This window comes from Thamnophis sirtalis, unplaced genomic scaffold, assembly GCF_051295495.1.
Source record: "Thamnophis sirtalis isolate CommonGarterSnake01/CBP01778 unplaced genomic scaffold, rThaSir2_p1.2 scaffold_14, whole genome shotgun sequence".
NCBI classification, from domain to species: Eukaryota; Metazoa; Chordata; class Lepidosauria; order Squamata; family Natricidae; genus Thamnophis; species Thamnophis sirtalis.
The window spans coordinates 48259177-48535776 of NW_028261394.1; the positions used below are offsets into that span (position 1 = coordinate 48259177).

A 276600-nucleotide genomic window follows, 5' to 3' on the forward strand; every position below is an offset into this window, starting at 1 on the left:
ATTAATTTGATTGATTTATTACATTTATATGCCACCCTTTTCCCCGAAGGGGACTCATTGGGTGGGGCAATTCAAACGGGAGAGAGTCTAGAAGGGTATTGGATGGGTTTTTGTTTTTCAAGAGGGCAGCCAGCCCCTTAAAAGTCTCCGGAACAGATTTAAAAAAAATAAAATTCATGTAATCTTAATTTCTGTCTAATTGGCAACTGAGCGTTGCGGGGTCTTCTGATTTGGGAATTCTTTTCAGCTCTTTCTTCCAGGGGGATTTTAATTACTTCCTGCCTTTATAGGCGATCAGAAAATACACCTCAACATCAAAGTCTATACTTAAAAGTCCCATTGAGATTTGGGTGCCCTTAGCTGTTTTTTTTTTGTTTTTAAATTTGGGGAAAATCTGGATTTTCATCTTAATCCGTTGCCTCTCCCTCCGGTTGATGCCTTCTATTTTGGTTTTGGAATTCCAGAAAGGAAAGCGAGGGAGCCAAATTAGTAAGGAAGGGGCTTCTGGAATTCCTATTTAAAGAGGTCTCGGAATCCACTTGGGTGAGATACCATCTCTTTGGCTCTGTAAAATGCTCCCTCTCAGTGGTGGCTTATCGACGTAATTGTGGCCCCACGTGAGCTTAGCGGGACACAATGACCTGACGTCACAAGAACATGTGTCATGCGAATCCCAGCCGGAGCGTCTCTAAACTGGTTTTTGCCAGTATTCCCCTACAGACGGCTGGAAACCCCACCCCCCCAGCAAAGGGGTCGAAAGTCTCCTTCCGAAGAGGCCCAAACGGTCTCTTCCAGTCCAGAGAGGTCAGCAAGGAAGGCTCAGGAGCCACGAAAGGCCCAGCGGCTCCCGTTGGCCTTCGTGTTTACTGAGCGTCTCACCGCGGCGGCTGCGGAGCCCAGCTCCGTCCGCATGAATCCCCCAGCGGCCTCCGTGCAAAAAAAGCCCAGTTCCAGAGATTGAGCAATTGCCCAGAGATTTCTTTTTCACACCTGTTGCAATGCCGCTTTCCCCAGAGACGCAGGAGGGTGGCCCCCACGTGCTCGGTGCCCCAGGCCACCTGAGGGCAAGCCGGGTCTTCTGAGCCGAAGCAGGTCGAAGATCGAGCGTCAGAAGATTCTGACCGGCTCACGGTTGAGTCAGCCTCCCGTCCTTCCCAGGTGGGTAAAATGAGGACCCAGATTGTGGGGGACGGAAGCCGACTCTGTAAACTGCTTAGAGAGGGCTGGGAACCACTGTGGAGCGCTATATAAATCTAAGGGCTACTGCTTGTGAGGTGGGCTGGGCTAATAGCAATAGCAATAGCAGTAGACTTATATACCGCTTCATAGGCCTTTTCAGCCCTCTCTAAGCGGTTTACAGAGAGTCAGCATATTGCCCCCAACAATCTGGGTCCTCATTTTACCCACCTCGGAAGGATGGAAGGCTGAGTCAACCCTGAGCCGGTGAGATTTGAACCGCTGACCTGCTGATCTAGCAGTAGCCTGCAGTGCTGCTTTTAACCACTGCGCCACCTTGGCTCAGTACAAGGACAAGAGGCTAAGGACAAGAGGAAAGCAGCTAATAGTTACATTCCTGGTGATTAATAAAGTATGAATAAATAAATCACGAGGGGATTTTGCTGCGTTATTTGTCAGATTAGCCCGCAAGGGAGACTCAAGACATGAGCCAAACGCAGGGCCTCCAAAACTCTTTGCGGCGAGATTTGAACTCATGGCAGTGGGCAGAGTTATCCTGCAATACTGCATTCAGGAAGGAAGGAAGGAAGGAAGGGAAATGGCAATAGCCCTTAGACTTATATGCCGCTTCACAGTGGTTCCCAGCCCTCTCTAAGCAGTTTACAGAGTCGGTCTCTGGCCCCCAACAATCTGGGTCCTCATTTTACCCACCTCGGAAGGACGGGAGGCTAATTCAACCAAGGTTATTGTTGGGTCAATCAGAAGAGGAAGGTGTGTTGGATATGTTCACTGCCTTGAGGATAATAAAGGGAGGAAAGGAACGAAGGGAGAGAGGGAGGGAAGAAAGAAAAGAAAAGATCTGGTGATAATCCTTGCAGAAGAACTGTCTTGGACATTGGTAGCCAAAAATCAGGAGTTGGGGAGCAGCTTTTCCTATTTAAAAAAAAAATGCTTAAAAGGCAGAAGCTTTTATTCACCAAATGCATCGTTTGGTAAAGCTGCTGGCAGACGCTTTCTGGTTAAGATCAGCAGAGCCTGGAATAAACTGGCGGGGAATTAGGGGGCTTGGATCCCATCCAGGGTCTTCGAAGGCCAAAGGCTGCTGGATGCACTTCGCATGGGTCCCATCCAGGAATTCTGCAGCCATTCCTGGAAACTTCCCCCAGCTTTCCTGGACAAGCATCCACAGAGCCAGATGTGCCTGGAGGGAGGAGATCCCGGGGAGGAGCCCCCAGGAGAATCCTCAGCACAGCTGCTCCGGAGAAGCCATTCAGGTCATTCCTCAACCTGGAGTTCTTGACGGAGTTCCTGGGACTCCAATGCCCCTAATTCCCAGCCAGTTTGGGTGAGGAGAGAGTCGGTTAGGGCAGAGTGGCCTGGGAAGATGTCCCAATGCAACCTAGCCACCTCCTCTTGGCCTGGCAGCCCAGCTCCTGTCGTCTGACGCCCACCCATGGTCCTGGCGACTGTTGGGGTCCTTTGGCAACGTCTCTTCCTGCTCCCTCCGGCCTCCTGGTGGGTCAGAATGACGCTCTCCAAGCCACGTGGAGGGGTTTTCCCTGTAGTGGGCAGGTAGCAGCTTGTCATGTGCTTGGGAGGGAATGACACACGCAGACACACACAAACACACACAAAAGATAATGACAGGAGAGAGAGAGACAAAGCGAACGTGTGTAGCCGGTTTTCAGAGGTCCCATGACCCGTTGGACACCTGCTCTGCCTTTTCACCCAGTTTCAACATCCCCGCGACCCAGTTAACCCCTTCGGCCTCTGCCACTCACGCCACGCCTCCTCTAGCTGCCAACATCAGGACCAGGCAGAGAGGGAAGGTTGCCGGCAACGTACTCAGCCGAGGAGGCCACCCTGCCAGGCACGAGGGAGGGGCACACGAAGCGCTGCCCCCACCCCCAGCAGCCTTCCGCCAGGCAGTGGCTCTCTTTGAAATCAGGGAAAGTTCAGAGTGGGCAGAAGCGGGCTTGGCAGGCTCTCTCATTCGTGGCATGAGGTGGTCCTGGCACAGCCCCTGGCAGAGGACGCCGCAATTGGGCTCTTTCTAGCAGAGCGATTGGTGAGCCTGCAAATCTGCCTCTTGCAGGGGGGGCTGTTCATCCAGGGATTTGTCCAGGCAGCATCACCCACAGGCCAGAGACCCCTTGGCGGGAGTTTGCAGCTCCTGGACTCTGTTCACCGATGGCTTCAGACATCACGCTCGCAGAATAAGAGAATTGGAAGGGTACCTTGGAGGAAACAGTAACTGAGTTGGAAGGGGGCCTTGGAGGTCATCTAGTCCAACCCCCTGCTCAGGCAGGAGAACCTATATTACGTCGGAGAAATATCTGCCCGATCTCTTCTTCTAAACCTCCAGTGATGGCGCACCCACAACTTCTGGAGGCAACTTCTGTTCCACTGTCAATTTCTTCTGAGTTCTAGTCTGCTTCTCTCCTTGACTGGCTTCCATCCGTTGTTCCTTGTCCTGCCTTCAGGCGCTAAGGGATGGTTTCCTCTCCTCCTTTCTCCTTCTCCCTTGTGGGAAAAAGAAAACACGTTTTCCTCCTCCTCCTCCTCCCCATTGCCTGGGGAAGAGCCCATTTCTACCCAGTGGGGCAGATTCAGCAAAGGAGAGATCGGAATGGGAGCATTCCTGGCGGATGATTGTCCCGTCATCTCCCGGGGGATTCCCTGTTCCGGCCAAGGATTTTGCTCCTTTCGGGTTCTAAGCTCCCTCGCTTTGCCAAACCAGAATGGCCGATTCACCCATCCCTTCCAAGCCATCAACCCCCATGTTGGGTCAGAGTGAAAACCCCCTGTGGGGCGTTGAGGGATTCTCCTGTCCCATCCTTCCTTAGCCAGCTTTGGATGTTAGCCGTGTTCTTGGGGATAACATGTCAGCTTGGCCACCGCTCAGCGGACTGGAGAGCTTCCCACTCCCTTTCCTTTCCTTCCTTACCTTCAGCCCACAAAACCTTCTTGAAACAGGAAGTCCACTTTAGTGCATTTTATTCAAATTCTTCCCTTCTTCCTCGTCAAGCTGAGCCAGCTCACCTCTTCCCAAGCAAAGGAACTGAGGCTCAGTAGCCTTGAGTGGATTTTGCTCCCAAGCCTTTACCGTCGTTGGCCTAACCGTCTCCCTTACGCGTCCCAGGGGGAAGGAAGGGAACCATTTTTGGGAGGGAGCAGTTTGGAGAGATTTCCTCTCGTCCCTTCCTTTCAAGACCTCAGAGGGGAGCCTCCGTTTCTTCTGCTTGGCCCCCAAGAGAGTCTATGTCACCACTAAGCGACTAGTCGAGGGGAAACATCAAAGGAGTCTTCTACAGAGACTTGGAAACGGGCTCCCACCCCCTTGGGAATGAACAGGGATTCGGACCCTCACCTCTCTCCAGGCCTTCCGAAAAACCGTCAAAACCTGGCTTTGCCGGCAGGCCTGAGGGCGATGAGTTCCCTCCCCTCTCGACATGTATGGTTGTGTGACTCTTGCTTATTTTAATTATCTGTATTTTGTTTTTTATGTTCCCCTTTTTTTCCCCTTGAATTGTTCGCCGCCCTGAGTCCTCCCGGAGAAGGGCGGCATACAAATAATAAAATTCTATTCTATTCTATTCTAAATCCAACAAACACTTTTAATTTGCCCTTTGCGTTGTTGCTTTTGGGGATGGGTGGAAACTACCAAAAAGTGTTAAGTCTTAAACATGAGCTACAACACAAATCCCTTTACAGGGAAATCTACAGTTGGGGGAAAAAAAACTCTGGATGTTTCCTGCTTCTCCCTTGTTCCCAATTCCATCCTTTTTCCTGCTTCCTTTCTTCTTCTTTTTTTTTCCTAGCGAGTCTCTGTTGCTAAATACCCTGGTGCTTTCCATTCCACTTCCTTTTTTGCCCTATAGAGTAGATTCTCCCTGGTCCTCAGGGGCTCCGGGAGATCTGCTCACAGCTTTGTAACCATCCAATCTATTCAAATCTCAGGGGAGATTCTCCCCACTCCCCCCTATGTCTGTTTCAAATTGTGATTTAATAGAATAGAATAGAAAATAGAATAGAATAGAGCAAAGCAGAGCAAAACAGAACAGAACAGAACAGAATAGAATAGAATAGAATAGAACAACAGAGTTGGAAGGGACCTTGGAGGTCTTCTAGTCCAACCCCCTGGCTAGGTTGATTCCTAAATGAGGTTTATTTCCAATATTGAATTCGGTACATCGCTTCATTGCAAAATATGGAGGCTTTTGAGTTTCACAGAAGTCTTGGGTTGGGGGGAGGCTGAGACAGAAATCTCGTCAAACCAACAGTCTCCTTGAATCTCCTTCCATTGTGAGCTGCTTTTGTAGCCCATCACACATCTTGTCCACTTCCTCTCCCTCTGAGGAAATTGTCCGCAGAGCACCCCAACAGAAGTCTGGGGCAACTTGAGACAGAAACACCCCTTTGCCCCCAGGATAAGCCAAGATTAAATAGAAACTAAAATAGCAAGTTAATTCGTTTTCTGTAAGGAACTAAAGGGGGGGGGGTTCCAACCTCAACAACTTTAAGACTTGTGTACATTTGAGACGGTAAATATTATTTGAAGGTGTAGATGTTAAAACACTTGTAACCAAATGACATGCTGCATGTGATGATTTTTTCTTTTTTCTTTTTGTGCTTTTTCCTTTTTTTTAATCCTAGGTTATTGTGGTGTCTATTAAATATATAAGAGAGAGATACGGGGTGTGTGTGGGGGGGAAACGTAGTAGGGATGGATCGCCACAGGCAGGGGAATAAGAAACGATACGAAATTATAATCTGTTAAATGAAACAATGAATGTATAAGAATGATAAAGGTTAAAACACCTGTAATCAAATGACATACTGCAGGGGACGATGGGCTTTGTCTTTCTTCATTTTTGTGTTTTTTTTTCCCTCTGCCTTTCTTTTTCTATTGTTATGTGATTATGTTGTCTATGTAACAAAAATAAATAAATTTCTATTAAAAAAAAAAGACTTGTGTACTTCAGCTTCTGGAAATTGGACCCTGAGAAATAAAAACATGTCCTTTTTTGTAAAAAAAAATAAAGTATTGGAAGAGTAGAAAGCCAATAAGTTGTTGTTTTTTTTTTTAGGAAGCCACTAAACCTGGTTAGGTTCCGTGTTAGCCATCCAGTAAAAGTGAGAAACTCGCAAGAGTGATTGCATAGGCCAAGGAGGAAATAGTACACTCAACTATTTCCCCAAAGGGGGGAGGGAAAAAAAAGCTTGGAGTTTCCAGGCAGGTAACATCTCTGGGTATATAACAGGAGGCAGGTATGAAGGTGTCTCAGATCCACCCTGCAACGGACTTCTCCACTCGGAGCGGCAGCTGAGAAACCGAAAAGGGACTCCGAGCATCCTTCTCTGCTTCTTTCCCGACAACTCAGCCGAAATGGTAAGAAGGCAGCCTCTGCCACCACCAGGTGTGCGAAGGAAATGCCTCGGGGCCAGTCAGACACCTGGCCAGGGAGTCTGGGCAATTAGCCAGCAAAGGCAGCGAGGAGCGGATGGCCTCTGGGTCTGCCCACCTGCCGGTGGCGTGGCATGTGCTCGGATGTGCTTCAAGCACTCGGCACATGCTCAGTTCCAGGGGCGGCTAAGGCACCGAAGGCTGCGGGAGCAGAGGGAGGCAGAGTCTTCAGAGAGGAGGCATCTCCTCCTTCTCCTCCTTCATCCGTCGCTCTCGGGAAGCAGCCTTTCGAAAGGCAGAGCATCTCACTTTGCCAGCCGCCTAAAACTCAGGTTGACGCTATTTGGCCACAAAAATGTCTTGGCTTCTTTTCAGTTGCCAAACAATGTTATGGTTGCTTGGCACAAAAGGAAGGAGCAGAGGCTATTCTCTAGAGAGTGCCAAGGGCAGAGGCTTCCTGGAATGCCTTCCCTTCACATGTGGATAAGAAAATGTCTTTTAAATTCATTGGGGTTGTAGGGTTCTCAACCTCCCACTGGAGAGAGAATCTTTGGGGTTTAATTCCTGACCCCAAAGCTCAGGGAATGGGGATCAATCAAGCAACAGTCGGTCCACTCAGAGGTGGCAAACGCTCCTCTCTGTTATACACTTGATAGTCCGAAAGGTGCTTTTTCCTTGAGAACGGAAGAAGCTTCTTGGATGAGAAGCAAAACATTTTCAAGGAAAAAATCCAAGAAATTCTAGTTGTCTTTTGGAGAGGGGAAATAAAAAAACACCTTTGGGACAACCATGATCTGGATGGACTCTCCGTTGACCTGATAAAGAAATAACCTCTCACTAATCCTGAATGAGGCTCTGCTGGGGGAAAGGAAAGAGCCGAGGTGGCTTAGTGGTTAAATGCAGCACTGCAGGCTACTTCAGCTGATTGCAGTTCGGCTGTTCAAATCTCACCGGCTCAAGGTTGACTCAGCCTTCCATCCTTCCGAGGTGGGTAAAATGAGGACCCGGATTGTTGTTGGGGGCGATATGCTGACTCTGTAAACCGCTTAGAGAGGGCTGAAAGCCCTATGAAGCGGCATATAAGTCTAACTGCTATTGATAGATAGATAGATAGATAGATAGATAGATAGATAGATAGATAGAGATAGATAGATAGATAGATAGATAGATAGATAGATAGATAGATGATAGATAGATAGATAGATAGATAGATAGATAGATAGATAGATAGATAGATAGATAGATAGAGAAATAGAAATAGAAATAGAAATAGAAATAGAAATAATAGAAATAGGTAGGTAGGTAGGTAGGTAGGTAGGTAGGTAGGTAGGTAGGTAGGTAGGTAGATTAGATGATCAATGATAGATAGATAGATAGATAGATAGATAGATAGATAGATAGATAGATAGCTAGATAGATAGATAGATAGATAGATAGAGCCAAGGTGGCGCAGTGGTTAAATGCAGCACTGCGGGCTACTTCAGCTGACTGCTATCTGCAGTTCAGCGGTTCAAATCTCACCGGCTCAGGGTTGACTCAGCCTTCCATCCTTCCGAGGTGGGTAAAATGAGGACCCGGATTGTTGTTGGGGGCGATATGCTGACTCTGTAAACCGCTTAGAGAGGGCTGAAAGCCCTATGAAGCGGTATATAAGTCTAACTGCTATTGCTATTGCTATTAAGGAGTAGGGGAAAGTGGAAGATCCCAGAGCCTCCCTTAACCTCCCTTCTGCTCCCTCCAGTGGTCCCTCCTGGTCGTCCTTCTGTGCCTCGCCTGGGCAGATGCCAAGCACAGGGAGTGCTTCACGACGGAGGAATTGGGGAACGACCCGATCCCAGTGCAGTTTCGGAACTGGGTCACCTTGTTGGGACAACAAGACTGCGTGCAGCTGGTCCCGTTCCTGCAGGATGAGCAGGGCAGCCGCCCATGGGCACGGAGGCACCACGGCCACAGCTGCCCCGGCCTGAAGGTCCAGGACATGCAGAGCGGCGAACTGCACAAACGCTCCATCTCTCCCTGGACATACTAGTAAGGGCCTTGGGTCACGGAGGAGGGGGAGGCAGCCGGGGAACTGGGAAGCCATGGGGTGATGTTGGAAAGGCAGGGGTCAAACTGGGATTGCCCTCCATCTGCTCCTCCTTGGCCCAGCCCAGACCTTTCCCCTTTCATGGCTGGGGTGCCATCCAGGTGTCTCTAAAGACCTTCACAGGGGATGGTTGCTAAGAATCCCTGGGTTCACCACCCCATTTCCAGAGGCCAACAACGCCCAGGATGGCTTGGCCCTCTTGGGTGATGGAATCGGTTCCACCACAAAACCGCGGACGACAAAATCGCGGTCGACGAAAGCCCGTATGTGACGTCATCACAGCGCGACGAAAAAGATCGAAAAATGTAAAAATAAAGCGAAAACCTTACCCTAACCCCCCCAAACCTAACCCTAAACCTAACCCTAAACCTAACCCCAAACCTAACCCTAAACCTAACCCTAAACCTAACCCTAAACCTAACCCTTAACCTAACGCTAAACCTAACCCTTAACCTAACGCTAAACCTAACCCTAAACCTAACCCTAAACCTAACCCTAAACCTAACCCTAAACCTAACCCTAAACCTAACCCTTAACCTAACCCTTAACCTAACCCTAAACCTAACCCTTAACCTAACGAAAAACCTAATGCTAACCCTTAACCTAACGCTAAACGTAACGCTAAGGCTCTAAACCTAACCCTAACCCTTAACCTAAACCTAACCCTAACCCTTAACCTAACGCTTACCTTTATGTGAATCGGCTTGCTGTAATTTAATTTTTATTTCAATTTTTCGATCTTTTTCGTCGCGTTGTGATGACGTCACATGCGCGATTTCGTCGACCGCGCTTTTGTGGAACGCGGTTTTGACGGGTCACGGATGGAATCTCCTTGGGGATCTCGTGGCTCAGGACAGAGAAAGATTAACAGATTGACAGAGTTGGGAGGGACCTTGTAGGTCAACTACTCTAAGCCTCCACCTAAGCAGGAGACCCTGCACCATGTCACCAAGAGGAGCGTTGCCTCCTCCTGGGATGTTGGGGGACAAACGAGTCCTCCCTTTCCCAAGCGGTTGGCCTGATCCAGCAGCGCACAGGCCTTCCCACCAGACAGGGGCTCTCTTGCACATCCCCCCCCCCCCACGAAGCTTCTCCAGCCTTCTTCGCCTTCCTTCTCCGGTTCCCACTTCTCAGCAAAGAGTCCCCAGGATTCCTTGGGCAGGGGAGGGGAGACATGGCGGCTTCTAACCCCCCCTTCCTCTTCCTCTGTTCCACAGCATCGATGAAGATGAAGACCGGTACCCCCGCCAGCTGGCCTTCGCCAGGTGCAGCTGCAAAGGTTGCATCAATAGCAAGGATGGCCAGGAGATCATCGCCCTCAACTCAGTGGAGATCTTCCAGCGAACCATGGTCTTTCGCCGGAAGGCCTGCCCGCACAACGGCGGCAGCGTGGAGAAGTTCACCTTCGAGAAGGATTACATCAACGTGCCCGTGGCCTGCACCTGTGCCGTCCCGCAATACAGCAGCTGAGCAGACCCTAGGCTGGTCCTGGGGGCTTCGGTCCGCGTCCCTCACCCCTCCAGCATCATCCGGAATAGTTGTGTTTGTTTTAAAGCATTGGTGCTTAGCAGCCGGTGGCTGAGACATCCTTCCTCTGGAGAGGACGAGTGGCGGCCTGGACCCCCTTCCCCTCCCCTCGAGGGGCCACCCAGCCAGAAGCTCCTTAAAAAGCCTTTGTTAAGATGAAAAGGATTTATTTTATTATTTATTTGTATTTATGTTAACGTATTTTTCAGATGTTCAAATGCTCCAAGTTATTATATTTATTACTCCTGAGGAAAGTTGGGCCGATTTGCAGAAGAAGCCTTCCCTACACCTTTGTGTCCCTTTTTTGGGGGGGGCAGTATTCTTAGCGGTCCCAGGGCCACCCCAGCACCCCAACATTCTGTGCCTGCCTAAGGCTAGCTCTGATCTGCCTCCTGGTGCGTGGTGGGAGGTCCTGCAGGGCTCCTTCACAGGAGAGATGTTGGATGTGTCTCACAGCGTGGATGTGAGGTTCGGCCTTCATTTTACCCCTAAGGTGGACTGGGACATGGCTGGCTTTCCCCCCCCCCCAAGCCCCCAGGGGCTGCTATGGCTGGACTGAAGCAGGCCCCTTCCTTATATTGCCCCAGGTGACTCTGTAGTCCGAGCTTCACAGATGCTCAGACAAGAGACACCCCCCCCCATTTATTTCCTTGTTCCAATGACCTTTGCTCTCCTTTTATTGTAAAGTGATTTAAATTATTGGATTATTTATATGTATTTATTGTAATGTGATACAATATTTATTGTTCCTGGGGGTTGCACTCCCTGCATTAATAAAGATTTTATTTCCGTACTGAAAACAGCTGATTCAGGTGGCTTTATTCCTAACAGGGGAGCAGGGCTGATCATTTGAAGAGCCGAGGTGGCGCAGTGGTTAAGGTGCAGTACTGCAGGCCACTTTAGCTGACTGCTATCTGCAGTTCAGCAGTTCTAATCTCACCGGCTCAGGGTTGACTCAGCCTTCCATCCTTCCGAGGTGGGTGAAATGAGGACCCGGATTGTTGTTGGGGGCAATATGCTGACTCTGTAAACCGCTTAGAGAGGGCTGAAAGCCCTATGAAGCGGTATATAAGTCTAACTACAGAGAGCCAAGGTGGCGCAGTGGTTAAATGCAGCACTGCAGGCTACCTCAGCTGACTGCAGTTCTGCAGTTCGTCTGTTCAAATCTCACCGGCTCAAGGTTGACTCAGCCTTCCATCCTTCCGAGGTGGGTGAAATGAGGACCCGGATTGTTGTTGGGGGAAATATGCTGACTCTGTAAACCGCTTAGAGAGGGCTGAAAGCCCTATGAAGCGGTATATAAGTCTAACTACAGAGAGCCAAGGTGGCGCAGTGGTTAAATGCAGCACTGCAGGCTACCTCAGCTGACTGCAGTTCTGCAGTTCGTCTGTTCTAATCTCACCGGCTCAGGGTTGACTCAGCCTTCCATCCTTCCGAGGTGGGTGAAATGAGGACCCGGATTGTTGTTGGGGGCAATATGCTGACTCTGTAAACCGCTTAGAGAGGGCTGAAAGCCCTATGAAGCGGTATATAAGTCTAACTACAGAGAGCCAAGGTGGCGCAGTGGTTAAATGCAGCACTGCAGGCTACCTCAGCTGACTGCAGTTCTGCAGTTCGTCTGTTCAAATCTCACCGGCTCAAGGTTGACTCAGCCTTCCATCCTTCCGAGGTGGGTGAAATGAGGACCCAGACTGTGGGGGCAAGTTGCTGACTCCGTAAACCTCTTAGAGAGGGCTGAAAGCCCTATGAAGCGGCATATAAGTCTAACTGCTATTGCTATTTCAGAGAGAAGTGGCAGCTCTTGGTCCCCCCTCTTCCTCAAAGACACCAAGGCTGGGGGGTGGGGTTGCGATTTTGGGGGTGTTTTGATCATGACAACTATGATGATTTCTCAGCCACTTTCAACCTGGCTGGATGGGCAAGATATTCTTTTATAGCAAACAGATAAAAGTTAAAGCACCAAGGCAAAATAAAAACCACAACATCCTCAAAACTGGTTTATTGAACTGGTTAAGACAAGCAAGGGGGCAGTTAGACTTCACACCTTAAATTGAGGAATTTAATAAAGCCCTTTACGTCCAGGTAAAACAAGAGCAAACACGGAAGGGATGGTAAGATTAATTCATTCAATTAAAAATGATGCCTCTGGGAATATTTCACTAAAACCCGATACACGATTTGTAGGAAGAGGTTCTTTCTGATTCCCTTTGAAAAGGAGAAAAGGCAGACTTGATCAGAGCTGAAACGAGACGGAGAAAAAGATACCAGGAAGAACTTAAGAGGGGAAGCCAAGGGGAAGCGAAGTGTTTGGGGCAAAAACTTTGGGGAAAGGGGGCAGAAGTCATAGAGTGGCTGGGAAGACCCCGGAGAAGGGGGGGTGCAAAAGTCCTGCACTCTTGTGGGACAACTTGGGGGGGGGGGGCAAGTAAGATGGACAGGGAGGAAGGAAGAGGAGAGAGAGAAGACCTGGGGGAGAGGGATGGGGGAGACACAAGGGGGTGGTGCTTTACCCCCAAATAGGAGCAATTTGATATCTTCTAAGGGGGAGAAACGAAGCCAAGAACTTTGCTGGTGTGGCCAAGTCTGACGTGATCCAGGAAGCTTTGCAATCCCTTTTTATTTCAGCATTTCAAATTTGACACCTTTTCTTTAAATCTTTTCAAGTTTACACCCAGCCGCAGAAAACTCTTGTGTATTAATTTCCATTTATTCATCCTTCGGGCTTAAACTCAGTATCACTTATGACTTGGCAATTATTGGCATGCCTCTTTCAAACATTCATGGGGGGGGGGGTCAGCAGGGGGAGGAAGGGAGGAAGCCTAAGAGAAAGACCACAGAAGCCCCCCCCCACCCAAGGGGCTTGCAGGAGTTCAGGTAGAGCCACATCCTCCTGCTTGGGAAAGGTCTGGCCCGAGTTCCAATCCTGGGGTGTGTCTCCCATGCTTTGGTCAAGCAGAAGTGGAGCCTCCGCCTCCTCCTGCAGTCTATCTGATGGGGGAGACTCCTAAGGAACCACTTCAATAGGGTTGTCTTGGCCAGTTGGCTCTTCCTCCGTTTGCTTCTTCCGGGCTTCTGCAGGGGGCCGGGGCGGTGGGTTGCTGGGGGGGTGCTTAATGGTGCCTCCCACTTGGGGGCGCTCTTGAGGCTTCGCTTCAATGGGCCGCCACTCTTCCCCACGTATGGCAGCCTGAAGGATGAAACCAGAGGGAAAGGAAGGAAAATTAGGAAATGCTGACTTTCAACACCTGGGAAAAACCCCAAAAAAATAAAGTATAGGGAAGAAATTGGGGGGAAATGCAAATGAGATAAATATCTACAGACGGGGAATCCAACCTGGGGCCATTTTAAGGCTTGGGGACTTCAACTCCCAGAATTCCCCAGCTTAAACTTTTGCTTTTCATCATTTATTCATTGGGTTCAAGCTGGTTTGGAAAGGCAACCAACCAAATACTAATTTGACTAATTGTGGTGGCCCACCAGCGGCCAGTGGAGCTGGCAGCAGAACCGGACAGTGAGGAGTTGGGGAGGAGCATGGGACAGTCCTGGAAGCTGGGAAAGGCTCGGATGAGGGCTCTGCATCGAAGGCAGAGACAGGGCCGAGGACATCTGGCAGTGATCAGGTGCCTTCGGAGCTAGACAGCAGTGAGGCAGAGGAACAGCTGGAGCCTGTTCCCAGTGTGCGCATGCGCAGAGCCGCCAGAAGAAAAGAACAGCTCAGAAATCAGGGTAGACTTGGGAGTAAAGTCACAGGTGGAAGGTGAACGGCCCCTCCCATAGGAAATAAAAGAGGAGCGAAAGGGGAGGGGGCTTTTGCGGGAAACAATTCGTTCATTTGGTCATTAGATTCGTTTCAGGAGTCTGAAGATCTGTCTGTGAATCTCAGAGACTCTGTGCTCAGTCTTTCCTTGCACAGCGCCTCCTTTGGAAAATAATAATATGGCAGCTTTCCAAGATAGATAAGGTCTGTGGTCATAAATATTCCTTTGAGAGACTGTTTCCCAAGCCTTTGCTGAATGAGAATGAGAGTCACATTCGTTTAATAAAAGGGGTTTTGTCAGGACAAGCCTAGGTCAGAACAGTAATATCATTTTAGACCCAAATATGTACGTATTCATTTCTTACACCTGGGTGAAACCAAAAAGACATTCGTAACCACATTGTCTTCAAAAAGTCGTTATTTAAATGTCGAGAGAATCACATCTCCAACATTTGGGTTGTAGATTCGGATACATAGAAGCCAACTTTTTAGGATCCAAATGCCATCTATAAAAACATCTTATAAAAGTTTTCTCTCAAGTTTTGGGCTTGTGTAAATTTTACATTTCTTACCCAAATTCTTTCCCATGTATCCAACATTAAAAATTGGTTTCATGCAGAGATGTTATTAACTTCTTTTTTTTATTTCCTTTGTCTTAATATATTTTAGACTGTATTTGTTAAAAACCTATACCGTGTACGGGCTCTGGGAAGTCGGGGGGGGAGGGAGGTGGGGTGTTAGGGGGGAGGGGGGAGGGGGGATATATAGTATGTGTTAGATTTTAAAGTAACACGATTGCACTTGTATACTGTTGCTCATTAATTTCACTGTAAAAATAGGACAAGCTGAATATATTAATAGATAGTAGAAATACACCGAAGGGAGGAGTAGAGGGATAGAAGAAAGAGGGGTAGAGAGGGTGGGAGAGATGAAGGGAGGGAGGGTGAGAAGGAAGGGAGGGAGTGTATCGGGAGAGAGGAGTGGTAAAGGGGGAGGGGAAGTAGGGTAGAGGGGAATGTTGGAGGGAAGAAAGGAAAGTTGGAGGGGGGCGAAAGAAAGGGTGTATGGAGGGTCGAAGAGGTACATTGGGTTTCTATTTTTGGGGGTATTGTTGACAAGAGGAATGGCTGTGTTTATTGTTTAATGTTATAAGGCCCCGGTTATGCACAGTATATATGTGACTGTCCGAAATGAAAATGGAAAATAAAAACACATTTACAACAATTTAAAAAAAAATTGGTTTCATGCAAGTCGAGGATAACTTATTTAAACAAATAAGAGATCAAAGTTTAATGCATATAAAGAGAATATACAATGTATTAGTACAGATGGATTCCAAAACAGAATTAGTTAAAGACTGTATGATAAAGTGGGCTCAAAATATTGAAAAGGTCATTATTTAAATGTCCTAGCCGTTCCAGCCAGCAGATGGCGAAAGAGGAGCGCCAAAGGCTTTTCCTTACCTGCCAAAGGTAAAAGCCCCCAGTTTACCTGGACAACCCACTTCCTCTTAAATGGCTAATTAATGAGCATTAGAAGATCTTTTTTTTACAAAGGGAAAACAGGTCTTCTACAGGTGACTTCACAGTGTTATATATTCTTATATTTTAATCTCTCTCTCTCTGTGTCCAAAATCCTCTATAAAAATGTTCTTCGCTCTTTCAGAAGGAGGAGAGATGAAAACTGATTGTGGGAATCACAATTATATGCCAATCTGACAGCCACTTACCAGTAAGTAGATGCCACTTGCTATAGCCAGGCAAACGGTGCCAAGGATGGTGGCTAGCAAATATCCTGCAGGAATGGCTAAACTGCCAAAATAAACGTTTAAAGGAGAGAAAAGGGTTAGCTAGGAATGCAGCCCCTGTGATTGGGAGAACAACTATTTCATTTGGAAAGGTTTGTGTTTGGCTTGCCAGAAAACCCGAAGTGACCAATGCTATCAAATCAGCTTCTAAAGGCAGCTGCACCAACACCCAGCCAGCACCTGATTCTACAATCTTTTTTGCAGCAGTTATTAAGCGGAGCATTGGGGGTGGGGGGTGGGGGTTGCAGAAAACTGGACATTAACATTTGTTTCTGGGGGGGGGAAATTGTCATAAATCTCAGTCATGTGACCACAAGATGTGGAAAATGGCCATCAATGTGGCTTAGAGCCGAGGTGGCGCAGTGGTTAAATGCAGCACTGCAGGCTACTTCAGCTGACTGCAGTTCGGCGGTTCAAATCTCACTGGCTCAAGGTTGACTCAGCTTCCATCCTTCCGAGGTGGGTGAAATGAGGACCCGGATTGTTGTTGGGGGCGATATGCTGACTCTGTAAACCGCTTAGAGAGGGCTGAAAGCCCTATGAAGCGGTATATAAGTCTAACTGCTATTGCTATATTAAAAAGCAGTCATATGACTGTGGGGGGGAGGAACATCATAACTTTGAAACTGGGTCATAAATAGCTTGGGGGGGCGTCCGTTGTAACTTGAAGTTGTTGCTAAGCAACCGGCCATGAATTGAGGACCACCTGTGAGTATCTCCACCCTCCTTCACCTTCATATCCGCAACCTCAGGGCCTGAGCAGGAGAGCTGCAGCTGAAAACCCTGCCTTGGGTTGGTGGATGTGACCGAGTTATTTGCAGTCTGAAAATGGTTGGGGGGTGCAAATTACCATGCGTGGAGAACGGCCCGGACATAATAATTCCTCGTCAGGGGTCCACAAGTCTTCACAGCCGCTGTGAAATACTTCTGGCCGCTGCGAGAAATCAAAATAAAGAGACAGCCGAAGAAGAAGAAAGCACAGAATTAGACGCTGAGTTCAAGGGAAGAAGCATTCCGTGACACTCCGAAAAACACACCCTTTTCCGTGCATTTATCAGATTCAGAATAATAACAGAATACCAGAGTTGGAAAGGAACCCTGAAGATCTTCTAATCCAACCCTCTGCTCAAGCAGAAGACCCTCTACCATTCCAGACCAGTGGCTGTCCAGTGTCTTCTTTAAAACCTCCAGTGATGGAGACCCACCATTTCTGGAACCAAGTGGTTGCTCCGATTCATGGTTCTCACGGTTAGGAAGTTTCTCCTTATCTCGTCTCCTTGCTTCTTCCCTTCCCTTCGTCTTGTCTTGAGGAATGCAGGAGGGCCAACTAACCTCATCTCACCCTGTAGATTCCCTCAACTCGTCCTTTTAAAACAATCCAGATTGATCTCACTTCCCCCCATTTACATCGTTCACCCTGTGAGTTTAAGCAGCAGGGAGGGGTAGAGAATAATCACATCTTTCCGTCCCTGATATAACATAAATGTCTACTTTTGTATATACTCACGCCCTTGTCACCTCAAGGCTGGATTACTGCAACGCGCTCTACATGGGGCTACCCTTGAAAAGTGTTCGGAGACTGCAGCTAGTCCAGAATGCAGCCGCGCGAGCGATATTGGGTGCACCGAGGTACACCCACGTTACACCTGTCCTCCGCGAGCTGCACTGGCTACCAATTGGTCTCCGGACTCAATTCAAGGTGTTGGTTATCACCTTTAAGCCCTATATGGTTTAGGGCCAGAGTACCTTTGAGATTGCCTACTGCCACATACCTCCCAGCGGCCAGTGAGATCCCACAGATTGGGCCTCCTTCAGATGCTGTCAGCCAGACAATGTTGGCTGGCGGCTCCCTGGAAGAGAGCCTTCTCTGTGGCTGCTCCGACCCTTTGGAACGAGCTACCCCCAGAGATCCGGACCTCACCCACTCTCATGGCCTTTAAAAAAGCTGTTAAAACCTGGCTATTCCAGCAGGCCTGGGGCTGTTGACCTCACTGTTGAGAACGAATCAGAACGAATGCGTGTGTTGTGATTTTAAATCTGTCCTTTCCTTATTTTTTTCTTCCTCTTCTTCTTTTTTTTGTAAGCCGCCCGGAGTCCTTCGGGATTGGGCGGCCTATAAATTTTATTAATAAATGAATAAATAAATAAAATGAGGGCTAGAAGCTTCATGGTTGTTTTAGAGAAAGCTGTGTTTCCCAGCAGGCTGAGTTTCTTCACCAGACCCAGGTCTGCCAATTCTCACAGTCAAGAAAGGCAACACTCACCATCTCTCCAGAGTAGATCCCTTTTTCCTTTTTCCTCGGGGATACTCCAGAAAGCAAACGAAGACGCCCGCAGCTCTTTAGGCGAAAAGGTTAAGGACAGAAACAAGGATTCTTTTTAAGGCTCCGAGACAGAGAAAGAAAAGAGTTCAGGACTACAAGAAACAACTCCAAGCGGGAGGAGGCATTTGGGGCAGAAACCAGTTGACTTTAGGAAAGCTGAGACCCGCAGGTGGTTGGCAACAGCGGGAATCCATTTCCCCCACCTGCCCAGGGTCTCTGCCATCCCCAGCAGGGGAGAAAGACAAGGAGGGAAAATATTATGGAGATAAATCAGGCAGTGAAAGGAAAAAGTCACTTCAAAGCAAATTTAAGAAATAAATAAGGAGTAAATAAGGCTTGCTCCCCCCTCCAATCTAAGGACAGGATTAGGAACATCTCTTAGGGGGGGAAGGAGATGGAAGGGGAGAAAAAGGGGGGCTTTCTGACCAGCCAAGAGGCTTTGCTGGGTTGGGCTGGCTAAGCGGTAGATACCTGGGACCTAAACCTTGGCACGATTCATTTTTGCCGCTCCTTGTTGAGGGCCAAAGAAGCCGTCCTTTTGCCAGCCTCTCCTGGAAGAAGCCTCCTTTGGTCTTCCGTGTGGAACCTGGGGAAAGCCATGATTTGCAGAATGGTCCCCAAAGACTGTCTGGGGCTGATCCTCCAGTTTGTATTTTGTCAGTCTAAAAATCCACCCGGATGGGGTACAATGGGGCGAATCCTGCCCTGTCCGCCATGCCCAGATCCCCCCGTGTGTTCTTTCACAACCCCTGGCTGAAACCACCCGATGTGGGCTCCCTTCCTCGTGATGCAGCTGTGCTCCTTCTGGCCTCGCCTTAATCGCTCTGCTTCCTCTCGGAAACCCCAAAGGGCAACGTCAGCAACGGACAGAAATGCAATTTCCTGGACCCTCTTCGTCCAACAGGACCAGGCCTTCACTCTCACACCCACAACATTTCCAAATTCTTCAACCACAAACCTTCCAAGTTTTGCAACCAGTCTCTGCAAAAAGCAAAGCTACCCAGCTTCCTTAATTTTACTACTTTCAGTCTTGGAACCCCCGTCCTGGTTGAGTCTCCGTGTCGAATATTTATTTATTTGTATCCTGCCTTCATTGTTTTTACAACTAACGGAAGGCAGCAAACATATCCAACACATCCTATTTTCCTCACCACAACAACTTGTGGGGTGGGTTAGGCTGAGAATGATTGACCCAAAGTCACCAAATAACTGAGGCAGAATTTAACATCCAGACTCCTTTTAATATGGATATAACTTTAAAATAGCTATAGGCAATCCAGGTGTTATTTGTCCTAGCAAAGTGTTTCTCAACCTTGGCAACTTGAAGATGTCCGGACTTCAACTCCCAGAATTCCCCAGCAGTGGTTAGGACAGTGTTTCTCAACCTTGTCAACTTGAAGATGTCCGGACTTCAACTCCCAGAGTTCCCCAGCCAGCATTCGCTGGCTGGGGAATTCTGGGAGTTGAAGTCCGGACATCTTCAAGTTGCCAAGGTTGAGAAACACTGTCCTAGCCAGTTGCAAGGGAATAGAATTTAAACAATTACCGTATTTTCACGAAAGGATACATTGCATAAACTGCAATCGGCCACATTTTGAATTGGCCTGCAACCGCCACGATGCCACCGGTCACTAAAACTAAAAGAGAGAGAGAGAGAGAAAGGGGGTTGTTTTTTTTTTTTGGTTTGTGAGATTATTCCACTTTCTACCCACAATGAACTTTTCGGATCCAAAAATTAAGCAAACTGGGAACTGGTGTCAACTCCTGAGCCCGTGGGAATCGGCAGATCTTTGTTGACAACTGAAGAGGAACATTGCGGATGTACATGTTTGACACATATACACACTTTGCTTTTAATCTTCTGGTTGTTCAAACGAAACAGGGGTACAAGTAATGCTTAATTTACGCCCAAAACTTCTGTTGCTAAGTGAGAACAGTTGTTATAGCAATAGCACTTAGACATATATTGCTTCACAGCGCTTTTATAGCCCTCTCTAAGTGGTTATATGAGCTCTGCCTCATTTTACGACCTGTCTTGCCGGTTATTAAATGAACCACCCCAATTGTTAAGTTGGTAACACAATTGTTACGTGAATCTGGCTCCCCCATTGATTTTGCTCTTCAGAAGGTCACAAAAGATGGGTGGGACGGCAGTCCCCCCCCCTCCTCCTCCATATAAAGTCATTAAATTTCAATTTTCAATTTCAAATTTCCTCCAAAGAGCCGAGTCCCATGATGCTAAAGGACAGAGGGTGGGAAGGATGAAAAGGAGCAGAGGGCAGCCGTGTTCCTCTGTGCTGCAACGTTCAGTTGTAAGGCATGGAAGGGAGTGGGCCTTCCTGGGGATTCAAACTCCTGGAAGCATCAGGATCCTGGGCTGGGCTGGGCTGGGCTGGGGGGGGGGTCTTTCCTTCCCCCCCTTCCCGTGGGGTTCGGATTCAGTGCAGGCGCAGAAATGCAGGCAGCTGCTTTGCTTGGCTGCCCCCTTTGAAGGAGGAAGAAGCCAAAAGGGAGAAGTGAAAGCTGCCCCCACCCTCCACCTCCTCCTGCAGATGGGGGGGGGGGGGGAGGCCACGCAGAGGTTGTTCTCATGCAAAGGTCTCGTGCTTGGCGTGAGCTCCTGTCCCCTCGGCTGGGCCAAGAGGGGTGTCCAGTTCATCACTCAGGCTGGACCACAAGCCCCTGCAGAGGGCCGGGTGGCTTTTAAGATTCCAAGGGATGTTCCTTCAAAAGAGAGTCCCTGGGGCTGCCTCCCTCCTTCAAAGGTTTGGGGGAATATTTGGTGGATTCCACCGGTTGCAGCAGTAAACCCCCCTTGCAAGAGCCTTGAGTTGTCTGTCTGTTAAACTGGCCACTGTGAAGCTGGGCTATGATTATGGATAGAGGGCAGAGCAGGCCTCTTCCTTTTGGATAGAAAAAAGAAAAAAGGTTTTATGCCCCTTTTCTTTTTGAAAAGTTTTTTCCCCCCATCAGCCCTCCTACATGATTAATCCTACAGTGTGTCTACAGTCTTCATGTCATCCTATTTAACAGTGACATCATTTTTGATCTATTTTTTTATCTTGCTGTTACATTTACATCTCAGTTGCCTTTTAATTCAACTCCTCCCCTATAATTCTACGTTCCTCTCCAAATTACTCAGTTTTAGGGAATGGATTAAGAGAGGGAGTGATAGGGTTAGGGTTAGATAGAGGGGGAGGGGAAGTAGGTGTAGAGGGGTATGTGAGAAGGAAGAATGAAAGTTGGAGGGGGTTGAAAGAGGGTGTATGGTGGGCCGAGGTGGTATATTGGGTTTGTATTTTAGGGGGCATTTTCTATATAAGTGAGGGCTGTGTTTATTACTCAATGCTATATGCTCCGGTTATCTACAGTAAACATGTGATTGTATAGAATGAAATGGAAATAAAATATTATGTTATCAAATTACTCAGTTTTCTGTTTCTTTTTGCCCATCTTCATCTTCTACCCAGTGATAAAAACGTCCCCCTTATCTTACAATACTCTGATTCTTCCTTCTCTTTAATCAATCTGTTCCTTTCTGCAGAGTCTAATATTTTTTTAATTACCTCTCCCTCTGGGGGATTTTTTTCCCATTTTCCCATTTTGTTTAATGCTCCTCTTTTCCACCACCCCCAAAGGAGCTTGGGCCCCCTCCTTCCGCCCCTTCTGAGGCCCAGGAGAAGAGGAGCCGAAGGGCCAGAAAGGACGTGCTGTTTCCACCCCCAGCAATGGGCCCCGTTTCTCCTTCCAAGCGTCCTTCCCCTTTATTTTCGTGCGTGCACTTCCTCCCTCTCCTTCGCTTGCAACCGAAAGCCACTTTCTCTCCCCAGGGCGGGCCGAGCGTTCCCTTGAGGGTTGGGGGGGGGGGACCTTCTTCCTTCCCGCCTTACAAGGGGGGGGGGGGAAGGTGGGCGAAGGGCTGAGGGTCCGGGCAGGCGACCGCCAGGAATTCTTGCAGGCTACGAGAGCCGATTGCCAAGCACCCCACGCAGCCCCGAAGACACCTGGGGGCCGCATCTGGACCTGCCTCGCACCTGGACACCCCCCCCGTCTCTCTCGCACGGAAGGTGGGGGCAGAAGGGGAGGGGTCGCCTCTTTACGCAAAGCCACCGGGAGCCTCGTTTGGGCCGAACCTGCGCCCATCCAGGTGTGGCTCCTCTCCAAATCCCACCTGGTCAGGGATGATGGGCTCGAAAGTCCAAGGCCTGGAGGAGACGGGGAGGGGGGGGGTCCCTCTTTCCACAGGTCCCTGTTCTAATCCCCCCCCAAAAAAAATATTTACCCAACGGGAAAGAGGAGGGGCGGGGAGAGAAAACTTTTGGAAAGTTTGTAGCCAAACTTAGAGACTTTGTAGCCAAAGAAAGACGGGGCGGGGGAGAGAAAGCGCCAAGAACTGGGTAGCCACAAAGGTGGGGGGGAAAGCCTGCGCCCCCTCCCCTCCCCTCGGCGCTCCTGCCGCCCCCCGCGCTCTGCCCAGGCTGCGCCCCCCGCGAGACTCACTCAGCCCGGCGGCCAGCGCCTGCTCGTTCGCCCACATGGCCCACTCGATGCGCCCCATCGCGCCGCCGCCCCGACTCAGCCGGCAGCCGGGCAAGCAAGCGAGAGGCCGGGCAAACGGAGGGGGGGGGATCGCGGCTACGTCCTTCCTGCTCCTCCTCTGCCCGCCCAGCCAGCAACGCCCGGGGACTTTCCGCGCCCCGCCAGCCGCAGGCAGCTCGGACGGCGCTTCTTCGCTGGGAAGGGGGTCCGGGAAAGCCCGGACGGCCTTTTGCCCACCCCCCACGGGAGAAGCTGGAAGAGGCGGCGGGCGGAGAGCGGAGCGGCGGCTGATCTGCGGGGGAAGCGCCCCTTCCTTGAGTTCTTGCGGGGAAAGCGCGAAGGCACGAAGGGCAGCAGCGGCAACGAGGCTTCGTCCCCTTGAAGCCCCCAGCCCCGAAGTTTGGCTTTTGGTGCAAGGGTGGGGTCGGACAGGGCTGGAATTGGGCTCCATCCAAGTGTGGCTGGACTCCAAATCCCATCTGTCTGTAGCTGATGGTCCGGGATCATGGGATCGGGAGCTCAAGGCCCTTTCCAGCCCTCCTTCCATTCCCATTCCTGTTCTAAATCCCCCCCCCCCCCCCAATGAACCTGGCCTGGGTCCTTTAGGGCAGTGTTTCTCAACCTTGTCAACTTGAAGATGTCCGGACTTCAACTCCCAGAATTCCCCAGCAGTGGTTAGGACAGTGTTTCTCAACCTTGTCAACTTGAAGATGTCCGGACTTCAACTCCCAGAATTCCCCAGCAGTGGTTAGGACAGTGTTTCTCAACCTTGTCAACTTGAAGATGTCCGGACTTCAACTCCCAGAATTCCCCAGCAGTGGTTAGGACAGTGTTTCTCAACCTTGTCAACTTGAAGATGTCCGGACTTCAACTCCCAGAATTCCCCAGCAGTGGTTAGGACAGTGTTTCTCAACCTTGTCAACTTGAAGATGTCCGGACTTCAACTCCCAGAATTCCCCAGCAGTGGTTAGGACAGTGTTTCTCAACCTTGTCAACTTGAAGATGTCCGGACTTCAACTCCCAGAATTCCCCAGCAGTGGTTAGGACAGTGTTTCTCAACCTTGTCAACTTGAAGATGTCCGGACTTCAACTCCCAGAATTCCCCAGCAGTGGTTAGGACAGTGTTTCTCAACCTTGTCAACTTGAAGATGTCCGGACTTCAACTCCCAGAATTCCCCAGCAGTGGTTAGGACAGTGTTTCTCAACCTTGTCAACTTGAAGATGTCCGGACTTCAACTCCCAGAATTCCCCAGCAGTGGTTAGGACAGTGTTTCTCAACCTTGGCAACTTGAAGATGTCCGGACTTCAACTCCCAGAATTCCCCAGCAGTGGTTAGGACAGTGTTTCTCAACCTTGTCAACTTGAAGATGTCCGGACTTCAACTCCCAGAGTTCCCCAGCCAGCATTTGCTGGCTGGGGAATTCTGGGAGTTGAAGTCCGGACATCTTCAAGTTGACAAGGTTGAGAAACACTGCTTTAGGGCAGGGGTCTCCAACCTGCACTTGGCTTGAGGAATTCTGGGAGTTGAAGTCCAGAGGTCTTAAGGTTGCCAAGGTTGGGCCCTTTAGGGTGCCCTCCTGCCATGCCAGCCCTTCCTTCCTTCCTTTCCTTCCAAAGTCAGCTGCCCTTCCCTAGATTCCCCTTCAAGCAGACCGCTTCCGGCCTTGCCTTTCCCTTCTGGGTGGGCTTTGCAGGGGGATTTGGGCAGGGAGAGAATCAAGGAGCATTTCATGTTGCCTTCTGAAGACTTCGAACAATGGTTTCTTTTTCTAAATCCTACAACTTTCCCGTCAATCTTTTCTGACAACATTTGTGTTGTAAGTTAACTTTATGTAACATCTGCTCCGAAAGGGCTAACGCCCTCAAGGCCTTTTACTCTGGGAGACGGACGGACCAAGGGGGGGGACAGTGTGTCGTAATTCCAGAGTATGAACATAAAAGAAGAACGGGCAGAGAACCCCCAAATGGTGATGCCCACAGCTGAGACACGCTTCCACAAGAGAGCCACGCATAAGATCTCGTTTATTTCAAAAACCTCTCTTAATAATAACCGTATTGAAGAAATAGAAGAGTATTAATTTACATAAATAGTTATGGGCCACGAGTCTCGAGGCGCCGGATCGAGGAGCAGCAGAGTACGAAACAGGTGATGAGGACAGGAAAAGACCCCCAGACCCCCCTCCTCCCACTGGCTGGCTCTGGAGCAGAGTACGAAACAGGTGATGAGGACAGGAAAAGACCCTCAGAAATTATCGGCCCAGACCCCCCCTCCTCCCATGGCAGCCCGACACCCTCCTCTGGGGCAGGAGCTGGTCTTGGCTCAGCCGCTGCTTCCAGGCATCCCGTCTTCCCCCAGGAGATGGCAGCTCCCATCGTCCACAACTGAAGGTCCTGGCCCAGGCTGAACCAAGAAAAAGAACAAAAAGGGAAGAAGTGAAACAGTTGGCAGGAAACGTTAAGAGGGAAAGAACGTTATAACTGTCAGTTGCATTTTATTGCTTGATATGTCGATAACATTTATTTAATGGCTGTTCTCTATCTGAACAGGGACCGAAGCCGTGTAAAAAGCATTCCACTTTCTGCAAGCTTTCCTTATTTTTATGTCCGCCTGTATTTAAATGGGGAGGGCGGGGGTTAGTGTTTAAATCTGGGGTGGAGAGGGGGGGTAGGGGGCTGATCATTAGGCTAAAAAATAAGATCTCCCAAATGCTGAGGGGGGAGCGGGGCAGACAAGGACAACAGCCAAGGGTTGACACGCCTGGAAATAGATTTTTAAAAACCCAGGAGCCGAGCCCCATATCTCTGCCCCACTTCAGCCTATGGGTGCCAAGTGTTTTAAGGGTGGGCAAAAATATTTCTTTTCCTTCGCAGAACCAATAAGCAAGAAAAGGGGCAGGAATGTTGCTCTGGAGGAAATCTTAGCGCCAGCATTTGGAGGGAAACTGGCTTCTCTCTTCTTTCTTCCCCAGAAGGAAGTTAAAAATCGCTTAATGACGCCCCCCCAGAGACACCACCCCAATAAAGGAGAATATTTGGAGCTCTGGATGGAAATGAGGGATCCCTGGTGCTCTTTCGGCTTGGTGGCTTTTTTCTGGCAGGCTTTTCATGACCCAAACTAGTAGCATTATCAGTGCTGTAAGGCAGTGTTTCTCAACCTTGGCAACTTGAAGATGTCTGGACTTCAACTCCCAGAATTCCCCAGCCAGCGAACGCTGGCTGGGGAATTCTGGGAGTTGAAGTCCGGACATCTTCAAGTTGCCAAGGTTGAGAAACACTGCTGTAAGGAGTATTGATAGCAAACTCCACTCCTAAGAGCACTGATGATGTTACCTAGTATGGTAATGAAACGTCTGCAAGAAAACAACCAAGCTCAGAGAGCACCAAGGACGCCCCTCAAACTTCATCCCAAGGTTGAATAAGAGCCGAGGTGGTGCAGTGGTTAGGGTGCAGTACTGCAGGCCTCTTTAACTGACTGTTATCTGCAGTTCAGCGGTTCAAATCTCACCGGCTCAAGGTTGACTCAGCCTTCCATCCTTCCGAGGTGGGTAAAATGAGGACCCAGACTATGGGGGCGAAATGCTGACTCTGTAAACCGCTTAGAGAGGGCTGAAAGCCCTATGAAGCGGTATATAAGTCTAACTGCTATTGCTATTGCTATTGAATAAAGATCCAGCAAAATGAGAATCTGTCAGGCTGGGAAAGGAAGCCAGTAATGGAGTGGACAGAGCTCCCTTTACACCTGCCTTACTCCCCCCCCCCCAAAAAAAACACCTGGCAGATCTGCAGGGAGGATGCCCTCGTGTTTGATGCCTCTTGGAAGCTACCAGGCCAGGCTCCTACCTTAGTGATCAGCAGGTACCGGATGGCCCCTGGAATAGGATCCTGAACCACGTCCTCCAACAGCTCCTCGGAGGGACTCGCTGGCTTCACGGGGAGACCTTTAAGAAACCTAAAAGAAGAGGACGAAGGGAAAACCCTTGGGTTAAAATTTGGGGCCATCCCGACGCCCGCAAGGAAAACATTAATTCCAGTTAATGTATTTTTGTTTGTGTGTGTTTTTTTAAGTCAATATCATGTTGTATTATTAAGTAATTACATCAATTCATCTTACCATCAACTACCAAAGGAAAAAAAAAACACCAGTTATTGGCTCTTCTGCTCTCCATACACCATATTTACACCTTATCCGACTCTTTCTTCCCCCTTTCTACATCCTGTCTTCCCTCCATCATTTTCTACTCTACTTCCCCTTCCTTTCTCCTTCTCCTCTCTCCCCTTACTCCTCCTCCTTATCTTCCCCCTTCACCCTCTCTGCTATCCTTCTCTTCCTATCTTTCTTCTCTCCTCTGCTTCCCACTCTTCTACATCCTGTCTTCCCTCCATCATTTTCTACTCTACTTCCCCTTCCTTTCTCCTTCTCCTCTCCCCCCTTACCACTCCTCCTTATACACCTCATCTTCCCCCTTCACCCTCTCTCCTGTCCCTCTCTTCCTATCTTTCTTCTCTCCTCTGCTTCCCACTCTTCTACATCCTGTCTTCCCTCCATCCTTTCCTACTCTACTTCCCCTTCCTTTCTCCTTCTCCTCTCTCCTCTTTCCACTCCTCCTTATACTCCTCATCTTCCCCCTTCACCCTCTCTCCTGTCCCTCTCTTCCTATCTTTCTTCTCTCCTCTGCTTCCCACTCTTCTACATCCTGTCTTCCCTCCATCATTTTCTACTCTTCTTCCCCTTCCTTTCTCCTTCTCCTCTCTCCCCTTACCACTCCTCTTTATACACCTCATCTTCCCCCTTCCCCCTCTCTCCTATCCCTCTCTTCCTATCTTTCTTCTCTCCTCTGCTTCCCACTCTTCCTCTAATTCACTTGGTGCATTTCAGCTTCTGAGCAAACTCCCTTTTGTGTTGATGGTATTTATCATTCCATTTCAATATACATAAAAAAGAAAAAATAGCAGTATACATATACAATCATAATACTTTAAAGTCCAACACCCCTCCTCCAACTTAGTAAACTCCGCTCCCTCCCCCCCTCTCCCTCAACCCCCCCAACCTTCCCCCCCTGACTTCCCAGAACCAATACAAGGTATAAATCTTTAACAAAAACAGTTCAAAATATGCTTAAAGGAAAATTAGAAAATTAATAACGTCTTTGAATGGAGCTTAGCTCCTCCTTGCTAGGCTAACTATAATATTTTTGTGTTTATATATTTGTGTTATTGCAAGCAACCCCTTCAGACAGTGAGATGGGCAGCCTATAAACCTAATAATAAATAAATGATTAAAGAAAAAAAGAGATGGGGCTGAAGGAGCCAAAACCGAGGCAGCAAAATCGGAAGAACATTTTCCTAAAGAAAACAGTGTTTTGATATTTGCAAATGGCTTCAAAAGAGCCAAAACCTCAACCTCTTGTTTTCTGACAGAATCCGTCCTTTTGAATCCTCTCCAACAAGCGTTGACAATTGCTGAATCTGGGTAGTTTTGAACACTCCTGATTACCAAAAGTAAGTATGCCGCCACTTTGGTCTTTGCCCTATGATTTTTCAGCACACCTCGCTTAGATTATTGTTTTAAGAGAAAAGTGGATATAGGATTAACTAATTATATATGTGGCACTAGTTCCACAGAGTTAAGATTTTTCACATAGAGCAGTTTCCTGCCAGGAGTATTTGGGGTGGCTCTCCTGAGGAAGGAACCTCTTCAAATATCAAGAAATAATTTACTGTTATCAAATAGACAATCAAGAATGTAAGGGAATCATGATTTACTGGAAAAAAATAATACTAATTGTAATTGAACATATACTGTACAATGAAAGTGAGGTAGTTATACTAGATGAAAAATCTGAGATGGTAAATATTATTCGAGAATATGGATGTTAAAACACCTGTAACCAAACGACATGCTGTATGTGATGATGGTTTTTTTGGGGGGGGGTTGTGTTTTGTTTTTGTTATTGTTGTGTGTAGGTGTTATCTATGTAATAAAAATAAAAATTTAATAAAAAAAAGAAATATTTTTTTTAAGGCAAAAAAAAAATCAAGACGGGAATAATCACAAACACTTGCAGGAAGGATTATAATACAAAGACCCCTTCTGTTACTTTTCAAAAACAGTTTGGGGACAGTTTCAGGGAACGCATGGGGTGTTACTCTGACTTCCCACATAAGCAGCAAAGCTGGGCTCACTCACTGGTCTCCGTTACTCTTGGGGGGGAAGCTGCGTTGGACCACCCCCACAAATTCCTCCAGGGTCTCATCCAGCAGGAAAAGGACGGCGTTGGGACCAGCATCGAATGTGTAGGCCACCTGTCAGAAGAAGAGAAAAGATTTCTTTCTTTTGTATATTAAATGGATCAAGGATGATGTAACGAACAATCGATATACACATGAATTGAAATACTTAACCACTATATGGATTAATAATTAATAATGGAAAATTATTCTTGGAACTCTGGATGATTGGTGACATTATGGTCAATTGAAAATATGAACGTATATTATAAATTCATGGGAATTCTTTGTTCTAATCTCCGCTTTTTCTCCTTGGAGATAGGTGATATTATAATACTTTAAAGACTTATTGTTATTTGATAGATAATTATGAATTCAAGGAAACAAGGATTGTTACAAATGAAAGAATATTAATGGTAATTTGAACACATAATGCTCAATGACAGCGAAATATTCAGTGATGTTTAATGCAAAACCAGCGATGTTATTCTTAATCTTAAGAATTGATGCACAAAAACTTGTAACCAAACAACATGATGAAATGGAGGAAAGTTGTTCTTTTTCTTGCTTTTGTTTTGTATGTGTGTTTTTTTTAAAGAAAAATAATAAAAATATATATTTTTTAAAAAAGAAAAAGATAAAAGATTTCTTTTTCTCTAGCCACAATCCGTGTGTAAATATTTTCTATATGACTATAGTATTATTATTTATTTTGCACGTACACTGGGATCTTCTGGCAAATCCCTTGTGTGTCCAATTCTCACTTGGCCAAATAAGGAATTTGATTCGATTCGATCTTTTGACCAGCTGGCCAAAAACGAGACTCGCCAGCCTTCCCCCAGGGGCCCCCTGGCCCCATCCCGGCACTGCAGCTCCCCACGTACTTTGGTTTCCCCGTGGTGGGTGTTGAAGCGGTGCACCAGGGCGATGATTTGCTTGGAGGTGTCGTTGAGGTAGAAGATGGGCGGGAAGGTGTCCATGCAGGTGGCGTGGAACTGGTTGCTGTCCTTCATGGTGAGCTGACCGAAGGCCTCAAAATCCCTCTGCCGGATGTGGTGGATCATCTGGGCCATGCGCTCCGGCACCACAGCCTCCGCACGGTGCTGGAAGAGGAGGAGGAGGAGGCTTCAGAGAAAGGACTGGACGGCCATCTGTCAGAAATGGCGTAGGGTCTCCGGCTTGGGTGGGGGTTGGACTAGATGATCTACAAGGCCCCTTCCAGCACTGTAAATTAAACACCTGGGGGGGGGCTTAAGGGAGCTCAACATTATATATGTAACAAGGTGGGGGGAAGACCTCAGGAGAAGCATTGGGGGTCAATGGATCAGTCTGGACTGATGGGGAGACGCCAAGATTCCCTCTCAACAGAGCTCAGGGAAGCGAAGTCTTCATCTCAGGCTCTTCCAGGGCTGACCATGTTCTCTACAGGTAGTCCTCAGCTTATGACTACCATTCAGACTGGAATTTCCACTGCTAAGCGAGGCAGTTAAGTGAGTCACAGCCAAGGTCATAAATCATTTTCTTCCAGTGCCATAACTTTAAACGGTCATTAAACAAATTGCCTGTGAAGCCCAGGACATTCAGGCTGGTCAGCTGCAACTGTCCCGAACGAAACAACTGAATGAGGGGGACTTGAGGTTTGGCCCTGCCTTAGTTTCCCTTCTGGATTCACCTGAACAGCGGAGAGAAACCGTTTGCCTGAGACATTGAAATCCACGTTGGCTTCAGAAGGTGACCGTCAGAGAGGTGGGGCATTTCCAAGGCTTCTGAGAGGGTGGAAGGGAAGCGGAAATCTGGGAAAAGCTCCAAGGGGGGCCTGGGGAGGAGGGAGGGGGGCTCTGTGACCGGGCAGCTGCGTCTCCTACCTTCAACAGGAGGCTGGTCTTCACACTGCTCTGCATTCCAGCTGTGCTGCCCACCATCTTCTTCTCTGCACTCACCTGTCGCGGAGGGAGGAGGAGGAGGAAGAGGGACAATGGGGGAGGACGCAGGAAGCACCTCCAGAAAGGGGCCTCCTCCTGCCTCCCCCAACTCCCTAAGCAACTGGGCCGGCCCAACCACGAGGCAGCCACAGTTTCCCTGGGTTGGGGGGGACCCCAGACTCACCACCAGAATCAGGACCCGCAGCTCCGGCCAGTGCGTCTCTTGCGCCACCTGTTGGGCCACGCTGTCTTTGCCGTCGGCATCGTCCCCCATCACCCACTGCACGAAGCCCCCAAACATACTTCTGCAGGCGCTCCCAGAGCCCTGGCGAGCGATCTCGGACAGGTCCCCCTCCACGCCATAGAGCCGGGCCAGGGTGTAGACTGGAAAGGAAGCGGGAGGGCAGCTGGTTCCACAGCAGAACTTTCCCCCCCCCACCGGGGGCCGTGCCCTTAGGAGGTTCGGGGGCAGAACTCCCCAAACGAAAGGTCCCTGGGCTGTGGCATATGGGAGGTGGAGTCCAGCCCAGATTAGAACTGGCCGTGGCAGTCCTTGAGAAAGGGATCGGCAGGCTGGCGTGAACCACAAAGCACAACTGCAGAATGCAGAAGAGTCCACAGATGGCTTGGTGGAAGCACCTTGGGGGGGGGGGGCTAGAGGGGGTCTCCTGGAGGCAGGCATGGCTGCCCAGGTGCCATGAAACCGCCACTTCTGGTCTCAAACTGCCCCATCCGCTTTCTGCCCATGGCCGCCACTCCTTCCCAGCCACAACAAGGAGGCAAGTCACGAAACCAGAAATCTGTAAGACCCCCACCCCACCCCCGGGCCCCTCTGGGACCAGCTTCACTTACCCAGGCAAGCGTAGCCAGCAGCAGAAGAGGCCAATCCCGCTGCGGTGGGGAAATTGTTCTCCGAGGCTATGTGGACTTTGTAGCTCAGGGGAGGGGGGTCCCCCTCGTCACCCCCACTTCTCTCGCCACGGCGTTTCCTAGCCAGACGACGGACTGAGAGAGAGAGAGAAAGAAGGGAGCTGAGTTTGCTTACGGGGAAAGAGGCAGAAACAGACAGCCCTGACGTTTTGGGTTCGTGCCAAAGTCTGCAATCAGCTGGGGAAATTCTCACAAACATGGTTAAACGTTTCCTCTCTGCTGTGTCTCACCCAGCAACTATTATCCTGGGTGTCTCCCTTCCCCGTGGAGGCTCCTGAACTGGTCAAGTAAAGTTTGCTATTGTTAGCAATAGCAATAGCAGTTAATACTTTATATACCGCTTCATAGGGCTTTCAGCCCTCTCTAAGCGGTTTACAGAGTCAGCATATATTGCCCCCAACAACAATCCGGGTCCTCATTTCACCCACCTCGGAAGGATGGAAGGCTAAGTCAACCCTGAGCCGGTGAGATTTGAACCGCCGAACTGCAGTCAGCTGAAGTAGCCTGCAGTGCTGCATTTAACCACTGCGCCACCTCGGTTACTAGAGAGAGGGGCGTTTAAAAAAAATATATTTTCATTCCCAATAAAAGCATCAGGTTATTTATTACATCAGGTCATTCTCTGCCATCCCTAGCAAGGCAGCTCCAGGCTACCTGGCCATCCACCCATCCTTGGGTTGAAAGGAGCCGAGGTGGCGCAGTGGTTAGGGTGCAGTACTGCAGGCCACTTCAGCTGACTGTTATCTGCGGTTCAGCGGTTCTAATCTCAGCGGCTCAAGGTTGACTCAGCCTTCCATCCTTCCGAAGTGGGTGAAATGAGGACCCAGACTGTGGGGGCGATGTGCTGACTCTGTAAGCCGCTTAGAGAGGGCTGAAAGCTCTATGAAGCGGTATATACGTCTAATAAATAAATAAATAAAAGGAAACACGCCCTGCTCGCTTGTGCTCAGTCCTTCAAAGGAAAGAATCAGAAAGATCATGAATTCAGAAGCCCAGCTGAACGGCCCTGCGCTTACTTTCCCTCAGGCAAGACTGGAGACGGGCGTGTTCAATATCCGCCGGCTCCCCATTCAGCCACAGGCGGTCCTCCGTGAAGTCCCGGCTGAGGGCGGCTGTAGTGGTCGTTTTCAGCTGGAACACAACAGAAGCCACAGTGGGTCACAACTGGGCCACATCTGGGCCTCACTTCCATGAATCAACCCTCACTGGATTATCCCCCTTAAGGCTCTCTGGCTCCCCTCTGGTGGTTCGTTAGTGAGGGGATCTCTCTCCTGCTTCCAAACATTAAAACCTGGCTATTCCAGCAGGCCTGGGGCTGTTGACCTCATGAATGAGGGCCAGCCCCACCTGGATTGAGTGTATGGTGTGTTGCTTTTACATTTGTTTCTCTCTCCCCATTCTTTATCTTTTAGTCTTGTTTTTGTAAACCACCCGGAGTCCTACGGGATTGGGCAGCATATAAATGTATTAAATTACAATTACAATTAAATTACAATTAAAGGCGCCATTGCAACAATAGGGCAGCCAAAGTGGGGAACTCCCAGAAATGAACAAAGAACAGAAGCAGCCTTAACAATATTTTCAGTTAAAATTGCCGCTCTTAAGGAGGTTTTTAAATTGTCCTGAGGCCGTAGAGCTTCCTTCAACCACGTTCGGTCTGCAGGCAGAAGTCGGTCACCCCAAACAAAACGGGTCCCTCGTGACTAACCTGATCTTGGTGCAGGGTGACGCTGAGGGATGAATTAATAGGCAGGATCAGCTTTTCGTCACGTTTCCCCCCTGGATGAGGAAAGGAGGACACGGCTTGAACCGGGGACAGACTGAGCATTGCAGGGCAAGTCACCTCATAAATTGGGAGGCTGGCAGAGCTGCCCCAACCTGTTTTCTCTCAGCCGCCAGCAGGCTGGCCTTTAATTTGCAGGTGAGCCTATTATTTGGGAAGGGCCTTCCTTCCTTCTCCCGATCTATTGATTTGGCTGCCAGAGTGGGTGGCTGCTGGGTTTACGGTGGGAAACCAGAAGTTCCATCTATTGCTTCACAGTCTGCAGGTGCATTCAACAAAGAACCGTTCAGTGGATCCGCTTCTAAATAAAAACGCGGAAAACTGCAAGCCGGTTCATTTCAACGGGGCTCCCATCTCCCTCCCTCTAGCCAATTCTTCCTCTGCACCCAGATGCACCCATGTCTCTTCCTCGGGAGGTGTAGAGGTTTGCAGCCTAAGACACCCGTTTCTCCCTGCTCTTATTTGGCACCTGTGTCTGTAAGAGCAGTTGCCCCCCCCCCTTTAAGGCTTCTGCAAGAAGGATCGTTTCACTTTGGGGGGTGGGTGGGAATAAAATTGTCCCCTTATCTATTCCCACTCCTTGCTCTTCCCGAGCCCTTCATTCACTCCTCCTTGGGTTTCCCAGCCCCCCCCCTTTTGCAGGAAAGGTGCTTTCATCACCCCAGAGCAAAAGCCTCTTGGAGCCCCCTCGATCAGCTCCACCCCCCCCCCCCCCACCCAGGCTGCTGATCCCACCTGCAGCTCTGACTGGGGATCTCCTGGTGGTCTCCCATCCAAGTCGCCTGAACTACTACCACCAGCACCCGCCCTCCTGGGAGTCCTTCTTCGGGGCCTTCGCGGGCTCCACTCGGCTACTCACAGTACTTGATCACCGCGATGTTGACCGGAGCCGTGCAGGTGACCACAACCGGCCGCTTCTCTCCGGCCACGGGCGGACTCATGGTGCGGCTGCTGCAGGGGAGCCCCGCCGGTTGCTGCCGCTGCTCCCCTCCTCAGCAGGACCCCGGCCCGGCCTGCCCAGCCCTCGCGCTCCCGTCCCAGTCCGCCCAGTTCGCCCAGTCCGCCCTTACTGGGAGCGGAGCCCGCATCCCCTCCTCCTCCTTCTCCCACACAAACACGTGTCTCCGCCGATGTAAGCGACACGCCCCTTTCCCGCCATTGGCCCGCGCCGCTCCAGCTGGGGCCACGCAGACCAATCAGCGCGCTCCCCGCCTCCTCCGGCCGCCGTTCTCAGCCAATCGGAGCTCGTCGGACGATGGGGCCGCCGGCTCGCCTCATTCCAGGCCGGAACTTTCGGGACACCATGGGAGGGGAGAAGTTTCCCACTCGGGCGGTTTCCCGCGTGGCACCGGCGCCATGGCACGAGAGGCAGAGCCCACGCGCGCATGCTCAGTTGCGTTCGCCCCGGGCAGGGCTCATGTTTTGCAGCCGCGTCTTCGCTTGCAAAGACGCGACTCTCGATCTTCCCCATTGCTGAGGATCGCCGCCCCGCTCCTTCTCCGCTGCCCCGGAGCAGCCTGGGAAGGAGTGGGGCATGCAATGGGGCGTGGAGGGGGGGGGGAGGAGACGATGCGCTTCTCCATGCACGATTTATATTGATTGTTTCCTGATTGCTTATTTGCATCCTATGACGATTATTAATATAGTATAGCCTTTATTGTCATTGTACTAAATCGGGGGTGTCCAAACCTGGGAACTTTAAGACTTGTGGACTTCAACTGGCTGGCTGGGGAATTCTGGGAGTTGACGTCCACAAGTCTTAAAAGTTCCCAAGTTTAGACACCCCTGCACTAAATAAATACAAGGAAATTGGTTTTAGCCTCACTGGTGCAATTCATTCATTCATTCATTCATTCATTCATTCATTTATTAGACTTATATACCGCTTCATAGGGCTGTCAGCCCTCTCTAATTCATGACAACAAATACAAACAACATAAATAGTATAAAGAATAATCCCCGTGCAAGTAATGTTTCTCAACCTTGGCAACTTGAAGATGCCTGGACTTCAACTCCCAGAATTCCCCAGCCAGCGAATGCTGGCTGGGGGATTCTGGGAGTTGAAGTCCAGGTATCTTCCAAGTTGCCAAGGTTGAGAAACACAGAATTAGAGGAAAAGAAAAAAAGAAAAATGAAAACTAGTCATAACACTTCCGCGTGTGCCTGGAGTGATTGTGGTTGTGTTGAAGAGTCTGACCTCCCAAGGATAGGAACTATTTTTAAACCTTTTTGTTCGCCTGGCTCTGCTTTGATGTCTAATGCCCGGTGGTAGAAGCGCAAAGAGACGCTGACCAGGGTGTGAATTATCTCTTGAGTATTTTCCTTGCTCTGCTAAAGCGGCGAGGCTCAGCAATGTCACCCAGGGGTGTTAGAGGGCAACGTTAAGTGTTAAGTGGAGAGGGAGCGCTGCTTGCCGGGCGATGGGGAGAGCCGCCTTTCGCACCTTTCCATCCCCGGAGGCTGGAAGCTCCGATGCGAGGCGCAGCCGGTGGACCTCGAAGCCCGCTCCAGGGTCCCTTTTGTCCCAAAGGGGCTTTTCCCCCCAAAAGGCAACTGGGCTTTCCTGGGGTTTTTCCCCCTTGGAAACGTTCTTGTATCCTGCAACTTCTTGCGTTTGAAGCCAAACGTTTTCAAGGGGGAAAAAACAAGAAAATCCAGCTTTTTTTTTGGGGGGGGGGGGAGCTCCTTTGGGACAACCCTGAGCCGAGGTGGCGCAGTGGTTAAATGCAGCACTGCAGGCTGCTTCAGCTGACTGCAGTTCTGCAGTTCGGCTGTTCAAATCTCACCGGCTCAGGGTTGACTCAGCCTTCCATCCTTCCGAGGTGGGTAGAATGAGGACCCGGATTGTTGTTGGGGGCAATATGCTGACTCTGTAAACCGCTTAAAGAAGGCTATAAAAACACTATGGAGTGGTATATAAATGTAAGTGCTATTGCTCTTCCTTCCTTCCTTCCTTCCTTCCTTCCTTCCTTCCTTCCTTCCTTCCTTCCTTCCTTCCTTCCCTCCTTGTTGAGATCCATTGCTATTTCTGTATATAGGACAGCTAAGGCTGTCTGGAAAATATAGGCCAAAGATGGATACTAACAAAAACATTTTTGCTAGCAATACGTAAGCCCTCCTATTAATTAGTGTGCCTTTCTGTACCAACATCTATCTAGCAGTTAGCATTTCAGAGATAGGAATGCGGAGCTGCTCACTTTCCTCCCTCCCCCCTCCCTATTCCTTATCTCTCTTCTCCTGCCCAGGGAAGAAGCAGCCCCCCTTGCCACGCACCCCCTCTTTTGCCCAGAGACGAAGCTTTTTGCCACGCTGTATATTTATCATTGGATTATTTAGTCATGTGCTTGTTGATGTAATATTGTATACACCTTTCCTTTGTTTGGGACTAATAAAAAGGCTCTCCCGGGCATTGCTCGGGGCCAGAGTTCATCACAAGAAGGATTTGTCCGGTGTTTCTTCTTCCCATTCAGCTACAAGCATGAGCGGCCCATCAGAAGCGTGAAAAAGCCGCAACTGGTGACCTCCGACGTGATTGCTGATCAATCCGTCCCATTTGGAGTCCTCTTACTCATCGGCGAAGGAACGCCTCTTGCATACCAGGACCGGCCGTCGTAGACGGAGCATCCTCCCAGATTCGTGAGTAATGGGGGCAGAATTCTCTAAGCCTCAGGTTGCACACCTTTTCGAACTTAGAGAATTGTCCAAATCCTCAATATTAATCTTAAAAAACAATGGGAACTTTCTCCCCATCCCTTCAAAAAAAGATCTTACTAACTTTCTCAGGTACATTTATCAAATTTGTCCCACATATCCTGAGAAGGGCTCAATTCGAACAACCATTTGGGCAAAATTAGGGAAGTATTTTCTCCAGCCTCCAAGGGCACCAGCGAAAATACTCTCTACTTGGCAGATTGTCATGGAATGTTTAAAAGTTCATGAAAAGGCCATGATGGGGGGACCGGACCCCCCCCTGCCATATTTGGAAACCTCTTCACTAAATTCACACTTTGAATCCAAGGCTTTCTCTTCCTTTATATGCATGCCTTTGTCACCCTCAGCCTTTGAAGCTCCCCGGCATCACATCCCTTTAGAGGAAGCTTCTGCCTGCTTTCCAACCTGACTCATAGTTGGAAAACTAAGCCAGCCTCACAAAAAAGGCTGCTTCTTATCTTCCTTCTTATTTCAAACTCTTGGCATGCTCCAATGCCTGGCTCTTCTTACTTTCTTCCAGTCATCCTGGCTACCTCTACCCCCTACAATGCCTCTTTTGGTCTTTCCTCATTGTAATTTCATGTCTCAAGGAGTTCTTGCTATTCCTTTTCTTACTGGCTCTTCTGATTTCTTTTCTGTTGCTTTGATGATATTTTCATGCCTGAGCACCTGAATCTTTTTCACAGATGTTTCACAGAGCAATTGATTTATAGGATCTGAATTGGAATGGAGAAAAATGCTTTTGTACATGCATGAGTGTGTTTGTGTGTGTGTGTGTTTGAGGGAGCAACAGAGAAAGTGACTGAAGAATGGAAAAGAGAGTGAAGAGAAAGTGATAAAAGAGTGGGAGAGAGGAAGAAAGAAAAAAGAGTGACTGAGACTGAAAGAGACAAAGAGAAAGAGTATGAGAGAGACAGAGAGAGAAGAGAGAAAGAGGAAAGAGATATCCCACAGCCCTTACATTACCCCTGTGTTTGTTATAAAAAAGAAATCTGGTAAATGGCGTTTTTTGCATGATTTGAGGGCTGTTAATAAAATTCTCCAACCCATGGGAGCGCTGCAGTGCGGCCTCCCCAATCCAAATTTGATTCCCCAAGGGTGGGATCTCATGATCATTGATTTAAAAGATGCCTTTTTTTCTATACCACTCCATGAAAAAGATCGCAAACTGTTTGCTTTTACTGTCCCAGAATTTAACAACTCCAAACCTGCTTCTCGCTTTCAATGGACAGTCCTGCCTCAGGGAATGCTCAACAGCTCCACCATGTGTCAATATTTTGTAGACAAAACTTTGCAGCCGTATCGGACGGCACATCCTCACTTTTTAATTTACCACTTTATGGATGACATCTTGGTGGCAGCATGTGGGCCCCCAGGCACGGTTTTAGCAACATTACCATTTTTAACTAATCTTCTCCATAAAAATGGCCTGCACATAGCTCCAGAAAAGGTTCAAACAGCACAACCTTTTTCATACCTGGGTCATAAGCTTTTGGCCTCTCATGCTGCACCTGCAATGCCAAAATTGGACTTGCCACATACTCCCACATTAGTACAGTTACAGCAATATTTGGGCTCCATTAATTGGGCACGCCCATATATGGGGCTCACAACCCCTCAATTGGCTCCATTGTTTTCTGCATTAACAATGGGCAAAAACCCTGCAGATGTTATTAAATTAGATGAAACACATCAGCAAGTTTTAAAAGAGGTAAATGAGGCCCTTTCACAAATTTGGGTGGATCGTTTTCAGGATAACACCCCCTTAGCTTTCATCATATGTAACACTCTTGGGCTCCCAACAGGAGCCGTGGTACAAAAAACTTCAAAATTATTAATTATTGAATGGGTACATTTGTCTCACACCCCAAAATCCACAATTTCTCAGAAACCTGCACTTTTTGCAGCTCTAATTACAAAAGCCCGTGTCAGAACAAAATTGTTGGCAGGAATTGAACCTTCCACAATTTTTGTCCCTTGTTCTTTATCAACTTGGGAGACCTTATTTGCTAATTCGGAAAACCTTCAATTTGCACTCGCTGACTGGCCAGGTGAGATTTCTTGCCATGCACCCCCTGACCCAAGATTGGCTCTTTTGAAAACTGTTCCCTTGCAATGGCACACTCCATATTCCCCCCTCCCACTTCCTCAGGCCATGACTATTTTTGCTGACGGAAGCAAAACCTATGGTGCTTGTGCCTGGCAGGAGAATGGTCGGTGGTGTACAAAAATCACCCCCCCGCAGACTTCTGCACAGCGTGCGGAGCTTGCTGCCTGTATTTTGGCTTTTTCAACTTTTCCAAATACACCCTTTAACTTGATTTTGGATAGCCTCTATGTAACTCAGATTGTGAAATCAATTTATGAGGCCTATCTTTCTCCCTCATTGGAACCACAATTACTCTCGCTCTTTTTATCTTTGCAGAAGTTAATTTCTGCCCGCATTCACTTTTTTCATGTTTCCCACATTCGAAGCCATCAGCCCTTCCCTGGGCCTCTCCAGGAAGGCAATGATGTGGCCGACACTGCGGCAGCGGCTGCTGCCAACTCTTCTTCTCTTTTAACCTTGACAGCTCCCACTCCATGGGAGAGTCATTCTTACTTTCATCAGAACAAGAAAGCGCTCATGAAACAATTTGGCATTACTGCAAATGAGGCTTCTGCTATTATTCAGCAGTGCCCTTCCTGTAGCCAGCATGCAAACTCTCTCCCTATGGGGGTAAACCCCAGGGGGACAGAGTGTTGCCAGATTTGGCAAATGGATATTACCGAATATTTTTCATTTGCCCCTTGGAAATATTTACATGTTTCCATTGACACGTATTCAGGCTACATTATGGCATCCCCCCAAAGGGGCGAAGCCGCCAAACATGTTATTAATCATTGTATTCGGACCTTTGCATCGCTGGGACGCCCAAAAGAATTAAAAACAGACAATGGCCCTGCTTACACAAGTGCAGCCTTCGCTGCCTTTTGTAACCAATGGGGCATTGTACATAAATTTGGCATTCCTTATAACAGCCAGGGTCAGGCGTTGGCTGAGCGCGCCAACCAGACATTAAAACATGCCCTGGACAGATATATTGGCAATAGGGGAAAAATGCCCCCTGGCCTCCCAGCAGTGCAAGACACGCTTAACCTCTGCCTTTATACCCTGAATTTCTTAAATCTTACCGGCAGCCCACCATCCTCAGCAGCGACTCGTCATTTTGCAGCTCCACCTACTGCAGACACCCCCCGTCCACCTGTCTACTATCGCTGCCTGCCTGACCTGACGTGGCGAGGACCTGCTGACCTGATCACTTGGGGACGGGGCTACGCTGCCATCCAGCTAAAAGACAAGGTGCTCTGGGTGCCAGGAAGACACGTAAGACCTTTTCTTCCTAAATCACCACCACACACTTCCAGGGATGGCGATCGTCCGTCAGTCCCCAAATGAGGTACAGCTTGTGGAGGTTGCCTCCTGGCCTGACCTGGAGAACAGGCCTGGACACCCTCCACCATATGAGAACACAGAGGCTGTTTCCTGCCCCGACCAGGAAAACGGGGAAGGACACCCTCCACCGTATTCACCACCAGAAGGATGTCCCTTATTTCGAAGAAGACCTCCAGGTTATCCCCTGTCGCGGTGGCAGGAGTGTATGAAACCTTTTAGTTTTAGAACTTTCTCATATCATTATGTTATTTTTTCACTGTGTGGCATAGTTTTAGTATTGCTTGCACTTTTTATACGCTGTGAAATTTCCCATCGTGCCTCTTATAAGTTACAGGAACCATTACATGTGCCTACTAGATCTCTCATACATAGGGTGAAAAGGTCAGCTGCTTCTCACAGTCTGCACACTCGAATGACATACAACCTGTGGATGCGTTTGGCAGAACAGGCAAACGTATCCAATTTTTGCCTAAGCGAAGCTGTGGACCTGAACATGTTATTAGGGAATTGTTTAATACCAGTTTGCACACCTCTTTCTGTTATTTTAAAAGACACCCAGCTAGCAATGTTTAAAAAAAGGAAGGAAGTTAATTACGGTGACTCTATGGTGTGGGGCCCTTTCACAAGACGGCTCCCAGCTGATGCCATGTCTCTCACCACACCCTTTGTAGCTAGTGGACCCAACGTTACATGTGCACGCATTCAAAATTGTACTGCTTCTCTCACACAATCCTGTATGCCCACGGGAATCTTTCCCGCCAACTGTTCCACCTACGAGAACATTTCCTACAATCGGGCTCATGTTCTGCTTCCTGCTGGTTGGTTTTTCACATGTGGTCAAAAAACTTTTAATTACATACCTGCTAATCTATCAGATACACGTTGCTGTCTGAGTCGCCTTACTGCGGTTCTACCAACCAAACAGGACCTCACTTCACGACCACAGAGGTCGGTAGTCCTTGATGAAACATGTGACAGCTCAATTAATCTTTTTAACGAGGCTGAATATCTTTCCCTTGCTACCTCTATAGTTGGTGTTCCGGCATTAGCAATGCATAACCACAGGACAGCCCATCGCATTGCCTGTTCCCTTGCAAAAACTATAAACATCACATCTGCAGCCATAGCTGCCTTGAATATGGAACAGGCAGAGATCAGACATGCTGTCCTAGACAACCGTGCTGCCATTGATTTTTTGTTACTGGTACATCATCTAGGCTGTGAATCTGTCAAAAACATGTGTTGTTTTAACCTGTCAGACACCTCTCAATTGGTTAAGCATCAGATCAGTTCCTTAAAGGAGTTGGCTTCCCAGATTCGAGAAGACGTCCTGCCAGCCTGGTGGGATGGTCTGTGGTCCTGGCTACCGGATGGCTCCTGGTTAAGAAGCATTTTTTCCTCCATTATATGTATTATAGTAGTGCTGGTGTCCCTTTGCTGCTGCATTCAATGCCTACCCTCCCTATTTCAGCTATTCAAAGGCCTTTTTTCCTCAGCTAGGAAGAACGTGCTTATCCACGAAACTAAGTCCCTTCTGGACGCTGAGGACGACCATGAGTTGGACAACAATTCGTTTGTAAAGGTGTTTGCTATAACCAGTGATGATGAAGAATCTGCATTTTGATATGTTTGCTTTCCTCCTTCTCATTTTAAAACAAAAATGAGGAGATGTTGAGATCCATTGCTATTTCTGTATATAGGACAGCTAAGGCTGTCTGGAAAATATAGGCCAAAGATGGATACTAACAAAAACATTTTTGCTAGCAATACGTAAGCCCTCCTATTAATTAGTGTGCCTTTCTGTACCAACATCTATCTAGCAGTTAGCATTTCAGAGATAGGAATGCGGAGCTGCTCACTTTCCTCCCTCCCCCCTCCCTATTCCTTATCTCTCTTCTCCTGCCCAGGGAAGAAGCAGCCCCCCTTGCCACGCACCCCCTCTTTTGCCCAGAGACGAAGCTTTTTGCCACGCTGTATATTTATCATTGGATTATTTAGTCATGTGCTTGTTGATGTAATATTGTATACACCTTTCCTTTGTTTGGACTAATAAAAAGGCTCTCCCGGGCATTGCTCGGGGCCAGAGTTCATCACAAGAAGGATTTGTCCGGTGTTTCTTCTTCCCATTCAGCTACAAGCATGAGCGGCCCATCAGAAGTGTGAAAAAAGCCGCACCTCCTCCCTCCCTTCTTTCCTCCTTCCCTCAGCCTTCCATCCTTCCGAGGTGGGTAAAATGAGGACCCAGATTGTTGTTGGGGGCAATATGCTGACTCTGTAAACCGCTTAGAGAGGGCTGAAAGCCCTATGAAGCGGTATATAAGTCTAACTGCTATTGCTATTGCTATTGCTATTGGATGGCTGAGACTCTCCAGGGACGCTCCGCATTTCTGGACCTTCCTCCCGCGGGGCTCTTCCCGAGGGGACCCGGAGCATCCTTTCCCGCGTGGGCGAGCGGGCAACTCAGAAGCCCAGGCAGCCGGGCGCTTCCCTCCTCATGGCTCCCCCCCCCGGTCTGTTTTTCCCTTCTCCCCCACTTTGCGAGGATCCCCGCCTGCCCACGCGAGGCGCCAACCTGCGGGGCCACCTGTTGAAAAACAAGGACCTCGCGGCGGGGGGGAACAACTCTCCACCCCCGCGGTCTTTCCACCTGCTCGGCATCCCCGGCGCGAGCGGCACCCAGGCGGGGCAGGGCTCTCTTCCATGCGGGGCGCCCGGCCGTCTATAAGATAGAGCCCCCAGCCGGCCTCCTTGTGCCTTGCTTGGCCCCGGGGCCGCCGCGACTTCCTCCGGGCAGGGCTATTTCTGGGGGCTGGCATTTAAGGGGGAGGGATGCTTTTCCATTTGTCATGGGGAAAAGAAACTTGAGCTGGAAAGATCTCGGCACCCATAAGCCAAGCCTCCTTCTCTCCCCTTTCAAAGCTACACTAGATGTACCTTGATCCAGACCCCCTAAATTAAGGTCACTGCACTTTTCTTAGAGGGGGGGGCATGTTCCCCATCTTGTCCCAGAAAGCAGATCCTCCATTTCACCTTCAACCAGGGAACAGCAGGAAGATTTTTAGAGAAGAAAAATCTCCAAAGTTCTCTATTAATGTGGCCAAGAGCGTCCATTTACACCAGAATCCAGTAAGAGTCACTTGCTTGAGCTGGGGCGGCTATACAAAATTGAATGAATAAAAGAATAAAATAAGTGTATTTATATCACCATCGCTTCCTCTCTGAAAGACAGCTCCTAACCGATTCCTAACCATCAAATCCACTCCTGTAATGCAGAAATGCCTTTTCTTAGGCGAGAAACCCATTAAAAAAAACACAAACTAGGGCTTCAGAAAGCAATCTTAAGTTATTTTATCTTATAATTGTGAATTGAAATGGGATTGAATCCATGTCTTCATCAATCAATAGTTGGTTTGTACAGTATACTTACCATATTTGCTCTAACTACCATTTGTACTATAAATGACTATCGGAAGACCTAAAAGAACCAGACTGGGAACAAGAGCTGGCGATGACTTGATGGTGTGCGATCAATCAATCAATCAATCATTATACACTGAATTATAGTCCAACCAAAAAGACAGCATTCATACATCACGCCAACCTGATCAAAACAAAACCACCCAACCATTTAATAAACTCCACATATTACAATACAGTATGTGAATGAAGCTGATACTTTGGGTATTGAAACCTCTGCAAGAAAACCACCAAGCTCATATCACAGAGCACCCAGCCCCCCCCCCCTTATGTCAACCCTAAGCTATAAACGTTCTCTATTTAAGCAGATGAGACCTAGTGGCTGGGCAGAGTTAAAATTTGAACCCAGGACTTCCTGCAACCGTACCTGCCTTTGCCCCAGTAACACGCAGGTAGAGAGTTGAGCAGAAATCACTCCGGATGCAAACAAACAAGCTTTTTTTTTTTTTTTTTTTGACAGTGATTGAAGAGCGAGTGAGCCAGTTTTCCTCTTGGCCAGCTTTTGTGGACCGAGGAGGGAGCCAAACAAGAACCCAGATGGTGCCTTCAGGCAGAATGGAAAAAACGGACTCATTCATCTGATCCTGACATTCCCTTCTCCACTGGCAGATCAGCAGGTGGGGGGTCTCGAGTCCCCACCTTTGCCCTGCTGCTATATTTACCAGCACTTTCCATCGGCTGCAAGGAAGAGGGAAAAAAACATTTGGCTTATTTTAGAAGCAGCAACATACTTTCCTGCTCTGGCCCTCCCTCACGACAGGTGGAAGAGCTGTTTTTAGAACTTTTGCAGCTCAAAATAGTGCGGAGTTTACAATGCAGCTCACTTTAGGCATCTCGGGGTCCTATTTATGCTCTCTGGCCACGGGGAAGGCTATAAATATACCTGTTGCTTCCCCGCTCTGCCAGGCTGACCTCACTGCTGCGTACAAGTTGTACAAACAACCCCCCCCCCTTTGGTAGGCCCTGTGAAAGCACATAAACGCTCCAGATGTTCTCCTGGGCAAAAAATGGGAAAACCCCAAAAAATGGGGTGGTGGTGAAAAAGGTTGATTGTACTGATAAGCTTTTCCATGAGGAAAAGCAACTGAAGAAGAATTTTCTTTGGAGTTTGCAGCCTGTTTGACTTTGAAATAGCAATAGCAATAGCAGTTAGACTTATATACCGTTTCATAGGGCTTTCAGCCCTCTCTAAGCGGTTTACAGAGTCAGCATATCGCCCCCAACAACAATCCGGGTCCTCATTTCACCCACCTCGGAAGGATGGAAGGCTGAGTCAACCCTGAGCCGGTGAGATTAGAACCGCCGCACTGCAGATAACAGTCAGCTGAAGTGGCCTGCAGTACTGCACCCTAACCACTGCGCCACCTCGGCTCTATAGTCCATTGGGGGTACAGTAAAAAAACTTGGCTTCACCTTGATGAAGATGGCCTTTCATTTATCATTAAATATTGCTGGTAAGAGCTTTTTAAAAATGTGTCCCTCTTGTCACGTTAAAAATGATAACCTGGGCATCACCTTTGCCCCTGAATTCTGGGAATGGACCGCCTTCCCTGGAGTGGATTTGGCTGGGCCAGAGAAGATAGCAATAGCACTTAGACATATACACAGTGCTTTACAGCCCTCTCTAAGCGGTTTACAGAGTCAGCATATTTTCCCCTAACAATCTGGGTCCTCATTTTGCCGACCTCGGAAGGATGGAAGGCTGAGTCAACCTTGAGCCTGTGAGATTTGAACTGCCGAACTGCAACTAGCAGTCAGCTGAAGTAGCCTGCAGTGCTGCACTCTAACCACTGCGCTACCTCAGCTCTGTAAGATCTTACTAAGCAACGCTTTCTCCAAGTTGGTTAGGGAGAGGCGCCTATCTTGGCATTCCATGCGACAGGGAGACCTCCCATGCATTCCAGCAAAGGATAGGCGAGATTCATCAGCATCCAGAAAAGCCGTAATAAAACTCAGGCCAGAAGTGGGAGTTGAGCAGCTTTTAATGCCAAGACTAGCAATCCGAAGCAGACGATGAATGCATTGGTGTTTCTGAGCGCCTCTCCAGCATGGGGCCGGGAAGGAAGCCAGCTGGGGAACACAGTCTCTGGTGCTGAAGTGGCGAAACCATCCTGGATCCCAGAAGATGCCAAGACGTGCTGTTTGGGTAGATTTATACAGGAGGAGAGCAATTCACAGAAGGAATTTAAAATCATCCGGGGACATCATTCCTTTTACTGCTTTATTTGGAGCGAAGATACGCACAGTCAGACAACCAACTCCTGCCTCAGGATGCAGCCAGCCTCCAGATTGCAGGTCCTCACTCATCCAAAGCTTCTCCTGCTGAGAAACAGCCGTGTTCTCTCCCTGCCAGCCTCAGGAGGCTGTGGCACAGGATGCGGCCTCCTTGTGCCGCAAAAGCAGTGACATCCGGGAGAAGGTCTTCAAGCAGGCGCGGCACTGGTACCTCTTGACCTCTGAGTGGGTCTGCAGGTGGGCACGGAGGTTGGAGCGGTCGGCAAAGGCTCGGCTGCAGTGGGAGCAGGAATAGGGCTTTTCACCTGGGAAGGAAGGCAGAACAGGTGAGCCCAGGTGAGGCACACGGGGGCAGGGGCAGGGGCTGGGTGCCAACTGGCCCAAAGAGAACCTTGTTCATTTAATGATCACCAGGAAAAAAAAAGGTCGTAAGTTGGGTTGGTCACTTAGGTGACCTGTTTTACGACCTACAGCTGTGATCGACAGGATCCATTACAGTTGTAAGTTGAGAACTACTTGTAGGTGCACTGAATGCAACACCAGAAAGGTTGTGCTGTAAGCAGAGGCCCACATACCTAATTACAGGTGTGTTACACACCTCTGCTACAAACTGGGGCACACTCCATAAAGCAGGGCTGCACAATAAAACACCCTGGCTGATAAAGAGAAGCTATATACATTTGTGCCATATCTAGCAATCTTTAATTGTGACATCGCTACAGGACTGTCTGGGTTCTGGTGACCACAGATTTTGGTCACAAGGATTATTCAATTTCAGCACCCCCTCAAAAGGCAAAAGCCTAACCCAGATATTCACTCTCACTCCATGCCAAGCCTAGAATCTCTTTTTCAACCCACGATTTAAACATGGTTCATGCTATTTAGCAGAACTGGTGATATTCTGAGTAGAGGCCACTCCCATGCAGGGAAGGGCATAGAATCCACAGTCAGATATCGAACAGGAGAAGCAGAAAGAGCCGTTATAAAAATATTGGGATGAATTTGGGGGGCACCAAAGCTGCCTCTGGGCTGCAGGAGTGCTGTAACACAGCAAAGAGAACCACCTTCCTGGATCCCTAGAACAGTGTTTCTCAACCTTGGTAACTTGAAGATGTCCGGACTTCAACTCCCAGAATTCCCCAGCCAGCATTCGCTGGCTGGGGAATTCTGGGAGTTGAAGTCCGGACATCTTCAAGTTGCCAAGGTTGAGAAACACTGCCCTAGAAAACATCTGTGCCACACATGCAACCTTCTGTACGCATGCTTGCACTCCAGGCTGGGCTGCATTGCAGCAGCGTGCAAGGCCCTCCTCCCCCACTTGTCTCCTGGGATAGTTTCCCCTCACCTGTGTGTGTCCGGATGTGGCCCTGTAGCAACCAAGGCCTTGAAAAGGCTTTGCTACAAATCTTGCACACGCAGGGGAGTGTGTGAGTCCGGATGTGCATCTTGAGGGCCCCCAAGCTGGTGTACCCCTTGTTGCAGTACTTGCAGCTGAAGAACCTGGTTGTTGCTACGGCTTGCGGCTTGCAATGCCGCTGCGCGTGCCGGGCCAAGCCGGAGAAAGTGCTGTAGGGCTTGTGGCAATCCAGGCAGACGAACCTCTCCAAGGTGCCAGTCCTCACACCAGGCTCGGCTGGCACCTGCTGTCCTTCTGCCTCCGCCAGGCGGCCCAGGCCGGGGCACGTCCTCCAGGGGAGCAGGCCGAAGGCTGGCGGGAGATTGAGGTTGTTGGGGTTATCCCGAAGAGGGGTGGCTGACCCCCGGCTGCCTCCAGCCCTCTCCCCACTTGGGGGGTTAAAGGCGAGCTGCTCTTTGGCCTCTCGGCTCTGCAGAAGAGGGGGGGAGAGGCTGGCAGGAGCAAAGCTGTGGCTCCTCAGAGGGCTGGCCTCATGGGGTGTGGATGGGCAGGGCGGGGCCTCCTGGATAGAGAAGGAACATGTCATCCAGGTGTGACTTGGCCTGTTGCATTCTGTGGATGGAAAGAAGACAAAAGAAGTTGACCAAAGTGGTATTCCGGCCTCCTAGATGTCTACGGAGATTCTCCGTCATCCTGGTCATGGTTCTCCCAAAGGCCACTGGACTTTCTGGCAAGTCCAGTCTAGTAAGTTGCCTCTTGAAAAAGCACCTTTGGGACTTCCCTTCTAGGCACCTCCAGACACTTTGCCTTAACCTTCTGCACACAAACTTGCAAATCGAAACTTGCTCAGCCTGCAAATGGATGCCCACCTGGCTTTCTCTACTGGAAGTAGTGTAATAGCAATAGCAGTTCGACTTATATACCGCTTCATAGGGCTTTCAGCCCTCACTAAGCGGTTTACAGAGTCAGCATATCGCCCCCAACAATCCAATAGATAGATAGATAGATAGATAGATAGATAGATAGATAGATAGATAGATAGATAGATAGATAGATAGATAGATAGATAGACAGAGAGATAGATAGATAGATAGATAGATAGATAGATAGATAGATAGATAGATAGATAGATAGATAGATAGATAGCAATAGCAGTTAGACTTATATACCGCTTCATAGGGCTTTCAGCCCTCACTAAGTGGTTTACAGAATCGGCATATCGCCCCCACAGTCTGGGTCCTCATTTCACCCACCTCGGAAGGATGGAAGGCTGAGTCAACCCTGAGCCGGTGAGATTTGAACCGCCGAACTGCAGAAACTGCAGTCAGCTGAAGTGGCCTGCAGTGCTGCATTTAACCACTGCACCACCTCGGCTCTATCTATCTATCTATCTATCTATCTATCTATCTATCTATCTATCTATCTATCTATCTAGCAATAGCAGTTAGACTTATATACCACTTCATAGGGCTTTCAGCCCTCTCTAAGCGGTTTACAGAGTCAGCATATGGCCCCCCACAGTCTGGGTCCTCATTTCACCCACCTCGGAAGGATGGAAGGCTGAGTCAACCTTGAGCCGGTGAGATTAGAACCGCCGAACTGCAGATAGCAGTCAGCTGAAGTGGCCTGTAGTACTGCACCCTAACCACTGCACCACCACCTCGGCTCTTCCTTCCTGTAATGTCCCCAGACATATTACACCTCTCCTACCTACCGTGTTTTTTGGACTATAAGGCACACCTTCCCCCCACCCCCACCCCCACCAAAAAGAGGGTGAAAATCTGGGAGCGTCTCATACCCTGAATACAGCACTTTTTGCATCATAAAACCTCGCCCCCTTCACAAAAATGGACGCGCAGAGGGTTTGGGAGGCCTGCAAAATGCTCCTGCGGACTGGGGAGGGCAAAAAGGACAAAAATACGGGCCGTATTTTGCTCGTTTTTGCCCCCCCCCAAGACCACTTTGCAGGGCTCTCAAATTCTCTGCATGCCCCACTTTTCACAAAAAATGAGGTGTGCAGAGGGTTTGGGAGGTCTGCAGAGTGCAAACACTTTTAAAATCAATTTACCTCTTCAAAACCTTGGTGCGTCTTATATTCTGAAAAAATACGGTATGTACCAGTTCCCAGTCAGGTCTGATCCTGCTTAAGTCTTAGCCAAGGTCAACTGCTGCCCATCCTAACATCTGCCTGGGGTGCTGAACATGAGTTGGGGGACCTTCGCTAAGCACCTAATATCTCGTAAACTCTACTCCTAGGGGAAATGTTTCTGCTTCTTTTATTCTAAGCAAACGGTTTCCTAGCTTAATGGATGGCCACAGCCCGCACTTGGTTTTACTCCGAAGAAGGAAAGACGAAGGCTGTGCTTTCCTCAGCCTTAGCCGAGGGTGGTGGGTTTACTCTGAAAACCCATTTCCAGGGCTCTCCCAGTGGAACAGACGCCTCTCTTCGTGTCTTCTTCAGAGGAACATCTTTGCAGGCAGGTGAAAAAACGGTAGAAAAAACTCGCCATGTGAAACAGGTGGGTCTGAAGGTCAAAGAATTGCCTTTAAAAAAAACACCCCCAAATCCAAAATGTGCACTTAGGCCACTGGCAGCTGAAGCCTTGCTTGGGTGTGCCAAGATGGCATCGCCTGCCATAATATTCTCAAGTCCCTCTTAGGGCTGTTATAAACCAAACAGGATCTTACCCCGAAGAGAAAGCACTTGGAATATTTTAAATATCTCCAGGCCACCCCACCACCACACACCCTCTCTGGTACACTGGGAAATAATCTACATTCCAGATGAATTTACATTCTTCTCCGGGGTATGAAAAAGTGAAGGGTAGAGATGGCTAAAATATCGGCATATCTTAAAGATCACTCAAATGAGAGATATAAACGAGACTGGAAAAAATGGATTGACTATCTACAAAATAAATACAGGACCAAGAAATTCCAGTTAGCCTATGCTTAAGATCAGGAATGATTTAAATTGTTTAAAGTTAGCTCAGCAAGAAGAAGCTAAGGTCAAGGTAGAGATGTCATTAATCTCTTTGTTTCTTTTTTCTCAATAGATTTTAGACTGTGTTTGTTAAAAATCCATACTGGGGTTCTGGGAAGTCGGGGGGGGGGGAGGAGGGGGGTTGGGGGGGAGGGAGGGAGGGGCATACAAAAAAATTGTACTTCGATGTTTTACTGATTGAGGAATGATGAGATGTTTGTTTTAAAAGAAATAAAACTTTGGAATAACGAAAAAAGTGAATGGTAAATGCCACACAGCCTGCCCTCTTGGAAACATTTATATTAAAAAAAAAACCACTGAGGGGGCCGAGGCCATGGGGGTGGGTGGAATGGGTGGGACCCCCCAGGGTCCATCCTCAGCAACATAAGGATGGCTAGCCAGCCTTTCTGATGGGCAGCCCACAGGCGCTCAAGCCATCTTCCATACATATATTTGTAGCCCAATGAGGAGAGATCAAACCAGCCTTTCTTGGACTCTCCGTAACCTCAGACCACCTCACCCTCCTTCTCCTCTTTGCAAGCTCTCTCAGTCGAAACCGCCAACTCCTCTTTGTCAATCACGAATCCCCTGACAATGCACCACATTTTTTAAAAATGCCTGATTTTTCTGTTCTGTTCCTTGAGTCTTGCAGAATTCCTCTGCTGCCGAGAGTTAAATCGTTGAGTCAGCAGAAATTTACAACAGGAAAACAATGTTGTTTCTTTGCAGGGAGACACCAATTTTAATACACACACAGGTAGAACTAAGTGTACCCATAAGGTGCATTGCATGCCTAAATCCAACAGGAAAAGCAGAAAAGGCCCCTGTAGCCATTGGCGGTAGAAGCCCCCTCCCCAACGGCAATTGCAATGGAACAAATCTAGAAAGACTCACTAAACCAGTGTTTCTCAACCTTGGCAACTTGAAGATGTCCGGACTTCAACTCCCAGAATTCCCCAGCAGTGGTTAGGACAGTGTTTCTCAACCTTGTCAACTTGAAGATGTCCGGACTTCAACTCCCAGAATTCCCCAGCAGTGGTTAGGACAGTGTTTCTCAACCTTGTCAACTTGAAGATGTCCGGACTTCAACTCCCAGAGTTCCCCAGCCAGCATTCGCTGGCTGGGGAATTCTGGGAGTTGAAGTCAGGACATCTTCAAGTTGTCAAGGTTGAGAAACACTGCACTAAACAATCTCAGGTGCCACCGCCGTCCCGGCACAGGGGTGTGTGTGTGCGCAACAAGCCAACGCTGTTCCTTTGAAGGCTGCCTCTGAGCATGTGCAGAGGTGATCCAGATGTGGAAGAATTTCCACCACGTTCGAGGCTAGGGCTCCGCTTGTCTCCCTTTTTGTTGAAGAGGGAAAAGCGCCTCGGTTGATGAAGTTCCCCCAAACGTCATTTGGAGCTTCGGATCCCTCGGCTTGCAAGCGGCGCTTCCCTCCTTGGCCCCCGCATCTCCCTTGCCCGCCTCCGCAGGTTCTCGAACTCAAAACTCCCACCTGTTGCCGCTTCTCCTCGGAGAAACTCCCGCCTAGGAGGAGCTGCGGTGCCTTCGCGGGAATAACTCCGGGGAAGCCTCCAAGCCCCGTGGAGCGCAGCCGGCGGGGACCCGGCGCTGAAAACCTCCGGCGCGGCCAAAGACTGCAGGGAAGCCAAGCGGAGGCAGGGGCTCCGCAGGGGCCCCAAGGGCCGGGAGACCCCCTCCTCTTCAAGGGGCGCCCCGCAGCCAGCCGCTCCCGCTTGGCCAGAAGGAAGAGGCTCCCCGGCCCTTCGGGGGTCGAGCGACACCGACCCGCGCGGGCTGCGGAGCGTCCGGGCACGGAGGGAGGGCCGGGGGCGCCCCAAGGCCGGTCTGAGCGGCCGGCGGGGCGTCGCTTACCTTGGCGGCTGGTCTCCAGCTGGCCGTAGTTGGGGACGCGGCTGCTGGAGGACTGCTTGACCAGGAAGGAGCGCGGCATGGCAGGCGGGCGGGCGGGCGGGCGGTCTGCCGGCCGGGCAGGTGGCATAAAGCCGCGGCCTCATTAGCATGGTCCCGCTGCCAGCCAACCGCCGCCCGAGGGCCGTCCGGGGACTCCGCCGCGCCGCCCCTTCCCCGGCAGGTGCAAAGAGCGGGCTGGGGAAGCGGGGAGGGGGCGGGAGCCGCGCTCGGAGCAGGGAGACCCCCCCTAGCCCTCCCCAGGTCGGTCTCGGGTCCCCTCGTTTGGGCGGAGAGAGCCGGACCCCTCGTGGCTCCTAACCCCCCTCCTCCACTTTGCGCAAAGGCGGGGAGGGGCGCCTGAAGGAGCGGCGCAGGATTGGGGGGGGCGCGCGTCGGGGAGAGGCTTCTGCAGCATCTCAATGAGGACCGAAAAGAGTTGAAGTTTCCCGGGGCTGATAGCAATAGCAATAGCAGTTAGACTTATATACCGCTTCGTAGGGCTTTCAGCCCTCTCTAAGCGGTTTACAGAGTCAGCATATCGCCCCCAACAACAATCCAGGTCCTCATTTTACCCACCTCGGAAGGATGGAAGGCTGAGTCAACCCTGAGCCGGTGAGATTAGAACCGCTGAACTAGCAATAGCAGTTAGACTTATATAGCGCTTCATAGGGCTTCCAGCCCTCTCTAAGCGGTTTAGAGAGTCAGCATATTGCCCCCAACAACAATCCGGGTCCTCATTTCACCCACCTCGGAAGGATGGAAGGCTGAGTCAACCTTGAGCCGGTGAGATTTGAACAGCCGAACTGCAGAACTGTAGTCAGCTGAAGTAGCCTGCAGTGCTGCATTTAACCACTGCGCCACCTCGGCTCTTGCACGAGAGAAGCACCGAGGTGGGGTTTGGATGAGTTCCGGACAGCCCAAGCATCATCCAGCCCTTGGGACGAATGGATGAAAATCTGGAGTCAAGAGTCCCATCTTCGGCACCGGTGTGTATAAAGGAAGGGAAAAGATGCCAGGGCTGTGCTAAACCCTGAAGGCGGCAGGGAGTGGAATTTCTGTTAAAAGCCCTGTGCCCCTGGCCTCTGCCTTGCCATCTGCTCCATCAACTTCCAGGGATGCCGAAGTGCTTGGACTGGACCCGAGAACAGGGCAGGGAGGTTGAAGTTGCCAGTTGCCTCCTGAAGAAACCGTCCTTGGATCCAGCAGTTCTTAACAACTATCGTCCAGTCTCCAACCTCCCCTTTCTGGGGAAGGTTGTTGAGAAGGTGGTGGCCTTACAGCTTCAGCGTACCTTGGAGGAAGCTAACTACCTTGACCCCTTCCAGTCTGGCTTCAGGCCCGGTTACAGCACTGAAACCGCTTTGGTCGCATTGACCGATGATCTCTGGAGAGCCAGAGATGGAGGCTATGCGTCCATCCTGGTTCTCCTCGACCTCTCAGCGGCTTTCGATACCATCGACCATGGTATCCTTCTGCGACGACTGCGGGAGGTGGGGGTGGGCGGCACTGTTTTACAGTGGTTCTCCTCCTACCTCTCGGACAGGTCGCAGTCGGTGTTGGTGGGGAGGGAGAGATCGTCCCCGAGGCCCCTAACCTATGGGGTGCCGCAGGGTTCGGTTCTGTCCCCCCTGCTATTTAACATATACATGAAACCGCTGGGCGAGATCATTCGAAGGCACGGGATAAAATACCACCAGTATGCGGACGATACTCAGTTGTATCTGTCCGCCCCGTGCCAACTCAATGAAGCGGTGGACGTGATGAACCGGGGCCTTGAGGCTGTTAAAGACTGGATGAGAGCTAACAAACTGGTACTCAACCCGGAAAAGACCGAGTGGCTGTTGTGTTTTCCTCCCAAAAATTTGGCTAACATTCCACCAATCAGGCTGGGGGGGCAAAATTTATTCCCCTCGGACAGGGTCCGCAACTTGGGAGTCCTCCTGGATCCACAGCTGAGTTTTGACCACCACTTGTCGGCTGTGACCAGGGGGGCATTTGCCCAGGTTCGCCTGGTGCGCCAGTTGCGGCCCTACCTGAACCGGGAGGCTCTCACAACAGTCACTCGAGCCCTTGTGATCTCTAGGCTGGAATACTGCAATGTGCTCTACATGGGGCTGCCCTTGAAGAGCATCCGGCGACTTCAGCTAGTCCAGAACGCGGCCGCGCGAGTGATTATGGGCGCACCACGGTTCGCCCATATAACACCAATCCTCCGTGAGCTGCGCTGGCTACCTGTTGATCGTCAGGTGCACTTCAAGGTCTTACTTACCACCTATAAAGCGCTCCATGGTAGTGGATCTGACTATTTGAGAGACCGCCTCCTGCCAATTACCTCCCTGCGTCCCATCAGATCGCACAGAGTAGGCCTCCTCCGAATTCCATCCGCCAGTCAGTGCCGACTGGCGACTACGCGGAGGAGAGCCTTCTCAGTTGCTGCTCCGACATTATGGAACAACCTCCCCGTGGAGATCCGTACCCTCACCACAGTCCAGGCCTTCCGCACAGCCCTTAAGAACTGGCTATCCCGTCAGGCCTGGGGATAGGATTACTCTCACCCCGCCCGAATGTTTTTTTTTTTTTTTTTAGGATTTTATTGAAAATTTATATGCCGCCCTTTTCCCTGAGGGGACTCAGGGCGGCTTACAACAGTGAAGGGAAGGGAGTGCAAGACAGGACTTAAAAAGAAAAAAAAGAAAAATCGTGATTAAAAGAAAATTGATCATAAAAACACAACATTCACTCAACATTCGGGCGGGGTGAGAGTAATCCTATCCCCAGGCCTGACGGGATAGCCAGTTCTTAAGGGCTGTGCGGAAGGCCTGGACTGTGGTGAGGGTACGGATCTCCACGGGGAGGTTGTTCCATAATGTCGGAGCAGCAACTGAGAAGGCTCTCCTCCGCGTAGTCGCCAGTCGGCACTGACTGGCGGATGGAATTCGGAGGAGGCCTACTCTGTGCGATCTGATGGGACGCAGGGAGGTAATTGGCAGGAGGCGGTCTCTCAAATAGTCAGATCCACTACCATGGAGCGCTTTATAGGTGGTAAGTAAGACCTTGAAGTGCACCTGACGATCAACAGGTAGCCAGCGCAGCTCACGGAGGATTGGTGTTATATGGGCGAACCGTGGTGCGCCCATAATCACTCGCGCGGCCGCGTTCTGGACTAGCTGAAGTCGCCGGATGCTCTTCAAGGGCAGCCCCATGTAGAGCACATTGCAGTATTCCAGCCTAGAGATCACAAGGGCTCGAGTGACTGTTGTGAGAGCCTCCCGGTTCAGGTAGGGCCGCAACTGGCGCACCAGGCGAACCTGGGCAAATGCCCCCCTGGTCACAGCCGACAAGTGGTGGTCAAAACTCAGCTGTGGATCCAGGAGGACTCCCAAGTTGCGGACCCTGTCCGAGGGGAATAAATTTTGCCCCCCCAGCCTGATTGGTGGAATGTTAGCCAAATTTTTGGGAGGAAAACACAACAGCCACTCGGTCTTTTCCGGGTTGAGTACCAGTTTGTTAGCTCTCATCCAGTCTTTAACAGCCTCAAGGCCCCGGTTCATCACGTCCACCGCTTCATTGAGTTGGCACGGGGCGGACAGATACAACTGAGTATCGTCCGCATACTGGTGGTATTTTATCCCGTGCCTTCGAATGATCTCGCCCAGCGGTTTCATGTATATGTTAAATAGCAGGGGGGACAGAACCGAACCCTGCGGCACCCCATAGGTTAGGGGCCTCGGGGACGATCTCTCCCTCCCCACCAACACCGACTGCGACCTGTCCGAGAGGTAGGAGGAGAACCACTGTAAAACAGTGCCGCCCACCCCCACCTCCCGCAGTCGTCGCAGAAGGATACCATGGTCGATGGTATCGAAAGCCGCTGAGAGGTCGAGGAGAACCAGGATGGACGCATAGCCTCCATCTCTGGCTCTCCAGAGATCATCGGTCAATGCGACCAAAGCGGTTTCAGTGCTGTAACCGGGCCTGAAGCCAGACTGGAAGGGGTCAAGGTAGTTAGCTTCCTCCAAGGTACGCTGAAGCTGTAAGGCCACCACCTTCTCAACAACCTTCCCCAGAAAGGGGAGGTTGGAGACTGGACGATAGTTGTTAAGAACTGCTGGATCCAAGGACGGTTTCTTCAGGAGGGGCCTCACCACCGCCGCCTTAAGCGCGGTGGGGAGGTGTCCCTCCCGAAGAGAGGCGGTAACAACCGCCTGGATCCAGCCTCGTGTCACCTCTCTGCTGTTGGCAGTCAGCCAGGAGGGACACGGGTCCAGTATGCAGGTGGAGGAACTCACAGCTCGCATAGCCTTGTCCACATCCCCGGAGGCAACATCCTGAAACTCAACCCAGAGATGGTCTACCAAGTTATTCCCCTGTGTCCCGGCTGGATCTGCAGGGGTGGAGTCCAGTTCCGATCGAAACCGAGCAATTTTGTCCGCCAAGAACTGACTATATTCCTCAGCCTTACCCTGCAGGGGGTTCCCCGTCTCCCTCCTATTTAGGAGGGAGCGGGTTATCCTGAACAGGGCGGCTGGGCGAGACTCGGCGGACGCTACCAAGTTGAATGTTGAGTGAATGTTGTGTTTTTATGATCAATTTTCTTTTAATCACGATTTTTTTTCTTTTTCTTTTTAAGTCCTGTCTTGCACTCCCTTCCCTTCACTGTTGTAAGCCGCCCTGAGTCCCCTCAGGGAAAAGGGCGGCATATAAATTTTCAATAAAATCCTTAAAAAATCCTAAAGTTGTCTGAGATCCAGGAAAGGCAGGGCGGGAGCAGCAGCAGGAGCCCATCCCACGCAGTTCCCTTACCTGGCCAGGTTTCCTCTTCTTCGGGGGTCTTCTTGGAGAACCAGCCCAGCCTTGGGGTTTTGCCTCCCCTGCTTGCTCAAAAGAGGGATGATAAGGACCCTTCCCCCCTCCCCTTTTTACTTCCAAATACCTATCAGTGGCTGGTTCTATTTTTAGGAAGAGAGGAAGAGCATTCCTTATGCACCAGGAGGGTCAGCCAGCCTTCTATTATTGTTTACTCCCTCTTGCAACCACTGAGAGCTTTCTGGGCAGCTGTTTAGAGACCTCCCTTCTGGGCAGGGCAGAGAGGGGCACCTCGCCCAGCTGTTCCTCAGAGCTTACAGTCCTGCAAGACATGGCAGCTTTTGGGCAGGATAGGGAATGGATTCCTGTTGTAATATAATTCCTTGTGTAGGTGTGGGTCACCCATGGCCCAGTTCATACCAGGGCATGCAGAGCCACGCTGAACCACACAGGAGAAAACAAACTCCTAAAACTCCATAACGTCCTGATAGTGCATAACATAACATCCTGAGATGTGCCCTACCAATGACGCCCAGGATTTGACCATATATAGACAGAACTTCCCTGAGCAGTAGATTAGAAATTGTACTTTTACAGGCTGTTTTTAACCACATGCTATTGCTCCTCCTGCCTTTGTCCTATCTCAATAAAAGGGGCTCTCAGACCCCCAACCTGGGTCACTCCATCCCGAGAAAGGTCGTCTCCTGTCTTTTCTCCACATTGGCCTCATGGACGAACCACAGGAACATCACAGATTCCTACTACACTACCCATCCATTTAGTTGGGAGGGCACAAGAGCTGTAGGCGAATCTCATGAGGTTGGGGCTGGGTCCCTCAGTGAGCCTCCTCCTAGGCACAGGTGGGCCCCCGGGGAAGGTTTGGGTGACCCAGAAATGCAGCCATCTCCAGTAAAGTTACTCTTGGTGCAGGGGAGGGCTGCTCCCAACAGCTGGAGGAACCGAAGAGGGCCCCTGACCTCCAAGGGGACATGAAATAGGGCAGGAGGGACGGCCTTCTTTGCCTCCCCCCCACCCTTCTGTGTTGGAGGGCGCTTGTATGAGCTCACTTGCCTGCCCTTCCACCTAGCAGAGAATGTTAAGTGGCACTTGGGAGGGAGGGAGGGTGTCTGTTCAAACGCACAGGCGGCCTTGAATTGCAGGCGGCTATATAAGGCTGAGCTGCCTAAGGAATGCAGGCTTTCCTGGAGAGACTCCAAAGGAGCCACTGGGATGTTTTGGAGTGTTGGGGGCTGGGGAACCTCAGGTCAAGCCATCCAAGGGTGGGTGGGTGGGTGGGAGGAATGGATAGCATCTCCCTCTAGATAACAGAGACCTTACCAAATGCTCAACAGTGGCATCGGCTTCTCTTGCCAACCAAGGAAGAGCAGGTAAATAGCTTGAGGATTTTTGAGGAGGGAGGGGGAAGGATATGGGGAGGAGGATGGCAAGGGCACATTTGCAGGTATTTCCTTCACATTCTCACAATCTTACATATCGATGGAAATGGCTGCTATATCCTTCAACTTTGGAAAACAATAGCAATAGCAGTTAGACTTATATACCGCTTCATAGGGCTTTCAGCCCTCTCTAAGCGGTTTACAGAGTCAGCATATCGCCCCCCAACAACAATCCGGGTCCTCATTTCACCCACCTCAGAAGGATGGAAGGCTGAGTCAACCTTCAGCCGGTGAGATTTGAACCGCTGAACTGCAGATAGCAGTCAGCTGAAGTGGCCTGCAGTGCTGCACCCTAACCACTGCGCCACCTCGCAACCCACTATTTTCCCTATGAGACTGAAGAAAAGTTTACCAAGTAAAGGACAAACTCTGATTGTCAACCAAATTGAATGCATTTTTTTCCAAACACTTTCCATTTCTGCACCCTTTCGGGTCTCAGGAGGGAGTGGGGGAAATGTAGTAAAACCACGAACTCTTCTGGCTTCCTTAATGGAAAATGCCAAAGGAGACAAAGGCTTTGAAGCTGCAATGGCCAATCTGGCTGACAAAAAAGGCCACAAGTCAGGGTTGTGATGCTGCGGACAGGAGCAGGGCAACAGATAAACGCTTTGGGGCTCCCGCCTCACCTGAGTAACTATCACCAGAGCCCTGGCACAGATACTTGACACTCAAAAGAACATATCCCAGGAGCAGACAAACAAAGTTGCAGACGAACTGGACACTCGTGTGAGTCAGACATGTTTCCACAGGTTCCACCACAAAACCGCGTTCGACTAAAGGGCGCTCGACGAAACCACGTAGCTGACGTCATCACAGCGCGACAACAGCACGGAGAAAAAAGCACGCTGTAAACGCTAAACCTAAAATTAACCCCTAAACCTAACCCTTAACCTAACCCTAAACCTAACCCTTAACCTAACGCTAAACCTAATCCTAATCCTAAACCTAACCCTTAACCTAACCCTTACCTTAACTTGAATCAGCTTGCTTTCAAAGCGCTATTTAAAGCACCCTTCTTTCTCCGCGCTCGCTGTTGTCGCCCTGTTGATGACGTCAGCGACGCGGTTTAATCGGGCGCGCTTTAGTCGAGCGCGGTTTTGTCGTGCCACGGTTTCCACAAGCCCAATGAGCACTTTCAACTGGGCGCTTGGCTTGTATAGGAAGCCACGATTTGCACGCTTCACTGAATCAACTGCAGTATCGGTTTGTCGAACACACAGAAAACGTCGGTGGATGGATGAACGTTAAGGCTGCTCTGAAGACGCAGAGAGACACACCCCTGTTGGAGCTTATTCCACAGCTTTTATTTCTTTCCAGTCTCCTTCAGGGCCATTGACCCAGAATCCGAACACCTGGATAATGAAGCCTTGGCAGTTCTGCTTAATAACAACTTGCAACCATCCCTTAAAAGAGGACTTTTGAACCCCCCCCCAAAGTTGTCTTCCCCGCTCCTTTTCTTGCAGAGAACAAATAATCCTCAAACCCTTAAAACAGATCACCGACCCCTTGCTCAGAACTTAACCGAAGGAAAGCGCCTCCTTCCCTCAAGGTTTGAGACCCTCCCTCCTCAGGGCCCGAAGATCTGGAGACCCCGGGGCGCTTTTCTTTTAAAAAATATACTTTGAAAAATAATGTTCCGTAAAAATACTATTGTTTTCTAATCAAACACAGATATTGCAATATCAAGGGTTAACTGCTTTGTATTCTCTCTATAAAACGTGAAGAGTATTTGTTGTTACACGGAGAGATGTAGAAAAAAACCACCAAGGACTTCTAAGAGTATCACAAAAGCAGATACAAAATGAGCAAGGTCAGTTGGGGGGGGGGGACAGGAGGGAGAGATTTGGCTAAACAATTATGCTCAAGTCAGGAATGGCCGCCTGGTCTCGCTTGGGAATCACAAACCTCTTTGGAAGGCTGCTTTCCATGCACGCGTTGATCCCAGAATCCCTCGCCGCGATGGCCAAGGAGCGGGCACTCAAGCGCATAATAAATATTCGTACAAGGTTTAAGTCTCCCATGCTGATTCCACCCCCCCCAAATTAAAAAATAAAATAAAATCCAGTGAATGAACCCAAAGACACAGGCAATAAAAAAAAAATGTAAACTACATTTCCCCCACAAAATGTTTTGTTGCTATATAAACCGCTAACGGAATGAGGGCCGATGGTGCTAAAACCGTATTAAAAGCGTCTTAATAAAGTATACCATCTGCACTGAGTGGCATGGGGGAACGTCCGACTGGTAGTACAGAGCAGGTCCGCTGGAACCGGGAAATGAGAAGCACCCCTTTTCGCTGCCCCGGCCCCCGAGGAAGAGGCTCTCTGACCGAAACGAGGCAAGACGAAAGCGGAGGAGACGGCCACAGCCCCCCCCCCCTTTCTCTGGGAGCCGACGGGCAGGACGAGCGGCGCATCGCTCTGACGGGAGGGGGGAGAGAGTCAGGCAAATGGGCAACAGTTCCTGTCTGCTGCTCGGCGGTGTCAGCGGCCCTCAGTTCTCCGAGAGGGAGAGCGCCAGGGCTGCCTGCAAGGCCGCTTCCTCGTCGATGTTATAGTCCTGGAAAGAAGGGAGGAGAATGTGGGACCAAAGAGTGGAAGAGCCCCCCTTGCCCCCCCTTCCATGCACGGCAGGAATGTTGCCATAACCCATAATCCTCCCACCAGTTGACAATTTGCTCCGCTTTTATTATTATTATTATTTTTCGTTTGGTTACAAGTGTTTTAACATTTATCATTCTTATACATTTATTATTTCATTTAATAGGTTATAATATACAGTTTGGGTTGCTTTGTTTACCATCCCTTCCTCCTGTTGTAACACCACCTTATTTTCCCTTTCTTTTCTCCCTCCTTCCCTTCTCTACTTTCTTCCTTCCTCCTCTCCTTTCCCTTCCTTCTTCCCGTACCTTTCCATACTCCTGCTCTTCCTCTTCCCCTTCCTACCCTCTCTCCTCCTCTTCCTCTCCTTTCCATCCTCCTCTCCTTACCTCTTTCTTTTCACCCTCTCCCTTCTCTACTTTCTTCCTTCCTCCTCTCCTTCCCCTTCCTTCTTCCCGTACCTCTTCTTTGCTCCTATTCTTCCTCTTTCCCTTCCTACCCTTTCTCCTTCCTTTTCTCTCCCTTCCATCTTCCTTTCCTTTCCCTTTCCCTTTCTCCCTCCCTCCCTTCTCCTTTCCTCCTTCCTGCTCTCCTTCCCCTTCCTTCTTCCCTTACCTCTCCTTTGCTCCTGCTCTTCCTCTTTCCTTTCCTACCCTTTCTTCTTCCTTTCCTCTCCCTTCCATCCTCCTTTTCTTTCCCTTTCCCTTTCTCCCTCCCTCCCTTCTCTCCTTTCCTCCTTCCTCCTCTCCTTCGCCTTCCTTCTTCCCTTACCTCTCCTTTGCTCCTGCTATTCCTCTTTCCCTTCCTCTCTCCTTCCTCTTTTCTCCCTTCCATCCTCCTTTCCTTTCCCTTTCCTTTCTCCCTCCCTCCCTTTTCTACTTTCCTCCTTCCTCCTCTCCTTCCCCTTCCTTCTTCCTGTACCTTTCCTGCTCTTCCTCTTCCCCTTCCTACCTTCTCTCCTCCTCTTCCTCTCCTTTCCATCCTCCTCTCCTTACCTCTTTCTTTTCACCCTCTCTCCCTTCTCTCCTTTCTTCCTTCCTCCTCTCCTTCCCCTTCCTTCTTCCTTTACCTCTCCTTTGCTCCTGCTATTCCTCTTCCCCTTCCTACCCTCTCTCCTTCCTCTTTTCTCCCTTCCATCTTCCTTTCCCTTTCCTTTCTCCCTCCCTCCCTCCCTTCTCTACTTTCCTCCTTCCGCTTTTATTATTAAAGGCGATTCTCCTGCTCCCTTTGGGGGTCTGGAAGCAGCAGGAACGATCTACTAAGATGCCGCGGAACGCAAAACCCACCACAAACGTGTCGTAGGAAAACTTGTGCCGGTGCAGGAGGTGCTGTAGAAAGTTGGCGCTCTTGTAACTGGGGTCCCCCCAAGGCATGGCTGAGCACACTGGACAGACCTGGAACACCCAGGAAGGGAGAGGAGAAGAGGACGGTCAACAAAGAAGAAAAAACACTCAATTTGGGATAAGGGTGAGAGCTAAAAGCAATGGTGTGATTGCTTGATGATGGGAAGGGGAGGGAGAGAAAGAAAACAGAACAATTTCCTGTTGGACGGCACACAGAATCCAGCTTCGAAAACGCATGCCTTGCTATGAAATATCCTAAATGCAGATGTATTCATATTCTATGCTCCATAAAGTTTGATATTAAACAGCACCACCAAATAAAACTCTAAACCAATGTTTCTCAACCTTGGTCACCTGAAGATGTGTGGACTTCAACTCCCAGAATCCCCCAGCCAGCTCTGCTGGCTGGGGGATTCTGGGAGTTGAAGTCCACACATCTTCAGGTGACCAAGGTTGAGAAACACTGCTCTAAACAATCACAAGACCATACACAAACTAATCAATTAAATGAAGCTGGTACAAAGGGAGGCAGGCTTTTAGATCTCCACGACATTTCCATGATTTTATATGAGGGAAATACACCCCAAATCTCCCGAGACAGATTTAATTTCTTTAGCAGCTCCCGCATGCAAAAATGAAAGGGACAAGATAAGCACAGCCTGAGAAGCACATCTGCCACTGCAGATGCAGAGGTGCGTTTCATTATCTCCGGTTCGCAAAAAGCAGGGCAGGGCACTCCTGCTACGGCATAAACAGGGGGAAGGAAAATAGGTGAACGCCCTCCCTCGTTTCAAATAAGAGGCAACTTCCTTCTTATTCCCAGTTTCCTGCTAATCCGGCTTTCCGTTTCACCGAACGGGGACATGAACGCAACTCACCACTTTGTTGGGGTCACTGCGGTGATTCTCCATACAGTGCTTCACTAGCTCCTGCTGATCCAGGTTCCGCGCTCCACAATAGGGACAGACGAACGTGGACCGGTTTGGAATATTGCTGAAAGGGAGAGCAGCAGAGTCCAGTGACTGGAAGATGGGTGGATCTCAGGTCGGCATGCTGGCTGAGGAATTCTGGGAATTGAAGTCCACCCTATTCTGGGATTGTGCGGGTCCACATAACTTCAAGCTGCTTAACTTGAGAAACAGTGACCTACAAGGACAATACTTCTAGCTTCTTTATTAAAGAGATGCCCGACTCTGTCAGCCTCTGCTTTGCTGCTGCTTCGGCTGCCATTGAAACGGGGAGGGGGGGCATGGTATTTGGGAGGGGTTTACTAATTGTGCTGGAGGAAGATTCTGGAGTTTCTGCTGCCTGTCTTACTGCGCATGCGGAGGAGGTTCCCGCCAAGGCCAACGGCACCGACATTCCATCTTGGTGATGCCTTTCGAAGTTATCTCACACCTGACACTTAGGAGAATTATGATTGGACTGTAACTGGGATGCCAAGGGGGAGAGGAATGGGTTATTTTATATATCACTCGCTTTCGCGCCTAAATAATCAGACTTCGCTTTGCTACGCTTCTGATCATTTATAATTAGCAAAAGTACACTTGATTTCTATCAATGGAGTCTCGTGGTTTTTCTTTCCTAATTACTCAATGAAGGAGTGCTGACAGACTCTGTCTTTCCCTCCTAACCTTGCCTGAGAGTGCAGGAGGTATTCTAAAACCTGGAAACCAGCGAGTTGGGGAGCCGCTCGAACCCACAAAGAAAGAAATACCTTGGAATAGGTTGGGATGTTGGGACGACAGGCACGAACTTTGGACAGTTGGCCATTTGTTCCTGGACTTTAGCACACAATGTGACGTGAGATCGCATCTTTGCGAGGGTCACCTGGGATACAAGACAGATGAAAACAGAGGATGCACATCCATTTGAAGCCTTCTGTAGGCTTTTGTTTTTTTTTTAACTACGGGCCACTCACAAAAGCAGGGCGGCTTATAATTATCCAGCTTTGCTGCCTCCACCTATGTGCACAAGCCTTTAAGGTTACCTTTTTACTGCAGCCTCGACATGGCGCCTTGAAGGAAGACAGCTGCTTTTCCACACCGGAGGCCTTCTCCACCTTCTTGGGGTCAAAAGGCATGCGGCAAAGGGGGCAGAGGGGAGATGGAACTTGGAGGCAGGGCTGCAGGCATTCCCCACAGAACCTGCGGAAGGAGGAGGCTTGATTTCTCCCGGAGCCTGGAGAGTTGTGGGAAAACTACACACGCTGCTCAGAAGGGAATGTGAAGAGGAGATCCTCTCCCAGGATGGGGGGCTGGTGGGTTTCAGCCAAGAGGAGGAGCCGAAGACACACAGAACATCTGCAAGATCAGGGGTCTCCCTAGTGGGCAACTTTGAGACTTGTGGACTTCAACTTAAAAGAGCCGAGGTGGCGCAGTGGTTAGGGTGCAGCACTGCAGGCCACTTCAGCTGACTGTTATCTGCAGTTTAGCGGTTCTAATCTCACCGGCTCAAAGGTTGACTCAACCTTCCATCCTTCCGAGGTGGGTGAAATGAGGACCCAGACTGTGGGGGCGATATGCTGACTCTGTAAACCGCTTAGAGAGGGCTGAAAGCCCTATGAAGCGGCATATAAGTCTAACTGCTATTGCTATTGCTAACTCCCAGCAACCCACAAGTCTTTAAAGCTGCCCAGTTTGGAGACCCCTGTAGTAGACCATGAACTCTGCACCAACACAACCGGCAAGGTACTTCTGGAGCATTTGCTGCCATCTATGGAAGGAGGTCTTGTGGTTTTAAGAGAAGATACGTTGGCTGCCCTGTCCTCGCCTTCCCTGGGGCTTCCCCGCCTTAGGAATTCATCTCCAAGCGCCAAGCGGGAGCCCCACCACCCCCAAATAACCTCGCAATCCGAGACTGCAGGAGCAGGAACCTCCTTGGTGGGAGGGGAAGCTGGGCCCCTCGGATGCTTCCCTGGAGCTGCTGCCCATCAGCCCTCCAGGAACTTCAGCCGCTCCCCCTTCCCAAACAGCCGGAGGCCCATCTCTGCAGCGCCCCCACCCCAGGCGCTGTGCCCCCCCCCCATGCAAGGGGTCTGGGGGAGACCCCGTGGCCTCCCCTCGCTCCCCCGCCCCCAGGCCCTCTCCGTCCGGGCCCCTTGGCCCCCTCCTCCCCGCGCCCCCCCACGCCCCCTCCCCCGCTCACGTGTGCCTGCAGGGGGTGATGCGGACGGGGCGCTGGTAGACCTCCAGGCAAATGGGGCAGCTGAACTGGGCCTCCAGCGCGGCGCCGGGCTCGTGCGGGTGAGGCGGCGGCGGGGCGGGGGCGGCGGAGGGCGCCTCGCGGGACCCCCCCGCCGACACCAGCAGGCTCCGGAACATCGCGGCCGCCATGGCGGAAGGGGAGGGGGCGGGCGGGGGAGGCGGCGCGTCCCAACTACGTCATCGCCCCCGCGACCTCGGCACGTCCCAGGCCGGGACGGTGCCGGAGTTCCCGCCCACTTCGTCCCCGCGGCTCTCGCGAGACTTCCCGCACCACGGCGCGGCGTCATCGCGGCGCGCGGCAGCGCCAAGGGGCCCTCTGGGAATTGTGGTCTCCCGGCCACAGCGGAGGCGGCGATGTGCGACGGCGGGGAGGGCGGCTGCGGAGGGGAGCCGCTCCCGAGGGAGGAGCCCCGGGGCCGGTGAGGAAGCCTTGCCCGCTGGCCTCGGGGAAGCATGCAGGCAAATCCATGGCTGGTTGAGCAAGCCACCATTGCATGAACCAGCAATGAGGCCAGTCGCAGGCACGCTGATTGCTCAGCAAATCAGGGGTCCTAACGTGGGAACCTAAATCAGGGGGTCCTAACGTGGGAACCTAAATCAGGGGGTCCTAACGTGGGAACTTTTAAGACTTGGGGACTTCAAATTCCCCAGCATGGCTGCCTGGGGAATTCTGGGAGTTGAAGTCCACAAGTCTTAAAAGTTCCCACGTTTGGACCTCCCTGGCTTAAGCAACCATTAAGAGAAGAAGAAGGGAAGGAGGGGAAGAAGGGATGCGAAATACGAAGGGAAGAGGTAGAGAGGAGCAGAGGAGAGGAAAAGGAAGAAGGAAAGGGAAAGAGGAGGACGAAAGAAGAAAGTGGGGAGGGAGGAAAGGAAAGGAAAGTAGGATGGTGGAGAAACAAAATAGGTCTCTGGGATGGTAAGCAAAGCAATCCTGACCGGATATTTTAATTTTTGTACGGAAAAATGAATGTTTAAAAGTGTTCAAATGTGATAAGCATGATAACTATGAGAATGTATACTTGTAAATGTGTATAGGACTCTAAAAACAGAAAACATTTTTTACCAAAAAAAAACCAAACCGTTAGTCAGCACACGTGCTCAGAGAGTGTTTTATCAACTCTGGCAATTTTTAATTCAATTCAAACCTTGTCAAGGCACAATATATGTGAAATGTTATTGGCTAAGATGGGTAGACTTGCAACTCCCAGAATCTCCCAGCCCAGTGGATGGATTGATGGGTAGGCTGAGGAATTCTGGGAGTTGAAGTCTACCCATCTTAAAAGTTGCCACAGCTGATAAAAGACTCTTTATATCAGGGGTAGTCAACCTTTTTATACCTACCACCCACTTTTGTATTTCTGGTAGTATTAAAATTTTTTAATTGCCCACTGGTTCCACAGTAAATGGTGATTTATAAAGTAGGGAAGTAACTTTATAAAATTTATAAAGCAGAGTTACAAACCCCTACCGCCCACCATGAAAGCTGGAACACCCACTAGTGGGCGGTAGGGACCAGGTTGACTACCACTGGTTTATATGAAAAAGGGATTGCTTTTTGCTAGTGTCTCAACTTCCGTACGGGAGAGACACAGGAGAGAATAAGATTTGGGTATCCAGTAAGGCTCTTTTGCAACCTTCTCTTCTCCCAGCTGTGACTCCAAATGCGTCAAGTGCAAGGATGCCTCTCCCGTGGTGAGCATTCGTGCTGGAGATGCCTTCTGCAAGTAAGTTCAACTGGGCAACTGAATGTCGTGCAGAATTTTGAATAATTCAGAACTGGTCTTTCTGTCCTTGTGCAGAATTTTTTTCCCCCTTGGCAATGAATCTGGGCTTTTTCCTTTTGCAGGGGCTGCTTCAAGGACTATTTCGTTCACAAGTTCCGTGCCATGCTTGGGAAGAATCGCTGCATCTACCCTGGAGAGAAGGTCCTGTCGTCATCTCTTCTGCTTCAGGGCAAGAGAGAGGCGGGCAGGATGGCAACTAAAAACAGGAAAAAGGGAAAGGCAGAAGAAGGGGGGGAAGGTTAAAAAGAAGGAAGAGAAAGGAGAGAAGGGAAGGGAGAGGTGAAAAGAAGGAAGGAGAGAAGAAAGAGAAGAAAGTGGGATAGGAAGGAGGAAGGGAAGAAGGTAGGGAAGCAAGGAGGGAAAGAGGGAGGGAAGGAAGGAGAGAAGGAGAGTAGATGGGAAGGAGGGAAGGAGGGAAGAAAGGAGGGAACTTAAGAGAAGAGAAAGGAAGGAGGGTAGGAGGAAAGGAGGGAGGGAAGATATGAGAGAAGGAGGGGGGGAAGAAGAGAGGAAAGGGAAGGAAAGGAGGAAAGGAAAAGAAAGGAGGGAAGGAGAGAAGGAGGGAGGGAAGGAAGGGGAGTGGGAAAGAAGAAACAAGGGAAGGAAAGAGGGAGGGAGGGAAGAAGATACCTAACCTTTGATGTCTATAATGATTTTGATATTATGGGAATGTCTTGAAACGCAGTCAAATGTAAAGCGAAACAGTGGATGTTGTATTGTCTTTTACCAGTTATTGGTTGTTGTATTTTTCTTTTACTAATAAAAATACTTTAATAATAATAATAATAATAAAAAAACAGGAAACAAATGTTGTGATGCTTTCTCCCTACTGTTTTAGGTTCTCCTGGCTTTTTCGGGGGGTCTTGCTTCCAGCGCAATGTTGAGGCAGGTGCAAGAGGTATGTTTGACTTCCAAGCAGGGGGGGGGGGGCAGCCAAACAGCCCCTGGTAGATGAAGCATGATAGCCTGGGTAAAGTTTTTGAATCGAAGCCTGCTTTGCTTCCTCTTCTCAGGGCCTCAACCGAGAAGCCCCCAAGAAACTTCGCTTCAGACCAGGAATAATTTACATTGACGGTTTGTGTTGGCAGCCTCGTGCCTTCTCCATAATTTGTGGGGGACCGAGTGATTGTGCAGGCAGTTTGTTTCGACTGAAATGTTGCGGCTTGCGAAGATGGCCGCTTTCCTGAGAGATGCAGAGGGGTGTGCTGAGGGAAGTTGGTTTCCAAAGTCGATTCCCTTTGAGCAGATTAACTGTCAAGCATTACTGGGCATTGAAAGGTTGAAATCAGAGGAAACCTCTTTCCAAATTCTTGTCAATGAATCTCCTCATCTCCATTTCCCTAGGGGACATTGAATATATCTGGGGCTTCTGGGGCTGGGAAGCTTCACCCCGGGCAAAATATCAATGGTGCAATCAGTGGGCCTGTGTGTGTGTGTGTGGGGGGAGTTTATCAGAAGATTTATCACTAAACACTCCCCTTAGATCCCAATATTCTTTCGGAATTTTTTCTTCCCCTTCGATCCTCTCCTGCCCCCTGGCCGCCAATGTGGGGTTAGAATCAGCAGCGTCTTAGAGATTCAACCTCCCTTTCAGGGGGTGCGCTAGTGCGAATGCATAACCACCCCCTTCCTCCAGTTAATGCGAGGGTTCCATTTACGAAGCCAGGGGAGTCCCAAAATAAGGGGCCAGTCCATCCAATGAGCCGAGGTGGCACAGTGGTTAGGGTGCAGGCCACTTCAACTGACTGTTATCTGCAGTTCAGCGGTTCTAATCTCACCGGCTCAAGGTTGACTCAGCCTTCCATCCTTCCGAGGTGGGTGAAATGAGGACCCGGATTGTTGGGGGCGATATGCTGACTCTGTAAACCGCTTAGAGAGGGCTGAAAGCCCTATGAAGCGGTATATAAGTCTAACTGCTAACTGCTATTGCTATCCCAGGTGCCGAAGCAGTAGCAAAGCGGAGGCTGACATGACCCATCCTTCTAAATCAAGGGTGGCCCACTATGGCAACTTTATAACCTGCAGACTTCAATTCCCAGAATTCTTAGCTGTCTTGAGTTCAAGTCCTCAGGTCTCACTGAAAGTCCAGTATCTTCCATGGTTGAAGATACCGTGGCAGGGAATCTTCCCAGGGCTGTTGAGGTTCTTTCAGACTAGCCACCTTGCTGAGAGTTTTGGTTTTGTTGTGCAGAGGGAGCTGTGTGCGGACGGAGTTTGGACGAGCGAGTGAAAACCTGCAGTCAGGTAGAGTCTGTCCTGCGAGCCACAGGATTTCCCTATCATCTGGTGTTCTTGGAGGAGGTAAATATGGCTGAGATTCAGCACCCTCCCTGCAGCACATTTTGGTGATGTGGCATCAACAGCAACGGCCTTAGCCAGCCAGCTGCTTTGATGTGATTTGCCTGGAAGGAAATGCTATTATTTCGTTTCATTTATTGAATTTCTAGGCCGCCCAATCCCGAAGGACTCCGGGCGGCTTACAGAAATGAAAATATTGAAAAGAATTTAAAAACAATAGGATACAACAAAGTTAAAAAGAAGCACAGCATACACCCAATCAGAGGGGGGGGCTGGACCTCAGTCAAGAGGTCAACAGCCCCAGGCCTGCCGGAAAAGCCAGGTTTTAATAGCTTTGCGAAAGGCCATGAGAGTGGGAAGGGCCCGGATCTCAGGGGACAGCTCATTCCATAGGGCCGGAGCGGCAACAGAGAAGGCCCTACTCCTAGGCGTCGCATTGTCCCGCTGAAGGCACCCGGAGAAGGCCCATCCTGTGCGATCTTATTGGTCTGAGGGAGGTATGTGGCAGAAGACGGTCTCGCTATTCGACGGTCTACTATTATTAATAGTATTGTTCAGCAAATTGAATTAGAGCGGTGTTTCACATCCTCAGCAATTTTGGGGCTGGCTAGGGAGGTTCTGGGAGTTGAGCTCCACATATCCGGAAGTTTCTGAGATGGAGAAACAAGTGAGTAAGGGCATCAGAAAGGCAGATCCTAGGAAGACCCCCCCAGGCAGGACAGGATTATCATTCCTCCATCAAGCATAATCCTTTGTGCGCTATGAACTCTGCCCCAGCTTAATCTGCCCACTTTTGTATTATGGAAAGAAAACAACAGTCAGAGAAATCGTGTTGTGAAAGGGGAAGTTGATAACATAGATGCACTTCTAGTATTGTCACTTTCAGAAGGAAAAAAAAGAATAAGGGAAAAACAGCATTAACTTTAACATCATTTGGGGCTTAGCAGTGAGAAGATGGACTTTCAGGCAGTTCCTGAGAGACCATCTAAACCGGGTCATCTGGACGATTCGTTTCGGAGCTAATCTGTCCCAGAGAGACAGTGAAAGGTAGAGGGAACTCCAGTGGTCCCAAATTAAGAGAAAGAGTTAAAAATAGAAAAAGAGAAACAATTTAAAAACAACAACACACCATAACACTCAATCTGGGTGGGGCTGGACTTCATTCATGAGGTCAACAGCCCCAGGCCTGCTGGAATAGCTAGGTTTTAGTGGGAGGTCGAGAGAGTGGGGAGGGTCCGGATCTTAAGCTTGACAAGGTGGGAAGGAAACATAACTCCTAGTTCTGAAAATCTGTCAAAGCAATTGCAGTTTGTGCAGCCTCGACGCTTCTCCTACAGTTTGCGTTTGACCTAACTCGTGTCGTCCTGCTCTCTCATAGGTTTTTGACCTTCCCGCTTCGGTCCTGAACTCGCTTACCCAGAGTCCTCCTGACCAGCCTCCCAGCTACAAGGAAGCAGTGGCTGATTTCACCAGGTGGCAGCAACAGCAGCAGCAGCGGGAGAAGAGGGCGGACACGGCGACTTCCCTGGAGGACCGGCTGGCAGAGTGTAGCACGCAAGGCTTCTCGTGGCAGGGATGGTCGGCGGTTCTGGAGGAAGCCGGCTCTTCCCTTGCTTCCCACGCGGAAGAGCTGGCCCGCCTCTTTGTGGGTGTCAGATCCCTAACTGCAAAAGAGGATCTCCTGCAGACTCTCCGGTGAGCCCAGATCCTGAGTGAAGTTAGGAATGCCCACCTAACTTGTGAGCTGGATGGGAACTAAAAAGGAGGCTTGCAGGGGTCTTCGCGGATTCTTGCTCTCCAGCCCTCTTCACAGAGAGGCCCATTCAGTGCCCTTTCTTAGCTCAGGAGCCTCATACCGGCTGACGTTCCTGATAAAAGGATGCCTTTGCAAGCAGCCCCTGGACTTAGAATGGGTTTCATAGTCAAAAGGCCGTTTCATCTGGTCCTTCTAGATCAGTGTTTCTCAACCTTGTCAACTTGAAGATGTCTGGACTTCAACTCCCAGAATTCCCCAGCCAGCGAACGCTGGAATTCTGGGAGTTGAAGTCCGGACATCTTCAAGTTGACAAGGTTGAGAAACACTGGCCTAGATCATTCTTTATGTGTGGACTTCGACTCCCAGAATCCTTTGTAATGATGATCATGGTGGCTGGGGAATTCTGGGAGTTGAAGTCCAGACATCTTCAAGTTGACAAGGTTGAGAAACACTGGCCTAGATCATTCTTTATGTATGGACTTCGACTCCCAGAATCCTTTGCAATGATGATCATGGTGGCTGGGGAATTCTGGGAGTTGAAGTCCAGACATCTTCAAGTTGACAAGGTTGAGAAACACTGGCCTAGATCATTCTTTATGTATGGACTTCGACTCCCAGAATCCTTTGCAATGATGATCATGATGGTGGCTGGGGAATTCTGGGAGTTGAAGTCCAGACATCTTCAAGTTGACAAGGTTGAGAAACACTGGCCTAGATCATTCTTTATGTGTGGACTTCGACTCCCAGAATCCTTTGCAATGATGATCATGGTGGCTGGGGAATTCTGGGAGTTGAAGTCCAGACATCTTCAAGTTGACAAGGTTGAGAAACACTGTTCTAGATGGCTGGTTATAGGGCATTCTAGGCTGCTGTTTCTAGGAAAACAAACGGTTTATTGCTTTCTGGGCCCCTGGTTGGATCCCAGATTCTTGGCTGGGACGGGAGAGAGAGAGAGAGATCTTTGCTTTTTAGGACCCACCTGATGCTGCAGGTGGCTCGGAGAAACGGATACACAAAGGTGATGGTGGGAGACAGCTGCACCCGTGTGAGCGTGAAGCTGCTGGCCAGCCTCTCTCTGGGACGGGGGGCCTTCCTGGCTCTGGACACGGTGAGAACAAAGCGGCTCACGGTTTCCCCACCCACTGGACGGAGCATGCTCCGTGTTTTGGCCCCTCGGGGCCTTGCTCTTCGGTTCAGACATCCTTGCAAGCAGCTTCCCTGAGCTTTAGGAAGCGAGGTCTTGTCCCTGAAGGGGAAGGAAACTCTTAACTTAAACCTGCATAGAATCCAGTGGCTAAACTTGACGTTTCACCCGAGATAAGCCCACTGAGGAATATTTCCCAGACAGACAGACAGGATAATTCTACAGAAGAAAAGCAAGGCCTCTGGGATTCAGGCTTCCATGCTGTGGCCAGAGAAGCCAGGTGGAGCTTTCCCCCCGCTCAATCTCCGTCCCAGAATCCCCCCGAGATGTTGGGGTGCCTGCTGCTCTGCCTTCCTGCTCCCTGATCTGGCCTTGCTTCCCTTTTCCCTTTCTCCTCCTGCAAAGGGCTTCTTGGATAGCCGTTATGGGGACGTCCTAATCCTGCGTCCGATGCGGGAATATCCAGCCAAAGAGATCGCTTTCTACAACTACCTCTTCAGGGTGCCCACCGTCTTCACGCCTGGCCTGGACACCAAAGTAGGTGTCCGTTAGGAATTTGGCTGGAAGGGACCGAGGAGGATCCCCTTGGGTGGGTCAGGAGGGTCTGAGCAGCCGTGACGGAGGCTTTCCCCTCCTCCAGGCCTCCGACAGAGCCAGCATCCACCTCCTGATAGAGAGCTTCCTCTGCAAGCTGCAGTCGGAATTTCCCTCCACCCTCAGCACAGTCTACCGGTGAGCGTCCCTCCCCTTGTCTGGTAAAGGAGGACAACAAATGAAGAAGTGCCTGGCAAAGGTTCAGCAGTGGTGACCATTAGGCGTGACTCCCTTCCCTCACACTCGTGGGCCCCCTGCAGCATTGCTGACGGCTTCTGTGGGCAAAGCAGAGCAAGCTAGAGAGGGGGGATGTTGGCTTGTCTTCTGAAAATCAGTTTTAATGGGAGGATCCTTTCAAGCGCCGCGTTAAAACAAGTGGCACCTAGTTCCAAAGGGAGTTCATGTCCTCCCTTCAGGGGGTGCAGGTAGCGTGAATGGGCCAGGCAGGAGGTGGGCTTCCCTCCAGGCCTCTTCCTGAAGCCCCCTCTGCTCTGTTCCAGGACAGGAGAGAAGCTGAGTACGGGCCCTCAAGAGGTCCAGTCTGATGTGTTGACAGCACCGGCCCGCTGCCTTCTCTGCCTCTGCCCCCTGGACACCAATGTTGGCAAGTGGTCTTCTTTTTTGGGGGGAGGGGGGACTCACTTCTAGATTAACTTTTGTTCTAGAACAGACAAGGACGGAGATGTTAGCCAGACCTCCACGGTGTCAGAATTACAGCCAGTCCTCCTTGGCACAACCTGGGAGTTGAAATATTGGGAGATGGGGGGGCGCTCTTTCCCTCCCTGCTGCTTTGCCAAACAGGCATGGGGATAAATGCACACTTGCTGCTTGATGAAAGAGACGCGACTGCCTGCTGGTTTGACACGTCCAGGAGAGGCGTATTCCACCCCTTGAGCTCCGGGTGCCGCGAGGTTTGCTGACTGCAGGGTGTTAAGAACCCAGCTTCAGCTGTCGAGGCTTCTGCCTCTCGGCCCAAGGACGAGCTCTCAGCGGCCGCCACTCTTGTTCCTTGACAGAGGACGGGTCCTCCTTGCAGGCCACGCTGCTCTCCGAAAAACTCAGCCGGCGGCCTCCAGCTGAGGAGGGAGGCTGCGGAGGAGACATCCAGGCAGGCTGCTGCGGAAAACCCCCAGCAGGAAGGTGAGACCCCCTCAGAGAGAATCTTCTGCTGCGTGTGGAAGAGCCGCCCTGCTCTCCTTGGCCCCCTCCCCTAATAAACCACTAGGCAGCATTGGTGACTGATGTTCTGCTTCCCTCCCACCCCAGAGAGAGCTCCCACCTTGTCCCGTTGCTCTGCTATGGCTGCCGTCTAACATTCAAGGAGCTGGTAGGTGTGCGAGGGTTTGTGTAAGCAGAAGGACTCAGCTGCTCCCAGGGCTGGGCCCGAGACAGAAGCCGCCTGGCTGAGGACAAACCGCTCTGTGGCTCGAGTTAAAAGGGGTGCAGTCGGGCCTTCGCTTGGGGTTAAAGATTTTGGTTGCTGGGACTTTGTTCTGGCTTTGGAGGAACTTTGGAGGTTACTGTTCTGTGGGGGGGGGGGCAGTTGGGGTCCCACGCTGTGGTTTGAGGGTCATTAAGGGGCTACCCTTGTAAAAGTAACAAGGCTGCTAGAACCCTGCTGCCCTTCCTCACTCCAGCCATCCCTTTGCAGAGCTGCGTGGAGTCTCTCCCGCCATACATTCACGAGGAGGCCGAGCGCCAGCAATGCAGGTAGGGGCGAGGTGATTTTCTGGGGGGGTTTGTGCCAAGAGAAAGGAGATTGCGTTGCTCTCCTCCAGGAACAGCAGTGCGGCCCAAAGAGGCTGCTGGGAGTTTTTTTTGTTAACGGTGCATTGCTTCCTAGCCGAGTAATCTGCTCCATCTGCCCTCCCAGCTGCAGCTTTTTAAGATATCTGGATTTCAACACGGGGTGAAATCCAGCAGGTTCTGGAGAACCGGTAGCGGAAACTTTGAGTAGTTCGGAGAACCGGCAAATGCCACCTCTGGCTGGCCCCAGAGTGGGGTGGGAATGGAGAGTTTGCAGTAGCAATAGCAATAGCAGTTAGACTTATATACCGCTTCATAGGGCTTTCAGCCCTCTCTAAGCGGTTTACAGAGTCAGCATATCGCCCCCAACAATCCATAGATAGATAGATAGATAGATAGATAGATAGATAGATAGATAGATAGATAGATAGACAGATAGACAGACAGAGATAGATAGATAGATAGACAGACAGACAGACAGATAGACAGACAGAGATAGATAGATAAATAGATAGATAGATAGATAGATAGATAGATAGATAGATAGATAGATAGATAGATAGCAATTGCAGTTAGACTTATATACCGCTTCATAGGGCTTTCAGCCCTCTCTAAGCGGTTTACAGAGTCAGCATATCGCCCCCAACAACAATCCGGGTCCTCATTTCACCCACCTCGGAAGGATGGAAGGCTGAGTCAACCTTGAGCCAGTGAGATTAGAACCGCTGAACTGCAGATAACAGTCAGCTGAAGTGGCCTGCAATGCTGCACCCCTAACCACTGCGCCACCTCGGCTCTTCCCCTGCCACGCCCACCCACAGAACCAGTATTAAAAATATTTGAATTTCATCACTGATTCCAACCCCAGAATTCCCCAGGAATTGGCATGCTATTCGAACAGACCCCTAGTCTAGAGTGATACGCAAACCCAGATTTGCGGTGATGCCCATTTCCACTTTCTTTGCAGGGCTGCGATGAAGCAAGAAATCCAGGAATTCTTGCTTGAAGACGATGCTTGATTTGCATCGGGTACGCAGGGGGAGGACTGTTCGTGGGCCTAACGGCCAGACACTCTGCTTCCACAAGTGTTTTTTCAAGCAGAGGAATCGTCTTGGATTCCGCAGCGGCCAGACTGAGCCAAGAAGGATCCAGATGTTTCCCATCTGCCAGTTTGGCACCTCCTTGGATGCCCAAGTGAACTGAATTTCTATTTTTGTGCACAGGATTGAAATCCTAAAAGAGGCAAAGGGAGAAGCCGTGCTCACAGAAGTTTTATGAAGCGTCCCAAGGAAAACATGGGCCTCACCCCCATCCAGACCTCCTAAGGCTTCATTTAAGCTCTCCCCCAAAACTCTTCCAGGCCTCTCTGGAGAAGCTCGACTGCTGAACCAGAGGAATTTCTCTCCCCCAAAGTCCACCTTGACTTCACACCGTCTTTTTTTTAAAATCACAGCTTTGTTTTTATTGTACAGATCTGTATAAATAAAATGGCCTCCTGTAAAAAAAATAAGTTTGTAGATTCCCAGCAGCCCTTGTTCCCAGCAGCGGGGCCGAGAGGGAGGGTCAGGGGAGGGGGCTCTGGACATTTCAGCAGCAGGACAGCCATTCACTTCCTGGTCTCCGTGGGGGGAAGGAAACGGGAGTCCAGGTTTGGGACTGGGCAATATCTTCATTTTCATTTTGTAAAAAAAAAAGGAAAAGTGTTTCAAAAAGTGTTTTGTGTTTCTCAAACTGTGGCTCAGGTTATGGGGCTGCCCCACCCCAGAGCCTCCAGCAGAAGAGGCGGGGTAGGAGGAGTTGGTGTCCAGGACTGGAGTCTGGCTGGCTCGACAGCCCGGTTCCAGCGGCTGGGCTCTGTCTCCCAGGGCTGTTTGTGGGGGTGAAGGGGGCTCCCTCCTTAGTCCTTCTCCCGCGTCCACTTGATCATGGTCTCTGGCGAGCGGTAGAGGAAGATGAGCTTGGCGTACAGCTCCTCCTCCAGCTCCAGCTCTCCCGTCTCCCGAACCAGGAAGATGTGGCTGCAGAGGGTCAGGATTCGATCCACGCAGGGCAGTTCCTCAAACATGATGGAGTGGGAGATCTCGCTGAAGAAGCCTCGCACGAACTTCCCGATCACCAGCACGATGGAGACGTAGAGGCCCATGATCCTGAGCAGAGAGAGAGAGAGAGACCTTGTGTAGCGCCCCTGCGCAGCTCCCCCCCCTGACACGCAGCCCTCCCACCAACACCATTCGCACGACCTACGAAGCGCCAGCAGGCGGGCTGGGCAGGATCCGCAGGCCCTGATCCCAAGGCTCAGCCCCTTGGCTGATCCTAGAGGAAGCCTTGGAAAGGGACCGAATGACCAACCGTTGCCTCTCTGATCTGTGCGTGGAGGGTTGGATCATTTCAAACCCTCCCCTTAGAGAAGCTTGGCATGTGGGGTGGGAGGGACACTGGGGACCCTCCCCCTTTTAGGTGGCTAAATTTTTGGAAGCGATTCACCTCTGCGAGCAAAGAAATCCTGGTGGCATTTCAGACACAAGGGGGTAGCATTTAACCATCTTCTGAGTGCTGTCATGGGTGGGGGGGGGGTCAAAGTGAGCCAGCTGCAGCAAAGCCAGGTGGGCCCAGGGACCCCCATTCAATTGGGGAGGGGGGGGAATCTCAGGCCCAGCTTTCCTGCTGCTCCCTTGCATCCAACACAGCCTATCCTTGTGACACTCGAGTATGCCTCTCTCTCCCTGTCCCGAACGCACCTGGCACCCTATGGGCTGGTGGGTTTCTCACTCACCCGTATCCCGCCAGGAAGCCCAGGCTGGGGGGGCTGACTTTGTCGCTGAAGATGACCATGGGCAGGATGTGGCACTCCTCCTGGCAGTCGGCCAGCTGGATCATCCACCACTCCAGGAAACTGGTGCTGCTATTCCCGGGCCGGACCCTCTGCTGTTGTAGCTGCACTTCCACATCCAGGTAGCTGTCTTCTCCGTCTGGGGAGAGGAGACGGGGAGAGGGAAGAAGGGGCTGGAAAAGGGACTCCCCCTCCCACTTACAGAGAGGCGTCCACCCAGGCGCTGAGAGCGCTCTTCCTCATGGGTTGGCCCCCCGTTTCTTAAAAGTCCTCCCAGCCCTGATTGCTCTGTTTAGGAGCGGCATCGAAGAGGGAGGGAGGGGTATATATTAGGCTAGGCAAGAATTTGGTGGTAAACTAGAATTATTTTGACGTACAAGAATTTGTACTTCGCTGTCTTACTGATTGAGGAATGATGAAACGTTTGCCTTAAAAGAAATAAAACTTTTGAAACGAGAAAAAGATGCTCTATCTGTCCGTTTGACCTTTTTAATGGAGAGCCGAGGTGGCGCAGTGGTTAGAGTGCAGTACTGCAGGCCACTTCAGCTGACTGCTATCTGCAGTTCAGCGGTTCAAATCTCACCGGCTCAAGGTTGACTCAGCCTTCCATCCTTCCGAGGTGGGTGAAATGAGGACCCGGATTGTTGTTGGGGGCAATATGCTGACTCTGTAAACCGCTTAGAGAGGGCTGAAAGCCCTATGAAGCGGTATATAAGTCTAACTGCTACTGCTATTATTTAATTCCTTCTGCTGCTCTTGCTGGGGCTTCAAACTACGTGTCACCAAAACTCAAGATTCCTGACTGCACCACACTTAATTTTGAGCTCTGTCTCAAAGACAAGCAGGGAAGCAGAGATGGAAGGCTAGCCAAAAATGTCAGTGGCCTGATTTTGGCTTTTTTAGGGACAGGGAAATGGAGCCATTTGTGCTCCCCCTCCCTTTAAAAAGCCAGAAAACTGCCCAGGCTGTTCTTATGATGGCACACGGGTATTTCTGCTGGTGGTGGTGGTGGTAGTGGGTTCTGGCGCCTGGATTCTTTTCCAACTAGGACCAGGAACCCACATCAACATGGCTTAGGACCCGGGTATCTGTGAGACCGTCTGCTGCCACATACCTCCCTCAGACCAATAAGATCGCACAGGATGGGCCTTCTCCGGGTGCCGTCAGCGGGACAATGCCGGCTGGCGACGCCTAGGAGTAGGGCCTTCTCTGTTGCCACTCCGGCCCTGTGGAATGAGCTGCCCCCAGAGATCCGGGCCCTGCCCACTCTCGTGGCCTTTCGCAAAGCCATTAAAACCTGGCTTTTCCGGCAGGCTTGGGGCTGTTGACCCCTTGATGGAGGTCCAGCCCCCTCCTGATTGGGTGTTTGTTGTGTTTCCCTTTTTAACCTTGTTGTGTCCAATTGTTTTTAATAATTCTTTTTAATCTTTTTTCATTTCTGTAAGCCGCCCGGAGTCCTCCAGGATTGGGCGGCATAGAAATTTAATAAATGAATGAATGAACTCAGAGAGAGGAACTGGGGAACTCAAGGTCAGTCTTGAGTCTCTGCAAAGCAGTTTCCGTCCGGTGTCCTCACCTGGGAGCAGGGGCCCAACTGGGTCTGCCTCGGGGCCACTGGGTGCCCGTATGTAGGGTGGGAAGAGGTGGGGTATCCGCCTGGAACAAGGACAAAAGACAGCCAGATAGAGCAGCCTGAAAACACAGGGAGGTCTTTGCAGATGGGTGAAGCCGCGCTGGGCTTCAATTCAGACCCCTGCAGTCGAGGCCCTTCCGCCACCTCGCTGGCCCCACAGAGTCACTGGCCCACTTGGCCACGGGGGTCTTGCTGGAAGGGGCGGAGGGAGGGGGGACTCACACGGGGGCATGATGGGTGCCCTGCAACATGGCAGCCAAATTTTGCCGCACGAGACTCTTCTGGTTGAGGTCCATCGTGTGCTTCTGGCTGGTGTATTCCGTTTTCCCTCCTTTGCTAAGATCCCTGGAGGAGGAGGAGGAAGGAAAGGAATTTTTTAAATTAATTATATTTAATTTTATATATACATTCACAATTATATGATCTCATAACTGTTATTAATAATATGTATTTATAACAATTTTTCCCTACTGTTGACAATATACTTGAAGATTGCTTTTTTAACATCCCATAGATCCATCTTATCTTACAACGGTCCTACTTCTTCTTCCCTCCCTCCCTCTTTCCTTCCCTCGTTTCTTCTCTCCTACTCCCCTTCCTTCCCTCCCTCCTTCCCCTTCCCTCCTTCTCTCCTTCCCTCCTTCCTTCCCTCCTTCCTTCCTTACCTCCTTTCTTTTCTCCTTCTCTCCTTCCTTCCCTCCTTCCTTCCCTCCCTCCTTCCCCTTCCCTCCTTCTCTCCTTCCCTCCTTCCTTCCCTCCTTCCTTCCCTCCTTTCTTCTCTCCTTCTCTCCTTCCTTTCCCCCTTCCTTCCCCCCTTCCTTCTCTCCTACATTCCCTCCTTCCTTCCCTCCTTTCTTCTCTCCTTCCCTCCTTCCTTCCCTCCTTTCTTCTCTGGAAGGAAAGGAATTTGAGGAGCCAGGAAAAGTGGAAGTAAAGGCGGCAGGAGGAGCACTCCCCACTCTGGTTTCAGACCCCTCCGTCCCCTCTCTCCACCCATGGAGCTCTTTTGCACCCACAGCCCCCTAAGCACGGCTGGCTGAGGAATTCTGGGAGTTAAAGTCCACAAGACTTCAAGCTGCCAAGGCTGGAGACTCCTGTCCTAAGCGTTGAAGTGCTGGGAGGAACAATCTTGGGAGCCCCCCCAGGCAAACTCACAAGGCCAACGGGGGCGTCCTTGGCTGAGCAGGCAGCGCCCCGCCCTGCAAGGGGGGCTTCCCGGCCTTGGTCTGAGATACCTTTGAAAGTTCCAGGTGAAGCGCAGAGTGATGTCCGAGGAGCCGTTGTGCAGCTCCTGCCACAGCTGCTCACGGCTGGGGGGGCTGATGCTCCACAGGGACCCGGAGCTGCCCTCAATGCGGGCCCAGGCGACATCCTCGTAGCCGTACTGGGTGATGAACTGCATGGCTAGCTGCGGGCCGCAGAGAGTCCCAGGTCAGCAGGGCGCAGCTTGGCACACACACCCCCTCCCCATTCAGCCCAAGCCCACCACAGCAGGGCTTCCTTTCATTTTAACGGGTGGGGGAGAGATGGGCGTCCTCCCACCCACCCCCCTTGAATGAGGGCATCCCCCTCCCTCGTGCCGTACTCCCTCCGCCAGGACTCACCGGCTCCCGTTCAAACTTATTGGTCAGCTGCTCGTAGTTCTGGGGGGTGAAAGGCTGGATGGACTGCTGCTGGGCACTCATGGTGAAGAGGGGCTGAAGAAGAAAGGAGGGGGGCAGGGGGAGGGGATCCAGTTTCAGGGACACCGTCAACCCTGATCCATCCTACAAACACTCGGTTCCAATAGAGCAGGTCTCACAGCTGCCACAGGGGCACCATCAACGGAGAGACACCCCCAAGATACAGAGGAGTTGTGAGAGATTCAACCTGCCCAATCTCTGGGTCTCTCTGGGTGCAAGACCCTTGGGGGGCTGCAACTGCTATAAGAGCTAAGCCCACCTGCCCCTGGAAGCCGACATGGGCCTTTGCCAAGCTACAATGTCCAGCCAGCATGGCTAACCGAGAGGGATGTTGGGCGTCATGGGCCATCAGCATCTGGGAACTGGGTGGCCTATCGCTTCTCCGCCCGGCAGTTCCTCTCACCTCGTAGCCCCCCAACTTGAGGGTAACAGTGACATCGATGGGGTGGTTGACCACACCCACCACCGAGCGGACGAGGGACATGAATAGCAGCGGGAACCAGATGATGCAGATGAGGAAGAGGATGATGAGGCCTCCCATGCCGTACTTGACAATCTTCTTCTTTTTCTGACCCTTGGGTTGTGGGTATTTCTGCAGGGAGAGAGCGAACGGGTCAGCTCATGGCACCCGGGGTCTTCTCCCAAAAGCCCCTTGCCCCCCCCCCTTCCAGTTGTGTTGGGCTACAACTATTATCCTACTAAACTACAGGGATTGTCTTGAGGATGAAACCCTCGAGAGAGAGAGAGAGAAGACCCAGCTCCACCATGCTTCTCCCCCTTGCGTGGAGGCCCACCTTCTCCGCCTCACGACTGCACTTGATGATGAAAATGTTGGCGTAGATGTCTTCCACACACATCCAGTTGGAGAGGGACAGGGTGGTGTCCGTCCAGACCCAGTCCATGACAGCTCGCAACTCCACCAAGAAAGGCACCAGGCGAAACCTGTGGAGCCAAGAGACGTGATCTTCAGATCCTCCAGAGGTGGGTTTGGGGTTCCCGTGGTTCATCCATGAGGCCAATGTGGAGAAAAGATAATCTTTCTCGGGATGGAGCGACCCAGATTGGGGGTCTGAGAGCCCCTTTTATTGAGATAGGACAAAGGCAGGAGGAGCAATAGCATGTGGTTAAAAACAGCCTGTAAAAGTACAATTTCTAATCTACTGCTTCAGGGAAGTTCTGTCTATATATGGTCAAATCCTGGGCGTCATTGGTAGGGCACATCTCAGAATGTTATGTTATGTTATGCACTATCAGGATGTTATGGGGTTTTAGGAGTTTGTTTTCTCCTGTGTGGTTCAGCGTGGCTCTGCATGCCCTGATATGAACTGGGCCATGGGTGACCCACACCTACACAAGGAACTATATTACAACAACCCACGACAATTCTGCAGAAATCTGTGCCACCACTTTCCCCACGACCATCATGGTGCGTGGTGCTTACTATGAGGCATGGTAAAGGAATGGGGTAGCAGATGCAGAGAGACATGGAGACAACGGAGGTGGCGGAATCCATGTTCTCAGCTGCCCCCCCAAAGAAAGGTTTGCATGTTCTACCTTGCTGCAAAGCATTCTACTTTCCCCCAAAGGGGTCCGTCCTGCTGCCTGGCTGCCCCTGCTTAAAGGGCCGCATATATCAGGCCCCACTTCTCCCAGCAGCCCCCTCCCCTCTTTTTCTGGGGGCTCAGCTGTTACCCTTGGAAGAGGAAGAGGTTCAGGTAGTTGTATTTCTTGGTGAGGAAATTCCCCAAGATACGGGTAGGGTAACCGCAGCGAATCTGGTAGGCGGAGAGGCCGAAGTAGATGCACTTGACGAAGTACCACAGCTGGGCCACCGCATTCTGGCTGAACTTCCTGGGGAGGGAAGAGCAAAGAGGGGCCTTTAAGAGGAGGAGGAGGAGGACCGAGGCAGGAGGACCAGGGGAAGCCAGGAGGACGGCCACGCACCTCTCGGTGACGGCGGGGAGAATGAAGAACATCCAGATGTGGATGCCAAAGACCAAGATGACCTGGAAGATGAGTTTGCCCAGGACGCTCTTGCGCAGGTAGAGAGCCCTGTCGATGACCATGGTGGAGAACTGGATCAGAAGCATCACCAGGAACGCCTGGGGCACCTGGTCTTCGGAGAGCGAGGACGTGATGTCGGCTGCAGCCGAGTGCTTCTGCAGGGGAAGAGAATTGAATTGAATTTTATTATTTGTATGCCGCCCTTCTCCGGGAGGGACTCAGGGCGGCGAACAACTCAAAAGGGGAAAAGGGGAACATAGAACAAAATACAAATAATTAAAATAAGCAAGAATCACACAACCACAAAAGTCGAGCGGGGAGGGGAACTCATCAACCCCAGGCCTGCCGGCAAAGCCAGGTTTTGACGGCTTTTCAGAAGGCCTGGAGAGAGGTGAGGGTCTGAATCTCTGCGGGGAGTTCATTCCAGAGGGCCGGAGCTGCCACAGAGAAGGCCCTCCCCCGGGTAATAGCCAGGTGGCATTGGCTGGTAGATGGCACCCGGAGGAGGCCGACCCTGTGAGATCTAATGGGTCTGTGGGAGGTAATTGGCAGCAGGCGGTCTCTCAAGTACCCAGATCTAATACCATGAAGGGCTTTATAAGTTACGACCAGCACCTTGAAGCGTATCCAGAGACCGATCAGTAGCCAGTGCAGCTCGCGGAGGATAGGTGTAACGTGGGTGAACCGAGGTGCACCCACAATCACTCGCGCGGCTGCATTCTGGACGAGTTGAAGTCTCCGAATACTCTTCAAGGGCTGCCCCATGTAGAGCGCATTGCAGGAGAAGCTCAGGGCGGAGGGACACACCTCGTCCCCCCCTCCCCCAGGGAGCTGCTCCACTCCTCTCCAGGGACCCCCAGGCATAGCCCCAGCCTTCTCTGAAAGGGGGGGAGTAGCGGCCCTGCGATGAATCTCAGAGACACTTGGAATTTGCCACTCTTATTTCATCCAAACTTAGCAAGGTCCCCAAGCAGCAGAGAAGCCCACTGGAGACCCCCGCCCCGTCCTCTCCTCCTCTTGCTTCTTCACCAGTTCTGCCCAGGAGGACCTTGGGGCCAAAGGCTCTGCCGGAACAGTCCAAAGGGCACCTGCTAGATGCCCAGGGACCACAGCTCCCCAGAATCCCCAGCACTTGACTTAAGAACTTCCGGGAAGTGCCACCCCAGGAAAACCACTGGCCGCGGCTGGAAGAAAGCAGCAAATGCCGAGTGGCACCGCCAGACTTACTCCGAAGGCCCAGAAGCCGAAGATGACGATGATGAAGTCCACCACATCGGCCAAGAACATGAGGGCGTAGACATCCGTGGCAGCCCGGTACTTGCTGTGCAGGATGTCCTGGAAAAACCGGCAGGCCGGCTGGACCGTGCGCGCTCTCCTGGAGGAAGAGGGGTGGAGAGGGTTGAGTGGGGCTCTGTGTGTGTGTGTGTGTGTGTGTACTTTCTCAAGGTGGCTCAGGCGCAGAATTGCCAATGGCCAAGAAGTCCGGACTCAAGTTCACCTCTGTAGGGTGCAAGGAAGGGCCCAGCCAGAGTCACAGCCCAGCAGGAAAGAGAATTGGCATTACTGCCCATTCACACATTCGCTCGCACGGTTCCTGTGCACACCGAATGCGCGCTCTGCCTGTGTGTGCATTTGCACCTAAAAGGCTCTGCGCACGCACACGTCAGAAAAGGGGGGAAATCTAAATTTTTGCAGTGAAGATTGTTCTGTGCGAGCGCAGAACCTGAAATCAAGATGGCAGCGCCGATGATGGAACCGGTTCGGGGGCATGGCAGGCTGAGTTACTACCTACCCAGCCGAACCTCTCCAAACCGGTAGGAAGCCCCCTCTGGGCTGCACACTGGGCTGAGCCATAAACCCAAGGATTGCCGAGAAGCAGGGACGTTGGTGGAGCATGGCTGGAAGGGCAGCCTGGGGCAAATGGGCTGGCATGTATTTTAAGACCAGAGCAACGAGATAATATTGGGAGGAGGCTCAGTAGACCCCTCCCCCATTCACCGAGCCCAGCACAATCCGACTTGCAAGGCTCAGTTTAGAGCCCCCCCTCCCCACCCAGCAGGCTTCGCTTTTGCTGTGGAACGGATTCCCCCGTCTGGTCCATCTAATCGACAATGGCTGAACACAACGCATAGCAATAGCAGTTAGACTTATATACCTCTTATATACCCTCTCTAAGCGGTTTTACAGAGTCAGCATATTGCCCCCAACAACAATCCGGGTCCTCATTTCACCCACCTCGGAAGGATGGAAGGCTGAGTCAACCCTGAGCCGGTGAGATTTGAACCGCCGAACTGCAGAAAGCTGAAGTGGCCTGCAGTGCTGCACTCTAACCACTGCGCCACCTCGGCTCTCTCTACCTGCCACAGCCAAACCATCCCCAGCATGACAACCCGTGTTCCTTGGTGAGGATTCCCCCACAGGCTGTTGCCAGCCCTTCCTCCCCCACCACCAGCCCGGTTCCCCATCACTCACGCAGAAGCCAAGAAGTGCTTCATCTGGCGTTTGGCAGCTTGCATTTTTTCTCCGGAGGCCCCCGATTTCTTCTTCTTCTTCTCCTCCTCCTCCTCCTCTTCCTCCACCTCCTTCTCCTCTCCTTCCTGCTCCTGGATCTCTGGGGCTTGGAAAGAGAGAAGCGGGGTGGACTCCTGGCCCATCTCCGCCTTCTCCCCACTGATGTGCTTCAGCCAGGGAGCCTCTGCCCTCCCCTCGTCCCTCCCAAACCTCCTGGGTTCATCCCAGCCAGCAGGTGCAGCCAAAGGAACCCTCTTCGGCAGAGGCTCCACCAGGGCGGCGGTCCCCTCAATTCATCTGTGCCCTCCAACGGGACCCAGACATTAATCAGTGGGATGAATGCAAATCTCGAATGGGTGAATAAAGTCAATGACCTGCCCTCCCATTTTGCCTTTGGGAACCTACTTTGACTACCTGGAGATTTGCTCCGTTGCTTCTCCTTCTTCTTCCTGAACCGAGAGCGGAGGCTTTTCTGCACCTCCGGCTTCTCCTCCATCACCACCACCTCCTCTGCCTCGGGGCTGGCCGATGCCGAAGGCTCCGGCTCCTCCTTTTCCTTGGCCGTGTCATCTCGCGGTTCTTCTGTCTCCAGCTGAGGCTTGGGCAGGAGGTCTTCTTCGTGGTCCCACAGGCCGTAGCTCTGGAGAGGAGAGAACTCCTTCAGAGAGGGGCCGAGCTGTGCCGCAGACCCAGAGAAGGCTGGGAGGAAAACCAGCCTGCGTCTCTGGCTGAGCAATAGCAATAGCAGTTAGACTTATATACCGCTTCATAGGGGTTTCAGCCCTCTCTAAGCGGTTTACAGAGTCAGCATATCGCCCCCACAGTCTGGGTCCTCATTTTACCCACCTCGGAAGGATGGAAGGCTGAGTCAACCCTGAGCCGGTGAGATTTGAACCGCCGAACTGTAGCTAACAGTCATCTGAAGTGGCCTGCAGTGCTGCACCCTAACCACTGCGCTACCTCAGCTCTATCTATCTATCTATCTATCTATCTATCTATCTATCTACCTACCTACCTACCTACCTACCTACCTACCTACCTACCTATTTCTATCTATCTATCTATCTATCTATCTATCTATCTATCTATCTATCTATCTATCTATCTATCTACCTACCTACCTACCTACCTCTATCTATCTATCTATCTATCTATCTATCTATCTATCTATCTATCTATCTATCTATCTATCTATCTATCTACCTACCTACCTACCTACCTACCTACCTACCTACATCTATCTATCTATCTATCTATCTATCTATCTATCTATCTATCTATCTATCTATCTATCTACCTACCTACCTACCTACCTACCTACCTACCTACCTATTTCTATCTATCTATCTATCTATCTATCTATCTATCTATCTATCTATCTATCTATCTATCTATCTATCTATCTATCTACCTACCTACCTACCTACCTACCTACCTACCTACCTACCTACATCTATCTATCTATCTATCTATCTATCTATCTATCTATCTATCTATCTATCTATCTATCTATCTATCTATCTATCATCATCATCTAATCTATCTACCTACCTACCTATTTCTATCTATCTATCTATCTATCTATCTATCTATCTATCTATCTATCTATCTATCTATCTATCTATCTATCTATCTATCTATCTAGCAATAGCAGTTAGACTTATATACCGCTTCATAGGGGTTTCAGCCCTCTCTAAGCGGTTTACAGAGTCAGCATATCGCCCCCAACAACAATCCGGGTCCTCATTTTACCCACCTCGGAAGGATGGAAGGATGAGTCAACCCTGAGCCGGTGAGATTAGAACCGCTGAACTGCAGATAGCAGTCAGCTGAAGTGGCTGCAGTGCTGCATTTAACCACTGCGCCACCTCGGCTCGGCTGAGGATTCCTAGCAACTCCCCAAAGGCCAGGTGTCCCTCGGCCTCAGCCACGCTTGCTCTCCCAGCCCAGCTGGGGATCCGGGGTCCCTTCTTACCAGGAGGAGGGAGCGGTGGAAGAAGAGCACCAGGAGCTGGATCAGGTCGTATTTGATGTAGTTGTCGGTCTTCTCGACGCCCAGGATGCGAGGGGCAAAGAACGGCTTCCCCTCGTAGCGCACCATGGTGGTGTAGCTGTTCCAGGGGAAGAAGCCGAACTGGAAAAGGTACTTGAGCACCACCATGACCTGTGCAAGAAGAATCCGGGGGAGGAGAAGAAAGATTTGGTTCTCCGGCATTCCATTTTCTACCAGAGGGCTCTCCTCGCAAGGAAGGGTGGAAGGCAACCTCTCTCCTCATTATCTGAAGCCTAACGGTTCCACCACAAAACCACGTTCGACTAAAGCGCGCTCGACGAAACCGCGTACCTGACGTCATCACAGCGCAATGAAAAAAGAACGCTGCGAACGCCAAAGCTAAAATTAACCCCTAACCCTAATCCTAACGCTAAACCTAACGCTAACCCTTAACCTAATCCTAAACCTAATCCTAACCCTTAACCTAACGCTAAACCTAACGCTAACCCTTAACCTAACCCTAAACCTAACCCTTACCTTAACGTGAATCGGCTTGCTTTCAAAGCGCTATTTAAAGCTCCCTTTTTTTTAGGAGGGAACTCAAGAGAAGAGAATGGAAGGAGGGAAGGAGGAAAGGAGGGAGGGAAGATATGAGAGAAGGAGGGGGGGAAGAAGAGAGGAAAGGGAAGGGGAAGGAAAGGAGGAAGGGAAAAGAAAGGAGGGAAGGAAGGAGGGAAGGAGAGAAGGAGGGAGGGAAGGGGAGTGGGAAAGAAGAAACAAGGGAAGGAAAGAGGGAGGGAGGGGAGAAGATACCTAACCTTTGATGTCTATAATGATTTTGATATTATGGGAATGTCTTGAAACACAGTCAAATGTAAAGCGAAACAGTGGATGTTGTATTGTCTTTTACCAGTTATTGGTTGTTGTATTTTTCTTTTACTAATAAAAATACTTTAATAAAAAATAAAAAATAATAAAAAAATAATAAAAAAATAATAAAAAAATAATAAAAAAATAAAGCGCCCTTTTTTCTCCGCGGTCGCTGTTGTCGCCCTGCTGATGACGTCAGCGACGCGGTTTAATCGGGCGCGGCTTAGTGGAGCGCGGTTTTGTCGTGCCACGAAGCCTAACAGCTGAAGATAAGTTGCCTCTGAATATGGAGGCTCTACTCTCAACCATCCGAATGAGTCCAGAGCCTGGGCGAGACTCAGCCAGTATCTTCAGACCCCTTGGAGCCCAGCCTGGGTCTCTCCCAGGGGGGAAATTCAATTTTTTCTTTTACTACCGGTTCTGTGGGTGTGGCTTGATGGGTGTGGAAGGAGAAGGATGCTGCAAAATCTCCATTCCCTCCCCACTCTGGGGCCAGCCAGAGGTGGCATTTGCCGGTTCTCCAAACTACTCGAAATTTTCGCTACCGGTTCTCCGGACCCTGCTGGATGTCACCCCTGGTCTCTGCTGAACAGGCCCTTCCAGACAGCACGGAGAACCCTAAGCCAGAGTCCCTGAAGCCGCCCCCCCTGGTGTGTCATGGTGGGCTCCAGTTCTTGCTGGTAGGGGAATGGAGGCAGTCCAACAGACCAGGCAGGTGGGCACCCAGCGAGAGGAAATCTGCCCAGTTTCCCAACAGTGGCAATTTCCAAGTAAATGGACTTCAACTCCCAGAATTCCACCGCCAGCATCGCCGTTGCTGACAATTCTGGGAGTTGAAATCCATTCGCCTTCAGCTTGCCAAGCTGGGAAAAGGCTGTGCCAAGCCATTCCTCCCATCAAAATGAGCTTTGAAGACTTCCGCCACCCGCCCGCTGAAGAAGGGCCCCCACCTCTGTGTAGACGATGGCCGTCATCCAGAAGGACTTGCTGGGCCGTGGGATGGAGAGCATGGCCCACAGGAAGACGAGGATGGGCAGGACGATGGAGATGACCGAGGCCGTGACCATGTTGTTGAGGATGATGATGAAGTAACACAGCAGGTCCGAATGCCCAGCCACAAAGTGGTAACACGCCACCAGCAGCTGCACAAAGCGGTTTTGGGAACGGTAGAACAGCTCAGATTCCTCCAGCTCTTCGAAGGAGACATACCTGGAAGAGGAAAGGGACAGGTGGGGGTGGGAGCAGGTAGAGAAAGCTTCCTCCAAGCTGGAATCCCCACGCCCACCACCATCTGCCTTCCCCTGAGCTGAGCCTGCAACTCCCACAATGCTCCACTCTGCCTGGGAATTCTGGGAGTTGAAGTCTCAACATGCTGGATGGCAGAGATACTGTTTTTATACTCGTTCCCCTTTGTCTGTCGAAGATGTTCCAGGGATCAACAACCGCATCCTCCTTTAGGAGGGGGGTCGGGGTGGAGGGTGGAGGGTGGAGGGAGGGAGGGATATATATTAGGCTAGACACGATGTGTTAGATCTCAATGCAATGTGACTTCACATGTATACTGTTTTTCTCTAATATTTCTTTAAAAATAGGATAAGCCAAATACATTAACATATAGTGGAAATACACCGAGGGGAGGAGGAGTAGGAAAGAAGAAAGATGGGTAGAGAGGGATGGGAGAGAGGGGTGGAGTGGGGAGGTGAAAAGGAAGGAGGGGAGTGGATCTGGAGAGAGGAGTGGCAGAGGGCGAGGGGAAATAGGGTAGAGGGGGATGATGGAGGGAAGATAGAAAGTTGGAGGGTGGTGGAAGAAAGAGGTGTATGGAGAACGGAAGGAGGTATATTGGGCTTTTATTTTCTGGGGCATTGTCAACAAGAGGAATTGATGCAATTATTGTTTAATACTGTATGGGGTATACATGTGAGTGCATGAAAATGAAAATAAAATATATTTTAAAAACAACAACAACAACAACAACTGCATCCTCCTTTGATGGAATAAGAGTTCTGGAACTCCTCCTTATCTTCTTGAGAAAAGTTCTCCAACCTTGGCTACTCAAAGACTTCAACTCCCAGAATTCCCCAGCCAGCTGAACTGGAACCTCCGTGTCAACTCTGGAAGTTGTGTTCGTGGGAGGCCAGGCAGAGGGTCTGCTTTGGCTCGTGTGACCCTAAGAAGCCACGGTAAGTGGGGTGTCCTTGCTCGCCCAAGGCAATACCTGTTCAGGAGCAATTCACTGGCGGTTCTGGGGCGACTCTTGGCACACGCCAGCAGCTCTTGGGAGTCGCTGGGAACGAGTCCTGCGTTGTCCGGAAGATCCACGGCTGGAATTTGCTCCTCGCTGGCGCTTCGAGAGTTGTAGCCGGTGCTGTCAGCACTGAAGACCTCTGGCCCGTCGCAGCCGCTGTGGGAGCATAAAAGGGGTTACACATTTGACGGAATTCCCCCTTATTTCCCAGTTCAGACAACATGCCTGCCCCAGAGGTGCTTTTCCAACTGGATTTCCTTGTCTCTACACACCCCCCACCCCTGAAAACATTTCATTTCTCATCTTAAGAAGCTTCTCCAGTTCGTTTCTGGACGAGAAGCAAAAAGTTTTCAAGGCAAAAAACAAAGTCCGGTTGCCTTTTGGGAAAGGACTTTTGGGACAACCAGGACTTGGATGATTGAGAATATCCACAGACATTCGAACAACATGCTGCAACACCAGAAGGAAACTAAATGCGCCAGCTGGAACTCCTAACATCAGAGCCCCTAAGAAAATGAACTCGGGCTGAAACTGCTCAGGTCCGGTGTGCTGTGCAAGTCCGCTGCTGGATGGGCTCTAAGGGGGGGTCACCCAACCCACCTCAAGCAGGACAAGGGACTGAACTGCCTACTTCGTAACAGATGGCTGCCAAGAGCCTCCAGGGAAGGAGAGGCTGCCCACCACCCAAGGAACAGGGGTGAAATCCAGCAGGTTCTGGAGAACCAGTGGTGGGAATTTTGAGTAGTTCGGAGAACCGGCAAATGCCACCTCTGGCTGGCCCCAGGAGTGGGGAGGGAAGGGGGATGTTGCAGTATCCTTCCCCTGCCACGCCCACCCAGCCACGCCCACAGAACCAGTAGCAAAAAAAAATTGGATTTCACCACTGCACCCGGGGGCCATTGCCACAGCTGCCCCAGAAGCAGCACTGCCAGATGATGGAGGGGGAAAGGATGATGAGGTGATGGTGGTGGTGGAGGAGGAGACAGAACTGAGGGCCAGAAAGCCTGGGAGATGCAGGTTGAAGGTCCACCTCCAAGACAGGATCCTTGTCTTGGGCTGACCTGGCGCCACTGGTCCTGCTTTCTGCTCCTGGGAAGGGAGCCCTCTTATCCTCCCCGGGACGTGCCTTCCTCAACTCCTGGGCCCCACAGGGAACAGGCCCAGACTCTGGGCTCACAACCCCACCTGCTGCAAGGCAGAGCCGCCCCAGCTTCCCCTCCCCGGCCCCATATGCACCTGCCTGGAAGCCATGCTGTTGGGTGAGATGGCTGCCGTCCCAGGCAGGGCCGTGTCCTGCGAGGTGTTGTCGGCTGGTGTGGCTGGCTGATACAGCCTGTCCAGGATGCCTCTTTGAACCTCCTCTGCCTGCGTGGGGGGGACAGGGACGGAGAGGGATGAGCCTGCTGGAGGAAGCAGGTTCCCCTCCAAGGCAGCCCCAGCCCGTCCGACGGGCGCTCACCTGATCCAGCTGCTGGGTGAGCACAAACCTCTCGAGGCCCAGGATGGTGGAGAGATGCTCGTGGTCCTTGGTGAGGGCCCTCAGCCACCGGGTCAAGCCGTCCACCGTGGCCTGGCACAGCACCCACAGGAAGCGCAGGGCATTCAGGATCCGCTGCAAAACGTTGCTCTTCCCTGAGAAAAAAACAGCCTGGGTAGCTCGCAACATCTCCAGGCAGGAAAGGGAGCCCGTAGTAGAACAAACAGAGCTGGAAGGGACCTTGGAGGTCTTCTAGTCCAGCCCCCTGCTCAAGCAGCAGACCCTACACCATTCCAGTCCAATGACTGTCCAGTCTCTTCTTCAAGACCTCCAGTGATGGGGCACCCACAATTTCTGGAACCAAGCAGTTACACTGGTTAATTGTTCCGTATTTCCCTCCTCCTCTTTTCTTGCAGTGCACTGCCCCTGCACATGGAGGATCCACCTCTTACAAGGGAGTCTGGCCGATCTCCATCTGAAAGCTGGAAGCCCTTTGCAAGTTCTTAGTTAACTGGGTACATGCTGTCCTCGACCTGTGGCCAGTTTGACCAATTTGACCGGTCAAATTTATGACATACACACACACCCCCTCCCCAAAGGTAGTTACGACCCGATTTCAGAATTATGATGCCTCCCCGGGTCACAGGATCACATTTCGGATGCTTGGCAATCTCTCTGCATTGGCAAAGAAACAAGGTTTCTGCGCCGAGTTGGCGCAGTGGTTAGGGTGCAGTACTGCAGGCCACTTCAGCTGACTGTTATCTGCAGTTCAGCGGTTCTAATCTCACCGGCTCAAGGTTGACTCAGCCTTCCATCCTTCCGAGGTGGGTGAAATGAGGACCCAGACTGTGGGGGCGATATGCAGACTCTGTAAACTGCTTAGAGAGGGCTGAAAGCCCTATGAAGCGGTATATAAGTCTAACTGCTATTGCTATTGCTATTGCTATAGTTGCAGCATTTCTGCTGAAAACGGATGTTTGTGTCTGGTTTTCAGGGAATCGCTCCAAAGGGAAAGATAAGATTGCTCCAAGACCGTGGTGACCACTTAATGACCAGTGTAAAAAAAGGTTGTAAAATTGGAGCTGTGGAATCCCGGGAGTTGGAAGTCCCCGCATCTTAAAACAGCTGAGATTGTGAAACCTTGTTTTAAGGGATTGGACCCTGAAGGTGGGGCCAAAGCTGCAGGCATTCCCTTCCATCGTGAGCTACCTGGACTTGTTTCCTCTTCCTCCTCCTCTTCCTCCTCCTCCTCCTGGCTGTGTCTCTCCTCTGGCAATCCACCTGGCAGAGTCTCCCCTTTGGCCTCCTCACCTGCAAGAGGGGGAGATGGCGAAACCAACGGATCGTGTTCAGCTGGACGCCCCATAGCCACCCAGGTCCTGAAGGTTGACAGGAAGAGCCAGCTGGGGAAATGGTCTCACCTGGGGAAGAGCTGCCTTCAGCTGGATCCGTCCGCCGTTCCTCTTCCTCCTGGCGCTTACGGAGGACAGTCCTCGTGCTGGTGACCCAGGCCTGGTAGGCCAGCTGGACCCAGAAGAGAGAGAGAGAGATCGAGCCTGCCTCATGCAACTGCTGGAGAACATCCCAGAAGCAGGAGAGCCCATCACCCCGCCAGGAGAACCATCTCGGGACCTCACAAGAGACAGACAAACCCCGAGAGTCCAAATGCTTTGAAGGCAACTCCACCATCCCTTGACAGGTGTCGGTGGTGTTGGCTGAGGAGATGGGACTCAGGTGTCTGGATGGCACAGGGGGTTTCTGCCTGAAGAGGTCTCAGGGCCTTTGCCAACTCGAGCAGGTGGCATGAGAAGACACAGCCCCCTTGAGCATGTACAGAGGGCGTTCCTATTAATATATGGCATTCATGCAGCAGCCTATCAGGGCCTGGGGAGCAGGAAAAACTGTCTTTATAAAAGAGGGGTGCATTTATTTAACCAGCAGCTGTGAGCCCAACTACAAAGGAATTAGGGGGGGTTTGTAGCTTGCATTTGTTTTATAATAATCATAAAACGTAAAATTTAAAAATGTGTATTTCCTATAGTACAGTGGTTCCCAAACTTGGCAACTTTAAGACTTGTGGACTTCAACTCCCACAATTCTCCAGCAAGCATAACTTACTCTCTTGCAATCCCTTCCTCTGCAATCTCTCCACTTAGATCAGAGGTCTTCAAACTTGGCAACTTTAAGACTTGTGGACTTCGACTCCCAGAATTCTCCAGCCAGCATAACTTACTCTCTTGCAATCCCTTCCTCTGCAACCTCTCCACTTAGATCAGAGGTCTTCAAACTTGGCAACTTTAAGACTTGTGGACTTCAACTCCCACAATTCTCCAGCAAGCATAACTTACTCTCTTGCAATCCCTTCCTCTGCAATCTCTCCACTTAGATCAGAGGTCTTCAAACTTGGCAACTTTAAGACTTGTGGACTTCAACTCCCACAATTCTCCAGCAAGCATAACTTACTCTCTTGCAATCCCTTCCTCTGCAATCTCTCCACTTAGATCAGAGGTCTTCAAACTTGGCAACTTTAAGACTTGTGGACTTCAACTCCCAGAATTCTCCAGCCAGCATAACTTACTCTCTTGCAATCCCTTCCTCTGCAACCTCTCCACTTAGATCAGAGGTCTTCAAACTTGGCAACTTTAAGACTTGTGGACTTCAACTCCCAGAATTCTCCAGCCAGCATAACTTACTCTCTTGCAATCCCTTCCTCTGCAATCTCTCCACTTAGATCAGAGGTCTTCAAACTTGGCAACTTTAAGACTTGTGGACTTCAACTCCCAGAATTCTCCAGCCAGCATAACTTACTCTCTTGCAATCCCTTCCTCTGCAATCTCTCCACTTAGATCAGAGGTCTTCAAACTTGGCAACTTTAAGACTTGTGGACTTCAACTCCCAGAATTCTCCAGCCAGCATAACTTACTCTCTTGCAATCCCTTCCTCTGCAATCTCTCCACTTAGATCAGAGGTCTTCAAACTTGGCAACTTTAAGACTTGTGGACTTCAACTCCCAGAATTCTCCAGCCAGCATAACTTACTCTCTTGCAATCCCTTCCTCTGCAACCTCTCCACTTAGATCAGAGGTCTTCAAACTTGGCAACTTTAAGACTTGTGGACTTCAACTCCCAGAATTCTCCAGCCAGCAGAGCAGAGCAGAGCCAGAGCAGAGCTGGCTGGAGAATTCTGGGAGTTGAAGTCCACAAGTCTTAAAGTTGCCAAGTTTGGGAACCACTGCTATAGTAAATTCATATCCCGGGCAGTCAGTAATACCTGTGCTCTCCACCCACCCAAGGCCTTGTAGGGGGAAATCTCCTGCCCCCTCCTCACCTGGAAGGCGCTCTGCTTTGGGGGCTTCGGATCTTCCACGGGGGGCTCCTCATCCTCTTCGCTGTCCGTCTCGAACAAGAAGTAATCCCCCGAGTGGAGCACTAGGGGCCCCACAGCAAAAGTCAGTCAGTGCCCTTCTCCTCCCTCCTTCCCCCCCTCCTCAACAGCCCCACGTGGGTCGGGGAAGGCCACGGCTCCCTTGAGAAGAGAGGCATGCAGGAAGAGTAACAGAAAGGCAAGAGTGCCTCTAGGCATGTACAGAGAAGGGCCACCCTACAGGTCAAGGAAAGGAGGGTAGGAAAGAGTTCAGAGGAGAGCCCACAAGGGCTGCCTGCCCTCCACAAATGCCTCTTCTCAGCCCTGGGTCTCCCTCCAGACCAAGGCCACAGGGCAGGTGACCAGCCAGAGCGTCTGGGCCAAAGGCTGGTTTGGACTCGGCTCTTCCTAAATTGCCCTCAGGGTGGAGAGTCGGAAGAGACCCAGCCAACCCCAGAGACATTTTCCCCCCACTGGTCCCTTTACGGCAGTGGTTCCCAAAGTTGGCAACTTTAAGACTTGTGGACTTCAACTCCCAGAATTCTCCAGCCAGCAGAGCTGGCTGGAGAATTCTGGGAGTTGAAGTCCACAAGTCTTAAAGTTGCCAACTTTGGGAACCACTGACATATGGCATTCTCCTTTCAGCTCTTGTGCTGCGGTTTGGATTTTGGATTTGATGCTTTGGGCTGTTTGCTGGCACCTTGGACGTCGAACTTTCGGTTGGGAAACTACCTCAAATCCCTTTGCCAATAAGGCCAGGCGCTGCCAGCGCCCTAAAGCGGCGTTTCTCAACCTTGGCAAGATGGGTGGCTCCCTATCGGTCTCCGAACGCGCTTCAAGGTGCTGGTTATCACCTTTAAAGCCCTACATGGCCTAGGACCCGGATACCTGCGAGACCGTCTCCTGCCACATACCTCCCAACGGCCGATAAGATCTCAAAGGATGGGCCTTCTCCGAGTGCCGTCGACCAGACAATGCCGGCTGGCGACTCCTTGGGGGAGGGCCTCCTCTGTAGCTGTTCCGACCCTATGGAACGATCTCCCCCCTGAGATCCGGACCCTCCCCACTCTCTCGGCCTTCCGAAAGGCCACTGGCTATTCCGGCAGGCCTGGGGCTGTTGACCTCATAAATGAGGTCCAGCCCCATCTAGATTGAGTGTATGGTGTGTTGCTTTTAAATCTGTTTCTTTTTCTCTATTTTTAATTCTTATTTTTTCCCCTTAGAATTGTATTCGGTAAGCCGCCCGGAGTCCTTCGGGTTTGGGCAGCATATAAATTCATTCAAGAGCCGAAGTGGCACAGTGGTTAGAGTGCAGCACTGCAGGCTACTTCAGCTGACTGCAGTTCTGCAGTTCAGCTGTTCAAATCTCACCGGCTCAGGGTTGACTCAGCCTTCCATCCTTCCGAGGTGGGTAAAATGAGGACCCGGATTGTTGGGGGCGATATGCTGACTCTGTAAACCGCTTAGAGAGGGCTGAAAGCCCTATGAAGCGGTATATAAGTCTAACTGCTATTGCTATTGCTAATTTCAATTTCAAATTTCAACTCCCAGAATCCACCCAGCCAGCACGGGAGTTAAAAGTCCACCCACTTTCAAGCTGCCCAAGGTTGAGAAATGCTGCATGGGTACACCCACCCCCAGGGGGCTTGCAATGTAACCCTCCCCCCCTCCCAATAAACTCCAGCGAGTCCTGAGGGATGTTCCTGGGGGCCAATTCACGGAAGGCCCCACTCCCGTGGCCGGATCTCCCAGGGAATTCGAGTGAGCAGAGAGGGGAAGATTCTGCTCCCACTTCCCCCCATTCTGGCCAGTGCAAACACGTTACCCCTGTAATGGCCCTGCCTCCCCCGGCAGCCTCCGTCCACCCGAGAAGGAAGGGCTACTTCCTCTGGGGAGAGTAGAGCAGGCGATGCGGGGCTGCCCTCCACAGAATGTGGTTTTCCTTGGAGGGAAGAAAAGAGAAGCAGAGAAAGTCAGAGAAGATGCCAACGTTTTTCCCAGGCAACAAAGACATGCAGAGACCCTCCCCCGAGCAGGCAGAAGAAGCTGGCAACGGAGGAGACCACCCAAAATATGTCCACACAACATCTCAGTGGGGGGGGGGGGCTTTCTGGCAAAGCACTCTGGCTAGGACTGTGGGCGGTTTGGATGGCACCTAGCTGGCCCTTTCCCCTTCTTTGGTGAGGGTTCCTATTCTGTAAGGCAAGGGTGTCCAAACTTGGGAACTTTTAAGACTTGTGGACTTCAACTCCCAGAATTCCCCAGCGTTCTCTCTCTCTGTCTCTCTCTCTGTCTCTCTGTCTCTCTCTCTGTCTGTCTCTCTCTCTCTCTCTCTGTCTCTGTCTCTCTCTCTGTCTCTCTCTGTCTGTCTCTGTCTCTGTCTCTGTCTCTCTCTCTGTCTGTCTCTCTGTCTCTGTCTCTCTCTCTGTCTCTCTCTGTCTCTCTCTCTGTCTCTCTCTGTCTCTCTCTCTGTCTCTGTCTCTCTCTCTGTCTGTCTCTCTCTCTCTCTCTCTGTCTCTCTCTCTCTGTGTCTCTCTCTGTCTCTCTGTCTCTCTCTCTGTCTCTCTCTGTCTCTCTCTCTCTGTCTCTGTCTCTCTCTGTCTCTCTCTGTCTCTGTCTCTCTCTCTGTCTCTCTCTGTCTTTCTGTCTCTGTCTCTCTCTCCTCTCCCCCCCCTCTCTCTCTCTTGCTTTGGAAGTTCATTCTGGTCCACCAGGCAGAGTGCATATCACACAGTAAAGGATTGTTTCTCAACCCCGGAGTCCTTAAGAACAGGGGCTTCGGTTCCCACAATTCCCAGCTACCCAGGTTGAGAAACACCGCACTACAAGGCAACACTCACTAAACACTCCCAAAAGGACGTATCTGCAGCATGCGTAGCCAAAGCCCTTTCACAGCAGGTTCTGGTGCTCCGGCTCAGCCAATATGCCTAAGGGAGGTGTAGAGGGCAGTGGGGACGTCCTTGATGGATGGAGGAAGAGGTGCTATCAAGGCAACGGCCAGACGAGAGGGGACTGAACCCAGGGCACGGATGTAAGGTGAGAACGTGTTTCAGTTGAGCCCCATCCTAGTTCTCCCAAAGATAAAGGCAGGGGAAGCACATTTGGGCTTGCAAGTTTCTGCTGCTATAGCTTTACAATAAGAGTAGGACTGATCTACACGGTACTGGTGCAGGGGTGAAATAGAGCCGAGGTGGCGCAGTGGTTAAATGCAGCACTGCAGGCTACTTCAGCTGACTGCAGTTCTGCAGTTCGGCGGTTCAAATCTCACCGGCTCAGGGTTGACTCAGCCTTCCATCCTTCCGAGGTGGATAAAATGACCACCCGGATTGTTGTTGGGGGCGATATGCTGACTCTGTAAACCGCTTAGAGAGGGCTGAAAGCCCTATGAAGCGGCATATAAGTCTAACTGCTATTGAAATGCTACCGGTTCTGACCGATTCACTAGAACTGGTGGCAAAAAAACGCTTTAAAAAGTGAAATGAAGAAGGCCAGACAATCGCACGGCTCACAGCTGATCCATGCGATTGTCAGAACTATTTCCCCCCCCCCCACTTTTTAAGGCATTTTTTTTTCCTGCGGGTTCGGACAAATAGATAGGGAAAAAAATGCTTTCCAAAGTGAAATAAAGAGGGTCCAGATCGTGCGAGTCACAGCTGATCATTGGAACTATATTCCTCCCCCCACCACTTTTTAAAGCATTTTTTTCCCTACCTATTCGTCCGAACCGGCAGAGAAAAGTGCTTTAAAAAGTGGGGGAAAGTTGGCCACACCTACCCGGTCACATGACCACCCCTATAAGCCACACCCACAGAACCGGTGGCAAAAACCCCTTCGATTTGCCCACTGCACGGGGCCAAGGTGGCGCAGTGGTTAAATGCAGCACTGCAGGCTACTGCTAGATCAGCAGTTCAGCGGTTCAAATCTCACCGGCTCAAGGTTGACTCAGCCTTCCATCCTTCCGAGGTGGGTAAAATGAGGACCCGGATTGTTGTTGTTGGGGGCGATATGCTGACTCTGTAAACCGCCTAGAGAGGGCTGAAAGGCCTATGAAGCGGTATATAAGTCCACTGCTATTGCTATTGCTATTGCTATCTCCATCTGCTCTACCTCGTTGGGCTGACAAGCAATAGCAATAGCAATAGCAATAGACTTATATACCGCTTCATAGGCCTTTCAGCCCTCTCTAAGCGGTTTACAGAGTCTCTCTTTACAGAGAGTTTACAGAGAAGCAACGGTGGAAGCTTCCAGACAAGCCCCCGAATAAGCCAGGGCCGCGTCTGGGATCTACATGGCAGTTTAGGGTGTTCCCTCAATCGAGCCACCAAGGTTCTGATGCCTGGTGAGGCCCTGAAGGACGCAGGCAGCAAGATACTCTGAGCGGCAGCCCATGCAAGAGGTGGCCGGAGAGTCCGGAAGAGAGGCAGGCAGAACAGATGGAGATGGATGGATGAGAGCCCAGATGACCCCACGGTTAGCAGTTGCAATGAACCAGGGTTAGTATGTCCGCCAGCCCTGAGGCTGGGCTGTACCTGTGGCGTGATCCAACCACGGGCGCCACCAGTGCTTCCCTTGCGGCCCGGGGTCCTTCTTCGCACCTGAGGCTGTGGAACAGGGTACAAGGGCAGGTGAGGGACACGGGGATGGCCGGAGGACAAGGCCAGCCGAGCCTGAACGAGCAGCCGCTCCATCTCCGGATGCCTTCCGCCAGCCCGGGCCCAAACGGTCTCCATCCCAGGCCTTCTCTGTGGGCCACCCATAAGGAACCTCCCGGGGGCCAAAAGCCATGCCTGCTTCATGCGGCTGCCAGTGGGCGGAAGAAGAGGGCGCCCTCCCCCCACTCTTCATGGAGAGCAAGCAGGGTGTAACCAAAGCCTACGGGGGGGTTGCAGGCAGGCAGGAGGCCAAATCCTAGGAGGGAGGCGGGTGGGACTTGCAAGGACAAAGGAAGACCCACATCCTCCCCGCTCAGCCTTCCGTGGGTCCAAATGGCTTCTACAGTCACACTTCCCGGCGTCTCCCGTCAGGAGAATGGCTGCTTTTGTAAACTCCGCTGCCCGGAACAACGGCGTGGCATTGATGCGACATGGGTGTCGACCACTGAAAGCAGACTGTGGGACAGGCCACTGCGGGAGTTCTGCTGCCCTTGGCCAGGGGACTTCCTAGAGGTTTTCCAGAAATGTTCCCCAGCCCGAAACTCCCTTCACACCTGGCGTGGCTGCCTCCGTGGCCTCTCCCGAGTCTCTGGCCAGCTGTCCCTGGTGGTACTTCTCCTGCTTGGCTCGAATCCGTTGCATCCTGTGGGCAAAGGGCAGGAGCTGGGCAGTGGCTCATCTCGCCATGCCATCCTGGATCCTCGTTTGCCTGCACCTCAAGTAATTTCTCTGGGTCCCAGGAGCCAAAGTCGGTGGCTCCGTCCTGCAAGACCCTTCCTCCCCAATGCTTGTGTCTCTCCTTGCCCCTTCCTGCCCAGGCTGGACTGGTAGCCTCCTCCTGGCATTTTCTCAGCCCTGCCTGAAGGACCATGCTTGGCCGTGGCAACTCCATCCACCAGGACAGAAGCTTCACTTCTGAGCAATCAGAGGGGCTTTGAGCCTCCACAGCCCTGATTCCCATCTGCAGACCCTTCAGGGATCCTCGATTCCCCCTGGCAGATTCCCCACTTCAGTCACAAGATCTCTCCCGGGGGAGCCAGAGATCACTCTGATGCAAGAGCTGATGGGCGAACTCCACCTCAGGTCCAAGGAGGGCCTGTGTGTAGGTCAAATCAACAAGAACAGAATCCCCTCCTCGCTCCAGAGAACGGCGTCTCCCACCCCAGTCCTGAAAGCTGGACAAACGCTTGGGCCGCCCTCCCTGCTGGCCATCTTGCTCTCCTTCCCCTCCCGTGGAACTTACTGCCGCTTAAGTTGGACCAAGGATTTCTTTTCAGCCTGGTGATGGGCAGTCATCTGCTTGATCATCCTGGCTTTGAAGAGGGCGAAGCCCCTGCGGAGACACAAACCAGGATCCATGGATGTCGGGAAGATGGCCGAGCCACCTTCCTGACTTCCCGGAGCGCCCTGACCAGGTACAGAAAACGGGCCGGACACCTCGGCAATGGAGGGCCCCGTATTCACTCACTTACTACCCTCCTGGCCTTCCGCAAAGCTGTTAAGTCCTGGCTGCTCCAGCAGGCCGGGGGCCCCTCGATATATCCAGCCCCCCGGAGATTGTGATTGTTGTATATTTTAATGTTGTTTGTGTATTATTCCCCCCTCCCTTGTTTTATTGTAAGCCGCCCGGAGTCCTTCGGGAGTGGGTGGCATACAAATCAATAAAATCAATCAATCAATCAATCACTCCGATCTGTGGGCAGGATGACAATATAGGAGGCCCTTGGCTTGTGGCTGCAATCGAGCCTACAATTACGGTGGTCAGTCAGGACGGTCACGAAGTGGGCCAACAGGCCACCCCTCCCAATTTCACCATCTTTTTTGTGGCGGTCATTAAGTGAACCCCGTGGCTGTTAAGCGAACGCGTCGTTTCTTATGGGCCTTTTTTTGGCTTGGGAGAGTGGACTTTTACACCCCGCATCCCCGGATGAGCAAAGCTGGGCACCGCCCCACAGACGCCTCCTTCCCACGCGCCCCAGCCCCTCCCCGCCCACCTGGAGGCCTGCAGGGCAGAGGCCTTGAGGTCGGCCCAGACGTGCAGGAAGTAGCAGCTGAGGAAGACTCTGCGCTGGAGGAGGAGGAAGATGAAGCAGATGCTGTCCCAGATGATGCCGGCTTCCTCCACTGGCAGCGCACAGTCCTGGTTCTTGTCCACATCCTTGGCTGGCAAAGAAGGGAGGAGGGAGGGGCTCAGACGGGGAGCAGAGCAGGAGGGGGGACCATATTGTGTGTCCTCCCCCCAGCTGCCTCCTATGGAAACTCTGGGCTCTCCCACATTCCCAGCCCCCCCGAGGAGCGGACTGTCTCCCACTCAAATGGACGCCTGTGTACAAGCTCAGCAGGTTAGAAGTGTCATCGGGGGGGGGGCAAAATGCCTCTTTTCTTTCAAATATCTTGGCCTGCGATTGAGGAAAACACTTCCGCTCGAATTGACTGGAACAGGAGCCGCAATGAAAGGTCAGGTTTCAGGGGTTGTTTATGCAACACGCTCAACGATAACCTTGGGTAAACGTGGCAAAAAGGCTATCTGTAGAATATGGAGCCAAAGTAAACCAAACCATGTTTCCCTAAATCAAGTGGGTTGAATCTCTTCCAGGCTGCCCAGAGGGAGGTGTGTCTTGGCCTTTCTCTAAAGTCTTTTCCCTACAAGAACTTCTGGAGTCCCCCAACTGTCGCTGGGCCAAAGCAACAGGAACCGCACAGGACTCCGGTTGCTTCGGTGGCAGTTGGGGGTTGCTGTGAAGACGTCGCCAATCGTCAGTGGAGAAATGGCACAGCTACGGGGCCCTTCGGCTCCCGCTCTTTTTCCATGCTCCGGACTCCAGAGCCACCCCCAGGACTGGGGAAGGGCAGCTCCCAGCTCCTCAGAGGTCAAGAGAAGATACTCACGGTCATAGTAACCCTTGACGGTGCAGGCCAGGCTGAAGAGCTGAATGACCCAACAGAAATTGTTCTGCATTTGCTGGACGAAGACGCAGGAGAGGAGCTGGCGGAGGAGAAAGGGAGTCACACCCCTCCCAAAAGGGATGGTCGGCATTCAGACCAAAGACCCATATTTTGCACGCACAACTGGGCATCTTTTAGTCCGGGAGAGGGAAGGGCCTTACCGAGAGCATGTTCTTGGCAATGATCACCGTCACGTTGTAGAGGATCAGGCAGTCCCACAGGATCAGGCGGGCACGCAAGGACCAGCGCAACATGGCGGTGCCGAAGAGCAGCAGGTAGAAGCAGGCCATCAGGTAGCCCAAGCCAAAGATGCTGATGCGGTTGGCCCCAGCGATAAAGACAACGACCAGGACGAACCAGAAGAGGTAGCGGAAAACACACACCTTGACTATGTCCAGGTAGGACCTGGCAAGCAGGAAAAAGGGAAAGAAAAAACGGAGAAGAAGAAGAAGAGTGATTCTAGCAGAATCGAATCAAATCGAATCAAAAATCCCACGAAAGTCATTGAATCTTTGTTGGATCTTTGTTGATTTAATCCCAGTTGTAAGGGACCTACCGTATTTTTCGGAGTATAAGACGGATCTTTTTCCCTCAAAAAAGAGGGTGAAAATCTGGGTGCGTCTTATACACAGAATACAGCATTTTTTGCCTCCCAAAACCCCACCACCAAAATGGCTGTGCATAGCCTCTAGGAGGCTTTCAGAGGGCTCCTGGGGGCTGGGGAGGGCAGAAATGAATGAAAAAAGGACCGTTTTTTGCTCAATTTTGTCCTCCCAGCCCCCAGGAGTACTCTACAAGCCTCCCAGAGGCTATTCATGCCCTTTTTTTAAAAAATGGGCCTGTTTTCGCAAAAAACTGACCGTTTTTGGAGGTCTGCAGAGTGCAAAAACTTTCTTTTCAATTTGCCTCTTCAAAATCTTGGTGCGGCTTATACTCCGAAAAATACAGTAAATGCAATGCTGGTTCGAACACCCTAGGATAAATCCTCCTTGGGAGCATGAAGTGAGCCAGGAAACGCCACTCAGGGGCAAAACCTGGCTAATACTAGCCCGGGGAAGGGACAGTTCTGATCTCACCTGCAATTGACAAAATTGGGCACGGGGTTTGGCTGCCCCTGCAGGGGCTCCAGCTGCTCCCGGTTGTCACCAGCCAAATGCACCCATTCCTCCGTTTGCTCGTTGACAAAAACCTTCCACTGCTGAGATGCGCAGAGGAGCAAGAGGAAGTCACCTGTGGGAAGCCATGTTTTGTTTTGAAGGCCCATCACATCAGAAGACACGGGAAAGCAGATGTGGCTGTGGGTGCCAGAAACGCCTCCCGTTTTGGAGAGGAGGAACAGCCCACTAGCACAGTGGTTCCCAAACTTGGCAACTTTAAGACTTGTGGACTTCAACTCCCAGAATTCTCCAGGCTGGAGAATTCTGGAAGTTGAAGTCCACAAGTCTTAAAGTTGCCAAGTTTGGGAATCACTGCACTAGCACGTCACCTCCCATCCCAAGGGGTGTGTCCCAATTTTGGTGTCTGTTTGTGTGTGGGGGGACACAATCCCAGACTATATTTAAGAACCGAACGACATCTTTTATGGAGAAGTGTCCTAGATGCCCAACTGTCCTTGGGGCAAGGAGCAAGACTACCAAGGGCTTCAACCTCCTTCTCAGGAACTCTCCCTGGTGCTGAATTCAGGCTGAGGCTCAGTGGGTCACAGAGGAAAGTTTTAATGACCCCAATCGAGTGGCAAAATGTCACACCCTTTCCAAATTCACTTCCAAATTGGGACAGTCTGTGGCTTCTCTTGCCACTAATGAGTACACAGTGTAAGAACAGCCACATGGGTAGGGCTGGGGTTCCAATGGGTTTGAGGATTTATTCCTATAAGTCACCCGGAGTCACTGAGAGTGAATTGGACGGGTATATACATTTGTTTAATACATTTTTTAAAAAAACGAATGATTTTTTTTATTTAAAAAAAGCAATTCTGTTCCACCAGGTATTCCAACCCAGCAGGTACTGTTTCCAGGTACTCACTCATGAGATTGATCGAATTGGGTTTCATGAAGAAGTCGGGGAAGTACATCCATTTGATGAGAACGGAGGTGATGGGAAGGGTGGGGCTCCACCTCCAGGGGTAATCTAGGCAGGTAAGAAGCAGAAACATGGATTCTTGGGGAGAGCACTTGGATCTGGAACCCAGCATCCTTCCCTTCCCCATTTCAAGATCTCCCCTCTCCAAAGCTTTTCCTTTTTAGAAGGAAGGTGTGCGGTGTCTTTGACCAGCAGCAAGTGATCATCTTCCCCTCCAGGGAGTTGTACAATTCCCACTTAAAGCCTGCTTGATCACCGTCACGGCATCTTGACACAGGAGAGTCATAATTTCACCAATTTCATACCTGTGAGACTGCCTACTGCCACACTCCTCCCAGCGGCCGGTAAGATCCCACAGGGTGGGCCTCCTTCAGATGCTGTCAGCCAGACAATGTCGGCTGGCGGCTCCCCGGAGGAGGGCCTTTTCTGTGGCTGCCCCGACCCTTTGGAATGAGCTACCCCCAGAGATCCGGACCTCACCCACTCTCACGGCCTTCAGAAAAGCTGTCAAGGCCTGGCTATTCCGGCAGGCCTGGGGCTGTTGACTTCATCGTTGAGGTCCAGCCCCGACTGAAATGAATGTATCTGTGTTGTTTTTTTTAACTTGTCTATCTTATTTTTTTTTATTATTATTATTTTCCCCTCTCTGTAAGCCGCCCGGACTCCTCCGGGATTGGGCGGCCTATAAATAAAATTAAACTTCAAACTTCATGAACAGCTCACACCCTCCTCCCGAGGTGGGTAAAATGAGGACCCGGATTGTTGTTGGGGGCGATATGCTGACTCTGTAAACCGCTTAGAGAGGGCTGAAAGCCCTATGAAGCGGTATATAAGTCTAACTGCTATTGCTATTGCTATTTGTCCTGGATCTCTCACTTCCCAGGTTTTGTGACGACTTTCTGGTCAAGGAGGAGAAAACTCTTCCTGTGTCTACACCTCTCCATTACGCAGAATGTGGTAAATTTTCTAGTATCCCCAAGCCAGCTGTTTTCTAGCTTAAAATCCCCCCGATATTACAAGCCTTTCTCAGAAGGGAAGTGCCCACTGAATGTTTGGGATGGCTTTTTTCCTGGTTAAATGATGACCTCATGATCAGAATGGCACTTGGAATAATGGCACACGGTTGATTGCTCTCTTTGGGGTTGTGCCTTTTACAGAAGCACCTTGCAATTACCTCCCTCAACGGGGATGGGAGGAGGAGGAGCAGAAAGGACGCGCCAAGCACTGGCTCTACTCGGAAGCAATGCTTGGCTGGCTCCCTAGGTTGGAGTCTCACCAATGCAGAGAACTGGAGGAATCCCAACGCAGAGAAGGTACTGGAAGATGAAGAAGAGAGCCAGGAAGAGGCAGTACTTGGACCAGAGCTTGGCAATGGCCTGACGCCGCCTCCGGGTCAGGATGACAACCAACCAGCATCCGTGGAAGATCACCATGAAGTTCATGCGCTGGCCAATCACGTTGACTGTCACTAGGAAGCAAATCTGAGGAAAGAAAAGGGAAAGAAGTCCAGGAAGAGGCTGCATTGGAAACCTTTGGTCTGGTGGCATCTTGGGGGATGGACGAGAAATCTCTGCTCTGGCATCAAGGGTTCTTCCAAGACTTAAGAAGCTTTGGCCAAATACCACACCTCTTTCTTTTATTCATTACTGCAAAAGCTCCACCCCTTTTTCATATGCCTTCATATTTTTGCTCCATACACTCCTGGTGCCTTAGCATTGCCAGGCCTGAAAACCATCTTTTTCCTTTTTGGACTTTAGGCCTGCCACACTTTCTATTATTTTATTTTGCATTTTCTATTGTGGAAAAATGGGAGGAGGGATTGTACGGAGTTGGGTGATACGTAGCCATAACAACATTCTTTCTAGAAAGCCAAGGTCATCCTTTGTCTCTACACCTGGCCAGAACTGGATGGGTAGAAGCTGCCAGTGTGGCAGGGGAAGAGTGGACCATGGGATGGACTTGTGGGGGTGGGGATGCAAGATCTTGAACTTTCAACTGGGTGGGAAAACCTGAAAACTTTCAGATTAAGCTTCTCCCAAATGTGCCAACGTGGCTCTCTTCATAAATTGGGACTTTTGAGGAATCCTTTGCCTTGGACTCTGATTTACTTTTGGATGCTATTTGGAACCCTGACAATCATACTGGCCAAACTTTGACTTCTTCATTCTACGCGACTTAAGTAGCATCTCCTCTCCAGCCCAGCCAGCAGCATCCAGCTCACCTCAAGGCCAAACTTGTAGAAGAAGTAGTTGATGAAGTACTTGATGCAGTTCAGCAAGCCTTGGTCAAGGTTCTGGCGCGTTGCATCTTCAAAGACGGTCTGGGTGAGTGGAGGCACCAGCTGGTGCTTCTTGCGATAGTATTCCTGGCATCGATACACCACCGCTTCAAAAACCAGCAGGACCAGGACCTGTAGGTGGTTCTGAAGAGGAAGAGGAAGATGAGCCAAGGACAGGGGAGATAGAGACCACCTTGCCTTAATATCATAGAGATTCCCTTCCAGATAGTATGACGGACTACCACTTCCTTCAGGGCTGGCGGGACCTGCTAAAGAGAGGACAGCTCCTGCGCACCTGGATGTAGCCCAGGCTGGGGTATCCTTTGCGAATCCCAAACCAATTTGCCGGGTCAACAGGACCTTGGTAGAGGGTAGAGTTGCCGATCTCCTCTGGCTGGAGGTTGGTCTCATTCAGCAGCGGCTAAAGAGGGGAAAAGGAATTGGGGCTGGATACTTCGGACCTGGGTACCTGAGAGACCGCCTCCTGCCGATTACCTCCCATAGACTGATCAGATCTCACAGGTTAGGTCTCCTCCAGATTCCATCTGCCAGCCAATGTCGGCTGGCGACTTCCCGGGGGAGAGCCTTCTCTGTTGCAGCTCCAGCCCTTTGGAACGACCTCCCCGTGGAGATCCGGACCCTTACTACCCTCCCGGCCTTCCGCAAAGCCACCAAGTCCTGGCTGCTCCAGCAGGCCGGGGGGCTTGTGAAATATCCAGCCCCACGGTAACTGTGAATGTTGTATATTTTAAAGTGTTGTTTTTGTCTATTTATCCCCCTTCCCTTGTTTATTGTAAGCCGCCCGGAGTCCTTCGGGAGTGAGCGGCATACAAGATCAATAAACTCAAACTCAATTACACTGTAACGCAACCCCTCAAAATAATTCACAATTCTTCCCAGGCGGTCAGGATGGAGTATAAATGGTTCCACCACAAAACCGCGGTAGACGAAAGCGCTCTCGACGAAAGCGCGTACGTGACGTCATCACAGCGCGACGAAAACAGCACGCTGTGAGCGGTAAAATTAAAATTAATGCGTAAATCTAAACCTAACCCCCCCAACCTAACCCTAAACCTAACCCTAAGCCTAACCCTTAACCTAACCCTAAACCTAACGCTAACCCTTAACCTAACCCTAAACCTAACCCTAAGCCTAACCCTTAACCTAACGCTAAACCTAACGCTAACCCTAAACCTAAACCTAACGCTTAACGTAACCCTAACCCTAACCCTTAACCTAACCCTAAACCTAACCCTAAACCTAACCCTTACCTTTATGTGAATCGGCTTGCTTTAATTTTATTTTATTTTAATTTATTTTAAATTTTATTTGTCGCGCTGCTGATGACATCACGTATGCGCTTTCGTCGGGCGCGCTATAGTTTTGGCGTGCCACGGTATAAACTCTTGGTCTGATCATCAGCCAGCATTTCCCTGGAGACCACCATTCCCCCAACCCCCTTCCCCTGTCTGTTTCTGGGACTGTTTCCCACGCGCACAACCTGAGCTTTGAAGGCGCTTCCATCCTCCCCACCACCACCACCATTTCTGGCTCTAAGGTGTGTGGGGGGCGGGGAGCATGTACCAAGCTGCAGTTTTTGTCGTAGTCTTCCGGGTTGACGATCTTCAACTGGTACAGCATCTTGCAGACGACGATGATGCAGGCCCAGATGGTGGAGAGGCAGGAGGCCATGTGGCGGAAGCGGCTGTAGGGCACCGCGAAGGCCCACAGCACCACCAGCAGCAGGTTCATCACCGACACCTGCGGAGGGGGGAAAAGGGGGAGAGGAGGCACACAACAGCTGGAGTTGTGCAGGGGAGGCCGGCATCCTCACGAGTTCCTTTAATCTTAAAAAGCAGAGTTCCCCCCACGGGGCAGAAAAGGGCCAGGTGCTGAAGGATGTGTCCAGGTAAGACTCCTGCAGCCTCACAGGTGACTTGGGGCCCTGCATGGCCCACACCTTTGCCCACAACAGTTACCACCCCTGTGGGCCGAAGCAGATCCTTTGCTACTCCCTCCCTCCATGGGCAAATTGTGGTTTGTATGGAGATAGCTTGAAGATTCCTAGAGCAGTGTTTCTCAACCTTGGCCACTTGAAGATGTCCGGACTTCAACTCCCAGAATCCCCCAGCCAGCATTCGCTGGCTGGGGAATTCTGGGAGTTGAAGTCCGGACATCTTCAAGTGGCCAAGGTTGAGAAACACTGTCCTAGAGGAACAAAATTCTGCAGGCGTTAAAATTCCTTGGAGGAACCGTTTTGCAGGCTGCATCTCCTCCATCTCGCAGCCGCCGGTGGCTTTCTGATCTGCCACTTTAAAGGCCAAACGGTTGGATACCCGGGTGGCTCCCTTGCCTAAATCAAGCCCCTCCCTTGGCCGTCAGCAGCTCCTCCCCCCCCCCCCGGGTTCAGCCACTGTCCGGGGGACTCACCTCCTGCAAAGCAACCCAGATGATGTACAGAGCCACCAACTTTAAAACGTGCAGCTCCAGCAGGCGGAGGAGAAAGACTCGGATGCAGCCGAGGATGTCTGAGAAGCTCTTCCCCAGCACCGAGAGGCGTTGCAGCACCAGGCCCCACTTGCTGGGCACAGCCTCTGCAGGGGGGAGAGGAGGAGGAGGAGGAGGAGGAGGAGGAAGAGGAGGAGGAGGAGGAGGAGGAAAGACAGAGCTGGGAATACTCAGACTCCATCAAGCCTGGTGCTTCAGAAGGCTTTGCCCTCCCCAGTGACGCCAATAAAGCCTGCTTGAAATGAAATAGCCATAGCAATTACCCTTAAGACTTCTATACCGCTTCACAATGCTTTTATAGCCCGCTCTGAGTGGTTAACAGAATCAGCCTTTTGCCCCCAACAATCTGGGTCCTCATTTTACCCACCTTGGAGGGATGGAAGGCCCAGTCAACCATCAGCTGGTGAGATTTGAACTAGCAATAGCAGTAGTTTATAGTTTATAGTTTTATTAGAATTTGTAGGCCGCCCTTTTCCCTGAGGGGACTCAGGGCGGCTCACATAAAACTGGGAAGGGGGGGATACAGACAACAAAATAGAGACATATACTAAAATGGTAAGTAGACTTATATACCGCTTCATAGGCCTTTCAGGCCTCTCTAAGCGGTTTACAGAGAGTCAGCATATCGCCCCCAACAATCTGGGTCCTCATTTTACCCACCTCGGAAGGATGGAAGGCTGAGTCAACCCTGAGCCGGTGAGATTTGAACCGCTGACCTGCTGATCTAGCAGTAGCCTGCAGTGCTGCATTTAACCACTGCGCCACCTTGGCTATGTTCTGCAGCTAGCAGTCAGCTGAAGTAGCCTGCAGTACCGCACTCTAACCACTGCACCACCTCGGCTCGGAAATAACTCTCCCTTAGAAGGGAAATCTGTTTATGTTCAGCAAGTTTAGTTCTCTTCCTGGATGGTGTCCCATCTCTAACCCTAACCCTAACCCTAAGCCGCCCGGAGTCCTCCGGGATTGGGCGGCTTATAAATAAATTATAAAGCCCTTCATGGTATTGGACCTGGGTACTTGAGAGACCGCCTGCTGCCAATTACCTCCAATAGACCGATCAGATCCCACAGATTAGGCCTCCTCCGAATTCCATCCGCCGGCCAATGCCGACTGGCGACTACCCGGAGGAGAGCCTTCTCTGTGGCTACTCTGACCCTCTGGAACAAGCTCCCCGTGGAGATTCGAACCCTCACCACCCTCCAGGCCTTCCGCAAAGCCCTTAAAACCTGGCTGTTCCGGCAGGCCTGGGGCTAAAGAGCTTTTGCCCCCCCTCGAATGGTATGGTTGTTGTGTGCTTTTAAATTGTGTATTGTTCTGTTCATCTTTTTTATCCCTTATCTGTACCCCCTTCCCTGACTTGGATTGTGAGCCGCCCTGAGTCCCCTTCGGGGAAAAGGGCGGCATATAAATGCAATAAATTCAATTCAATAGCAATAGCAGTTAGACTTATATACCGCTTCATAGGGCTTTCAGCCCTCTCTAAGCGGTTTACAGAGTCAGCATATCACCCCCACAGTCTGGGTCCTCATTTGACCCACCTCGGAAGGATGGAAGGCTGAGTCAACCTTGAGCCGGTGAGATTTGAACCACTGAACTGCAGATAACAGTCAGCTGAAGTGGCCTTCAGTACTGCACCCTAACCACTGCGCCACCACGGCTCTAAATTGAATTCAATTCAATTTAAACTTGAAACTTGAAACTCTCCAGTAGGGACATCCTCCAGGAAGACATTTTGTTGAACGTAAAGAGTTTTTTTCTTGTAACGGAGAGTTATTTCATGTCAAGCAGGCTTTATCATTCTTGGCCCCTTCTTCTTCAGCTTTCCCCCCTTACCTTCCGAAGAGGCGTCAACATCATCATTCGGCTCAGGGGCTTCTCTTTGGCCACCTTCATCCTGGAGCAGCTCCTGGCTTCCATTAATCTCCCCCTTCCTAAAAACCAAGAAGAATACCAGCAGGGCTCAAGAGTTGCAAGCCTCCCCGGGATTGGAAAGACGAGATTTGGGCTAAGGCCTCCTTCTCTTCCAACCAGCACCTTTCATGAAAAGCTGGCTCAGGGAGCCGGGACCTCCCCACCTGAAAGCAACGGACGTACCCTGGCGAGGTGACGCGCTCCAGGTCGGTGATGCGCATGAATGGCCGGTGGAAGTAGTGGAGCTGAAGGATGCAGGCCAGCAGGAAGAAGCCTGGGATGAAGATGCTGGAGAAGAGCTCCGAGACGCTGAACTGCTCCAAGCCAAGGTCACCCAGTCTGGAGAAGGAAGGAAGGAAGGAAGGAAGGAAGGAAGGAAGGAAGGAAGGAAGGAAGGAAGGAATGTAGGTAGGGAGGGAGGAAGGTAGGTAGGTAGGAAGGAAGGTAGGTAGGAAGGAAGGAAGGAAGGAGGGAGGGAGGGAGGGAGGGAGGGAGGAAGGAAGGAAGGAAGGAAGGAAGGAGGGAGGGAGGGAAGGAGGGAGGAAGGAAGGAAGGAAGGAAGGAAGGAAGGATGGAAGGAAGGAAGGTAGGTAGGTAGGTAGGTAGGAAGGAAGGAGGGAGGGAGGAAGGAGGGTCTTTAGGTCAAACTGAGTTGATTTTAATCAGACATAGCCTGACCTATGTGTAATCGCCTTCTGAACTGGCAAATCGATTTGGAAGCATTCAATCCATTCAAATCCAATTCAACTTAGAGGAATTGAATTGAGCATCTCTCGGTGGCCTCCCTGGGAGGAGGAGGAGAGCGTTTTGATCTCCTGAAACCAACAAGAGATCTATCTCAATCCATCCCCTGACTTAGAAGATCCCCGGCCGGGTAAGGAGCCCTCATCCACAGATCCTGTGACTCCCACTCACTGTTCATCGGTCAAATGGGTGAAGTTCCTCCAGTACATGGGGAAGTCCTCGAACTGGAAGGTGTAAACAGCTATGAGGACCAGCATGGTGTACGCCACCACAAACCACCAGAAGGCCTTCAGGAGCTTCCGCCAGAGATCGTAGTAAACCTGCAGAAGAGGTTGGGTGCAGATAAAGAGAAGCGTCTAGTCATTTTCACAGATTTCATCCACTCCAATTTGTTATTCAGTTGGAGACCCAAGAAGTATCTTGGAACAGGTAGGAAGGTGGCCATCCCATCCGATGAATGGACCTTGTTCGCATGGCAGTACTTTGTCTCAGAGTCAAGGTAGAAGCGCTTGGGGGAAATTCTCCTCTCCCCCAATCCCAGAGGGCTAATAGTAGGGACCGAGATGGACCAGCCTGGCTTGAAAGCCACAATGACTGGGAACGCTGGGGAAAAATCTGCAGGTCATCGGGATGAGGCAAAAGGCAGGTGGCTTTCCCTGTTTTCTTCCCCTTCGTTGCCCCCTTGTCCTTTCCAGCCCCTTAATCTCTAAAGATCCTGACGTTGCTCTGCTCCAAAACCAGCCCCAAAGTCCCTCTTAAGGGTCCATGAAATCAAAATTATTTGCCAGCCCGGACTGAAAAATAATCACCTGGAAGAGGGTGAGGAACAGCAGGAAGAGGAACATGTAGACAATTTTGTACACCACCAGCCGCCCGGCAAAGCTGACCACAATGAACATGCCGGCGCAGACTAAGATCCAGAATTTGGCGTAGAAGCCCTTCACGTAGCTGCCCAGGACTTTCAGGACACCGTGCTTGGGGTCTGGCTCTGCAGCAAAAAGAAGAGGGGGACGGGAACGTGGGGCTCAGAATGAACTGGACCCCAGGGCAGAACCCCACCCTCACTCAAACTGAAAGTGCTGTGGCCCAGTGGACTCATCGTGCCCAACTGGAGAGTGGTGCACTGAGTTTAGGCTTAGTGAGTTTTGGGAACCCAGCCCATTGCAGCTTATTCCACAAATGTCGGGCTTGTACGCCTCCTGAATTTAAGCTGGCATCGTCCTGAAGACCAATCCTGCCCTCCAGGAACAAGGTTTGAAAATCACCTGGACAGGATTCTTGGCAAGTTCAAATTACTTGGGTTGCCAAGAGGTCACCAATAAAACTCCCACAAATAGCAATAGCAGTTAGCAGTTAGACTTATATACCGCTTCATAGGGCTTTCAGCCCTCTCTAAGCGGTTTACAGAGTCAGCATCTCGCCCCCACAGTCTGGGTCTCATTTCACCCACCTCGGAAGGATGGAAGGCTGAATCAACCCTGAGCCGGTGAGATTTGAACAGCTGAACTGCAGAACTGCAGTCAGCTGAAGTAGCCTGCAGTGCTGCACTCTAACCACTGAGCCACCTCGGCTCGCTCTATCATCTATCTATCTATCTATCTATCTATCTATCTATCTATCTATCTATCTATCTATCTATCTATCTATCTATCTATCTATCTATCTATCTATCTATCTATAGCAGTTAGACTTATTATACCGCTTCCTAGGGCTTTCAGCCCCCTCTAAGCTGTTTACAGAGTCAGCATATCGCCCCCAACAACAATCCGGGTCCTCATTTCACCCCCCTCGGAAGGATGGAAGGCTGAGTCAACCTTGAGCCGGTGAGATTAGAACCGCTGAACTGCAGATAACAGTCAGCTGAAGTGGCCTGCAGTACAGCACTCTAACCCCTGCGCCACCTCGGCAACAATGCAGCTGGATATCTGTTTAGCAGGTGCAATGGACGGGGAGGGGGGCTTTAAGTCCCACTAAGGTCAGGTTTTTAAAAAGTTAAAGTGTGCATTATTCTTCATTGGATCTGTTTCTCACTCCAGGTTTTCTGAGCCTGGGGACTCACCTGCTTCGATAACCATCACCTCCATCAGGGGGGCGGGAAGAGGTTTCTTTTTCAGCAGCTTCTCCTTCACAAATTGTCGCACCAGAAGCCAGAAGGTCAAGGTGTACAGGAGCTGTGGGGAAGGGGCAGCGGAGAAAGGGAGGTCAGAGCACCTGGGCCAAGCCCTGGGCCAAAAGAAATGGGCCAGGTCAATGGAGGGAGGAAGCTCTCCAAGTTAAACCTTAAACAGTAAGGTTGAAAGAGCCACATTTCCCCCCCACCTCCACCCCCATCCATGTTCTGAAAGTGCAGTCTGAGGACTCCTGGGAGACCCTCCCCGCCCCCAAAGTCCCTCCTAAGGGTCCCTGAAATCAAAATTATCTGCCAGCCCGGACTGAAAAATAACACAATATTAAAATTTATCTGCTTATCACTTTTTTCCAATGCTTTTTCTTTTTAAAAAAAAAACCTGCATCTGCCTTTCCTCCTGTAAAAAGTTATCCAATAAAAAAAAAGGAAATGAGGAAGGTTAAGAGAAAAGAAAGGAGGAGGGAAAGAGGAACGGAAGGAGGGAAGGTATGTGAGAAGGAGGGGGGGACCGAGGAAGGGAAAGGAGGGGGAAGGAAAGGAGGAAAGGAGAAAAGAAAGGAGGGAAGGCAGGGGAGAAGGAAGTAAGGGGGGAGGGAAGAAAAGGGTATGGAAAAGAAAGAAATGAGGGAAGGAAGAGGGAGGAAGGAATAAGATACCTAACCTTTGATGTTTATAATGATTTGATAGTATGGGAATATCTCGAAATGTAGTTGTATTGTTTTTTACAAGTTATGGATGTTGTATTTTCTTTTTACCAATAAAATCTTTTTTTTAAAATTTTAAAAAAATTATTTTAAAAAGAAAGAAAGTGCGCACGCAGAAAGCCTTCGTTCCTGCACTTTGTCCTGAAACTGGGTGTCATTTTTAATCATGCGCACCAGCAACTTTCAGGCTGGGGATTCTGAGCACTGCAGTCCCCGCGCCTGAAAGCCCGCTGGCTGGGGAATTCTAGCAGTTGAAGAAAGTCAGGAGCTCAAAGTTGCTGCGGTTGAGAAAGACGGGTGAACATCACAGCTTTTTTTTAATTATTTTTTTTTTTTTAATTTTAAAAAAAGATTTTATTGGTAAAAAGAAAATACAACATCCATTACTTGTAAAAAGCAATACAACTACATTTCGAGATATTCCCATACTATCAAATCATTATAAACATCAAGGTTAGGTATCTTATTCCTTCCCTCCCTCTTCTCTTCCCTCGTTTCTTCTTTTCCATACCCTTTCTTCCCTCCCCCCCTTACTTCCTTCTCCCCTGCCTTCCCTCCTTTCTTTTCTCCTCCTTCCCCCTCCTTTCCCTCCCTCGATCCCCCCCTCCTTCTCACATACCTTCCCTCCTTCCCTTCCTCTTCCTCCTCCTTCCTTTTCTCTTCCTTTCAACTCTCCTTCTCTCTTTCTTTCCCTCCCTCTTTCCCTCTTTACTACCCTCTCCTCTTCCCTCCCTCCATCACAGCTTTATGCCGAGGGTGCACGAGCCCCCAGACCCCAGGCAGGCCTGCTTTGGAGCCCCACCTTCTACCAAAGAATCAGCTGAGGAAGGAAGGAAGAAAGGAGGGAAGGAAGGAAGGAAGGAAGGAAGGAAGGAAGAGAAAGACAGGAGGAAGAAAAACCAATAGGGCACTAAAAGAAGAATCGAAACCAACGCTGACATCCATGTAGGTCGAAGCAGGCTCAGGGCTTGACCCTACCTTAGCCCCCAGGACCAGGCAGGGGTACTGAGGCCGCACCAGCCCCAGCTGCCCTAGGGGCATGGAGCCGACGCTGGTGGGCAGCTCAGGCTCCAGGTCCATCCCCCAGACATACTGCAGGCTGCAGAGGGCGACGCCGTAGAGAAGGATGAAGGGTGAGCAGAGCATGGCGAAGTGGTGCCTATTGCGCACGATCCAGATGAGGCAGGCCCAGAGCAACAGCACGAAGGTCAGCCAGCTGTGGTAGGTGATGCTCCACACCTGGAAAGAACCCGAGAGAGAGAGAGAGAGAGCAGGCTGGGAGGGGCGTCTCTTTTTATAGGGGTACAACTTTATTATGGATTCTCAAAAACACAAGATTAGAGGATTTTTTGGGGGGGGTGGAGAGAAAAATGATTTAAAAAAAAGAGAAACGGTAAAAGTACCAAAAGCAAAAGAAACGCAGAAAATAATTATAGATTTCTACAGATGTGCATTATTTAGTTAATTCTGTACAATTCTAAAACCTTGGCTTCAATCACCCAATCAATCAGAACAGAGCTGGAAGGGACCTTGGAGGTCTTCTAATCCAGCCCCCTGCTCGAGCAAGAGACCCCCCTCCGTAGCATTTCAGATTGTACAGGCTCTCCTGCTTCTCCATGAATGGTGTGATGGGTTCTCAATGAACCTAGGTGTCAGCTTCTGCTTTGCTGTCGCTTCAGCTGCCATGAAACGGGGAGGGAGGGCATGGTATTTGGGAGGGGTTACTCATTGTGCTGGAGGAAGGTTCTGGAGTTCACCGACTGGTCGAACTACGCATGCGTGGGTGTTTCCCGCCAGGACTAACGGCACCGACATTCCATCTTCGTGATGCCTTTTGAAGTTATCTCACACCTGACACTTGAAAGAATTACAATTGGACTGGGACTATGATGCCAAGGGGTGGGGAATGGGCTATTCTATATATCAATCGCTTTCGCGCCTAAATAATCAGACTTCGCTACGCTTTGCCTTTAACCATTCTTAATTAGTAAAAGTACACTTGATTTCCACACATGGAGTCTCGTGGTCGTTCTTTCCTAATTAATTAATGGAGAGGAGCTGACACTAGGAGAGTCTAGGATGGTTGCTACAACTCACGGCATTCTTGTATTGTGTTAAAATTATCCTACCGCAAAAGGATGGTCAACCCCCCCCCCCTTTCCCGGACTGTCCACTCACTCACCATCATGGCAATGAGGGCGCAAACGTAGCTCTGCTTCATGACGACGTGGCCCAAGGAATGAAGCAGCTGCATCTTCTCCTGGGGACGCTTCTGTTTCCGGAGGGCTGCAGAGGGGATTGGGGGGGGGGTTCCTTTTAGAGCAGGGGGGTCCAGACCGCCTCCCAAAGCCTCCCAGTTGAAGGGCAGGTCATACAAGGCTTCACCTGAGTGATCGGTTCCCACAATTTCATGCACGGTGAGCTCCTCCCTCCCAGAAGCCTCCGGGTCCTGGATAAGCATCGGCTGCAAACGGGGCACAAAGTGTATGATTGGGCGCTCAGCGGAAACCCCAAACCCAGCTCCGTTCCAACAGGCACTTCTGGGCCTGGAAGCATCAGGAGAGGCCTCTGGAAGGAGCCGCCTCCCAGCCCTGGCCAGGCTCCCTTGTGCGTGACCCGTCAAAACCACGCTCGACAAAAGCGCGCTCGACGAAAGCGCGTACCTGACGTCATCAGCAGCGCGACGAAAAAATTAAAAAATACATTAAATTAAAATTAAAATAAAATTAAAGCAAGCCGATTCACATAAAGGTAAGGGTTAGGTTTAGGTTTAGGGTTAGGTTTAGGGTTACGTTAAGCGTTAGGGTTACGTTTAGCGTTAGGTTAAGGGTTAGCGTTAGGTTTAGCGTTAGGTTAAGGGTTAGGTTTAGGGTTAGGTTTGGGGGGGTTAGGGTAAGGTTTTCGCTTTAATTTTAAATTTACCGCTCACAGCGCGATGTTTTCGTCGCGCTGTGATGACGTCACGGACGCGCTTTCGTCGAGCGCGCTTTTGTCTACCGTGGTTTTGTGGTGGAACCCCCTTGTGAAGGAGGCGGTGCCGTGATTGGGACCTCCAGTCTAAGAGGATACGGTCCTCTCCAGCATCTTCTGCTGCTTCCAGGGACCCGGCCTGCTCTTCGTGCCAGCTGCCTCCTTGCTGGTGCTGAAGAGGATTCAGCCCCAGAGCCTCCGTCCTCCCCGGAACCCCACTTGGCACCCGGAGCCAACGCCCATGCCCTCCTCGCCTCACCTTGGCATCTTCAGGCAGGTGGCCTTTATCCCTGGACCGGTTTTCCAGCTCCAGAAGCTCTGAGGTGGAAGACTCAGAATCTCCCTGTCATTTAATGGTTTGGAAGAGGAAGAAGAGGGAGGGATTTCCACTGTGTTGGTGCTCCTCGTTCCCCGACATTCCTCCACCCAAGATGCCGAAAGCCACACAGGAGGCCCCTGGGGATCTCACCTGTCCAGAGGAGCGCAGCCTTCGGAGCTTCACCAAGGTAGCCAAAACGTAATAGAGCAGCAAGAGGATGCCTGGATTGGCGTAGACAGGCCAGGAGTGGCTGACGTCCAGCAGCAGCTTGTTGGGCTGGTTACAGCCCGCAGGGAGGATAATGGCCTTCAACCCAAATAACCTACAGGAGAGATTGAGGAGAGCAGCATTCGGACCCAGCTACAATGGCCGGAAAGTCCTCTTGTCGCTCTCCAACTACTCTTTATTCCTCCGGGATTTCACGAAGGGTGTTTATTTATTTTTATTTTTATTTATTTTCATTTTTGTAAACTTTTTATTTTGTCTGCACAAAATCCACATCTTTGCAACACGTTACATTTTTTTACATATCCTTTGTGATTCTTTTATCTATGCAAATAAATCTTTTATAACTATAGCTTTATATATATATGTGCATTTATATTACTTCATTCTATATATAATATTCTACATGTATAACAGTCTTTACTACATTTGAGTCGCTTGGATAATATATTTATTTGCTACAGTTTTATCTCGCATTTCTATGTTTTAATCATTTTCCAGTTTTGTAGTTGCTTTTTTTTATTTTTTATTTTATCAATTTCATATATACATTCACAATTATATGATCTCATAACTGTTATTAATAATATGTATTTATAACAATTTTTCCCTACTGTTGACAATATACTTGAAGATTGCTTTTTTAACATCCCATAGATCTATCTTATCTTACAACGGTCCTACTTCTTCTTCCCTCCCTCCCTCTTTCCTTCCCTCCTTTCTTCTCTCCTACTCCCCTTCCTTCCCTCCCTCCTTCCTTCCCTCCTTTCTTTTCTCCTTCTCTCCTTCCTTTCCCCCTTCCTTTCCTCCTTCCTTCCCCCCTTCCTTCTCTCCTACATTCCCTCCTTCCTTCCCTCCTTTCTTCTCTCCTTCCTTCCTTCCCTCCCTCCTTCCTACCCCCCTTTCTTCTCTTTCTTCTCTCCTTCCTTCCTTCCTCCTCTCCTTTCCCACGAAGGGTGTTTAAAGGGTGGACATGCAGGGTGAGTCTTGCTGATCTGCAGCCCCCCCACCAGCACGGAAGCCTTCCAACAGGAGCAAAATCCTGGGAACCTACCTCCAGAGTCAGGCCAGCAAAGGCTGCACCCCTTCCAGAGCCACGAAAGGGAGACCCCCACTTACCGTGCCCAGAGGCCAGTGGGTGGGAGGATTTCCTGCCCGAAGGGGGTCTGGTAGCCATACAGGCAAATGAGGTGGCCCCCGGCAAAGACGTCCACCACGATGCAGAAAGCATTGAAGGCCAGGGGGCTGGTGGAGAAGTGGCAGGCCCACCAGGTCATGAGGCCCACGAACAGCAGGTAGTAGACGCTGGAGAAGGCCGACGGCAGGGTGATCCCTGGAAGGCAGAGGAGGAGAAGCAGGGTGACTGAGAGTTAGAGGCTGCTTGGCATAATGGGCCTTTGCCAAGGAAGAGAGCATGAGGACTGGAAGCTTTGATTTTAAGGCAAGGAACGTTGATCCGAGCCGAGGTGGCGCAGTGGTTAGGGTGCAGTACTGCAGGCTACTTCAGCTGACTGCAGTTCTGCAGTTCGGCTGTTCAAATCTCACCGGCTCAGGGTTGACTCAGCCTTCCATCCTTCCGAGGTGGGTGAAATGAGGACCCAGACTGTGGGGGCAATATGCTGACTCTGTAAACCGCTTAGAGAGGGCTGGAAGCCCTATGAAGCGGTATATAAGTCTAACTGCTATTGCTATTGATCCAACTGCCATGATCTAATTGGAAGTTCTCTATGGTTTCAGGGTGGTCAAGAGCAGTGTTTCTCAACCTTGGTGACTTTAAGTCCTGTGCATAGCTGGCTGGGGGATTCTGGGAGTTGAAGTCCACAGGACTTAAAGTCACCAAGGTTGAGAAACACTGGTCAAGAGCTTCCAAGCTCCCCCAGCTCTGGCTGACTGGCACTTCGGATGGCTTCTCTCTTACAGGCGGCCCAAACCTTACATTCTGCAGAGGGATTTGGAGCCACGAATCCAGAGTTAACCCTCCCCGGGAGAGTTAGCCCTCCACGCTAAGGTCAGGAGAAGTCTGGGAAACCCTTAAGAGGTCACATCAGCCCTGCCAGTCAGCTCCATGTTCCAGATGCGCCAAAAACACATCTGCTCTCTTTGCTCCTGCAGAGTCCCGAAGAACTCTTCCCACCAAGATCTGAACATCCATGAAGCCATCGCACATTTCTGCGGTCCCAGATTCCCCCGGCTGAGACCTTCCCGGTGGGCTGGGCAACCACCCTATCATTCCTAGTCAGAGATGGTTTGGCCATCAAATTGCGGCCCAGAAATAGCCTCTTCCCTTTCTCTCTGCAGCAGAAGAGCTTCAGTCTCCTTTGGTTCCTTTCCCTGGGTATTTGGGATTTCCTGTCCTGGAGGATTGTTTCCCATTGAACCAAGATGGGGAGGGCTGGCAAGGAGTTCTGCCTTTGCTGTTAGGGTTCGATTTTAAAAATTGTGAAAGGGAAGCTTCTAATTATTTTTTTATTTTATTTTATCAATTTCATATATACATTCACAATTATATGATCTCATAACTGTTATTAATAATATGTATTTATAACAATTTTTCCCTACTGTTGACAATATACTTGAAGATTCCTTTTTTATCATCCCATAGATCCATCTTATCTTACAACGGTCCTACTTCTTCTTCCCTCCCTCCCTCTTTCCTTCCCTCGTTTCTTCTCTCCTACTCCCCTTCCTTCCCTCCCTCCTTCCCCTTCCCTCCTTCTCTCCTTCCCTCCTTCCTTCCCTCCCTCCTTTCTTTTCTCCTTCTCTCCTTCCTTTCCCCCTTCCTTTCCTCCCTCCTTCCCCTTCCTTCTCTCCTACATTCCCTCCTTCCTTCCCTCCTTCCTTCCCTCCTTTCTTCTCTCCTCTCCTTCCTTCCCTCCCTCCTTCCTACCCTCCTTTCTTCTCTCCTCTCCTTCCTTCCCTCCCTCCTTCCTACCCTCCTTTCTTCTCTTTCTTCTCTCCTTCCTTCCTCCTCTCCTTTCCCTTCTCTCCTTCCCCTTCTAATTAACAAGAGACCTGGGTTGGGTTCTTCAATGGGGCTGGTTGATGCTCTTGAATGCATTGCACTGGACAGAACTTCTACTCTGCTTTGAGCTGTTAAGAAGAAGCTCTAGAAGGTTCCAACTAGTTGCAGATACTCAAGAGTAGGAGCATCTTTTGAAACGCACAACTGGCTCATGCCCTCTCCGCAGAATCCTCAACACCTACCTGCCAGTGCAATTAACACAACAGCCAAGATCTTTCCAACGGTCATCAAGAACCCGTGAGCCTTTACCCGCAGCCGAGCAGCCAACTGTGCCCGCCGCCTTGGCGAGCCCGGGGCCGGAGCGCCAGTCCCTCCGTGGGGCTTTGAGTGGCCCTCATCGATGGCTGCTTCTTCCTGAAGGAAAAGGGAAACCCACAAGAGGTCACTCAACGCCTACGAGAGACTCAAACGCTCTTTCGCCAAGGAGGTCTGGGAGCCTCATCTCTGCCCAATGGCCGCTGGTGGAGAGCCGAGGTGGCGTAGTGATTATAGAGTGCAGCACTGCAGGCTACTTTAGCTGACTGCTAGTTCGGCAGTTCAGCGGTTCAAACCTCACCGGCTCAGGGTTGACTCAGCCTTCCATCCTTCCGAGGTGGGTAAAATGAGGACCCAGATTGTTGTTGGGGGCGATATGCTGACTCTGTAAACCGCTTAGAGAGGGCTGAAAGCCCTATGAAGCGGTATATAAGTCTAACTGCTATTGCTATTGCTATTGCTATTGCAGTTCGGCTGTTCAAATCTCACTGGCTCAGGGTTGACTCAGCCTTCCATCCTTCCGAGGTGGGTGAAATGAGGACCCGGATTGTTGTTGGGGGCGATATGCTGACTCTGTAAACCGCTTAGAGAGGGCTGAAAGCCCTATGAAGCGGTATATAAGTCTAACTGCTGCTGCTATTGCTTACTGCAACCCAGCAGGATCCTGGGAAAGCTGATCAGGTCTCTGAGAAACTCAGAGGAGGAAGGACAAAGCTCTAACTAAATGCTCAACACCCAATCGAAAGGGGGAGGGTCTCCACCTGGGGGCAAGCGTGGGAGCCTGAGCTGCAGGATGGGAGTGCCCTCCTCTTCCCTTTCTTTTTTTTTTAAAAAAGGGGGTAAATGTCCATTATACCAGAGGCACAATTTAAAAAATAGAATAACGCCACTGTAAAAAAACAACAACAAAGCCACTCAGTTTATAAATCAAGGCATGGCCAGCTTAAGCTGCTGTTGCCAATCTGGATGGTTTGACTGTCCAAGGGGGGGTGGGGGAGGGAGGGAGAGATGTCCGGCTGGTGCTCTCGGATGGACACGGCCCCCTCCCTCCCCCTGGCCGACACCTGGCCCTGTTCATCTCCCACAAGGGCTTTGCCAAGTTCATTCCACAAGAGAGCCGCTTGTTTTGATTCCTCTGCCTGGCTCAGGTTCCCGACCCCAGAGAGATTTTTCCAGGGTGGGGGTCCCTGCCCTGCAAAGTTGTTCTGTGGCTCTGCCCCCTTGCCCCCCCCCCAGCTCCCAGTCCGGCCCACTGTGCCAGGCGTGTCCGGAGCCCTCTTTCTGGGGGATCCAGTCATTACGGCTGGCAACTCCTCCTCTCCCCCCCCCTCCATGGCCAGCAGGGAGGGGAAAGAGGGGAGGCACGTGGAGGGATCCTGCCAAGAGGAGGAAGGGCGTAATGAAGGCCCACATTTTCCCTCCCTGCACGGGAGGAGATGCACCAACTGGGATTCTGCACTGTTGATCCTGTTTAACTGCAAGCTCTTTTACAGGCAGCGGAGAGGATTTGGGGGAAGTAGAAGGGGGAAAAGTAGAGATTTTAAGTATTGGTTCTCAGGCTGGCCCAGTTCCACTTGGGCAGAGCTGGAAGTCAAAGGGGAAAATGCTCCCAGAAGACAGGGAGAAGCCTTAAAGAGATAGAGGGTGGGCCTTCCTCTGCCAAAACCCACCCATGGAGCTGGGACGACAGGAGAGCTGGCCCCTACTGAAGGCGAGGAGGAAGGAGGAAAGTAGAGAAGGGAGGGAGGGAGGGAGAAAGGGAAAGGGAAAGAAAAGGAGGATGAGAGGGAGAGAAAAGGAAGAAGAAAGGGTAGGAAGGGAAAGAGGAAGAGCAGGAGCAAAGGAGAGGTAAGGGAAGAAGGAAGGGGAAGGAGAGGAGGAAGGAAGGAAGGAAGTAGAGAAGGGAGAGAGGGTGGAAAGAAAGAGGTAAGGAGAGGAGGATGGAAAGGAGAGAAAGAGGAGGAGAGAGGGTAGGAAGGGGAAGAGGAAGAGCAGGAGTAGGAGAAAGGTACGGGAAGAAGGAAGGGGAAGGAGAGGAGGAAGGAGGAAAGTAGAGAAGGGAGGGAGGGAGAAAAGAAAGGGAAAATAAGGTGGTGTTACAACAGGAGGAAGGGATGGTAAACAAAGCAACCCAAACAGTATATTATAACCTATTAAATGAAATAATAAATGTATAAGAATGATAAATGTTAAAACACCTGTAACCAAACGACATGCTGTATGTGATGGTTTTTTTTGTCTGTGTGTGTGTGTGGTTTTTTTTTTATTATTGTGTGTATGTGTGGTTTATGTAATAAAAAATAATATATAAAGCTTCCTCCCATAATTGGGGCTTACCAGGGGTTGTGACACTAAATATATACCTTCTTCCCTGGCTTCAGCTGATAAGGAGGAGACCTGTGGCATAATGGCTAAGATGTTTGCCTAAGATGCAATACAGCACAGGTTCGAATCCCAGTAAGGGTATGGCTAGCTGATGAGAGCTAAATAGCTTGAAATAGATCTATACTAGTCTCCCTTTATTTATTTATCAGCACAAATAAAAAAAACATATATATATATATAGGAGAGCTGGCCCCTACTCCCAGCCAATATGTCAGGAGGCTGGGGCTGATGAGAGTTGTAGTCCAGCCTGCTGGGATGAGGCCAGCTGAGGAAAAGTGGCTTCAGCAGAGAAGAGAGGAAGCTTGGAGAACTCAGGGCCAGCTGATCCGCGCCAAGCTCACCTGTTCTTGGGCGAGGGAGGATTCAGACGGGCGGCTCCAGGTGATGACCTCCCTTGTTGGCTGCAGGCGGCTGCAAATGCCAAGGCAGATGGCAGTGACCAGCAGGATGCCCAGGTCGGGGGCTACCAAGCGCACCGAATTGGGGATGTCATTTAGGTCCAGCCTAGAATTGAGGGGGGGGGAGAGGGAAGGGAGGGAGAGCGAGAGAGCATGGCGCCTTCAAACAGAGCTATCTGCAGCAGCTGAGCCAGCCTATGATTTGCCCCAAGGCAAATAATGAACCAGAGGGCGAATCCTGCTCCCCAGCTGCCCAAGCGGGGCGATAATCGTAAGGGTGAGCAACAATGCGGAGCTCCAAAATCCCCCTCCCTGAGAACATGGGGGGGCATCTTTGAAAAAGCAGCTCTCCCCAGCCTTTTCGCTCTGCCCTTACCTGGTGACCCCAATGTGCTGAGCCAGAGTTTCCCACGTGCTGCCTGGAAAGACGAGGAGAAGAAATGTTTTTTTTAAAAATGACAAAATCAACTTCCAGCTCTGACCTCAAATGCAATTCAGGCACATTCCCTTGGCAGCAAATGAATCCGTTGAGGATCCAGTTTCTATCATCCTTAGGCAAAATGAATTGGATGCAACCTTGGGCTGCTTCCACAGTCAAGAGATGAAACTGGAGGTCCAAGATAAAAGATCCGTTCTCTGGGGATCCAAAGGTCCCTGCATCTATTTTTTTTTCCTGGAACCCAGAGCTGAGGGTTTTTGAATAACAGCAGACCAGCCCATGGAGTTCTAGATGGACTGAAAGCTCCCTCAGGTGTTCCTTTTGGAAATCAGAGGGGGGGAAAAAACTCCAAATCTATTGGTAGAGCTGTTTTTTCCCCTCACTTTTAGTCAGTTGGCCACAAATTCTGATTATATTCTCATTTTGGCTCTCTATCTTAAAATGCATCTCTCTTACTATGCTAGGTCAGATGTATCTCCTTCCACAGGGCATCTGGCTGAGGACCACCGTCTGACCTCCGTGCATTTCTCCCACCCCATTAGGACCCCATCTGGCTGTGGCTGGTGGGATTCTGCGCCCATCGAAACCAAGTGGAGCAGCTTAGGAAGGTCTGGAGTAAATTAAACTGGATTGGCATCAGCCCCATTGGCATCTAGGGAGAAGGCCCACCGGTGGCTGCTGAACCTATTGATTCTGCTACATTTGTGCAGCCGTGAACAGACCCACAGCAGGTAAACCACCAACACGCTCCCAAACATGGCAATGTGGAGCTGTGGGTTCAGCTCCCCTGCCAAAGGGGAGGGAGGGGGGGAACAGTTTATATACGTAGATCCCCCGCAGATAAAGGAATTCGTTCCATGTATGGAAAGTTGCAGGGGAAGCAAGAGGGGAAAATCATAACATAACATTTCTCATCACTAAGAAACCAACTTTATGTTTTGGGAATATTTTGAAGTATGTTTCAAACACAGGTTTCAGCTGGGACAAGGAAGCCCCATTTCAGAAGGATAGTCAGGGCAAATTTCAGAAGGTTCAGAATTTTCCACCTGGATGGGGAGTTTCAGGAGGAAACAACAGCAACATTTCCAGGGGTTCTTTTGGGTGGGGGGTGGGTGGGAATTCAGATACTAGTGTGTGAAGTGAGAAAGGAGGCTCCCCCCCCCCTCCAGCAGATCCCATGGTAAGGAGGGATCTCCAAACAGGACCAGGTCCCAGACCTTTCAATCCAGCCACATCTGGGCTCACAGTCCAGCTTTCCAAGCTCTATGTTACAGCTTCAGCTCAATATTTATATTCCCAAAGGTCAATGCTAATCTGTAGCCATCTTGGTTGGCCATTTCCCTGGACAGGATTAAACACACACTTGAGGAGTACAAAACTCCCTTCTCTTTGGGCCAGCAGTTGGAAACAAGACGTTTGGGAGAACAAAAAAGCAGGTGGAGAGGGGGAAAAATAATGATTGGAAGAAAACCAATAGATGGGAAGAATTAAGCATCCCCTCTCCTGCTCCCCCCACCACCCTTTTCCTGCTCAATATTCTCTCAAGCACTGAATTCCCATTGCATTAGTCTACATTTTTACTGCAACTGCCGTTGGCTCTGCTTGTCATTTCTCTCTGAATCAAGATTCTGTCAAAGAGGAAAGCGGTACTCACAGTTGCTTCCGAGGAGCTGGTCCAAGTCGGGCACAGTGTAAAGGCATATTTGGAAGACCAAATGAGCGAGAAGGAAAAGGATGCTGGTTCCCAAGACTGCTCGGAGGAGGCGTCCAGTGTGACCTGCAGAATGCCAAATGGGAGCCTTGTGTAGCACCTTTCTTTCACCTTGGGCTACTGTGTGTGGGTCTTACCAACACAGCGGACAATTGTGCCCCTGCTCCAGATGTAGCTGAGGTTAAGAGGAGCTAAAAGTAGCTTGTTTAAGGCCGCTTAGGAGGAGAGTCCTGAACTGGACCAGCCTAGCCAAAAAGCAACCTTCTTCACCACAGCTGTAAACGTGCTGTCAGGCCTGCAATTATATCCCTTTTAGAATTTTGGCCTGCCACACTTTCTCTTATTTCATTATGCTGTTTCAGTAGTATAGTCGATGGGAGGGGGAAATAGACAGGAGTAGGATTGTGGAATGTATTGTTTTTCATTCTTTCCTAGAAGCCAAGGTCATCTTTTGTCTCCGCACTTTTACACCTGACCGGAAGCAGCTGGGTGGAGACGCCAGCGTGGAAGAAGAAGATTGGACCGTGTGTCATTGATTGTGGGTGTGGGGACAAGATCATGAACTTTTAACTGGGTGGGATTCTGATGTCTTTTCCAGAATTGGGATTAATACAGATGTGCTAAGATGTCTGCTTTATTAAATTGGAACTTTAAGGATCATTTTGCCTTGGACTCTGATTTAATTCTACATAATACTTGGAACGCTGACACGTGCTCAGCCCCTTGCCTCCAAATGACCTAAATTGGCTCCTGTCCACAGAGTAACAATGCACTAAAATGCACTCCAAAAAACCTCCAGTTGTGAGGAGATACGTTCTCCATCATCCTAACTTCTGGTCATGCTTGTGGTGGCTCACAAGAGCCAAGGACCAACAACATTCAAGACCCAGGTTTCACTGCAACGTGAAGAATTGCAGCGTTTTTGAAACGTTGGGGTTACTTAGTACTTAGGAATAGCTGAACCTTCTAACTATTGATCTGCAACAGGCATAGTCCTTACTCAGCTTTGCAGCTAGCTGGTGTGGGTGGAAATCTTAGGAATGGGAGAGAATCTCTGTTGCTGGGGCTTGATGGGTTATGAGGGGGTCTCTAAAACTGGGTTTTCATTTGGTTTGCTACAGCCCAGGTGACATCTTCAATGCCACGTGCTTGGAGAATCAAGGTGTGCACGTTAGCTGTGGAGTATATAATTGCCAAATTATTGCTTCATTTACACAATTCAACACTGACATTTGCAGACCACACAAAGGTGCAGCTGCTGTGCACCTCTGCTTTGCCATTACCTAATACTACACCTGTACTCTGTTGAGGATAACTCTCACTAAACCGGATGATTTATTTCCTAGTAGATGTGCGGGTAGAACTGGCATCAGCAAAACCTCGCAATCGATGGCACGCTGAGTGGTGGCGCAGAGCCAGGTCGGTGCCACAGTTCACCCAGTTAGAAACCAGGAAGCCCCGAGTTCCAGTTCTGCCTTAGGCTCAAAGCCAGCTGGGTCATTGGGTCTCAGCCCAGGAAGAAGGCAAGGCAACCCACTTCCGAACCTGTTACTCACAACAGTGCAGGGACTTGTCTAGACAAGGAGAGTCAAAGCTGTCTTGGAGGGGGTGTGAGCAGATGCACACGCAAGCAAAAACTCTGAGCCGGGGCCAGCTTTTCAAGAAACACTGCCTCCAAAGGGCAGAAGCTGATGCCAGCATGGCTGAATCTCCAGGAGTAAAAGACAAGCCCCAACTTGAAATCCCTCCGTTCACATTTACAAGGGAGTTTTGATTCTACTCTTGAGTTACGTCCTCAGGTTAATACGCCAGGGGACGAGGTCACCGCCAGCTGTTCTGCCCCTGGGGCAGCAGCGTCAGGCAACAACACACACTTTTAATAAAAGGTTGGGTTTGATGAGCAATGGGTGTCCTCCGCTCTTCAACTCCCTTCTGTACTTGTCGGTGTTTTGACTCAACGCTGAGCAATGCCGTTCAGTGAGGCTCATGGGGCAATTTTTTTTTTCAAAAAGGGCAGCCAACGTGATAAGATAAATCCTTGTCGTCGTGGCATTTTCCTGGGGACAAACCCTCCTTTTCTGGTTGGGCAGGTTGAGCTTCCAGGACCGGCACTGAATCTGGTTAAAACCCCGGAACAGGCTGCCAAGTCAGAGTGGGTAACGCTGACTACAGGCACCAACCCCCAATTGTGTTTTAATTTTTCCATTTTCATAGCATGTAATCACATGTATACTATTGCATAGTCAATATCATGTTGTATTATTAATCACATCAATTCATCTTACCATCAACTACCAAAGGGGGGGGGGGAAACCAGTTATTGGCTCTTCTGCTCTCCATAGACCATATTTATACCTTATCCGACACTTTCTTCCCCCTCTCTCCTCCCCCTTTCTACATCCTTTCTTCCCTCCATCCTTTTCTACTCTACTTCCCCTTCCTTTCTCCTTCTCCTCTCTCCCCTTACCACTCCTCCTTATACTCATCTTCCCCCCCTCACCCTCTCTCCTGTCCCTCTCTTCCTATCTTTCTTCTCTCCTCTGCTTCCCACTCTTCTACATCCTGTCTTCCCTCCATCCTTTTCTACTCTACTTCCCCTTCCTTTCTCCTTCTCCTCTCTCCCCTTACCACTCCTCCTTATACTCATCTCCCCCCCTCACCCTCTCTCCTGTCCCTCTCTTCCTATCTCTCTTCCTACTCTACTTCCCCTTCCTTTCTCCTTCTCCTCTCTCTTCATTCCACTCCTTATCCTCATCTTCCCCCCTTACCCTCTCTCCTATCCCTCTCTTCCTATCTTTCTTCTCTCCTCTGCTTCCCACTCTTCTACATCCTGTCTTCCCTCCATCCTTTTCTACTCTACTTCCCCTTCCTTTCTCCTTCTCCTCTCTCCCCCCTTACCACTCCTCCTTGTACACCTCAACTTCCCCCTTCCCCCTCTCTCCTATCCCTCTCTTCCTATCTTTCTTCTCTCCTCTGCTTCCCACTCTTCTACATCCTTTTCTACTCTACTTCCCCTTCCTTTCTCCTTCTCCTCTCTCCCCTTACCACTCCTCCTTATACACCTCATCTACCCCCCCCCCTCACCCTCTCTCCTGTCCCTCTCTTCCTATCTTTCTTCTCTCCTCTGCTTCCCACTCTTCCTCTAATTCACTTGGTGCGTTTCAGCTTCTGAGCAAACTCCCTTTTGTGTTGATGGTATTTATAATTCCATTCCAATATACATAAAAAAGAAAAAATAGTAGTATACACGTACAATCATAATACCTTAAAATCCAACACCCCTCCTCCAACTTAGTAAACTCCACTCCCTCCCAGCCTTCCCCCCCAACCTTCCCCCCCCCCCCTGACTTCCCAGAACCAATACAAGGTATAAATTTTTAACCCAGGCTGGGTCTTAATCTCTATTCTCCCCATAATCCCTTCGAACCAATTTGTTATTTCCTCTTTGGCTCCATCGCTCTGGGCTGCCAAGAAAGGCCATTTCCCTGAGCCCCTTCCTGCCCCTCACCACCTCCTTCCTTCCAGCTATTCAGCCTGACAATCAGCTGCCCAACCCTTCAGGTTCATTATTTGGATTAATCATTCCTTCTTGGCTGGGCTCCATCGACTCCCAGCAGGCAGCTATGGAAGTGGGGAAGATAAAGCTGGTTTATAATGTAAACTAACACGTTGTTCCTCTTCCCCCCCCCAACACACACCTCGGAAGAGAGAGCTGGAAAGGACAAGGCAGGAGAGAAATCAAGGAAGAACTTCTGTCCCCCTCCATAGTCCTAAATAATTTGCAGGGGTGGTGGTGAGGAGGAGGAGTGAGAGCAAAGAAGAGACGGCTATAGAAGTAGTTTTCAACTTAAAACTCCGCATTTAGTGGCCATTGAAAGGTACAATAGCACCGAAAAAAACTGACATGATTTTTTTCCACACACAGGGCCGTTGCAGCATCCCCGTGGTCATGGGATCAAAATTTGGATGCTTGGCAAATGACTCATACTTACGACGGTTGCAAAGTTCTGAGGTTATGTATTCTATGACCTTCTGACAAACAGAATCCGCGGGGAAATCCAGGCTCACTTAATAACCGTATTAACAACTGCAGAGATTCCCTTAGCAACTGTGGCAAGAAAGGTCGTAAAACGGAGCTCACTTAAGGAATGTCTCACTTAGCAACATAAATGTTGGCCTCGATCGTGGTCGTAAGTCGAGGACCACCTGTAAAGGTGGCTTGAGAAGGACGAATGTTTACAGGCTCCCCAAATGAGCTTTTCCAGCCTCTCTGCAGCCGAGTCCCGGGAAGGAGCATTTGAAGAGCGTCACTGGAGGCCTTTGCTGGGTTGATGAAATTTGGCTTCACACATTTGTGGTTTGTTGTGGTTCCACCTGCCACTCACTTTAACCCCACCGTCGGATTTCCTCATTCGACACAGCCGGAGAATCCGTGGTTAGCATGATCTGCATCCCTTCTAAGAGCCAAGGTGGCGCAGTGGTTAAAATGCAGCACTGCAGGCTACTGCTAGATCAGCAGGTCAGCGGTTCAAATCTCACCGGCTCAGGGTTGACTCAGCCTTCCATCCTTCCGAGGTGGGTAAAATGAGGACCCAGATTGTTGTTGGGGGCGATATGCTGACTCTCTGTAAACCGCTTAGAGAGGCCTGAAAGGCCTATGAAGCGGTATATAAGTCTACTGCTATTGCTATTGCTATTCTAAAGTATTTTTGTCTTAATGGGAACTGAAATGATAATAGTCGGAATTCTGTTTCATGTAAGGGCGATTTTGTCTGTGTGTTAAGAAAAATGTAAACTAAGGATGGAAAATTTGGAAAGAAAATGTGGGGCTGAAATTGGAAACCCTGTGATGTAAAATTAACTATTACAAGAAAGAATGTGAAAGGGCGGGGGGAGGAAACCCGGGTCAACACTGGTCTTGTAAAGGGATTTTAAAATTTGTAACAAAAAATAAAAAATTTATTGCAAAAAATAAAATAAATACAAGTATTCTTAATTTACCTAACTGAATAGTCCTTTAAAAAGGTAACCAAACAAGACAGCGCAAGCATTTAAAGCATAAATACTTTTTAACGGGGTTCTTTCTGTATCCTTAAGCTGCAGAGATTATTTTACATGCTGTTTTTAAAAAGCTAAGATGGGGAAAAAAGCTTTAAAAGTGTGGGCAGAAAAACTGCCCTGAATAGCTGAAACCAGACCAGAAGAAACAACATGAGCTAATCTCCTGGACGGCCAAATGCTTCATTGTCCCAGAACTCGGATTATCTCAGACGGATGTTTAAGTGGCCCTAAAACGTCTTTTAAGTGCAGAGATGCCAGTTTCGAATATATCACATGGTTGGCCATAAAGTTACACAACCGGGGGGTGGGGGGGCTTTTGGACGTTGTGTGACAGCGGAATCAACTGGGAGGGAACCAACAACACGGCCGCTGAACTATAAGCCTGACAATCTACGGAAGAGTTTGCAGCAACCTCTCCCTTGGATGGAAACTCCCGGGATCGTTTGCCCGGCCTTCTTCCAGCAGATCTCCATCAATCTTGCCTGCCAGCCGCGGGGAAGACAAATATTTGTTCAAGAGGCCTGTTTTTCCTTTCCGCAGGACGGTTGATTAAACAAGAGAACCGGACGTAGCTGGCTGCGCCCTGGGAGGGCTCCCCGATCGTCTCTGCAACCGAGACCTCCCGGTGATACATCAGCCTGCAGGGCCAGGACAGAGGTGGGTTCCTACCAGTTCGCACCTATTCGGTAGAACCGGTTCGTCAAATCTACCGAACCGGTTAGAAGAGGTTCCACCAGTGGACCCGGAAAGCAGGCTCACACCTACAGAAGAGGTTCCCAAAATTCTTTGAAACCCACCACTGCCACACACACACACAGACAGACAGACAGACAGACAGACTGACTGACTGACAGAGAGAGAGAGAGAGAGAGAGAGAGAGAAAGAAAGGAATAAAAAAAGAAAAAGAGAGAGATGAAAGAAAAAAAAGAAAAAAGGGACAGAGAGACAAAAGGAAGGAGAGAGAGAGAGAGAGAGAGAGAGAAAGGAATAAAAAAAGAAAGAAAAAGAGAGAGATGAAAGAAAAAAAAGAAAAAAGGGACAGAGAGACAAAAGGAAGGAGAGAGGGAGAGAGAGAGAAAGGAATAAAAAAAGAAAGAAAAAGAGAGAGATGAAAGAAAAAAAAGAAAAAAGGGACAGAGAGACAAAAGGAAGGAGAGAGGGAGAGAGAGAGAAAGGAATAAAAAAAGAAAAAGAGAGAGATGAAAGAAAAAAAAGAAAAAAGGGACAGAGAGACAAAAGGAAGGAGAGAGAGAGAGAGAGAAAGAAAGGAATAAAAAAGAAAGAAAAAGAGAGAGATGAAAGAAAAAAAAAGAAAAAAGGGACAGAGAGACAAAAGGAAGGAGAGAGAGAGAGAGAAAGAAAGGAATAAAAAAGAAAGAAAAAGAGAGAGATGAAAGAAAAAAAAGAAAAAAGGGACAGAGAGACAAAAGGAAGGAGAGAGAGAGAGAGAAAGGAATAAAAAAAGAAAGAAAAAGAGAGAGATGAAAGAAAAAAAAGAAAAAAGGGACAGAGAGACAAAAGGAAGGAGAGAGAGAGAGAGAAAGAAAGGAATAAAAAAAGAAAGAAAAAGAGAGAGATGAAAGAAAAAAAAGAAAAAAGGGACAGAGGGACAAAAGGAAGGAGAGAGAGAGAGAGAAAGGAATAAAAAAAGAAAGAAAAAGAGAGAGATGAAAGGAAAAAAAGAAAAAAGGGACAGAGAGACAAAAGGAAGGAGAGAGAGAGAGAGAGAGAGAGAGAGAAAGGAATAAAAAAAGAAAGAGAGAGATGAAAGAAAAAAAAGAAAAAAGGGACAGAGAGACAAAAGGAAGGAGAGAGAGAAAGAGAAAACACATGGCCATCAAGCCACTCCCACAAAAGAGGACACACCCATAGAGTAGGTTCCAAAAATTTTTGAAACCCACCACTGGGCCAGGATCTGCCAACCCGTGTGAATGCGCGCATGCCTCCACCTGCCCTCCTGGTCTTCTGAAAGGGCCTTCTGAAAAGCCAGGTGCCGTCCCCACCTGCTGATGACCAAGGAGACTCTCAAAAGTCTCAAGTTGGGGCACCCAAGCCGGCAGAGCTGATTCCCCCGCAAAAGAGCAGAAGAAAAGGAAGGAGGAGGAGGAGGAAGAGTCTGGGTTTCTATCTCCCGAGAGAGAGAGAGGGAAACTGCCACGATGCAGAAATGCTGCTTGAACGAGGGCCAAGCTCTGTCTGTAAGTCTATTTATGTCGGGAGCATTTAGGCAGTGGACGATGATCTTCAGAAAGCCTCAGGTTGTGTAGGAAGCAGATCCTTCCGGCAAAGGGGACCCTTGGGGTGAAGAGGGAGGGAAAGGTTGAGAAGGGCTGTTCTCTAGCCAGGGGGGTGGGTGGGTGGGTTTGGCCCCCCAGGACTCTCTCTGCAGCCGGGACCACCCTGGAGACTTTTGGGGGCAAAAATGAGTCGTTCCAGAAGAGAGAAAACTTGCTGGAACCCTTCCAGGGCGACGGTGGTGAGGCTGAAATAAAGAAAGCCACTTTGGGCCCCTGAAGAAAAGGCGGACATCCACCTAACGATGAGCAGAGGACGAGGATGAAGGGAGCAAAGGATCTTCTCCTTGCTTGGCATTGGCCAAAGAGCTCTCCTGAAGCAGGTGCGGCCACTCCGTGTGGCCACGGTGACAAAACTGCTCCAGCCCATAATACAAGCCTGCCAGGATTGGGCAGAGCCAAAAGAATTCCAGCCTTCCAAACAGGAACATTTTGCTCCAACTCTCTGCAAAAACCGGAGATGGTGTGGCCCTTTGCCAGAGCCCGGACAGGGAGTGGCCACCGTGGGGATGTCGATGAGCAACAGGAAGGAAAACGACTCTGGCCAGGCAGTGGGGCAGACCTAAGGGGGAGCTGAAACCAGGACAAAGGCCCCTGGGAGGGAGGGAGGGAGGGAGGGCTAGTTCTCTGCTCTGATGAGCAACTGGCTAAGGGGGAGCAGATATGGGAGTCCGGCAGCTTCTTCCTGCACCCCAGGGGCTTGCCTGGGCTTTCTCCAGGATGCCTGGAGGGAAGCAGATGTGTGCAGCTGGGCTGACGCTCCTTCCGGGGTGGCGTGACCCGTCAAAAGCGCAGAGGACAAAATCGCGCTCGACGAAAGCGCGCATGTGATGTCATCACAGCACGACGAAAAAAATTAAAAATTGAAATAAAATTAAAATTAAAGCAAGCCGATTCACATAAAGGTAAGGGTTAGGTTAAGGGTTAGGGTTAGGTTTAGAGTGTTAGCGTTAGGTTTAGCGTTAGGTTAAGGGTTAGCGTTAGGTTTAGCGTTACCTTAACGGTTAGGTTTAGGGTTAGATTTAGGGTTAGGTTTGGGGGGGTTAGGGTAAGGTTTTAGGTTTATTTTTACATTTTTCGATCACAGCGCGATGTTTTCGTCGCGCTGTGATGACGTCAAATGCGCGCTTTCGTCGAGCGCGATTTTGTCCTCCGCGATTTTGTGGTGGAACCCCGGGGTGGCTGGGTGGCTTGGTAGCCCTTTGAGACACAGCAGACTATAAGCACAACCGCGGGTGCTTACGGTCCCCACGGCAAAGAAAATCACCGAAATCCCCATTGTTCCCAAAGAAATAAACACGACATTTAAGCTAGAAGATATGCGCTTGGTCAACCTTCCACGGAGCCAGAATGCAGCAGGCAAAAAACACGAGGAGCAGGAAAAGAGGGAAGGAAATAGGCTTCGTTTATTATTCCAGGGATGGGCGAGTAAGTGGATGTGTCCCGAGGGCCCAAAGGGGAGGATGAACCACCTTGGTTTGTGCCCCCAGGGAAGAAGGCGCTCTCCTTACCTCTGATGGTGTCTTTCGTGGGGCCCAGGAACCACGGCAAGAGCAGGAGGTAGAGAAGGTAGACCAGCGAGAGGCCGTTGAATCGGAAGAGGCAGGCTGCGGAGGCAAAAGAGGGGAAGGCAATCAGCACACAGATCATCGCCCAGGGCTTCTCGGGGACCTGAGTTTCCCTCCCATAAGGGGCCCTTGGAAATAGACTGGCAGGACCGGGCGGTCTTTAGAGGCAGGAGAAGCAAACTGGAATCCTGGCTTAAATAGGGAAACTCCTCAAGGCAAGCAGCGAGGCCCAGCAACTCACTTAGCGACTGTTCGAATTATAATAACAGTAGACTTATATACCGCTTCATAGGCCTTTCAGCCCTCTCTAAGCGGTTTACAGAGTCAGCATATTTGCCCCCAACAACAATCCGGGTCCTCATTTTACCCACCTCGGAAGGATGGAAGGCTGAATCAACCCTGAGCCGGTGAGATTTGAACCGCTGAACTTCTGATCTAGCAGTCAGCCTGCAGTGCTGCATTTAACCACTGCGCCACCTTGGCTCCTACCAGATTCTTTTCTAACCCGGAGAAGGTCCCTGAATGGCTTGGCTCTCCTCTTCCATTTTTCCTCCCCATAATAATCTATTGGGGTGGGGGGGGAATGACGTCCTCTTCTTAATCTCTGTGGCAAGAGAATCAATGCAAGGGGCACAGAAACGGCAACGCGGCTCAGTTGTGGCTTGGAACTCAAGCCCGGGGATACGAATGTGTGGAGCTTCATGTTGCACCGGCTGTGAATTTCTGGCCTTCCACTGTAACCTTAATTTAGAAATCCAACAGCAGAGGTGAAAGCGGAGAGACGCCAAAGGCGGGATCGCTTTTCAAAGCAGGGCAGATGAAACCAACCTGCCAGTAAAGGGGGGAGGGGGAGGCGGCACAGCCCGCTCTGCCGCTGGCATCGTCTCCCGCTGGTCAAGACGCTTTGCAGAGGACCTACGATGCTCAGCTCCACTCCCCCAGACCCAGTCTAACAGAGGCCTCTTCCCCCAATTCTCGGTTCCAAGGGACCCCCTGCCATAGTCGGCTGGGCTGACTTTCCTGCTTTGGTGGTGGAGACCACTGCAGAATCCCCCCACCACCAGTGAAGACTGCACAGGACCCAGGCACCAAAGCAGGGAAGTCCTTGGCTCTGCCCCCTTGTCAAGAAGAGCGGGTGGTTTTCTCAAGGGGGAAAACCAAGCAGAATTTCCAGATTTGCGCAATCAAAAGGCCAGTTTGATGCTTAAAAGCCAAGACGAGAATGGAGGTCGGAGGCCCTGAGCTGCCTTTCAGAAGTTTGGGTCTCGGAGGGGAGGAAGAACTTTTGCAAACTTCCAACAGGGAGTCTTACACCATCGGCTTCCAGCCCAATCCTGCCAGTCTCCTGGCCTCCCTGAAACCCCCAGCCAAATTAAGAGATAAGGTGGGGAGAGGAACAAACAGCTGGAAATACCTTCCTTCTTGATCATTCTGGTTTAAAGCAAGGCCCTCCTGAATGTTTGGGGAATGAAAATACCCCCAAGCCACCCTTGATAAGATCCCGTTTCGCAAATATGCGCTCCCATTCTTTTTATCCTCGATTAGGAAAACTCTCTTGATGTTATAGTCTTAACTTATCGGTGGTCACAAGGCCCAGGTTCTTTCCACCTCTAAAGCAAAGCCCGGTATCCTAACCCTGGTTTAACTCAATGTTTGCTGGCTGAGGAATTCTGGGAGTTGAAGTCCACACACGTTAAAGTTGCCAAGTTGGAGAAACGCTGGTTTACTTGCATGCACACTTTACACCTGGAACATCATCTATCGGCTGGGACCAGGGGGGGCCTTTGCCCAGGTTCGTCTGGTGCACCAGTTGCGGCCCTATTTGGATCGGGAGGCACTTCAAACGGTCACTCACGCCCTTGTCACCTCAAGCCTGGATTATTGCAACGCGCTCTATATGGGGCTACCCTTGAAAAGCGTTCGGAGACTGCAGTTAGTCCAGAATGCGGCCGCGCGAGCGATATTGGGTGCACCGAGGTACACCCACGTTACACCTGTCCTCCGCGAGCTGCACTGGCTACCAGTTGGTCTCCGGACGCAATTCAAGGTGTTGGTTATCACCTTTAAAGCCCTACATGACTTAGGGCCAGAGTACCTTCGAGACCGCCTACTGCCACATACCTCCCAGCGGCCGGTAAGATCCCACAGATTGGGCCTCCTTCAGATGCCGTCAGCCAGACAGTGTCAGCTGGCGGGCCCCCGGAGGAGAGCCTTCTCGGTGGCTGCTCCGAATCTTTGGAACCAGCTACCCCCAGAGATCCGGACCATACCCACTCTCATGGCCTTCAGGAAAGCTGTAAAAACCTGGCTGTTCCGGCAGGCCTGGGGCTGTTGACCTCGCTGTTGAGGTCCAGCCCCGATTAGAATGAATGTATGAGGGTGTGGCTATTTTAAACCGTTTCCTTTCGTTATGTGTTCGTTATGTGTCTTTCTTTTTCTCTTTTTTTGTAAGCTGCCCGGAGTCCTTCGGGATTGGGCGGCATATAAATTTTATAAACAAACAAACAAACAAATAAATCAGTGTTTCTCAACCTTGGCGACTTTAAGTCCTGTGGACTTCCACTCCCAGAATCCCCCAGCCAGCATAGCTAGCTGGCTGGGGGATTCTGGGAGTGGAAGTCCACAGGACTTAAAGTCGCCAAGGTTGAGAAACACTGAAATAAATAAATAAAGGTGAGCTACACAGCTGCAGTCTAGGCGAAGAGGGAAACCCGGCTCACCATAAAAGTTAGTCGTCCTGGCCTTCAGGATCAGCAACTGCTCTGTTCATACCAACACGGCACCCACAAACTAGTCAACATTTTAACTCTGCCTTGCAGGGCCAACCCTGGGCCCCTGGGGCCACACAGTCCAGGCCCAATAAACCACGGTTCAGTGGAACCCCGGTAAGCATTTTAGGCCAGGAGACTGAGGGCAGGAAGGTGAGTCCCTGCTCTCCGGAGTCGTACTTTTGAAGGCTCTCTGCAACGGTGACGGCAGGATCTTTCCGATTTGGGGGGCGGGGGAAGCAGGAAGGCTGTTTGGGGAAGGTGGCTGATCAGCGCTTGGGGATCTGGGAGAAGTCATCAATTCTTCCCCGGCTGCAGAGCAAGCAAAAATGCTGCTTCACGGGTGAAAATGCGGCAAGGAAATGACTGGCAGCAGGCTGTGAAGGGCGATAGGTAGAAACGGCAGCTGGCTTGCATTTCTTCACCCCGGCAAGCTCTAATTGCCCCCTGCTGATCCAGTGTTAGCTGCCTGGCAGTCCGGGTCCATCTCGGACTCTAATCTCTGCACCAGCCCCGGCCAAGCCGCCTCACTGCCGAGTGCCTTTCTTACTCGCGGGTTCGGCTGCAGGAAGAGCATCCAAACAGCCCAATCAGCCATGCAGGCGGCTGCAGAAACGCCGGCACCATCTATCACATCTCTCAAGCCAGGCTGCCCCGTCCAAGAAGGTAATTATGCGCAGGCCGATAAAAGCCAGAGAGAAGAGAAAAGAGGAGTGACCCAAACCAGGTTCCCCACAGCCCGCCTTTATTCTAAGGCGAGTGTTTCCCAAACCTTTGACATACGTGTACCCCTTCTATAATTTTCGTAACACTAAGTAACCCCTCGTAAAAAACACATGCTTTAATAAAAATCAAAATATATTTCTTTTTCCTTTTTTTGGTACATACGCAAAGTAAACGAAAGTTATATTATAAAGGACATTTATTTGATTCAATGAGAAGGATGAAATTGTTTGTGTTGAGATGACAGATCGTCATAATTTGGTTCCCTGGTTGTTAATTTTAATCTGAGATGCGGTTCCACGTCCAATAGCCTGTTCCTTTTTTCCGACTTAATGTCTACAAATGCAGAAAAAAGCCACTTCGCATAAATATGAAGTTCCCGCCATAATGAGGTTGCGACACGATGTACGATGGCCCCAGTTCCCATGTAAACACTGCGATACGCGCCTATTTCTTTCCTTGTTCTGTGGGCGCAGCTAAGCCCGGTGCAGTGGATATTCCCACGTGATCCCCACCAAACCCCGGTGCAACGCGTACCCCCACCAAACTCTTCCCGTACCCCTGGGGGTACGCGTACCACACTTTGGGAAACCCACTGTTCTAAGGGAAACCCTGGTGCGGGTTTCAGAAGCTGCTCCCAGCCCAGCCCAGCGGTCGCTTTCTGACTCCCTTGCTCCACCTGTCCTGGGGAGGGCTCGGCCAGCCTCTTCTCCCAAAGGCCAGGAAACGGGGGCTCCTATTCTCTGCATTGCAGGGCTGACCGCTGACCACCTAAGACTCTGCTCCAGAGCCAACGGTCACACTATCCTCAGGAAAGTGTTTTCTTTTAAAGGAAGCCGCACAATGAAATTCAGAAGCGTCACCCGTGGGCAGAAGTTCCTGTGTTTACCTAGCCACCGTTGGGTCTTTCCGGGGTTCGGGGTCTGAGAAGGGGTGCGGTGGCAGGTCTAATGTGAACCCAGCAACGCCTGAGACACCCACCTGCTTCAAGGTGCTGGTCGCTACCTATAAAGCCCTTCATGGCATCGGACCTGGGTACCTGAGAGACCGCCTCCTGCCGATTACCTCTCTCAGACCAATTAGGTCTCCTCCGGATTCCACCTGCCAGCCAATGTCGGCTGGCGACCCCCCGGGGGAGAGCCTTCTCTGTTGCAGCTCCAGCCCTCTGGAACGATCTCCCCGTGGAGATCCGGACCCTCACTACCCTCCCGGCCTTCCGCAAAGCCACCAAGTCCTGGCTGCTCCAGCAGGCCGGGGGGCTTTTGAAATACCCAGCCCCACTGTAACTGTGAATGTTGTGTATTTTAAAGTGTTGTTTTGTCTATTTATCCCCTTCCCTTGTTTATTGTAAGCCGCCCGGAGTCCTTCGGGAGTGGGTGGCATACAAGATCAATAAACATCAACATCAACACCCACCCACCCCTTTTCCTTCCACCCACAGGATCTGTGCCTGCAGTTGTGCAGAGGAGGGAAGGGGGGCAACGCGTAGCACTTCCCACTCTGAACTCCAGCACACTCGGCAGGGCCCCAACACCCCCCCTCCCTCCCAGGCAGGGAGAAGTGCCAAGTGGTGCAGTGCAGCGCACTCGGGGTCAGCCTTGCGCAAGCTTGGTGGCAGGACGTCATCCACAAGGCCCCACACTTCCCACTGCTTTATTTTTAGGCGAAAAATTGCAGTTTAATTTTGGGAGTGAAAACAAATCTGCCCCATTTTGGAGGAGGAGGAGGAGGAGGAGGAAGTAGAACCAGGATGCAGCCTGGAGAAAGAGCAGCAGGAGGGCTGACAGCAGCAGCAGGAAAAAAAACCCAGGTGAATTTTTTTCTTGGCCAGGACAGCTCCACCTTTCCACAGTCAAGGCGGCCCTGCAGACACAGCCCAGGCTCCCCTGCCTCCACAAAGACCACCTGTACCCAGGGCAACAGTGGCGGCCATCTGGGGAGGGGTCCTGCAGGCAAATCCCGCTCCCCCCCTCCCCAGATGTCCAGGGCTCCAGCTCAGGAACGCAGGACACACGAGACAGGGGTGAGCGAATAGCCACGTATCCAACCTATTGGAATGAGGAGTCATAATAGCAATAGCAGTAGACTTATATACCGCTTCATAGGCCTTTCAGGCCTCTCTAAGCGGTTTACAGAGAGTCAGCATATTGCCCCCAACAATCTGGGTCCTCATTTTACCCACCTCGGAAGGATGGAAGGCTGAGTCAACCCTGAGCCGGTGAGATTTGAACCGCTGACCTGCTGATCTAGCAGTAGCCTGCAGTGCTGCATTTAACCACTGCGCCACCTTGGCTCTAATGGACAAAAGCGGAGGAGTCGTCGTCATCCTGCCCTTCTAGTCCTCACCAGGGCTTGTGCCTGGTCGCCCAGAGGCAATTTTGACTCACCGGAGAGAACCAAGCAAGCTACTTTTGCAACCTTGGCTGAGGCTCAAAAGAAAATATTTGTTTTTCCAGTTGCCGTCACTTAGGGTGAGTTTTCATTGCCTCCAACTTCATTCACAACCTATTAGCAGTGACGTGCGGTGAAGCTTATGGCTGGTGAGGCAAAAACAAAGCGGCTTTTGCCGCCCCCCCCCCACCCCGCAGCAGCTATGTCCGAAATAGAGGCGCCCCGCGCCCCGCAGCTATGTCCGACCCAGCTACGCGGCGCCTCTATGTCAGACAGAAGCGGTGGGGGGGGGGCCTTTCTTTCGGCCTTTTCCTGCCCCCGCAGGGCAAACACTTCTACCTTGCAGGCGCTGGAGCCGCAGGGCACCAGGAGTACGTCCCGCCCGCAGCAGAAGAGCGCCGGTTCCTGCCTAAGCTGGAGCGAGAGCCGCGGAGGAGAAAGGCGAAGAGGAGTGGTTGGGGGGGTGTTCCAAGAGGCCCCCTCCCCTTTTTGCACTCCGCAAGCCAGGCCTGCAGCGGCAAGAGGCTCAGCTCCGCTTCTATCCCCCCCCCTCCGCGCCAGAGAAGCCGGCCGCGGGGGAGTCTCCGCAGCCCCGGTTCCCTCTCCAAGCAGCCCCGAGTTCTCTCGCCTCCTCCTATAGTTAACCCTAAGCACAGACTCCAAATCACTGTGACTTGGAATCTGGTAGCAACTACCTTGGCTTTAATTATTTTTAAAAAAATTCTTTAAAATTCTTTCCTTTTCCTGAGGAGACTGGTGAACCCCCACCTCCCCTGCCTCTAGTGACTGCGTGTCCTTGCCTATTAGCCCCTATCTGGAAAACGCTACCTGTCCTGGCAGAGGCAGAAGCTGGAATTCCCGAGAATTGGACTGAAGTTCCTCTCTCCTTCCCCACACAGACCCGCCCAAAGGAAGAGGGCAGCCCCCCAAGTGGTGGGGCTCTAAGACACTGCCTCATGAGTAAACCTAGCCCAAAGGCTTGCAGGCCAACCCAGCCCAGGGTGCAAAGAGGATTGGGGAGGGGGGAAACAGCCTTTCCTGTGGTTTTTTTTGGGGGGGCACTTCAAAAATAGCAATAGCAATAGCAATAGCAGTTAGACTTATATACCGCTTCATAGGGCTTTCAGCCCTCTCTAAGCGGTTTACAGAGTCAGCCTCTTGCCCCCAACAACAATCTGGGTCCTCATTTTACCCAACTCAGAAGGATGGAAGGCTGAGTCAACCTTGAGCCGGTGAGATTTGAACAGCCGAACTGCAGTTACCAGTCAGTTGAAGTGGCCTGCAGTACTGCACCCTAACCACTGCGCCACCTCCATTCTGCAGACCATCCTCAAACCAAATTCCAGAAGCGCCGTGCTTCTCCTCCAGCCTTCTGGAAACTTAGCTGGCTCACTGCCACGTTGCCCCCCCCCTTTGCTTATCTTCCCTTGGGGGGGGGGGGGGCATCTGCAAAGGCCAAGCCCAATCGCCCTTCCCTCATTCCAAAAGGCGGTTTCTCCGCATTCTTCAGCTGCCTCTGGCCTCTCTCCTAACTATCCAGTTGCGACATGTGTGGGAGGGGGCTCTTCCTTTTGTCCCACGTCAGAGGTGGACAGAGCCGATCAGCAGGGCAGGGCCAGAAGGAAAAACAGATCCCCGTAGGACTAAACCTTCCATTGGGACCACCCTTCCCAGAGAATTCCTTCGATTCCTGTTTCCCAACCTCCAAAACTTGGAGATGGGTGAACTTCAACTCCCAGAATTCAACGATGGCTGGGGAATCCTGGGAACTGAAGCCCGCCCATCTTTGAGTTGCCAAGGTTGAGAAGCACTGCCTTAAATCATCAGTGGTCTCCAACCTTGGCAACTTTAAGACCTGTGGACTTCAACTCCCAGAGTTCCTCAGCCAGCAAAGCTTAAATCATCAGTGGTCTCCAACCTTGTCAACTTTAAGACCTGTGGACTTCAACTCCCAGAGTTCCTCAGCCAGCAAAGCTTAAATCATCAGTGGTCTCCAACCTTGCCAACTTTAAGACCTGTGGACTTCAACTCCCAGAGTTCCTCAGCCAGCAAAGCTTAAATCATCAGTGGTCTCCAACCTTGCCAACTTTAAGACCTGTGGACTTCAACTCCCAGAGTTCCTCAGCCAGCAAAGCTTAAATCATCAGTGGTCTCCAACCTTGTCAACTTTAAGACCTGTGGACTTCAACTCCCAGAGTTCCTCAGCCAGCAAAGCTTAAATCATCAGTGGTCTCCAACCTTTTCAACTTTAAGACCTGTGGACTTCAACTCCCAGAGTTCCTCAGCCAGCAAAGCTTAAATCATCAGTGGTCTCCAACCTTTTCAACTTTAAGACCTGTGGACTTCAACTCCCAGAGTTCCTCAGCCAGCAAAGCTGGCTGAGGAACTCTGGGAGTTAAAGTCCACAGGTCTTAAAGTTGCCAAGGTTGAGAAGCACTGCCTTAAATATTAACTTTTTTTGGGTCCTTTAATTCAAGGAGAAGATGATTAATCAAAACCCCCCAGGAAGAAGTTTGCCTTCAGAAGAAACTGTCTAAAATGTTGAACCCAAGCCTGCTTCAGAGATCTTGGAAGAGCTGTTGGAATTTCTAAAGACATTTGAGGGTTAAAAAAGGAGATTTGGAGCTGGCAAAGGCCCCCCAAACCACAGGGAAACCCAGGACGGTTTTCCTTAGCTGACTTTCATTCCAGCCACTGACCTGCTTTTAATTTCGCTGACCTAATTCTTGCCATGGCTGAGCTCACCAAAGTGCTTTCTCCGAACATGTTTCAGGCAGATGCGCCTTCTCCTTCCCTCCTGTTTGACAAATAAGGGAAGGAGCCTTCTTCCAAGCCTGAGGGATGGCTTGGCAGTCCTGGGTTGGCCCAGCCGTGGTGATGCACGCACCCCATCACTGGCTCAGAACTGTCACCCCAGAGGATGGGGAAGCACGGCTGTCTGAAGAAGGCTCTTCTTGCAAGGGGCAGAAAGGAGCACTCTGGGTTGTGAGGAAGGGGAGCCAGCTTCCACAGTTCAAGCCATGGGGGTTGCAAGCCAAGCCACCTTAATCTGGGTGCCACATGCCCTGGTTTTTTTGGGGAGGGTGAGAAAGAATTCCCCCTCCCCTCTTGAAGCTGGAGGGTTGAGCTTCAGAGAAATCTGAGCCCAGGTGCCAATTTCTTTTCAGCAGTTAGAGAAACGCTGATTTGGTGCTTCTGGAAAGGCAGGCCTGAATCCTCGGCTCCCCCAGGGAAGGCGGGGAAGAGGTCCAGCCACACCAAACTGGCCGTTATTCTGCGGAAAAAAAGCAAAAGGAAGAGAAAGAACCCCAAGAGAGGCCGGCCTGGGTCTGGCTTCCGGCTTAATGGGGAAAAAATACAAACGAGAGGAGGGCCCATCCTGTTTTTATGGAAACTAATTCAATTCTGAAATGCAGGCATCTCGTCGTGGTCCGGTAAGGACAGAGGCCTGGAATTGACCAAGAGCAGAGTAATCCCCGGGCCACGAAGAGGCCGGCCGCAGGAAGGCAGCCAGCAACCGAGATGCTCCGGACACTCAGAAATCTCTCTTTCCTTCCCTGGTGGCTCAGGTGGAGCAGATCTATTTTTTTTTTAATGTTAAAATGTTTTTTATTTTCCATTTTTCATTTTCATACAGTCACATATATACTGTGCATAACCGGGGCCATACAACATTAAACAATAATCACAGCAGTTCCTCTTGTCAGCAATACCCCCAGAAATATAAATAAAATAAAAGTCAAACTCAAATAGAAACCCAATATACCTCCTCCGCTCTCCATACACCTCTTTCTTCCACCCCCCTCCAACTTACTATCTTCCCTCCTTCATTCCCCTCTACCCTACTTCCCCTCCCCCTCTACCACTCCTCTCTCCATATCCACTCCCTCCCTTCCTTCTCACCCTCCCTCCCATCCTCTCTCCCGCCCTCTCTACCCCTCTTCCTTCTATCCCACTCCTCCTCCCCTTCGGTGTATTTCCACTATATGTCAATGTATTCAGCTTGTCCTATTTTTACAGAGAAATTAAAGAGAAACAGTATACATGTGAAATCGCATTGCGTTGAAATCTAACTCATAGTATATGTCCCCCCCTCCCCTCCCCTCCCCCCTAACACCCCACCTCCCTCCCCCCCCCCCGACTTCCCAGAGCCCGTACACGGTATAGATTTTTAACAAACACAGTCTAAAATATATTGAGACAAAAGAAATTTTTAAAAAAAGAGATTAATAGGTGGAGCAGATCTCTTGAATGCACCGCTTCCCTGAAATCCCTCTTCCAGGCCAGGGGTCTCCAAGCGTGTCAACTTTAAGACTTGTGGACGTCCAACTCCCAGAGTTTCTGTGCTTTATTTTCTATCTCGCCTTCGTCATCCTTGTAAAGATTCTCGTAGAACTCACACGGTATCGTTTCCCCCCTTCATTTTGCCGTATTATATTTCCCACTTCGTTTCGTAATTTGCTAATCCACCTTTCTTTCTTTCTGTTTTTTTTCAGCCCTCAGGCTAGCCACCCCCCTCTGGCTTGTTCACATTTTCAAAGTAGTTCTGTTTGCTACCTTTTATTTGTTGCGCTAATTCCTCCTTCTTGATAATATTCATTTTGTGTTTAATTAAGTCCGCTTGTTGCTTCAATTCATGTCTTTGGGTCTCTCTTCGTAGTTCTTCCTCTATTCTGCTGAATTCCTCCTCTAGGTTTTTTTTGCCAATGTTTTAAAATTGACCTTTTTAAGGTCCACCTCCTTACTTCCTTTTGCCCCTTCCATCTAATTTTCACTGGATTATGGTCTGCCCAAAGATTCTCTGGGAACTCTGGGAACTGAAATCCACAAGTCTTAAAGTTGGTAAGGTTGGAGACCCTTGTTCTATGGCAGTGTTTCTCAACCTTGGCAACTTGAAGATGTCTGGACTTCAACTCCCAGAATTCCCCAGCCAGCATTCGCGAATGCTGGCTGGGGAATTCTGGGAGTTGAAGTCCAGACATCTTCAAGTTGCCAAGGTTGAGAAACACTGTTCTAGGGGAACCTTGGAAATGGGCCTTTTTGGTGTCTGCTCCTATCTTGGGGAACACTCCCCCCCCCAGATTTGGCACGCCCCCCCCCCCCCCGTTTAGCTTTCCAGAAAGCCATTAAGGCCTGGCTTTTAACCCCAGTGCTGGATAGGATTACCCAGATCAGTGTTTGTTAATCTCAGCCCTTTTAAAGTTGTTTGGACTTCAACTCCCAGAATTCCCCAGCTAGATACGCTTCCCCTGGTGGGGAATTCTGGGAATTGAAGTCCAAACAACTTAAAGGGACAGAGGTTGAGAAACACTGGGACAGATACTAGAAAAGGGCTTGCTGTGGGGCCTCCTATGGGGACAGTTAAGGCACAGGATTGTCAATTTACAGCTTTATTGTTGTTACGATTGTTTTATAGCCACCGGTTTCATTGTTGTTGTGAGCCGCCCAGAGTTGCCTAAGATGGGAGGCCGTGTAGATCTTTTAAATAAGGAAATAATTAAAATAAACTACGGGGAAGGGTGGGACCCATCTCTAGGACACCAGCAGGCATTCCAAGGAAGGAAGGACAGCCAAGTTGCAGATTCTACCACAACACCAGGAAAAGCTAAAATAAGAAACCCTTCAACGGTGGGTCTAATTTATGGAGAGGACTCTGGGTGAACATTACTCCCCGGGTGAAGGTCGCCCTCAACTTACAACGATTCATTTAGTGACCCAAGTTACAACAGCATCGAACAATGACTGTTCTCCAGACTTAACAACTATCACTGATTTTATTATTAGTAAATATTAATCACTAATAGTCAAAGACGTTTCAACACACTTACAACTTGCAGTCAAAATTCAGACACTTGACAACTGGCTCATATTTGTGACGGTTGCAGTGTTCGAGGGGGTCACGAGATCCCCTTTTGCGACCGTCTTGACAAGCAAAGCCAGCGGGGAAGCCGGATTCATTTAACGACCATGTGACTAACTTAACAGCTGAAGTGATTCCCTTTTAACAACCTAAGGGCTAGAAAGGTTGTGAAATGAGGCAAAACTCAACAAATTTTTCACTTAGCAAAATGTGCATTTGGGGGTTCCACTGAGGTCGTAAGTTGAGGACTACCTGTATCTGTTCTAGCAGCTGAATGGGGAAGCCCAGGGGGAGCAGAGGAGCCCTGGTTCCTTTCCTACGTAACGTGGGAGCCTCTAGCCCAGTGTTTCTCAACCTTGGCAACTTGAAGATGTCCGGACTTCAACTCCCAGAATTCCCCAGCCAGCATTCGCTGGCTGGGGAATTCTGGGAGTTGAAGTCCGGACATCTTCAAGTTGCCAAGGTTGAGAAACACTGATCTAGAATATGAAAGTCTGCATAAAATTCCTTCCTATGCAAGGATTGAGGAACATTTGAAGTGTCTAGGACAGTGTTTCTCAACCTTGGCAACTTGAAGATGTCCGGACTCCAACTCCCAGAATCCCCCAGCCAGCGAATGCTGGCTGGGGAATTCTGGGAGTTGAAGTCCGGACATCTTCAAGTTGCCAAGGTTGAGAAACACTGCCATAAGGTTGGCAGCCATCCATTCCCCCAAAACCTGCACGGCTGAAATGCCCCACCTGCCCACAGCCAAAGCCAGGAAGCCTCCAGCTCTCCTGCTGCCCAGTGGGGGTAGCCTTTTAGGGGGCTCCCCCTGGCTCAGGTGTGGACACCAGCCCTGCATTTTACCCAAGCCCAACAGGGGCCCCAGGCGAGGCAGGCGGGGCTGATTCAGACTTCCCTAATGAAAGGAGCAGCCGCTGCTCTCCGGGGAACTGAGTCAGGAAGCGGTGTGGTGGCTACCACCTCTGCTTGAGTCACCGGGCAGGCAAAGAGCCCCCTCCCCTTCTGAGCGCCCGGGTCCTGCCCTCCCCCCCTTCCAGCCATCCAGGCTGCTGCAGAACATGCTTGGCACAGAGGGAACTTCCCCCGCCTCCGACCGGCCGCCCGAATTCTCTCTTCCCCTCCTGGCAGCCGGATGCAGAAGAGCCAAGCCCCCCCCCTCTCCCCCAGGGCAGCCCGAGAAGAGAAATTGAAATTGAAATTTAATAAATTTGCATGCCACCCAATTCCTTAGGACTCTGGGCGGCTTACAGAGACGAGATAAAAAATGAAAAACCACGAATTAAAAAAAGATAACAGTTTTTAGAAATAACACACCATCCATTCTGTCTAGATGGGGCTGGACATTGTTCAAGAGCCCCAGGCCTGCCGGAACAGCCAGGTTTTTTATTTTAAATATGTTTATTTCCATTTCATTCCATACAATCACATGTATACTGTGCATAAGAGCCAAGGTGGCGCAGTGGTTAAATGCAGCACTGCAGGCTACTGCTAGATCAGCAGTTCAGCGGTTCAAATCTCACTGGCTCAGGGTTGACTCAGCCTTCCATCCTTCCGAGGTGGGTAAAATGAGGACCCAGATTGTTGGGGGCAATATGCTGACTCTCTGTAAACCGCTTAGAGAGGGCTGAAAGCCCTATGAAGCGGTAGATAAGTCTACTGCTATTGCTATTGCTATAACCGGGGCATCTGACATTGAATAATAAACACAGCCTTCCTTTTATAAACATTACCCCCCCAAGATACAAACCCAATATACCACCTTGACCCACCACACACCCTCTTTCACCCCCCTCCAACTTTCATTCTTCCTTCCAACATTCCCCTCTACTTCCTACTTCCCCTCCCCCTCTACCACTCCTCTCTCCCACTACATTCCCTCCCTTCCTTCTCCTCCTGCCTCCAATCCTCTCTCACACCCTCTCTACCCCTCTTTCTTCTTTCGCTCTACTCCGCTCTACAGCCAGGTTTTTTGGTGGCTTTTCGGAAGGCCGGGAGAGTGGGAAGGGTCCGGATCTCTACGGGTAGATCGTTCCACAGGGCCGGAGCCTGTGGAAGGGAAACCCGCCAGCTTTCTCTGCCACGAAGGAGGAAAGTGGCGCGAAGGGGATGGCAACCCATTCTGGGAAGCTGTGGGCAGGAGGTGGGGCTGGCGCTGTGGTGGGGAGCGGGAGAGGGGAGGATGGGATGGGGGATATCATACATCAAGTAGAGTCAACTGCATTGAGAGGCTTTTCTCAAGGAAACCCCGTGGAGGAGCCCATCACGCGCCCAACTCTGTTCAAAGCTCCATCGGGTCTCCTTTAGAAGACATATTAGGGCACAGCACCAACCTTTCTGGCTCTACGGAGCAGCAGTGGCAGCCATGGGGGGAGAGGGCTTGGTTCCACACGCACGGCCCACTTCCCAGCCACAGCCTGGGGGGGGGCAACCCCTGCATTAAGGTAGCCTTTGACTTATGACCACAACTGAGCTCCAAATTTCTGTTACTAAGCAGGGCAGCTTTTAAATAGGGTTTATCCCATTTTACGACCTTTTTTGCCACCGTTGTTAAGTGAACCACTGCAATGGTTAAGTTAGTAGCACGCTTGTAAAGTGAGTCTGGTTTCCCCCTTGGCTTTGCTGATCAGGCGGTCGCAAAAGGGGATCGCAGGACACTCGGGCCGTCATAGTCAAGAGCCGAGGTGGCGCAGTGGTTAAATGCAGCACTGCAGGCTACTTCAGCTGACTGCAGTTCTGCAGTTCGGCGGTTCTAATCTCACTGGCTCAGGGTTGACTCAGCCTTCCATCCTTCCGAGGTGGGTAAAATGAGGACCTGGATTGTTGTTGGGGGCAATATGCTGACTCTGTAAACCGCTTAGAGAGGGCTGAAAGCCCTATGAAGCGGAATATAAGTCTAACTGCTATTGCTACTGCTATTGCTATAACTACCTGCCAGTTGCCAAGGGTCTGGATGGTGATCAGGGGATTCTGGGGATGCTGCTGCAAAGGCCAATTTGCAAAACAGTTGTGTCACTTTTTTTCACTTTGAACGGTCCCTAAAAACGAATGGCTGCAAGTGGGAGGACAACCTGTTCTGTTCTTGCGTCTTCCATCCAAAGACGGAGGCGCAATTCTTGCCGGTTGGAAGTGGCTCGGTGTAAAGAAGCTGCACTCTCCTCTCCCCGCCACCCACAGAAACACTCTTCTTTGTCAACCTCACCGAGCGAATATGTCAGATGCAACTTCATTTAATAATCAGGAAAGAAACCACTCGACTCCATTTGTCTGAAATCAAGTGTACTTTTTACTAATTATAAACGAACAGTAGCGAAGCGAAGCTGAATCTGGTTAACTAGGCGCGAAAGCAGAGAATATCATGTATAATTCAATCCCCTCCCCTTGGCACCCCAGTCCATAGTCCAATTATAATGCACCCAACTGTCAGGTGGGAGATAACTTCAAAGGGCATCACCAGGATGGAATGCCGGACAGTTAACCTTGGCGGGAAACTCCCTCCACATGTGCAGTAAGGTGGTCAGGACAGCGTCTAGACCAGTGTTTCTCAACCTTGGCCACTTGAAGATGTCCGGACTTCAACTCCCAGAATTCCCCAGCCAGCATTCGGCAGCCCTGTCAGAATGGGCAGGGTTGGGGTGGGGGTGGGGGGAACCTAGCTCACGTTCTCATCTTCAGAGCATGTTTTTTTTTGGGGGGGGGTATTTGAACCAGGCCTCCCCAGCAGAAAATCCACTGCTCTAACTGCTCCACCCCACAGCCAAGAATCGGCATGTGTCTACCAGACTTCACAAGGAGCGTTTTGGAAGTGAAACCAGGGTCCCTGAAGGTAGGCTCTGTGTGTGTGTGTGTGTGTGTGTGTGTGTGTGTGTGTGTGTAACCAGGGTCCCTGAAGGTAGGCTGTGTGTGTGTGTGTGTGTGTGTGTGTGTGTGTGTGCATGCAGTGTGTACTTCCATCCAGACGCCCCAGTCTAGGAAGGAATCAGGAGAAGACACGAAGTAGCAGACGCCAGGAGAGAAACAAAGAATCCTCTCTTTCATCTCCCCGGCCTTGACAGCCGGTTGAAGGAGCCAAAATTTAATTTCATGCAGGCTTCGACCTCGGCACTTTCTGGAGCCAAGACCCTGCTTTCGTAAGCAAAGATGGGGGCTTCTGGGGGGGCCCACACGGGAAGAAATGGCAACTCCCGGAATCCCCAGCAGCCAGCCTGGCCCCAAAGATCAGAGGGGCACAAGCCATGGAAGACCCCACCCATTTCTAATCTCTTGGTATTTTTTTGATCATTTCCTACAGGCAGCCTTTTAAGAGGGCAGGTTGGAGAAAGCTCAGCAAAGAGTAAGGGGTTGCCTTCCCCAGTGAAGGACTCCGGCTCCTCTTTTCCCTTGCTGTGGGACCCAAGCCCCTCCCCAGCCAAGACCCCCCCACACACTAAAGGCCAGGGTCTCATGGGAGAAGCCACCCAAACCACTTTCTGCTCTGCTTTCTATTTTGGGGGGTATTGTTGACAAGAGGAATGGCTGTGTTTATTGTTTAATGTTATATGGCCCCGGTTATGCACAGTATATATGTGACTGTACGAAATGAAAATGGAAAAATAAAAACACATTTACAACGAAAATTGATTAAACATTAAACAACATGTGGCAACTTCAGTGAGGAGTCGGTGCCTGTGAAATTGCACACAGCGTGTGTGATTAGCACAGGCTTCCCAAACAGCCAAGAGAAGCAAACTTCCTGGTTCAGTGTGTGAGAGGGAAACCAACTGCCTCTCTTTACTGCCCTGGCAGAGACTTTCAAAACAATCCCATCGGCGGAGCAAGGAAGAAAGAAAGAAAGTGGCGGGAAGCAGCCCTTTTTCCTGGTCTCCCTATGACTCTTTCTTTCCTTCGGCGTAATTGTTCCAGGCACAAGTCGCCCCTCCGGGTCAGCGGCCCCCGGAGGCCTCCTTGGTTTACTGAGGAGCTCCGGGAGGTAAAGCGCCGGAGGAGACGCCTAGAGCACTCGTGGAGGTCTGATAGGTCCGAGTCGAAACGGGCACTTTTGACAGCATGCACCAAGGAGTATATTCGGACTTTAAGAACAACAAAAAGAACATATATTGCCTCCTTGGTAGCGTCCGCCGAGTCACGCCCAGCTGCCCTGTTTAGGATAACCCGCTCCCTCCTAAATAGGAGGGAGACGGGGGACTCCCTACAGGGTAAGGCTGAGGAGTATGTCCAGTTCTTGGCGGACAAAGTTGCCCGGTTTCGAGCGGACCTAGACTCCACCCCAGTAGATCCAGCCGAGACACAGGGAGAAAACTTGGCAAACCATCTCTGGGTTGAGTTTCAGGAAGTTGCCTCTGGGGATGTGGACAAGGCTATGCGAGCTGTGAGTGCCTCCACCTGCATACTGGACCCGTGTCCCTCCTGGCTGGTTGCCAACAGCAGTGAGGTGACACGAGGCTGGATCCAGGCGGTTGTTACTGCATCTCTTCGGGAGGGGTGCTTTCCCACCGCGCTTAAGACAGCGGTGGTAAGACCCCTCCTGAAGAAGCCGTCTTTGGATCCAGCTGTTTTAAACAACTATCGTCCAGTCTCCAACCTCCCCTTTGTAGGGAAGGTTGTTGAGAAGGTGGTGGCTCTCCAGCTTCAGCGTACCTTGGAGGAAGCTAACTATCTTGACCCCTTCCAGTCTGGCTTCAGACCCGGTTACAGCACAGAAACCGCTTTGGTCGCATTGACTGATGATCTCTGGAGGGCTAGGGATGGAGGCCATGCTTCCATCCTGGTTCTCCTGGACCTCTCAGCGGCTTTCGATACCATCGACCATGGTATCCTTCTGCGACGACTGCGGGAGATAGGGGTGGGCGGCACTGTTTTGCAGTGGTTCTCCTCCTATCTCTCGGACAGGTCGCAGTCGGTGTTAGTGGGGGGGCAGAGATCGTCCCTGAGGCCCCTAACTTATGGGGTGCCGCAGGGGTCGGTCCTATCCCCCCTACTATTTAACATTTACATGAAACCGCTGGGCGAGATCATCCGAAGGCACGGGATAAAATATCATCAATATGCGGACGATACTCAGTTGTATCTGTCCGCCCCGTGCCAACTCAATGAAGCGGTGGACGTGATGAGCCGGGGACTGGATGCCGTTAAAGACTGGATGAGAGCAAACAAGCTGATACTCAACCCAGACAAGACCGAGTGGCTGTTGTGTTTCCCTCCCAAAAATTTGACCACCATACCATCACTCAGGCTGGGGGGACAAAATTTAAACCCCTCAGAAAGGGCCCGCAACTTGGGAGTCCTCCTGGATTCACAGCTAACTTTTGACCACCATCTTTCAGCTGTGACCAGGGGGGCATTTGCCCAGGTTCGCCTGGTGCACCAGTTGCGGCCCTACCTGAATCGGGAGGCCCTCACAACAGTCACTCGAGCCCTTGTGATCTCTAGGCTGGAATACTGTAATGTGCTCTACATGGGGCTGCCCTTGAAGAGCATCCGAAGACTACAGCTAGTCCAGAACGCGGCCGCGCGAGTGATCGTGGGCGCACCACGGTTCGCCCATATAACACCGATCCTCCGTGAGCTGCACTGGCTACCTGTTGGTCTCCGGGTGCACTTCAAGGTCTTACTCACCACCTATAAAGCGCTCCATGGTAGTGGATCTGGCTATTTGAGAGACCGCCTTCTGCCGATTACCTCCCTGCGCCCCATCAGATCGCATAGAGTTGGCCTCCTCCGTATCCCATCCGCCAGTCAGTGCCGACTGGCGACTACTCGGAGGAGAGCCTTCTCTGTTGCGGCTCCGACACTATGGAACAATCTCCCCGTGGAGATTCGTACCCTCACCACCGTCCAGGCCTTCCGCACAGCCCTCAAGAACTGGCTAGCCCGTCAGGCCTGGGGATAATTTGATTTTGCCCCCCCCGAATGCTGAGTGAATGTTGAGTTTTATTATCTAATTTTTACTTTGTGCACATTTCTTTTTTGTTATTGTCCCACACTTCCTTTCCCTTTGTGACTGTAAGCCGCCCTGAGTCCCCTCAGGGAAAAGGGCGGCCTATAAATAAACAAATTCAAATTCAAATTCAATTCCAGCAGTGGGCTGAGCAAAGGAGCCAAACTCCCTGGAAAAGGGACGAAGGGTGCCAGATGGAGCGGCAAGAAAGGGAAAAAACTTTTCACGAGTGCTCTCACCGTCACACGTTTCTCCATTATTACCAACGCAACACACACACACACAAAAACACACAAACGAACAATACACGTTGCAGGGGATCAACCCGCAAAGCTTGAACGCTGTAGCAAAAAAATAAAATAAAAAATGAGTCCCTTGGAGCTGCCTCTGTTTTACAGAGCGGATGCCTGCCGGATCCCTCTGGGAGACACAAGGGAGTTCCTGGCCAGAAAAGCGAGACAAGGAGAAGCTCTCCTAAGGTGGATGAAATCCCAACGGTCTCCTTTTATTTCTCTCCACAAGGAGAAGAGGAGAATGGGAGGCATTTTATCAATGGTTAGACCAGTGTTTCTCAACCTTGGCCACTTGAAGGTGTCCGGACTTCAACTCCCAGAATTCCCCAGCCAGCATTCGCTGGCTGGGGAATTCTGGGAGTTGAAGTCCGGACACCTTCAAGTGGCCAAGGTTGAGAAACACTGTATTAGAAGGATGAGCCTTGTTGTGAATCTGATTACCCGCAGAATATGCTTTCATCTCATTCGGCTGTAAGAAAAGGGGTGCATTTTGAATATAGACTGCTCTGCTTGCACGCAATACCATCTGTCGCCACAAGGCCTCTCGAACCGGGAGCCCTTCCTGGTAGTTTTTTTTTTCAAGCTTCTACTACAGAGTCCATCATTCCCAGTCGGAGCAGTCAAACCCGGGCTATTTGAACCTCTGGCGTAGTAGTAGCTGGCTTTACCGGGGGTGTTAATTTTGCTCAAAAGGTATCATTCCTGCCTTAAAAACACAGTTGCACACTTGCAAAAAGACAGATGTCCCCTTCGGGGAAAAGGGCGGCATATAAATTTACAAATAATAATTAAAAAAAGATGTAAAATTCACGTGTGCAAACCACTATTTTCTTGGGTCAGGTGCAAGATAACCTCCTCTTCCAAAATCTCTACAAAGGACACAATTCATGGAAGCCAAGCTTCAGGTTTCAGGTTGAGGAGCACTTTAAAAAGTGCTGATTGCTGAAAACAGGTTTCTGGGTGAGAAGCAAAGCATCACAATTTGCAAAGAACTTGGCGGTGGGGTGAGGGGGGGGGAGAAGGAAGTGTTGGCCAGCCGCCTCCTTTTTCCAGTGTGTAAGCATGCAACCATTTTCCAACAGGCAGCATTAAAAAAAAAAAAAAACGCCATGCGCAGCCAGAGTAAACTGAAAGGCCACCAGTTCCGAGGGAAACCCATCCCCACAGGCTGACGAGACTCAAGCTGTCCCCAAAGATGTTTCTCTGCTTCTCTCCCTTGAACAACCTGGATGGACACAGACTCCCCCTCCCTCTTCCTGCTGCTGCTGTTTAAACTGGCTGCTGCACTTTCACACCAGCCCAAGGATGGGCAGGGATGTGTATGCGCTGGTTAAATATTTGTGTAAAACAGATTGGCTACATTTTCAAACCCTGGTGTGTGTTTGTGTTTGTGTGTGTGTGTGGTGGGAATGGGGAGAAAAAGAACAGAAAAGGCTGAATCTCTTTGGAGGGACACGTTCATTGACACTCCCTTCGACCTGGGAGGAGAAGCCAGGGAAATTAAGACACAAGAGGGAGGGGGCTGTAGCTGAGCCTTCTAATGGGACAGATCTTTTCCCCAATCGGAATAATCCTCAAATGGAGTAAGAGGCAGACAAAGAAACTTGCATCACCTTCTTTCACAACAGATGTCAGCAAAAGAAGCTTTGGGATACGCAAGTTCACATGCCAGAGTTATGCGGACCTGCGTGTGCCTGTTTTAAGACAGACATACGGAAGAGGAATCATCACACGAACAACCTAAACTCATGATGCAAGCTGGGCCCCCCCGTCTCCCCAGGGCCGTTCACCCCACTAACTCCAGCGCAGCCACAGCGAGGGAGACCAGAAGGGCCTGTGAAAAAACTGGTCACACAGGTTGCCCTGGTTATGGCTAAAGAGGAGAGAGTTCACGGCCGCTGAAGAAGGCCTCCGCATCCCTGGGGAATCCCCTTCTGGCTGAAAGGGGAGCCTAGAACAACAATAATTCAGACTTCTAGAAATGCCCTGGAATTGCTGATAGTGCCAGAGACAGAGAAAGCCAACTCTGAACGGTAAGTACGGAGGAAGTTTGTAAGTTTATTGACATTTGTATGCCACCCAATCCCTAGGGACTCTGGGCGGCTTACAGACAAACAAGGGAATATATAAAAATTAAAATAGGCCACCAGGTTCTTGGCCGATGAGCTACCTCTGCTTCTCTTCCCCTTCGGCCCTGGGAAGGCAAGGCTACCTCACACTTCGATGTCCACCAAAGGCCACGTGCATCTTCTGACCCAGCCTCATTCAAGTCTTTCCCGCATCTCATCTCTACAGTGAGGAGCCAAAGCAGGGAGGACCCTCGGTCTGCTTCCTTCAAGCCCAGAGGATGGGGCTGTATTGGGGGGGGGGGGCGTCTGAATTCCCAGGAATTTCCCCGTTCTTCTCCCACTGGGCTTTGAGGGGAAAGCTGTGACTCCTTGCAAAATCTCAGGCATTTCTACCACCCTCCCCTCTGCAGCCTCTTTTCTTCCCTGTCAGTTCACAAGAGCCACACTTTCACACATGTCCCTTCCATCCAGCCTCTGGTCAGCAGAATTCAGAACCTGCATGCTGACCCTTCTCCCCCTTTCACATAAGGCAGCAGGCATTTGAAGGGAGGTTAATGATTCCAGCAATTCTGCTTCATTCCAGAAAGTCCCCTTTGCCTTTTGGAATCTGCTCTCCTCCTCAACTGCCAGGGACCTGCCAAATCCATTTTCCCCGAGTCCCACTAATTCAGTTCCTTCAATAAGAAAGTCACTCCGGTGTACCAACTATGCAGCCTTCAAGATGTCTCACCACATCTTGCATATGCAATTGCTACCTTCACCCCCACACGCCCTGCCCAGCCAATTACTCTCCTCCAGGGAGCTGCTGGGCTGACTGGCCAAAACCTTTGCGTTCTGACTTTTTTGGGCATTTCCAGCTGGCTGGTTGAGGCTTCAGTACAGCCGCAGCAAGCAGGAGCCAGGCTGCTTTTAATCACCACTAACCCCCTTCGCACCAGGTGATGCCGACCTTGGGCGCCTCCGACCTTCCCCCTGGGGTTTGTTTAACAGGTTGGAAGGGCTCCAGCAGCCGAAGCTGGAAGCAACTCGGGATGACAACTTCTCCGCAGCCGCCTCTGCGGGCGCAGCCAGCGCACGGGGCCTGCGTGCAATACAAATCCTTCCCAGGAGAAGCGGAGCTGCCGCCCCCCCCTTACCAGGAGGGCCAAGGAGAACTGGGGATCAGCTGCTGCCATGGCGGTTTTGAGCCCAGCCCGGCCAGACCTCCCTTCGGTCGCCCGCTCCACCGGGAAGTTGGCAGCCCTTTCTCTCGTGGTGGGGGGAGGTGGGTGGGTTCACAGACCACCAGCCCAGCCTCGAACGCTTACATGACGGGCTAATGAGCTTCTACCGGCTCGGGAAGGGGTCTTAAAGGTCATTTAGCCCAGCCCTCCCCGCCACAGACCGTCCGCAGCAGCCTTCCAGCCCTCCGGCTCCTTCAGCCAGGAAGCAGCCTCGCCGCCGGAGTGCGACCGCGACCGGCTGCCAAAGCGCCAATGCCCCCCGCCCGGTCCCGCTTACCAGCCAGCAGCGAGAGCGGCAGCAGCAGCCAGTAAAGGACGCCGCACAGGACCCGCAGCTCCATCGCGGCGCGGCTTCAGTAACAGGGTCGGCGGCCGGCCGTCGGCATCGTCCCAAGTCGGGGCTCCGAGTCCCGAAGCGGCGCCTGGCTGGGCGCAGTGCGGCGGCGGCGGCTCCTCCGTTCGGCTTCGCGCCCCACCCGAGCCCAGCCGCCTTCTCTCGCCCTCGGCCCGCGGCAGCTCAGCCCGTCCCCGGGGGAGGAGCGGAGGGCGGTCTCGGCTCTGCCCCGCAGCCAGCGCAGCCGGACCGAGCCTCTGCCTGCCCGCCTGCCTTCCGCGCAGCGCAGCCTCAAAGGCTGTGGCCGCTCTGGCCGCGCACGTGCCAGTTCCGACCCGCCCGCCGCCGCCGCCGCCCACCCGCCCGGGGCCGCCCCTTCCCCCCGCTCTCCCGTCCCCTCCGTCCCCGCGATTCCCCGGGCGGCAGCACCACCTAGTGACCGCTGCGACGCCCTCTCCGGCCCGACACGTCGGATCCCGGCGGGGAGACCGTCCAAAGCCCCCAGTCGGCTTGCGGCGGCTGCTTAGCCTGGACTCCGGGGGAGATCAGGCTCGGGGGCCGCTTCCCTCCCCCACCCGAAGTGGCCCCCGAGTCTCCTCCGCCTGGGCTGCTCCTCCTCCCCGCCCCGCCAGAACTGGTTGCCCCCCTGAGCTCCGCCGTCGATGGAGCCCCCGTCTCGCCCTCTGCCGCCTTCAGGCCTGCGGGTCCAACAACTCCCCCCCCCAAAAAAAACATCCGCCTGGCCTTACCTGGACTCCAGGCCGACCTTCTCGCTCCCGGCCGCAGAAGCTCCGGAGCCCCAGAGCGCTGCCCGCCTCAGCCGGGACCCTGCCGGGTCGCTTCGGGCAGCGCAGCAGAACCCCCGCCAGCCCCGCTTGAAACTAGCGAGGGGCGCCGAGGAAAGAAAGCAGCCCCGGAGCGGCGTTTCCTGACGCGCATCCCGAGGCTTTCTGACGGGCCTTCCGAGGGAGACCCGGGCTCCATTCCCCACCTGAGGCGGCCTCGGGGTCTTCGCGTACAGCCCGCAGCTGCGGCGGCTCCTTGGGAGGCGCAGTTCCTGGGGGGACGGAGCGAAAAGCCGCCGGCGGGGAGGCTCCCCTCGGCCCCTTGCGGGCTCCTGGCTGAGGGCCGGGGAGGGAGGCGCCCCTTTGCTCCGGGGACGCGGCCGAGGGAAAGGACCGCCTGAGCCCGGCCTCCCGTTGCAGGAGACAAGCGGGGGGCTGAAAGCGAGGCCAGGGGTGAGGGGTGGGAGGGGGTCCCTTGGCGGGGGCTGCAACCTCCCAGGGCGCTGAGGCCTAAGGCCGGTCGGGGGTCGTGACTGCCCCCGCGACCTCCCGAAGAAGCCAGGCCGGGGGACGGGCGGGGTGCTGGGGCGCCCCCGGAGGGTCCCAGGCGGCGGCGCAGGCTCCGGCAGGGGCGGGGCGGGTGCGCGGCGCCTTTAAGAGCGCAGCGCGGGAAAAGGGTGGGCGGGGCTTAGGCGGCCCGGGAAAAGTGGCCACATTGTAGCAGCGGCGGCCGAGATGGCGCAGCTCCGCCTGACCCGCTTCTTCCCGCAGAGCAAGGCCGGCCCGGGGCAGCCGCGGGGCGCAAAGGGGCGCAAAGGGGCGGCGGGGGAGCCCGGCCTGGAGCCGGGCGCCGACCGGGCCAGCCCCGAGCAGAAGCCGCGGCTGGTTCCGCCGGGGACTCCGCTCGGCTCCGGACCCCCGCCGGCCGGGCCGCGCAGCAGGAAGAGGCGCCGCTCGGAGCCCGAGATGGAAGCGGAGAAAGGCCAGGTCGCCCCGCATCGCCGCCCGCCCGAAGGGGGCGCCAGGAAGAGGCTCCTGATGGCCGAGGAGGAAGAGGGGGCGCCGGCGGTGAGTGGCCCCTCTTGCCCGCCCCCCGCGGCCCTTCCTGCAGGGTCCCTTCGTCGGCATCCGAGCCCCGCTCTGGGCGCAGCCATGTGAGCCCGCTCGGATTAAGCCCCCTCCCCGCGACCTGGTCCGCCTGGGGGAATTGGGGGGGGGTCTGCTTGGTCTCCACGTGTTGCTCTGAACCCGGGCTGATACTAGGTTGTGTGAACAGAAGCCCCGTGTCCTGCCAACCTGCCCAATCTCCCCTACAAGGTGGCTTCTGGGCCTCCCCTCCTGGTTTGCCCCATCTCAGCCAGGTGTTCTCGAGCCTGTGGCATCCGGGGGGGTGAACCCTGAGGGTTGACTGGCTGGGGGTCTGAGGCTCTGCTTGTGTTCCAGGTCTCTGCTTGCCCCACCGCAGCCCTGGGGTCTCCCAGCCCCTCCTCCCTGGATAAGGAAGCAAAGGAGCTGGTGAACGAGATGCTCTCGCCTGGCTTGAAGTTGGGGGGCACCTCGGTGGCCCTGGCCAGTCCGGAGGAGAAGGTGAGGGCAGGGCTGGGTGGGGAATTCTGGGAGCTGAAGTCCCCGGGGCTTAAAAGTTGCCAAAATTGGACCCTCCCCCTGCATTGCAGACTTGAACTGACCCAAGACACCAGTGCCAATCCTGCTCGCCCTCTCCCTGTGTCCTGGCCAGCCTTCCTTGCTCTTCCCCCACTTCTAAAGCAGCTCCCAACCTTCCTTTTTCCTTGGGGGGGGGGTATTTTGCAAAGCGGGCACTGCTTCATTGCTCAACCCCAGCAGACAGGGAGGAGGGGGCAGCCACCTTGCTGAGATCTCCACCTCCGGCGCAGGACGCACCCCAAAAGCAGCTCCTGGAGCTGAGGGGCCGCCTGGGCAAGATCCACAGCCTGGTGCAGAAGATCAAGGGCGGAGCTGCCAACCTGGAATCCAGCGGGGACCTAAAGAGCCGATTGAAACGGGCCCGGTTGCTGGAATCCCAGATTCGCCAGAGGAAACTCTCCCCAAAAGAGGAAAGGAAGGAGCCGGAATCCACCGCAGAGACCAGGTGGGGAAAACCGCTCTGCCCACCGCAAAGCAGAGTTGGGGGCGGTGTGTGTGTGTCTGGGTCACTGGCACGACTGGCTCACCCGAGGGCAGGTCTGATTCAGTCGGCCGGATAGAGAAGGCCAACGTTTGAAGCCCCCCTCTCCCCTCCTGGCTATAGTGAGAAGGTGCCGGCCTATCAGCGCTTCCACACCCTCGCGGAAGACGTGCCCCCCGGCCTGCTCCTGCCCTACAAGTACAAAGTCCTGGCCGAGATGTTCCGCAGCACGGACACCCTCGTGGCCATGATGTTCAACCGCCTGGAAGCGGTCACCTTTGCCAAGGTCAAGAAAGGCGTGCAGGAGATGACCCGCAAGTGAGTTTCCTTTCAGGCACTGGGTGGGAGGCTGCTGGGCACCCGGGCAAGCAGGGCTTCAGGCCGGGAGGCTCCAACCTTGGCCATTTTAAGTCTTGTGGGCTGTTGTAATATAGTTCCTTGTGTAGGTGTGGGTGCCCCATGGCCCAGTTCATACCAGGGCATGCAGAGCCACGCTGAACCACACAGGAGAAAACAAACTCCTAAAACACCATAACATCCTGATAGTTCATAACATAACATCCTGAGATGTGCCCTACCAATGACGCCCAGGATTTGACCATATATAGACAGAACTTCCCTGAGCAGTAGATTAGAAATTGTACTTTTACAGGCTGTTTTTAATCACATGCTATTGCTCCTCCTGCCTTTGTCCTATCTCAATAAAAGGGGCTCTCAGACCCCCAATCTGGGTCGTCGCTCCATCCCGAGAAAGGTCGTGTCCTGTCTTTTCTCCACATTGGCCTCATGGGCGAACCACGGGAATGTTACAGTGGGCTTCAACTCCCAGAGTTCCCCAGCCAGCCGATGGATGAGGCTTGGACACCCGTCCAGATGCAAGACTGGAGCTTTCCGTGGGGCTGACGTGAGGAGGCTTCTTCCCATCCACGCAGGGCCCGCTTTGGGCTTGGCCACGAAAGCTGATGTTGCCCCCTAAACTGCTTCCTGTCCTGTAGGCGCTTTGAGGAACGGCACCTGGGACAGATAAAGGCCGTGTACCCAGGCTCTTACGTTCTGCGCCAAGAGAGAAACATCCCTTCCTTCGGTGGACCAGGCAAGCCAGGCAGCTACCAGCTGACTATCGAACCAGGGCTGGGAACAGGTGGGTCTGGCCGGGAGGCCCCCTGCCTCGTACAGCAGCCCCCGAGGACCAAGGAAAGGTGCCATGCGTTGTGTGAGCCCCCGCCTTGGTGTTTGTCTGCAGGGGGTGGCTGGGCGTTTCCCTCCCGCAAGGAAGGTTTTTCTGCCCCAGGTACTGTCGGGAAACAAGGACCTCTGATGCCACCCCCTTCCTGGCTTCCCTAAGGCCTGTGGGGTTGGGGCTAAGATTGGAGGGGGTCACCCTGAGCATTGCCACTTGTGCGCTGATTCCTCCTCTCTCTCTCCCAGGGGAGAAGCTGACCGCATCCCGGCTGATGGAACGCCGGAGCATCTTCTCCAAGAACTTGACGGCCAGGGTCAAGGAGCACCACAAGGCAAGCACTTCCGGGGGTGGAGGGGGGGGGTAGCTTGGCCTTTCCCATGCCTTGAGACTTGTGTTTGGCCTCCCACCAGGCGTTCCTGGCTTCTCTGGACCCTCCGATGGTGATAGCGGAGGACAAGCTGACCCGCTGGCACCCTCACTTCCGGGTAGACGAAGTGCCTGACGTGGTGCCCGCTGAGCTGCCCCAGCCTCCCCACGTGGACAAGGTCACCACCGCGCAGGAGGTGCTGGCTAAGGCACAAGGCATGCTGACGCCCAAGGTACAGCCCTGGGGGGGGGGAGTGCGGAGGGGGGCAGTTTTGCCAACGGTTGAGCTGTACACACAAGCCTTTTTTTGCAAATGGTTTTTAAAAAGAGCACCTGCGTTTTCGCCTCCCCAAACAGATGGAAAAGGCGCTAGCCAATCTGGTGCTAAGGACGGCAGACAGCAGCCCCTCCAGCCCGCAACCCCCTCGCCCAGCTCTGCCCGGAACCCCCAGCAGCCTGAAGGGCGTCTCACAGTCCTTAGTAGAAAGGGTGAGTTTACCCGCCCCTCGAGCTGCTGCTAACTCAGGGCACTGCCAGCTTCCCTGCCTGAGCTCTAGCTTCTATACCTTCAACAATAGCCATAGCAGTTAGACTTATGTACCGCTTCATAGGGCTTTCAGCCCTCCTCTAAGCGGCTTACAGAGTCAGCATATCACCCGCAACAGCAATCCGGGTCCTCATTTCACCCACCTCGGAAGGATGGAAGGCTGAGTTAACCCTGAGCCGGTGAGATTTGAACTGCAGAACTGCAGTCAGCTGAAGTAGCCTGCAGTGCTGCATTTAACCACTGCGCCACCTTGGCAACTAGCTTTGTATCTCTTCCTCCTCTGGCGGTGGGAGATCACGGCCACCCCTCCTCTTAGGACCCATCTGGTGCCTGGGCACCCCCCGTTTTCCCCAATGGTGGGGACTTCCAAGACCATGGCCGCTGGGGAATTCTGGGAGTTGAAGTCCACAAGTCTTGCCAAAGTTGGGAAACCCTGCCGTGGGAACAAGTCAAAGCTGGGCACCCTCAGGGTTCTGTTGCCCAGGCACCAGATGCCCACGGCTGGAATTCCCCCGGTGGTGCCAAAGAGCGCCCCCTTACCCACCTCCTCTCTCCCCAGGTCAGGGCCAAAGAGGCTCAGAAGCTGCAGGCGCTGATGACCCGGAACCCCCAGCAGGAACAGCGCCTGGCCATGCTGGCCCGCCTGCCGGAGATGGCCCGTCTCCTGCGCAACGTCTTCGTGGCCGAGAAGAAGCAAGCCCTCTCCATGGAGGTGGCATGCCAGCGGATGATAGACAGCTACCAGGCGCTCATGCCCACGGGTAAGGCAGGCAGGCGGGTGGTGGGCGTTAGGGAAGGGAGGAGGCTGCCTGCTGCCAACTAGGCCTAGTTCCTCCGTAACCACAAAGCCCGACCGCCTTTGGTAGCCCAGATGACGCGGCAACCCCAACAGGAAAAACCGCTCCAGGGGAGCCTGGACTGAGAGTTCTCCGGCTGAGCCACAAGGCCTCTCCGGGATCTTAAAAGAGCTGTGGATTTCAACTCCCCAAAAATCCCCCGTCCGCCAGCCAGCCATCTCTTTTAAGTCCGCAAATCCACAGGTTTTGCCACCCATGCCAGAATTTGCCACCGTTGGACACCCCTGGCTTAAACCATTTAAAGTTTGAGCGGATCAGTTCCCCTAAATCAAGCACTGCGTTAGATTTAGTGCAGCAGAGATTCAGCCGGAAACGCAGACTGGAGATCTGATCTGCAGAAGAAATGCTGTCCTGCTGAATTGAGATTTCGGTCCCCCCCGCAGTGCTTCCCCCGTGAATAGCAATAGCAGTTAGACTTATATACCGCTTCATAGGGCTTTCAGCCCTCTCTAAGCGGTTTACAGAGTCAGCATATTGCCCCCAACAACAATCCGGGTCCTCATTTCACCCACCTCGGAAGGATGGAAGGCTGAGTCAACCCTGAGCCAGTGAGATTTGAACCGCCGAACTGCAGATAGCAGTCAGCTGAAGTGGCCTGCAGTACTGCACCCTAACCACTGCGCCACCTCGTCTAGACCCCCACACACCCCAGCAATGGCTTCTCTGGTGTTTGGGATGCCCCCTGCCCATCGAGGACCCTCGTCGCAATTGATGTGAATGTGGCAGGCTTCTTTACGTGACCCCTTTTCCCCTGCAGGGGAGATGGAGAAACACCTCCGCCTTTTCGCAGAGCTCCTGCCGGATTGGGTGCGCGTCCTTGCCATTCGCCAGGAGAATTACCTGAAGCTGGACAAAGCCATGGATCTCAATATCATAACCGAGAGGCTAAAGGCGAGAAAGCGGGAAGAGGAGAAACTCTGATGTATATATATATATTTGGGGGGGGGGGGGGAGATGGCCAGAAAACGGACTTCCGGGGGAAGCAACACCTTTGTTCTAGATCAGTGTTTCTCAACCTTGGCAACTTGAAGATGTCCGGACTTTAACTCCCAGAATTCCCCAGCCAGCATTCGCTGGCTGGGGAATTCTGGGAGTTAAAGTCCGGACATCTTCAAGTTGCCAAGGTTGAGAAACGCTGATCTAGATGGAAATAGGAGTGGATTTTTCTCTCCAATGGAAAACCCACAAGCTTTTTGGCAGAGCCAAAGGGGGGGAGGCATCGTTACATGATTCAACAAACCACCTTTTTAAAGGCACAAAACATTTTTGTCTCTCGGCCAGTTTGGAGAAAGTATGGCTGCTTTTCCAGGAAGGGAGGGAGGCTGGAATCCCACATCCTGTCCATGAGTCAAAGAGGAATGCTCTATTTTTTTTTTCTTTTAAAGAAAGGCTTGTTCTGTCTTGAAATGTGATTTGCATACGAAACTTGGCATTAAACTCCACTTATACTTGAAGCTGGACAAGCTCATCTCTTACCACCCCACCACCACCTTCTTCCTAAGCCCAAGGCTGGTTCCGGTGCACAAACGCTTCTAAATCGCAGACCCCCCCCCCCCCCCTCGAGCAGTTCCACTGAGGCTTTTGGCCCCCCTGGCACGCCAGACCCCTGAACAGACGACCGGGTGACCCACAGGGCCTCAAGAAACCCCACCAGGGCCAGGCACAAGAGCAGCGTGTCTTTAATAGGAAATAGTTTTACAGAAGTGTTTCTTCTTTCTACTGATTTCTGGTGTAGCAAAATAAAGAGCCTTCTAGTCACAAAATATAACTCTCCCCTTACAGGGCAGCTAGGAGAAAACACATCTTTGCCTAGTAAGGAATGCAAAGTATGCAGATGGGCACGTTCAGCCTCTTCTTCAGTAGAATTGCCAGGAACAGTCATGGGACTGAACTCAATGCCTGGGATTAAGAGTGAATTCAAATGGATTTACGGTTGGGTTGCTTCAGACCCACCCAGCAAAAGGGACTTTCTGGAGGCAGTGGGGGGCCCATCTTATTTCCCTCTAGCTTCTGGAAGGGAACATGAACGCATTGGAGATGAACACCACATCATCCTTCCTGGGAACAGACCCACACATGCTCCAGCTACATAACCAGTGGGGCTGTATTGCCAAAGTCCTTTGGCTGCCCTTGGTCCAGGTTTCAAATCGTACTTAAGGTACTACTCTGCTTGCCGCTTAAGCATGTAAGGGATCACACGGGCACTTTCTGGATTGCTCAAGGTTTTGGCCAGCATGTAGAGAAGTGGCAACCCCCCCCCCCAACCCCTCCTTGGGAAATTCAAGATTGGGAATATTGGATGGTGGATGGAGCCGAGTTGCGGGGAGGACTGGCCCAAGGAATCAGTGGTATTGCAAGAGTGAGTAGAGGGGGAAGGGCTTCACGGCCTCTACACCTTTGAGGAAGGACAGCTCGATGAGCACCAGGCAATCCAGGATGTCGGCCTGCAGCTTTGTCATCAGCTCACAGGCGGCTCGCATGGTACCTGGGAGGGAAGGAGAAGAGCTGTTAGGGCAGCCAAAGAGGTTGATGGGAAAATGTTGCCATAAATTTAGGTCTCGCCTTCCAAGAGAGTGAGGTCTCTCGTAGTACCATATTTCTAAGCTCTCTTGTAGTAAAATATATAAGGATGTCTCGAGGAAGCTGCTTCTGCTTTGCCAGCCAAGAATTAACGCGATAAGCTTTGTCGATTTGCCAGTCAAGGTTGGTCCCTAAATTTAGGTCTCGCCTTCCAAGAGAGAGAGGTCTCTCTCCGTTCCCAGGTCAGCACCTTTGCCACGCTACCACTCTGGATGCCAACTATGATGGCCGCGTGGCCTCTGGATGAGGTGCCGTCCTGGATGGGACTTGAAGGAATGGATCCTGCCCCACTTGTGGCCTTGCAACTGGCAGAGATGGTGGCCATATGGGGCTGGAGGTGCTAACCTCCCATTTGATCCTTCACAGTTCTTAGCACCAGAAACAATATTGTGGCTGAACACACTTTGTGCTAAGAGCAGCTTCTTATTTTCTGCTATAAAAAATGGAACTTTTAAAAAGGACGTTGCAATTGCCCTGCCAAACCACAGCCTGAGTTCATCGCCCCCACCTCTTCTTCCTTTACAACTGAGTTCACTTGTGCCCTCCTGGGAATTCCCCGAATTTCCTCCCTGCCCCACCACAGGGTACAGCATGTCCCACAGCAGGAGAAGTTGCGAAGTGTCTCGAAACAATTCAGAAGTTGCAAGAGTTGTTCTGGTGTCGCAAGAAGCCACCAATCAATTACCTCCCGTTGCCAGCAGATCGTCCACTATGATGACTTTCTGTCCGGGCTCCACTGTGTCCTTCTGGACTTCCAATTCCGCCTGCAGGAAGGAGGGGGAACAAACGGCCTTTCACCCTAATCCCACAGGTTGCCCTTGGCAGGTCAGCCAAAAAGCCACCAACAGAGTTGGAAGGGACCTTGGAGGCCTTCTAGTCCAACCCCCTTCACAAGCAAAGAGACCTTATACCATTTCAGACAAATGGTCGTCTCATCTCTTCTTAAAAACCTCCAGTGTTTGGTGCAACTTTGCTGGAGCTGCACAAACTCACCTTCCCATATTCCAGTGCGTAGGAGATGGATTCGGTGGCTCCCGGGGAGCTTCCCTTTCTTACGGATGAGCAGGAATCCAACCCCCAGCCTCTGAGCCAAAACTGGGCCAAAGAGGAAGCCGCGGGAATCGAGGCCTGGCAGAAGACAGCGAGGAAAGGGGTCAGCCCTTCAGAGGGCAAGTCCATCAGGAGGGGCAGGAGGGCGTCTTGGCAAGCAGCAGGTGAGGAAACACACCTGTGCCCGAGTTCAAGGAAGCCGCCATTAAAACTTGGCACAATTGGGAGGAAGCGAAGTTCAGAAAGTTTTCCAAGGAAGATCGAAACAGGAGAAGGCAACAAAAGCGAAGACACGAAGAAGCTCTTAGGACAGTGTTTCTCAACCTTGGAGACTTGAAGTCCTGTGGATTTCAACTCCCAGAATCCCCCAGCCAGCAGAGCTGGCTGGGGGATTCTGGGAGTTGAAGTCCACAGGACTTCAAGTCCCCAAGGTTGAGAAACACTGTCTTAGGACTTTTGGGGAAATAGCTGTCACCAAATTGCAGGAAGAGGGGAGAGTTGCTGGCAGGGTTCAGGTCCTGGGCTCCTTCCAGAGGGCTGGAGGGGCCTGGGTCTTTATCCTATTGCATCCCACCCAAAGCTACACAACGGAGGAGGCTCTCTCTCTCTCTGTGTCTCACCTGCAATGTAGTCGATATCCTTGTGGGAGGCCCTGATGTGGGATTCCAGCAGGTCGATGGCCGCTTTGAACGCCACGGGGTCCTTCAACATAGGGCTGATGTCCCTGGGGGAGGGGGGGGGGGGGAGAAGGAAAGGATGGGGAGGGCCGCCACAAGGCTGGAAAGGCCCCCTTCTTCGGTCCACTTCAAGGGGGGTGGGGCAGGGGAAGCCTGGCTTGATCCTGCTTGCCTTTCCAATGTGGGAAAGGGTGGGGGGGGGGGCAGAGTAGCCTGCAGTGGTTAAATGCAGCACTGCAGGCTACTGCTAGATCAGCAGGTCAGCGGTTCAAATCTCACCGGCTCAGGGTTGACTCAGCCTTCCATCCTTCCGAGGTGGGTGAAATGAGGACCCGGATTGATGGGGGCAATATGCTGACTCTCTGTAAACCGCTTAGAGAGGCCTGAAAGGCCTATGAAGCGGTATATAAGTCTACTGCTATTGCTATTATATTGCTATTGCTATTCTAGGAGTCCCTTTCACGCCCCCACCCCGTTTGGCCTCCCTGAAAATGGGAGCTCTGGACGGGGCCGTCGAGCCGGCAAGAGGCTCGGGGAAGGGCGATCGAGAGACCCATAATCCCCTCCAACAAGCGCCTTCTTCCCGCGGAGGCTCCTCCTTTCCCCCCTCCTGGCTTCTCCTGCGCGGGGAAGAGCTCGGGGCTGCGGCCAGGTAAGGAAGGCAGAGCCCGCCGCCGCAGAGCCGTGGAGAGGAGCGGGGGGGATTCCCGGGTCCCTCGGGGAGGCGGCGGGGGAGTCCCGCGTTCGGATCCCGCCCAGGGCGCCTTCCACGAGGGCAGCCTCCTTTCTTGCTCGCCTGATTCCCGCACGGCGGGGCCGGGCAAAGGGCGCTCGGGCGGCTTCTTGGCTTCTGCCCCGAAGGGCAGCGAAGGGGGCGCCCCGCTCCCGGCCCGCGTGGCTCTCCCGGGCGCTTACCGGAACAGGACGCCGGGCGAGGGGAAGTCCGGGAAATCCCGGATCCGCTGGCGGATCAAGCGCCGCTTCTGCTCGTCCTCGGAGCTCATGGCGAAAAGGGCTGCTCCTTTCTCCGGAGGAAGAACTGGCATGCGCGGGGAGGAACCACTGCGCCGGAGCGGGGGAAGCAGGGAAGGGCTACCGGGACACTCAGCGGTGCCCGCCGGCGCCTCCCCCTTGCAGGACAGGGGTGGGCCGTTCCGGGAAGCCGCCACGCCTCCCGCGGCTGTGCCAAGGTGCGCGCAAGGTCCCAGGTGGGCTCGGTTCTCCTCCTCCTCCTCCTCCCCTTTTCCCCTCGCAGGCGGGGCACAAGAGCGGCTGAGCAAAGGGACCCCCCAACCCCCGCCCGCCCCACGCAGAGGTTTTGCAACTTTTGCTCCTTTTGGAGGAGAAGCGAAACGTTTCCAAAGAAGGGAAAGTAAGAGAGCCCAGTTGCCTCTCCAAAGAAAGCCCCTTTGGGACAACCTGGAGGATGAAGAGCCTCCCATGGATGCAGCCTTTGCTCCCATCCCCGAGGGAGCCTTGGGGCACGGACATCCAAAGTCCCGGTGTCAGGCTCTTGCTTCGGCTGCCATTGAAACGGGGAGGGGGGGGCATGGTATTTGGGAGGGGAATCATGATATGCTGGAGGAAGATTCTAGACCAGTGTTTCTCAACCTTGGCAACTTGAAGATGTCCGGACTTCAACTCCCAGAATTCCCCAGCCAGCGAATGCTGGCTGGGGAATTCTGGGAGTTGAAGTCCGGACATGGAAACGGGGAGGGAGGGGACATGGTATTTGGGAGGGGACTCATGATATGCTGGAGGAAGATTCTAGACCAGTGTTTCTCAACCTTGGCCACTTGAAGATGTCCGGACTTCAACTCCCAGAATTCCCCAGCCAGCGAATGCTGGCTGGGGAATTCTGGGAGTTGAAGTCCGGACATCTTCAAGTTCCCAAGGTTGAGAAACACTGGTCTAGACACTGTCCTAACCACCTTACTGCGCATGTGGAGGAAGGGAGTTTCCCGCCAAGGTTAACTCTCCGGCATTCCATCCTGGTGATGCCTTTTGAAGTTATCTCCCACCTGACAGTTGGGTGCATTATAATTGGACTATGGACTGGGGTGCCAAGGGGAGGGGATTGAATTATACATGATATTATTCGCTTTCGCGCCTAGTTAACCAGATTCAGCTTAGCTTGGCTACTGTCCGTTTATAATTAGTAAAAGTACACTTGATTTCAGACAAATGGAGTTGAGTGGTTTCTTTCCTGATTACTAAATGAAGGTCGCAGCTGACACCCGGTCTCAAAGGCCTCCTAACAACATCCATTGCTTTATTTTGGCAAAGGATTTCCCCAAAAAAGGAGACGACCACGGACCGCTCATATATATAACCAGCCTTCATTTCTTACAAATGCTCAGCAGTATTAAAAAATTGGCCTCAACAGATATAAAACTGATTCGTTTAAAAAAAAACAAACCACAGTAGCAGAAGCTCCTTCATGTAAGGATTTGGCTCTTCCTGAAAAGCAGGTGGTCCTCACTGGAGAGCACCTGAGTCTTGAAAAGGCTTTGGCTGATCCTGAGACGGATCCAAAAGGGGGCAAATCTCTTCCCCTGCAGCCCATTCCCTCCCTGCAAGAGGATCAAGCGGGGTTTTTTCCCCCCATTTCCGGAGAGGTTCATTTCAGAGAGATTAAAACCGTCCCAATGCAAAGAAGAAGACCCCCCTGTGCCAAAGCGACCCCTCTTGAGATGATTCTTGGGATGGATTCTTCTGAACAAGCAGCAGCAGCAGCCGGAGTCACCTTCTCACAGGAGGGGGGTGCACAACAGTTGCCGGAGAGTGGATTGCCAAGGCCTCAGTGTGGCCAAAAGCATTTCTTTGGGTCAGGAGGGGGGGCTTTCAAACACTTCCCCAGCTTCTCACAGCCTGGAGGAGCCCAGTTCTGGAAGACAGACAGACAGACAGAAAGAGTGTGTGTGAGTCAGCCCTCATCACACAAACAAGGATTCTTGTGCCAGGGTGACGCCAGTCCTGGATCCCTCGGCTTCCCCAAAAGTGGCACCCTTGGAAGTGGAGCTGAAACCCTTGCAAAGCCAGTGTGGGTCTTGGTCCTGTGACTGAGATGCAGTGGCTCCCCTTCCCCACCTTAAGAGCCCTTGCCCCACCCCCACCCCAACTCCCCACAACTCCTATGCTGCAGCTTTCGCAGGGGAAATGCCACAAACATCAGTGCTGGTTGTGGCTGATGGATCAGCCCACTGGATGAGAAACAGCCATGCCGGGTACCCCTCAGGCGTTCAGCACAGGCCAAACTAGAGAGGGTGGAGCTCTAAGGCCTCCCCGTCCCCAGGATGTCAATGAACCAAGAAAGGAGGCCAAGAAAGCCACTGAAAATTCGAAATAGACTGGGCAGCCATTGGACGGTGTAGGACACCCTACCTCGAGCAGGGGATTGGACTAGAAGACCTCTGAGGGCCCTGCCAGCCCTAGGATCCCATGCTGTGTGTTCTGTTGTGTAGTCTTTTGCACAGTGGGGTTCTTCCTTTTGGGCTCGAAGATGCACCTTTTGTCACTCGAGGCCCTTGGCCGATGCTCCGCAATGGTTTAGCACGGGCAGATTTGCGGAGCTGCTGCCAGGAGCCTCGGGAGGCCAGGAGGGGTGAGGCCGATAAGAACATTTGTGCTTTAATGAGCAGTTTGATGGATTAGTCTGGCCACTGATGGATTAGAAGGCATTTACATAGCGACACTGAAGGGGGGGGAGAACCAGCCATGGTCCCCCAGAGGCTTGCTGGAATTGGCTCAAATTGGGCAGAGGAGAGGCAGTGTCAGGAGGGAGAGAAGGCTCTTCAGGCGCCCAAGGAGGGACCGTCCCTTCCTGGAGGGTGGGCAGGGGGGAGAGGAGAAGGGTCGGGAGAGGGTAGCCAACCGCTGGAGTGATGGGGGTGGGCTGCGTGTGCCGTGTGCCAAGGCTAAAAAAACATGGAAGTCTTTCCGGCCATTCAGGAGGAGGAAGAGAAGGCTTTGCCCAAGCCAGCTGCCAACCGTGGGCACTAGGAGAGAGAAACCATCCAGGCAAAAATCCTTTGCTCCTTCTGAGTCTCCTTTCCTCTTTCTTCAGAGCAAACCCTTTGTGAAGCAGCCCCTTCCCCTTCAAAACTCATCTGGACAAAGATGCAGAGCCAACTTCCCCCACATCGGCTAATGAGAACCAGCCCCGGACGGCCGGTCAGCCCATCGGCTGTCCCCACTTCTCTGCCAACCTGTGCCATCTTCCTCTTCTCTTCCTTGCCCGCTGGTAAAGGCTGCCCCACCCACTTCCACCTGCTACCGAGCGTTTACAGCGCCTTCTCCCTGCACAGCTCCAACTTTCCCTTTCTCATCCACCCATGGACGAATCTGGCCGTCAGTCGCCGAAGGGCCATCCTCGCCCACTCCGTCCTGCTGGCCTTCCTTTCAGGGGTTTCGCTGAGGAGAGTCTGCCTGCCTGCCTGCCTGCCTACCTGGCCCAGCCCCTTCCCGGAGCTCTGAATTCTGCATGGCTGACACCAGGGGGCAATGATGCCCAACCAGAAGAGCAGGAGGCCCTGGGAAGCCCATCAGCTTTCAAAGCCCACTTTCCAATGCTAAGGGAGGAAGTGAAGCCGTGGGGCAGAAGGCATTCATTCTCATCCCATGAAGCTCAGCCACTCGAGAGGCTCGCAGGGGAGCCTCCTGTGCCGCAAAAGCTGCCTCCCTGTTGTGGTTTTGATTCAGGTTATGTAAAGCAAGCCATTGTGGCTTCTAAACTATGGCTTGTGGCTCAGGCCAACGTGAACCCAGGGAATTGTGGTTTATTGATTAAGAGGTCATTCCATAGACCTTGGCTTAGGGCCCTGGATGAACTAGAACTGCTGCAGAGGCCCGCTCTCTTCCCATCTCGGGCACCCTCAAACAACAGCCCTGTTGTAATATAGTTGCAGAGCCCCCCAGACACTCCCTCCCCAGCCCCCCCCCCCCCATCTTCCCTGTCCTAGAAGAGGGAGGTGAGCCAGGGGTGGAAAATCAGCTCGGCTTGTTGTAATATAGTTCCTTGTCTAGGTGTGTGTCCCCCATGGCCCAGTTCATAACGGGGCATGCAGAGCCACGCTGAACCACACAGGAGAAAACAAACTCCTAAAACCCCATAACATCCTGATAGTTCATAACATAACATCCTGAGATGTGCCCTACCAATGACGCCCAGGATTTGACCATATATAGACAGAACTTCCCTGAGCAGTAGATTAGAAATTGTACTTTTACAGGCTGTTTTTAACCACATGCTATTGCTCCTCCTGCCTTTGTCCTATCTCAATAAAAGGGGCTCTCAGACCCCCAATCTGGGTCGCTCCATCCCGAGAAAGATCGTCTCCTGTCTTTTCTCACCATTGGCCTCATGGGCGAACCACGGGAACGTTACACAGCCCGCCAACGCCAAGCCTTACCATGACTGCCCTGTCGCAGACGTTCAGCTGAGGCTGCCCCGGGACCAGCGTGGCCTTGTGCTCTTGGACGACGGGAGAGACTCTTTCCAAAACAAACTGGTATTCGGCGCTGGAGAAGCTGAAATGGAACCACACAGCCGTCACGCAGCCCCAAAGGAACCTGCTGTTACTCCCAACCGTTTCCTAAGCCGTAGGTTGGTTGAGGACACGCCAGCCAGTCAACCCAGCCAACTGAAGCTTTGTAGAATCCCAGAACCGGATGGGTCCATTTGAGCCCATCCAGTCTGACCTCTTGTTCAACGCAAGAATCCCAATGAAGGCAACCCCCCGCAGGTGACTGTCTGGTATCTTCCCAAACCCCTCGAGGGAAGGGGAACTTCGCTCCTCCCAGGGGATCAGGGTACGTGTCCCAGGTTTCTAAAAGTCCAAAGTGTTTCTCATCAATTGCTTCCTGATCCTTTCCAGTTAAGGGTCTCAGAGGCTGAAACGGGAAGACTTCTGCCTCTAGAGCAGACCCCCTCCCACTCCCCGGTCCCTAACAGAGCTGTGGCTCTTGGGGGTGATCAACAACCCCACCCCCACCCCCATAGGAGAAAGTTCCCATCACTGGAAGAGAACTCTAACTGCCAATTACCTCCACTAGACCAATTAGATCCCACAGACTAGGCCTCCTCCGAATTCCATCCGCCGGCCAGTGTCGACTGGCGACTACCCGGAGGAGAGCCTTCTCTGTGGCTGCTCCAACCCTCTGGAATGAACTCCCCGTGGAGATTCGAACCCTCACCACCCTCCAGGCCTTCCGCAAAGCCCTTAAAACCTGGCTGTTCCGACAGGCCTGGGGCTAAAGATTCGCTGCCCCTATTTCGAATGGTATGATTGTTGTGCTTTTTAACTATGTATTGTTTTGTGTTCTTGCTAAACTGTTTGTATCCCCCTCCTTCCCTTTTTGAGTTGTGAGCCGCCCTGAGTCCCCTTAGGGAAAAGGGCGGCATACAAATGAAATAAAACTCTAAACTCAAACTCAACTCCCGTTGCACTAACTGCTCTAGGCAGAGGGAAGGGAGTTGGTTGCTGGGGTTTTGGCCCCTACCTTAAGGAGCAGCCCCTCCCTCCTCTTGGCCCCCTTATTTTTATCAGGATTATAAACATTGGCAGGTATTTGTTTAAGTGGATTAATGGCGGTGTTCTTTCAAGCACATCTTAGGGCTGAAACTCAGCAATCTCATTCTGTCTGTCATATTAAAAGTCCCCGCGGGAACAAACAAGTGCAAATCACATTCAAACCGTGGCCCACTCAGGCTTCCTTTCCGCTTCCTGTCCGAGCTCACGCTGGTGCCCAGCTGTCTTCCTCCTCCAAGATCAACCGCACTCACAAGCCTGGGGGGCGTCTCGTGGCAGCCCTTTTCGCAAACGCCAATCAATAGCATCCTCTTGGGCAACACTCCCGTGCCCCAAAGGAAGTGTGTGATGTGTGTCTCATTGCTTGCAATCAAGCTGACGGGGGGGGCGGGGGGAGCTGGACCACCACCCTGAGCAAGGAGGAAGGAAGCTGGCAAAGGGAAGTTGCCCGGCTGGTGTATCTGATCTTGCTTGCTCAGCTAGGAAGTCAAGCTTTAAGGCAGTGTTTCTCAACCTTGGCCACTTGAAGATGTCCGGACTTCAACTCCCAGAATTCCCCTGGCTGGGGAATTCTGGGAGTTGAAGTCCGGCCATCTTCAAGTGGCCACGGTTGAGAAACACTGCTTTAAGGGATCTACCTTGGGGTTTGGAATGGCGACCGGGCTTTTTCGCTCCACATTAATTCTGGCGAAAAAGCACCGAGAAGCCTCCAAACGGACCGCAAAAACAGCTGAAAACAGTTCCTGGGAGAGCTCAAGAGCTCCGGAATCCATAGGACTTGCTGAAATCCGGAGGCTCGCATTTTTACTATAGCGGCAGCCCGGGCTACCCAGCTGTGCGAGGACTGCGGCGACGGCGGCGCGCGGCGGTGAGAGCGGCGCGTGGGCGTTCGGAGCCTCCTCTACCACCTTACCATCTCTGGTCTTTTTCGGAAGCCCCTGGTGCTGCTGGTGAGCCCCCCTGGCCGATTACCCGCTGGCCCCCGGCCCTATCAGTCATCCAGAGCAGCGGAACAGCGGCTGCTGAGCTTAGAAGAAAAACGTGGAGGAAAGCATGGAGGAAATGGCGGAGCTAAACAGCTGACTCACAGCATTACATTCTTACATCCTACATCCTCCTTTCCGGCCAGCTTGCTGACTATGCTGGAACTGAGTGGTGGTGACTGTGTCTGTGAGTCTTGGTGACTAGTGAGTGACTAGTGAGCTAAGAGGGGTGAACTTTTTAACTCAGTCTACTTTAAAGAAGGGGGCTGTCGGAAGCTGTTGGAGGCTGCACTGAATCTACAGATTGAATGGTCGTGCTGGCTACTACCCTAGACGCCCCCCCCCCCTCGGATCTACCTCTGCTCACTTTACTATCTGTTACCTAATTTATTATTTATCATCTGCTGTTGCTATTTATTATCGTTGTAGCCCCTTCCGGACCTTGCTCCCTGCTCACTTAATTATTAAGAGGAGTAGGACTGTGGCCAACTGGCAAGGAGCAATAGAGGATGGCGACAGCAGGGACAAGGACTGAGCCCCGAAAATACCAGCAACTTTCCTTCCATTTACAAGAGCGGTGCAAGTTAGCCTCGAACTCTGGCCTCCTACATTGGGGCCCTTATATATCTTTGAGAAAGAGACTTTCGAATATACAGCCCGCTAACCTCCACCAGCGGGGCAAGACTATATGGGAACCGTCTACGAACTCTGGAGCTTTATACTCAATTTTGTTTGTCTACACCCACCTTATATACTATGTACTTTTGACTTGGTGGCTAAGGACATCTCCCCAGGACATAAGAAGGGAGAGGAGCAGACCATCGCTTCCTCCACTGTTTCCGTATCATCATAGATTATAACTGCGCAATTTTAAATAGAATGTTGAGAGCATGGGAGTTGCTTGGAATTGAATGAATGGCCCACTTTTAGTAATTGTTACCTTGTATTTTATATGTTTTAAATTCTTACGTGGGATTTGTTAGAGTGGATAAATGAGAATGCTTGACTCGGAGGACCTGCTGGGGAAGGCGGGAGGAACCGGGGTGGTTGGGGGGGCCATGGACATGGGAGTGGGTCGGAGCATAGCGGTCGTGACAGGGAGAGGCAGATACGGCGGGGACCTTAGGGCTGGCCATTACCGGGGAAGGAGGGTTCGCTACATTACAGAGATCCCTCCTTCCGGCCCTAGGAGTCCCACTCCAAGACCAGATGGCGCGAGTAGTCAGGACCCTGGTCTCAGGCTGTTGTCGCTAAATGCCAGGTCTGTTGTCCACAAAGCTCCCCTCGTCTGGGACTTAATTGTTGACGAGAGGGCAGACCTGGCATGTATTACTGAAACCTGGCTGGGCACAGAAGGAGGAGTCCCCCTTGTAGAGATGTGCCCAGAGGGATTTCAGGTGCTTCATCAGCCGAGAGCCCAGGGAAGGGGTGGCGGTGTGGCTATTGTAATCCGGGAGTCTCTGTTACCTCGTAGGGTCCCTGCTCCGGAGCTTGTCGGGTGTGAGTCTCTGCTGATAAAGTTGGACCTCAAGGGTCAAGTGGGTTTGCTGCTAACGTACCTGCCTCCCAACTGCGTTGCAGCATCCCTCCCCTCACTCCTCGAGTCAGTAGCCGAGCTGGCAGTTGAGTTCCCCAGGCTTATAGTTCTGGGGGATTTCAACTTGCCATCGCTCGGTGAACGCTCTGATGGGGCGCAGGAGTTCATGGCTTCCATGACAGCCATGGGCTTGACCCAAGTAATTCGGGGCCCAACCCATGCAGCGGGTCACATGCTCGACCTCGTATTTCTCTCGGAGCAGTGGATGTGTGATCTTGGTCTGAGGGGTAATGAGATCATACCCCTGTCGTGGTCAGACCATTACCTACTGAGGCTTGACTTCCGGAGGCCAAACCCCCACCGTAGGGAGGAGGAACCGACCAGGTGGTTCCGCCCCAGGCGACTTATGGACCCTTTGAGGTTCCAGACGGAGCTTGGGGTTATTCCTGATACCCTCGCCCACAGTTCGGCGGAGACTCTGGCTGCCGCCTGGCATTCGGCGGCGTCGGAGTCTCTCGACCGGATTGCGCCACTACGGCCCCTCCGGGTCAGTGGATCCCGGAGAGCTCCCTGGTTTACCGAGGAACTCCGGGAGAAGAAACGCCGGAGGAGATGCCTAGAGCACCAGTGGAGGTCCGATAGGTCCGAGGCAAACCGAGCACTCTTAACTACCTGCACCAAGGACTATGTCCGAGCATTAAGAACTGCAAAAAGATCATATATTTCTTCCTTGGTTGCGTCCGCCGAGTCACGCCCAGCCGCCCTGTTCAGGATAACCCGCTCCCTCCTTAATAGGAGGGATGCGGGAGACCCCTTGCAGGGTAGGGCTGAGGATTATGCTCAATTCTTGGCGGACAAAGTAGCTCGGTTTCGATCGGACTTGGACTCCACCGCAGTAGATCCAGCTGAGACACAGGAGGATCATTTGCCACATCAGTTCTGGGTTGAGTTCCAGGAAGTTGCCTCTGGGGATGTGGACAAGGCCATCCGAGCTGTAAGTGCCTCCACTTGTATTCTGGACCCGTGTCCCTCCTGGCTGGTGGCTAACAGCAGGGAGGTGACACATGGCTGGATCCAGGCGGTTGTCACCGCCTCCCTTCGGGAGGGGCACTTCCCCGCCGTACTCAAAACGGCGGTGGTGAGACCCCTCCTAAAGAAACCATCGTTAGATCCAGCCATCTTAAACAACTTTCGTCCTGTCTCCAACCTTCCCTTTATCGGGAAGGTTGTTGAGAAGGTGGTGGCCTTTCAGCTTCGACGGGCCTTGGAGGAAGCTAGCTATCTTGACCCCTTCCAGTCCGGCTTCAGACCCGGTTACAGCACAGAAACCGCTTTGGTCGCATTGACCGATGATCTCTGGAGGGCCAGAGATGGAGGCTATGCGTCCATCCTGGTTCTCCTTGACCTCTCAGCGGCTTTCGATACCATCGACCATGGTATCCTTCTGCGACGACTGCGGGAGGTGGGAGTGGGAGGCACTGTTTTGCGGTGGTTCTCCTCCTACCTCTCGGACAGGTCGCAGTCGGTGTTAGTGGGGGGGCAGAGATCGTCCCTGAGGCCCCTAACATGTGGAGTACCTCAGGGTTCGGTCCTATCCCCCCTACTATTTAACATATACATGAAACCGCTGGGCGAGATCATTCGGAGGCACGGGATAAAATACCATCAATATGCGGACGATACACAATTGTATCTGTCCGCCCCGTGCCAACTCAATGAAGCGGTGGACGTGATGAACCGGGGTCTGGAGGCCGTTAAGGACTGGATGAGTGCTAACAAACTGGTGCTCAACCCGGATAAGACCGAGTGGCTGTTGTGTTTCCCCCCCAATAATTTGGCTAATACACCAACGCTTAGGCTGGGGGGTCAAATTCTACACCCCTCAGATAGGGTCCGCAACTTAGGAGTCCTCCTGGATCCACAGCTGACTTTTGATCACCAGCTGTCAGCTGTGACCAGGGGGGCATTTGCCCAGGTTCGCCTGGTCCGCCAGTTGCGGCCCTACCTAGATCGGGGGGCCCTCACAACAGTCACTCGAGCCCTTGTGATCTCTAGACTGGAATACTGCAATGGGCTCTACATGGGGTTGCCCCTGAAGTGCATCCGGCGACTACAGCTAGTCCAAAATGCAGCCGCGCGAGTGATAGTGGGCGCACCTCGGTTCGCCCACGTTACACCTGTCCTCCGCGAGCTGCACTGGCTGCCTGTTGGTCTCCGGGTGCGCTTCAGGATAATGATGACCATCTTTAAAGCACTCCATGGTAGTGGATCTGGGTACTTGAGAGACCGCCTTCTGCCGATTACCTCCCTAAATCGACCAATCAGATCGCACAGACTGGGCCTCCTCCGAATTCCATCTGCCAGTCAATGTCGACTGGCGACCACACGGAGGAGAGCCTTTTCTGTTGCTGCCCCGACCCTATGGAACGAGCTCCCCATGGAGATCCGCACCCTCACCACGATCCAGACCTTCCGCGCAGCCCTCAAGATCTGGCTCTCCCAGCAGGCCTGGGGATAGGCTTCCAATTACCCGCCCGAGTGTTTGATTGCTGAATGAAAGTTGTGTTTTATTATTTTTCTTTTGTTCACAAAGTGTTTGTTTTGACCTTGCACTTCCCCTCCCCTGTGGTTGTAAGCCGCCCTGAGTCCCCTCAGGGAAAAGGGCGGCATATAAATCCCAATAAACCTGAAACCTGAAACCTGAAACCTACCGCACAGCAGGACAGATCCTGTGCTATGGAGCAGCAGATCCTCTGTGACAGTATTTTCCAATCTTGGGAACTTTCAGAGGCCTGGCCTTCAATCCCCAGAATGCAATAAATCCCCAGCAGGCTAGCTGGGGGAATTCTGGGAGTTGAAGTCCAGACCTCTTAACATCAATCACCGAGGTTGAGGAACCCTGCCGTACAAGGACAGGCAAGAGTCCCAGATGGAGGCATCTCAACCATCTTGAGGACCCCGGAATGGCCTGCTCAACTCAAGGCAGAACGGAAGCCTGGTTCTCCTGCAGACAGGCCTCGGGCTCCCATCCTCAGAAGCACCCATCCACAAACTGGTGGCAGTCCAGTCCCGGTCACCCCTCTGCTCCCAGAGGGATGGAGGTGCTTGGCAAGGCCAAAAATCAAGGGAGCTCAGTTCGAATCCACAATATTCGTGGAGCTACGCCTGGCACAGGTGTCTCGAATGCCTCTGCCAAGTGACGCACCGCTCTGCCCGCGGGATGCCCTTGATTTGCATTCCGTCTCTCCAACCCTCCTCAAGGGCGGCTGGGAATTGCAGCGGAAGAATGAAAGGGAAGAGCCAGCCAGCGCTGGGTGAGCAGGTGGCGCGGAGGGGAGGCCGCCTGCGAGATTCCCCCCCCGTGTACCGGAATTATTCCAGACTCTGGATGAAGGCACGGAGTGGACTGGAGCCCAGGGTCATTACACTAATTAACACTTTACCTCCGGGAGGTCCCCGGAGGGCCAATCAGGAATGGAAGGGGAGGCAGGTGGTCCCAGGCACAGGTGTGATGTGTGTTTAGTTCATTTAGCGTAATTGTGCCCTCCGCAATCTGTCCCTTCTCCCCCCCCCCCCACTTGCAGGGGATCCGGAGGACGGAGCTCACTCCGTGGTTAACCCTGCTGTGGCCTGCAGCAACATCAGCTCGGAATTGAGAGGAAGGGGTGGGGGCGGGTAGCACACCAGCTTCCCCCCACCACTCCTGTCTCAGGTTCTTTGCCCCCCCCTTTCCAGCATGGCTGCGAATCCGAGGGGCGGGAACCCTGGGGGCAAAATGGTTTGGGTCACCTGCAAAGGTGGGGTGGGGGCTTCCCCCCTGCTTCTAGAATTGCTCCCCCTGGGAGGCTGACCTGGCTCCACCTGAAGCTTCTTTCCGTGTCCTTTCATCCTTTACACCAGAGGGCTGCTTGGCCCTATATCCAGGGTTACTCAACCTCAGCAACTTAAGATGTGTGGATTGCAATTCGCGGCCGGCTGGGGAATTCTGGGAGTTGAAGTGCACAAATCTTCAGTTGCTGAGGGTTGATTTTCATAGCTCTGCTTGCGCCTTCACAGAAGAAGCCTCCGTCGGCGCAGTGGTTAAATGCAGCACTGCAGGCTACTTCAGCTGACTGCAGTTCTGCAGTTCGGCTGTTCAAATCTCACCGGCTCAAGGTTGACTCAGCCTTCCATCCTTCCGAGGTGGGTGAAATGAGGACCCAGACTGTGGGGGCGATATGCTGACTCTGTAAACCGCTTAGAGAGGGCTGAAAGCCCTATGAAGCGGTATATAAGTCTAACTACAACAATTACTACAACTACAAGTCTCCCCAATGGCCGCCTACGGAAAAAAGGGGCCAGAGGCCAAGCCTCCCGTGGGCCCAGCATTCGTCCCCTTCCCCGTGGACAGGAATGCGGTTGCTTTGCTGGCCAGCAGGCAACACGGCCCTTCTGCCACGTGCCTGAAGTCAAATTACCTCTGGACAAGTGATTGCCCCCCACCCGCAATTAGCATAGGCACCCCTGACAGGCTGGCTGCCAAGGGGGACAATTAAGTTAAATTAACACAGAGACACACAGGCTGCCTGCAGCCCTGGAAGAAAACCTGGGGTGTTTCTCCCATGACTGGAGACGGGGAGGAGTTTAACCTGAGCCCTTTCCAAAACCAGCTTCCTCTGGATTGATCCGTGGAGCGGAGGAGACGGAATCACCCAAGGCTCCCCCAGTGGCGCTGCCTTCCTCCCCACCAGCACGTCCCCCGGAACCCCTTTCCCTTCCCTGGATGGGAGGCTCCCCTCGCCCAGGTACCCTCCCCCCCCTCACCTGATCGGATACTTCTCTCCAGGGTCCTTCCCCAAGTGGAAGATCAGGGGGAGCTTGGAGTGCTCCACTTGCTGGTGGGTGGTGACTCCGGAGACATTCTGCCCCGGGCAGAAATCGATGCCCTGAAACACCAGGAAAGGAGGAGGAAGTCAGTGGGGAGGAGGAGGGAGGGGGCAAAGGGAGGCAAAGGAGCTGCAGCAGAGGCCCAAATGGTTTCCGCTTTCATTAGCCGGCATCTCACCCATCTCTCTCCATCCAGCAGAGGCCACATCTGGGCCTTTGGTGCATCAAGCTAAGATGCGGACTGTTCCTTTGGGGACCAGTTTTCTCCCCTTCTAAGTTACTTACTGCACCCTCCACCTGCCCGTCCGGTGGGCTCCGGGGATTCTCAGTCCTCCAGGTCAGGGTTGTCCCAAAGCTGCTTTTCCAAAAGGCAACTGGACTTTCTTGGTTTTTCCCTTGAAGACGTTTCACTCCTCATCCAAGAAGAAGCTTCTTCAGTTCTCTTCACTGAAGAAGCTTCTTGGATGAGAAGCGAAACGTTTTCAAGAAAAGAAAACCCCAAAGAAAGTCCAGTTGCCTTTTGGGAAATTTCCTTTGGGACGTCCGTCCATAATGTCAGGAGTTGCCAGGAGTCCGCCCTCTGCGTTCGTTCACCAACACATGGGCACACAAGAGCGCAGCCTGGAACACCTCCGGGGCAGCCCAGATGTTGTAGGGACAGCAACCTGCCTGGCTGAAAAAGGCTCCGTGACAGATGAGACCCTTCCCAGACCTCATGACACCAGCCATCGCACCCAGGACGGGCTCGGTCCAGATCTACACAGGTGGTAAAAGGACAACAGGCGTGGCAGGAAAGAGGGCAAGTTCTCCCCTCTCTCTCGTTTTCTCTCTCCCTGGGCGTTATTTCTTAATCCTTCATAGGAAAGCACTCATGGGTAGAAGTGAGCCGAGGTGGCACAGAAATGAGCTGAGGTGGGGCAGTGGTTAGAGTGCAGTACTGCAGGCTACTTCAGCTGACTGCTAGTTCTGCAGTTCGGCTGTTCAAATCTCGCCGGCTCAGGGTTGACTCAGCCTTCCATCCTTCCGAGGTGGGTGAAATGAGGACCCGGATTGTTGTTGGGGGCGATATGCTGACTCTGTAAACCGCTTAGAGAGGGCTGAAAGCCTTATGAAGCGGTATATAAGCCTAACTATTGCTATTGCTAAGTGCCAACCCTCTGCCTCAGGTGGCATTCTCCATCCTGGCACGTCCAGACTATATTATCTCATTCTTGCCTCCACCTTGGCAGAGTCAGGGAAGGAACACACGGGCCTCTTCCAGGAACTTCCTCCTTGCCTATCGCTGAGGGTCACAGCAGCCCAGCCCAGATCCCCCCACAGGGCCCCCCCTCCAAGGCCATCTTTCCAGACTGCCGTTGCTTCCCAGAAGACCAAGGGGGCTATTAAGGGAGGGAGGGAGGGAGGGCAGGGAGGTGGCGCAGCTGCACTCTGCTTGCACATAAAACAAGCCTTCAGCCAAAAGTCTCTTCGCAGACGTTGGAGGGGATGTGATTGGCAAACAATTTTCTCAAAATATCCCCGTGTGTCTTTAATGGATAGGCTGGTCAGTGGAGCAGCTAATATTCTGCTTTTCAGTAAGGTAAGAAAGGTTAGACACTCCTGAAATCCCATTTACCTACACAGATCCCTGTCTCAGTGGCAGGGAAGGAAGGAAGGAAGGAAGGAAGGAAGGAAGGAAGGAAGGAAGGAAGGAAGGAAGGAAGGAAGGAAGGAAGGAAGGAAGGAAGGGCTTTGATAATCTGCATCCATTCAACCTTCGAATGGATTTTGAATGGCTATGGAGGCAATGGACCTTTTCACCTTTGGCTGCCCAGAGACCCAGCAAGCTTGGCTTTTCTGAAAAGCCCAAATCTCTTCCGAGAGAGGAAAACAACACAACGACAACAGCTAATAAAAGGCAAAGCCAGAACGATTGTAATTTGGACGCACATCGAAAGGGCCGTTTAATTAAGTGCAGGCTCATTAGTATGGGGCGCCTATAGTGCAAATGTGATTTTTTTGCGGGAGAATTTATTCTCTGGTATTTGCTGCCATGCTGCTCTGTTTACAGAATCCGTTGTCTTCTCATGTTAACACACGCCTGAAATTAGGCAGTCAACTAATCACCAAGGGGGGGGGCTTAAAATCCGTCTGCCCGTCATTAGACACAGATCTCCTCCCTCTGGGTGGCAACAAGAGTCCACACAGATTTCCAAGGAAGAATGTCCAGGGGAGCCTTGTGGCTGGTCCGCTGTCCCTCTCTCCAAGCAGGGATTCCTTGGGCCAACTCGGTTATTCCCGAGAGAATAGCCTCCTTTCTTGAAGAGGGACACTCTGCTCCCTCCACCAAAGGTCTTCGTACCTTTGCACATCCTTATCTGGTGCCACTCAAACACGAAGGCTCTCCTCTGTACACCTTGTGCACTGCTTAGAACAGAATTTCCCAACCTTGGTGACTTGAAGATGTCTGGATTTCAATTTCCAGCTATGCTGGCTGAGGAATTCTGGGAGTTGAAGTCCAGACATCTTCAAGTGGCCAAGGTTGAGAAACACTGACCTAGAGGCTTCTTGGGATCTGACCCCTGTCCTGAAGTGGCTGGGCTGCCTCAGTTCAAGGCTGGGATAATGGAGGAGATGAAGGCTCCTTTTGGTAGACCAGACCATTCTCCGAATGTCTCTGGGGACCCAAAGGGTGTCGGTCTCTCTGCTGTGAGAAGTGATAGGAGTAGGCAGCTACAGGCATCTCCTCCTCAGGGACAGGTGGTTCCTCTGGGTCATCCTAGTCCCTCAAGACTTTTGCTCTGGTTGTGGAACCTGGTCCAGGATTTGCCCAATTCTGTTTAGCTTAGCTTATCAAGAGAGGGCACCGTTCTTACAAAAAGCACCTGCTTTTCTCAACGTGCCAAAGGAAGAAATGCAAAGCATCTCAGCAGGAAATCCACCTGGCTAAGAAGAAGCTGGCAGAGGCATTTTGCAGCTGTAACTGGCCGAGGAAGAATATTTACTTAGCTGCCATCCAGAAGCTGTAAAAGGGCCATTGTGATTTACAAGTGGTTCTTGTTTGCACAGTTTTAAGTTGTCAGCCCTTGATTAATGGGTTGTGTTGAGCAGAAGGGAAGATGGGTGTAAATAACTGAGGTATGAAAAACAACACTTTTTTCCCCTGAACGTAATCATAGGTAACTCTTTAAATCTGGGCAGACAGATTACCATCTCAGAGGCACTGGAGAATCAATTGGAGATGCCGAAGAGTTTTGAAGGTTTCAAAAGGAGGCAGAGGCTTAGTTACAGATGCCACGTTGCCTTGGGAGATTTTAGGACTCCCCCCCCCTCTTCCAGGCTTGTCTCAGTGGTTTATTATCGGGGGGGGGGGGTATCACTGTTAAAGGATAAGAGGATCTCTGCCAGCTTCCCAGGTCTGGAGTGGGGCAGATGAAGACACCACTCTTGGCCATTTGCATCTCTCAAGTCCAACGCAGCCTTGCCCAGATGTGAAGGCAGCCTTGGGGAGTAGACCATTTGGGTGCCCAACCTCTGCTTCTTGCCTCCCCCTCTTCCCTCTCCCCGCTCTGATCCTACCTTTTCCTAAACCTCCTGCATCGCAGCAGTGCAGTGGTTCACGTTAGGAAAGGAGAGGCCCGGTCTGGAATCCAGAAGGCACATTTCAACTCCCCGTTGCCAGGAAGGCAGCGTTGGCTGAGCAGACAGTGAATCCACAGCAGAAGGATGGAGATGGTACCCAGGTGATGGGTTGCCAGATCAAAGGATGTTAACGTCTGTGCTTGCGGAAAGCCAACTGGCGTCCGCCTGCTGCTCAGCTTCTTGTTTATATTTCTTGAGCATCTGGGGCTGTTGGCTGGGAAACAGATGCAGGAACACAGCAACCCCAGAGCAGGGTGGCCGTGATGGTTGGTGTGTCTTGGAGGGAGGAAATCAGACGGTTGGAATTCTGCGCCAGAGGCAGACCAGGGCACGCCTGATGATCCCTGAAGAAGGGAGGCTCTGCCTTATACTTGAGAAATGGACCCTGGATGTTTCATCATCAGCATATCAACAAGAGAATGAAAGCAGAGTGCTTCAATTCTGGGAGTTGAAGTTGGGACATCTTCAAGTGGCCAAGCTTGAGAAACACTGACCTAGGTAAATTCTGCATTGTTCCCTTGGGTCCAGCAGAGCAAAACATCCAATTCAAAAGCTGCTTCGTATCCACTGAGGAGGAGTTCTCAGCCACTGCCGGCTGTTGCAAACCCCTCTTCTCATGTTCAAGCATACGTGTTTAATATTCCCTTTTCATAAAGGAACCCACAACCTCAAGTATCTCCCAGCCTCACGATCAATAATATTGATTAAAAAAAACTGGAGACAGCAAAAAAAAAAAAGAGATTAAACAGCAATTATACTTTGGGAGTGTTTGAAGTTTCTGCAATGGAAAATGTAATGATATTCAGCATTCTATTTTTTTTTAAACCGACTATTAGTAGTGTTGTAATTAGTATCGGAGCCCCAGAAGAATAGGGCCAATTTCAGCCCTCACGCAATCTTCGTGTTGTTAATGGGGGTTCTGTCCACTAATTGGGTGCTCCAGTTGTGTTCCCACCCCAAGGGAAGGCACCACAAGGAGGAGGAAAAGCAATGGGCCTTTAATCACCCTGTGATGTACGGCATAATTGCTGACTTTTATCAACTCGCAGTTAAACAAAGACTCAGGAAGGAATAAACACGGCTTAATTGTACCTCTGCCACCACTCACGGGAGGGAGAACCTTGGAGGCAGCAGCTCCATTAACGAAGCTGTGCTCTTTCTCCCAGGCGCACCGGGCAGACACGCGTCCAAGGCGAAGACAGTGTCAGCTTCTGCTTTGCTGTCGCTTCAGCTGCCATGAAACGGGGAGGGAGGGCATGGTATTTGGGAGGGGTTACTCATTGTGCTGGAGGAAGGTTCTGGAGTTCACCGACTGGTCGGACTACGCATGCGTGGGTGTTTCCCGCCAGGACTAACGGCACCGACATTCCATCTTCGGGATGCCTTTTGAAGTTATCTCACACCTGACACTTGGAAGAATTATGATTGGACTGGGACTATGATGCCAAGCGGTGGGGAATGGGCTATTCTATATATCAATCGCTTTCGCGCCTAAATAATCAGACTTCGCTACGCTTTGCCTTTAACCATTCTTAATTAGTAAAAGTACACTTGATTTCTACACATGGAGTCTCGTGGTCTTTCTTTCCTAATTAATTAATGGAGAGGAGCTGACAGACAGGCCCTTCCTCCCAGCAGGCCTGAGAGGCTTCGCTTGACCAGAGAGACAAAGGACGTCTGAGTGCAGCTGGGAAAGGGCCTCCTCCTTCTCTCCCCTATAAGGCCTTGCTGAGACCCTATAGGACAGCAAAGATTGGGGAGGGATGCAGAAGGCACCTCTAGAGAAAGTTAAGCATACTGGAAAGGTTAAGCCAAGCGTTTTTCACACTTGGGAACTTTTAAGAATTCTGGGAGATGAAGTCCATGCATCTTAAAGTTGCTATGTTTGAAAACACAGAGTTGGACTAAATCAGGGGTGTCCAAACTTGGAAGCTTTAAGATTTGTGGACTTCAACTCCCAGAATTCTCTATCCAGCAGAAGTCCACAAGTCTTAAAGTTCCCAAGTTTGGACACCCCCGTTGTAAATGTTTTCTTCTTAATACAATACTGATCCTTCCTAAAAGCTTTTTAACACCTTTGTGACCTTCTTAAAACTACATCTTGTACTGAAGTAGATGTTTTGATGGAGCATCACTTTTGAAAATAGCAGGGAAGGAAGGAAGGAAGGAAGGAAGGAAGGAAGGAAGGAAGGAAGGAAGGAAGGAAGGAAGGAAGGAAGGAAGGAAGGAAGGAATTTTCAATTACCTGGATGAACTGCTCCCAGGAATTGCTCCAGGTCCAGTAATGGGCCTTATAAAGCCCAACCCGCACTGCCATCATCTCATTGCCACGGTAATAAAATATTGGTCTGGTTGAGAGGGGATGGGGAGGGACAAAGAGAGAGATGTACAGTCACATGAGAAATGTAACATGCCCAAACAACTCGCTTCCCCCCACACGCCCCCCCAGGCGGCTACAGAGATAAGGGAGACAAACTCTTTAGCAAAGCCTGGCCAGCAACTCAGCTATCAGTTCGGAGCAGGCGGCCGCCTAATAGCCCTTCTGCAAGGTTTTCAATTAGCATTTTTAAAAGCATCCATCAAAAGGGAGAGCAGAGCCAGAATGAAACCTTATACCAATTGTCTTGCCAGAGACTCTTCATCCTTGAACTACCAGGCTGTGAAATTTCACACGGAGGAGGAGCCCGCTGACTTAAAATACTCAAGGGAAAAAGGCACCTGTGCGATGGAGATGCCAAAGATACAGGAGGCCAAATTACCAGCCCCGAAGCCAGGGGAAACCGAGCTTTGGAAATTTGCTTTGAAGGCGAATAGAACAACATAGATATTTCATTCAATGATTATTTTCAAAACAAGATAACACACCACATTATTTGAACAAGCTCAATGTTGCGGAGTCGGGAGGCTGGGGATAAGTTGCTCTTTCCCGGAATTAGGTGACTTTTAAGTGACTGAATCTAATTAGGGTAAGCAAATTGTAGGTCGGCCATGCTGGTATCCCTGTATTGTATCGTGTCTGTAGCTGGACCGAAAACCTTAGCAACAGAACTGTTGGAAGGGGTGGTTTAGAAAAAGGCCACAGGCCCATCACATAACCAGAGCAATTTTGGTGCAAATCAAGGACGCCGAAGTGGAAGTATCATCTATTAAATCCACGCATTTAATGCAGGCGTGAGCAAACGTGTTGAATTGTTAAACTCCGACATCCTGTCATGGCTTAAGACAGTGGTTCCCAAACTTGGCAACTTTAAGACTTGTGGACTTCAACTCCCAGAATTCTCCAGCCAGCAGAGCTGGCTGGAGAATTCTGAGAGTTGAAGTCCACAAGTCTTAAAGTTGCCAAGTTTGGGAACCACTGCCTTAAGGCATGGAACGTGGAAACAGCCTGATTCAACAGCAAACCCATGCTACCTGGTCCGCATCCCCATAGTAATTAGGGAGACCTGTGGAACAGCACTGTAAATGCTAAGGCACAGGGAGGGACGAGGCAGCCACCGATGTATATTTCGAGCTCCAGATTCAACATCCAGAAAACCTTTAGGAAGCAGGTGCTTCATCCTCACGAACAAAGGACAGGAGTAACCTTTCTATAATAGGAGGCTGCAAAAATAGCCTCTTATTTCTCCTGCACCTCAGTAAGGCTAAGGGTGGGGAGGGGGGGTTGGCAGAAAGCTGCAAGAGGAGGGGGTGCCCGTAACTCACCTGTCAATTAGTCTGCCTTGCAGGAGGACAGGCAGGAGGTTGATGCCATCAATCTGCCTGTCACTGGGCGGCTGCAGTCCTGCCAGCGAGAGGCAAGTGGTGAAGAGATCCATCACGTTGGCCAGCTGGTAACTCACCTGCAAGCCACAGGAGGAGAGAGCGTGTGTGGGAACGCTTGCTTCAGTGACGCGAGGGTTGAAAAAACCTACCTCTCTCTCGGCCTTCTAGCCCAGCCCCAGGATTCCCAGAGACGTGTCTCGATCAGGGCTCTTCCGCGGGAAAAAGCAGGGTGCTCTGACACTAAGCCGTGTGTCTTCTTCAAGGCGGTTGGCTTTGTTCTGTCCAAACTTAAGTACCCAGATTCTTAAACCTGCTTTTTCAAAAGGCAACCGGACTTCCTTTTTTTAAAAAAAAATTGTTATGCTTTATTAAAACCAAGCAAGTCCAGTTGCCTTCTGGAAAAGCACCTTTGGGACCACCGTGACGGGATGACTGAGAATAGATTTTTGCTCCCCGTCTCGAATGGTATGACTGTTGTGTGTTTTAAATTATGCATTGTTATGCTTTGTTTTTTAAACTTTTTGTCTGTATCCCCCTTCCCCGGTTTGAGTTGTGAGCCGCCCTGAGTCCCCTTCGGGGGAAAAGGGCGGCATATAAATACAATAAACTGAAACTGAAACTGAACTGCTCAGATTCTGGATCTCCCAAGTGACCGAGAGAGATGCGGAGGGCCTCCAAAGCCATTTGGGATGCTGTAGCCACAACCACCAGCAGGGTTCTCCAGAGCACCATTTCCCAGCCATGGCCACTTCAAGAGGTGTTTGAATTCTTGGAGTTAAAAGTCCACACTTCTTGAAGTTGCTAAGGTTGAAAAATGCTGTTCTGGATGACTGGAGGATGTTGGAGGTGCAGAAAAAACAGAATTTCAAACTCCACATAAAAAATTTAGGGCTGAGATGATGGGATGCAGCTACAGAGGAAACCCCGAACGCCACCAGCATATTCCCACACCAGGAATGGATAGTCAGATCCCTGCGAGTGGAATGTTTGGGTAAATTCTTATTATCTTATTATCAAGGCTCTTATTATTCTTGCCTTGCATAAAAAACTCCACCAGCCCAGGATGGGTCTATGGCAATGACACTGATATCAAAATCATTTTAAAAAGGATGCAAAAGGAGGGACAGAATGAAACGTGAATGACAAAAATTAAAATATTTATTTTAAATAATTAAATTGAATTGTTAAATTGTCCCACAGCAAGTTGGCTAGGGCAAGTGGTCCCATTCTACCCGGGACCGCCAGCAACCGCCTCGCTCTTCCTCCCCATTATTCCACTGAGCCAGATAGCTCATTTTCAACAGCCGGTTCTGTCACTAGTCTCCCAGCCTGCTCCCTGCATGGAGGACAGAAAACTTCTTAAAAGAAGCTAAATGCCAATGTTACAGCTACTTGCATTTATCTGCAGCACCATATTGGAGAGATAAAATCTGGGGCGGGGGTGGAAACAGGAGGAGGTTGCTAGGGGCGGGGGGGGGGGGGGAGAGGGAATGTTGCCCTCTCCTATTTTCAGAGGGTGAATGTAGCACTTTCTTCTGTTGACAATCTCTTTCCCCCCCTTTGCCATTCCCGTAACAAAATGGGGACGAGAAGCGAAGAGATCGTTCTGAAGAGTCGTGGCTCGGTGAAAAATAAATAACGAAAGCCAGAGGAGCTAGATCAGATATTTTCCATATCAGCAAACAACAGCCCGTACCACGTTGCGCGAGAAGAGGGGAGATTATATATATATATATATATATATATATATATATATATATATATATATATATATATATATATATATATATATATATATATATATATATATATATATATATATATATATATATATATATATATATATATAAATATAATAAACTCTCAGCACATACAGAGCATCTTTAAGAAAATGAAATCCTTTTTTGCCGCGGGCCACATCGGGAGAAGAACTAGCCAGCTCCGGCGTTATCAGCGCTTTCAAGCTCTAACTCTGAATCAAAGGCGACAATTAATAAAGTTGCCCCCGCCAGGAATGGAAAGGAGGAAAGCTAAATATTTGAAACCGGGTGAACAAATGTCAGGGTGTTTTTTTAAATAAAATCCTTTTACATTTATCACAGCAAGCAGACCTGATATCCCTGTCTAATTCAATTTCAATTTGTGCCTTGTGGGGAGATAGGGAAGAAAAAGGTTGCGGTGCTGTCTTCCGCTTGATATGTTCTTTTCTCCTTCAGGGAGCAGAAGTGGGGGAAGGGGGGGGGGAAGATGGAAAGAGGGGGAGGGGCTGGAACAGGTGAAGGAGCATGAAAATACGAAGTCCTGCAGCTCTGGATCCTTGGAGAAAGCAGAGGCAGCAGGTGAACTGGGCCAGAAAATTCTGTCTGCAGGCAGTCCCCGAGATACCTCTCTAATGGAGCCTGTAGATTATGGTTATAAGTCTCAAATGGATCAGCCATGTGACTGCCATGGGTTTACTAGCTTTATTGGTGGTTAAGCAAATCCAGGGTTCACTATGGTGCAGGACTGCCAAAAACTGGAAGTGACGGGACATGAAAAGAATTCAGAACCATCTGTTTGCTATAACCCAGCAGTGAATGTTGTTATTATAGATCTGCCATATAAAACACAACTACTGTAAGTCCTACAGAGAAGATTCCCACCCACCCCAGATTCCCACCTTTCCTGCAGGTATGTGTCCTGGCCACCAGGCAATAGCTGGTTCTCTCATGCCACCTTCAAATGTCGTTTCCTTGCCACATAGGAAAGGGCCATTGCTGCCTCCTGCATAAAGAGAAAAATAGTTCCAAACTGTTTCTGGGCAGAGAAAGGTAGAATTTGAATTCAGGCTACTGGGCTAGTAAGTCATTCAAAAAGACACTGTCGACTTGACAGCCCCCCTCCCCACCCCACCCCCATATAAATACTTATTTGTAGGCAATGCCTTTGGAAGAAAGTGTGGGAAGTTATCATCCAGCCCTCTCCCAGAAAAATGAAATATCCTAGGAAATATTAAAAAGGCAGAATATTTCTCTGGATGTGAAAAGAAAGAAACATGCTTTAAAAGACAGAATAGTTGCCTCTAGCTTCCTGCCCATCCACACTTTGTCAATAGGCCATTGAGAAGGCCAGGCTAGCCCACTTTACATAATAAAGACCTCTCCACTGCAGCTGCAGGGGGAAGGGATATTACTCAACTCTCCACATGGCATCTGAGAACTCATCTATACCTGGATTCAAAACAGCCTAGAGAGTAGCCCCCTGCATGGCCCCATGGGAGTCTGACAACCAATCAGAATACATTTCTTACACAGGAACAGGAAACAGAGAAGTGGGACTAAACAGGGTATAAAAAGCCTAGCAAGCCTCTCCTTCAGCCTTCTCTTCTTCTCCACCTACATCAAAGCGTGTGATCACCTTTTCTGTTCAGGGCTCAAGCCATGTGGCCCTGTCCACCAATAAACCATCTTTCCAAGCAGCCTCCATGTCTCCAGTGTCTTCTTCCCCACTTGGAGCTGAACCCAGAACCCAGAACCCACATTTCTTTCAACAAAAGCAAATTAGCTTCTAATATTCTGTCCCGACTACCAACCCTACCAAGGTCCACTCCAAGAAAACTGACCTTGTTCTGGGGCTGAAATGAGGGCGGCCCCATTGTCAGATGTAAAAAACACAAAGGTCTTGTTGCTGATGCCCAGATTCTGAAGGTGCCTAAGAATTTTCCCAATGCTAAAGTCAATTTCCCGCACAGCATCGCCATACCTAAGAGACAGGGAGGAGAAATTACAAAGCAGTTGAGGTGGACATGAAGGTATCTGAGGGTATTCAGTGTGTATGTATATATGTGTGTACATACATACATACATACATACATACATACATTATATATATATATATATATGTGTGTGTGTACAGACATACATACATACAGACATTATATATATATATATATATATATATATATATATATATATATATATATATATATATATATATATATATATATATATGCGTGCCATGCACCATGTCTATGGGGCACAGCATTTGCAAAGTCTCTCATATATAACCGCATCACTTAGGAGTGAACATCCACAGTACTCTGCTCTCAGAACAGCTTATAATACAAGAATAACACATTATAAAAAACAACTATGTTTCCAAAAGGTCCAAATAACTAAAATTTGAAGGCCTAGCCTGTAATAATACTCCTTGCGCAAAAGAAATGTTAATACTAATTGTTTCTAATTGTATTTGCATTTATAAAACTACACTTATATAGAACGTTCATTCTAACTAGCCAAGCAGATAGAAGAATTTTTTTTGGGGGGGGGAGATCAGTTTTCTCAGTAAAATAGATGTGAAAAGAAGAGGGGTGAGGCTAAGCTGAGGGCATCCCATCTTAGTAAGAAGCAAGGAGCCTAATAGAAAATTCCTGTTTTGCATAAGCATTATTTCTGTGAAAGGAAGAAATAAGATTTATGGGGGGCTCCAGAGCTGGCAGCCTTGTCTGCATTTTTTTGCCTCTCTTCTTGATTTTTTCCAAGCTGGCATTGTCTCCTTCTCCAGCTCCAAGCCGAATAGATTATATACTGGAGCAAAGAAAATTACATGGACAGGTAGAGCCAGAAGGAAGTTTTTAATGGGTTTATCAGCTCATGAGATCCCATTTATGCAGCACCAAAGGAATTATGAAGTTAACAAGGAAAAACAATACGTAGCTGTAACATATCATCATTTATAGGAACATGCTATGCTTCCAGATATTGCTGGATTACAACCTCTAGCACAGTGTTTCCCAACCTTGGCAACTTGAAGATGTCCGGACTTCAACTCCCAGAATTCCCCAGCCAGCGAATGCTGGCTGGGGGATTCTGGGAGTTGAAGTCCGGACATCTTCAAGTTGCCAAGGTTGGGAAACACTGCTCTAGCAGACTCTGCCAGCATATCCACTGGCAAGGAGTACTGAAGAGTATAAGGGTGCAATATCCAAAGGATCAGTTTCTCCATTGCAACTTCATTCTAACATAGGACATAGAAAGCAGAGAACTTTTATCAACCAATAACTGCATTTGCCCAGCACAAGGAATCAGTCACCCCCTTCTAATTCAGGTTGCTCAGTGAAAGTAGGACATATTGGTAATTTACAGTTCATTGTCATTCAAGGACAGAAAACCTAGCTAGTTTCATAAACCACAAATAAAGGAACACAACCAAGAGAGCCATTTATTATTTTGCACTTTTGGACAAGCACCCCCCCCCCTTTTGAAAACATTTAAATGAGGGTGGGGGGAGGGAAGAGTTCCTGTAATAGAGGAAACCGTTTCAAATTTGGGTCAATTTCTTTCACTTTCAGGGGGCTAATACACCATGTATCAAAAATTCCTCCATTTATAACATTTAAGCAGAATTCTTAGAAAGAAAAAGAAAACCAGCCCAGGAATTTCTTCTTCAAAACAAACTGGAAAAAAAATAACAAATTCATTATTCGCACAACAAAAACCAAGAGCTGCTTGGTAAGATTGTAACATGGTGGAGAAGATGCAAATAAAACACAAAAACACAGAAAAGGGGGCTTGCATTTAAGGTGGGGAGGGGCCAACAACTAGAGGGGCAATCTATTGCAAGAGGTCGTCCCCATCAGCCCTCCCCTGCAAAGCTGGCTCATGGGATCTGTAGTCCAAAACATCTCCTACACTCTCTCTCTTTGTGTGTATGTGAACAGATATATATATTTTATTTATTAAATGTTCAGATTTCCCTGTTTAACTTCTTGCTCTCTGTTGCAAGAAGGGACGATCCCTATCAACACCCCCCACCCCACAGGTGGCTGATGGGACTTGTAATCCAAAGCATGCCTAGGATAAACCCAAATCTCCCTCTGATTTATCAGTCCTCGAAGCTCCCTGCAGTACAAATAGAGGACATTTAAAAACCGGGCCTTTTGCAGGACGGGTGCGGGCAGAAGGCAGCCTCGAACCGGAAAAAAAAAAGGTAAAGCCACCGCGGCCTCTCATGCAAAAGGGGGGTTCGCTGGCCGGAGATTTGGTAGTCCAAAGGGTCCTCAGGTGTGGAGGAGGAGGAGGAGGCGTTGCACCCTCACGCGCGCAGGCCACGTGCCCGCCTCCCATCGCCCTCACCTGGGCGGCCGCAGCACACCTGCCCAGGATCAGCCACGCGCCTTTCCCGCCCAGCGCTTCTCGGGGCCCGCCTCCACCCCCCACCTCGGCTGTGACTGGCTGCTTGGGAAGCCCTTTCCCTCGGATTGGCTGAGCGGCCTCTCCATCGCCGAGGGGCGGGGGGCAGTTTAAAAAGCCGGCGGGCCGAGGGGGGAGAAGCGAGCGCGCTGCAGAGGCGGCGGGAGGTTCCGCGGCGTCTCTCCTCCGTCCAGAGAGACGGCGCTGCGCGGGGGAAGCAAAAAACCCCTCTCCCCCGCGACTGTCGCCTCCGCAGCCGAAGACTTCGTGCCAGGGATCGTGCCAGGGCCTCTGGCGTTGGGAGGTAACTTTGGCTGAGACGCTTAGACCAGTGTTTCTCAACCTTGGCAACTTGAAGATGTCCGGACTGCAACTCCCAGAATTCCCCAGCTTCTAGGAGTTGAAGTCCGGACATCTTCAAGTTGCCAAGGTTGAGAAACACTGGCTTAGACCTCGCGGGGCAGCCTGTTCTCCAAGGGTAATTTTAACCACGGCGTTTATTGCTAGGAGTAAAAAGCCAGTGGCGGCTGAGTTAAATGTCTCAATAGTGTCTCACCTATGGGGAGTTACAACCAAGGGGTTTCCTTCAGGGAGTAAGGTGGGCTTCTGAATAGTTTTAGCCAAGGCTGAAGTTTTTAGGAGTTAAAATATCCGTGGGATCTGAGCTGTATCTTGTTTCTTTCGTTCATGGGATAAGGGACATAAATGCCTCTTTCTAAAATTGCTGAATTAATAGCAATAGCAATAGTTAGGCTTATATACCGCTTCATAGGGCTTTCAGCCCTCTCTAAGCGGTTTACAGAGTCAGCATATTGCCCCCAACAACAATCCGGGTCCTCATTTTACCCACCTCGGAAGGATGGAAGGCTGAGTCAACCTTGAGCCTGGTGGGATTTGAACAGCCAAACTGCTGAACTGCAGTGCTGCATTTTAACCACTGCGCCACCTCAGAGGCTGGAATTGATTTTCCAGCCTCTGAACCTCAGGTAGACATTTGGGGATGTTGATTTGTTCATTCTATTTCACAGGCACTCGCTATGCAAAAGGAGTCAAGACCGAAGACATCAAAGCTAAGTCATTGGTTTCATTTAACTATCCAGCGCCACATGCATTCAGCCAAGAAGCCTGGCAGCTACTGTTGGCAAAGTGGTTTCATTACTGCAAAAACTTTTGGGCCTTGCTAAAGCTGACCTTAAGGCAGTGTTTCTCAACCTTGGCAACTTGAACGTGTCTGCACTTCAACTCCCAGAGTTCCCCACCCCAGCCAGCATTTCTAGGACTTGAAGTCCAGACATCTTCAAGTTGCCAAGGTTGAGAAACACTGCCTTAAGGAATGCTTTAGTGAAGTTTTGTTTAAAAAAAACCCAAAGTAATGATGATCAAAAACAATGGGCATAAATGTGACAAATGTATCTTAAAACAAATAAATGATTTCTGATCTGGGATAATTTTAGCCATTGGCTGTGGGAACCAGAGAAGGCCCCAAAAGCATTCTCCATATCAACGGGGTGTGGAAAGGGGGTGATGCCCCTACTTGTAGAGGTTGTTCAGTCCCGGAGCTTCCACTCATACTGAATGAGCCCGGGAGTCGGCCTGCTACCTGTCTCATTCAATCCCTGAGCTCTGGAAGACACCCCCTGGACAGCCTCTCCAGGGTTCCACTGGGTGACCCTTTCAGTCCCTGAGTGAGCAGTGAGGGCGAATCACCCTGGAGGAGTCGAGCGCTCAACTGCAAGTCTCCTCCAGTTCCTGAGGATCCCCTCAGTACTCCGACTGGAAGGGAATCCTTTTGGATCACCTTCTTCCCACCTTCTCTTCCTTACAAAGAATGCCAGGACCAGCCAGACTTCTTGTAACCAAAAGTAAACATATTGATGCTGTGTAATATGACGCCGTATAAAAATAAAGATTTGTGGCTCATAGTGGAAAGGAAGTGCTTGGTGCTTTTTGCGATTGGTGGTTTTCTTGCTAATTTTTCGTAATCAAACTAGGGGATGTTAGAAGTGGTTTCAGAGAGAATGGTTGCTCTCAACTTAGGTTCTAGTGGCTTGTTTCCGTGTTGATGGAAATGGTCTTGGAAGTTCTTTGGTTGAGCTATTTGTCGTTGTTGTTTGACATGTTGTTGATTTAGCATTGTTCACTTCTTGGCTGTTGGTCTTGGAGTTTATGCTTATATAGGTGCTGACAGCTGGTAAGGTTGTGTTTTCGTCCCGTTCGTTTTCTTTTGGGCTTCGTTGTGGTGCGCAGAAGGTGGTATTGTTTATGTCTACGATGGCTGATTGGTTAGAGTTGCGTGGCTTTTGGAAATATCGAAGTATTCTTTCACTTGGATTGGTCTATGATGGTCACAGTTCCCAAATGGAAACAATGGTTAGGTTTGTCAATATGTTGTGAAATTAAAGAGTTTTCATGTATTCTCCTTGCTAGTTGTGCTGTCATGATCATAGATTTTATACCTTTCTTATCAGATTAATTATACTAATGGCAATGGTTCTTAGAACCAGAAAGAAGACCTCAATGGCCCCTTTTAATGCTAGGTGTGGCTGCTGATGGACTTTAGATTCTAGGTTTTCATGCCTGGCGTAATTTGGGCCACGGTGATGGTTTTTAGAACCAAAAGGAAGACCTCAACGGCCCCTTTTAATGCTAGGTGTGGCTGTTGATGGACTTTAGATTCTAGGTTTTCATGCCTGGCGTAATTTGGGCCACGGTGATGGTTTTTAGAACCAGAAAGAAGACCTCAATGGCCACTTTTAATGCTAGGTGTGGCTGTTGATGGACTTTAGATTCTAGATTTTCATGCCTGGCGTAATTTGGGCCACGGTGATGGTTTTTAGAACCAAAAGGAAGACCTCAACGGCCCCTTTTAATGCTAGGTTTGGCTGTTGATGGACTTTAGATTCTAGATTTTCATGCCTGGTGTAATTTGGGCCACGGTGATGGTTTTTAGAACCAAAGGAAGACCTCAACGGCCCCCTTTAATGCTAGGTGTGGCTGTTGATGGACTTTAGATTCTAGGTTTTCATGCCTGGCGTAATTTGGGCCACGGTGATGGTTTTTAGAACCAGAAAGAAGACCTCAATGGCCACTTTTAATGCTAGGTGTGGCTGTTGATGGACTTTAGATTCTAGATTTTCATGCCTGGCGTAATTTGGGCCACGGTGATGGTTTTAGAACCAAAAGGAAGACCTCAACGGCCCCTTTTAATGCTAGGTTTGGCTGTTGATGGACTTTAGATTCTAGATTTTCATGCCTGCATAATATGGCCATGGTGATGGTTTTTAGAACCAAAAGGAAGACCTCAACGGCCTTTTTTAATGCTAGGTTTGGCTGTTGATGGACTTTAGATTCTAGATTTTAATGCCTGGCATAATATGGCCATGGTGATGGTTTTAGAACCAGAAGGAAGACCTCAACAGCCTTTTTTAATGCTAGGTGTGGCTGTTGATGGACTTTAGATTCTAGGTTTTCATGCCTGGCATAATATGGCCATGGTGATGGTTTTTAGAACCAGAAGGAAGACCTCAACGGCCTTTTTTAATGCTAGGTGTGGCTGTTGATGGACTTTAGATTCTAGGTTTTCATGCCTGGCGTAATTTGGGCCACGGTGATGGTTTATAGAACCAGAAAGAAGACCTCAATGGCCTTTTTTAATGCTAGGTGTGGCTGTTGATGGACTTTAGATTCTAGATTTTCATGCCTGGCATAATATGGCCATGGTGATGGTTTTTAGAACCAGAAGGAAGATCTCAACAGCCCTTTTAATGCTAGGTGTGGCTGTTGATGGACTTTAGATTCTAGGTTTTCATGCCTGGCGTAATTTGGGCCACGGTGATGGTTTATACAACCAGAAAGAAGACCTCAATGGCCACTTTTAATGCTAGGGTGTGGCTGTTGATGGACTTTAGATTCTAGATTTTCATGCCTGGCGTAATTTGGGCCACGGTGATGGTTTTTAGAACCAGAAAGAAGACCTCAACGGCCTTTTTTAATGCTAGGTGTGGCTGTTGATGGACTTTAGATTCTAGGTTTTCATGCCTGGCGTAATTTGGGCCATGGTAATGGTTTATAGAACCAGAAAGAAGACCTCAATGGCCACTTTTAATGCTAGGTGTGGCTGTTTTTGGACTTTAGATTCTAGATTTTCATGCCTGGCGTAATATGGCCACGGTGATGGTTTTCAGAACCAGAAGGAAGACCTCAACGGCCTTTTTTAATGCTAGGTGTGGCTGTTGATGGACTTTAGATTCTAGGGTTTTCATGCCTGGCGTAATTTGGGCCACGGTGATGGTTTATAGAACCAGAAAGAAGACCTCAATGGCCACTTTTAATGCTAGGTGTGGCTGTTTTTGGACTTTAGATTCTAGATTTTCATGCCTGGCGTAATTTGGGCCACGGTGATGGTTTTGAACCAGAAAGAAGACCTCAACGGCCTTTTTAATGCTAGGTGTGGCTGTTGATGGACTTTAGATTCTAGGTTTTCATGCCTGGCGTAATTTGGGCCATGGTAATGGTTTATAGAACCAGAAAGAAGACCTCAATGGCCACTTTTAATGCTAGGTGTGGCTGTTTTTGGACTTTAGATTCTAGATTTTCATGCCTGGCGTAATATGGCCACGGTGATGGTTTTCAGAACCAGAAGGAAGACCTCAACGGCCTTTTTTAATGCTAGGTGTGGCTGTTTTTGGACTTTAGATTCTAGATTTTCATGCCTGGCGTAATTTGGGCCACGGTGATGGTTTATAGAACCAGAAAGAAGACCTCAATGGCCACTTTTAATGCTAGGTGTGGCTGTTTTTGGACTTTAGATTCTAGATTTTCAGGCCTGGCGTAATTTGGGCCACGGTGATGGTTTTTAGAACCAGAAAGAAGACCTCAACGGCCTTTTTAATGCTAGGTGTGGCTGTTGATTGACTTTAGATTCTAGGTTTTCATGCCTGGCATAATATGGCCATGGTGATGGTTTATAGAACCAGAAAGAAGACCTCAATGGCCACTTTTAATGCTAGGTGTGGCTGTTGATGACTTTAGATTCTAGGTTTTCACGCCTGGCGTAATTTGGGCCACTGTGATGGTTTATAGAACCAGAAAGAAGACCTCAATGGCCACTTTTAATGCTATGTGGCTGTTTTTGGACTTTAGAATTCTAGATTTTCATGCCTGGCGTAATTTGGGCCACGGTGATGGTTTTTAGAACCAGAAAGAAGACCTCAACGGGCTTTTTAATGCTAGGTGTGGCTGTTTGATTGACTTTAGATTCTAGGTTTTCATGCCTGGCATAATATGGCCATGGTGATGGTTTATAGAACCAGAAAGAAGACCTCAATGGCCACTTTTAATGCTAGGTGTGGCTGTTGATGGACTTTAGATTCTAGGTTTTCATGCCTGGCGTAATTTGGGCCACGGTGATGGTTTATAGAACCAGAAAGAAGACCTCAATGGCCACTTTTAATGCTAGGTGTGGCTGTTGATGGACTTTAGATTCTAGGTTTTCATGCCTGGCGTAATTTGGGCCACGGTGATGGTTTATAGAACCAGAAAGAAGACCTCAATGGCCACTTTTAATGCTAGGTGTGGCTGTTTTTGGACTTTAGATTCTAGATTTTCATGCCTGGCGTAATTTGGGCCACGGTGATGGTTTTTAGAACCAGAAAGAAGACCTCAACGGCCTTTTGTAATGCTAGGTGTGGCTGTTGATGGACTTTAGATTCTAGGTTTTCATGCCTGGTGTAATTTGGGCCATGGTGATGGTTTATAGAACCAGAAAGAAGACCTCAACGGCCACTTTTAATGCTAGGTGTGGCTGTTTTTGGACTTTAGATTCTAGATTTTCATGCCTGGCATAATTTGGGCCACGGTGATGGTTTTTAGAACCAGAAAGAAGACCTCAACGGCCTTTTTTAATGCTAGGTGTGGCTGTTGATTGACTTTAGATCTAGATTTTCATGCCTGGCGTAATTTGGGCCACGGTGATGGTTTTTAGAACCAGAAAGAAGACCTCAACAGCCCTTTTAATGCTAGGTGTGGCTGCTGATTGACTTTAGATTCTAGGTTTCATGCCTGGCATAATATGGCCATGGTGATGGTTTTTAGAACCAGAAAGAAGACCTCAACGGCCTTTTGTAATGCTAGGTGTGGCCTGTTGATGGACTTTAGATTCTAGGTTTTCATGCCTGGCGTAATTTGGGCCACGGTGATGGTTTATAGAACCAGAAAGAAGACCTCAATGGCCACTTTTAATGCTAGGTGTGGCTGTTTTTGGACTTTAGATTCTAGATTTTCATGCCTGGCGTAATTTGGGCCACGGTGATGGTTTATAGGACCAGAAAGAAGACCTCAATGGCTACTTTTAATGCTAGGTGTGGCTGTTGATGGACGTTAGATTCTAGATTTTCATGCCTGGCATAATTTGGGCCACGGTGATGGTTTATAGGACCAGAAAGAAGACCTCAATGGCTACTTTTAATGCTAGCTGTGGCTGTTTTTGGACTTTAGATTCTAGGTTTTCATGCCTGGCATAATTTGGGCCACGGTGATGGTTTTTAGAACCAGAAAGAAGACCTCAACGGCCTTTTTTAATGCTAGGTGTGGCTGTTGATTGACTTTAGATTCTAGGTTTTCATGCCTGGCGTAATTTGGGCCACGGTGATGGTTTATAGAACCAGAAAGAAGACCTCAATGGCCACTTTTAATGCTAGGTGTGGCTGTTTTTGGACTTTAGATTCTAGATTTTCATGCCTGGCATAATTTGGGCCACGGTGATGGTTTATAGGACCAGAAAGAAGACCTCAATGGCTACTTTTAATGCTAGGTGTGGCTGTTGATGGACTTTAGATTCTAGATTTTCATGCCTGGCATAATTTGGGCCACGGTGATGGTTTATAGGACCAGAAAGAAGACCTCAATGGCTACTTTTAATGCTAGCTGTGGCTGTTTTTGGACTTTAGATTCTAGGTTTTCATGCCTGGCATAATTTGGGCCACGGTGATGGTTTTTAGAACCAGAAAGAAGACCTCAACGGCCTTTTTTAATGCTAGGTGTGGCTGTTGATTGACTTTAGATTCTAGGTTTTCATGCCTGGCGTAATTTGGGCCACGGTGATGGTTTATAGAACCAGAAAGAAGACCTCAATGGCCACTTTTAATGCTAGGTGTGGCTGTTTTTGGACTTTAGATTCTAGATTTTCATGCCTGGCGTAATTTGGGCTACGGTGATGGTTTATAGGACCAGAAAGAAGACCTCAATGGCTACTTTTAATGCTAGGTGTGGCTGTTGATGGACTTTAGATTCTAGATTTTCATGCCTGGCATAATATGGCCATGGTGATGGTTTTTAGAACCAGAAAGAAGACCTCAACGGCCCTTTTAATGCTAGGTGTGGCTGTTGGTGGACTTTAGATTCTAGATTTTCATGCCTGGCATAATTTGGGCCACGGTGATGGTTTTTAAAACCAGAAGGAAGATCTCAACGGCCCCTTTTAATGCTAGGTGTGGCTGCTGATTGACTTTAGATTCTAGGTTTTCATGCCTGGCGTAATTTGGGCCACGGTGATGGTTTTTAGAACCAGAAAGAAGACCTCAACGGCCTTTTGTAATGCTAGGTGTGGCTGTTGATGGACTTTAGATTCTAGGTTTTCATGCCTGGTGTAATTTGGGCCACGGTGATGGTTTATAGAACCAGAAAGAAGACCTCAACGGCCACTTTTAATGCTAGGTGTGGCTGTTTTTGGACTTTAGATTCTAGATTTTCATGCCTGGCATAATTTGGGCCACGGTGATGGTTTTTAGAACCAGAAAGAAGACCTCAACGGCCTTTTTTAATGCTAGGTGTGGCTGTTGATTGACTTTAGATTCTAGATTTTCATGCCTGGCGTAATTTGGGCCACGGTGATGGTTTTTAGAACCAGAAAGAAGACCTCAACAGCCCTTTTAATGCTAGGTGTGGCTGCTGATTGACTTTAGATTCTAGGTTTTCATGCCTGGCATAATATGGCCATGGTGATGGTTTTTAGAACCAGAAAGAAGACCTCAACGGCCTTTTGTAATGCTAGGTGTGGCTGTTGATGGACTTTAGATTCTAGGTTTTCATGCCTGGCGTAATTTGGGCCACGGTGATGGTTTATAGAACCAGAAAGAAGACCTCAATGGCCACTTTTAATGCTAGGTGTGGCTGTTTTTGGACTTTAGATTCTAGATTTTCATGCCTGGCGTAATTTGGGCCACGGTGATGGTTTATAGGACCAGAAAGAAGACCTCAATGGCTACTTTTAATGCTAGGTGTGGCTGTTGATGGACTTTAGATTCTAGATTTTCATGCCTGGCATAATTTGGGCCACGGTGATGGTTTATAGGACCAGAAAGAAGACCTCAATGGCTACTTTTAATGCTAGCTGTGGCTGTTTTTGGACTTTAGATTCTAGGTTTTCATGCCTGGCATAATTTGGGCCACGGTGATGGTTTTTAGAACCAGAAAGAAGACCTCAACGGCCTTTTTTAATGCTAGGTGTGGCTGTTGATTGACTTTAGATTCTAGGTTTTCATGCCTGGCGTAATTTGGGCCACGGTGATGGTTTATAGGACCAGAAAGAAGACCTCAATGGCTACTTTTAATGCTAGGTGTGGCTGTTGATGGACTTTAGATTCTAGATTTTCATGCCTGGCATAATATGGCCATGGTGATGGTTTTTAGAACCAGAAAGAAGACCTCAACGGCCCTTTTAATGCTAGGTGTGGCTGTTGGTGGACTTTAGATTCTAGATTTTCATGCCTGGCATAATTTGGGCCACGGTGATGGTTTTTAGAACCAGAAGGAAGATCTCAACGGCCCCTTTTAATGCTAGGTGTGGCTGCTGATTGACTTTAGATTCTAGGTTTTCATGCCTGGCGTAATTTGGGCCACGGTGATGGTTTATAGAACCAGAAAGAAGACCTCAACGGCCTTTTTTAATGCTAGGTGTGGCTGTTGATGGACTTTAGATTCTAGGTTTTCATGCCTGGCGTAATTTGGGCCACGGTGATGGTTTATAGAACCAGAAAGACCTCAACGGCCCTTTTAATGCTAGGTGTGGCTGTTGATGGACTTTAGATTCTAGATTTTCATGCCTGGCGTAATATGGCCACGGTGATGGTTTTTAGAACCAGAAGGAAGACCTCAACGGCCCCTTTTAATGCTAGGTGTGGCTGTTGATGGACTTTAGATTCTAGGTTTTCATGCCTGGCGTAATTTGGGCCACGGTGATGGTTTTTAGAACCAGAAAGACGACCTCAACGGCCCCTTTTAATGCTAGGTGTGGCTGTTGATGGACTTTAGATTCTAGATTTTCATGCCTGGCGTAATTTGGGCCACGGTGATGGTTTTTAGAACCAGAAGGAAGACCTCAACGGCCACTTTTAATGCTAGGTGTGGCTGTTGATGGACTTTAGATTCTAGGTTTTCATGCCTGGCGTAATTTGGGCCACGGTGATGGGTTTTAGAACCAGAAGGAAGACCTCAATAGCCTTTTTTAATGCTAGGTGTGGCTGTTGATGGACTTTAGATTCTAGATTTTCATGCCTGGCGTAATATGGCCACGGTGATGGTTTTTAGAACCAAAAGGAAGACCACAACGGCCCCTTTTAATGCTAGGTGTGGCTGTTGATGGACTTTAGATTCTAGATTTTCATGCCTGGCGTAATTTGGGCCACGGTGATGGTTTTTAGAACCAGAAGGAAGACCTCAACGGCCCTTTTAATGCTAGGTGTGGCTGTTGGTGGACTTGGTGGGCAAGGATAATTGACGCGCAAAATATAGCCTCTCATTATCAAGACAACCCCTGCCTTCTCGAGGTGCCCATCGTTTTCCAACAGAAGGGGCTCTGTCGTCTCTTGGGCCCGGCGAGCTCAAATAGTACTCAGCCTAGAATCATGGATCCCGTTGATTCGGGATGCATGCGACTCTACAGCGAAGGGATTGGCGATGCCGTACCGACGCTAAAGACTCAAGTCAAGTAAGTCAAGTTCAGATTCTAGATTTTCATGCCTGGTGTAATTTGGGCCACGGTGATGGTTTTTAGAACCAGAAGGAAGACCTCAACGGCCCCTTTTAATGCTAGGTGTGGCTGTTGATGGACTTTAGATTCTAGGTTTTCATGCCTGGCGTAATTTGGGCCACGGTGATGGTTTTTAGAACCAGAAGGAAGACCTCAACGGCCCCTTTTAATGCTAGGTGTGGCTGTTGATGGGCTTTAGATTCTAGATTTTCACGCCTGGCGTAATTTGTCCTTCAATGTTGAGTGCATTTCTTTCCTCTCTTGTCCTTGATTTTTTCCAAGCTGGCATTGTCTTCTTTTGTAGATCCAAGCCATGGTGTATGGAAAAATAACTACAGTGTTACAGCAGAAACTCCTTTACTCAGAGGCCAAGAGAGGCAGTATGCTGAAGCGAGAACCGGCAGTGGAATTCTGCAAGTTGAAGTCCACACATCTCAAAGTTGTCAAGTCAGAAAAACACTGATCTCAGTGATGCCCTCCAGCCTCTACAACTCAGTGACCCACACAGTTTAAACCATGCATGGCATCTCCACTGAGTGAGGTTTTAAGGACTGGTTTGGGATTCTCTCTTGGGGCAACAGGGAAGGGAAAGGGTATGTTGCTCAAAACCAACTTACAATCCTCTTTGGCTTGTGCCTAGGAACTCCCTGGAGGCGTACACGGGGGCATGCGTGGCATCGATGGCCCAATAGAGCAAGAATGGCTGATGGCTGGCTTGCTGGCTGCTTATGAAATCCAGGGCTTCCTGGAAGAGGGAAGCAACTTTCAATGCAATCGCCCGGACTACAGAAAGGATCTTTGGGTTTGAAACAAGTGTTTTCAGAGTGAAATTACCTGTAAGTACATTTGAGTTAGGTTTGCTTCTCCAGACTTACGATCAATTTGTATATCTTCGTAATACCTACAATAGAAAAGACAACCAGAAAAACATTCCTTGCACTTTTAGGTATGCAATAATAAAGGGAATAAGGGTTTGCTCCTCCTGATGCAGGCTGCTGCTGACAGAGCTACAAGGAGCTGAATAAGTCAAATTATTTTGCACAATTTCTTGTTCTAGCTTTTTCTTCATTCTGACTCATTTCCCTCATCATCTTGCTACTTTATAAAGAGCTCTATGAAAAATTGTCTGTACACTTTTCAATCTGAAATGTAGGTATGTTTTTGTAAGCCACCTTCCCTGATGTGTTTTCTCTGTGCTTTTCAATGCAGGTTTTAAAGGTGCGGACCGTGGTTGCCTTGTTCAGAAGAGCACTATCAGCTTATGACTGACTTGAGTCTCGATTCAGATACAACTTCAGGAGCTGCAAAAGCTAGGAACGTTCATAATTAAAATATGAAATTTCTCTTCCCTCCTAGTAGATGATAATGTGAAGAATGAACTGTATGTCATGTCTGAAGCTTGTTTAATGTGAGCTTCCTGGAATGAGTAGAATCAGATGACCTGTAAATGAATTTTAAAAATGAAACAAAGCCGTATGGACAAGAAGGAAGTGGGAGGGCTAGTCTTTTTCTGACTTCTCAATGATTAATGTATAAACCGGGAGTTCACACCTAATTTACTACATGGCGTAGTTTCTCAATGAATGGGTCCAGATCTCTCAATGTGCTTTCAAGGTGATGTTATCATTTTCACTGCAAGTATTTGTAATTGTGGCAGAAATTCTGGAAGGCGAGGACTGCCCAGGTATTTGATCCAGAAATTTACAGCCTCGAGGTCTCGAAAGGAAAGCGGTTCCACCACAAAACCGCGTTCGACTAAAGGGCGCTCGACGAAACCGCATAGCTGACGTCATCACAGCGCGACAACAGTGGGGAGAAAAAAGCATGCTGTAAACGCTAAACCTAAAATTAACCCCTAAACTTAACCCTTAACCTAACGCTAAACCTAATCCTAACCCTAAACCTAACCCTTAACCTAACCCTTACCTTAACTTGAATCGGCTTGCTTTCAAAGCGCTATTTAAAGCGCCCTTCTTTCTCCGCGCTGGCTCTTGTCGCCCTGTTGATGACGTCAGTGATGCGGTTTAATCGGGCGCGCTTTAGTCGAGCGCCGGTTTTGTCGTGCCACGAAGGAAAGCAAGACAACCACTACTCAAACTTGGCCAGAGGAAAAGCAAGAGAATGCAGCCCAAACTGGCCATGATAACAACGCTCAAAACCAGTTGAGCAGAACTAGGAAAGGACAAAGAAGTGATGTAAAAAAGGAAGCTTACCTGCCAATCATTTCCAAATTCCTATAAACAGGAATGTTGGGGGTGGCTTTGTTATCGTACGGTCCAAAATGGCAGTTGGGAGATCCAAACCAGGTGTCAAAGCCTTGCCTCAAGGGTGGAACTGAGGTTGGTGGCCCAGGTGCCTAGAAAAGATTATTAGCCAAAGGGGGGGGGGGGTGGGCAGGGAATTGCATCAGAGACAGCCAACAGCTCCTACCTTCAATACCACCCACCCCCCCAAAATCACAATTCAGGAAACTGGAGGATGAAATAACACCCACAGCCAAGTAGCAAGCATTGGAACACTTCTTTACTTTATGGCACTTCTTCAGTCTTTTTAGTTCATTCCTCCCACTTCTCAGGCTTCTTTGCTTGGCTCTTCCTCTCTGTCCTGCCCTGAGCAATGCTGCCTATTTGTTTTTTAATTGCGGTGCTATCTTTCAAAACCAGGGTTTCCTAAGGCAATTTATAACCCAAACCATTTTCTGATACTCAAATACGCGTGAGCAACGTATTGCTCCTTGCTATTCTCAAGCTGCTCAGCAGCCCGCGGGTTCTTTGCTGGCCTTCAACAGGGCAAAGGAACAATGCGAAGGAGGAAGGAACGGAAAAATAAGCTGCTCGCAGTGAGGCCCAGGAGAAACTGCAACCACAAAGGGCTCACTGGAACTGCACTTGCCTGCCAGGCACAAAATTGCCCTCCAGCGGAGAAAAGTGCAGGAAGAAACGTAGCCGGGTGGTGTTTCCTGGGCTTGCACGAGACCCCGTGTGGTTCCCAGAAATATGCATTCACTACACCAGTGTTTCCCAACCTTGTCAACTTGAAGATGTCCGGACTTCAACTCCCAGAATTTCCCCAGCCAGCATTCGCTGGCTGGGGAATTCTGGGAGTTGAAGTCCGGACATCTTCAAGTTGACAAGGTTGGGAAACACTGCACTACACAGCCTATCCCTGTCACCTGACAAGGCCTTTTTTGCTGGAGCCACGTGGCCACTTCAGAGTCAAATAACTGCACATCCCTCGTTGGAGCTTTTTGTTTCGGTCAAATCTTCCTTTGAATTTTACTAGAGAGGAGAGCAAACTTCCAGGGTTTAAACTAAGAGCCTAAGCAACTAAAACTGCCAGAGAACTGCAGATCTTTGGCCTGGACTGAGCCAGCCGAGACTGGAAATCAGCTGCCTGCAAAGGCAGCATTTCAAGGAGCTTCCTCTTCCAGTTAAGCCACCCCTGTGTTGCTTGAATCTGTTACCCAACACGCCTGCAGCCTCTCTGGAGAGTCCCTGGTTGGGGAATAATCTGCCATATAGCAATCAGGGACATTAATGAACCAGGTGATAAATAGGAACTCCTTATCACTTCGGTGGGTCTCTCCTATTTTTTGTGGATCAAATAACACATTATTCTTGCAGCTGCTGCAAGCTCCTTTTTAACCATGATTTATGTAGGGAGGATCATTTCCTGGCTGTTTCTGTTCTTAACACCTGCGCCAGCACTACAGAGGTTGGGCCATCAATTTAAACGATCCAACTCTTTGCTCATTTAAAGATGCTCCCGGGATGCAGCGCAGGCAGATTGAGGTCAATATTTGCTCACCAGCTCTCTGTTTACCCTCTGCCCATCTAGATTATGGCCCGACTCTTCGAAGGTGCGCTAACACCATCAATCCTTTTTTCCCTGTGGGAATGGTACAGTTAACTGGGACCAGAGAGAGGCACTTTCTCCCCTGCGAGGAAAGCCCCACATCTTCGTATTCCAAGGGAGTCAAAAGTGGAAGAATTGACAACCTGGTTCAAGCACTGCAGCATTGTCGGTGGTGATGAAAATAAATGGAAGCAGCACGTGGATAGCTCAGAAATCAATCACGGCACACGGCTACCCAGACATCTTGCCTAGATTTCTGAAGACTCATGGACTGAAATAGAACCTCTGATCGGTTCCCCTACAAAAAGCACAGAGAGGTGAAGTAGGCAGAAAAAAGAAGTTTACCATTTGCCAACTATTTTATTGGCATAGCCTGCTTTCTTCAGCAATTCGGGAAGGAGCAGCTCAGAATCCGGGATGCCCCCCGTTACGTCCTGCGGTGTGTAGGCTGCATGAAGACAAGAACACTATTTAGCTAGATGAACAAGCCACAGGAGTTGGATTGGTGAGCTGATGCTCTCCTGAACAGGACAAGAGCCAAGGTGGCGCAGTGGTTAAAAGCAGCACTGCAGGCTACTGCTAGATCAGCAGGTCAGCGGTTCAAATCTCACCGGCTCAGGGTTGACTCAGCCTTCCATCCTTCCGAGGTGGGTAAAATGAGGACCCAGATTGTTGTTGGGGGCAATATGCTGACTCTCTGTAAACCGCTTAGAGAGGCCTGAAAGGCCTATGAAGCGGTATATAAGTCTACTGCTATTGCTATTACTTGGAGACCTCTAAACCAGACTACGGCAAACACGCCAAGAATAGATCCCAACAACACTCCCTTGGGATCCGTTCAAGGTATGCATTCACTTCCCATTAATTCTTTACATCAGGAAAAGCAAAAGCAATAGCAATAGCAGTAGACTTATATACCGCTTCATAGGGCTTTCAGGCCTCTCTAAGCGGTTTACAGAGAGTCAGCATATTGCCCCCAACAATCTGGGTCCTCATTTTACCCACCTCGGAAGGATGGAAGGCTGAGTCAACCCTGAGCCGGTGAGATTTGAACCGCTGAACTGCTGATCTAGCAGTAGCCTGCAGTGCTGCATTTAACCACTGCGCCACCTTGGCTCTTAGGCTAGACTGTGTTTTTTAAATTCGCAGAATATAAAAGGGGTAAAAGACTAATCCAGCAAATTTGTGCGTCTCCTACTGAGCAGCAAACCTGACCCATCTTTCTTTACAAGCAAGCAGAGAAGTAGGCTTTCAACAAGGTACAGAAAGAGCCCGAGAGACTTGAGAAGATATGTATTTATTTAGATTTACAAGGCCACCCAACTTAATACTGGCTCTAGATGGTGCCGGGGACTGCAGGCTGGACATCTCCCCACCTATCAACACCGCCTAAAACCAGCCTTAGAGAAGGGAAGAAAACCGCCCTGCTTTCCATTCCCAAACTCCACAGCCGGTCCAGGAAAACCCCCCAATGGACGCCACGAAAGCTCCTGGGAGGCAAGAAGAACTAGGAAGGCCACACGGTTGTCTTCTCAGTTCCTCCAAAAGCCAACAAGAAGTACAGGCAGTCCTTGACTTACAACAGTTCGTTTAGTGACTGTCCAAAGTTACAACGGCACTGAAATATGTGACTTATGACCATTTTCCACACTGTTGCAGCATCCCCTTGATCACGTGATCAAAATGCAGATGGGGCCTATTTATGATGGCTGCCGTATCTTGTGTCTTGTCTTCGGACAAGCCAGGTAAATGGGGAAGCCGGATTCACTTAACAATTGTGTTATTAATTTAGCAACTTTTGGAATTCACTTAAGTATGGCAAGAAAGGTGTTTGACTTAGCAACAGAGATTTTGAACTCAATTGTTGCAAATCAAAGACTGCCTGTATGATTGATTCTACCTTCGTGCTCTGCCCCAACCTAGAGCAGATCCTGATTCAGTCATCTGCTTCTTTCAGGGCCCTGAAGCTCATCTTTGAATGAGGTGGACTGGAAAAGACTTCTACCTTCAAGAACTATTAAATGTCATTAAGAGCTCAACTGAGCACCTTGTAACTCCCAGCACAGCCATTTTAGCAGGACTTTTCAATTACCTTAGCTCAGTGTTTCTCAACCTTGGCTACTTGAAGATGTCTGGACTTCAACTCCCAGAATTCCCCAGCCAGCGAATGCTGGCTGGGGAATTCTGGGAGTTGAAGTCCAGACATCTTCAAGTTGCCAAGGTTGAGAAACACTGCCTTAGCTAGAACATCTCTGTTAAGCCATCACCAAGAAAGGCAACGCAGAGGCCCTTAGCCTATTTTAGATGCTGCACACATTCTTCCATGAGTCTCTTGCCCTTGTCATTCTATGAAAAGCCCCCCCCCCCCCCTTCCAGCAAAGAGAAACACCCACGCTTGCCGGCATGCAGCATGCATCAATCTGGGGCTGCAAATGCATGCTTCAAAACATATGGTCTCCTCCGGCATCTGCCATTTTGGAACAAACAATTCTAATGCCAGCTCGATTGGCCTCCGATCAGCTCAAGCTGGCATCTCCCCATAAAAAATCCTGGAGCAAAGTGCTCATTATGGGCAGCTTAGTGATGCCCTCCAGATGCCCTTGCCGAGTTTAGAGAACATATTTCTGCTAAAAGAGTAAATTTCAAGCAGATTGCTTAAACTACAATAACACACGACTCCTTCAATTCCTCTTTTGTCAAATGTTCCTTAACCCATTCGGCACAGAAGCCAGCACAAACTTGATTCAAATTCTAGAATACAAGCTGCATTAAGACTGCTTGGAAAGGCTTTTTTTAAGACCTCAATGGAGATCCTTGTGGTGGTTTAAATGATCATGCAAAAAACATTCTGAGGTTGTCTGTTCCTCTCTCTCTGCAGGTTAGCCAAATACACCCTGTGAGTCTCCCTTAACATGAAACCCTGAAGCCAGGTCTTTCCCTTGGCTTTGCTTGCAGGAAGAGGGACCTACCGTTTCTGGCATGGGCATTGGTGGTATAGAAGCCATTCCTTATAGGGAGACGGCCTGTCAGGAGTGCTGCCCTGGCTGAAGAGAAAAGAGAAACATGAGGACAGCAGATCCACCAAGCCTGACTTTCTTCCAAGCACCCAATGAGGACCACAGTTCTGCTGTTTCAGCATCACTACAGGGAATCCTTGACTTACAACCTGACTCTTTACTTGAGAGACCGCCTCCTGCCAATTACCTCCCAAAGACCTATTAGATCCCACAGACTAGGCCTCCTCCGAATCCCGTCTGCCGGCCAATGTCGGCTGGCGACTCCCCGGGGAAGGGCCTTCTCTGTGGCTGCTCCGGCCCGCTGGAACGATCTCCCCGTTGAGATCCGGACCCTCACCACCCTCCAGGCTTTCCGCAAAGCCACGAGGACCTGGCTGTTCCGGCAGGCCTGGGCTGTTGAATCTTCCAGCCCCATCCGAGGTTACGACTGTTGCTGTATTTTAAATTGTTTGTCTTTTTATTTTTATTTTGTAACCCCCCCATTCCCCTTCAGATTGTTAGCCGCCCTGAGTCTCTCGGGAATAGGGCGGCATACAAACTAAATAAAACCTTAAAAAACCTTTTAAAAAAAACAACCACATGGGCCTGGAATTACAGTTGAAAGTCACGCTGGTCATTAAGTGGTTTATCACACCCAATTTTACCTTTTTTGCAGTGGTGGTTAAGAGAACTACCTTGGTAGTGGGTCCTTGGTGCTCTCCTTTCATTGTTTTCTTGCAGACATTTCGTTACCCAAACTAGGCAATATCATCCAGTTGTTACCTGCTAGTTCTGATGATGTTACCTAGTTTGGGAAATGAAATGTCTGCAGGAAAACAAGCGAGCTCAGAGAGCATCGGGCCCCTCAGGGTGTAGTTTTGCTTACTGGGAAGGAATGGGTGCAGCTAAACATTGGATGGCGCCCAGCTTTTTACCCACAGGCCCATGACATTTCCCTCAGATTCTCAAGTCTACTTACATGGGGAACAGAGAGGGTTGGCGGTGTAGAAGCTTGGGAAAAGCATCCCTTCCGCAGCCATCTGGTCTAAGTTAGGGGTCTCTTTGGAAGGATTTCCAAACACACCTAAGTCACCCCATCCCATCTGAGGAAACAGCAGCAGGCGAGAAAAGTGAAAGCTTTTAGATCCAGACAGTTAGCTTTTAACCTTTATATTTTTCCCATTCAAGTATTGTCCGATTTCCTCTGGGACAATAAGGAAGCCACGCAAGCAAATTAAGAATGTGCCACAAGTGGCTTCCCTCTGGGGCAGCATTTATATCCCAAGTCTTTGGTCTCCATCCACAGTCACCAAGGGGCCCAGAACAGACCAAACTAGGATAATATTCCTGCTATTATTTTCTTGTGGGAGAGTGGCTGCTTTTGAGCAGAGTTTGGTTTTAAGGTAAAAGTAGTGTGAAAGGCTATTGACTTGCTGGTGACTCTCACAACGGCTCCAGGAAAGTAATTCTGCAAGCAAATTATGTACTCCGTGTTGGCATAAGTGATTTTGTGGTGGTCGTGTGAATTTTCCATTCAACGTTATGAAACTAAAGGAAAATCCAGGGAAACGGTGCCAGGCGAGGGTTTTCTATACTGGCACCTGCAGCTCACACTCTTAGCCAGACTTCATCTACAACTTTTTTTTAATGATACACACATACTGAAAAATAATAAAAAGAGGGGGGGGGAAATGAGAACTACTTTGTTGCGCAGAAAAATAGGCAAAACAACAGGAACTTTCTTTTAAGGTAGGTAGACGCTCATGTACCTACCAACAATTTCCAGCAATAAAAACAGAATAAAAATAGCTTACTAAATAAAGAGGCCCACTAGGAAATTCTTTGCAAATAATACGGTCAGCAGAAAAGTGGAATAATTTCCTTAAAATGGTTGATGAATCATAATCACAGGAACAGATCAAGAGCCCAGAGCTGAATCTGCGCTGGATACGCTGCTAGGCCTTTTCCTGAAATGGAGGGGCAGCCATCGCAGCAGATTTCAGCCTGTCTAGGGAAAGCCTGTGACCCCCCACTTGTTGAGAGGGCCCAGTCCTCCTCCAGACAATCCAGGTGAGGTGCTGAGAGGAGCCTCAATCGCAGGGAGGCCATTCCATCACCCTGATCAAAACAACTGAAAATATTACTCAGAATGCAGGAAATATGCAATGGGAGAAAGTCCCAATTCTCATAACCATTTTTTCTACTGAGAGTAACAACTTTTGGCATCCTGATCAGCCAAAGTAGTGTAAGTGTATAAGTACTAGAGTCACTTTGGAATGAGTGGCATATGAATTTAATAAAAACTCAGCATTTCTTCAAAAATCTGGGAGTATCCATAGAGATTGACCAGTCCATAAAGATTTTCAAGCTAACAAAAACGTATCCCTGGCAGATAGGAGAGAGGGTAAGGGGGGAAGATGAGGAGGATAAGGAGGAGTGGAAAGAGGAGAGAGGAGAAGGAGAAAGGAAGGGGAAGTAGAGTAGGAAATGATGATGGAGGGAAGAAAGGAGGTAGGAGAGAGGCAGAAGAAAGAGGTGTATGGAGAGCATGAATGAATGAAAAAATGAATGAAATGAAAAATGAATGAGCAGAAGAGCCAATAATGAGTTTTTATCTTTCTGGGCGTTGATGGCAAGAGGAACTGATGTAATTACTACTTAGTACAATAGGATATTGGCTATGTAATAGCATACATGTGATTGTATGTTATGAAAATGGAAAATAAAGTTTTTTTTTTTTAAAAAAACGTATCCCTGGCAGAGAGAGACAGGAAACCCGCCAGAAACCTGGAATGCAAGAATTCCAAGACTGCACCCCAGACAAAAAAGGCAAAAGGTTTCCCAGACATGATGCAGTGAAATCCAGGTGTTTAGCACCCTATAAACACAATTCACCATCCAGAGGTGGACGGGACCTGCTGTTTGCAATTTCCAAAAGCTGCATTCGGTGGGAAGTTGTGTGTGTTTTTTCTTCTCCCAATGAAATGAGCTGCCAATCTAGCCAGGGACTGAAGCAACACAGGGGTGATTTTCAGGCACTTCCAATTGATTTTCCCATTCCATGAAATTGGATCAGAGAACTTGGTGGTTTTTTTGAAAAGGAGGCCACCAGGAGATCCCTGGGAAATCGTATATAACCCTCCTGGGACTGTAGTAATAAAATGAGTAATAAAATGGAGTAATAAAATGATAAACGCCCACCTGGGTGTTTATCTAGGCCAGTGTTTCTCAACCTTGGCAACTTGAAGATGTCTGGACTTCAACTCCCAGAATTCCCCAGCCAGCGTTCGCTGGCTGGGGAATTCTGGGAGTTGAAGTCCAGACATCTTCAAGTTGCCAAGGTTGAGAAACACTGATTTCTAGGCCACCCAAATGAGAGCCTTCCCGCCTGGGCGTTTATCTAGGGTCTAGGCCACCCCCAAGTCCGGGGCTGCCCAGAGTCCAGCTGGACAGGATTGTGTGTGGGGGGGACCTTTCCCTCCAGCCAACTCCGCGCCCACCCAGCCCCTTCCCCGCAATGAGGCGCCTGCGCTCACGTCGTCCATCAGCAGCAGGACCAGGTTGGGCGCCGCGGGGGTCCCGGGGAGGTTGGCGGCCGCCCCCAGGAGCCACACGAGGGCCAGGCCCCAAAGGGCCGGCATCAGCCGGGGCTGCGTCTCCATGGCAACGCTCAGGCCAAGCAGCCCCGCCGAGGGACCGCAAAAGCCTAGCACAAAGAGGCCAGGCAGCGGGATTCGCCCCTCTTCCGGCTCCCCGTCGAAGGGGAGGGGCTAAAGCCAACCAGGGGGTTGGGGAGGAGCTCCTGCGGGGAAAGGCCGCCCCGTTGGGCACGCCTCCTCCTTGTAGCCGCTGGCGGGGCCTTTAGAGCGCCCGTGGAATGAGTGAATAAAGCCTCGGGCTACCCCCACCAAGCCCCGCACGGAGCCTTCGAAGGGAAGCCGGAAGTGTAAAGCTGCCGGGAATCCTTTCCCTGCGAGCGGGATTGGGGGGGGGGGTGCAGGGACGAGCGGGTCACGCGCTCCAGGCCCACAGGCGGAGCGCGACGCGATTGGTGGGTTGCCGGCCACGTGGGCGAAAGTGAGGGCGGAAGGAAGCTCGCCGCCCGCCCGGAGTCAGGATGGCGGTGTGCATCGCGGTGATCGCCAAGGAGGTGGGCGCGGGTATGGGGCGGGGGGCGCGGGGTGGGGTGGGGGACAAGGGGCGCTCCATCCCTCCGGGCCGGTTCAGCTCCCTCTGACCGCCTCGCTCCCCCCCCCGCCCCGCCTTCCAGAACTACCCGCTCTACATCAAGAGCCTCCCGACCGAGAACGAGCTGAAGTTCCACTACACGGTGCACACCTCGCTGGACGTGGTGGACGAGAAGGTCTCGGCGCTGGGGAAGGCGCTGGTGGACCAGCGGGAGCTCTACCTCGGCCTCCTCTACCCCACCGAGGACTACAAGGTGTATCCTTGCCTGGTTGGGGGTGGACGGGGGGCATCCGCCAGCAGAGAGAGAGAAATGACCCTTTAAGGCTGTTTTGTAACCCGGGCAGCTGGCCGATGGGTGGGCTTCACTGCTGGCTGGGGAATCCTGGGAGCTGAAGTCCACCCATCTGGATGCCAAGTTGGAAAGACATGCTTTAAGGCAGTGTTTCTCAACCTTGGCCACTTGAAGATGTCTGGACTTCAACTCCCAGAATTCCCCAGCCAGCGAATGCTGGCTGGGGAATTCTGGGAGTTGAAGTCCGGACATCTTCAAGTGGCCAAGGTTGAGAAACACTGCTTTAAGACATGGCTTAAGATCGGCTGTGCAAACAGGAGCCTCCTCCGGTTCCTCCATCTGCTTAGGCGGTCTCAACATACGAGAGGGGGATGCTCAGGTTGTCAGAACTGGGCTGCAAAAGGCCAAGGGACCCCTGGACCCCTCAGCCCAGCATGAGGGTCTCCTCTTGTCTTTTTTCTGCTCTGTCTAGTAATCCGCTACATATCTAGGAGGTCTAGGAGAGCCTGGGGTGGCAGATCAAACCCCACTCTGATCTCGGGCACCTCTGGATAAATGAGGAAGGGACGCAGGGGTTGGAGAGCAGCCTCCCATCCCCCAAATAGCAATAGCAGTTAGACTTATATACCGCTGCTTCATAGGGCTTTCAGCCCTCTCTAAGCGGTTTACAGAGTCAGCATATCGTCCCCAACAATCCATAGATAGATAGATAGATAGATAGATAGATAGATAGATAGATAGATAGATAGATGATAGATAGACAGACAGACAGACAGACAGACAGACAGATAGATAGATAGATAGATAGATAGCAATAGCAGTTAGACTTATATACCGCTTCATAGGGCTTTCAGCCCTCTCTAAGCGGTTTACAGAGTCAGCATATCGTCCCCAACAATCCATAGATAGATAGATGATAGATAGATAGATAGATAGATAGATAGATAGATAGATAGATAGATAGATGATAGATAGACAGACAGACAGACAGACAGACAGATAGATAGATAGATAGATAGATAGCAATAGCAGTTAGACTTATATACCGCTTCATAGGGCTTTCAGCCCTCTCTAAGCGGTTTACAGAGTCAGCATATCGTCCCCAACAATCCATAGATAGATAGATAGATAGATAGATAGATAGATAGATAGATAGATAGATAGATAGATAGATAGATAGATGATAGATAGATGATAGATAGATGATAGATAGATAGATAGATAGATAGATAGATAGATAGATAGATAGATAGATAGATAGATAGTAATAGCAGTTAGACTTATATACCGCTTCATAGTGCTTTCAGCCCCCTCTAAGCGGTTTACAGAGTCAGCATATCACCCCCAACAACAATCCGGGTCCTCATTTCGCCCACCTCGGAAGGATGGAAGGCTGAGTCAACCCTGAGCCGGTGAGATTTGAACCGCCGAACTGTCAGTCAGCTGAAGTGGCCTGCAGTACTGCACCCTAACCACTGCGCCACCTCGGCTCCATGCCCGTGTCCCCTTAACCAGCCAAGCAGCTACGGCTACGTGACCAATTCCAAAGTCAAGTTTGTGATGGTGGTGGATTCTTCCAACACGGCGCTCCGGGACAATGAAATCCGTAGCGTAAGTCTTGAGGCGTCTCCCAGAATCCTCTCCGGGGATATAATAAGCCCTTTCGTGATCGAATGTAAGCGGGAATGGTTTCTTTGCAGATGTTCAGGAAGCTGCATAATTCGTATACGGATGTCATGTGCAACCCCTTTTACAATCCTGGGGACCAAATCCAGTCTAGGTGAGTTTCTCAACCTCAAGAACTTGAAAAGAGTGTGGACTTCCAACTCCTAGAACAGTGTTTTTCAACCTTGGCAACTTGAAGATGTCTGGACTTCAACTCCCAGAATTCCCCAGCCAGCATTCGCTGGCTGGGGAATTCTGGGAGTTGAAGTCCAGACATCTTCAAGTTGCCAAGGTTGAAAAACACTGTCCTAGAATCCCCCCCAGCCAGCCAATTGAATCGGTAGTGAAGCAGATATCCCAAAGACAGCGGGGGGCCGGGGGGGGGGGTCTAGGTCCCTGCAAGTCAACCCAAATGCTGACAGTAGGGGGAGCAGGGGAGGAGGGGGATAACCCTTTCGCAAACCATGGGATTCATACATTTTACTAGCCCTAGGTTGCTTTCCTAGTAGATGACCACAATGCCTCAATGCAGCCCATGATGCCTGGCTTGTATCCTAGAATAGAATAGAATTTTATTATTTGTATGCTGCCCTTCTCCGGGAGGACTCAGGGCAGCGAACAATTCAAGGGGGGAAAAGGGGAACATAAAAAACAAAAAACAAATAATAAAAGTAGACAACAGTCGCACAACCATACAAGTCGAGAGGGGAGGGAACTCATCACCCCCAGGCCTGCCGGCAAAGCCAGGTTTTGATGGCTTTTCGGAAGGCCTGGAGAGAGGTGAGGGTCCGAATCTCCATGGGGAGTTCGTTCCAAAGGGCCAGAGCTGCCACAGAGAAGGCCCTCCCCCGGGTAATAGCCAGGTGGCATTGGCTGGTAGACGGAACCCGGAGGAGGCCAACCCTGTGAGATCTAATGGGTCTGTGGGAGGTAATTGGCAGCAGGCGGTCTCTCCTAGAACTTACGGTGTAGTTCAAGTGATAACAATTCCACTTGCTTGCTGTTTGCTAAATTGCAGAGCCCGAATGGGCCAGAGCAAGGGCATTAAGGAGGGAAATGTTTTGCATGCAGAGCTCCTGGTTCTGCTTAATTTGCTCGCAACGTGTTTCGGATGTTTGGGGGCTGCTTGGCTTTGCGTATGAACCGAAAGAGAAGAACATGGAAAAAGCCGAGGAAGGACGTCAGCTGGGGAGGGAAGGGAAGCTGTTGGGTTCAGCAAGTGGGCTAGTGGGATGGCTGGTGCTGGCACAGCAGAACAGTAACTAGCAGGGAGCTGCACATGGGGAGAACTGCCCTTCTTGTACTCCTAAATCAGCTCAAATTCAAATTTAATTCAAATTTAATGAATTTATACGCCGCCCAATCCCGAAGGACTCCGGGCGGCTTACAGAAATACAACTCTAAAAAGGATAAAAATTAAAAATATAGAAGAAAAGCAGATTTTAAAAAGAAACAAACACATCATGCACTCAATCTAAGCGGGGCTGGACCTCATTCATGAGGTCAACAGCCCCAGGCCTGCTCATCTGTCCGGCTGGGTTTGGCAGGGTGATCTGGTTCCTGCTTTAAAAGTTTCCCCTCTCTATTTCAAGGGCCTTTGATAATGTGGTGATGTCCATGATGGTTCAGGTTTGCTGAAGGCCCTGCCGCCTTTCCCACCGGCTCCTTAGGCCTGAGAAGACCGCTCCTGCACTGAGTCATTTCGTGTTTTCTGTCCTTTGCTGCTATATTCTTTAAAATAAACTCCTTTGCTGAGTTGGTCTGAAGTGTTTGAAGAACTACTCAAGGGCATAATCCCCAGAATAATAGAAGGGACCTTAGAGGACTTCTAGTCCAACCCCTCCGCTGCTCAGCCTGTACCATTCCACATAAATGGCTGTCCTAGGCTTGGATCAAGAAATCCCCATCCTAAGACTTTGGAGGGAGCTTATAGTAATGCCTATTTGGGTTGAACAGCCTGGCTGAGGTTCCATTCCAAGGCCAGCTGAGAGCTTTTAATGCAAGAAACAGTCTTCCTTTCTCCACTTGAGGGCCAGAATGGGATACTATATGCTTTTCCTTTGTTGACAGTGGCCTCTGAATGCCTTTATAGCAGAATAACAGAGCTGGAAGGGAGCTTGGGGTCTTCTAGTCCAACCCCTTATAGCAGTGGTTCCCAAAGTTGGCAACTTTAAGATTCGTGGACTTCAACTCCCAGAATTCTCCAGCCAGCATAGCTGGCTGGAGAATTCTGGGAGTTGAAGTCCACGAGTCTTAAAAGTTGCCAACTTTGAAGACGTCTGCATCACATGAATGAAATTGTGGGGTTTTGAGAAGGCTTGACTCACAGGGATCCACCACTGCCTTATAGTACTATTTCAGACAAATGTCCAATCTCTCTTCTTAAAAAACCCCAGTCTTGAAGCACCCACAACTTTTGGAGGCAAGTTGTTTCACTCATTGTTCTGACTGTCAGGAAATTCCTCCTTAAAATCCTTTTCAATGCCTTCCTTCCCACACGGTAAGTTAGGATGTCAGAAAGCTAAGCGAATCCTCCCTCCTTTTGCTAAGTCTTATCTTTAATAATAGCAATAAAGGCACATGGCAAAAGCCACCCCCAATTTTCACTGAGGAGCGAATGCTGCTGTTAGGCTCAGCGCCTAAGATGCCAGAGAAACTTCTGTGGGCAGCCACTGCGGTTGCAAAGATTAATTTTCACTAGCAGGACCATTTATTTTGTAAAAAAGATAAACGTCTTACAACATGGAACTTTATCACAAACTACATATCTTGTTCATTGATACATTCATTTTAATATAACTCTCCTTTTTCACTCGGCTTATTTCAACTTCTGCCAGTTTATTATTTATGTAGGGCGCAATCCCCAGGAAGTTGCCCTCTGTAAGATGCCCACCCTGGCACTCCCAGCTCAGCTTCCCAGGGTCTAACCAGGAGACCCCCCACCCTCCCCTTCCTTAAATGCTTTCAGCTGATCAGTCCCGTCTTTCCACTTGCAAAAATGAATATTTTTTTAACACGGTAAAACTCGCTTCCGATGTCTCCGGTGCTCAAAAGAGAAAACTTTTGAGGCACGATTTACAGATCCGAGAACAAATTCTTCTTTTTTCTTTTCCTTGTCTGATGCAAGAAGACTTAAGGGGAAAGATCATTTCAATAAAACGTGAACTTGACTTGTCTGTTTTGACGCAATTAACAAGTTTGCTATGCTGGCCTTTCTTTATAAACTCCACAATGGGTTAAAGATAAAAAAGGTTTTGTTGGGCACCCGAAAGCTGCATTGGCAGCAGTAATTGATGTACCAGGTTGTGCCTGGGGTAGAAGGTCTACAAAACAGGATTGCATCAGGTGAGCCCTACAGTAAAAATTCCTTTATACTTGTTTTGAAGAAACTTCTTAATTTAAATTAAATTTAAAATGAGGAGCAGGCCGTATTGGGATACAGTGGCCTGCAATAAGTCCCTGCAAACCCAAGACTCACTCCTGTCCTCCCAGCTGGCCCGCCCTTTTCTAGCAAGGCCTCCCAGCCCTTTCACAGCCACACAAGGGAGGGGCATTTAAAAATGCACGCAAAGACCTTCAGGATGGTTGCAAAAAGGCAGGGCAGATGTGCTGTTCCACACTCCCATCGCCAATCCCTTGTATACATACACACACGCGCGCACACAGAAACACACATTCGCAAATCTTAAAGGCTGCTTGTATGACTCTGCCTAATGGGATGCAGAGAGAGACGCCGAATTTGCAAAAGGAGAGAACTGGATGGTTTTGCATCCCCTCTCTCGCAGGCCCAGTTTTTAGGGATATTTTTTTACAAGAGGGCTTTGGAGGTGGAGGCAAAGTGGGGGTTGGATTCTGCAACAGGGCATGCTGGTTAACTAGGTTTTGTTGCGGAGTGGGCCCCCCTCCCTGGCTGGCCTTCCCATAATGGCTCAAATTAAGGGCTTTAAGCATCCAGGCAAAAGGGAACAGCAGCCTCCCCTGATGTAATAGCATGTAGTTGCTGAAGAATGAAAAGAGAAAATGATGCACCCACACACAGACACCCAAGCCAGGCTAGCAAGATATGGGTGCCACTCCTGGCTTCTTCGCCACCCACTGCTTTGAAGTACCAGGGAGGAGGAGGACGGCTGCTCTCTGGACAAATGGGACGGGCTCCTCACAAATGGTTGACAAGTAACAACAAATACAGATCTCTTCCTCTCTTCCCTTCTGAATTCTTCCTGGTGTGTCCCTTGAATTGTCTCCTTCGCCAGCTAGTAAGGCGCGTACCAGGCAGGTATCCTCCCACGGCCCCTGAAGGAGAAGAGGGCGCACCGGTCATCCGTTTCATCACACACACACACCCCTTTCGTCCACCTGCATCTTCATCCCCAAGTACAGAAGGATAATCCAGGAGAAGGTCTCCAGGTCTGCTTGCTTGGGGAGCTAATCACCCAGGGAGGAGGCCCTCCAATCCTCCCTGGGGGTCTGGGGGTGGCTTAACTGCTGCCCTATATTGACAAAAGCAGAAGTACAGAATGGATTTCTGCAAGACTGCAATGGCAGCTGTGAAGCTAACAAGGTAGAGAAAGAAAAACTAGAGCAGTGTTTCTCAACCTTGGCGACTTTAAGTCCTGTGGACTTCAACTCCCAGAATCCCCCAGCCAGCACAGCTGTGCTGGCTGGGGAATTCTGGGAGTTGAAGTCCACAGGACTTAAAGTCGCCAAGGTTGAGAAACACTGAACTAGGGGAACAGAAGAAAGAAAAAAATGCTCGTAGCAGTTTAAAAACTACGCTGTAATTTGCAGCCAGATAGCAATAGCAATAGCAATAGCAGTAGACTTATATACCGCTTCATAGGCCTTTCAGGCCTCTCTAAGCGGTTTACAGAGAGTCAGCATATTGCCCCCAACAATCTGGGTCCTCATTTTACCCACCTCGGAAGGATGGAAGGCTGAGTCAACCCTGAGCCGGTGAGATTTGAACCGCTGACCTGCTGATCTAGCAGTAGCCTGCAGTGCTGCATTTAACCACTGCGCCACCTTGGCTCAAAGGTGAGAAGTTTGGGCTTCCTTCAAACACAGAGCAGAGTTAATGGAGTCGGGATTCAGCCTCCTCCTCCTCCTCCAGAAGGAACAGCTTCCCAGAAAGGGTGCCTATGTTGCCCACTCACCGGACTACTCTGCCACCGGACCTGGAACGTTGCCCTCCACTGAAGCTGGCATGACGAGGTGGGGCTCCCCGTCCTCGGAAGCGTCCCCTGGAACCGCCACGGTCCGTGGAGCTGATCCCTGGAAAGTTGGTTCTTTTGGGCAGCACCTGGTGGCCAAAACAACGTGGATCCAAGGAAGCAGGTGTGAAAATGTGGGAATAAGGAGGCGGGAAATTGAAAAGCGGCCGCACCCCAGCTCATTGGAAGGGAAATTAAAGTTGGTCAGCATTATCAGCATTTCATGCCCGCTTTCCGTACCAAAGAAGGTTCGGCGGCAGGTGGTGCAGCTGGTTCCACCACAAATCCGCGGTAGACTAAAGCGCGCTCGACGAAAGCGCGTACGTGACGTCATCATAGCATGACGAAAACGGCACGCTGTGAGCGGTAAATTTAAAATTAAAGCGAAAACCTTACCCTAACCCCCCCAAACCTAACCCTTAACCTAACCCTAAACCTAACCCTTAACCTAACACTAAACCTAACCCTTAACCTAACCCTTAACCTAACGCTAAACCTAACCCTTAACCTAACGCTAAACCTAACCCTAAACCTAACCCTTAACCTAACGCTAAACCTAACCCTTAACCTAACGCTAAACCTAACCCCAAACCTAATCCTTAACCTAACCCTAAACCTAACCCTAAACCTAACCCTTAACCTAACGCTAAACCTAACGCTAACCCTTAACCTAACCCTAAACCTAACCCTAACGCTTAACGTAACCCTAAACCTAACCCTAACCCTTAACCTAACTCTAACCCTAACCCTAACCCTTACCTTAACGTCAATCGGCTTGCTTTAATTTAATTTTAATTTTAATTTAATTCATTTTTAATTTTATTTGTCGCGCTGCTGATGATGTCACGTACGCGCTTTGATCGGGCGCGCTTTAGTGGACCGCGGTTTTGACGGGTCACGAGTGCAGCTGCCTCGTGTTGTGGGAACCAAGCCGTCTCTTTCGCACATCACACAATTTCTCTGCACAGGGCATACAGTCCGAATCCTGCCACTGTATCTCATCAATCTGAGCTTCCTGGTGTTAGTGTTGCAGTGCTTAAAGTTAAGGCATCTTCCGAAGCCGGCCAATTGAGTTATCAGCCTTGAGTTTATCTGCCCAGCTGGTCTTCCAAAATTTCCAGGAAGGGCACTAAGCATTTTAAACGTGTTCCGCAGAAATGTCTTCTAATGAGCCACTCGGGGGGAAGGGAAAGTATGGTGGTGACAGAAGTTCAACTCGAACGGCACTTGCCTTTTGAGAGGGAAGCAACGAAGGTCTCCAGGGAGTTTTCAAGCAGGAATTAAGGGTCAGAGATATCCATCCTCTATCCCAGTGTTTCTCAACCTTGGCAACTTGAAGATGTCTGGACTTCAACTCCCAGAATTCCCCAGCCAGCAAATGCTGGCTGGGGAATTCTGGGAGTTGAAGTCCAGACATCTTCAAGTTGCCAAGGTTGAGAAACACTGCTCTATCCAGCAACAACTCCTACTAATGGTAGCCTCCTGCACCAGGACAGCCCTCCCCCCGCACCCCCCATGGGGCTTACCTTGATGATACGGCCTCTGAATGTGCCTTCATCCAGTTCCAGGGCTGCTTTGAGAGCGCTTTGCTCAGCGAATTCTATGTAGGCGTACCTGCAAGAGGAGAGGACGTTAAATAAAAATAAACCATATTTTATGTCGTCAGCTGCCCAGAGTTGTTGTTGTTGTTGTTTATTTCATATATATGCTGCCCTTTTCCCCCCCGAAGGGGACTCAGGGCGGCTCACAACTCAAACCAGGGAAGGGGGGGATACAGACAAATTAAAACGACACAAAAGCAATACATGATTTAAAACACACAACAATCATACCATCCTTGGATATGAGAGGAGTGGCAAATAAATTTCACAGATAAACAAAGGTCCTGGACCAACCTGGGTAGGAAAGCCCCTTCCTTCCTAACCAACTCCCCCACCGACCCTTTCCCCATCACCATCGTTGGTCACTTGCCCTTTCGGATGGCCTGAGAACTTGTCACAAAGGATGGTCACTCGGTTGATCTGTCCGCAGCTGTTGAAGTAGGACTCCAGTTCTTCGGCTGTTCCTCCATAATCTACCTGTGAAGATAGCGATAGCAATAGCAGTTAGACTTATATACCGCTTCATAGGGCTTTCAGCCCTCCCTAAGCGGTTTACAGAGTCAGCATATATCGCCCCCAACAACAATCCGGGTCCTCATTTCACCCACCTCGGAAGGATGGAAGGCTGAGTCAACCCTGAGCCGGTGAGATTTGAACCGCCGAACTGCAGATAACAGTCAGCTGAAGTGGCCTGCAGTACTGCACCCTAACCACTGCGCCACCTCGGCTACTTTAGCTGACTGCTATCTGCAGTTCGGCTGTTCAAATCCCACCAGGCTCAGGGTTGACTCAGCCTTCCATCCTTCCGAGGTGGGTAAAATGAGGACCCGGATTGTTGTTGGGGGCAATATGCTGACTCTGTAAACCGCTTAGAGAGGGCTGAAAGCCCTATGAAGCGGTATATAAGTCTAACTGCTATTGCTATTGCTATTCCTGGCTAACGCAACAATGCAGGCTCTAAATAAATAAGTCAGAAGGAAAGGGAGCACCCCTCAGGCAGAAGCTCACTCTTCATGACAGATTCTTGCACATACAATTTCACCCCTCGTCTTTTCTTACATTTCCCACATAGATCGAGCGCTGGTCAGCATCCCGCTTCTTTTCGTTTATTCTCGGTAACAGAAGATCTGCACAAGAAAGACAACGCTAGGAGTTAGGGAAAGGGTGGCCTTTGCCAGCCTTTGAACAGGGGGCCTAGCAGTTGGAGGTGTTGTAAACCCCCCCCTGTTGTTATTTCCTATAGTTTTATTTCTTGAGACTCGGATCTGAGCAGCAGCCCCCACTTGGGGAAGGGCCCAGGGGAAGCCCCCGTTGGGCAGCCCTGCTTGAGACAAGACATACCTGGCTCTGAACTCCCAAGGAGGGACTTGGCTTCATTCTGCAGCTCCTGCAGCCATTCATCATCTTTCTCCATTGCACGGACTTTGGCCTTGATGGCCTCCAGCTCCTTCACCCCAAGGGAAGCCAAAGGAGAGGTGAGTCTTCTTCCCCAGGCACAGAACTGTCCCTGGAAATGGCCCTTCCCGGCCCTCCCGTGGTGCTGGTTTTTCAAATGCCAAGGTTTTTGTCTTGGCAAGAAGTGTAGACCTCTCCCCACCCACCCCAATGTAGGCAGAGGAGGTCTAAGCCTTGAGGAGACCTTCCCATACAAGAGGGTACATGTCTCAAGGTGTAAGACTCACGGGGTCTTCTGCCTGCTGAACCTCTTCGTTGGCCCCTTCCACAGGAGTCGAGGCCGAATCTTCTTCCATGTTTTTCTGCCAAGCAGAAATTTCAGCGGCATCCCAGGGAGAGTGGTCGATGTCGGAAGCAGGAGGATTACACCACCAGGGCCCGGAAGCAAGGAAGGGATGGCGGCTTGGAGAGAGTCACATCACCAAGGTTAGGTCCTTTGACTACCTAGGGGGTGTCACAGTGGATTTCTTCCCTTCCCTTCCTCTCCCCACCCAGACACCTTTCTCTGGCTTCGTCCCTCAGTCCCCCACCTTCTCTAGGTGCCCCTCATCTCATGTCCACTTGGGGGTCGGGCATCAGTGGCCAAGAGCTGAAGGGAAGCGTCTTGTCCATTCCCAGGCAAAGCCTAGGACAAGCCTTCCAAAGGTGTGTTTGTGTGTGTGTGTTGAGAAGGCTTTATCAGAGGCAACAGATCACAGCTTTTTGCTTTTCCATAACGGTGTGAACAAGGTCTATCAATCTAATCTGTAGAACCCAAAATCAAAGTTTCATCCTTTTTCACACCAAGCCTTAGTCTACTGCAGTGGTTCCCAAACTTGGCAACTTTAAGACTTGTGGATTTCAACTCCCAGAATTCTCCAGCCAGCTCTGCTGGCTGGAGAATTCTGGGAGTTGAAGTCCACAAGTCTTAAAGTTGCCAAGTTTGGGAACCACTGGTCTATTATAACAGAGTCAGGAGTCAATGCTTCCTTTTCTTTCCCTTTTCCTTCCCCCTTTCCCCTTCCCCCTCATTGTCCTCTTATTTACTTTTGCACTTTGCATTTTACAATACTTTATGACTTATAACTTAATAAATGAGACTGGAAAAAATGGATTGACTATATACAAAACAAGTGCGGGACTAAGAAATTCCAGATAGCCTACGCTTAAGATCAGGAATGAGTTAAACTGTTCAAAGTTAGTGTAACAGGAAGAAGCTAAGATCAATGTAGAGATGTTATTAACCTCTTTTTTTTTAAATTTCTTTTGTCTCAATATATTTTAGACCAGTGTTTCTCAACCTTGGCAACTTGAAGTCCTGTGGACTTCAACTCTCAGAATCCCCCAGCCAGCATAGCTGGCTGGGGAATTCTGGGAGTTGAAGTCCACAGGACTTCAAGTTGTCAAGGTTGAGAAACACTGTTTTAGACCGTGTTTGTTAAAAATCTATACCGTGTATGGGCTCTGGGAAGTCGGGGGGGGGAGGGGAGGGGGGGACATATACTATGAGTTAGATTTCAACGTAATGCGATTTCACATGTATACTGTCTCTCTTTAATTTCTCCGTAAAAATAGGACAAGCTGAATACATTGACATATAGTGGAAATACACCAAGGGGAGGAGGAGTGGGATAGAAGGAAGAGGGGTAGAGAGGGCAGGAGAGAGGATGGGAGGGAGGGTGAGAAGGAAGGGAGGGAGGGGACTGGGAGAGAGGAGTGGTAGAGGGGGAGGGGAAGTAGGGTAGAGGGGAATGATGGAGGGAAGATAGTAAGTTGGAGACGGGCAGAAGAAAGAGGTGTATGGAGAGCAGAAGAGGTATATTGGGTTTCTATTTGAGTTTGAGTTTTATTTTATTTATATTTCTGGGGGTATTGTTGACAAGAGGAACTGCTGTGATTATTGTTTAATGTTGTATGGCCCCGGTTATGCACAGTATATATGTGACTGTATGAAAAATGGAAAATAAAAACATTTTAACACGATAACTTAATAAAATGTGATTACGGAGAAGGCTTGACCAGATGCCACTCTTCACGAAGGGTGTGGAATCCACACGATCACAACGGCAAATACTACGACAGGGGCTAAATCGGAACTTCCTTTCAAGCCGGCCCTGCAGATGAGCCAAGAAGACCGTGGGAGACTCTCTCCTTTCCCTGTGACCATTCCTAACCTTGCCTCCCAAAATAGCTTCATGGCTCCCTGCCTGCACATTGCTGGGGAATGGAGTCAGGAGGCCCAGCTTATCATGTGAGTGGGGGCCGAAGAGAGACGCTTAAGGACCGTTTGTTTTTGGATGCGCGACAACAATGGCTTAGTTCAGAGGTGGCTTTGGAAGCCTAACGGCGAGGGCCACACTTCATGCTCTCCAGGAAGGCCTTCACATGATGCATTTCCCGGAGGCATCCCGTTGAGATGAGCAAGGCTTGCTCAGGCGAATACTCAGCTACGCACAAACACCCATCGGTGCAAGATATTCAAGCATGACCCCCTCTTAAGCAGTTCTGTCTGTCCCCAAGAGCAAAAGTCATGAACTGTGCAATGCATTATTTTTTTACTCTTTCGGGATATTCCAAGTTGGGAGGCATTGGCTGAATTCATGATTATACTAAGCCACGGCTTGTGTCTATGGCTTGTAAGCCCTAAACCAGTGGTTCCCAAACTTGGCCACTTTAAGACTTGTGGACTTCCAGCTCTCAGGATTCTCCAGCCAGTAGAGCTGTATTGTATCGTGTCTGTAGCTGGACCGAAAACCTTAGCAAGAGAACTGTTGGAAGGGGTGCTGTAGAAAAAGGCCACAGGAAAAGGACCATCACATAACCAGAGCAATTTTGGTGCAAATCAAGGACGCCGAAGTGGAAGTATCATCTATTAAATCCACGCATTTAATGCAGGCATCCCCCTGTCTGTACCTCCTTCCCTGATTGAATTGTGAGCCGCCCTGAGTCCCCTTCGGGGGGGAAAAGGGCGGCATATAAATGTAATCAATCAATCAATCAATCAATCAATCCAGGGTTGTTAAACTCCAACATCCTGTCATGGCTTAAGGCAGTGGTTCCCAAACTTGGCAACTTTAAGACTTGTGGACGTCCAACTCCCAGAATTCTCCAGCCAGCAGAGCTGGCTGGAGAATTCTGGGAGTTGGACGTCCACAAGTCTTAAAGTTGCCAAGTTTGGGAACCACTGCCCTAAACCTTACTTTAGGCCCCAACAGTTACCAAAAGCAACAAGCCGCTATGTTTTCAAAGCGAGCCAACATCCAAACTCCTGGGATTCTACCATGAAGGATCCTCAAAAGACCCTTTTAATTACAAAAAAATGAAGGCCTTGGAGAGATGTAACGTCCCTGCAAACAAGGAAGCCAGCCCTACAGTCATATCTTACCTTGCCCCAAGTCCAAACATGATAACTCACACCTTTTTTGGCAGCAAACCTTTGCCCGGTCCCCCCGCCTCTCAAGGCCAGGCAAATTTGGAGGAAGCAACAGCTGAGGCAGAACCTCTGGAGCTGCATTTCATCTCTTTAACAGCCAATCACAGGCAGCATTTCATCGGGGTGGGGGGGTGGGGAGTAGGCTAGCAGGGGAGGAAGAGCAAACAAACCCCCCCTCCATCTTAACCTGAACACGAGGGCTGTTATTCCTATCCATTCATTGATTTATACCCCCGTCTTTCCTTTTGAGGAGCGTGGGAGTCTTTGCAAACTGGGTTGGAGGGCTGGTGCCCCTCAGAAGCCGGGAGGGAGGCTGTGAGTCAGTGAAGCCACTCCTGAATTACGGGAGGTCTGGCTGAAAGCCTGGCTCTGCCCCTGCTCAACGGTCTCTGAGAGGTTGGTCGAATGGGGTGCAGTTGGGCCCGTTCCTGCATCTCATCAAACCAGATCCAACCAAAGCCTTCATCTCGCACATCCAGGATCTCCGATCTCCTGTTGGGCTTCAGTGGCTAGGCTTGTACGGCTGAGCCCTAAGAGGGCTACTTTGAGTTTGGCATGCTGGGCAAAAGAAGCCTCTCTCTCTCCCCCCACCCCTCCTAAGCTGGCTACTTGAAGCCTGTTGGCACTTTCTCAGCCTCTGAGGTTGTTCTAAAGCAGCCGTAAAGTGAGATTTGGACATTAAGTGTGAAACCTACTGGGTCAGGCTGGACAGCCTCTTAGAACCCCGTCACTTCTATATTAAAAGTCACACAGACAAGAGTTGGAACTTGCAATAGAATAACAGGGAGAGTTAGAAGTTACTTAAAGGAAGTGTCCCCATTCACTAACCACAGGATGTTCTCGCCATCGTCCCTAGGTCGAAACTTGTGTTAAAAGTCCAAACCACAAAGTTCAATTAAAGTTCGTTAATAACACGTAAGCCATACCTGAAACAAAAGGAGAAGTAAGATCCTCATCTCCTTATAAGGCTTTCTCCTCAAGGTAACCACTGAGAAATGTGTTAAGTATTTCTGTGTTGCAATGCTTTTGAGAATGTATAAGAATGCGTGCTTCGATAATAAAGGGTGTTCAGAACTTGCAATGCTAAGCCCTGGGCTAGCTTTCTGAACCTGGCTGCCAAATAAACTTTTCCTGTATCCTGAGAAGTCTAACGCCTGTCATTTTCTGCAACAGTTCTTCCATTTCTTCTGCTGCTGCGGTGTGCAAAAGGGCTTTTGTGGACACAGGAGAAAGGGACACAGTTGCGTGATATTAAACCATCTTTATTACACAGATACAGAGTTAAGAACAGACATAACCTGAATCATAAAAGTTTACATCTTCCACGGGTCAAACATACAGTACATTTAGAGAAAGCAGGAAACCACGAGGGAAAGTGGGGGGGGGGAGGAGAGCATGCCAAGAGAAGGGCTCCCCAAACCTCAACCCTTCTACCACTTAGCCATTTCTCTGGAATGGCCACAGAAACCCCTAAACGCCGGGGGGGAGGAGAGGAGGCGGGGGGAGGGGACCTGGGTTCTCTTTTGCTTTTTTATTGGATTTGCTTAGATTTCTATGGTTTTTCTTCTCTTGACACATCTTTACAAGCATTCACACACGCTCCCATCTTGCTCGGTACAAGCGATCTCCCTCCTCGTCCCCAAACCTTTTGCTTTAAGTATTGCACGGGTCAATGCGCCGTTTGCGTGCTGGGCACCCTGAGAACAGTGCTTCTCCTCCTCCTCCACCCGGGGGAGGACGGGGGGGGGGTTCGTTTCTGCCCTATGCCTGGCAGCTTCTGAGTCTTTTGGCAGAGACGCTCGAGGCCCTGGGACAAGACCAGGAAGAGAGACGGCTTTGGAGGGCCAGCTGGCTTGAAACTCAAAGGAAGGAGGAGTGCTTTGGTTCCCCATCCAGAAGATCTACGAGGAAGTGAGTGGGAGCCACAGAGGAGGTTTGGGGTCCCGTTCCCCACCCCTTGATCCTGAACCAGAGCTCCGGGGAGGAGGAGGGGGTGGGGGTGGAAGACTACGTGAGGATGGGCGATGGATTGGTTTCCAGCTGATGAGGTTCAGCAAAGTCTGTAAAGCTAGGTTGGAGCTGGGATTATTTTTCCGCCAGCTGCTCTGTGCTCCTTTTTTCCTCTCTGAGCAAAGGTTCTGTCCTGAGAGACAGGAGGGCCCATCTGGTCCCAATGACACAGCCGTGCTGGCCGTTCTGCAGGGCCTCACATGGGAAGAGCATCTGTTTCCAAGAAAATGGGGAGGGGGGGTGACCTCAGTCCGCTCCCACAGGCCTCTGGAAAAGATCCTCCTTTCAGTACGAACCAGCATACTCTTCCCACATCGTGTTCTCACACAAGGAAGCCATTGTGCTGGTGGCATCCCCATGGTCCCCTTGGCCCTGGAGACCCAACTGATGAGCCCCATTTCCTCCCTCTGCGGGGAAAGGGAGCCGATCACTCAGGTTCAGCAGGGGTTGAAGAATGCCAGCCTCCCCTGATTGCTCCTTCCTGCCATTGTACCAACCTGTAAATTAAGCCCACAAATCACAGTGGCCCTGTTGTCCCCACGGAGGAGGAGAAGGCCCATCTTCTGCAGTCAGGCCAGCCTCTTCCCAGGACAAAAGATAATATTCCTAGCAGAGAAGGATTAAGAGAAGGAGAGCTGCCAAGAAGGGAATTCAAGGGCATCGCAAACCGAGTGAGGATGGAAAGGCGAGATCTCTATCCCAAGAGTTGGGAACTTCCATTATACGGAGGCATTCCCTGCTGTAGAAAGAAGGAAGCCAAGAAGGACGGGGCAAGAATCCTCAACCAGCTAAAGAAGCGATGAGTCCTTCGATCTACAGGAAAACCATGAAATTATTGCTCGAGAAGAGAAGAGCAACCTATATGAGCATCAGACTTGTTTTTTTTTCAAGTGGCACATTCAGTACCAGCGGCTTCCCGTGGATCCTCTCAAATAATCCCAACCAAAATTGCAATATGAGGAAAAGGATTCCCTTGCCTAGTTTGGCTGGTTTTTTTCCCAGAGATTCTCAGGAGCGACGCAGAGCGCAGCTCACAGATGGATTCAACAGCCTGTCAAAATCCCTGGGAAAAGTCAAGTTGGGAATAGCTGCGTGGAGTTGATCTGAGCCAGCCCAAAAAGGATGTGCGATTTCCCACATTTGCAAAGTGGCCTTTTCCTTCTAAAAAGGTGGCTCTGCTTTGCAACTGGCTTCGCTCACAAGGAAGAGTTTGCCGGTGGGGTTAAAGGCTTTCCTAGGCTGCAGACCAAAACCTCCTGGCTCAGATTAGATCCCTCCGAATTCATTGACACTTAATTCAACTGCCACCGCTACATCCGTCGCCAGTTCAGGCCGTCGAGTGAAATCTAGGCAATAACATTTTATAACATAGCTCTAAGAATTGGGAGACTTGTTTGAGACTCTGCCAGAGACATTCCCTTCTCTTCCCCATTTGCTTTCGATTTGCACGAAAACTTATTTATCTCTTGGTTATACTGTCAGTTCCCAAGGATTCCTGCCTGTCTTTGGGTTCCCAGTGAGTCCGAAAGAGAATGGGAGACAACAACAACACAGCCACTGCCCAGGAAAAAGATTGCTGGCATGCCACGCAAGAGACTGACCAGCCAGCCCAGGATGCCCATAACCTCCTCTCCTCTTTACCCATCGCCTGGTGGAACATCAAGATCTCAGCCAGCACAGGACCAGGACTCCAGGGCTTCAGAAGTCCAAGCCATGGCAGTTGAAAGCGAACCCATAATCCACACTAGGCAACTCCGTCCAACTGAGAGAGATGAGCCCCTTGCAATAATAACCATCCAAAGAAATGCCTCCTCCATGTGAGGCCAGAGGGGAAGAAGAGGTGTGGAGATGCTTGACTTTGGAGAGAACAGAATGACTGAACTGGGGATATGACAGAGAAAACCCTGCGATGCTCCGGAAACCTCGGTCTCTTTCCTGCCTGACGCTTTCCCAGGCCGGAGAAGACCCGGGGTTGATGTGAAGGGCCAGTCAGAAGTGAGGAGTGACATAAGGTGAAGGCAAGAAGGACCATGGAGGGACACCAGCTCCACAGGCAGTGGCTGGAATAATGTAGCACCATCCCATTTTGATGACCTCTGGAGGTGTCGGACTACAACCCCGATGCTCCCCAGCCAGAAAGCCCTCCAAGAGCCCTGCAGGCCGAGCAACTGGAAGGGGAGGAGGCTGTTTAAGGGAGGGGGGATCAAAAAGATCCCTTGAGAAAAACTCCTGAGTTCTGCTCTTCTAGACCAGTGTTTCTCAACCTTGTCAACTTGAAGATGTCCGGACTTCAACTCCCAGAATTCCCCAGCCAGCGAATGCTGGCTGGGGAATTCTGGGAGTTGAAGTCCAGACATCTTCAAGTTGACAAGGTTGAGAAACACTGGTCTAGACAACCTCATGAGCACAGCAGGGGGGGTCTTTCGTGGAAAAATCCCACTTCCCCACCTGCCCCATACTTTAGTGGTTGCCCGGTTCCATTATTTGGCAAAACGTCTCTCAAAACCTCATCATCACCGGTTATTAGCCAATATTTTTGGAAACTTTTTGCAAAGACTATTTACATACACATTAAAAGTACATTTCTGCCCTGCACCCCTGGCTGGGCCATCTGTAAGGGGTTCTCCCCCCCCTCACCCTGCAGCCATGCCCTTCCCCCCTCCCCCCTATTGCACTCCCATCCTCAGTGCTTGCTACAGCGATCCAAAGAATATGACCATTGGAGACCACGGTTTCCTCCTCCCCTCCCCTCACCCCCCTGCCCAAGCAAACATCTGTTGGTTTCCTCCAGAAAAAAAGCAGGATGAACCCAGAATGACAAGACCAAATCCAGAACGGAAGACCAAAGGCTGCAGGAGGGAGGGAGGGGACCAATCTGGGAGACCCAGTGCGAGATTAGGGAGAAGGGCCAATGAAGACAGACTGAGGGCAGAGGGACTCTTGGCCCACCTGGTCTTAAGAAGAGGAGAAGAAAAGAGAGATGCTTGTCTGTTCTTCGGGCAGAAATCTAGAAGGAAACTGCAAAAAATCAACCTGGGAAGATGGGTGGATTCTGGAGAGCAGAGAGGTGGGGAGGGGCGATAGAGGTGAAAAATCCAGGTGAAAGGAAGAGATTTTTTCTGCCCAGGAACCAAACTAGTCGAGGGCAGGCAAGGGGGGAATTGCACATGTCTCTCTGGAACGGGCTGTGTGGTGGCTCTTCAACACAACAGGTTTTGATATATACTGTATAGATATATATATATATATAAAAAAGCACAAGGAGTTTTTTATAATCCACCAAGCGAGGGAGTTCATGGGATCATTTCCGCCAGACGCTTTCTCTCTCCGTCACACATATACACACACACAAGCACACCTCCTCACACACACAAAAGGGGTGGATACTCGGTTTTGTTTTTTGCTTTATTCTACCAAAATTTCTCTGAATGCCACAATTGCACGTCTGTCCTCCTCCAGGGTGACATCAGAACAGGCCAAGGTCCCCCCCTCCCCTCTCCAGGAACACCAAGGAGCAGAGAGGCCACCAGCCGCGGCAGCCGCAGCCTCTGCCAGCCGGTGGGTAGAAAGTTTGCAGGAAGATGATTGGGGGGGGGGTGTCTCCTCTGTTCACAAAAACCTAATAAATAAAGCCTCCTCCGGACTGAGGAGGAAGAGGAAGCAGTCAGTCGGAGGAAGAACAGGGGTTGGGGGGGAAGGAAGGGAGAGAAACTTTGGCAGTGGAAAAAAGTTTGGATTCTTTCTTTCTTTTGGATTTCCTTTGGAGCAGAGGTGAAAATGGCATTTCTTGGCTAACTAGCAAGGTAGTTTACAGGTAAGCTTCCTTTACTTGGTTCTGCGGGTAATTTTTGGGATTTTTCTTTCTTTCTTTCTGTTTTACTTAAAGCCAAAAGAGTTTGATGTTTTTATTGTCTATTTTTATTTTTTTACAAAAAGGAGGGGGAAAAAAGGCTTGCTTTTTGTAACTGAAATCCATTTTCCCTGCCTTCTTCTGCCCCCTTTCCTCTTTCAGAAAGAAAGAAGGGGCTTCCGTTCTTTGCATTTCCATCAACGCGTCTCTCGCAGGAGGCAGAGGGAGCCTTCCCTTCCCTGCCCGCAACTCAAGAGGTGGGGGAGACCTGCCGATGCCTCATCTGAGGAAGAGGAGGAGGAGGAGGAGGAGAAGAAGAAAAAGGAAAGAAAAACAACCACCACCACCTTCAATTCCCCCACCTCCTGTGGGTCGGACATGGAGTCTCCCATCGTCATCACCGTCTTCGAAGAACGGAGGAGGCTCGGCGCTTGCCGTTAACTCCATTTCAAGCCAGGTCTGAGGATTCGTGAGGATTCTGTCGTAGGGTGAGAGGTTGCTCTGGAGGTCAAACACGTGTCAGGTAGCTGAGGATTTGCATTGGATGCAGTTTTCTCTTTCTGTCTTTGCCTTCCCCGTTTGGGGAGCAGTGGTAGCAGCAGCAGCAGCAGTGATGCTTCCCTTCCCTTTTGGTCTCTCGCCTAGCGGGACGTGGTGTCCAACGGGGCCGGGGTCGCCGGTGTGCCAGAACGCGAGACGGTGGCAGAGCCCGGGTCGCTCGAGCTGCTTCCCAGGGCCACGCTGGGGATGGAGCTGGTCACAGCCACCCCGTCTGGCTGGGCGGGAGGTCCGGGCAGCCCAACCGGGCCGGAAGAGCCCGCCCCTACGGAAGACTGGAGGCCCTGCAGGGTCTGTCCACAGACGTGGTGGTGCTTCTCCCAATCTTTGTGCTGGCAGAAGGAGCCGCAGTAACGCGCAGTGTTGCATCCGCTGCAGGTCTCGCTGGCCTTCCGCCCGCAGTTCCAGCAGCTCTGCAGGAGAAGGCGAAAGCACAGAGATCAGCGCGGAGCGAAAGACAAGCGCGGGGGGGCAAGAGGCGCGCTACTCTTCACCAGGCACCAGGCACACGGTCCGTCTCTCCCGTGGCGGATTCACAAAGGGCTGCGCTCCAGACTGTGCTCAACTCCTACAGTTTAGGACAAGGCCAAACTACAGGGGGGGGTTGGGGGAGCCACGAGGCCAACACACGCCTGGCTCCGAGTCATGGCTGCTTGCAGCCGGCTACTACTCTGGCCCCCGGCTCCAGGTCAGGACTAGAGAGAGTCACTACCTCACTGGAGTCCTCTTGTTGGTTAATGACAGTCAAAGCATCCTCGGAGGCTTGGCGCTTGGCTTCGGCCAGGGCCCTCTCCATCTTGGCCCGCTCCGTCGTGATCAGCTCGTGCGCCTTCCTCTCCGCGTCCGAGACGGCCTTCTGCAGCTCCGACATGGCCTGGCGCTTCACCTCGTTCACGGCTTCTTCTGAAAGGCAGAGCACAGGGCGGAAATCATAAGAGGGGGGCTCCGTCGGGGCAGGCAACACCAAAGAAAGCAGCTGCTCTGAAAGAGGCCTGAGATCTTGCAGAAAAAAAAGGGGGAAGGGTCTGTCTGTGGCCCCAGGGCCACCTGCATTGACCAGGGTCAGGCCACACTGGCCAACATTGCTAAAACTAGCAGCTAGTCTAAAGCGAGAAGTAGAAGGACGGGAGTTTCAACTCTAAAATAAGCACCAGACTGTCGAAAAAACAGACCCCACTGTTTCTACCCAAACAGCTTCACCCTCTTCGTAGTTCACCCTTACTCCCCCTCCCCAGGGAGACATGCAAAGCCACGCAAGTAGCCCTCACCAGATGACTGACTAAGCCAGTGTTTCTCAACCTTGGCAACTTGAAGATGTCCGGACTTCAACTCCCAGAATTCCCCAGCCAGCATTCGCTGGCTGGGGAATTCTGGGAGTTGAAGTCCGGACATCTTCAAGTTGCCACGGTTGAAAAACACTGGACTAAGCCATCTCCAGGCTTCACCCAACCCCCCACTGGATCGTAGCTTGGATTTGCCCAGGATATGCTGGCCTACGAGAAAAAGCTAGCTGAGGCTCAACTGGTGCATTTGTTGTAGGAAAGGAGCCACCAGCCAGCTTCTTAACTGGCATGGCGAAGTGGCAGAATCAGTCAGAGGAAAGAGGCAACTTTTTCTCTTTTCTCCCGTCCTGAGGGGGCCAGCAATTCCCCACCAGGCTTAAGCAGAGATTGCACTGCACGCCCCCCCCCCCCCCGAAGGGACCAAACACCACTTCACCCCACTTTTAGTGGTGGGAAAGCAAGGCTGCTCACTGATTCCTCTGCCCCATTTTCTTGCTGGTTGTGGGGAGAGGGGGGGGGGGGGGCAAAACCCACCAGAATACAATCAGATATTTCGGGTGGCTGCACCGCGAGGGGTGGGAGGGTGGGGGCTGAACCCCATCAAAGCAGCATCTGATGGACCTTTGCATATGCTCCCTCTCTCCTAAGGGCTGTTTGCTTTGGCCAAGAGAGCATCACCCCATAACACTGATGTTCTGCAGAGCATTATGGGTCCTAACGTACAATAGCAGCCGCATCAATGCTTCAGAGCAGTCTTTCTCAGACCCGGATTGTTGTTGGGGTCAATATGCTGACTCTGTAAACCGCTTAGAGAGGGCTGAAAGCCCTATGAAGCGGTACATAAGTCTAACTGCTATTGCTATTGCTATTTCTCAACCCTCGAATTGGGGGTATGTGTGGGGAGCAAGCTGGCTGGGGAATTCTGGACAGCCCCCCATCCTTAAGTCGCTAAGGCTCAGGAAACTGCTTCAAACTCAGCGCAAGGGCGGTTTCATCTGGGGAAGCAGGACCGAAGTGACCAACACAAGGGATGTTGCTGTCCTGGGCTTGGTCAGCAAGGGGGGGGGTCTGCAGCTGGATCACCCACCAGAATGAGAGCGACTGTAGCTGGCCCAACCCTTGACTGGGCTAAAGAGCCAGGGCGGTTCCACCGATTGGCCGGTCCATGGATTTTGGGTGGGGGGTGTGTGATACAAGAGCCAATTTTCTACGAGAAGTGTTTCCTCACTTCCCCCAAAACTCACCAGCTTTTCTCCAGATTTCTTCCGGCATGTAGCCAGACAGGGGCCTGGATACAAATTCACGATGAGCATCTGGGGAAATGGCAGAATGAGAAAAATCTGTTAAGAAGCGTCGAACGAACCGATTTGTTATTTATTGCTTTCAAAAACTTGGGTGTGGCCAAACTCGCGTCATCAGCACCCTTGACTGAACCATGGAGAGTTTTGGGGGTGGGGGGCAGATTGTGGCTGCCTCTGGGGAAGCGTCTGCTTTCTGACTAACAGCCAAGAGCGGGATGGGCAGACAAAGGCACCTGCAAAGAGTGAGAGGGAGGGAGACCACATGAGGAACTGGGCAGCAAGCATCAGGGTCCAGCTCTGTTGAGCTCAGAGGCTGCAGTGCCCAGAAGCCAAGTGGCTGCCAGGGAGGAAGATCAGGGCACCCCTGTGGGCAGCAGAGTGGTGCCAGGAGGTGGATCTTTCCTAACAGCCACACAGACCCTTGCCCAGGCTTGTGACCCCCTTGAAGCCATCTCAGTTGGTGGAAGGCATCCAGGAGTTGCGGCCAGGACTTCTAAGAGTTCATTCTAGACCAGTGTTTCTCAACCTTGGCCACTTGAAGATGTCCGGACTTCAACTCCCAGAATTCCCCAGCCAGCATTCGCTGGCTGGGGAATTCTGGGAGTTGAAGTCCGGACATCTTCAAGTTGACAAGGTTGGGAAACACTGTCCTAACCACTGCTGGGGAATTCTGGGAGTTGAAGTCCGGACATCTTCAAGTTGCCAAGGTTGAGAAACACTGGTCTAGAATGACTAGGTTAGACCTGATTGGCAGAATGTGTGAGAAGGCTTGGCTTCTTCTGCAAACCCAGCTGATGGTGGCTTACTCCTTAAACCCCAATTCAGACCACGCTTTCATCAGAGGCCCCAGCAGATGTTGAGGCTAGGAGAACGTGAGAACGGGTCCTCTCCCAGTCTTTAGCGCACTCATGACAGGTGGAGGTGGGATGGCAGCCTAGCTGTCCTCTGCCTCCCCATTCGCTGACCTCCCCCCACCCCCGTTCTTCTGAGGGGCCCTGGGAGGGGGGGGGCTGCGGGAAAGGGCCACCTCCAGAGGGCCTCTGGCAGGTGGAGGAGCCCCCTCCCCAGACCAGAGCCTGTTCAGAGGGGCTGGAAGGGCCCTCTCTGTCCCTGGAGTCAAGGGCCTCCATCGGGGGGGGGGGCGGCTGAGCCCGCCTCCTCCCTTGCCTGGCGTACCTAGCAGTGGCGCCTCCAGGTTGGCGGTGCTGTTGAGGGGGCGGCTGGCGGGGCTCGGCCCCTTCTTCATGTCTTCCGCGTCGCTGTAGCGGCGGATCCAGTGGTTGAGCTCTTCGCGGTCAGCCTCCTGGCAGCGACGCAGGACGGTCAGGGACCGGCGTGTTTTCTCCACCATGTCCATAATGCAGTTCAGGAGCTGCAGGGAGGAAGGACACGAGTGTCAGCCGGGGCAGCCCTCTCCCCCTTTTCCAGCCCCTTATGCAGACGACAAAGAGAGGGGGAGAAGCAAGCATCGCTCTCCATCTCCCCCTTCCCTCCCTCTTCCCCCTCCTCCTTCGCCAGGTAGCTCAGGAAGCTGCTTCCCATCCATCTAGCCGGCCTGGGGGGGGGGTCAGCTGCCATTGGCCAAAGGCAGCCTTGGGCCATTATCAGATGCCGCCTGTCCTGTCCTTTTCTGAGGCTCCCTCCTAAACTTTGTGGCTTATTTTGCGTGCAGGGATGGGTCGCAATTCGGATCTGCGGAATGAACCAGGGCAGAAGTGATTGAAAATAAGGGGAAACCCCCCCCCTCTTGTTTGCTATCTTGCGAATGCTTCATTCAGAAAAGGGGGGAGGCCGAGGAAGCAGAAAAGCCAACTGAGTTTGCTCAGAAGCGGAAATACACCAATGAGAGGAAGAGTGGGAAGCAGAGGAGAGAAGAAAGATGGGAAGAGAGGGACAGGAGAGAGGGTGAAGGGGGAAGATGAGGAGTATAAGGAGGAGTGGTAAGGGGGGAGAGGAGAAGGAGAAAGGAAGGGGAAGTAGAGTAGAAAATGATGGAGGGAAGGCAGGATGCAGAAGAGTGGGAAGCAGAGGAGAGAAGAAAGATAGGAAGAGAGGGACAGGAGAGAGGGTGAGGGGGGAAGATGAGGTGTATAAGGAGGAGAAGGAGAAAGGAAGGGGAAGTAGAGTAGAAAATGATGGAGGGAAGACAGGATGTAGAAGAGTTGGAAGCAGAGGAGAGAAGAAAGATAGGAAGAGAGGGACAGGAGAGAGGGTGAGGGGGGAAGATGAGGAGGATGAGGAGTGGAATGAAGAGAGAGGAGAAGGAGAAAGGAAGGGGAAGTAGAGTAGGAAAGGATGATGGAGGGAAGACAGGATGTAGAAAAGTGGGAAACAGAAGAGAGAAGAAAGATGGGAAGAGAGGGACAGGAGAGAGGGTAAGGGGGGAAGATGAGGAGGATGAGGAGTGGAATGAAGAGAGAGGAGAAGGAGAAAGGAAGGGGAAGTAGAGTACAAAAGGATGATGGAGGGAAGAAAGGAGGTAGGAGAGAGGTAGAAGAAAGAGGTGTATGGAGAGCAGAAGAGCTAATAATGGGTTTTTATCTTTCTGGGAGTTGATGACAAGAGGAACTGATGTAATTACTACTTAATACAATAGGATATTGGCTATGCAATAGTATACATGTGGTTATATGTTATGAAAGTGGAAAATAAAAACTTTCTATGGATATGGAAGCATAAATACCATCAACACAGAATGGAGTTTGCTCAGAAGCTGAAATACACCAATGGGAGGAAGAGTGGGAAACAGAAGAGAGAAGAAAGATGGGAAGAGAGGGATAGGAGAGAGGGTAAGTGGGGAAGATGAGGAGGATAAGGAGGAGTGGAATGAAGAGAGAGGAGAAGGAGAAAGGAAGGGGAAGTAGAGTAGAAAAGGATGATGGAGGGAAGAAAGGAGGTAGGAGAGAGGCAGAAGAAAGAGGTGTATGGAGAGCAGAAGAGCTAATAATGGGTTGTTATCTTTCTGGGCGTTGATGACAAGAGGAACTGATGTAATTACTACTTAATACAATAGGATATTGGCTATGGAATAGTATACATGTGATTATATGTTATGAAAATGGAAAATAAAAAAGTATATTCAAAAAGAAAAGCCGACATGTGTCAGGATCAGAGCAGGGGAGGAGCAGGCTTGGGATCCGGAAGACCCAAAATGGGGAGGGCCGCAGCCAAAGGCCAACTCGTGAAGCTTCATTTTCTCCGGAGATGTTTGACTTCCATACCGACCATCCTCTACCAGCAGGACCTGCTGATTCCCCCCCCCCCCCCCAGTTCTCGTAAGCCTTTTGCCAGCCTCTGCTGGTTTGATCGGAAGCCAGAGCACAAGGTTTGGCATTCCTCAAGTCGCTTCCTACCCAGTGCTCGGGATTGCCAAACCCACAGAGTCCATTCCCGGTGCCCAACCTTGAAACGTTGCCCAGGAGGGGCCCCTGTCTGCTGGCCTTTAGGAAGGGCACAAAGACTTGCCTGGGACTCTCTTGCTGGGGGGGGGAGGGGGGGCAACAGTGGTGGGGAGCCTTGGCAAGGCTGGTATTCAGTGGACGTGAGGTTTGGTACTCAGCTACTGACCGCAGTTAGGTTTTACGTTTCCTTGAGAGTTTAGTGGTGGTTATTGTATAGTTGTTGTGTTTATTCATACTTTTGATGGTTTCTGATGTTTTTAGGGGGAATCCGAGCTGAAGTGGCGCAGTGGTTAAATGCAGCACTGCAGGCTACTTCAGCTGACTGCTAGTTCAGCAGTTCGGCTGTTCAAATCTCACCGGCTCAGGGTTGACTCAGCCTTCCATCCTTCCGAGGTGGGTGAAATGAGGACCTGGATTGTTGTTGGGGGCAATATGCTGACTCTGTAAACCGCTTAGAGAGGGCTGAAAGCCCTATGAAGCGGCATATAAGTCTAACTGCTATTGCTATTGCTATTTAATTGACAGAGTCACACTTATGAGATGCGCAAATTCAAAAAAATAACAAAATGTAAAATCGTTGTACGTACATTGTTGAGGTGCTTCCACTCCTCGGCCCATTCCCTCTCAGTCAGCCGATGGTCAATCACCTCCTCCTGCCGGGAGCTGTGGACGGCTGCAGGGAGGAAGCTGCATGAGTGGGTGTGGAAGGACAGGGCCTCAATCCCTCCTAGGAGCCACTGGTCCCCGGGAAACCTGGGGCCATTCACCGCCATTCCTGTGAGCAGGCACAACTTTGGGGACACCCTGCAGCTGCCCACCCCCCAAATTAGGCAAGGGCTGAATTCCATTGGAATGCCATTTTAAACCAAATTTTGTTGATGAAATAGAGCCAGGATGATTAACTTCTTGGGTGTTTGGCCATATTTAAAGTTGGGAGGAGGGTGGTCACAGGAGCCTCTTTGCTTTGAGGGCTTGCAGGGGGCTCTGGGAGCCCTGCTCTGCAGGGACATCATCAGAGGGGTGCTTTGCTTCTGCCCTCTCCTAGAGAGAGGAGCCTTGTTTGCAGGAGTGGAAGCAAAGAGCCCTTTCGGCTGCTCGGCAAGAGTGGTTCTCCACCCCTGCTTACATCTGGATGGGGCAGGGAGTGGGAAGGGGGGGGGATGGCGGGCCCCGACTCAGCTCTTTTCCGCACCACCCTTCTCATTTCTTCCCAGCTCTTCCAAGGCTCCCCCAAGGCTCCCCCATTGCCTGGGTCTAATTCTGCAGTGCTCAAGCTTCCTCTCCTTTTGGGGGACCTGCCCACCAAGCCCACTTTTCCCTGCTGGGCCCCTGCCCACCTTTGCTGCCCCACGCTGCTGCCCCCCGAGTGCCCCCTCACCTGCTGGCCGGGGATGCTCCCGAAGGTCCCGAGGATCCGGAGGGCGGTAGGTGTCCCGGTAGCGGTGGGCCACAGCCATGTCCTCGAGGCGGTAGTGCTGGGGGGGAGGCGGGGTGGGGTGGGGCAGCCCGTTGGGCTGGTGGCTGAGCCCATTGTTAGGGCTGTACCGCTGGGCAGGGCTCAGGGTGCAAGGCCTCTTGCTGAGGTGCTCGGGATGCAGGGAGTCGCGGTCCAAGCCGTTCTCTTTGGTCCTGCGCCACAAAGACACGCCCCGCCATCAGGGCACTGCAGCCGATTTACCAGGCTGCCCAACAGAGGGCAAGCAGTGCCCAGGACAGCCCAGCTTCCCAGAATGACCAGGTTCGCACGGCCTCCATGGCAACTGACTGAATGACAAACACGCCCCCCCCCCAGCCCCCAGAAGGGAGTTCAATGCTTCTTCCTGGGCATTTCCAACTGGCTGGTCCTTTAGAACAGTGTTTCCCCACCTTGGCAACTTGAAGATGTCTGGACTTCAACTCCCAGAATTCCCCAGCCAGCATTCGCTGGCTGGGGAATTCTGGGAGTTGAAGTCCGGACATCTTCAAGTTGACAAGGTTGAGAAACACTAGACTAGACGCTAAGCGTTGTTAATCTGGGAGTTGAAGTCCAGACATCTTCAAGTTGACAAGGTTGAGAAACACTGCTTTAGAAGCCGTCCCTGGGCTCTTCTCCGGAGGGACGTTGGCAGTTCAGCCATTTTGGCCACCTCCCAAATGGAGCTTGAGAGTGACCGGCTCAGGGCCAAGGCTGACCTAAAGCTTGGTGAATTTCCCCAATATATCTTTGGAGCTGTGTGGCCCCCTGACCTCCATCCCTCTGCTAATGGGAGCCACGGGGGAGACTGGTGCTCCCTGCTTCCCAGTTGGGGCAGGCAACCCCTCAAACTCCCGGGACAGCTTGGATCCTCACTCTATGACGGTCACCCTGAGGGGCAAAGATGTCTGCATACGGGTTTCCCGCAAATCAAGGGAGCCAAAGGACACCAGAATGGCTTCGCCTCTTTCTCAGTGGGGTCACCAGCTGCCTTGGGGAGGGGGGGGCTCCTTTCTCCACCTATCACCCCTCTTGGCTGTTTCAGACTCTGACCCTCCCGGATGAGGTTCCAGCCTCTACAAAGCGCCCTGCGGGTCAAAGGTCCTTCTAAAGAAGAATGCCTGGCAAGGCTGTCCCCAGCCTGGGAAGCCCACCCCCCTTCTCTCAGGTGCTGGAGGCTGGCCTACCTGTCTGGCGTCCGCCTTTTGACCCCTTCGTTGACCTCCAGCAGCAGCTCCGAGGAGTCGATGGGCGAGGAGGCGTTGGCATCCAGCAGGAGCTGCTCGTGTTGGGCCAAGTACTGGGCCGGGCTCTGCTTGGCCATGCGGGCGCAGTGGAGAAGCTCCCGCTGCAGCAGGGGCAGGTTGGCCTAAGCGGGAAAAGAGGAACCATGAAGAGAGCGCGAGGGGGCAGCCGAGCCTGCCGGGGGTCACTCCTCTCCGTGGGTTTCCCAAAGGGATAGGAGATCCTGCTCTAAGCAGGAAGCTCTTTGGAGCCCCATCTTAGGATCTTCCTGGAGGAAGTCCTCCGACGGTTCTCCTTATTCCCATCTCCCATGCCTTTAGCGGAAAGCGTTTGACTCCCTGTGAGGTTCTCCCGGAGCTTGGTCCCAGGGAGGAGCCTCCGCCAAAGTGATTGAGCAGGCGAGCAAAGTCGTGCCACGAGCCGACCCTGGTTTCCTACTTAAGCCGCGGATGGCCGGCCAAACCGCCATCTGTTGAACACATTTGAGCTGATAAAGTGCCCCACTGTGGATTCCAGGACAGCAAACCTCCTTCTCCTCCTCCACCACCTTCTCCCTCTCTCTGCCTCGGTTCCCAGAAAGAGAAATAATAAAAAGGAATAAATAACATCTCTGGGAAAGGCAGGCTGGGGGCCGCCTGCTTCGAGTTAGCCTAATGAGAAGCATCTGGAGCCCCGGGTGGAAGACAGCTGGGAGAGGGTGCTGGAGAGCAGAGCAGGCCAGGAGAAGGCTTTCGGGGGCGGGGGGGGGGGGGCTCCCTCGGAGGCAGCACCGGCAGAAAGGCACCAGGGCTGGCAGGCGGCCCCAACCCTCTGCCAAAGCGGGGGCCAGTTTCCCCCAACAGCTGAAGAGACCAAGGACCAGTCCGAGACACATTGTTGTGTCACCCAAGTGGTCTCTGTAGAACAAATGGCCCAGAGGAACCAGGATCCCTGGGGTGGGGGGATTTCATCCTCACTCAAAGGTGGTCAACCTGGAAGGCTGCCACCTCAGGGCTGCAAGTCTCCTTTCGATGCTCTCTTGGGCAAGGAAGAGGGGAGGAGAATGCCTCCCTCTCAGACCTCTAAAGAACAAGGCCAGCTGGTATTTCTAGGAGCAAATTTATCCCGAAGGACAACTTGCTTCTCCAGAAACGTTCAATCAATCCAGAAACCGAACCCTATCATGCTTTTAGAAAACAAGATTCTCAAATAAAGCATTTCCTTGCTGTCCAACGGAGGTTTGCCCTTCCAAAGCCATGCAATTCTTCCAAGCAAACATATTTGAAAAGGGCTGGGCTGGAGAAACCGATGCAAGAGGGGAGAAGGACCCTCAACGTGGGGCAGGGGGAGGCAGGAAAGAAGCTAGGCAGCCCCGTGTGAGGGTCCTGATTGCCCTTTGCTCCCTCCCTGCCTGTTCTGAGGGGCAGGAATTCTCTACTGCAGGAGTCTCCAACCGTGGCAACTTTACCACTTGTGGACTTCAACCCCCAGAATTCCCCAGCCAGCCAGCTCGAAGTCCACAAGTCGCCAAGCTGCCAAGGATGGAGGCCCTTGCCCTGTAGAGCTTTGTCCAGTCAAAAGTGTTTGTCCATTGAACCAGAAATGGTCCCTTTGGACTGGCCGCAGCTCCTCAGGCTGGGAGCTTGTCCTGGGAATTTCCACAGAGCCTCCTCATCATCTTGGAGCAATTTCCTTCACGGCCTTGCAAGAGTCCTTGGGAACGCCACTCTCTTTCCGTGGGAGAAGGCAGATCCTCTCTGACTCATCCTCATTCTTTCCTTGGTCCTGCTATTGGGAAACCGATGGAGATCTGCCAGGGAGGAACACCGACTGGGGGGCTGGGCTGACCACCCAGCAGGATTTTCCAAAAGAAAAGTTTTCCCTGCATTTATTAGATGCTCTCAAAGGCATCACATCAGGGCTCTTCAAAGTTGGCAACTTTAAGACTCGTGGACTTCAACTCCCAGAATTCTCCAGCCAGCTCTGCTGGCTGGAGAATTCTGGGAGTTGAAGTCCACGAGTCTTAAAGTTGCCAACTTTGAAGACGTCTGCATCACGTGAATGAAATTGTGGGTTTTTGAGAAGGCTTGACTCACGGGGATCCATTCCCGTTGTTTAAATAGCAAAGGGGCTGCTGGGATAGGGAAGTTCCCCTTGGGAGAGGAATCAGTGGGACTCGGATCACGCAGCGGCGGTGGTGGTGGGGGAAGTCTTACCTTCAAGAACGGGATGACGAAAGGGCGCAGGGGGAAGTTTGTGGCCTCCTGGAGCTTCGCATGGAATTCCTCAATGGTCAGCGTGGAATTCTACAAGGTGAACATCAAAAGAGGTCAGCGGGTGAACTGACCAGGGCTGAAAGGCCTATGAAGCGCTATATAAGTCTAACTGCTATAGATAGATAGATAGATAGATAGATAGATAGATAGATAGATAGATAGATAGATAGATAGATAGATAGATAGATGATAGATAGATAGATAGATAGATAGATAGATAGATGATAGATAGATGGATGATAGATGATAGATAGATAGATAGATAGATAGATAGATAGATAGATAGATAGATAGATAGATAGATAGATAGATAGATAGATAGAGCTGAGGTGGCGCAGTGGTTAGGGTGCAGTACTGCAGGCCACTTCAGCTGACTGCTATCTGCAGTTCAGCGGTTCTAATCTCACTGGCTCAAGGTTGACTCAGCCTTCCATCCTTCCGAGGTGGGTGAAATGAGGGCTCGGATTGTTGGGGACGATATGCTGACTCTGTAAACCGCTTAGAGAGGGCTGAAAGCCCTATGAAGCGGTATATAAGTCTAACTGCTGCTGCTATTGCTATGCCCCACCTGAGCATCTCTGAACTCCTGATGCTCCACCCTGTGATATATAATTCTTACTTTACTCAAAAAGTAAACTCTACTTACACCGAGGAACCTTAAAAGGCCACTAATGTGGTTTAAACAAGGTTCAAATTGCCCCCATTAAAAATCAAATTGCCCCCCGGGGTGGGTTGTTGCTGGCATTACTGCCAGTTCGGTGTGTGCAAAAGTTTTGCACGCCAGACGCACACCAGGCGACCCAGGCCGCCAGATTACTACCTATTTGGCCAAACTGGTCCAAACCGGTAGGAACCCACCTCTGATTGCCCCCCCCCTTGTGGGGCCTGCCCCCGCCCCATTGGGAACCCCTGTTCTAGGCCGACCCCCTGATTGCATCAGGGGGTGTGATGAATATAACCCTTGGCTTCCCCAACGGGATGATTGCTCGGTTTTTAGGTGTGTGAAGATTCTGCACTGCGGGAGCTCAATTGTACAAAGTGGAACCAACATCCTTGTTGCTTTTACAGAAGCATCTGACTAAGGATGGCAGTTGCAAACAGGATAGTTTGTTTAGTGACCATTCAAAGTTACGACAGCACTGAAAAAAGGGTCTTATGGCTTACAACCATTGCAGCATTCCCATGGTTACAGGGTCAAATTTCAGATGCTTGGCCAATTGACTCCGGGATTGGGCGGCCTATAAATTTAATAAATGAAATTTAATTTAATAAATGAAATTTAATTTAATAAATGAAATGACTCGTATTTACAACGGTTTGCAGCGTCTCCCAGTCACGTGATCCCCTTTTGCGACCTCCTGACAAGCAAAGTCAGCGGGGAAGCCAGATTCACTTAAGAACCAGGTTACCAATGTAAGAGCTGCAGTGATTCACTTAACGGCCGTGGCAAGAAAGAAAGTAAAATGGGGCAGAACTCACTTTACAACTGTCTCACTAAGCAACTGCGGTCGTAAGCCAAGGACTGCCCTCACTCCAGAGCCTTTGACCCCTTCACCACCACCCCCCCAAAGGGGCCTCGAACTCACCACGAGGCCCAGCACCAGAGTGCGCACCCGCTCCCCGATCTCTGGAGAGATGTCGCTGCCGAACTGCTGCAGGGTGGTGAGGAAACGTTTCAGCTTGCTGAGCTGGCGGGCCCCGCAGGCCGGAGGAAGCTGGTGGGTGGAGAGGGAAGCAGTGGAGGAGGTGGCCGGCCCGTTGCTGAAGCCGTTGGGCGTGGAGGGCGCTCCGTTGATGGCCGTCGGGGAATGGCTGCTCCCGTTCATTACTGCCGGGGAAAAAGGAGCCGTTGAGGGAGTGGCAGGACCCGGGAGGAAGTCAGAATTCTCTGGAAGTAGAACTTCCAAGGCCACGTCCATCTTTTTCCTCCCGCCCTCTTACTCCCAGGAGAGCAATGCAGAGACCACCATGACTTGCTGCTGGAGGCCGAAGCATCTTAGCCGGACCCCTCATTTTCCCTTCCAAACAGAATGCCTTTCACTATTCGGGGGCTTTCACCAGCCCCCCCGGGAGCCTCCTCCAGCAGCAGCTGCTTGGACCAGGTGACCATTTTTAATCTCCCGGAGTCCTAATGAGTAAGGGCTTAAACTAATTAAGGAATAAACTAACTGGAAAGGACCAAGAAGGTTTTAAGGAACTGAGTGAGCCTCACTTGGAGAAAGGAGTAAGATCCAATCAGGGGAACTACGAGGGGTTAAGAAGGACCGTCTTAAATAGGCTTGGATTGAAGTCGAGGGGGAGATGAAAACGTTGACCGGGATCAGGCAGGGAACCTCTGAAGCAGTCTTTCTCAACCTTGGCCACTTGAAGATGTCTGGACTTCAACTCCCAGAATTCCCCAGCCAGCGAATGCTGGCTGGGGAATTCTGGGAGTTGAAATCCAGACATCTTCAAGTGGCCAAGGTTGAGAAACACTGGTCTAAAGATTCAGGGCGAGGAATCCAGGTGTGGCAAGTGAGCTGCCCCTTCTAAGAGCCAGGCTGCTAAGGAAACGCCATCCTGGCTTGTAATCTGGGGGGTGCCTAGAATTCTAGATTTGTGCAAAATGACAGCAAAGGAAGGCGAATAAGCCAGGAAAAGCCACCAAGCTGATGAAAGCCTATTAAAAGTATGTCATAGAAGAGAAGAACGACATACTTTTCACAAAAACAAGCGGTTCTGAGCCCCCCCTGCTGCCTTCAGAAAGGAACGAGTGAGATGGGGAAGAAGAGGAGTGTGGGGGGGGGGATTCCTTGGAATACCAAGTGGAAAGGTTAACCTCCCCACAGAAGGAGGGGTCGAGGGCTATCCGGCCCCCTGGAGTCTCTCCTCTGCAGGCTTGCAAGAACGCTAACTCAAGAGGAACAGCCACAGAAGGACAATGCAAAAGGTGGTGAGTCCTGGGGGGAAGCGGGGAGAGAGGAACCCGGTCCTTGGTACCCCCTGAAAGGCAGCCCCACTGGGGAGAGGGAGCGTCTCTTCCGTGTGTGGGCACATGCGGGCTGCCTTCATGGAGGGGTTTCCTCCCAGCGGTCAGCGTGCATTTCAAACAGCCTCTGGAGTTGGCTTCTCCTCCACTCCTTCCAGTCCTCGTCACACAACATGTTTTTGTTCACAAGGCTGCCGAGGGGGAGTGCCGGCCCACCGTGGCTATTTCCAGACCCAGCAAGAGGACGGGTCCTTAGGCCAGAAAAATAAACCCTGCCTTGCCTCTTTGCAAGCCTCCCTGGACTCAAGACGGAGGGAGGGGGCTTAAGGGCTGCCTTCATACAGGTGGAGCCCTTGCAGCTGTGGTGTCTTTTTGCACACACACCCCCACTGCTATTCCCCCCCCCGGCAGGTGTGGCATGCTTGCACAACCATGTGGCTGCCCTTGAAAGACCGACCGAGTGGGCCCCCCTCGGACCCCCACATGCAAAGGAGAAGGGGCCGTCAGCCTCCGCTGCGTGGCAGAGACGCAGGGCCAGCCTCAAAGGCCCCAACCTTTGAAAAACATCCCTCCTAAGGCGGCCAGGGAAGAGGCTCTGCCTTTGCCAGGACGCATCGCACAGCACTAACCGTTGCCGTTGTCACCACGGCGCTGCAGCCGTCCAAAGCTTTGCTGCTTTCCTCGGGCTCCGACTGCCTCTCCGGCAAGGCGAGAGCGGCCGCTTGCTAAAGAGGTGCCGAAAATAACCGCCCGGCCACAACTGCTTTTATTCCAGTGACAGGTGCGTTACTAAGTTAAACTCCACACATGTCTCTGGGGCTGGGGCTTCGGGGATGGAGGCGGCACGGGGGCTTCCCCTCGGCTAAAGGTAGCGAGTCTTTGGAAAAAGTCGTGGTGCCCACTGCTGGACCCCCCCAGCTTGCCTGGCGGGCATCTGGGCAGCCAGAAGGAACATCCTGGCGCTTGGTTCTTGGAAAGCGTTGGGAGGGGGCTGGAGGACGAGGGCAGCCTTGCTTGGGGGCCCCGAGTGAGCACCTGAGGGTCCAGAGGGGACCCCAGAGGGGCGGCTCCTGCGTCCTTCCCCCATTACCTGATGCCTGTTTGTTCTGCTTTTCTTTAACTTGATGTCCAGGCTCTCCTGGAGTCTGGGCAGCTTACCGCTAAATACCCACCAATTCAAGAACAGACAACCGACCAGGAGGGCAGAGAACCCGAAAGGAAAACAGCATGGAGTGAAGGAAGATGGATCTTTATGCTCTGCTTGTCCTCAAAGCCTGGGAGGGGGAGCAGCCACTTCCGGAGGGGCCCACAAGTTCAGATGTTAGAGGATAGTCCTGGGGGCTTCCTTGGTCTGCCAGGAGGGGCATCATTGGCTCCAACCTGGCTGGAGTCCTGGCCCCTTCCATGGGGTCCTGGCATCAGAACAGCCGCTTTCTAGGGACTCTCTGGGCTTGTATTGGGGGGTGGAGTATGGTGTCCCCACAAACCTCACGGGGGTCCCAGGGAGCACCCCTGTGGAACGGTTTGTGGTCCACCTTCCTTGGAGACGTCTTAGAGGTTCATGTCAGGCCAGGAAGAAGAGACCTTTCGCATCTCCCCTCAAACGCCGGAGGGAAGGAACACAAAAGGTCTTCTTCCATTGCTCGGTCTCAGCTCTGCAGATCTGAGGCCGATAAATGTCACGGAGGATTTCCAGAGGGTTTTTCTTTTCTTTTTTTAATGTATTAATTTTTATTTTATACACATAAGGACATCAACAGAAACAAACACATGGCTTAAAAACAACATAGGAACAATAAGTTCCATCGTATATCATACAGCAGCTCCGAATCGGTTTCTTTGCAGTTAGTGTTTTCCCTTCTATACATTTCTATCTTGCGTTCATAATCTCGTTGTTCGTTATCCATTTTTATGTACATTTCTTTCTTTATTTATACTTAGCTACTTATGACCAAATATTATTTACCTATATTATGCTTTATATTTTTACTGTCATTTATTCTCTTACATACAGTTATGGACATACATTCACATAGTTATTCTTTTTCTTTGCCATTCTTATATTATTATTATTCCATTTAAAAGGTTATAAGGTATAGTTTGGAATGCTTTGTTTACCATCCTTCGAACCTGCTATGACACCACCTTATTTTCTCTTTCTTTTCTCCCTCCCTTCCTTCTCTACTTCCTTCCTTCCTTCTCTCCATCCCCTTCTTCCTTACCTCTCCCCTACTCCTACCCTGTTTCTTCTCCTTCCTACCCTCTCTCCTTCTCTTTCTCTCCCTTCCACCCACCTCTCCTTATCCAGAGGGTTTTTCTATTCTGACTTAACCAACTGGGAAGGGAGGAACTCTGAAGTGCATCTGCATCGGGGCCTCTCCCGCAACCAACCCCTGGCTCCGCACAGGACAGATACATCTGGAAAGGAAGGCAGATGTGAAATAGCCTGTTGCAGAGGGAGAGCCGGGGATAAACTCAAACCCTACATACAATCCTCCGGGTTGAACTCCTTCTGATGCCAGTTCAGTGACGGGCAGGTCTTGAAGAGCCGAGGTGGCGCAGTGGTTAGAGTGCAGTACTGCAGGCCACTTCAGCTGACTGCTATCTGCAGTTCGGCGGTTCAAATCTCACCGGCTCAAGGTTGACTCAGCCTTCCATCCTTCCGAGGTGGGTGAAATGAGGACCCAGACTGTGGGGGCAATATGCTGACTCTGTAAACCGCTTAGAGAGGGCTGAAAGGCCTATGAAGCGGTATATAAGTCTAACTGCCATTGCTATTGCTATTGATGACGTCTCTGAAGATGCTGGGGCTGCCCCAGAGCCAGCCAAGCTGCACCTCTTTTCAATATGCTTTGCCTTTTGCGGACTGTGCATATGGACGGGGCCCTACCCTGCTAACCTGCTGACCTTCACGGAGCAAATGGGGAGTGGTCCCAACCAGCCCAGGAGGGGTCTGCACCGGCTTTCCCAGCTCCAGTCCCTGAGTGCTGCTGCCTGGCAGTTGCCCCCTCCCTCCCTCCTGCCCGGCCCAGCCTCCGGGTCTCTACAGGGGGGGCTTGTTTCATCTTACTTACAGAGACACACCATGGACCATTTCAGGCAACCATGAAATCGGCCCCGAGGGAGAAACATCGGCGGCCCAGCGTCACGATCTGCAAGTAAAATAAAACAAACGCTATCAGGAGAGACCTAAGGTGGGCAGGGGGCTTTTCATCGCACTAAGCTGGGGACAGTCAGGCTTTATGGCAGGGGCCCCCAAACTTGGCCACTTTAAGACTTGTGGACTTCAACTCCCAGAATTCTCCAGCCAGCATAGCTGGCTGGAGAATTCTGGGAGTTGAAGTCCACAAGTCTTAAAGTGGCCAGGTTTGAAGACCTCTAGTCTAAGTGGAGAGACTGCAGAGGAAGGGATTGCAAGAGAGTAAGTTATGCTGGCTGGAGAATTGTGGGAGTTGAAGTCCACCAGTCTTAAAGTGCCCAAGTTTGAAGACCTCTAGTCTAAGTGGAGAGACTGCAGAGGAAGGGATTGCAAGAGAGTAAGTTATGCTGGCTGGAGAATTCTGGGAGTTGAAGTCCACCAGTCTTAAAGTGGCCAAGTTTGAAGACCTCTGGTCTAAGTGGAGAGATTGCAGAGGAAGGGATTGCAAGAGAGTAAGTTATGCTGGCTGGAGGATTCTGGGAGTTGAAGTCCACCAGTCTTAAAGTGGCCAAGTTTGGGGAGCCCTCTGCTTTATGGCCTCTGTGAGGAGGTCCAATTGGATACAGAATTTTTACTTCCAGGGCCGAAACCCTTAGAAATTCTCAGAAACAGCCAGGCTGGGCGGAGCAAAGCCAACCCAAGGAGCCTCTACCTTGGCAGATGGCAGATGACCAACTCTATAATCTACAAGCAGGCTCAGGGGTTGACCATTCTTCGGTGAAAGTCCTGCTGATGGCCGCACTGAGGTGCTCGCCCGTTATCCTAACATTACAGAGCTAGAGGTAAGCAGCTGGCAGCCTTCGTGCCAAATCAGCCTCGGCTTTGCCCTTTGGCCCACGGATGAAGAAGAAGCTTCTTCTCTTCCTTGCCACATCAATCCTGCACTTATCGAGCTGCACATCCCGAGGAATATCGCTTCAATACAAGCCAAGATATTTTGCACAAAGGGAATCCATACAGAACAGCCCTCCGTCTGATTCTATCCCCCTTCCCACCTTCTGTCTACCGAGAGCTTCATCTAAGAGTGCAGGCTTCTGAGCAGCTACCCAACCCATAAGGCTTGGCTGAAAGTGTGGAGAGGGCAGGTCAGGCTGAGAAACAGGTAAACTTGCATCCTGAAAAACACACTTTACTGTCATGGCCTATTTTTAGAATTTCCCCGAAGATTCAAAACATATCAGGAGACGCTAAAATAGGTTGGCTTGCAGGTGTCCCTCCCCAGGACAAGATTTGAGCCACCTCCCCTTCCTCTAGATGAAGAAAATGAAGAATTGGGTCAGCTCCTGCTGCCAAAGAAGGTGCCCCATTTAGTGGGTGCTTTTTGTGGGGGGGGCTGCCTTGAAGACGAAGGCCTGGCAAGCAGGGCTGTCTGAGGAAGGGGGCCGAGAACTGTGGAGCCTCTTTTCAGCTCTGCAGGCATCCATGAGAAAGGGACATTCAGACCAAGCCTGCTCTGAGGCTAGCACCAATATTTTACACACTGGGGCGTAACGTTGCCCTCCCCTTGCTGGGAGAGGGTCCTCTGTCTGATGCTGCCCTTGTGCCCAGAAGATGCTCCTCAGCTGAGCCAGAGGTCGGACTTTCCTGGGAAGTTTGCAGAAGCACCAGGTGGAAACGTGACCCAGCCTTCCCTTTGCACAAGGTGGCTTCCAATCCCGGGCCAGCTTGAGGGGGTGGGGGGCTCGGGAATCCTCTCCGTTGGCTGTGGGGTCCCACGGAAAGCAATGGAGGAGGGGGGATTCACCCTCAACCAAAGAGTTGGAGTTAGCATAGCTTTCAGGCTCTGCCTGCCAAGTCCCTTTCAATCGGACTGAAATGCCTCCCTTCCCATCCTTCCCTACTTCGAACCCTAGAAATGCATCCACACGTTACTTGTGGAGGAAGCAGCCATCCTGGTATGGCTGGGATGCACGAAAGGAGCTTCCTGTACGGGAATCCCAACCCTTTGTCTCCTGCTGAGGACCACCCAAAGGACACCTGGACAGAGGCTCCCGGGGGAAGGTCGGGTTCAAAGGGGAAGCCTCACGTCGCGCCGTCATTCAGGGCCTGGAAAGGGGCGAGGAGGGGAGTCAAAAACAGACCCCCCCATACGAAGGCTGGGGGCTGTTCTTGGGGCTCAGCTGTGCAGGAGAGGGAAGGAGGAGGAGGAGGAGGAGGAATTCTCCTTCCGTTCCGAAGTTGCTAATTTTGTGCCGGGCGCTGCAGCTTGAAGCCGAACAGGGAAGCGATCTGGCGCCTCGAGTGTTCTCGCAGCAACTATTTTGGGGGCTCGGCACGGAGCCCTGTGCCTGCAGAGACGGCAGCCCATCTGCCGTGGGAGCCTTCACCTGCGAGCGGAGGAAAAATGCCCATCTGCCACGCAGCCTCCGCCCACTGGCCTGCAACTTTGGCCAAGGGGATGCCGCTACCAATCCCCAGGACTGGGGGTTGGTGCCAGCAGGTGGGGGCACCGGGGCCAACTCAGCTGCCGGATGGGGATCTGCTGGCTGAGGGGGGGCTGCCAGCCAGCCAGAGCTACCCACCATCCACGTCAAAGGCCGAAATGCAGATATAGGCAGCAATCAGGCCCCGGTGGGCGAATCTTAGTGGTGTTTGAAAATGGCAAAGCGGCTCAGGGAGTGGAGGGAAATTCATCCCCGCCTCGTGCCCGGCCTGACCCTCCTCCTGGCTGGCTACCTGAAGCGAAGGGAATAGGACCGGAGAACCTCTGAACTGGGATGACCAGGAACGGGACCCTCCCCTTCGGTGGTGTGCAAAGAGCACAGGACGTTCTGGACCACGCAGGCAGCTCCACCAGCCTCACTCCAGGTCCACCTGAGGCTGCCAGACAGAACAGGAGCAGCTGCTAGGAGTCCGTGCAAAGCTGGGCGGACCCCCTCGCTGGGCAGGACTCTGTTCGAGCAAGGGGGCACCTTCCACCTGCTCAAAGGACGGCCCCCACTGCCCACCTCCCACGGGGGGAACAAGGGACAGACAGGAGAGCAAGAACTTTTGGAGAAAGTGAAGAAGTGCCGAATGGCTCCATGGCTTCCCTGCCCTCCCCCTCCCCTCTGGTGGCCTCCTTTCCCTTCCTTCCCCGGCTCCTCCACACCCCAAAGTTTCTGCCTCTGATGGGGTGAAGTGGGCCTTGGCAGCAGATGGAGCCGTCTATCACCAGGGCCCAAGGTTAAAAACCACCCAATCCATTCTAAGGATCGTTTGAGCCACGCGGACAATGGGCCTCGGGCAAAGACCAGCCAGGCCTTCTATTCCTGGGACACAAAAACGGTGTCAATCCAGCCCGCTTTGAGCGGCTCCAAGCCTCCCCTTGAAGAGCAGAGGAGGCTCCTCTTATTCTTACTCTTGCTGCCCAAGGCCCGGGAACCAGGGCCTCTCTCCGTCTGGACGCTGCCCCTGCTCTTCCTCAGCTGGGCTGCCCCTCCGGCTCCAGTTGGGCGGGCGCAGGAGCTCCTCCGCTTTTGCAAATCCCGTTTTGCTTTGAAGCTGCCAGAGCAGAACGGGAGCCGGCTGGCATCCGCCGAAGCCAGCGCTTCCCACGGGGTGGGGCGAGGGACCGTTTTCTTGGCACTCCAAACACAGTGCCATATGGCAGCATTTGAAAGAGGCCCAGAGAGAGAGAAGGTGGGGGTGGACAGCATCCAAATCCCACCCGCCTGGCACCCGAACTCGCTCTGGGTCCAAGGAGAAGCCCGGAACCCTTCCACAAAGCGGGGCGGGGGTGTGGGGAAAGGGGGCTGCTGATTATCTGACTGCTGGGTTTGGGGGGAGCAGGAGAAGCACCTGCCTGCCTCTCTCCTGCCTTTGGGGGCTTCCTTCAGCGTCTCCCCCCTCCCCAAACACGAGCCCAGGGCATTGCAGGGAAGGGAGGGGCCTTGCAGGAGGGGAAGGGGAGAGAGGAAGCAGCTGTCCCATTTTGCTTCGCTTTGCACCCCGGATTCCCCCTCAAAGGCATTTTCCTGCCTGAAGGTCAGGAACTGCATGCCCAAATCCAGAGCCAGAACCTGTCAGCAGAGATCACCTCAAGGTATCCTTTCCTTCTGTCAACGCAGTGCAGCAGAATCCAGGGTGGGGGGAACTCCACACCCCCCCAGTCAAAGCATTCCATTCTACTTTGAGGGTGTCCCTTTAATTCTGTCAACCTCAAACAATAAGCAGCAGGACCCCAGAAACATTGGGAGGGAGGGAGCCCCACGCCTCCTTCAGCAGATCTCTCTCCCCCACCTCCCCATTACTCAGCCCCGAGGGACGAAGCGGGTACTCACTGGGGTTTGAGGTGAAGGTGGGGTGCCGCGTGGCTCCCTGGGAGACCGCTGGTGATGGTGGGGGCATGTTCGGGGGTGTGGAGCGGGACTGCGTCTTCACGTCAGCTGGCGAGTCGGGCATCCTGGCTGCCTGATTCTCTGCGCTGCCTGCAAGGGGGAAGCGAGAAGGGGAGGGAAGGTGTGAGCAACCAGGCCTGAAGCTGCGGCCAGAGACGGACGGACATCTGGGCAGCCGAAGAGACTGGGCTGGTGCCGCCACCTGCTGAGAGCCCCCCCCGCCCCCCGAGAAGGCTTGGGAATCAGAGCCGAGACAGGTGTGGCTGTCGAGACCAACCTCCCGAGAGACAAAACTGGTGGAGGCACCTGGGGAGCAGAAGGGACAGGATGGTTGCGTAGCACCATCACCGTCAGGCAAATACGGCAATTTCTAAAATAGCCACGATAGCATCATGGTGCCCAGAGAAAGGCTAGCTGAGCTGAGGCATAATTCCCCGGCTTTTGCCACTCCTGATTTGGACTCCTGCAGCTCAGTGGCTGAGTTCTCACAAACCACCATGAAACATGGCTTACCAGGATTGAATAAACCATAACGGCGCCTTCATAATCCACCCTGTCAGGAGCAGAGGGCATGTGATGCCAATCACATGGTGTTGGCTCCCCAGTCCAGCCTAAAGGTCACATGCCACCCCCCCTCCACCCCTCCCTGCAGAAAAATGAGGTCCTAGGTGGCAGCATCTGGTTGAACAACAACACTGGTTCACTTCCATCTCCCTTTTCCCCATATCCAGTAATGCTTCTCCTAAATAGCTCAAAATGGATCCCCCTCGTGAGCTGAATCCTGGACTGCTCAACAAGCCACGGGGACCTGCGTCACACATAACGCTAAGCCGTGTTTCATGGCCTCCCCGCTCGCTCATTGTTCTATGCCCCGGGCCACACAGACGGCCCCTGGCTTAACCTCCACACGGGATCCCCTGAGATCATCTCCACCTTTCCGTTCCGAAACTTCCCTGTGGAATTCTGGGCCGGCTGTGGGTTCCGCTGCGAATTTACGTTGGGCTGGACGTCGCAGTTTTATGAGCTGTTTAGCCTTTAAATTAAATGTGTACAGTGAGGAACTTTGAAAATGCACGGCATTTAATGCCACAAATAACACATGAGGCCAACAACACTGGAGGCCCCGCACAATTCCCCAGCCAGCTGCTTCCAGCTGCTCTGAGAAAGTCTGCCCTCTGGCCGCTCTGGCCAAAGGGGGCGCCCCCTCTGCCCGTTGTGGCCCTCCCAGAGGATCGCTTGGGGTTGGCCTAGCCGGGGCAGAGCAGGGGAAACGCGGGGTGACTTTGGGGAGAGAAAGCCGGAGCAGCTGCCACATCTAAACAGAGGCACCTGCCACCAGCCGCCCGGGCTGCCAAGCTCATTTCTTTCCCTGCTCCGTTAGAGAGGATGCACTTGAGGGTGACGGCTCCGCACAAGTGTGCCAGCAGCTGTGGCAATCTGTCACGGCGTCTCCCGGCCGGGCCCAGCCAGGGCTCGGAGGAGAACCAAAGAAGGAGAGCCTCCCCTTTGCCCGCCCTGCCCGGGGTCAGCCAGAGGCTCCTGGAGGGGACGGAGCGGGCAGCTTTCAGGGGGCAACAGATCATCTCTAATCCATGGCACCATGAAGTGAACTCCGCACACGAGAGAGAGAGGGGGGGAGGGAGGGGAGGGAAAGGACACTGCCTGGGCTAAATAAAGCCGGGCGCAGATGTACCTGGGGAGGCGCGGAACAGCAACCTAACCCCACCCTAAGTCCCCGGGGGATGGGCTGTCCATGCAGGGAGCCGAGCTTTCTTAAGGCAGGGAAGCCTCTTTTCCCAGAGTGGGCGAGCATCGCTGAGTGGTGCCCAGTCCTGGCACATTCCTGGGAAAGGCGCAGGGACCTTCCTGAGGGATACAGTATAGCTTCGACACAACAAACAGCCTCCCCTCGGGTGTAGATGGGGGCTGCAGCAGGGGTGAAATTCAGCAGATTCTGGAGAACTGGCATTGGACATTTTGAGTAGTCTGAAGAACTGGCCTTGCCCCAGAGTTGGGAGGGAATGGAGAGTTTGCAGCATCCTTCCCTCTGCCCTGCCCACCGAGCCCCGCCCACAGAACCGGCAGTAAAATAAATCAGTGTTTCTCAACCTTGACGACTTTAAGTCCTGTGGACTTCAACTCGCAGAATCCCCCAGCCAGCTGTGCTGTGCTGGGGAATTCTGGGAGTTGAAGTCCACAGGACTTAAAGTTGCCAAGGTTGAGAAACACTGAAATAAATTGAATTTCACCACTGGGCTGCAGCCTTCCTGGGGCCGAGAGAGGACAAATTCCCAGCGATTCCTGGGCTGGGGGAGGGGGGGAGGCCTCCTTGGCATGTGGCAGAAGGGATTGGATGGGAGTAGCCGGGCAATGCATATCCGTGCCAGCCGCTCAGTCACAGCCCTTGCCCCCTTCTCTCATTCTTGGGGCGTTCAGGGTCTCCTATGGAGAACGGATGGAAGTCTTCAAGGCAGTTCTTTAATCGGATTGCCCAAAGGGTCCTCCTGGCCTCCGCGATTACGGCGCACACCCCGATGAGGTGACGCAGGGACATAGCAATAGCAATAGCAATAGCAGTTAGACTTATATACTGCTTCATAGGGCTTCCAGCCCTCTCTAAGCGGTTTACAGAGTCAGCATATCGCCCCCAACAACAATCCGGGTCCTCATTTTACCCACCTCGGAAGGAAGACTGAGTCAACCTTTGAGCCGGTGAGATTTGAACCGCTGAACTGCAGATAACAGTCAGCTGAAGTGGCCTGCAGTACTGCACCCTAACCACTGCACCACCTCGGCTCTCCTCCTCCTCCTCCTCCTCCTCCTCCTCCTCCTCCTCCTCCTCCTCCTCCTCTCCTCCGCCTCCTATTCCTTGTTCTTGTTCTATTAGCAATAGCAATAGCAATAGCAGTTAGACTTATATACCGCTTCATAGGGCTTTCAGCCCTCTCTAAGCGGTTTACAGAGTCAGCATATCGCCCCCAACAACAATCTGGGTCCTCATTTCACCCACCCCCGGAAGGATGGAAGGCTGAGTCAACCCTGAGCCTGGTGGGATTTGAACAGCCGAACTGCTGAACTGCAGTCAGCTGAAGTAGCCTGCAGTGCTGCACTCTAACCACTGCGCCACCTCGACATGGTGGGCAGTTTCCCCAGCCGTCTCTTCCCTGCACAGAGGAAAGGAAGCCTTCTGCAGGGGAGCCAAGGAGGATGGAGCCACCTCCTTCCCCCTTCTCAGCACGCAGCTGAGTCCGGGCCAACAAACACCGGAGTTTTCTGGTTGTAAATCAGCTCGGCAGAGGCCAAGGAGAGGGAAGGGCAGCCCCTCCCAGGCTCCCGGTGAATTCCCCAGCCTGTCCGTCCGTCCGTCTCCCTTCTCCACTGCCGGGAAAGTCTGGGAAGGACGTGGCGTTATGAGGAGGCTGAACCAGCTCAGCAGGGAAGCCCCCGGCGTCCACGAAAGGTTTTTCCGCCTTCACCTGCAGCCTTCCACCTTCAGCCCAGGTGCTGCCATTTCGGCCTCTGGTGCAAAGAGGCGGATGCTGACCCACAAAACCATGGGTTCCCCCAGGCCTGGGGGCAGGTCCCACGGAAGGAAGGCTTGGACTCAGACACCGCATAGCTCTAAACCAGTGTTTCTCAACCTTGGCGACTTTCAGTCCTTTGGACTTCAACTCCCAGAATCCCCCAGCCAGCATAGCCAGATGCCCTCTGCACATGCTTACCCATTACTGTTTAAAATACCCCAAAGAACTGATCTGGGACTGCTGCTCCTTCTGGTTTCCAGACAGGCTCCCTTTCTCCCCCTCTTCCTCCGATCAATTTTCCTCTCCTCTCCACTCTCCCGGGCTGTTTTTGGAAGTGTTGAGGGGTAAGATGTAAAACCCCGAGCATCGCTTCGACCGACGACAGCATTCCTGCAGCCCTGGATGCCTGCACACGGAGCCTGGCATGGTGGTGGGACCGCCAGCTCCCCACCCCCTTCGACTTCCTGCTGTATTTATAAATACGCCCTGAGTGACAGCCGAGAGCCAAACAGCAGCTGAGAACTTTCTGCAGCAGATGGAAGCCGGCAGAAGCCCTGGCGTGTCCCAAGCGCTGTCATCCGGGAGACTGCGGAGCGGGAAGGTGGCACGATGGGTGGATGCCTCCCTGAGCCTGCCCAGGAAAGATGCCACCCAGAGCATAGGCTGGCCAAGTGCTCAGGGCACGGGAGGGCATCGCTGGGGCTCCGAACCAGAGTGTTAGGAAGCCACTTGGGGGCATGGACAGCGATTGTCTTCCCTGGCACAGATACAGTTGCATGCCAACCTGCTCACCACTGGGGTCATTTTACATCCTGCTCATTTCCTGCAGATGAAGAAGATTCCCTTCTGGGGGCCGAGGGAGGGCATGTGGCAGAGGGGAGGGCTGGAGTGCCCCCCAGACCGAGGGCCAAATGAGCCCCCCCATGAGGAAGAAGAGGCCCGGGGGAGCACGGAGGTGTGTGGTGGACCCCACCCAAGATAACAAAACAAGAGAAAAAGAGCAGCTTGCAGCTCTTCAACTCCAAACCTCTTCAGGCAAGGAAGTGGCTGGAACAGTTGCCTCCATGGGACTCTGCAGTGCTGGGGGGGAGAAGCCTTGCGAGGAAGGAAACTCCTGGGCACCAAAGTGGAAGCTAATCTCCCGTTTCCCTCTTGCATGTTTTTCTCCCCAGTGGCTCAGAGCAGAAAGCCCCCCCACCCACCCCCGTCTCGTTCTCCCGTGAATCCGGCCAGGCTGAGATGCCTCCTGGGGAGGGTCAAGGCTGAGGCAGGAGGGATCCTTTGCCCCCTCCGGTCCCAGGGCATTAATGGGGTGGGGGCTCGACCCTCGGTGCCCCTGGGGGACGGGAGGGTGGAGGACGGGCATGGCAGCCGTTTTGGCCTCTCATTTTCAGAGCTTCCCTTCTCCAGAGCGAAGTGGCTTCTCCGGAACAACAAGTAATAGGAAACAAATGTTGGAAAGCAGAGAAAACTTACTGGAACCGATTATTTCCTTCTCCCCCCACCCCAATTCCCTCCCCCCGCAGCAACGTTCCTGCCCCCCCCACTCCCTCCCCCGTCCTCTGAGTCACCCCCAGGATGAGCCATCCAGGGACAACTGCCGTTTTGCCTGGATGGAAGAGAAGGGGCAGCTCGGCCCCTCTTGGGCTTCTGGGTGTGGGAAGGGCCCTTCTTTTTGTCGCAGACCCCCTTCCACACACCGGGAGCTCCAGAGCACCCCCACGACAACAGCCCTGTGAGGTGGGTTGGGCTGAGGGAGTGCGGCTGGCTGAAAGCCACCCAGCCGGCTTCCATGCCTGAAGCAGGACTAGAACTCGCCACCAGGCAGAAGAAAACACTCTTGGAGCCCTTTGGGCAGCCTCTTCCTCCTCCTGACCCCCCCCCCCGGGCGAGTGGGAGGGAGGAGGAAAGGGTTAAAGAGGTGATGGCATGAGATCGCTGCATCCTTTCCTGCTCTCCAAATGCAATCCAGATGCTGAGGATGGAGGGAGGGGGGGGGAGAGAGACTCGGTGCCTCCTTCCAAGGAAGGCTCTGCATTCCAGCCGTTCAGCCGCAGCTGCCAAGAACAACTCCCCAGAAAGTCACCAGGGAGGGATGGAGGGGCTCCATCTGGATCGCGTTAGGCCAGCCCTCAGCCCTGGCGGCCAACTGGAGAGGAACTGCAGACGGCTCGCATGTGGGAAAAGGCAGGGAGGGGTCAAGGCCGTCTCCTTGGTTTTTCCCAGACAAGACCTCCCTCGGCAGAACAAGGGGGCAGGAGGACCCCCGCTCTTCCTACTCCTCCCCACAGGCTCGGGGGGGGGGGCTGTGGACGCCCTACCACTACGAGGAGCAGGATGGGTGCAGCTGGCCCTGAGCAGAGAGAAACGTTTCAGGAGCCATCGGCAAACTCAGCAATGCGGGAGGGGATGCGAGAACGGGGTGGGGGAGGCATGTTCCTCTCCCCTGAATGTATGTTTCACCAGGGTAACAGGGTTGGAAGGGACCTTGGAGGTCTTCTAGTCCAGCTCCCTGCTCGAGCAGTAAACCTCTACCAGGGGTAGCCAACCTTGGAACTTTAAGACTTGTGGACTTCAACTCCCAGACTTCCCAGCTGGGAAGTCTGGGAGTTGAAGTCCACAAGTCTCGAAGCTCCAACACTTGGACATCCCTAGCCTGTGGCATTCTGGACAAATGGCCGGCCCATCTCTTCTTCAAAACCTCCAGCATTGGAGCAGCCACAACTTCCCAATTTGAATGTTATTGAATGTTATTCCTCCTCCTCCTCCTCCTCCTCCTCCTCCTCCTCCTCCTCCTCCTCCTCCTCCTCCTCCTCCTCCTCCTCCTCCACGCCATCTCCGAAAAAAAGAGAATCGTGTGGGAAAACTTCCGGCTTTGAGAAGCAAAGTGCACAGGAGTTTTCTGTGGCTCCAAAACACACGGCAGGAACACGGGGATGAAGCGAGGAGTCCTGAAAGCTTCTGCCTTTTAATCAAATCCACCCCTTCGAAAAAGGGATCCTCACAACCAGCCCGGCTCTCCTCCTCCAGTCTCCTCCAGGTGAAGCAGAGAGATGCAGGCCTCTTCCTTGCAGAATGGGTGGGTGGGTATTCTTTCCAGCCAGCAGCCTCCTCCTGCATGGGGCTGCACTAAGCCATCCAGGAGGGAGTAGCCAGAAGGAGCGTTGCCCTTATTCCTTGCCACCGGAGGGAATGCAAAACTCCGAGGGCTAGTAAGAAGTATTCAACATCCCAGAATTGGCCCACGGCCTGACAGGAGTGATTCCCTACCTGCTGAGGTGGAAAACCAGGGCGTTCAGGAGCAAAGGGTAACCCGCATCTCGCCCCCCTCCTCAATATTCAGCAGGATGCCGAGTCTTCCCAGGGCCCGTTCAAGGACTCACGCAGCACACCTGAGACCGCACACCTGAGACCAGCTAGCCTTCCCCTCAGCTGGGCTGCCGGCCATCTGCTCGGTGCCCGGCAGCCTGCCAAGCTCGCCTAGCAGCCTCCGTTGCTCCATCTTGATTGTCCTCCAAGGTTGCCAGGATGCCAAGAAAGCTGAAGGATCAGGATTGGTGCCCTTCTGCCCCCCCCCCGAAGGAGAAGCAGCATTTGCTGGCCAAGGAAGCTGCTGACGTCACGTTGGTTGCTCCCCATCTGCACACACACAGAGCTCCCCCCACCCCATGCCTGTCTCCGAGGGTGGGAGCAGTCAGGGCAACGCATTGCAAAATGTAGCCCCTTTCGGATTCTGGGAGGATGGGACACCTCACGCCACACTGAGCTGGTAGAGGTGGCCCAAGACCAGGCCCCAGAGAGGAGGCATTATAAGCAGGGCTCACTTGCTTAATCGGGTAATGAGAAATTCTTCTTTTTTCCCTTGTGATTTCTCCGTCTTGAAAACAAAACTCCTTCCAATTTTAAGTGCCGTCTTGGCATGCCCTTGAAGGAGCCCGTTTCCCTTCCCCAGGACCTCAGCGGGGAGGGGGAGCGGGGGAGAAACCCACCATCACTACCAAGGCTGGTGTGGTCCTAATCGTTGCCGTCCCCTCCCCATCCAGAAATGTCCTTTGGATGGTTAAATCCTCCCACTAAAGGGCAAAAGATCCATCTGCATGCCTAATTTTAGTCCGGCTCAGTGCAGGCTCCCCACTTGAAGAGAAGATGACCTCAACTTTGGATGACTTCACGAATGCCAGGAAGAAAAAGGGGGCCAAGCAGTCTGAGCGGCTGCCCTCTTAGGGAATGCAAAGCGCAAATTACACTGCAGAAATCCTAATTTTCCTTCCAAACTATCCGTTTCCCCAGCTATCCATCTCTCAGAAAGCATCTCCTGAGCCGCCAAAGAAGACTGTTACCACACCACTAAACCGAGTGACAATGGACGGGGACTCCGTCACTGGAGTTTTTCAAGACGCAGCTGGACAACCATGTGTCTGAAACGGTACAGGGTTTCCTGCCTGAGCAGCGGGTTGGACTAGAAGACCTCCAGGATCCCTCCCAACTCTGTTATTCTGTTATTCGAGTTCAACCCATCAATCTGCACAAAGTTGGGGGGGATCCACTTCAATTGTCCGAGGGGTGTTTTCCCACAAAGGGCCACGTTGTGAGTAGTTCCTCAAACACTCCAGCTTCATGGGATTTCTCTACCCCACCCCCCACCCTGACCCCACCCTCTTTGTTGCAGAAGTTCTCACCAAAAAGTATTTGTGACTGATGGAAAACCTGTATCCCATCCCTCTTTCTCTCTCTCTCTCCCACTCTCTCTCTCCCTCTCTCTCTCTCCCCCTACTCTCCCTCTCCCTCCCTCTCTCTTTCTCTGTCTCTCTCTCCCCCCCACTCTCCCTCTCTCTCTTTCTCTCTCTCCCTCTCCCCCCACTCTCTCTTTCTCTGTCTCTCTCCCTCCCTCTTTCTCTTTCTCTGTCTCTCCCCCACTTTCACTCTCTCTTTCTCTCTCTCTCTCTTTCTCTCTCTCCCTCCCTCTTTCTTTCTCCCTCTCTCCCTCTCTCTCCACCCTCTCTCTCTCTCTTTCTCTTCCTCTCCCCCACTCTCTCTCTTTCTCTCTCTCTCCCCCACTCTCTCTCCCCCCCTACTCTCTCTCTCCCCCTACTCTCCCTCTCCCTCTCTCTTTTTCTCTGTCTCTCTCTCCCCCACTCTCTCTCCCTCTCTCTCTCTCCCCCCACTCTCCCTCTCCTTCTCTCTCTCTTTCACTTTCTCTGTCTCTCTCTCCCCCCCACTCTCCCTCCCTCTCCCTCTCCCCCCACTCTCTCTTTCTCTGTCTCTCTCTCTCCCCCCACTCTCTCTCTCCCTCTCTCTCCCCCCACTCTCTCTCTCTTTCTCTGTCTCTCCCCCACTCTCCCTCTCCCTCTTCTGCTGGTCAGTGGAGTTAAGCAGCTGCCTGTCTTGCAAGGGTCTCTCCAATGGGCTTGTCTTGGTGCAAATGGCGAATCCCCCCAAATTTCAGGGAGCTTCCCAGGGCTGCCCTTGTGCAGGAGAGCCCCCCCCCATGGCAGAGAAAGAGCTGAGACCATTTGGGAAGCCACAGGTGGCGAGAAGGTCCTGAGGCATTTCTGACCACACACACACACAATATCCTGGCTCACAGCAGAGACTGAAGTCGAAATGAGCCAAACAGGCCCCGTTGCCACAGGAAGGTAGTCAAGCATTAACCGGCTCTCATATACCTGGTGGGAAAGGAGCCGACCGGTAAGCCTTGAAAGAATCCAGTTAAGGCTGGAGACCCCTTGATGCCCACTGAGCTTGCTGCTTCATTTACAGATGTTTAGTCACCCAACTAGGGAACATCATCAGTGCCACCTGAGTTAAGACATTCCCTAGTTGGGCAATGAAATGTCTGTAAGCCCAGATCAGAGAGCGCCCCACCATTCAACCTGGGGCTACAGGTGTGCTCAGATGCCTTCCTGGCCGGAGGGAGCCCAGAAGCTTCTGCCTCTTGCCCAGATGTATCAAGAGTCCCAGCAGAGGCAGAGGAACGGGGGGGGGGGAGAGCTTGGATACGCAGAACTGGCTGAGGGCTCAGCCCGGCCCCCATGGCCCCCAGGGGCTTCTCCCTGGACCCCCTTTGGACTTGGGGAGGGGAGCTGGCGGTTCATGCTGATTCTGCTGGACCTGGAAGCTGGGGGGGTGGGTGGGAGAGGAAGCCCTCTGTTTTTACAAGCTTTCATTCACTATTGTTTATATAAACAGGTAAATTGTTTCGTATCTCAATTAAAAACATCTGCCACATAAATGAATACCAATTAACTCATCCTGTTTTTAATTACTCTGTTAATTACATACAGGCAGCAGCAAGGATGGCATGGGAATAAGGGGAGTAGGCACGCAAAAGAAGCCAGCCGCCCCACCTCTTGGCATGCCCAGGGAAGCTAGTTGGCTGTTGGCTCTGGTCTAGAAGGCGCCCAGCCCCTGATGGGTTTGGGGGGGCTCCCTGTCACCCTCAGGCCCTGCAGGGAGGGGGCGCTTTGCAGATGCTCAGAAAACTCTCCTGCCACTGAACAGGGCTTGGCTTCTTCTGTAAATATGTTTTATTTTCCATTTCATTTCATACAGTCACATATATACTGTGCATAACCGGGGCCATATAACGTTAAACAATAAACACAGCCATTCCTCTTGTCAACAATACCCCCCAAAATAGAAACCCAATGTACCTCTTTGATCTTCGATACACCCTTTCTTTCACCCCCCTCCAACTTTCCTTCTCCCCTCCATCATTCCCCTCTACCCTACTTCCCCTCCCCCTCTATCACTCCTCTCTCCCAATACACTCCCTCCCTTCCATCTCACCCTCCCTCCAATCCTCTCTCCCACCCTCTCTACCCCTCTTTCTTCTATCCCTCTACTCCTCCCTTCGGTGTATTTCTACTATCTATCAATATATTCAGCTTGTCCTATTTTTCCACTAGAATTAAAGAGCAACAGTATACAAGGTGCAGTCGTGTTACTTTAAAATCTAACACATACTATATATCCCCCCTCCCCCCTAAGACCCCACCTCCCTTCCCCCCCCCCCCGACTTCCCAGAACAGGGCTTGGCTTGATGCCCCCGTGGGAGGTTCCTGCTTCCCAGCTCCAATGACCCAAGATCTCAACTGGGGTACAGGAAGCCCTCGACTTACAACAAGGGCGTAGCAACCATTCGGAGCTATGACGGCAGTGAAAAAAAGTCGCTCAGGACCAGTCCTCGCATTTACAACCTTTACAGCGTCCTCATGGTCACCTGATCGAAATCTGGGCACTTGGTAACCAGAACATCTGTGGCAGCCTCCTTTGTCATCTTCCCCACAAGCAAAGTCCATGGAGAGCTGGAATTCACTTAACAACGCAATGTACTGAACAACCGCGTGATTCGCTTAACAACCAAGGCCAAAATGAGTGTGGAATCAGGCGCAACTCATTTAGCTTTGCTTAGCAGCGGACATTCTTCTCCCAATTATGCCCGTAAATCCAGGACTGCTTGCATTGCCCAGGTGCTGTGCAGGTAAGAGGAAGGCCAACCAGGAAGGGAGCAGCGCAGGTGGGACGGTCGGAGGCCACCTGGAGGTTCAGAAGCTGCTGCAGGAAAAGGCAGCCTCTCCTCCAGGTGGACCTGAGGCCTGGGACCTCATAGACCAGTGTTTCCCAACCTTGGTGACTTTAAGTCCTGTGGAGTTCAACTCCCAGAATCCCCCAGCCAGCATAGCTGGCTGGGGAATTCTGGGAGTTGAAGTCCACAGGACTTAAAGTCACCAAGGTTGGGAAACACTGTGTCACCATGGAAAGGGCATCCCAGACGGGCACTTCCAAGAGTCGCCCATCCACAGAATATCCAGGGTTCAGCCCTGCTTAAGTTCCTGCAGATCAACCTCAGTCATTCTGACTGATCTCCAGGCGTTTTCCTGCACGGCTCATCTGTCCGCCTGCTTCTGGGAGGTGCCGGGAGGGTGGATGCCCACCGGACTGGCAATGCCAGCAGCGCCAGGCAAGAGCACTCAGTTACTCCCTGGCTCTGCCAGACCACGAGACCCTCGTTGCCTGCCCAAAACCCTTGGCAGCTCTTCATCTTTGTCTCCCTGGCTGTGCTCACCTAAGGCACATCACCCATCTCCAGAGCCTCTCCCCATAATCCTCCAGCCACAGCCAGGATTTCTTCATGCCGGCCACCATTAACCCCTCCTGTTTCCCCTTCCTCTGGGCAACGCAGCTCCTGGGACCTTCCCAGACCTCTTAACTGTGCTGTGTGGATGCAGCCCCTGGGCTTGTTTCTGCAAAGGAGAGAAAAGGGACTCAGATCCACCTGTTTATGTAACATCTTTGGATGCTCGTTGGTTTCATCCATGGATTGGCCTGCCCAGATGGCAGAGGTAACCTTGGGTGCCCCTCAAGCAGAGAAAACAGGAGAAGAAATGATATGTGTCTCTCTGTCTCTCTCTCCTTTTGGCAATGGCAGAGCGTGGAGACCAACTGAGGAAGAGGAGGGAAAGGGAATCCGCAAAGGAGCCTACAAACTCCCAGGCAGTCTACCTTGCAGCTGCTTGTGTGTGTGTGTGTGTTTGGGGGGGGATTTCCCAGGTCTGCTCAGAGGAGGCCAATCGTAGCCCTCGGCTGGAGCGCATGCACAGAGCACGTGCGCAGACTCCCCGTTTTCAGCGCTGGGGTGGGGTGGGGGGCTGGGCTCCCCTCTCTCCTCTTCCTGCCTGCTTCCTGGCTGTGGGAAGGATTCCAAGCGAGCAGATGGAGCAAGCGGGGCTGAGTGTAAGAAGCAGGGCTGGGGGAGGCAGAGAAAGCGAGGCGAGGACATTGCCATAGCAATTCCTAGCTGGGGTAAGAGGACCTTTGAGCCGCCTGCTTGGAGAGCCAAGCTTTGCCAACCTCTTGGCACTTCCCTGCACCCAAAAACTCCGCTTCGGGGGAGTCACGAAGAGGAGCACCAGGAAGAGGAGGCTGTCTCTGGTTGGCGAGGGGGCGTAAAAGGCGCCTCTGCACACGCAAACGTGGAGAGACTCACTTCCATGCACCTAGAGGGAGGGGTGGGGTGGGGCTCAACCTTAGCAACTTTAAGACCTGTGGACTTCAACTCCCAGAATTCCCCAACCAGCCATGCGTAGGACATACGTAGGAAGCAAATCTCTCTCGCGCCACTCCCCAGCTGTTCCCCTCCACCCCTCTCAGGGGAACAAACTTCCAGAAGCTCTTGGGGATTTGGACATCTGCAAGCAGCTCCATCTCGAAGGCCAGCTTTGGACCCCCGAGTGGGTTTTTACTCATCTCCCCCCTGCCCTCCATCACCTCAAGAGAGGCTCCAAATCGGCCAAGGGCTAAAACGGAGAGTTGTGGGGAGAAACCCCGTCTGTGGTTCTGAGCGGAGAAATCGTTTTTCAGGGAACTGGGGGGAGGGGGCTTCTCGGTCCTGTTGGCTGGCCTCTCCCCAGACCTCTCCCTCTCCCCGCTCTCGAAACAACCAGAAAAAGGGGAGAAGCCAGAGCATGCATGCTGCCTCCCGTTGCGCACCCAGCCCTGATCTAAGCAGGAGGGGCCGCAGCAGCACCAGGACCCCCAACAGGCTGCCCTCCCCCCTCCCCGCCTCTCTCAACTGGCTGTGACAGCTAACAAAGCCAGGCCTCCTCCTGTGTGCCACTTGCTCTTCAGCCCACTAAGAGGTGCTCACGGTGTGCAAATCGCGCATCTCGGCTTTCGGCAGCAGAGGCCTGGCTGGATGGACTGAGGATGAGCAGCTGGACCTTTGCGTCTCCAGGAGACGCAGCGACTCCACCATCTTGTCGGTTGTGCCCAGGAGCTGGGCGCCTCCTCTCAGAACCAATGGGCAGCCAGGGTGACTTCGGAGACAGATTCACGCCTTCCCCTTTAAGGCTGCTGGGCACACAAGCACCCTCCTTTGGCTGCCAAGAGCGCGTGTCCTGCCTGGCCCTCGGAGACCGCTGCAGGGCCCAAAGAGACCCCCCCCGAATAGCTCTGAGCCATCAAGGAGGCTGTGGGGGGGAGGCAGACCATCTCCCCAGTGACACAGCCAAGTCCACGGGGAGGGAAGTGTCGGCCCGTGGCTTCTATCTAGGACAGTGTTTTTCAACCTTGGCAACTTGAAGATGTCTGGACTTCAACTCCCAGAATTCCCCAGCCAGCGAATGCTGGCTGGGGAATTCTGGGAGTTGAAGTCCGGACATCTTCAAGTTGCCAAGGTTGAGAAACACTGATCTAGGAAGATGCCAGCTGCTTGTCCTCGTGGAGCCAGGGGCCCATGGAGGAACATAATGGTGGTAGGTGCCTGTAAGCGCCTTGTCTCAGCCCTTGTCTGCAGAGGACCCCACCCTAGAAGGGGTTTGCAGAGCTCAAGCACATGCCGGATTTTACAAAGCAGCCTTGGCAGAATTTCTCCTGAGCACAAATTCAGAGAGACTCCATTCACCATCACCACCATCACAAGCAGTGCCTTCCCTGGATCCCTCCTTTGGGAATTGATGGGCTGACCACATCCTATACCAGGCTGCCTGATGGCGAAAGAAAAGGAACAAGGCACCCGACTCTGGCAGCCCCCACAACCCCCCTCCCTTGCCAGCCCAAGGCCCGAGAGACCGGCCAGGTTCTGGAAGGGCTTTTCAGCCGGGAGTTCCCAGATGAGCCTGTAGAAAGTCCTCAGGCGGAAGGCCCTTCGTTCCAAGTCACGCAGGGCTCGGCCTCCGGTTGTGTCTCCAAAATGCCCCCCCATACACCCACTTCGGACACTCCTGGCTGCAGCTGGGGCTTCTGCACTCTGTAGTCCTTTCCCTGCTCCCAGGGCAGCTAAAGCAAAGTCCTCCTTTCAAGCTGGCTCTGAGCAACAGGTTAGTTTGTCCGTTTCTCCAGAAATTTAAGATTTAAGATTTAAGATTTAGTTTATTTGTATGCCGCGCTTCTCCGGGAGGGACTCAGGGCGCGAACAACTCAAAAGGGGAAAAGGGGATACAAACACAATACACGTAATTAAAATACACAAGAGTCATACAGCCATACAAGTCGAGAGGGGAGGGGAAATTCTGCCTTGGCTTTGCCGCGGCTCAAACTGCAGCCGTTTCCCGGCTTGGCCAGGGGAAACGGACAGGGGAAAGGCCCAGCTGTGTGCAGGAGGTGTGTGTGGGGACGAGGCTGAAGGCAGGACCAGGACGTGGCTCCTCAGATACCGCCACATTGGTCCTTGGTTTGATCACAATCCAGATAAGCTTAGATGATCTCTCAAACCACCCCCCTTTGGCTTCACCCACGTCTTAAACAATAAAGTGAGTTTTGACTTAGCATGTTGTGCATGATATGGATTGTGGTTTATTCGACAATTCCACAGTTTGCAGTGATGTTTGAACACGGTTTACTGCCCACTGCAGAGAATTTGAGAGCAGCTTTTCCAGGGAAAAACAACTTCTTATTGCTTGCAGTACGGGTAATCCTCGGCATGTGACCACAGTTGAGCAAGGCGGTTCTTAAGAGAGTCATGCAATTTCACAATTATTATTTTTTTGCTACAGTTCTTAAGCAAATCACCACAATGGCTAAATCAGTGTTTCTCAACCTTGGCCACTTGAAGACGTCTGGACTTCAACTCCCAGAATTCTGGGAGTTGAAGTCCAGACGTCTTCAAGTTGCCAAGGTTGAGAAACAGTGGGTTAAGTGGATCATGAGGTCATTAAGTGAATCTGTCGTTCCCCACTGACGTCGCTTGTCTGAAACTGGCTGGGAAAGTCGCATATTGAGATCACATGACCCCGGGCAGCTCAACTATCATAAATACATGCACCCAGGAGGTCTAACGCCGTATCTCCCATAATTCCCAGGAAGGAAAAGCCTAGGAATTTGGGGACATCTCAGGAAAGTATCGTGTTTCCCCGAAAATAGGACCTGTCCTGAAACTAACGCCTTGCCGCATTTTTCACGTGGGCAAAAATATAAGCCCACCCCCAAAAATAAGCCCCCTGGATACCCCCCCCTCTGGCCAGGCAGAGCATCGCTCACTGACCTAGCGTTATCCCGAAGGCGCCAAGCCGCAGGAGCCGGGGATGGGAAAGGCGCTCACGTTGCTTGCTGCCTTCGGGATACCGCTAGATTGAGGAGTGCCCGGCTGGAGAGGGTGGTTGTGCGAGCGCCTGTTCTGCCCCCAGCAAGCATGCCTCCCAGCCTCACCATGCCCTGCCCCAGCTCTCCCTGCAGGGCCAGGGCACCGCTGCTGCCATGCTCCGAGCATAACGTCTTCTCCGGCTTCCAAACTCCCAAACTCGGCTGCCGAGTCTTCCAGCCGCTCTAGGAGTGTACTCTGTGGTTGTGGGCTGGCTGCTGGAAGACTCTGTTGGGAAGCCCTCCCCCTATAATAAGCCCAAGGCCATATTTCGTGGAACTATAAAAGATCATAAGCCTTTGCTTACAGGAATTCCATCCGAAGCTTTAAGCAAAGTTTCCCCCTGCCCTTCCTCTCTTATTTTTGCTTCTTCACTTCCGCTCATGTGAGTAAATTGTGAGTAAATAAAGTGAGTAAAGAAAGTGAGTAAAGTATACATGAGCATACAACCAATTTCTTTCTTTCTTTCTTTTTTGTAAATGTGTTTTTATTTTCCATTTTCATTTCGTACAGTCACATATATACTGTGCATAACCGGGGCCATATAACATTAAACAATAAACACAGCCATTCCTCTTGTCAACAATACCCCCCAAAATAGAAACCCAATGTACCTCTTTGACCCTCCATACACCCTTTCTTTCTCCCCCCTCCAACTTTCCATCTTCAGCATACAACCAATTTTGTTGTATACATGATGTACAATGACGACAAAGGCTTTGAATTGAATTGAATTAAATATCTTTTCTGAAACTCTCTCATTTGCAAATGGTTGCTATTAAGAAATCTCCAGTGCTATCAACCTACGGCCAAGCTTTAAAACTTAAAACGGGTGTCCAACCTTGACAATTTTAAGACTTGGGGGCTTCAACTCTGGCTGGGGAATTCTGGGAGTCGAAGTCCACAGGTCTTAAAGATTGGACGTCCCTGGTTTAAACCTTGCAGTGAAAAGCAATCCACACTCTCTTCAGAGGAACTGCACACACGACAGGAGGGCCCAGATTCCCAGGCAAATCCTGTTTCACCCACCAGCCCCCCACTCATCTCTTGCTTCCTCCCCCGGCAAGTGCTCCGCTCCGCTAAATTGCAGCCTCAGCTTCTCCATCTGCCTTGGGAAGCCAAGATGCTGTCAAAATGCCAGGATGAGCCTCAGCGCCCCATAAGAGACCGAGGCCTGGAGAAGAACCACAGCCCTGGGTGCTCACAGAGTCCTCTTGGGGCCACCCTCACCTCCACGGGCCAAAAGAAATCCATGGGGAGGGTGAGCATCGCTGGGTGAAAAACTGCGGAGACTTAAGAACATCCAGCTCCTAATTCAAGAAAAGCCAACTGCGTTTAAAAGACCCTGTTTGGTCTCAGTGAGGAAGGCAGCAGGCAAGAAACGGGCTCCCCCCCTCAGCCATGAAAGACAGCGGGGTGACTTTGGGCCAGCCCTCCCCCCCCAAATTTAGGCTGAACCCCTTCTGTCCATTCCTGCCACTGACAGCCATGCGTCCACTTTGGGATCTGCCAGCCCCTCCATGGCCTGTCAGCATAGCATCTGGGCCACATGGTCCCCCCCCAACTCAGCCAAATGTTTTGCAAAGTGTCGTTGGAATTCCTGGGATCGCATGAAATCCCAGGGGTTGCGATTCAGGTTC

General features: G+C 51.1%; 14 protein-coding genes across 21 annotated transcripts in view; 5 read left to right on the plus strand and 9 right to left on the minus strand.

Annotated features, from left to right (window-relative positions):
* The first annotated feature begins 3805 nt into the window (after positions 1–3805).
* IL17C (interleukin 17C) lies at positions 3806–10319 on the plus strand. Its single transcript, XM_087729311.1, has 3 exons — positions 3806–3958; positions 8325–8611; positions 9887–10319. Exons 1-3 carry the CDS (start codon positions 3806–3808, stop codon positions 10137–10139), a joined length of 693 nt encoding a protein of 230 aa, XP_087585437.1. The 3' UTR covers positions 10140–10319.
* Positions 10320–12180: 1861 nt separating this feature from the next.
* On the minus strand, positions 12181–22698 carry CYBA (cytochrome b-245 alpha chain). 2 transcript variants are annotated; one of them, XM_087728773.1, is made up of 6 exons: positions 22585–22698; positions 19652–19721; positions 18025–18099; positions 16611–16694; positions 15683–15764; positions 12181–13383 (listed from the first exon to the last, which is right to left on the minus strand). In XM_087728773.1, exons 1-6 carry the CDS (start codon positions 22640–22642, stop codon positions 13201–13203), a joined length of 552 nt encoding a protein of 183 aa, XP_087584899.1. In that variant the 5' UTR covers positions 22643–22698; the 3' UTR covers positions 12181–13200. The 2 variants fall into 2 exon arrangements, with proteins under 2 accessions (XP_087584899.1, XP_087584900.1); XM_087728774.1 differs by lacking the exon at positions 16611–16694.
* Positions 22699–24919: 2221 nt separating this feature from the next.
* Positions 24920–34588, minus strand: MVD (mevalonate diphosphate decarboxylase). The gene is made up of 10 exons (XM_087728836.1): positions 34346–34588; positions 33412–33482; positions 32720–32834; positions 31626–31778; positions 30958–31157; positions 30717–30791; positions 29736–29954; positions 28811–28926; positions 26464–26572; positions 24920–25024 (listed from the first exon to the last, which is right to left on the minus strand). Exons 1-10 carry the CDS (start codon positions 34425–34427, stop codon positions 24944–24946), a joined length of 1221 nt encoding a protein of 406 aa, XP_087584962.1. The 5' UTR covers positions 34428–34588; the 3' UTR covers positions 24920–24943.
* A 1910-nt stretch (positions 34589–36498) lies between these two features.
* LOC148042836 (uncharacterized) lies at positions 36499–42663 on the plus strand. The gene has a single exon (XM_087728714.1). It carries the CDS (start codon positions 40608–40610, stop codon positions 42255–42257), a length of 1650 nt encoding a protein of 549 aa, XP_087584840.1. The 5' UTR covers positions 36499–40607; the 3' UTR covers positions 42258–42663.
* Positions 42664–45352: 2689 nt separating this feature from the next.
* On the minus strand, positions 45353–52690 carry SNAI3 (snail family transcriptional repressor 3). The gene is made up of 3 exons (XM_087701727.1): positions 52564–52690; positions 47691–48314; positions 45353–46650 (listed from the first exon to the last, which is right to left on the minus strand). Exons 1-3 carry the CDS (start codon positions 52688–52690, stop codon positions 46466–46468), a joined length of 936 nt encoding a protein of 311 aa, XP_087557853.1. The 3' UTR covers positions 45353–46465.
* Positions 52691–60147: 7457 nt separating this feature from the next.
* RNF166 (ring finger protein 166) lies at positions 60148–66170 on the minus strand. Its single transcript, XM_087728711.1, has 6 exons — positions 65956–66170; positions 64799–64955; positions 64526–64638; positions 63687–63801; positions 62752–62859; positions 60148–61424 (listed from the first exon to the last, which is right to left on the minus strand). Exons 1-6 carry the CDS (start codon positions 66141–66143, stop codon positions 61359–61361), a joined length of 747 nt encoding a protein of 248 aa, XP_087584837.1. The 5' UTR covers positions 66144–66170; the 3' UTR covers positions 60148–61358.
* Positions 66171–66293: 123 nt separating this feature from the next.
* Positions 66294–76443, plus strand: CTU2 (cytosolic thiouridylase subunit 2). Of its 2 annotated transcripts, XM_087728845.1 has the most exons (15): positions 66300–66433; positions 67667–67741; positions 67864–67942; positions 68640–68699; positions 68815–68875; positions 69993–70102; positions 71478–71794; positions 72828–72963; positions 73405–73536; positions 73640–73731; positions 74094–74197; positions 74610–74733; positions 74860–74920; positions 75245–75303; positions 76307–76443. In XM_087728845.1, the coding sequence occupies exons 1-15, from the start codon at positions 66369–66371 to the stop codon at positions 76356–76358; spliced, it is 1527 nt and encodes a 508-aa protein (XP_087584971.1). In that variant the 5' UTR covers positions 66300–66368; the 3' UTR covers positions 76359–76443. The 2 variants fall into 2 exon arrangements, with proteins under 2 accessions (XP_087584972.1, XP_087584971.1); XM_087728846.1 differs by lacking the exon at positions 67864–67942 and having other exon boundaries at positions 66294–66433.
* Positions 76444–76732: 289 nt separating this feature from the next.
* On the minus strand, positions 76733–159424 carry PIEZO1 (piezo type mechanosensitive ion channel component 1 (Er blood group)). Of its 2 annotated transcripts, XM_087728844.1 has the most exons (52): positions 159095–159424; positions 136494–136589; positions 127571–127693; positions 125854–125896; positions 125421–125583; positions 122622–122793; positions 120537–120750; positions 119343–119514; positions 119133–119216; positions 118289–118367; positions 118086–118189; positions 116882–117142; positions 115131–115242; positions 113881–114059; positions 113243–113391; positions 112511–112666; positions 112250–112347; positions 110339–110502; positions 109493–109669; positions 108204–108329; positions 107852–108052; positions 106907–107111; positions 105574–105678; positions 104625–104778; positions 103710–103953; positions 103492–103588; positions 102597–102765; positions 101846–101935; positions 101157–101245; positions 100480–100551; positions 97776–97892; positions 95915–96015; positions 94009–94111; positions 93797–93898; positions 92570–92742; positions 92351–92475; positions 91081–91266; positions 89813–90071; positions 87975–88163; positions 86405–86639; positions 85961–86105; positions 84716–84863; positions 83429–83643; positions 83177–83335; positions 82279–82426; positions 81888–82076; positions 81407–81499; positions 81038–81210; positions 80025–80147; positions 79746–79825; positions 78113–78308; positions 76753–77486 (listed from the first exon to the last, which is right to left on the minus strand). In XM_087728844.1, exons 1-52 carry the CDS (start codon positions 159156–159158, stop codon positions 77237–77239), a joined length of 7671 nt encoding a protein of 2556 aa, XP_087584970.1. In that variant the 5' UTR covers positions 159159–159424; the 3' UTR covers positions 76753–77236. The 2 variants fall into 2 exon arrangements, with proteins under 2 accessions (XP_087584969.1, XP_087584970.1); XM_087728843.1 differs by lacking the exons at positions 97776–97892; positions 119133–119216; positions 119343–119514; ... (5 more) ...; positions 136494–136589; positions 159095–159424 and having other exon boundaries at positions 76733–77486; positions 118289–118387.
* Positions 159425–160651: 1227 nt separating this feature from the next.
* CDT1 (chromatin licensing and DNA replication factor 1) lies at positions 160652–165956 on the plus strand. Its single transcript, XM_087728933.1, has 10 exons — positions 160652–161004; positions 161380–161523; positions 161832–162046; positions 162206–162400; positions 163078–163223; positions 163511–163596; positions 163676–163864; positions 163989–164120; positions 164738–164939; positions 165793–165956. The coding sequence occupies exons 1-10, from the start codon at positions 160672–160674 to the stop codon at positions 165954–165956; spliced, it is 1806 nt and encodes a 601-aa protein (XP_087585059.1). The 5' UTR covers positions 160652–160671.
* Positions 165957–166698: 742 nt separating this feature from the next.
* APRT (adenine phosphoribosyltransferase) lies at positions 166699–170417 on the minus strand. Its single transcript, XM_087728731.1, is given in 6 exon segments — positions 166699–167520; positions 168301–168379; positions 168609–168644; positions 168646–168743; positions 169286–169389; positions 170258–170417. Coding segments are annotated over 6 exon segments (591 nt in total). The 5' UTR covers positions 170389–170417; the 3' UTR covers positions 166699–167377.
* A 1245-nt stretch (positions 170418–171662) lies between these two features.
* Positions 171663–217453, minus strand: GALNS (galactosamine (N-acetyl)-6-sulfatase). 2 transcript variants are annotated; one of them, XM_087728516.1, is made up of 14 exons: positions 217229–217453; positions 214672–214795; positions 213666–213740; positions 211042–211144; positions 209055–209197; positions 207676–207742; positions 207459–207586; positions 194243–194382; positions 193301–193404; positions 190582–190718; positions 189125–189227; positions 183196–183317; positions 174754–174871; positions 171663–172229 (listed from the first exon to the last, which is right to left on the minus strand). In XM_087728516.1, exons 4-14 carry the CDS (start codon positions 211042–211044, stop codon positions 172143–172145), a joined length of 1152 nt encoding a protein of 383 aa, XP_087584642.1. In that variant the 5' UTR covers positions 211045–211144; positions 213666–213740; positions 214672–214795; positions 217229–217453; the 3' UTR covers positions 171663–172142. The 2 variants fall into 2 exon arrangements, with proteins under 2 accessions (XP_087584642.1, XP_087584643.1); XM_087728517.1 differs by lacking the exons at positions 174754–174871; positions 214672–214795; positions 217229–217453 and having other exon boundaries at positions 213666–213702.
* A 263-nt stretch (positions 217454–217716) lies between these two features.
* Positions 217717–221592, plus strand: TRAPPC2L (trafficking protein particle complex subunit 2L). The gene is made up of 5 exons (XM_087728518.1): positions 217717–217842; positions 217963–218135; positions 219696–219783; positions 219873–219952; positions 221430–221592. Exons 1-5 carry the CDS (start codon positions 217810–217812, stop codon positions 221473–221475), a joined length of 420 nt encoding a protein of 139 aa, XP_087584644.1. The 5' UTR covers positions 217717–217809; the 3' UTR covers positions 221476–221592.
* Positions 221593–223738: 2146 nt separating this feature from the next.
* On the minus strand, positions 223739–231487 carry PABPN1L (PABPN1 like, cytoplasmic). Its single transcript, XM_087729101.1, has 8 exons — positions 231468–231487; positions 228331–228505; positions 227990–228095; positions 227708–227775; positions 227019–227125; positions 226574–226661; positions 224991–225136; positions 223739–224130 (listed from the first exon to the last, which is right to left on the minus strand). Exons 1-8 carry the CDS (start codon positions 231485–231487, stop codon positions 224091–224093), a joined length of 750 nt encoding a protein of 249 aa, XP_087585227.1. The 3' UTR covers positions 223739–224090.
* A 5605-nt stretch (positions 231488–237092) lies between these two features.
* Positions 237093–276600, minus strand: part of CBFA2T3 (CBFA2/RUNX1 partner transcriptional co-repressor 3) — a 60929-nt gene continuing 21421 nt past the window's right edge. For 2 of the 4 annotated variants that reach the window (XM_087728619.1, XM_087728622.1), the window contains exons 2-12: positions 259301–259447; positions 254914–254991; positions 250458–250699; positions 248812–248901; positions 246559–246740; positions 245297–245547; positions 244506–244591; positions 241694–241889; positions 240461–240529; positions 238646–238836; positions 237093–238346 (exon numbers count right to left, since the gene is read on the minus strand). In XM_087728619.1, coding sequence (XP_087584745.1) covers positions 238017–238346; positions 238646–238836; positions 240461–240529; positions 241694–241889; positions 244506–244591; positions 245297–245547; positions 246559–246740; positions 248812–248901; positions 250458–250699; positions 254914–254991; positions 259301–259447 — 1862 coding nt within the window. In that variant the 3' untranslated portion in view covers positions 237093–238016. The remainder of the gene's footprint in view (positions 238347–238645; positions 238837–240460; positions 240530–241693; positions 241890–244505; positions 244592–245296; positions 245548–246558; positions 246741–248811; positions 248902–250457; positions 250700–254913; positions 254992–259300; positions 259448–276600) is intronic. The other 2 variants (XM_087728620.1, XM_087728621.1) reach the window with 2 other exon arrangements.

Coding starts and splice junctions, on each gene's coding strand:
- IL17C (XM_087729311.1), top strand. CDS start 3,806: ATGGGAGCATTCCTGGCGGATGATTGTCCCGTCATCTCCCGGGGGATT. Junction 3,959..8,324: donor TCCAAGCCATCAACCCCCAT/GTTGGGTCAGAG, acceptor TGCTCCCTCCAG/TGGTCCCTCCTGGTCGTCCT. Junction 8,612..9,886: donor ATCTCTCCCTGGACATACTA/GTAAGGGCCTTG, acceptor TCTGTTCCACAG/CATCGATGAAGATGAAGACC.
- CYBA (XM_087728773.1), bottom strand. CDS start 22,642: ATGGGGCGCATCGAGTGGGCCATGTGGGCGAACGAGCAGGCGCTGGCC. Junction 19,722..22,584: donor GGCGCTGGCCGCCGGGCTGA/GTGAGTCTCGCG, acceptor TCTCTCTTTTAG/TTTTAGTGACCGGTGGCATC. Junction 16,695..18,024: donor GGATCTACTCTGGAGAGATG/GTGAGTGTTGCC, acceptor GATTTCTCGCAG/CGGCCAGAAGTATTTCACAG.
- MVD (XM_087728836.1), bottom strand. CDS start 34,427: ATGAGTCCGCCCGTGGCCGGAGAGAAGCGGCCGGTTGTGGTCACCTGC. Junction 29,955..30,716: donor AGACCAGCCTCCTGTTGAAG/GTAGGAGACGCA, acceptor CTCCTCTTCCAG/CACCGTGCGGAGGCTGTGGT. Junction 26,573..28,810: donor CCCAAGAGTAACGGAGACCA/GTGAGTGAGCCC, acceptor CTCTTCTTTTAG/GTTTCTTAAAGGTCTCCCCG.
- LOC148042836 (XM_087728714.1), top strand. CDS start 40,608: ATGGCGATCGTCCGTCAGTCCCCAAATGAGGTACAGCTTGTGGAGGTT.
- SNAI3 (XM_087701727.1), bottom strand. CDS start 52,690: ATGCCACCTGCCCGGCCGGCAGACCGCCCGCCCGCCCGCCCGCCTGCC. Junction 48,315..52,563: donor GCTGGAGACCAGCCGCCAAG/GTAAGCGACGCC, acceptor TTCCATCCACAG/AATGCAACAGGCCAAGTCAC. Junction 46,651..47,690: donor CCACATCCGGACACACACAG/GTGAGGGGAAAC, acceptor CTTCCTTCCCAG/GTGAAAAGCCCTATTCCTGC.
- RNF166 (XM_087728711.1), bottom strand. CDS start 66,143: ATGGCGGCCGCGATGTTCCGGAGCCTGCTGGTGTCGGCGGGGGGGTCC. Junction 64,956..65,955: donor ATCACCCCCTGCAGGCACAC/GTGAGCGGGGGA, acceptor CTCCTTCCGCAG/GTTCTGTGGGGAATGCCTGC. Junction 62,860..63,686: donor GCAGTGACCCCAACAAAGTG/GTGAGTTGCGTT, acceptor TGGGTGTTCCAG/GTCTGTCCAGTGTGCTCAGC.
- CTU2 (XM_087728845.1), top strand. CDS start 66,369: ATGTGCGACGGCGGGGAGGGCGGCTGCGGAGGGGAGCCGCTCCCGAGG. Junction 73,732..74,093: donor ACCCTCAGCACAGTCTACCG/GTGAGCGTCCCT, acceptor GCTCTGTTCCAG/GACAGGAGAGAAGCTGAGTA. Junction 74,198..74,609: donor CCCCCTGGACACCAATGTTG/GCAAGTGGTCTT, acceptor GTTCCTTGACAG/AGGACGGGTCCTCCTTGCAG.
- PIEZO1 (XM_087728844.1), bottom strand. CDS start 159,158: ATGGAGCTGCGGGTCCTGTGCGGCGTCCTTTACTGGCTGCTGCTGCCG. Junction 136,590..159,094: donor GCCGCTCTCGCTGCTGGCTG/GTAAGCGGGACC, acceptor TTGCCTCCGCAG/CCTGCCTCTTCCGATTCAAC. Junction 108,053..108,203: donor CCAGCCTGGGCTACATCCAG/GTGCGCAGGAGC, acceptor CTTCCTCTTCAG/AACCACCTACAGGTCCTGGT.
- CDT1 (XM_087728933.1), top strand. CDS start 160,672: ATGGCGCAGCTCCGCCTGACCCGCTTCTTCCCGCAGAGCAAGGCCGGC. Junction 163,224..163,510: donor CGAACCAGGGCTGGGAACAG/GTGGGTCTGGCC, acceptor TCTCTCTCCCAG/GGGAGAAGCTGACCGCATCC. Junction 164,940..165,792: donor CCAGGCGCTCATGCCCACGG/GTAAGGCAGGCA, acceptor TTTCCCCTGCAG/GGGAGATGGAGAAACACCTC.
- GALNS (XM_087728516.1), bottom strand. Junction 207,743..209,054: donor AATTTGGAAATGATTGGCAG/GTAAGCTTCCTT, acceptor TTTCTATTGTAG/GTATTACGAAGATATACAAA. Junction 183,318..189,124: donor CCTGGGAGCAGTTCATCCAG/GTAATTGAAAAT, acceptor CTGGTGTTTCAG/GGCATCGATTTCTGCCCGGG.
- TRAPPC2L (XM_087728518.1), top strand. CDS start 217,810: ATGGCGGTGTGCATCGCGGTGATCGCCAAGGAG. Junction 217,843..217,962: donor TCGCGGTGATCGCCAAGGAG/GTGGGCGCGGGT, acceptor CCCGCCTTCCAG/AACTACCCGCTCTACATCAA. Junction 218,136..219,695: donor CCCACCGAGGACTACAAGGT/GTATCCTTGCCT, acceptor CCAGCCAAGCAG/CTACGGCTACGTGACCAATT.
- PABPN1L (XM_087729101.1), bottom strand. CDS start 231,487: ATGTTTGGACTTGGGGCAAG. Junction 228,096..228,330: donor TTCAGCAGGCAGAAGACCCC/GTGAGTCTTACA, acceptor CTTGGGGTGAAG/GAGCTGGAGGCCATCAAGGC. Junction 227,776..227,989: donor CCTTGGGAGTTCAGAGCCAG/GTATGTCTTGTC, acceptor TTTCTTGTGCAG/ATCTTCTGTTACCGAGAATA.